The sequence below is a fragment of the Heloderma suspectum genome, chromosome 1 (genome assembly GCF_057233095.1).
Source record: "Heloderma suspectum isolate Gila_16-S chromosome 1, 16-S_ref, whole genome shotgun sequence".
In the NCBI taxonomy this organism is placed as follows: domain Eukaryota; kingdom Metazoa; phylum Chordata; class Lepidosauria; order Squamata; family Helodermatidae; genus Heloderma; species Heloderma suspectum.
The window spans coordinates 155840438-156092438 of NC_139458.1; the positions used below are offsets into that span (position 1 = coordinate 155840438).

Genomic DNA, 252001 nt, shown 5'->3' on the forward strand with positions numbered 1-252001 from the left:
AGAAAGTAAAATCTGTCACTGCTTCCATTTCTTCCCCTTCTATATGCCAGGAAGTGATGGGGCCAGATGCCATGATCTTACTTTTTTTAATGTTGAGTTTCAAACCAGCTTTTGCACTCTCCTCTTTCACCCTCAACAAGAGGCTCTTGAGATCTTCACTTTCTGCCATTAGGGTGGTATCGTCTGCGTATCTGAGGTTGTTGATAATTCTCCCGGCAATCTTAATTCCGACCTGTGATTCATCCAACCCGGCATTTCTCATGATGTACTCTGCATATAAGTTAAATAAGCAGGGCGACAATATGCAGCCTTGTCGTACTTCTTTCCCAATTTGGAACCACTCGGTTGTTCCATGTCTGGTTCTCACTGTTGCTTCTTGACCCTCGTACAGGTTTCTCAGGAGACAGGTAAGGTGGTCTGGTACTCCCATCTCTTTCAGAATTTGCCACAGTTTGTTGTGATCCACTCAATCAAAGGCTTTAGCGTAGTCAATGAAGCAGAAATAGACACTTTTCTGGAATTCTCTTGCTTTCTCCATGATCCAGCAAACGTTGGCGATTGATCTCTAGTTCCTCTGCCTCTTCGAAACCCCGCTTTTACTTCTGGTAGTTCTCGGTTCACATGCTGCTGAAGCCTGAAAGCTTTGCTATGCTGCAATAGACTAACAAGGTAGCCTTCTGTGTTCTTTTTCATGATGCAATCAAAATTAAAAAAGAAGAACTTAACAGGTCAGTGCTGCAGTAGGAAGGGCTCTCACATTATCGTAGGATGGATCTATGAGGATGGAGTGACTCAGTATAGCAAGGGCCAGCAGCTAGTTTAAGAAGGCAGCTGACTCCATTCTCCAGAGATCCTGTGGGTGCTTCAAGATGAAGGGATCCTAGCGCTAACAGACAGAAGATATTGTACAGCAATTCAGTCTTTTTTTTTCTTTAACAGGTTTTCTGCAGTAAGGAAAAAGACAGAATAAAAAGTTTGAAAACATGGGAGGGTTACAACTGGATGACGGCTGCATCTGCATTCAGTGAATGAGGCAAGCCGATGGCACAAGAAAAGCCTCATCTAGAAATACCCTTAGACTGAGCTTTGCTTGCTCCCATGCTGAACTCCACAAAATAACATATGGGTACCTCTGATCCAACATTCCATCTTTTCATGGTAGCAAATACAATTTTGTAGAAGTGGATATGTTCTCTGAAGACAACTATGTCAGGATGAGGGTTTGCCTCCACTCAGTTCCACACATACCTCCCTCCTTGAGCTTGACTCACTTTGATAACATTTCCAGCATTCAGCATGTGGTACTCATGTCTGTACATAAAATGGTAACATACAGTATGTCCTCAATTTATTTAGATACCAGAGTTTTATTCTTTATCATTCAAACAATCCTGTGAGGTAAGTCAGTTAGACTGGCCACATGACTGCATGTTCTCCTTACAATGGGCTGTGTTGTGATCTCACTGACTTCTCTCAAGATGCACTGACAGAATCAACAGGTACCTGTGTTGCAGCAATAACAATAAAGTCCTGTGGCACCTTAACTAACAAATTAACAGTGGCATAAGCTTTGGTGGCCCACAGCCCAGTTCATGCATCTATAGAATTGGATTCTAGACCACATGTGTTAGTCCTTAAAGTGCCCCAGCATTTTTTGTCATTTTGAAGAGACAAGAAATAAGTATAGAGGGAGCTGAGGCTATCGCACTCTTGTAAAACCATTGTTGCAATATAAACAATGAAGAGTCTTGTGGAACCTTATGGACTAACACATTTATTCTGGTGCAAGCTTTCATGAACTACAGTCCACTTCATCAGATGCATTGAGTATTATGGAGAGTTTTATGGTGGTGATGGGGAAGAACTGTAAACACTGAGTCTGAAGGAAATTAAATGCAGAAAGTACTGACAGAGACAATCATATTATTAATATTGGTCATCCACTGTGCAGTTGTTGCTGATAATACAAACATATGATTGTGTGTCCCTCACCCGTCCCGCACCCCACATGTGCTGTACATAAACCTGAAACTCTCCATAGTACTCCATGTATCTGATGAAGTGAGCTATAGCTCATAAAAACATGTATATTTATTAGTCTTTAAGGTGCCACAAGACCCTTTGTTGATTTTGCTGCAATAGATGAAGATGTCTTCCCTTTGGAAACTGCCACAATATACTCCAAATTCACCACTGCTACTGCCTCCATAGCTAACACACAATAGGAGAATGCACACAGATTTACCCTGCTTAAGTTTTCCTGTAGTGATTGGTCATGACACTAAAAAAAGGCATGGAACAAAAGAGTACATTCACTTAAAAGGTGCTTTAGATATAGCATTTAACTTTGCCCTGTTGACAACTAATACAATGCAAATTCACAATATGTTAATGGCTGCCTGATTAGTGACAGCACAAAAATGGATATCTATGGAAACACCTACAGAACGAGACTGCAGTGTTAAAAAATGGAAATGATGAATTATAGAAAAATTAATGCAGCAAATGAGGAATAAAAAAAAGAGAGAAACTGAAATCTGAGAAGACCCATGGCAATAATAACACACTTGTGAATGGGGACACACCAAAGAAGAACAAAATGATATGCTTATACTAGTTGTCTCAGAAGATACTGCTTTCTGTTGTTTTATGCTACGTGACCCAAAATAAAAGTAATCAGTCTAGAAGAGTGAGGATAATTGTAACGATAATTATTTTTTGTTATTTATAAGGAGGGAGGGTGTTCTGCTTATTGTTTTCTCATTAACTGTTACTATAAATCAATAAAACAATGTTACCAAAGCATCACCACCACAGCACAAGGCAGATATCTTCACAGTGATGCTTCCATTTCAGAACTACTTTACCTTATAGTGCTCATAATAATAAAACAATTTTTGCATTAAAAACATCAGAAAAGCCCTGCTGGATCAGACCAAAGGCCTATCCAGTCCAGCATTCTGTTCTCACATTGGCCAACCAACAAGCAGGATATGGGCACAATAACATCCTCCTGCTCGTGCTCCCCAGCAACTGGTTTGTTGTTGTTCAGTCGTTCAGTCGTGTCCGACTCTTCGTGACCCCATGGACCACAGCACGCCAGGCCTTCCTGTCCTCCGCTCTCTCCCGGAGCGTGCTCAAGTCCATATTCATTGCATCCGTGATGCTATCTAGCCATCTCATCCTCTGCCGTCCCCTTCTCCTTTTGCCTTCAATCTTTCCAAGCATCAGGGTCTTTTCCAGGGAGTTTTCTCTTCACATTAGGTGGCCAAAATACCTGAGCTTCAGCTTCAGTATCTGTCCTTCCAATGAGCAGTCAGGGTTGGTTTCCTTGAGGATGGACTGATTTGACCTCCTTGCAGTCCAGGGCACTCGTAAGAGTCTTCTCCAGCACTACAGTTCGAAAGCATCAATTCTTCGGCGCTCAGCCTTCCTTATAGTCCAGCTCTCACAGCCATACGTTACTACTGGGAAAACCATAGCTTTGATTAGACGGACCTTTGTCGGCAAGGTGATGTCTCCGCTTCTTACTATGCTGTCTAGGTTTGCCATAGCTTTCCTCCCAAGGAGCAAGCGTCTTTTTAATTTCATGGCTACAGCCACCGTCTGCGGTGATCTTGGAGCCCAAGAAAGTAAAATCTGTCACTGCTTCCATTTCTTCCCCTTCTATATGCCAGGAAGTGATGGGGCCAGATGCCATGATCTTACTTTTTTTAATGTTGAGTTTCAAACCAGCTTTTGCACTCTCCTCTTTCACCCTCAACAAGAGGCTCTTGAGATCTTCTTCACTTTCTGCCATTAGGGTGGTATCGTCTGCGTATCTGAGGTTGTTGATAATTCTCCCGGCAATCTTAATTCCGACCTGTGATTCATCCAACCCGGCATTTCTCATGATGTACTCTGCATATAAGTTAAATAAGCAGGGCGACAATATGCAGCCTTGTCGTACTTCTTTCCCAATTTGGAACCACTCAGTTGTTCCATGTCTGGTTCTCACTGTTGCTTCTTGACCCTCGTACAGGTTTCTCAGGAGACAGGTAAGGTGGTCTGGTACTCCCATCTCTTTCAGAATTTGCCAGAGTTTGTTGTGATCCACACAATCAAAGGCTTTAGTGTAGTCAATGAAGCAGAAATAGACGTTTTTCTGGAATTCTCTTGCTTTCTCCATGATCCAGCAAATGTTTGCGATTTGATCTCTAGTTCCTCTGCTTCTTCGAAACCCAGCTTGTACTTCTGGTAGTTCTCAGTTCGCATACTGCTGAAGCCTAGCTTGTAGGATTTTGAGCATAACCTTGCTGGCATGTTAAATGAGCGCAATTGTACGGTAGTTTGAACACTCTTTGGCGTTGCCCTTCTTTGGAATTGGAATGTAAACTGACCTTTTCCAGTTTTGTGGCCACTGTTGAGTGTTCCAAATTTGTTGGCATATTGAGTGCAACACTTTAACAGCATAATCTTTTGGGATCTTAAATAGCTCAGCTGGAATACCGTCATCTCCGCTAGCTTTGTTGTTAGTAATGCTTCCTAAGGCCCGCTTGACTTCACTCTCTAGGATGTCCGGCTCAAGTTCAGTGACCGCACTATCATGGCTATCAGGGACATTCAGATCTTTCCTGTATAGTTCTTCTGTGTATTCTTTCCACCTCTTCTTAATCTCATCTGTTTCTGTTGGGTCCCACACAGAGGCATACTGCCTCTGATCCTGGAGACAGTCATCATGACTACTAGCCATTCATAGTCTTATCCTCTATGAAAAGAAGGTTGAGGTCATAGGAAGTTGTCTTATACCAAGTCAGATAATTGGTCCATCTAGGATCTTCTGCCTTCCTCAATGAGATGCCTTCCAGATGTTTTGAATTACAACTACCATCAGCTGTAGCTAGCTTGGCCAACAGTCAGGGATGCTGCAAGGTAGTCCAAAACATCTGGAAGGACTAGGCTGGGGAAGGCTGGTCTCTGCTGACTGGCATTGACTCCGCCCAGTTTCAGACAGGAACCTTTCCCAGCTCTTTCTGGAAATGTCAGGGATTGAACCTGGGATCATTCTCATGCAGTGCATGTGTGCTCTACCACTGACCTACAGCCCTTCCCCATATGCATAGTATTTCCCCCACTGTGCTTGCAGTGCTTCATAGGCATCATTTCAGTGACCCTTACAACACTGTAAGATGGGCTGGTATTATAATGCCCGTATTGCAAATAAGAATGGGAGGCTGAGAGAAACAGCAAGTTACCTAAGGCCTTCTAATGAATTTGTGGCAGAGGTGGAATTGAATCAGGAGCTGTTGCAATTCATACCTCATATTCTTAACCTCTGTGCTACTATAGCTACAAAATAATATTACAACCACTGGAAAACAGGATTTCCCCATCTTTTCTTCTGGGTGGTCATCACTGCCAGAGGCATATCGTTCTACCAGTGGTGTAGTGGTAAATTTTAAGATGCAGGCACTCATCATACCTGTAGCCATGGCCCCAAGGAAAGTCCAAAAAAGGCAGCCATGTTGATCCCTCTATCTCTCTCACTCTGTATTATGTCTGTCTTTTGTAGATCTTCTGTAAAACCCATGGGTCTTAGGGAGCAATCCTATGGCCACTAGACACTGTCTAGAGGGCCATATGATATGCTGTTTTCTGGAAACCAACCTCAGAGCCTGCGCTCCAAGGTCAGTTCCCAGAAAACTGACCTCCCCCGACGTCCACACTGCCCCAGAGGCAGTGCGGAGAAGCCCCATCCTCCGTACTCGGAAGAGGAGCATGGAGAGACTGAAAAGGGGCTGGGCTGGAGGTGTTCCGGGGCGGGGAGAGCGGAGCTGCGTGTCTGACACATCCAATATGTCGTACAGCAGCCTCCTCTCCCGGTCCACCCTCCCCCATGGCTAGACAGCTGAAAACAGCTGTTTAGCGGAAAATAGCAGGGCAGGAGAAGTGCGGAGGAAATGACCCCCCCCATGCCTCTCCTGCCTTGCTTTGGTTAGGTGGTCGCCTCCGAGTTTGGAGGCGGCTGCCTATCTTGATAGATTGCACCCTAAGTTGTCCATTCAAGACCAAGCCACGCCAAAATACTTTGGCTTACAAGAGGAATAGCTCACAACAGTATATTGTTGCTAGGAAAATTCATTTCCCCCAGCTACTGTGAGGATTGCAACTAAGGTGAGAAGGAACAGGGAAGCCTGAGCGGGGTGGCGAATGACATCATTGTCCCTGCTAATAAAAACATCTCCATGCTTTGACCCTGTGAGCCCTGGCCCCACTACACACAGCTATTCCTCACAATTCTGCCAGCTGTGATTTGAATTCTAATGATTTTCAGCCATCATCTTTGAAACCAAGAGAAAATCTGCACAGTAGCATGGTTCAAATATAAAAAGGAATCTTTGTCAAGAGGCTTATATCTATCTGAGACATTGGATCCACAGCAGAGTTTCTTGACATTTTTATTTTCAATTTTACTAGCACTATGAGTTTTCTTTCATTTAAGGTAAAGGTGGTCCACGTAAACACATGTACTCTCAAAAATAAAATCATATTCCAAAACTCACCCCAACTTTTCCTTTTTCTTCCTGCCTGCCACATCCTAGTTTTAGCCCTGCAATTTGGATTCCCACCCAGAAGCAGTCATGTTGCACGAGGAACTGTACACAACAGTATGGATAATCACTTGCAAGGTAGAAATAGACAGATGATGTGGCAGACAGCCCAACTGAATTGCATGTACAGGTTTCAGGAGACAGGTAAATAGGTGGTGTTTGGGGTTATTGGAACCACAGCTTTCAAGACTTTAGTGTGCCAAGCATATGGCCAGTGAACACAATGATTTCAGGAGAAATCGGAGTATCTATTCTAAAAAGTGCATTTAACATCCACTCAGAATGAGAGGAGGGGAAAGAAAGAAGTAGATTTAAACAGCAGGAACACAAATGGATATCAACCACTATATTAGCAAACATTTGCCACCATATTCCATTGTAGTATTTATGACTGCAAATCTTCTTAGTTCATTTCTCCATTGTATGTGGCTGGAACTTGCCTGCCTTTGCATATTTCCTTATCTGTTTCCCACCATCTCTCCCACAGTTCCCACTGCTGCAAAATTAATTAATACACATACCTGGATTAATCTGTTTTTCAGAACAGTTGGGTGAATGCAAATTTGCTGTACTGGTTTGTCACAATTGCACAATGTCAGTATAACAATAGTACACAATTGTGCTATTTATTTATACTGATTTATATCTTACCTTTAGGCCTGAACCACACACCCAGACTGCTTATAGTATTTCCTTCCCCTTCCCCTCAGCCCACAATTAGAAAAGATTTTTTTAAAAAGATTAGCAAGAATGGTGGCAGGCAACCTAACTCCACCCACACATCCCCAGAGAAAGCTTGCTTGCGTGTATATATATATATATATATATATATCTGCTTTCCTCCAAGGAGCTCCAATTTTATCTGCACAACAATCCTGTGTGCTAAATTAGGCTGAGAGGTCACCCAGTGAACTCTATAGCTGAGTGGGGATTTGAACCCAGACCTCCTAGGACCTAATCCAATACTTTATCACACTGGCTTTGGCACTGTGGAAGCCAAACCATGCAGCAATCATGCAAAAGACCTCAGCTCTGAGCAGGGGCGTTGCCAAGTTCTTGAAGTCCAAGGCACAGGCCCATAACACAAATTTGCATATATACGTGTGTGTGTGTCTGAGTCAAAGGGGAGGCAGTGCACACCTCTAATATAAATAAATATATATGTGTGTGTGTGTGCATGCGCGCGTGCGCACACATGTGCGTATGCACGTGCATATGTGGATTGATACATTAGAAGTGTGCACTGACTCCCCCCCCCCAACTCAGACCCTGATTGAGCAGTTTGGAAGACATTCTGCTTATGCTTGGGCCAATTTGGAGTCAGTCCACTTCAGCTCACTACCAGACCTGAGTCAAGGTTGGAAAACAATCTTTATGCTTCCTGTTGACTATCGTGGGAAATAAAAAAACACTGTAACTTTTTTTCCTTGGTCAGAACTGGGTGATAGTTGTAGGCATAGTTGCCCCTTAGCAGGGATTACACCTGTCCAATGTCAGAAAAATAGGTGCAGAGTTTTTTTGTGCTATGTGCCTCTATATATTGATTTTCATTTAAAGGGAACTGTCAATAACTTTTTATTCCTTGGAAGAATGGATGAAAATTTCAGGAATCGTTGCCCCATCAGGGGAGATCATGTTTGTTAAACTGCAGAATTGATAGCCCCAGGGGTTTTTGTGCAAGGGTAGCCTTGACATTTTGAGGATCTCCAAAAGAGGACATTTATCTCCCTATGTTCCTTGTGGACCATGCAGCAGTTCATGTGGGAGTTTTCCAGTTTGGAGGACGGAGTGATTTAGTTTCCCTTCACCCCCCACAGTTTTGGGGTAAATTTGTATGAAAATGCACAGGTCATTAGAGGTGTCCCCCAGACAAGAAACCTGCAAAGTTTCAGAAGGACAGGAGCAGGGGCTAGAGAATCATGAATCTAGTTTAAGACTGTTTCATAGTTAAGTGTGTTGGCATCTCATGTTCCCATCCTTGCCCTTCCCCAAAACACAACCATGGTAAAAAAAAAAAAAAAAAAAGTGTCCTAGGATTAGAAGATGTACCTGTAACTCGTTGAACCACACTCCATCTCTCCTCCTGCAGCTCTTAGCAAAACTAAGCAAAATGTTATTTTGAGACATAAGGACTGCTTAATTCTGCCTGGGTTTCAGACTTGTTTCAAACTCAATGCACATTTATATATATATGTGTGTGTGTGTGTGTGCGCGCACGCGCGCGCAGATATATATATGGCTGTTCATTGAGAATATATATATATATAAATATCACAGCATATAATATATATAATGTATAGATAATTATATATGTATATAAATAATTATTGTCTGCATGCAAATTTAGAATTACTAGAATTTATTTACATTTCACCAATGTTAGCAACAGGGGAACATGGGTGGGAGGGTGCTTTTGCACTCATATCCTTCTTGAGGATTTCCCATGGGCAGCTGGTTGGTCACTATGTGAACAGAATGCTAGACTAGATGGACTTTGGTCTGATGCAGCACAGCTCTTCTTATGTTCTTAAATATAGAGTGCCTCTGAGCATATGCAGAAAGCATTTCTTTCGCTACTGAGCACTTACATTCTCCCCCTACCAATTCCATTCCGCTCCAAACAACTATCCCTCCTCATTCTACCAACCTCCAGCAACTAACTCCTCATAAAAACAAATGTGTTTGTAAAAATACGCGTCTCCTCTACCTCCTCCTTGTCATTGTATTTCCAAGTGTCTCCTTTCAGAGAGGTAGCGCTTCAGAGGAATTTAGGAAGCTGTGGAGGGTTTGGAAGGACTGCACAAATTAACTATATTAGGCAAAGTGGCTGAGGGCTCTTTCTTGCTTTTTAAAAACTGTAAAGCCTACTTAAAAGCCCCAGCTCTTCCTTGATCATGATGTCACATAGCGCTAACTTTCCTTTTGGAATAATCTTGAGGCCTGCAGCTATTTAGAAGAACTTAAAAGTGAAGGGGGAGGAAGCCATTTGTGGAGGCTGACTGAATCTTTTGCTGTGCTGAAGCTACTAAATTTCTGAAGAGGCTGAAGTTTCCAGTTCGGGACAGTAAACTCAGACGAGGTGTGAATTATCAGTATTTCACATGGAGCTCTTCCTGCCCTTCCTTCTTCCTCTTCAAAAAGTCATTGCAAGCAAGCTCCCAGCAGTGGGCGTGTAAGAGCAGAAAACTAGAGGGAGAGAGAAAAAACAATGACCGGAAGGAAAGGTGGCAGTCTTCCCTCTAGTTTAAAAGGCCGGTGCATTCAAGCTACCCTCCCTACTGGTCTGCTAAGGGAGCGAGCCCTAAGGCCGCAGTAGTAACTGCAAGGCTACTGCGCTCAGAGAGAAGCAGCAGACTTGTATTAAGGCAGATGATGGAAATTGGGGCTGCTCAGAAGATCCGGGGCCTGTGCCCAGGTGCCCTCCCCAACTACATCTATGGCTCTGGAAGTAAGGTAATCTGCTCTTGAATGTATGCTTACATCACAAATGCAATGTGATACAAGCAATCCAAGCCAAATCTTCATTGAAGGGAACTGAGGTAGCCTGCAGCACAGATATGCACTGAATGGTTCACATTAATTTAAAAAAAATAAAAATCATGCTCTAATTTCTTACAATCTTGCATGCAAGTAGAATAACCTAAATCTCCTAAGCATAATATCTATCACACATAGTCATCTCAGTTGAATTAGCAACATAATTCCCAAATGAGATATGGTTGTAGACGCACCATTCCTCCCGCCCTCTACCTACATTATTGCTTCTCTGTATGACACATTCTGAAAAAGAAACAATGAATTGCTCCAAGAACTAATGTAACAATTACATTATTAATGTAATTAACAAGCATTAAATATTTTTGCTAATGATACCCTCCACAGAAGATTCCAAATATGGAATAACATTCCTTGGATAAACCTGGTGACTAAATTAATTGGACAATATCTAATTTCAGCAAGTAAAAGCTAGTAAAGCAGAAGCTGAATTCCTGAGGGGAAACTATGGAAGTTTCAGCAGCATATTTTTTATTTAACTTGCAAAGCTGAGTTTCTTTCATCACAAGGGAAGTGGAAATGCAAACAAAGTGAGCTGATTCTGTTGAAAAAGGGTGACAGAACATCCAGTATTTTGGAGGGCTAAATGCATAGAAAATAATGGATGATCCTATATTATAATACTGCAGTTCAACAGAATCATGGCTGAAATCCTGCACTGTGATATGCACTCAAAATACCTCTGATTTGAGAAGAATGTAAAACATCTGAGGACGCAATCCTATGCAGGTTGACAAAAAAAATTCTACAACTCCCAGCATGGCTTGCTGGGGAATGCTGGGAGTTATAGAACCTTTTTCTGTCTAAACATGCAGAGGATTTTGCCCCAGGTGTATGGAGTTTAGATTACAACCAAAGTATAGGGGTCACTTTGCTAAAAAAAAAAGAAAAAAAGTTATCAGTAGTTTCCTGCAGATAAGCCATACGAGTGGTGGTAGCTTAGTCGTTTACGCCATAGGCTATTTAAACTACCTCAGCCAACAAAGGTAGAAGCTGAGCTCTGACGGAAAAAGGAAGGCGCGTGTGCGCATGCACACACACTCAAAAAGAACAAGATGGAAGAGAAGAAGGTTATATGAAAGTATTTTTTGAATCATCAGATATTTCACTTAAAAACTCAATAGGACCTCTTAGCATTAAGAATCTTATCCTCTGCTCCTGTCAAACTCTGTGTAAAAGGAGGTGAAAGATAAAAACATACAGGTGTTTAGTTGGCCGCTTGCCCCTTTTAATCTCCATAAAGAATACAAAATTGACTAACTTTCAGGACTCCCAACACAGAACAAAACACAAACCTTAATGGTATTTCTCTTACATTTGGAAGTCTGATCTGGTAGTATTCTCTCTCTAGCACCACCTTTCCAAGTACCTTTGTCAGCATGGTTGCTGCTCCCACTGAGGTTGCTTGCATACCAGTTTGAGCCCATGTAAAAAGTCTTCTGCCCATGTGGTTCAGCTTGACAGCTTTGTTTACACACCACACAAGATATCATTGGCATGGTATATGCACACAGTGGGGAGCAACTGTGGGCTGAACAGCACTCATTCAGGTAAAGAAATTTGTAAAGGGGATCTGATAGCGCAATCCTATACTTGTCTACTCGGAAGTAAGCCCCATTGTATTCAGTGAGCCTTACTCCCATGGAAGTAAGCGTGGGAGTGTAGCCTTACGTGTACGTGTATATTTGCGTACATGCTTGGACATACCCTTTAAGCCGTTTGAACTGTTGTCATCTGTTGAACTCTTATTTACTGAATCCAGGCTCCTCTAAAGGATTGGTAACATAAGGGTTTATTCATAGCTTTCTATACAGAAACTTGGCCAGGCTCCTAACACAGGCCTGCAGCAGGATTTCTTTTAGAAAAGGGAAGAGAGGAAACGGGGTGCCTGGAGGCTGTGTTGAAGGGGACAGGACACAATTCACTGTGTCTGAATACCACACATGATCATTCTGAACCTTGGGACTTTAAACAAAACCCAAATATTGCATGAAATGTGTCTGGTATGGGCCATTTATTTCACACTACATGAATAAGTATTCCATATTTTATGTGTGTGTGCAGGGAATATTTGTTCTGAACAGCTACAGAGCTCAACAAAGCTGTGAAAAAAACTCAGCTCTCTAATAACTCATCTGCTCCGTTTGTACTGAAGTCTGACATTGCTTTTTTTTATCCCCTTCCCTCCCATTTGTCCTATTTTCTACATCTATGGATATCTGAATTACATACAGAAAGAATAGAATTAAGGACATCCTATGAACAATCTCCAACATAAACAAACTCTTTATAAAATTCTTTATTTTAAAGAAAAGGGTTAACCTTCAGTTTTTGCACAAAAATACTGATGTTCTTGGAAGTTCATAAAAGTTTGTTTTGAATAGGATATAGTTTGGAAGCCATGGCTGTAAGCTTGCCTCCCCTCCCCCTTTAACTGGAAGTTTCCGTATTCATCTAATTTGGTTGCAAAAGGGCAAGCCTTTTAATCAGGCAGTGTGTCTGTGGTCAGTGTTTTTAATTGGCTGGCGGAGTGAATGGCATGTTGCTTTCTCATTGGAACCGATTAACAAACTCTTCTCGGGTGATAACAGAGGAATGGTGGTAGCGGTCCCGGGAGGCAAAATCTGTATTCTCTTCAGTGAGCTGAGTGGTCTCCATGCCAACTGTTGCAAAGGACGGTGTCACAACAAATCGCTCCTCTGTGGATGGCTTTCCCCTGAAAAACAAAGGAACGCAGAACCTTCAGATGCCCCATTGTTTCCCAATATATCTGCAGCTGCACTCTGAACTGTGTAAACAAAACAAAAGAGGAAAGGAATCCACTCTGCTATGCAGAAAGACACGGCACTTCAAGAACGAATGCAAACTTTTCCTTATGGCTGCAGGGTTTGGCCAAAATTCATCACAGTCTCTTTCCTTATGTAAGATTTATTTTTCTTAATGCCAATAAAGGTTTTCCCCTTAACACATGTACTTGCTTCTCCTTCATTATTTCACAAAGGCTTCAAATGCTCTAGCCATATACAACTACACTATTTCTTCCAGTTAAATCTGCACCTTGTTGCTAAAGTCCATTCATTTAAAAGGATGCCTGCCATCTCTTTCTAGACATTTTCCAGTTAGCAGGCAACAATCCTAACAAAGAGTTAAAGAGCCCGGAAAGTTTATTGTGCACTGTCACAGGCTGTCAACAGAATGGTGAAGGCCACTGTGCACATTCTGTATTCTGAATGTGAGTCAAAACATATTTAGGACCATCCTCAGCAGCATCTGTCTTACCATATATGTATTGCTGAAGTGCAGCAGAGTTGTACACTTGTAATCAGCCATTAAACCCCACATGCATTGCTAAAAACTGCAGGCAGTTTGTTTTAAACAGGGCCTGAGCAAACACAGCTCCTAGAAAGCACTTTTCATCTGTAATATATTTTCCAAGAGGTCCAAACAGCAAGAGCCACATTTCAGAGGTGTTCTCATACCACCACTTGTGACCACAGAGCAGTTCCATCTTCAGCTCACAAATGGGCCAGTGCTGCTCCAGCTAAAGTTCAAAATGAGGCCTGAAAACTAGCTACTAGGATCAAAATTGACAAGGGCCTTCTGTACACTTCGTCTTAAATCTCATTAACTTCTGCTCCCATAAAAGAGCCCCCCATGGGGCTCTGTGGAATTTCAGAACAAAAATGGGAGGGGGGAAAGCGTAAATTCCCTCCTCTTGGAGCACCACAGCCCCAATCCTAATCTGCTATGCATGACTGGACATTTAGTCTGGCCCTCAGACAAGAAGGTGGTTCCAGCCATACTGAGAAGCATGACAAGCAGGGTGATTAGATGCAAAAAGGAGGACTGTGGAGATGTGGCAGGTGGCGGTTGTCGCTTGTTAGGAAGGGTGTAAAGTGTTGTGCCTGCTGAGATGCCTGCTTTCAAAATTGTTACAGATACAACAGTCAGGCCCTCCTTTGTACCTAGTAGAAGTGGCTGGTAGCATGTGCAAAAACAGTGGAGAGAATGAAAAGGTAAGCAGAGATCCTAAAAAGGATATAAGGGATGAAGAAAACAGCATGCACACAAAAAGAAGAAGAAAAGGAACTGGGTGCCTGCTTGTCTACGTTTTCAACAGATAGGTTATGTGTTAAACTTCTATTGTGTTCTGGCAGATATCCCAGGAGACACTGTTCCTGAGAGATGGTAGCGCAAAGGGTTTTTTTTGCTGGCAGTCTTTCCTTACATACTTTTGTCTCCTCTCTATGGTCACTGCACATCTGGAAATCAGGCAAGAAGTACAGCATCTGTACCAGCTTGGCTCTAATATCAGTAGATCAAGTGTGGCAGCCCCTGTTTAAACTGCAGAACGTAGCACAAATTGCCCAGCCAATCTTAGAAGATTTACATGCGCAGCTTAAAAGAAAGTCATTCATTCATTCATTGATGTAAAAAAATTATAAACTGCCTTTTAGGGTAAACCCTCCCAAGGCAGCATACAACAAAATTTAAATCACAAAACACCATACAACAATGATAAAAACAGAATAAAATAACAAAGTTAACAGTTATAAATGGATAGCACCATATACACAATGGTTGGTACCCAATAGAGTCCCAAGTCCAAGGGCCAAGGGCGTGCTTAAACATCTGTAATGATGAGGCCTGGCAAACACCAATTGGAGCAGAGTTTCACAAGCCGGGAGCCACTACTGAGAAGGTCCTATCCCTCATGCCTGCCAGCTTGATTGCTCTTACAAGCAGGCACACAAGCAGAATCAAGGCAGATTGGTATGGGTGAAGGAGGTACTTCAAGTAACCTGGGTCAAAACCATGTAGGGCTTTAAAGGTTAATACTAGCACTTCAAATTGGGCCCGGAAACACATTTGCAAAACTCAGCTGGTATAATATAGGTGTCACACAATCCGACTATCTAGCACCTACCAGTACCTGAGTGGCTGCATTTTGTACCAGTTGAAGTGTTCAAACTGCCTTTAAAGGCAGCCCCGTGTTGCGCACATTACTGTAATCCAGCCTGGATGTCACTAGAGCATGGATAACTGAAGCAAAGTCTGTCCTCTCCAAATAAGGTCACAGTTGGCATACACACTCCTGGCCCCCGCCAGCACCTGATGTTCCCCAGTTAGCACTGAGTCCAGAAGAACTCCCAAATTTGATCTGACTACTACTTTGCATATATGCATGGGGTTTGGTCACTCATCAGTATCAGAAGATCATCACTGATGTACCTTTTCAGTACTGCAAATTGTAAATACAATTTACAAAGAAACAAGACAAAGATACAATCTTTGTATTGTCTTTGTAAATATAATATTACAAAGTTTGATTCAGTTTAGTTCTACATTATGTTTTGAATTTAGAACAGTTGTAAGAATGCTCATCAAAGGTGAAGGAAGCTGAAACTAAGGCTGCAATCCTATACACACTTATCTTGGAGAAAACCCCACTGAACTACATGGGACTTATGTCTGAGTACAGGATTGCACTGTTATCCTGTCTCAGGGTTAGAAGATGTCTAAACTACTAGGATTTTTGTTTGTTTATCAACCAATTGAAGTTAATTTGCTTTTTTACTAATTTATTGATTTATAAACTCATTTAAAATTAATATTACAGTTACCAATGGGTGAAATATTTTGCTTTTTTGTTCTATATATGATCTAGTACACAGTTGGCACTAACAGCATGTTAAGCTACAGTAACAACTGTAACACAATAGGGCACCTATGAAGAGTCTGGGAAAGCATAGGGTAGCTAATTCCTATAGAGAAGGACCTACAGAAAGTCAGGAAGTGGCTATTTCACCCTTCCTGCATGGAAGCAGCTTGGGAGGGATGATTTTTGGTGAGATATGGTCTGGGGAAAGGGTTATGAAGCCCCTCACCCCACCAAAATTGTTGTCTCACGGGCTGTACTTTGTAAGACAAAAAAAACCCTGTAGAAAGAATAATAGAAATATATGTAATTTATAACTATTCTTAGTGGCATTATTAGTACTGCAAAGTTAATGGTAGTGAGCATACTTCTGAAAAAAGATAATATTTAGCTAGTAGCACTGGAAAAATGGCTATATATACAAGGATTAAAAGCACATATGTGCATTTTTTTAAAAGTGTACCTGTTGAGTAATATGGATTGTTGTGAAGACCCAGACAACTGGCCAGAACACCCTCCCACATTTCTTTACTATTTTAGGCCTTCCTCCTTCCCACTCCTTGCTCTTCATTTAACCAGAACATCAGAATTAATAAAGCAATGGTGCTCCTGCTGATGTTTCAAGAATGTCTTATTGGCTCTTGATATAAATGAACAACAAGGGCATTAATGGCTTTGCACTGACAGTATTGTTTGGTAGGTGGGTGAGGAATTAAGTCAAAATACGGTGCTGTTAACCAGAACAAAATTTTTGATATGTATCTCTGTAATGAAAAAGTGAGAGGTGGCACATTTATCCTACCCTAGGAAGTCCTGCAAAATTATTGCTCCCTTAGAATCCATATTGGAGCCATATTATGGTTGATAGGGTTCCATTTCATTTTAGCAGGTGTGCCAAGATTCATTTTACAAGTGAGGCAGGGAAAGAGAGAATCGGCCTTTACATCTGGGGAAAACTGTGCTCCCCCAGATATTGTTGGACTACAGCTTCCATTATCCCAGACCACTGGTGATGCTGACATGGGCTGATCGGAGTTGGGAGTCCAACAACATCTGGCAGACCATTGGCTCCCGACTCCTGTTTTATATTGTTAGCTAGGCTGGATTTTTTTAATGAGAAATACTTCTTGTGGTATTTTGTAACGTACCTTAATAACTAATCCTATACACACCTACCTGGGAGCAAGTGCCATTGAACTCAATGGAACTTATTTCACACATGCCTAGGATTGAGCCGTTAATCTTAAATTAATTAAGCATGTGTCTTTTCCTAGTTACAAATACCAACCTGCAGGAATTAAAAAAAAGTAGTTTCATCCATTTGAAAAAGCTGAAGTTGGCTGCTGCACCTGTAGAAAGAACAGACAAAATGAGTTACACAGTTGACAAGTCATTCTTAATAGCTTGACACATAATCTAGCACTCAGTTTAAAACTAAACAAACAAACAAACAAAAACCCCTGATAGCCCTGCGCTGAACTTTAATAATCTAAGGTGACCCAAGTTTAAAGGTTTCAGAATGGTGTTTTTCAGATTTCTCCTTAAACTGAGGATTTAGAATGGCCATCGAAGTAATTAATGCAAACATTAAAGGGTTAGCAGCAACCCCACCCCCAACGTCCTTGTGTAGCAATTTGTTTTTATTAAGCCTGCACTGGCATACATGGAGGCTATTAAAAAGCCCAACTGCTGCACTTAGGGAGGTACAATGGGAGGCCACAGGCCAGATGTGGAGGCCCCATGGGCCAGAGGTTCCCTACTCCTGCTCCGGTGCAAGGTGTAAAACAGCCCATGTGTGAATGGAAGCCGCCTTCCCCATGCAGAAAAGCACCTTTCGTTCCAACCCCATCCAATAGGGTTATGCCAGCACAGTGATGGGAAAGAATTGGGATAAGGCAGGCTATACATTTAAGTGAAAAAATACAACGGTGTTAAAGTAAACTAGAAGGTGTGGCATTTCCATTCAAGAAAAACCTAACACGTCAGAATGAGAATACTTACCTGGGGGTAGCCCTGGACTCACTTGGCCAATGTAGAAATACAGAATAATTGCTAGTCCCAAGTTAACAAGGGTGTATATCCACTGAATGACAAACATAATGGCAAGTGATCCTATAGCCTGTTGAAAAATGTAGTGTTTAGGATTATACTATGTTAAGAGCACATAAGGACACAAGAAAAGCTTATCTTGTTCCGTATTCTGTTCCAACAGTAGCCAACCAGATGCCGTACTGGGAAGCCCAAAGTATGACATGAACGCAAGAACACCCTCCTGCTTGTGTTACCCAGCAATGGGTATTGAGAGGCATACTGGTGGTAATAGACAGCCATCATGACTAGTACCCGATGATAGCCTTATCCTCCATGAGTTTGTCTACGCCCCTTTTAAACCTTTCCAGGTTAGTAGCTGTCACTACATGTGGTAGCATATTCCATAGTTTAACTATGTGCTGTGTGAAGAGGTACTTCCTATTATCTGTCTTGAATCACGTAGCACTCAGATTCACTGGATGACCCTGTCTTCCCAACAACAGCTGAGCTGCGGCATTCTGCACTTGCTCCAGCTTCCGGACCAGCCTTAAGGGCAGCCCCACATAGAGCGTATAGCAGTAATCAAGTCTTGAGGTTACTAATGCCTGCACCACCATGGTCAAGCTATCCCTGTACAGGAGAGGGCGAACTAGCTGAAGCTGTTAAAAGGCACTCCGAACCGCTGTGACCACTTGGGCCTCCAACGATGGATCTAGGAGTACCCCCAGACTACGGACCTGATCTTTCAGAAGGAGCGCAACCCCATCCAGAACAGGCAATGAGCCTCTCTCCCGGACCCGGGAACCACTCACCTACAGGGGCTTCCATCTTGCCAGGATTCGGCTTCAGTTTATTGGCCCTCGTCCAGCCCATTACTGAGTCTAGGCACTGATTCAGGACTTGCACAGCCTCTCCTGATTCAGATGTCACAGGGGATAGAGCTGCGTGTCATCAGCATACTGATGGCATTTAGCTCCAAATCAGCATACTGATGGCATTTAGCTCCAAATCCAAGTCGATGGCGATCCGCATCTCACTGTTCCACAGTGAAGCCAGGGCCTCAGCTGAATCACCAGCTCTCTCCACTGGAAAATTCCCAAGAGCATTCAGAAATCCATTGGATTCTATCAGTCTCCTGGGGCGGACCATCTGAATAGGTCCCCCACCCCCGTGGGAGGAGAGTAACGAGAGAGAGTAACTTCCGTCTGTCCCATCAGCCAGGACAGCTAGACTTGGGGGGACGAGGGAGAGGGCCTTTTCTGTGGTGACCCCCGCTCTACGGAACTCCCTCCCTAGGGAACTCCACCATGCCCCCTGTTTAATGAGCTTCCGCCATGCATTAAAAACATGGTTGTTCAGGCAGGCATTTGAGGTGGGTTAGGGTATTTTAGAAAATGTTTTTATTGTAGAATTTTATTGTTTTAAATTGTTTTATTATATGCTTTGTACATCACCCAGAGTGGCTGGGTGACCAGCCAGATGGACGATTAATAAATTTAATAAATAAATAAATAACGCCATAAGTTCAAATCTCACCAGGAAATGGTCTGACCATGACAATGGGGTTACTTGGAGCTCCCCAATCTTCAGACTACCCATCTTACAAGTTGGAGCAAAAACCAAATCAAGGTTGTGCCCTGCTTCATGTGTTGGGCCGATGACATACTGAGACAGCCCCATGGTTGTCATGGAGGCCATACAGTCCTGAGCTGGAACTCTGGAGACAGCCTCAGCATGGAAGTTGAAGTCACCCAGAAACACTGTCCTGGGTTCCTCCAACACCACTCTTGCGACTGCCTCCGCCAGCTCAGTCAGGGAGGATGCTGGGCAGCAGGGTGGGCGGTACACCAGCAGAGTCCCCAATCTGTCTCTATGGCCCAACATCAGGTGCAACCCCTCAAGACCTGCTCCAAGGTGAAGTGGTCTCCTGGTGATAGAGATGGAAGTTCTATGAACCAAAGCAACCCTCCGCCCCAGCCCTACAACCTATGTTGGTGCTGCACTGAGTACCCAGGTGGGCAGAGCTGAGTCAAGTTGACTCCACCCCTCACCCACCCAAGTCTCAGTAATACACGCCAGGTCGTCCCTCTCATCCATGATTAAATAGCAGCACCGCAAGACAGGAGGGCACAGTGGAAGAGCTACCAGCTACATGAGAGCTAGAGGAGGGGGGTAGAAGGGGAAGAGTGTATAAACACCTGTGGCCCATTCTACTTTGATGTCTCAACCCCCTCCTCCTGCCGTATCTCCTTCTGCCCCAAGTCACTGGAATAGTGGTGCCCCCTCCATGGGTCCCTGCATTAGAGTCTCCTAGGATAATATCCTTTTTGAGATATGGTGATTAGAACAGCACACAGTATTCTAGGATGTGGTCACACTATAGATTTGCAGAAAAGCATTATGATATTGGAAGTTGTATTTTTTTTTTCCTACGTATCAACTGGTGCTAACATTTTTTTGTACAATATTTTCATTATTTCTGTTGAAAAACCAAACATTATGTGACATTCAAAGGAAGATTGCTTAGAATATTCCACTTATCACCGCACCTTTGGAAACTTTTCGGGACCTAATCACATGCCCATTTTGGTGCATGCTAGAGATGGGGAAAAAGCCTCTCTCAGTGAGGTCATTGAAAGAATGAGCCTTCAGTGGCTTGGAATTCCTGTGTCAGAGGCAGTGAGTCTCTCAAGATCAGTTGCTGAGGAACATGAGCAGGAGAGTGTCATTGTATTCATGTCCCATCAGTGGCCATCTGGTTGGCCACTGTGGGAACAGAATGCTGGACTAAGCCTCTGGTCTGATTCAGCGCGGCTCTCCATATGTTCTTAATACATGACCTGGAGATGCAAATTAAGCAAGTGGTGTGAAGTAAATCACATAACTCACATTTTCAGATTTCTTTGGATGCAGAAAAGCCCTTTGACAAATTTCATTGGAAATTCATTTTGAAAACCTTGACGAATTTTGGTTTTCTATAGAATTTCTGAAATGGGTTAAAATTCTGCACTTGGCCCTAAGAGCTAGAGTTATGACTAATGGTTTATTTTTGGCTTTTTTTTTTTTTTTTTACTTGGGTGGGGCACCAGACAAAGATGTCCACTTCCCCCAATGATCTTTGATTTATGTTTGGAACCCCTGGTGTGTGCTATTAGACAAAACAGTAGTATTCATGGTTTTGTGCACGCTGGCTTAGAATTTAAAATTATTTTTTATGCTGATGATCTTTTACTGTTTATCTTGAAATTCCAGTTGTCAGTTCCATCTTTGATGAAACTGATTAATACTTTTGGTGATTTGTCTGGCTATTCAATTACTTGGTCAAAGTCGGAAATAATGTCGATTAGAGATAGGGTATACTCTACAGTATTAGCTAACTGGTAATTCCAATGATGCCCAGATTTCATTACTTATTTGGGAATAATTATCCCTAGAGATATAACTTAAATGATTACATTAAATTTAAACAAGTTGGTTAATGATATTTCATGAGATATAGACAGATGGGCATCTTTAAAGTTCAGTTAATGGGGTAAGGTTAATATACTGAAGATGAATAATATACCTCAAATTGTTTATTTTTTATGTGGGATCTCCTTACTTATACCTGGCAAATATTTCCAAAAGCTTAATGCTTTTTTCACAATTTGGGTGGGTGGGGGGAGGGTCGGGTCCTTTCCACCAAGGACATCTTTGAGAAGGATGCATTTTCCAGTTAAAGAAGGTGGGTTTGGCTTTCTGGATCTTGCTACATATCATTGGGTTTATCTGCTGAATGCCACTAAATTTTGGTCTTCAATGCAGAGTTGGCTTTCCACCTCGGTCAGTTTTGCTATTGGAAACACTTATTGAAGCTGGCCAGGTATATCAACCCATTCATGTTTATAAATACTTATTATCAGTGAATAAATATGATACACGGGGTCTTCAGCAGGAACAGGGAGTGGAACAGGGAATTGGAATGTCCTATTTTGCCTTATCAATGGACTTCTGCTTTGGCATCTGTACCTGATATGTCTATGGATCTCCGGTTACATCTTATTCAGGAAAAACTCTTGTTTTGGGTCTATTGGATGCCACAACGTCTCTTTAATAAAAGTTTGTCTAACTCGGCTAATTGTTGGAGGTGTAATACAGTTAATGCTTCTTTTATTCATACGTTTTGGAAATTCCCAATAGTTGTCTTCTTTGGGGAGGAAATTATTATATGGATAAACTTTGTATCGGAAAGCTCTTTAATATTTATTGATGTACATGTTCTCTTAAATTATTTACCTGCTTCATGGAATGTAACACTTGGTCAGAGTAAATTGATTTTTCACACCCTCTTTACTGCTAAACGACTGATACTACAATACTGGAAGGATAAAAGCTCATTGCCTATAATGCAATGGATTGAAGACCTAACAACAACAGCAACATCTGAAAGAGTGGTGCCGCTTCCGAATGGACTTATATTCCAGGACCTCTCACAATACTTCGGCTGATCTCTTGCAGGCGCCCCACAGCTGCTGCACAAGGTGGAAGCAGCTGATGGGCAGGAGTGGTGGCAAGCTGGGCATGCATATGTGTGCCAAAAAAAGGGAGCAGGTGTGGCCAGCTGGGTTGGCTGGCTGGCCAGCTGGCTGGCTGGCCAAGCAGGCCGGGTGGGCAGGAGGCGAGCAGGTGGTTGACGCGCAAGTGAGTGGCTGCTTCTTGGTCCTGTCGGCTGCCTGCATGGCCAGCCAGCTGGTGGAAGCAAGTGTATAATTTCTCTGGCTCCTCTGTAGCCATCGCGGGCATTATTATTGTCCCTATCGTCCACACCTGAGGCTCTACTGATTCTTCCAGAACAAAATGTATTTTTGAACCAAGGTATCAGGGTACTGTCAACGAAAATACAAAGTACAACTACACATGTACAAACAGCCAGAATGTATGAACTCCTCTGTAACACTCTGAACTTGGGAGGTTCCAGTTAGCTATCAAGGCTAATAGTTGCTGATAGATCTCTCCTCCATTAACTTATAGTGGCTATGACCATTGCTAACATGGTTAACTGCCATCCCTTCTCACTCATATAAACATTCGAGTGGTTTTAATTACAACTTTTAGCTGTATTTGGAAGCAACAACCTTGAAATCTTAACTCCATCTGGTTCCATCTTACCCTATCAATGAACAGGCTGCTAGTGATGCTGTACCCTGATTGGGTAGGCAATTAGGAGGTATTTAACTTTCTAGGTCACAGTAGTGCTCTGATTTGAAGTGTCACATAATGTCCTGACGGAGGGCTTCTCCACATGGGCTATTATCCTGCTACTGGGATTGGTTACTCATGGAAGTTTGCGGTCCTTTACATGACATCATCAAACTCCAGGGCATCACCTGCACGAAATGGCCTTTATCCCATTTTTAAAAAAATCAGAGATAATGAGCTATCAAATTACAGTGCCTTGAGTTCCCTCCTGAAAAGACGAAATCTAGGAGTGTACGAAAGTCACTTACCTGGTCTCGCAGCTTGCTTCACGGTGGGGGGGAGGCGCTTCGCTGCTCCCCCCGAAGTTCAGGCCGGGGGGGGAGGCTTCCCGCGTCGCCCGGCCGAAATTCAGGCTGGGGAGGAGGCGCCTCGCCTCGCCCGACCGCGAAATAAAAAGTAAAAAAAAAACCGCCCCCGTGATAGGCTACGTGACGATTTACGTAGCCTATCACGGCTAGATCTGCAAAGTCAGATATTTGCGTTGCCCTTATTTTCTTAACTGCTATTTGCGTTGCCCTTATTTTCGCCGTAGTCTACGTAATCTTTACGTAGACTACAGCGACCAAATATGGAACGCGAATGGCGGCTCCCTATGGGGGCCGCCATTAGCCATACACGTTTTTTTTTTTTAAGTCACCCGTGATAGGCTACGTGACGATTTACGTAGCCTATCATGGCTGACTTTGCAAATCTAGCCGTGATAGGCTACGTTAATCGTCACGTAGCCTATCACGGGGGTGTTTTTTTTTTTAACTTTTCTTGGAATGGCGGCGGCGGCAGCCGGTCGAAAGATCGGCTGCCGCCCCCGCCCCTGTTGAAGCCCTGCCGAACTGCCGCTGCGACCCGCCACCGGGAGCGACATTCGGGAAAGGTAAGTCCCATCCCGGGGTGGGTGCGGGGGGTGGGGGGGTGCGGAGAATTTCTCCCCGAAACTACTTTGGGGGGCCGAATACGTTGGCACTCAGCCCCCCGAAGTTTCAGCGAGAAATTCTCTGACACCCCTAACGAAATCTCGCAATAAGAGCTAGATCACAGTGCCATCTAGTGGCTGTATAATGAAACATATAGAACAACACAGATAAGGGAGAAAAGGGAAGCGTGTGTAAAGGGCACCCATCGTGGTCCTGTATTTAAAATGGAAGCAGAAAGTCCTAGTAAAGTTGCAGGATTTTAGTCGGATGTAGAAATGCTCATGTTCTCATTCCAGACAGTCTCGTCTTTTGCTATTTCTAGGTTTCCAACCTACCAACCCTCCCCTTTCTCCACAGGTTACACACGTCATCTTCAGAAACCCTGCTGTACAGTACAATGTAGCCTCTGCCATGAGGTTTCAAATGTTTATGGATCTGTTAATAACATTTATTACCACTTGCCTACCATCCTAAAGAAATGTATGAAATATTGAAGAGTGACTCACCCCAACGAGGGAAACCCAATGATCACAGAGTCTGGAGTAGAAGGATGCTGGCATTTTCTGAATTTCTAATTCTTGGCTTTGTCGCTTTACGCTTAAATCTGCAGAAGAAGAGAAGCAGTATAGCCACCGTGGATATATTCTGAAGGGATAATCCTAGGCATCTGAGTATTTGTGAAGGAGACCAGCTCTGACTGTGGACACACCCTGCCTAAACCAAGAAAAGTAGGCCATCCCATTCATGCTTGGCCATGGTTCTGCCTTATTCCCTCCTCCTCTCAGAAGTTAGATCCCAACTGTGGTGTTTTCTTCTCCCACCCACCTACTCCGCCCCCAAACCTGATTGCTTTCAGAGAATCCAGATATTATGTTCTGATATTTTCTAGCAACTTCAAGGGCTTTTCCCCAGTGTGAAAGGCCTCAGATCCTCAACTGCTTTAACAGCCATAGTTAAGAAGCAAAACTCTGCAGGGAGAGGTTGCTGATTAAGACTGGGGTTGAAACTGAAGGCTTCTTCAGTGGCAGTTCTGCCAGAGGAAAGGTTTGGATAGGCTCAGGTAGCCTATCCAAACTTGATGGTCCCCCTATATCAAGCAGAGTTCAGAGTTTTTATTCCTGTCTAGAGTCCAGCCTTCCCTGGCCAGTCAAGGCAAGGAGTGGTATTCTCATATATTGTAGCATGGGGCTGCCAAGCTCTAAGGCTTCAGAAGAACATAAATATGGTACTGATAGAACCTTAGTAACATAAATATGGTACTGATAGAACCTTAGTAACATGGCTGGCCAGCTCAGGACTCCACCCCATCTCCTTTCTGAAATCACTACCATCATCATCACCCAAAGTCTTTGAAAACATGATTGTGCAAGAAGCAGGTATTATGCTACAATAATATTTTAAAATGTACACAATGTATTCTGATTGTAGAATTTGGAATTTATCTATGTTCAGAATACCAGTAGCCTAAGATATTAATTACACTGCTAGGAGTGTTTTGGTAAGGAAAACTTTTACTTCGTATAGCTACTGAATGTTGTATGCCTCAGATCCCTTTCACATCACATTATAGTTTCATAGAAGGCAAACTTTTAGAAGAGGGGGGGATAGCCAGGCATGCAACAGAATAGATCCCATTTCTAAACTGTAGTTATAGTGATCTGATGAACACCACAGCCATTTGTGCTTGTACAGAATGGGGATGACTTCAATTTGATGTTCAGGGTGTTAACACCTGGAAACTATTCCATCCCATGTCTTGATAAAAATACACAAACCAACACATCTCACACTCCTTCCTGTATGTATGGAGGATGCATATGTAGACCACTGGATGGAATGCTGTAGTAAATGTTCCTGCACTTAATTAAATCTGGGCTGCTTTTTTATAAGCAAATTAGATTACAATCTCCTGTAAGTAATTAAAACAGACTCTATGTTTGCTTGTAAAAAAGGAAAAGGGGGAAAAAAAGATTGTTGCTAGGGGTGACAGACTGACCACATAAAACTGATCTCTCATTTTGCCTACGGAATGGAATACCAGCAAGATTCTTCATTTTAAAATGCATAGATTTCATTGTGCCTATAATATTTTTACCTTCCATTTTCTGACTGGGAGTTTTCTGCATCTCATCAAAATGGTGGCCTTCACTTTGGTCATGCTTTCGCTCGGTTTCTGTAGCTGCAGATGGAGATACACCCTCTTCCTCTTGGTAATTTGCCTCTGAAAAACTCTGCATATTTTTATCACTGGATTCCAGGGCATTACTGAAAAGATCCTGAGCAGGGGCAATGTTACTATCAAGATCCAAGAGAAAGCTGTCTTGTAATGTTTCTTTGGCTGCCTTCTTTTGCTTTCTCTGCTTGACCATTTGGCCAATGTCCTTCTCCTTTTCTTTTGGTTCAGGGTCAGTCCTTGGATCTTTACCGAGAGGCCTAAAAAGATGGTCCATATCCTTTGTGAATTCAAGCAAGGTGCCATCTGATCTGCCTTGAACTATTCCATCTGATCCATAACAGGACTGTCTGTCAAGTATTAAAGGCCGGGAACAGCCTATCCCAAGCCTAGAATCCTCTCTTTGCATTCTTTTGGACTTCTGCTGAAGGTTGTAGCTCATGGAGACAGAGAAATAGGAGTAATCCACCGCAATATATGTAAGCATGAAGTTTATGGTGACTATTGGAGCAAGAACATTCACTTGGCCAATGAAAACGAAAGCCATGGTGATAAGGCTTGTTAAGCAGATTGCAGCCACTGGGGTTTTGCTTGGTCCTTTCTATATTAACAGCAAAGGAAATATTCATATGTGTTACATATGGGCAATAATGTGACATATAATGTTTCCTGATAACGCCCTACATATGGAAATCTGCATGTCTTGCCCACCTCCTACTTTGTACTAAACTATTAGAGGGCCTTGTTGGAAGAGGTACTGTTAGGGAAGATCAGAGGAAAGGGGAATAAATAGTCTCTGTCATTCCTCATAAGCCCACAAAGAGATGGTTCCATTTTCCATAAACTGGGTAGGGTCATTTCAATGGCAAATACCCCCCTGTGAAATATATTTCCCAAACTATAGTTTTCTTTCCAAATGCTTTGTACTAAACCTTTTCAGATGTAGGGGGAGGGGGGAGCTCTCTTTTTGTTTCTTCTCCTCCATAGTTATCTGTTAATCAAAAAGGGTATTTTCCTACACATGTTTTTGTAAGTATAAAAATAGTGGTGTTCTTAGAAAGAATGAGACTTATTAAGATGTGTGACAAATGGTACAGTTTAAAAGGAACTAGATAGCGACATAAGGCAACACACTACTCTCTTTATTAAAATAGGAATATGGAGATCTTAAATATAAAGATTGACAGAGAACAAACTGGTGTAGGGCATTATTTGGGTAATGAATCATAGTGAGACATTCTCAAGGTAGCGCATATAAAAATGGAAGAATGTTTTCCTTTGCTTCTTAATTTATTTTAAAGCATTGGTCTCCATCTTATGGGTAGGGATCTAAAACTGGTTATAGTCGACCTGAGGGTCACACCAGCAGCACTACTATCACACACAAATATGGTACAAAAAAAGTAAGAGGGTCAGATATTGCATCTTTGGACTAAAGGTGAGTCCCAGGCCTGAGAAAGCCTACTGTATTAGAGCATTTTTTCCTCTGGCCATTTCTCTACTCCCCCTTATGCTTGGAACTCCCAGAGCACCTGTATGATGCCACCTCTCTTCCTTCCGTCAAATCCTGCCTCGAAACCCACTTTTTGCATGAAGCCTTTGGCACAACCCCCTAGTTCTCATGCCCTACTGTACCATAGCCTGTATCCAGGCCACAGTTCCTCCATATATCTGAACTCAGGAAGCTGTTGTTTATTTAAACTAAGATCTGAGAACAAGCTGGGATCTGAAATCACAGTTTGATCCTGGTGTTTGCTTGCTGATCATAGTTTAAACAAACTACAGTTCCCCAGATTCAGACATCATGGGGAACAATGATTAAAATACAATCAAACCTAAAGCTTTTGCTTGATGCAGGTGCAAAAGATGAGAAGTGGAGGGAGGCACACAGGGGAAACTATAGTTGTAGGAAACCATAGTTTCCTGTTAACGTCTGAACTAAGCCACTGTCTCCCTCCATGTATATATAAAAAAATTATCTGACAGTCTTATCAGATTGCATATCTTTCAGTTAGCCTAAAATCAAAAGTGGAAGCTTTCAATCTCCTCCCTCTGAACATGAAAGAGGATAGGGATAAAGCATGTGAGCATGAGGTTCACCACAGCTTGTTCTCTTAGTGGGAAAACATGGTTCCCTTTTATGCCTGAACAGAGCCATTGTGTTTGAATTAAACAGAACATATACTTAGGGATGAACAACACGTGTGTTTGTCTGTCTGCTCAAAGAGAAACATTGCTCTGGACTGTATCAGATTTAGAAGTTTAATAGTGTCTTTGATCTAGAGAATGTTTGAGGTCCGGCTTTTTGGAGGAAAGAAGAGTATCTCTGTAGGCCTTTTCTCTTTTAAAAAAGGCACAGTGGCACTCAATAAAAGACCTTGATTATTCGGCAAATAGGACTACATAGGATTCAACATGCATGGTAAAAAAAATGATGGTAGCTGAACAGGTATATGCTGAGATGTACTAGATGAGGTACCAACAATGTGGGATGGAAGTCCATTCCAAATAAAGTTCATGTTTTGGGAGCTTGTTTGGTTTTTTTCTCACACAGAATTTGGAATTACAGTGTTTCCCATTCAGAGTGACGACTGGAGATTCAAATATCTCTTTGCTTCTAGAATCTCAGTTATCAGGTGGCTACTAGCCTGGCAAAATATATCAGATAAAGTAAAGGTATACGTCTGCACTTTTGTGTACTGAAGAGGAAAGGCGGATGAATCTACATGCCTTGATTACTAACCCCTTGTCCAAGAAACGCAAGAATCGGTATCACTTTCTCTTGGGCAATGCACTGAAGTATTCGAGGAGCTCCGTAGAGACCTCCCATACAAGATGCTAAAGATGAAATGTACAAACCAAGTAAGAATAAGAAGCCCACCAAGGACACCTAAAAAAAAAAGGCAAAACAAAAATTGATCTGTTTTTTGGTTAGTGCTGCAATCCTAAACACACATACTTGGAAAATACATTTGATTAAAAAAACACAGAAGTGGTATAGTGGTAAATTTTGAAGTGCAGGCGCTCATCATGACAATCCTCATAGCCACACCCCCAAGCAGAGTCCAAAAATGCTGGCAGCTGTATTGATTCATCTCTCTGTATTATTTACGTCTTTTGTAGGTCTTTTGTAAAGCTAATGGGTCTTAATTATCCATTACGATCCAAGCCATCGTAAAAGACTGCATCACAATGCAGATAGTTCACTATAATATATTGTTGCTGGGAAAAACCATTTCCACCCCAGCTACTAAAAGGATGGCAGCAAAGCTCAGAGGAACAGGCAGCCATGAAGGGGTGGGCGGGCGTGGCAGATGACATTATCATCCCTGCTAATCAAAATGTCCCAGTGGTTTGACCCTGTGAGCCCTGGCTCCACTATACCACTGGAAATCAGTCAGAGCTGGTGTAGTATAGTGGCTAAGATTGTGAATTGGGTAGTCTAGTGTCCAAATCACAACTCAGCCATGAATTCACCAGGTAGCCTAGGGTGACCAGCTACTTTCCCAGCCTCAGCCCCCATCAGCCATATAAAGATAACAGCGTGCCATACAAGGCTGGCATAAGGATTAAAGAATGTGCAAAGCTTTGAACAGTTGGATTGTGGTACATATGTGCTGGGTATAATTACATCTAAGTAAAACTGCTTGGGATCAGGCAGAACTGTAAACTCCAAAATAACTGTCTAAATCCACCGAGAAACTCTCCTGCACAAGATCACTGAAATGTATAGCAGCTCAGGAACATTTTTTGTTAATGTGGCATTTCAATGGAGCTTGCCCAGGAAAACATCCTGGTGGATATGGCACCTCTAATTAACATGGAAGTATACACTTTAATTTGCTTTGCACAGCAAGTATGAACTATGAACAGAGTGAAGCAATCCCATGGAAAAAGTTCCACTTAGCAGCACTTTCAGAAGAAACCTGTACTGCTTACAGGAAATGCAGTGGAGCTTAAGATATTTGATTCCACTTACATACTGGAAGTAAGCCTGAACAGAGTTCAGGAAAATGCACTTATGTAGACATTTCATCAAACAGGAAAAGACACACAAGCCTAAAAGCATCCCGATAACTGGAAGACAATCCCATTTGTCTAGTAAAGAAAATCAATATTATATTTTTATTTTAAATTTTTTACACAGAGTAAAACCAGAGCAAATTTTCCATTTAAATCAAACGTGCTTCTAAGACATGTTCCAAATGACATAATGCAGTGAAGGATCTTGGATGGAAGCTTTGAAAAGCAGCTCCTGTGTAACTTCAGTGGGCCTTATGCAAGATGAGCACTGAGTGAATTGTGTCCTTAAGTATTTAAGTCATTTCCTTTTCAAACAGCATCAAAACACAACAGCTTTACAGTCCAATCCTATGCAGTCCAATCCTTACTTGGAAGTAAGTCCCACTGAGTTCAGTTGGTCTTCTTCCAAGTAAGCGCAGGATTGCAGTGTTATTCTTTTAAGCAGTTTGCTGTCAGATCACTTCCAGTTTACCCTTTTTGATCTGGCAGTCCACCTAAACATTTTTATGCATACTAACAAAGCAAAACAAAGCTAGCAATGTCTCTATAGGCTGGGGGGTGGGGGTTGCTTCTTTTAAGAATAATGACAGCCCTCAGCTTAGAGTTCCATTCTACTTGATTTACTACTGGACATATGAAGGCCCCAAAATGTATTAAGAAGGTAGACAGAGCAGGCTTATCCAGAAGACAAATGAGAGTTGATCAGGTACCAGCTTAACGGTGGGTGCGTTATAGGAAGCAAACTTACCTCAACTGTCCCTGTAACAACTGCTATGCCTGGGCACTATTACCCTTGTTGCTGCTTGTCATGAGTGTTTAATCTACTGTTTTACTGGGTCCCATAAAGGGAGGGAGGAATGTTGAAGTCACTAAATATCTACAGGAAAAATAATCTTTGGGCCAATTTTGGCTCACATGACCAGAATAAAGCGGTGATGGTTGCTGTTAGGGATAGGGGAAGGGGAAAAGGGAGGATGCCAGGTAGGCATAGCTATTCATCAACCCTTGGTAGCATTGGGCTTGGATTAGGAACACTAACCTGTCATGTTTGCCTGTTGTTTGAGCAGCCTCTTAGGACAGTTCATTAAGCAGTGCTCTTACACGGGAATAGCAAATGGTGCTTTATTGGCTCCATTATCTGGGGATCACATACTTGTCTTCATGCTTCCCTGCTGCATCTTCAGTTTCTAAATACAAACTGGTATGTATATTATGATGATGATCATAATTTATAAATTATATTTCTCAAGAAAACATGAGGTATTCTAAACACACAATCATATGCGTGTTTCCTCAGAAGTAATTCTCACTGTGTTCAACAGGCTTTCTCCCTAGTAAGTATTCTTGAAGCCTAAGTTTTATTTTTTTTATGAAAGCAGTCTGCAGCAAAAGGAAGATGATATAAAAGCCATGCAGCATTTCAAAGGCCATAGCCCTACCCCCACACACAACCAAACCATACTTCTTTCGTCCTGTATAACAACGCTCTGTTGCTAACAGATAAAAAGAACAGAGAAGGGTGGGTGAGTTAGGGGATATGTTTTAATTGGGGAAATAGTCAACCATATAAATAACTAATTTGAAAACAGCATTGCCACCAATTATACACTTGAAAACAAACAGATGATTGTCTCAAGCTTTGCATATAATGTCAGCTACCCCAAACGCCAGTATTTGAAAGCGCCACTTGACATTCAGTTCACGACTTGGGTGGAAGGAGTCTTTTCATTGAGATGGTCAAAAGTACACAAAAAGTATAATGAAGACAAATTCTTCACAAGGAATTCTTAATTCTAGTTCAATCTCTCACATTCCATTACTTCATTTTCTTATCCCCACCACCCCACATAAAATAAAACTGAAAATGAGGATAAATATTTCTTTAAGAATAAGTGACAAATATGCTATCATCAATTTTTTAAATTGAATGTCTCACACAAGTCCAGTGAAGTGTAATTCTGCCAGCACAAACCATATTTTAATCCTTTTATTACATCATCAGCACTTTGCATTGCACAAAATAGAAAGACAAGTCTTGCTTCTTGTTTCCTGTGTTTCATGATGCATAAAGATGGATTCAAAGTTTCCTTCCAAAAGAATTTGCTGAGTATTTGTTTTCCCCAAAAGCAAAATTTAAACTGGAGTTTTCCATATGGCTCGTGTTTTCCCTTTTCGTTAAAAGTAACAGCTATGATTGCTCCTTCTCTACTGAATCCATTAAATACACATTGTAACAACAAGCTGGCTTGCTAGCCAATAATCCAGTAAGAACTGCATTCTCAAAAGGGGCAGAAAAAACGACCCTGCCTGACAAAGCAAAAGATATCCATCAAGAACAGTCTGCTATCTGCAGATTTAATACGAGCCTACACAGCAGACAGACAATATGGTGTAATGGATGTGGGTTCAGAACCCTGCTCAGCCATGAAGCTTATGGGCTCACATTGATACAGTTACAATTTTTCAACCTAACATGGTTGTTGTGAAGATAAAATGGAAGAATGCTGTCCTGAATTTCTTGGAGGAAGAGCACGATTAAAATTAACAATGACGATCAATAACTTGTGACTCAAAAGCCAAGGCAACCCACCAGCCATGCAAAGCACCTTTCCAAGTAACTGACAATCACCCTATTTTTCCAGTCCTGTGTCAGCAGCAGAACCAGGGTGTTTACTGAGGCCTGGTGGACTGAAATACCTGGCGATTGGGGCTTTTTAGCTTGGTGGGTCACACATTATTCAGGCTTCATAAACTGATGAACTAACACTTCTTTACTTAAAACAAACAAACAAAAAACAAATGGAAGTGATCAGGGCACAAAGCTGTCTAGGTATGCTGGGTAGAGTGAGTCTTCTAACCCTGGGAGCCTATATGTGAAGTAAAAAGTAGACTGGCCCTGAAAATATTATTAGACTGAGGGCTGAAATATATTTAAAACATATGAAGGCAACTGGTTTCCACAATCAAAACAATGTATAAAATGCCACTGTTCTTTGCCAATGATGACCAAATAGGTTTATGAATCTAGGCTGAAATTCCCTCCCCATAAATCCAGTTCATGTTCCTTGTACCTTTTTTTCTCCCCCTTTTGTATTTGGGGCTTTTTCCTCTGCACCAAGAGCATTTTCAGCATAATAATTATTATATTTGGAAGGTGGTTCCAAAATGGAGACTTACAATAAAGACGCCATTGTTGCACATGTATGGGTAACTTGCTGAATTATACCTCTGATATAACAGAGTGTGTATCCCTAACCTGGTGCCCTCCAGATGTTTTGGACTACACTGGCCATGTTGGCTGCTGGAGGCTGTAGTCCAAACCATCTGGAGGGCACCAGGTTAGGGAAGGCTACCCTAGGCTTTTAGATCAATTAAGTATTAGTATCATTCCAATTACAATAACTAGCGTGGAAAACAAAAGGAAACCTTTCATACATGAGCCTCCAAAGCTACAAATTGGCTTTATCTATATTCAAGACCATGGAATGTCTGGCATTTAATAGTTCTCTTACTTTTATTCCAGTCATGGTGAGATAAAAATGAAAGTGCAAGATTTGCTTTCTGAAAGAGAGTCAATGTGATTCTTTAGTTATTTTAATTTGGTTTGCAGTTCTAACAAAGGAATGGCACACACTGAACAATATAGAACATTTACTGTTTGGGAATATTGGCCTACTTTAGTTCCTAAAGCTCTTAAGGGAGGGATTATACTAAGATGTGGTAATACTGAGTTCTGTAGGAGAATGTAAGCCACTCAAATCAATCTCCATGGGAAATTTAGAGAGGGGTTTTCAGAAAGGAAGTCCAGGACCTCTATCTTGGCTAGCACTAAAAGTATTAGGCTAGCACTAAAAGGCAGCAATTTCCACACTCTGTGTTGTGCAAATGGCTATTTTGATCTTCAAGATAATGGAAGTTCTGCAGCTGTACAGCATATACTGTAATCTCTATAAGGCATGGAGCATAAAGATATCTATTGCAGTTGATAATATACTACATATTTCTGGCAAACTTCCCCAGTGTCCTCTTCTTCTCCCCACCACCTCCACTACTTTCCTGGAGCCACTTACGGTGGTGTAATGGTCAATTTTGAAGTGCTGGAGCTCATCATGACAGCCCCCAAGGAGAATCATAGTCATACCCATATTCACATCCCCAAGATAGATATCCTGCTTTTCTATTAGCTGTTGCAGGACAACAGGAGCTACCCACCTGCCTTCAAAACCATAATTTCATAAACGCCTTTCCTAAACTACCAAAGCCTCATGTTTTATGCAACTTCTGATTCAGTTAAGCTTCCTGTACTCCATTCACGCAAGCCCACCATGCTACTTTGTCCTCTCCCTTTATATCCATCTCACTGAATTAACTTGATTAGACATTACAGAGGATTGTTCCCGCCTCCCCGCCCCCACAACGTTAACACCAAAAGATCTGGTTTGCATAGCACAATAAGCCCTGGTGGGTTGTGAGCCTGTTTGTGTCAGCATGGCTTGTTGTGACATCTGAACTTGGCACAGAGGCTTCAGCATAACCACATACAAGCCGCCCTGAGAACCCATGGCTTGTTGGGCTGTTGAGGGTGGCTTGTTTTCAGAGTGGCTTGTCATGACATGCAAACCTGGCAGCGTGGCTTCTGAATGGCTTGTCAGCACAGTCTACAGAGCTGCTTGGCAGAGCGGCTGCTCCTCGCTATCTCGCTAGTGCCGCCTCCCTCCTCCCTTGTCAGTGCTGTCCACCTTCCACCGATACAGAAATGACAATTGGGACTGTCCTTAATGCGTTTGCAACACTTTTGGGGGTCTTTTTTCAATGCTTTGCAAGTATGCAAATGCGTTTGCAATTTTTTCCCCAGTCCTTTGTGTGTGCAAATTCGCACGACTGCTTCAGTGCATATTGTCATATTTTATTTACACGCTTCCTTAGAGCAGTTATTTTGTAAATTGGCACAAGTACTCCTGAAGCAATCACGCCTGCCTCTAAAGCTCTGTCTCATTCAGCCGCTGCTTTTGAACTTCGCTGTCAAGGGAAGCACTGAAGTGGTGGTGGAGACTGACAAGTGGCATTTCAAGACATAGACTGGGGATATAGATCTGCTGGATTACTGTACTAACAACTGTACTACAAAAGAATGCAAACAGCAGACAGACAAATCTGCACATTTATGCACTTGCGAAGGACCAGAAAAAAATACGAACCCACTTGGTCCTTGTGCGAAGGGCTGAAAAAGAAAAAAAAGTTTTTGATAATAATTTCTCAGTAAAGGGGTAGTGATTGAGGGTGGGGGGAGCTGGAAAAGTAGAGAATATGAGAACGTGAGAAGAACTGTGCTGCAAAGGCCCCTGAGATACGTGCAGGAAGTGGGTGGGAGGACTAAGGGGGAAACAAACCATGGCAAGCCCAAGAGTGCCCAACTGTCTGTCAGGAATAATGTGGGATAGCAAGTGAACAACCAAGCCACCATAGGTTATTCCCAGCATGGCTTATCGTGACATGCAACAGGCCCAGTGAGTGACATGACATCATTGTCCTCTGTGTTTTTCTGCCCTACAAGCAGCAGACAAATGGAGAAGGGCCGCATAAACGTCCAGTGCAATAACATCACACCAGACGTTTTGTATTACTGTTCGATATTACAGGAGAGAGAAAGAGTGAGAGACATAGGGCTGCCATTTACAGTGGTAGCCACACATTCTCTATCACTCTAATTCTGGTTTTAGAATGCAAGATGTGTCACTTCATGTTCTCTATATAGCACTTAAAACATGGATGGTGATAAATACTTCAGAAATAACACTGACCGACTTCTTCCAGTTATCATATCCCTCCCTCCATATGCCCTTTAAAACTCAAGTGCTGGCTTATTTATTTATTTATTTCATTTCTATATTTCCCAGTGGCCAAAGCTCTCTGGGTGGTTCACAGCAATTAATTTGCTTGTCCCCAAATTTCAGATTCCTGAATCTTGAAAAGAAAATAAATTAAGCAAAGTAACCATATGTGAATTAATTAGTACTGTTTTTTCCATGCAGATAATGTGAATTCATTTGGTGCAAAGGCTGGAATTTCTTTGACACAGAGACATATAACCATCTTTAGCAGGTTATTTCAGACATAATTAACATCCTTTCTCCATCATGATTTCCTCTTTCACTTAAATCATAATTTGCTGTTACACTTGAACCCATCAAACTATGGCTTGTGTAAACCATACTTGGCCTGGTTTGGATGTAATAGCAAACTATGATTTGTCCCGAAACCAGAAATATGATAGGAAATCAGATCACATGAGTGGAGATGGAGAGGTCGCATGAGCCCAGGGTTCATTCACAGAGTACAAACCATGGTTATGTCTGAAGAGACCCATTGCTCCTAGGCACAAACATATTTTAAAGAAAGGTATGGGATTTAAGTTTTGAATAACACACTTTTCAGTGCTGAATGATACCGGGAGAGGGGGGATCTGCACAACAGTGGAATGAGAAGCACGTTGGAGTATTACCCAGTTTTTCATGGAATCGGCTTTGGTCCATCAGGCACACATGAAGCAAGACAAGCTGAGTGTAGCATACCTTTAAAATCCGGTTTTCAGGGATCACACAGTGCATGAAAGGAAAATACTTCTGGGTGGGGTGGGGAGTAGAACTGAACATCAACAACCTGGCACGGGCTGCTCAACCAGTGAGAGAGGCTCAACCAGTGAGAGAGGCTTGTTTCTCACCCTTGTCCAGGCTCCCCCTGCTACTACATCATTATGAAAGGAGAGAAACTAATTTTCTCCGTGTGTGCAGATTTCCCTGAATAAGCCAAAATCCCTGGTTCTCAGGTGCAGCATCTGAAGGGTCCCCCTGAGAGCTTTCCCCCTCCCCAATTTCACCCAATTCCAGAAATCTGCAGCAGAGTTATTGCTCCCACCCCATTTTTCCCCATGTGTGCACTTTTGCCTTGAGAAGCCAAAATCCTTGATGGTCAAGTGCAGCATCTGAAGGCCCCCCGGAGAGCAGCTCAGCCCCTCAATTTTGTCCCATTCCAACACTCTGCCCCAGAGTTATTGCTTCCAACCCCCCTTCTTCCTTTCTCCTTCTCCCTGCTCACAATGAGAAGCTCCTGTAAACCTGAAAGATAACTACTGCAATAAATTGATAGAGCGGAGAAGGGACTTGACATAACAGAGAAAAGACTTGAAACTACAGAACATCAAAGAAGCACAGCATCGCAGTAGTGATTTCAGAAAGCAACAGAGACGCAAAAGAGTGCTTTAGGGTGAGTTACTAAAGTTAGTCTTCAACCCTTTCACTGCAGGGCAGCGAGATTAATTTCTTACTTCTGAGTAAACATGCACAGAAGGGGGGGTATGTTAACAATTAAAAGCAGGCTAGCTAAGGTGAATGAGTGTTCCCACTACTGCGGTAATTGGGGGGAGGGGTCGCTGCTGCACTGCTGGGGATTTTCTCAATGGGAAAAACTACTTCCATTGCGGAAACAAAAGGAAATGAGGTGTCCCATCCCCTTGACTGTCACTGCCAGGTCACAGAGTCACATCCAGGATTTAATGGGGGGGGGGCATGGCACACTGTGGTAAAACCACCATGGAGCCACTTTCAGAAAAAAAAACTTGGAGTAAAAGGAGTTTCAGAAAATGCAGCTTTTCAAGAGGAAAGCGGCTGGTTGGCAGTGGATTGGCAACGACGTCACCTGTTGCAAAGGAATTCAGAGTGCTCTAACTGCACTAAATCACTTGTGAAGACAGTCCCCCAGTTTTATGTATTTAGATAACTGTAGTTACTTACCTTTTCTGCTATCATAAAATCATAGCGGAGTGATTCCCGGGTACAAATGGCTCCCAACAAAAATACGAAGACTATGTATAGAAACCACCTGAAAACAATAAAAAAGTAGTCTTAAACAGATGAGGAGCATCAACCATTATATATATATATATATATATATATATATATATATATATGGGTACCTATTCCTTCACAGATGAAATATCTTCACTTTAGTAAATAATCAATTATAGTAACGTGTTTTTCCTTGCTTCACACTCTGAGGATACAGTAGCTGCTTCAGGTGCAGTCTCATGCTGTGGGATCAGCACTGAAGGTATCAGCTTGGATCTTAAGGTAAGTTAATTTAGGGAAGTTTACAAAAGGAAAGATTCCCATCCCCTCCTCTCCCCCGCAACCCTGTAAAGCCTGTCTAGAGGATCAGGGGCCCTCCTGAACAATATGGAACAGGGTGCAGGGTGCTGCTAGAGTGAGTAGGGACAGCAAACTTTTCTTCCATGAACCACTTTACAGTTGCAATCCTCTGGTCACTGGGAGGGTCAGAGGGGGAGATCTGCCCTCAGAAGCTCTCTCCAGCCCCCATGGAAACCTACTGAGCTCTGACATCAGTAAAAGCAAAAAAGGGAGGTGTGTCATGGGCAGACGGGGAGAGGGCCTGGAGCTGGTGCAAATAATTTCCCTTCCATTGTTTACAAAGAAAAAACAAAGAACAGAACAGGAAGGAGGAGTTGAAGAGAAAGAGAGGTGGTTTACCTGTTCTAGATGGGGTTACACTTCATCTGAAGAAGCAGGTCTGTAGTTTGGGGGTGCTCCTAGATCCACCATTGTCCCTAGAGATCCAGGTGATTTCAGTGGCTTGGAGCACCCATTACCAACTTTGGTTGGTGCATCAACTACTCCCCTTCCTGGATAGGGATAGCCTAGCCACTGTGGTTCGTGAATTGGTAACATCATGACTAAATGCACTATGTGGGGCTGCCCTTTGCCCGGTTCAGATGCTACAGCTAGTGCAGAATGCGGCAGCTAGGGTTGCTCATTGGGACACCCAGCTATGTTCACATAACACCTGTTTTAAAAGAACTGCACTGGATGCCTATTAGTTACAGAGCCATGTTCGAGGTTATGTCATTAATATACAAAGGCCCAAACAACTTGGGACCGGAAACCTAGAGACTGCCTTCCCCTATATAAACCCAGCCAACCTTTAAGATCTTCAGAGAAGGCCTTTCTGGTCATTTTGCAACCAACACAATGTTACCACAAAATATCTCAAAGGGGGACATTCTCAGTGGTGGCACTCACCCCCTGGAACAGCCCCCACCCCCCAAGCACTTCAGGAGGCAAAAATGTGGTATGTTTTAAATCCCTCCTGAAAATGCATTTGCTCACCCAGGTGTTCTTTGACTTGGAATAAATCATATGCTGCTTTATCTCATTGTTCCTTGTATTATTATTATAGCTAAAGTTATTTTTAATACTGTATATTCAATGTTATTTTTAATATTTATATGTAAACTGCTTAGAGATTTTATTATATTAAGTAGTATATAAGTATAATAAATAAATAAATAAATGGAGAAGATTCCTTTCTTTTTCTTTTTTTCCCTTTTAATCCAACCTGGACTAAAGTCGAAGTTCACCTGAAGCCATTTTCTGGATCATCAGTCTAATCAGCTGATTAAGGAACCCCACCTTCTTTGCACGCTTATGCACTGTAAGCCATAAAATGATTGCCTCTGTCTTCTCTAAGCCAACAAAATATCAGGTATTTAACTACTGAACTGGGAGGTAGCTGTCCATTGAGAGACTACTTCTAGGAATGTAGCCAACTACTTTAAACTACTGTGTCACAATGACTGGCTACAAATCAAATCACTTATCTGTAAACAAAAGTGAAAAACATCTTACAAATATCAATGGGTCCCATTTATTAGAAATTCACATCCAATGGGCTTCTTTTATTTAAGAATTCTACAAAAAAAAATGCTATGGAATTTATCTAGGGATTTGCAGTGGACGTAAGGGAAAAACCCAGCCTATTCGTTTTATATTGCTGGGTATTTTTCCAGCTAGAGCAGGATTTTTCATTGTTTTTTATTATTTATATCATTCCCCAGAACAGCCTGATCATTCTGGAAACATATACCCTCTAAATCAGAGAGGGAGGGAGGGAAGGAGAGAATGGAAGAAGGGGAGGAGAGGATCAATTAATTAATCTCTTTGCTGGGCTATCCAGGCAGAAAGTGATAATAAATGATCACATGAACAGCTGTCAGGGTTTGATTTGTCAGATGATGATTGGAATATGATATGGATTTATCACAACCAGGAAATACACACACGACAGATAGTAAGTTAATAGGAGGGGTGCTTTCTCCCACCCTTGTTTTCAAGGGACTTACGAAATGCCTATGGCGGATAGGGATCCTAGAGGTATATTCGTTGCAGGCTTCCTGAGATCACCACTCATATTGAATCCAGCCATCACACCTGCAGTTTGAGCACACACAAAAGCAAACAGGTCACTGTGTGAAATTAATGTAAGACGATGGCCTTTAAAAAAAAAATCCTGTGCATGTACTGATATCAGTACCGTGTATACAAGCTTAGTGATTAAGCAATCAGGTATCCAGTGGCAACAAGCTGCTCATTACATGCCCACAAAGAGATTCTTTGTTCTAAATGGGACAATGCTCCTAAAAGAAAAGCACAGAACTGGACAAAAACAGCTTATCTCAAAACTATCACTTGAAAGCAGCCCCTCTCCAAACGTCCACTGACATTCAACTTGGCAAATCATTCAAACAGGCCACGTATATTACGTGAGTAGTTAACTCCAAATATATAATAGATTCTGACATGTTCACAAGAAATCTCTTGTTACAATTTTTTTAGAACATGAGCCTTTAGGACAAAAGAGTCCATCTTTTGTTTTTTGAGTCTGTGATTATTATAACCCTATCTCTGCCTTTTGATTAGGGTGAGCTCCCTATCTAAATAAACAAAGGAATTAATTATAAAGTGTTAGATTGTGACTATGTGAGAAGACAATAGTCAACCATGTACATTCAATAGGAAGTGGAAAGAATTACTCAGCAGCAGCCCCAACACACATCTTCCCAAGTGAAAACCACACACACTGGAACTGAACCAAACAGTATTTTCCAATGCTACATATTACAGCAGCCCAGTCAGTTCACAGATCCACCACCTACTTTGCCCTAATGTGGGCCTTTTCTGTGTACCTCAGTTTTGTACTTGTACGTATCAATCAGCCAGTTTTGCATCTGCCCATATGCTGACTTTGAATCTTTCTCTGGCTGTGATCAAGCTTTCCTTTGTTGGCTCTGCCCTTGTTTTGATCAGTCTGGTTCCAACCCAAGAAAGGACACCTTGATCCAATAGCGTTTGACATACTGGATACTACTTGGTCCTTTTTATGTTGTTGTCACATTCTGTAAACATGTTCCAGGGTCCCATTCTGATCACAGCAACTAGTAGCAATTATACATTTAGTTCCATGGGCCTTGTTTAAGGCTAAAATCCTAAACACACTTACATGTACCATTGAATTCAGTGAGCCTTACTTCTGAGTAAACATGCTTATGATTGCTAATTTGGGCTCAAATCCTATACTCGCAGAGCAAACTGTAGAATATATTTCTGTACACACACAAAAAACTGTATTGTAAAAAACTATCTACATCTGGAATGGTTTTCCCAATAAGTATTTTTAAACCATTTCAGGTTGTTATTGAAATCTTTCTGATCTAATTCAGTAAAATCAACAACTCCCACACCCACAAGTTTGCATGCAACTCATGCAACAGTTTAATTGCTTGAATAGCAGAGCCACTTCTTCACCATTACATTACAAAATGTTTGGGAAGAAGGCCAGTAGCTTCATCTGAAATGCTTTAAATATCTATTTCAAAGAAAGGGGCATAAGTTGTAGATGCTCTCAGTTGTGTAGCTATAAAATAAAGTAACTCCACCGTTACTTACATCACTGGAGGATGATAAACAAAAAATCCAGAGATAGTGAGAACAAAATTTAACACACAACCTCCAATTCATTATTGTTATTATTTTCCTTCCAGGCATTGTTTAGAAATTACATGTTTGTCTGATTTAACAATTCTGGAGCCATACAGTGACTTAGTCTTAATGAGACCCAAACATAGCCTTGAGTTCTGGCATGTTGCAGTGAGGGCAAGATTGCTCAACCTGTGTAGCTAGAGATGAGATTTAGTCAGAATCTCACCCATTTTGATACAGAGCAGTTTCCAAAACTATTACTCAAGCCGCATTCTCCCATTCCAGAATGTCAGTGCAAACCCAAACATTTCTTGTCAGCTTAACAGGTGAAAGCAGACATGGAACCAGGCCCTGGCAACAAACTCTAGCTCTCCAAAAACCTTTGATAAATGAGGACCACAACTCTTTAACCTCCACATTGTATTCAGTACTCCCCATATGAAACCACCAGCATGGTGATCCACCACAAATGGCTTTTTAACCAAACGTTTCATAATGAGAATGAATTCTTAATCAAGGCCTTTTTCTCCAAATGATTAAAAAAAATTATTTTGTAGGAATCACAAATAAGGGTAGTTTCACATGTCAGAAAGCCAAACTGATAGGGATATTTTAGGCCAGCTTTGTGCATAGCCCAATGAGCGAGTGGGCCTGAAGCTGATAACTGCATCAGATCAATGTTATCCTTTACAACAGTTCTAGAGAGACAACATTATATTGTCTGGTGCCAAAATCATGGGGAGGCAATCCATGTCACGCAAAAGAATGCACAGGAGCCTGGAAATAAATGCAGGGAGTTTTGGATGAGGAACCTCTGACTTGCTGGTAGGGTGGCTACTTATGCATTGCAAAAAAGAGGAAATGCATTACTAGGCTGACCATATTTCCTTGAGACAAAAACGGGATATTGGGATGACAAAAACGGGACAGGGTTATGTAATATTCCGTATTCATGAAAAAGCAAGACGATAACAAAAGTTTTATTAGAGAAAGAATCTCTGTGGGCGGAATGATGGTGGAAATAACAGTAAGACTCACCCTCCTGGCTCCCACACGCTGAATGGGGCTTAGTGACCGCCTCTTGAATTCCCCGCCACTGCAGACAAGCAAGGGGGCGGCGTCCAATAGTCGCTAGCTCAAGGAGCCTGGCCCTGGCTTGATAACGTAAATGGAACTTCCTCTTTCGTCACACTAGTCGTTTTACTGCACGCATTGATTAGCATAGAGCCTTATGATAAACGCGTTCAGTTTTTTTACAAAAAATAAAAAACGGGACAAAATTGACATTTATATTAAAACGACGGGACGGTCGGGAAATATGGAAAAAAAAAACGGTACTGTCCCATTTAAAACGATACGTATGGTCAGCCTATGCATTACCAAATAAGAGGACACAGATTTACATAAAATTTGCATATGCTAACTTATATGCATAGATGCAAATTTAGAAATGCTTACTATAATTTAAATAGAAGTGTGGTATTTCTCACCACAGTGGGGAAGATTGTGACTAGGTGACCTGTAGTACCTGCCTGCTCAGTCTGCTGTACAAGTGCTAATGCCGACAGGTAACTTCAAGGCCCCTATTCTTCCTTCTTTTGGTTCTTTACCTTTAAACTGGACTTGGACTGACAGTCTTTCAAACAGGGGACTGTTCTCTGACAGCCCCTCAAAACAAGGACTGTCCTCTGTAAAATAAAACACATGGCCACTACGCTAGTGATGGTTTGCAGACGGTATGCCAGATCTCGAATGGTTTAGACAAGGCTTTGAGAGAAGCAAAACGCTGGACTAGGAGCCAATCAGGGTCAATGAGAAACCTGAAGGGAGACTGGCGGGATGGCCTTGCTGGTTTTGCTAGTACCTTCCCCTAGGTTTTCTATCCTGGCTCAATATCCCTCGACATTAAGGATCTCACAATGTATAAACTTACAATAATATCCCGCTACCACCACCAGTTGAGTGTAGCCTACTAGTCTCTGGCAGCCCACTTGTTAATCTTGTTTGCCTCAGATTGCAAAACAGGAGAAACATTGCTGGGATTAAGTTTCTGTTTCTTTGCCTTCATCCATCACAAAACAGCCTCTAGACTTGAGGGTGGGCAACTTCGTGCTCTCCAGATGTTTTGGACTACAATTCCCATAAAGCCTAGCCTACTTGGCCAGTAGTCAGGGATTATGGGAATCCAAAACTTCTGGAGGGCACTAGGTGTCAGGGTGGACACTGAGCCCATGCAATCCCAGAGTAGTTCTGATTCTGAGGAAGAGCAGTCGCTCCTGGGAGAGGAGCGTGCTCCTCTTTCCCAGGGCCAACAGCTGACGGAGATTCCTCCCACCAGCATTCCTAGCTTAGAAAGCAGTCCAGGGAGTGACCGAGCACAGATAGCAGACTTGGTGGATGCGCGACGCCGACGCAGAGAGCGGCGCCAGATGGAGGGCGCGGAAAGGAGGTGTAGTGCCCGGTTGGCGCGCAAACAACGGCTGCGCCCAGAGGCTCCAAGGGAAAAGGGGAGGGACTCTCCCTAGTCCTTAAGTTCAGGGGTCTGCCAGTAATTCCCTTTCAAACGGGGACCAACTGTTCCAACTTAGGGCATAAGTACTGTGCTGCTCAGATCTAGTTGCAAAAGGTATAGTTGTTAAGTTGTAAAAGAAGAATAAAGCTTTGAAAGGAATCCCTTTGTCTGTGTCTGGACTTGGCTACTGGATTAGACTGAGAGAGGCCTCCAAGGAGCCCTTGACAGCAGGTTGCCTACCCCTAGTCTAGACACCTGTTCAGGAATTCCACAGCCTCCTTGGGGTCAGGAGGTGGAAATGAGAGTTAGCATCATATGCCATCATCATACTGATGACACCTTAGTCTGAACCTCCACATTACTTTCCCCAGTGGCTTTATGAAGATATTAAAAAGCATAAAAAACAGAATAGATCCTTGTGGTAACCCACAGACCAGGAGTGCAGAACCTCAGACGCGGGGGCCAAATCTGGACCACCTGAGGTCCCAGTCCGGCCCTCCAGGGATCCCCAGAAGGCCATGCACCCTTCCCCTGACCCCACCCCCTTTCCCCCAACCAGCTATCATTTGGTGGTGTCCTGCCTTTTGTGTAGTGTCTCCCCCATTCTCTCCTCAGGCTTAGTTACTGGCAGTAGGAGCTTTACGTTAAAATATATTGGCATTTTAGGTGTTTTGGCTCTGCCTCCTTTGTCTTTTGCCCCACCCCTCGGGCCTTCAGCCCCAGCCACCACCACTGAGAGCTTCTCTGAAGCCCCTCAGCACCACCGACTGACTACATCCAGGCAAGAAAGACTGCAGCCAGCGTAATACCAAGCCACGCTGGCCAGCCCTGACCAGGCAACCCAGAAGGATACTGTGGTTGACGGTATTAAAGCACCAAGAGTTCCAGGTGAACTCACCAGGGAAGCACCCTGATGACATGGATTCTGGTCCACAAAAGCTTGTGCCGTACTCAATTTGTTAGTCACAAGGTCCCACACGACTCTTGTTTTTACTGGAACAGACTAATATGGATACCCCTCTGAAATATGTTAGAGAAGGTTAGAAGATGGGGGAGCCTGATTTAGAGCAAAAACGTGGACTGGATCATGTTTTGAGATTGCCTGAAAAAGGTGTCAGTTCTTACTCCATACTGCTGTCTTTCATGGACATGAGGACGTAGCCATCGTTACTCCAATACATGCACCAGGAGTTCTTGCAAAGCCAGTAAATCTCTCCTTGGAAAACACCATAACCTACAGCCAAGACCGCATGCATTATTTGAACACAAATAATAAGAGGAAAGGTAAATTAATTTCCCCGTGCTACTGTTACATGGCCATAGGGAGAAGTTAGGTCTGAATGTTATAAACACTTAAAGGATAAAGGGAAAGCTGTGCTGTAGTCACAGAATTAATGGCAGACCTAACATACCGGACTGTATTCTGAGAGAGCATTTAGCAAAGTCACTGGTTTTACTAATACGAATCACCAGCACTTTTGAAATAAATTGTATCTGTTAGCTTTGGCTTCTTTCCTAGTTGTCAAGAATTAGCAGGAGTGATGAACCGTTTTACAACGTTAAGGGTGATTCTTATTGCAGCCCTCATAAATATTCTTCCTTCTACACCTGCATATCTTGGGTAGAGAGCAGCTGTGCTCTGGCCCTAGATACAGGCTCTCTCCCTTGGTCACTTCACATGCTATTTTTACTTTATTTCTCTCTATTTTGTCTTTTTTCATCAGATAACTCAAGGTGGCATACATAGGGTTCCCATGTAGTCTCCCACCCAGGCACCAACCAGACACAGACCCATTTAGCTTCAATAAGACTGCTGTCATCACGTGCCTTCAGAGCATGCCCTATTATGGCATTTAAGTGTTCACCTACAATGATTTAAGTGTATAGCGAAAAATGTAACATATGAATGTGTCACACACACACACACACACACACACACTTCTTACAATGACTAAAATAAAAAAAATTACCAGGGTGGGAAGCTTGGCTGCACTTGGGGGCAAACTTGGGTTTGCTGCTGTTTCATATGCAAAATGACATGATCCCTAAAATCAGTGGCTAACACAGGTGAAATTCTTTTCGGATTTATTTTTACAAGACTTCTTGCTTATCCATATAACAAACCAAGCCTTTATCACCCCAGAAAGTTCACTGATTTCACTACATTTATAAAACCATATGCTGGTTTTATAAAATTTATGTGAAATCATTTATAAAACTATATTTATAAAACCATATGGTGCGCAAGTTGTTTACCCCATGAACTGGCGGGGCTGAGAGCAAGAAAGCGAGCACACGGCCTCCTGCATGCACGTCTCTTCCGCCTTCAACTAGCTTTAACCAACAACCCAGGAACGCCCTAGTCCTGGGTTGTTTGATGTGATATCTCAACCCGGAACTCTCGGTTGTTGTAGGGTTAAACAACCCAGAGTTTAACCCAAGAACAAACCATGGGGTGTTGTTGCTGAAAGTTGATTCAAAATGGAAGTGGCAAGTGCATGGGGGTCAGTATTCTCATTCCCTTGCTCGCAGGCCCAACAACCCAAAGTTTAAACAACCCATGGGTTGTTGTTATGCGTGAACTGGGCATGTGCGCGTGCATGTCTGTCTACCTGTCTCTCTCTTGTTCAGCAACTTCACTAATCACTTTTGGCTAGTTGCTCAGAACAAATCCTGTGCAAGTTCATTCTATAATCCAAGCATTCATCACTATGGAAACCCTCTAAAATCAGTACCTCTTTATAACTTTGATAAACAGCATCAACAAAAGGTTATTCACTTGATTAGATGGTTATTTCATTTTCCCTAGGCATTGCCATATTTAGGGTTTTGGGGGAATAAACCAAATTGCATTTTAATAATATTTTGTTAAACTCTAGTCCTGCTACCAGTCTTTACAGTATATGGACCATCACACCAGCCCAACAGTGTCTATTTCAAAGAGGATCTCAGTGACTAAGCCACATAGCCCTAGAATGCAGATGTTCAAATTGTATACAGTGAATGCATGTGGGTAAACAACTGTATTTTCAGCTGAAAGCCTGCATAGAGCCTATATATATATACACACACACACAAAACTCTATGCATGTGAGGCTCTCTCAGTGTGATCAGGAATTTTGCTCTTCCAGACTTCCTTATTACACAGAGAGTGCCATTTGTGCATTGGCTTCATGCAGACATTCAACAGAATGCTTGTGGGATGGGACCTGCTGATACAATCCCCCTCTTCTTCAAGGCATGTTTATTGTACACAGTTTGAACATCTAAACAGAGGGATTGAGAGGACAGTAAAAAGAATATCCTCTAGAAATAGGAACAGGAAAAGGGTGTGTCCATAGCTGGAGCAGTGGGAGAAGGCACTGTTCCTAGCTCTGATCTCATTTTCAATGTGATGCTTGGATAGGCCTAAGCAGTGTTTTTATGTGTGTGTTTTTTATCATTGTTGTTCAGCTTCCAGCGAGCACATATCAGTTTTGGACCCCTATTTTCCAACTTGTTTAGACAGGTAGTATTTGCTTTTGCATTGCTTCTTAAACAATGGTGCAAATTTGCTGCATGAAATGTTTGTGTCTGTGTATTTCCCCATCAACAAGCGTAAAAGTAATTAAATAAGATTTCTGAAGGATAATTTATGAGGATGGAAGACAAATTACAAATGTAGCACGCTGGCAAAGCCTGATGATGTGATTTTGGTACTGCTGTGCTAATGTGATGTTTGCTTCTAATTCAGCAGAAATTAATGGAGTGCAAAGTCAGACACCATTAAAATGTCAGGAAAAATCTGTAAGTCAACACCATGAATCTTAGAGCTACAGTGATGCATAAGTCCTAAAGGTTGAGACTGTGAACTAATAAAAACTGCAACCACTATTAATATCTCCTGATATTAATCCTAATGCTTCATGAGAACACATTTTTATTTAGTGGCTACAGTGTTGGACTTCGGACTGGGGGGACCCAGGTTCAAATCCCTGCTTGGCAATGAACTTCACTGGGTGACACTGGCCAGTCACTATCTCTCAGCCTCACTTATATCATAGGGTTGTTGTGAGGATAAAATGGGGGCGTAGGGGAAGAATCATGTATGCTGCTTTGAGGTCCTTGGAGGAAAAGTAGAATATAAATGTGATAAATAAATGTCTCCTGGTATCCCCGTACTTCATGACAGCATATTATTGCTGTCATGTAACATCTGTAACAGTGGCACCAGGCTGACAAGAGCTGGGGGTCAGAGGCAAAGCACTTCTTTTAACATTATTCTGCTGACCCAAATTTTGATGATGTAGCATTGATGATGTAGGTGACGTAGCGCTGAAATTAAGAATGTGATCTGAATATTCCTGATAAAAATCTCAGCTCCATCATGAATTCGTGGTTGGACTCAGAGAAGCCCGTCTCTCATCTTTAGCCTGCTATCTATAGTAAAGGGATTTTAAGACAAGCCCACCTAACAGGGCTGTCATAAAGAGTTAATTAGATTAATTCTGCAAAGGACTTTGAGTACTTAGGGAAAGTGCTGTGTATAAATACAGGGCCCTCATACTTCTGTTTTTCTGATGCAACCCTGGCGCAGCTCAAAAAATCATTCCTGAAAGTCAGGGAACTTCCCAATATGCACTGTGCTGGCAGAGCACAAAGGGGGAGAAATTGGCAGAAGTCTGAGAAATACGCCCCTTGCATGCCATATGCAGCTCCTGTTGCTCCCACCTCCAAGTTCAGTAAAAAAAAAAATAGTGGGGTAAAGAGACATCTATAACAGCTACAGAGCACAAAAAGGGTCAAAATTATCTTGATTCCAACCTAATTTTGATTCTTTTGCAACTCTGTAGCTGCTATGGATGCCATTTTTGATTTTATTATTTTCTTCAGTGCTGGAGGTGGTGGTGGTGGTGGGGAGTCTAGGGGTGAAAATGGCCCATGAATCTCTCACAGTTGCTTACCCCTGAACTAGATACAAGCCATCATGTATAATGATAGGGTTCCAGTCTGTCTTTAGTGTGTGGCTGGGCTATTTCTGCTACTAAGGAGTTTAGTCTGGTGGTTTGATTGATCCCCTTTGGCAGGGTTCAAATGTCATGCTAAACCATGGTTTAATTTGACAAGAACGAGCCTTGGCTCATGCACTACCCTGCTCCCCTCTCCTCTGGAACAGCTGTGGGAAGGAGATTTTGCTTCCAATTTCTTTTGGCGGAGCTTATTGTGCCATCCAAACCTTAAACTGTGGTTACAGTTAACAGTTTAAGGAAGCCAGCTTCATAAGCTATTGTTTGAAGTTGGGGTTTGTTTGTTTTTTAACAAATCATAGTTAAGATTAACCACAGGTTGTTAGGCTCAGCAACAAGCTGCAGTTAATCTAAATCAGAAACAAAAGCTTCTGAACTCTTACTCAATGCCACATAAGGATGAGCAAATGAGCCTGAGGCTCACTGTGGCTTGCTCTCTTAATGTTCATCTATATTTTAGCGTGATACCCAAATCAGGCCGAGGTCAAGCAGGTTATAAACCATAAGACAGACAGAGACGTGTTCCTTATTATTCAGGAACCAGAGGAAAACAAGATTGGGATTGCAATTCTATGTGTGCTTATCTGGAAATAAGCACACTGAACACAGTGAGACTTACTTCTAAGTAAACGTGCATAGGATTGTACTGCAGGTTATGGAATGGAAATATAGCTCTACAGAATAGGAAAAAATTAACCCACTGTAACAAGTTTTGCCTGCTCCAAGTACCTGGGAGATGGATTTTTGGGTTGTTGTTGATGTTTTGCTTAAGGTGAATTCTAGCCAGCATTCCATCACATTCCATCAACTCTGTAGTGCATTAAGGAAGCCTGGAATTCTTCACTAACAATTCCAAATTCTTTAGTTAAAGCACTATCCACAAAACCTAGCCAATATTTGCATGATATACGTATTTGAAAGTCTTGGATTTTGGCAGCAGTTGGGGCAATAGGATAGGCAGTAGGGTGCAGAAAAGAGCCAATGAATAAACGGTCCTCAAACACACCAGAGCCTCTTGAGGGGAAATGGTAAGGCATGGATTAGATATTTGGGGTGGGTGGGAATCAGTGGTGCAGTGGTACATTTTACCATGCAGAAACTTGACATGTCAGCCCCCATAGTCACATCTCTTAGGGATTACATTATATTGTATTTATTATTGTATTATATTTAGTGGCATATAAATATCACAAATAAATAAATTTCCAAGAAAAGTCCAAAGCTTCAAGCTCCTGTGACGATCCATAGGGGGGAGAGAGAGAGAGAGAGAGAGAGAGAGAGAGAGTGATAATGGCTAGCGAGACCTGATCAGTCATGAAGTTTATTGGGTGACCTTGGGCCAGTCACTATCTGAGCCTAGCCTCCCGAACAAAGGGTTCATGTGCTAGGCCGAGCTTGTTCTCCAACTCCCCAAGTGTACAACACTGTTAAATATTGTTCTAGTTATGACATCATTGCTCCTGCTATGAAGCAAGTACCAGAGCTGCACTCCTCTGCATTCTTCCTCCACTATACCACTGATGAGAATCAAAGATGCTTAAGAGCCAACAGAAGTGACAGGGGGCTATTTAGAGTACAGAAGCCATTCCTTCTCATGGCTGGAACATCCACCTTTCAGGGGGAAGGGAGCTGAGCCTTTTAAGCAGATATAACTCAGATGTTTTCTCCACTAAAATGAGGAATATATATAGGAATGGATGAACACACACACACGAATGAAAGCTGAGATTTTTTAGGATCCTGTATCTGTGCGGCACAGTTATATCCATGAGAGTTTACATACCCATTAAGTATGAATTGATTTTATTGCTTATGTAACTATTAATTTATCAAAATTTTCTTGATGATTTTACTTATAGACATGAAAACTTTACTCTGTAAATACAGGGCAATATGAAGAAAGGAGGGGGAAACCTACAGGAGAAGGAATGAGGGAAGGGGGTAGGAAAGGGTTTACTGTTTGTATTGTACTGGAAAATTTACAAAAAATCTAATAAGCAACAGCAACAACAGTATATCCTATAAAATTCTACAGTACCTGTAGCAGCTGGGAAGAACACTCCAAATACAGTGAAGAAGGACTCGCCTGAGCTGTAATCCGGCAGTGTGTTGTTCAACATAAGTTCCTCGGAATAGCCAACAAAACCATGTTCTGCATGTTTCAAAGCAGAAAAACAACCACCACATGTTTAATGTCATAGCCCTTTGCATTCTTTACTTATGCTCTCTTTATTTACATTCTCTCTATCGCATGCTGTCGTTTTCCATTTCTGCCGATCTCTGGAGATGGTCTGTTTTCCACAAATGCCACATAAAGGGAACTGCATTATTACTGAATCACGGGGATATGAGAGCAATTGTTCCAAGGACACTTGGCACTGTGATGTCTGAAATGAGGGACATTTCATTCTGAAATGTGAGAATAAGGATGGGGAATGTGTGGCCCTCCAGATGTTGTTGGACTGCAACTCCCATCGTCCCTCCCCACTGCCTGTGCTGGCTGGGGATGATGGAAGTTGCAGTCCAACAACATCTGGAGGGCCACATGTTCCTACCATTGCTTTAGAATAAGTAAATCAGTTTAAAAGAAACACCATGCATTAAAATCAGTGACATTTCTATGTTATCAAAATAGTTTAGTCAGTAAACCTATGTTTAAAATATTAAAATTCTGATAGCTGCTCAGACTAGGGACATCTCTACACCTGCAATTTATCGTACATCCATGATTGGCCATTCACAGAGGTTTGCAGATTCATTACACGATGTCATAATCCTTCAGTGATTTTCCTGCCATTTCCTCCTGCCTATCTTGCGTTATCCCCAAATGGAAAAAAATAAATATTTTTTTCAGCCTGCGTAACAGGAGTGCCACCACCTGCCAATGTTCTTTTCCCATAGTGTGAAAAAACCACTTTGTTTGGGGTTGTTGGGGGCATGGTCGTGATGACGACGACAGCGATGCTGGAGGGTTGAGCATGTCAGTATACGGACCTGCTGGCTTGCTGCCATGCAGGCTTGCCACCATGCCGTGACTAAATGCAATACTATGACTTTTGCTCCCAACTTCAGCTGCTTACTTCACAACACAGAATGGCTGGCATACCAGCATTCCAGCAGTTCCCAAGGAAACCAGTCCCTGTGGGGGCAGGGTTCAGGCAGTTCAGGGGAGGTTGTCCAATTGCACAGCGTGTCAATCTCAACCAAACCACCAGAAATCTGAGAGGGGAGGGCAAGGGGCAGGAACCAGGGAGGAAAGTTCGCAATGCCCCCAGTGCATGTAATGGCTTTTTGCAGAAAAGTAGCTACCCCATGAAAAGGTAAGGAATGGAATATAATGATATAGGAACAACTGTGTAAAGGAGGCCAATCTAATCTCACGCTGAAACCAGATGGAGAAAGCCCCAGTATTGATGTGGATTTCTGCCCCCGTGTGATGAACCCCTAAGAACCCACCCTACAGAAAGCAGCTTATTAGACCAGTGGAACCCTATTGGCTCCTTGTGTCACTTGATCCTGCTGAGCCAGTAGCTGCAGTACTACCCTTCGGCCATCCGTAGTAGTGGTGCTACAGAGAACAGACCAGCACCTCCCTCATACATCAAGTTGCTGCAATGGCATAGAGAGAAAAGCCCTTTGGTCAAGCTGCTTGAATTGCACATTTGAGACCACCTGACACTTTACTGTAATTAGCTGATGATAAATTAGCAAAGCTATGATTGTACATGTCCTGTGTTACAACAGCAAAATGATTCTACGAATTCTGCAGCATATAAAGGTGTTTACAAATTAATCATATTTTCATCTAATTTTTTACGCAGCATTCAAGGGGAAAGGGACTGAAATTGCACCCACCCCTGGCTTTTAGAAGTTACTAATATAACACAATATAATCTACACCAATAGGTAGCTGTATTGAGCAACCACATGCAAGTTTACCTGGAAGTGAGTCCCAGTGTGTTCAATAGGGCTTACTCCCAGGGAATTGTGTACAGCAGCTTTCGCCAACCTGGTGCCCTCCAGTTGTACCGGACTTCAACCCCCATCACCCCCATGCTGGCTGGGAAGGATGCAAGTTGTAGTCCAACACATGTGGAGTGTGCCAGCTTGGTGTAGGCTGGTGTATAGGATTAAGCATCCTTAAATCACTTCTCTCTGGCCCTGGGGAAATCTCATCTAACAGGCAAAGATACTTGCCTTAACCCCACAGTCAACTGAGATAAACTTGAGGTTGGGCCCATTGACATCTGGCAAGTCTTCAAGCAAAGTCACAGAGGTCTTCTCCATCACCATGATTAGTCATCACAAAAAAGAAAATTGTATCTTTCTTGATGCCTTAACCCAATGACCACTGATCCATGGAACCTGGAACCTAGTGTCTATTATTCATGGAGTCTGGAAGCAAAATTTGCTATAAAACTTTACTTAAGGCTTCCAGGGAGGAGTTGGTTAGACAAGGTCATGCACAACAGAAAAAGGATCCCAGAGGAGGAGTGCTGAACAACAAGATTTAGCACGGTGGCTGTGCACACATTCCACACCCAGCATGTAGCATGCCATTGCAAAAAAGAAAAACAAACTACCAAACCAAACACACATCCATAGCCCTCACTGACTTCCCTTAGCAAATGGAGGGGGAGCCTCCTGGTTGCAGCCTAAATCCTAACCAGAGCACAGTGAAGTGAGAAACACTTGTTTCTACACAGTTCTAAACTTCTGTGTAAGTGGGGAGGTGTAAAAGAACCTTTTTAGATTTTTAGAGATGTTTACTGCTTTGGAGCGTCGGACACACCTTAGAGGTTTGGAAAAGTCTGAGGTTTCTGCCTAGTGCTTTGAGAACTTGGAAAATGACTCGGGAGGTGAAGCAGTGCTGCCAACAAGCAGTGGTTATGTGGGGGGAGCCCATTATGCAACTACCGAAAGGATATCGACTGTGCCAAGTGCCGTGAAACCTGGACTTCATTACAGATTAGTCAAGTTTTGGGTCAGCTTCAAGATGAAGCCAGTTCACAAAGTTAAAGCTAAGGAAACTCTGTCATAGAAGCAGGATTGTAGTGTGAAACTCAACCATGCAATGCAATAAATGTTGCATATCAACAACAGGCATTTTAAAAACACGCATTTCTAGAATAATTGTAATGCTCAATATAAAATCATGTCTAACTTTTGTTTTCATCAAAAGGAAAAGAAGAGCCTATTTACTGTGATTTAAAATAGTTGCGTGGTTGATTGGATATACTATATGCACAGTATTTAATTTCTAATATTAACTGGAGCGAGAATTTAAGGAAGCCTGGAGGTGATGGCCTTTCTCCCCTGAATCCCTGATGTGTACAACTGGATTTAACTGCCCAGTGATGAGGGAAGGGCAGCGTACATGAATTAAGAGATGCCCGTTTCTTAATTCTTACTTTCACATTGATCCTGAGGATGGCCAAATATATTTCAACACCAGAGACATAAAATCCAACCAGCACTTGCACTTCACAGTAAAAAAAAAAAAAAAGTTGAGAAATTGTGAGTGATTTAGCATTCTTTAATGGTGATTGAAGTCTCAGTTTCAACCCTGCTTATCTTTAAACTAATGTTTCAAAACTATACTCCGCTGAGACTGGACTCAGACAAAACCATGACAAAGAGGGCTATCTTATGCATATCTATTGTCAGAAGTACGCGCCATTGAATTTTATGTGGCTAATTATGCCATTGTAAGTGGCTATAGAATTCTAGCCTAGAAATAATTCTAAATTAATAAATAAGGGAGAGAGAGAGATCACCCCATTAGTATATTGGGATGTACTAAGAGTTCTGCTGGAGCTACATGATCCTGTTGTAGCATTAATTATACACTCAAGCAAATGTTAAGGGATCTTTAGGGCTCCAACCCTAAGCATATTTATTTTGAAATAAGCTTCATGATTATCGACTGATTTAAATAAAGCTCACTTCCAGTTAAATGAATTTTTAGAATTGCATGCAAAAACCTGGCTGTATACTCTGCAATCCCTTCGTTCATTGGGTGATCTATTTCTTAGAAAAAGTGGCGCTGCATCCTGGAAATACTTGGTCCCTACATCTTTACTTACACATGAACAAAATAATTAATTCTCATATATCAGACAGCAGATAAGATGAGAAGCAATGGAATTTATAATGGCTTGGCAAGTGTTGCTGAATGCAGCTTCCCAGACTGCTATTTCTCTAATGTAGATATGTCATTGTGTTAAGAACATAACAAGTGCCTTGTTGGATTAAACTAAGGTCCATGTAGTCCACCATTCTGACCCCAGCTACATGCCTCTGGGTGATATCCCGTTACAGTCATTGTGGGACGTGGGACTGTACTCTGAGATGTCCGAGATACAAGAAGGTACTACTCCTTTATAATCAGTCAAAAGGAGTGGGAAGAATCTTGAATTAAGAGTTATAGCAAACCACAGTAATTCAATTCCTTCCTGACTTAGGGGGGGGGATCACCACGTGTGGGTGGCTAGTTGAACACATCTGAACTTCACAGTATACCTACCGGTCTTGTAAATAAACCCATAAAAATGGCTAGTCTGAAAAAAAAATTAAAAAAAAGATTAGCCTGCTGGAGCTAGTAGAAGAGGAACAGAAACACATTGAATTTCCATGCTGGCTGGAAGAAGTGAGCTTCTCTCCTCCGGCAACTCACTTGGTTTCTACACTAGGCACAGAGATGGGATGAGCTTCTGACCTCCACCAGTCTGCACACTCACCTGTATGGAATTCCTTGTCACCAATGGCTACGAGGCAAGTGCTTAAATACAAGGCTGAAGTACATGTATTTTAAGGAGTTGGCACTATGCTAACCCCACTCTAGGTCTTTGGCAAATTACACTGGAGAAGTGTAAGCAGCCTAGTATTAGCACCAGTAATGCAGTCTACCCAACCAGTGTAAAGACAGTTCTTCTTCAAGAGACTCTTCAATTTCTAAAAGGGTAAACTGCTACTGTAGATAGCCCATGTACATGTCTGCAGGGAGAATCATAGAATCATAGAATAGTAGGGTTGGAAGGGGCCTACAAGACCATCGAGTCCAACCCCCTGCTCAATGCAGGAATCCAAGTCACAGCATCCCTGACAGATGGCTGTCCAGCCTCGTCTTGAATGCCTCCAGTGTGGGAGAGCCCCCCCCCCAGGTAATTGGTTCCATTGTCATATTGCTCTAACAGTCAGGAAGTTTCTCCTGATGTTCAGCTGGAGATCAGCACAAGAGTCCACAACATAGGCCAGTAACTAGTTCCTAGATTAGGGGTGGGCAATTTCTAGCCCTCCAGATGTTTTGGTTTACAACTCCCATAATCCTGCACCATTGGCTATGCTGGCTAGGGCTGATGGGGAGTTGTAGGTCAAAACATCTGGAGGGCACAAATTGCCCACCCCTGTACTAGACGATCACCACAGGTGATGGATTATCATCACAGAGCTCAAATCTAGTTCACTCCCTTAAACTCAAGAAAATAATGCATATAATCCAGATTGTGTGTCACATGAAACACAGAATAGTTGTCAGCAGGACAACTATTGTCCTGTTTGGAACAAATCCAGTATTAAGTATAATTTATTTATTATAAGGATATAAACATTCAGAATTGACCATGTTTGAATGGTTGACAAGGTTACCTCAGATGTTTATTTATTTATTTATTACATTTCTATACCACCAATAGCCAAAGCTCTCTGGGTGGTTTACAAAGATTACAAACATTTAAAAATACAATATACAGATTTTAAAAGCCGATTTAAAGCCAAGATGTTAAAAGAAATATAAAAAGGAAGATTCCTTGCAAGGAGTCATTTGGGGGGAATAAATCCTGAGCCAGGAATCTTATTTTTTAATTTCGTTTTTACATCTAAAGTAATATTGTCAACCATTCAATCAATGTTGATTCTGAATTCCACATGACAAGCAAAGTGAACCCTCCAAAAAAGAGAGATTGCATACATCAGAAGTTGAAGAAGTAAAAACAATCTAACAAGGCCCAGCCCTGAGAAATGCAGTTTGGCCTCCTTATCTTTTGATGGAAAAGAATGTGCTCCCTCAGATTAATGACGTGTTTACCCAAAAGGAAATCACCACCCTTCTGATGCACTGACTGTTTGTTCCTTCCAAGTCACTGTTTGCAGATTCTGAGTTGATCTCCCAAACCTTCCCATTTAAAGCCAGCATACAAAATGATTTCCTATTGGTGGCTGGCTGCTCTGTGTCCCACAGTTAACCCTGTCCTGAAAGCTTTGCTGCAGGGGTGTTAGAAGAATATATTCTACCTGTTATCCCAGCTGCTTCCAATGTCAGTGAGAAAGTTTGCTATTTAGGTCATGCTACATTATTCACATGCAGAGAGAGAAAAGGGACTTCTTAAAAAAAAAAAACAGACAACTAAAATATTGCAGGATACCACTTCCACCCCCAGGAGTAACTATTCTCCAGCCACAGCACAGAAATATTTTTATGCTGACAATACCAAAGAAGTAGATTCAAAAACACAATGATACTGCATCTATACAATTCAGTACAGACAAGCACATGTATATACTGCAATTGTTCCAATTGTACCGCACAAGTACAGAAAGTGGCACTGAGCCCAGAGCTGAGTATCCTGAGAATTTCAGGCTGCAGTCCTATACCCATCAAACTGGGAATGATTCCCATTGAACTCAGTGGGACTTACACTTGAGTAGACATGTATAGCTTTCATTAAAAACAAAAACAAAACATACTAGCCCATCACTCAACAACAGAGCACATGTTTTGAATGCAAAAGGTCCCAGGTTCAGTCCCCAGCATCTCCAGGTAGGGCTGGGAAATATCCCTGTCTGAAACCCTGAAGGGCTGCTGTCAGTCAGTCCATGTAGACAATGTTGAGCTAGATGGACCAATGGCCCAACTAGGTAGAAGGCAGCTTCCTATATTCCTCTGTTCCACATGGCTGCAAAGTGTGTTTAAAATTCCTGAGTATATAGAAGCTGGGGGGGAGTATATGAGTAGTATCAGTAGCTGCCATTAAAGGGCTGGATGTGCCTGATCTCGTCTGATCTCAGAAGCTAAGCATGGTCAGCCCTGGTTAGTACTTGGATGGGAGACCACATGGGAATCAGGCTTCCTGCATTGAGCAGGGGGTTGGACTCGATGGTCTTGTAGGCCCCTTCCAGCCCTATGATTCTATGATCTCCAGAGGCCAGGTAGCAGGACTGCAGTGGCCTGTGAACTCTGTGTTCCAGTAAGCAGTGAAATGAATGCCCCTGCTCCACCGCTGCTCTGTACAGAGCGTGTGCTACTTGTGCGATGGACTCAGTGGCAACTGTTAACTAAGCCCTGCAGAATCGAGTGGAGGGGCTCAACTGCAGTGGCTGTTGCTCACCCACTGGTTCATTTTGTTTGCTAGTTAGCCTGCCATTACGACTGCAGCAGGCAGTATCACCATCCTAAAGAAGGAACTGAAGCACCCACACCAGGTCCTAGAATAGCGCCTCACGCTTTTACATTTTTCTTCCTATTCTCTTGTCCAAGGGAGGATATACGGGTTCCACCTACGTCTGGAGTAAAACTTGACTTTAAGCAAGGGCTGCTCCTCACCTATGCAGCTACTCAGTAGATTTTGTGTGTGTGCGTCTGGGAGGGAGCACCTGCACGAGACAAAAAGAATATGAAAAAGGGGCCTAGTTGTCATCTTGTTTGAAAAATGTGGGTTCTGCCATATTGAATTTAGAGAAAGACGAGAAAGCAAGTCAGATGGGAAAATGTAAAATAAAAAAGCACAAAAGGCAAAACATTGTAGACAGGGACAAAACGTTTGCGAAGCTAATTGCGGGGTTGTCCAGATTGGAAAATTTCGGAAATACAGAAAGAGATAAAAGATTAATTAAAACAAAAGAAAGTGAGGCTTAAATGACAGTACAGGAGAATGGCATTTGATAATCATGATGGAAAAGGTCATGGCTCGAGAACAGTGAATGGAACTTTAAGATACTGTCTGCCCAGCCCAGTTTATTGACCAACTCCCATCCTACGGCCAAAGTCAAAGAGAAAGACTGGCAACCCTATCAAAGTAGATTCCTGTTGTTTTCCTCAATTTTAAAATATATTTTTTTCCTAATAGCCATTGCTATCTCATTCCACATCCTTAGCACCTCCCAAGTTATTCAAAGAGGTCTTTCAGGCCCCACCTTCACGTCAAGTCTATCAAAAAGAGATGGGTGTCTTGTGTGATTATCATCCAACACATGCCACTAAGCATATTTGTGAAGTATGATCTAGGAGATGAAGACAGGTTGGAATTAAAAATGAGGTGGGAAAAGCTGGAGCAGCAACTGATGGATGCAATAGTTGAAAACATATTCTAAACTGTTAGCATAATCAAAATTCTCTCACACCCCACATTCCTAACAGACAAGATCTACTCACACCCATGAAATTTCAGTGAAGTTGTAAATAGTCTTTGTGCTTTAGAATACAAATCACAAGATCAAAAAGCAAACTATATAACAATGGACAAGGTTCGACAGTAGTAGTGACATTTTGGCTGTATTCTGACAGCTAAAGAGATGTCATGGAGCTGATAAACTTTAGAGTGTAATCCCATGCATGTTTATACAGAAAAAAGGCCTACAACTCCCAGCATGCCCCAGCTGGGGCATGCTGGGAGTTGTCTTTTTTTGTCGAAATGTGCATAGGATTGAGCCTTTAAACAGTTGATTTGTCCCTCCATTCCTTCTGCCTCAAAAGTAATGGGTAAGTCTTTTATTTTAGCCATGATCTGTCTTCGAAATATATACTTCAGAGATTCTGCAGGCCTCTGTAGGCCTATCAATGTAAGGCCCCCTAACAATGTTATAATATAAAAAGAAGAAAAGAAATATGTCTGCATTGCAATCCGGACTCCAGACAATTGGCAGATAACCAGTTAATAAATTTCTTCTCCAGACTGTTGAATAGACTGGCCTATGGTCAAGAGTGATGTCACATCAATTCAATGCACTATAATTGGAAAAATGTGGGTGGAAACAAGCAGGGTGGCTTTTTATAAATAAAAGATTGCATTAGCAGTCTCCTGCTTTGTTCACCCATGGTGTCTACCTTGTTCAGTAGCTGAGTGGGATTTCTGCTGCTGGTTTTGGTCAGTAGTTTTGCAGCTAGGAATTCAATGCCAATTTCCAGATGTGTTTCAAGCCAGAAGTCAGGACTCAGGAGAGCAAAGCCTGGAGGACGGAGGGATTAGCTGCACATCACCACCTATCTCCCCACAACACGCACATGCACACAATCTTCCTATGCCTTCTCTCTCTTTCAAAACTGTGGCACACCCTTTATACCCCCAAATATACACAAATATTTTAAAGTGTTTGGCGGGGGGGGGGGGTCATCTAGTCTGCTAGGTTCCACCCAAATTCTTTCCAGTTAAAGATCTCCGCAAAGAAAGAAATACTAGCAAAAAGATAACCTCAGTTATAAGTTCTTAACAAAGATTTTATTCCTTCTACTTTGGACACAAAGGCTGCAGTCCTACACACACATACCTAAGGGTAAATCCCATTGAATTCAATGGGGCTTACTTCTGAATAGACATGAATAGAATTGCATTGTAAATGGACTAAGTGACACACCTGTCCTTCAGGGTCAGATATAGTGTTGTACTTATTGAACACAATGCATTACCCCTGTTGAATTTAAACAGAGAACTCAAGGAATAGTTTTTTTGAAGAATACACCCTATTAAACGTGTATACCCCTTCTCCTAATAAACAAAAATGAGTAATGTCAGCAACAAGATTCATACACAAAACAACTCCAATATAATGGGGTAAAATAATCTATTGTAAGAGTGCAGCAAAATAATATATTCAAGAAATAATGCAGCTAAGAGTCACAGAACTGGGAGGGGACCATACTGCTATTTAAAGTATGCATGAAGAGGTCCAGCTTTTTCCCCATGGAATATGATAGTTATATTTGCATACAGAGGGAGTATTGTCCATGTTGTATCATAAGATTTGTTGATTTGTGTTCTGTCTACTTGTACTTCATTAAAAGCTTGTAATTCACATGAAGTTGCCTTAAAGTAGGACTCTATAGTATCGGAAATGTGCATATGGTGGGGCGGGGGGGGACAACACAGCAGAATCATGCCCACTGCCTCCCCCACCTGAACCCCTTTAGCATAACTGGTGAAAGAGCCTTCACCCAATCAGGGACCCTGGCTTTTTGCAGGGTTCTCAATGGGGTTTGGTCTAAAATGCCAAATGTGTAGCTGATCGTAAAATCGTTTTACTGTTGCGCAAGTGTGCAGGCTCCTGATCCAGACTGGGACCACGGTGCTTGGGTAGGGGGTTAAACCTTCCCACTCAGCTGTTGCCCATTCATGATGGCGATTTAGGGGGAAAGTGGCTGGGTGGGAAGGTTTAATCACCCTCACACACACACACACACACACACACATTGTGGTCCCAATCCAGATCAGGAGCCTGCGCGATTACATTAAAGTAAAAAGAATTTAGGATCAGCTACATGCTATGCATTTAATCTCGCATGTAGTTTAACCCTTAGAGTCTTTGCACAGACACTTGTAGGCTCTTTCATAAACTATGCTGAATGTACACAGGGGGAATGGAGGGACGAGCAGGCATAATCCTGCCTCTGCTCTCTGTATGTATTCCCATTTCCCCTACCCAAAATACATTTTTAAACTGGAGATGGAACCTGGACCCTTCTGAATGCAAAGCATGTGTTTTGCCATTGAGCTATGAAGCCACATGAAAGCTTCTTCATGACTGGTCTGGACTGAAGTCTCTGTTGTCCCTCTTCCTGGCAGTCTTCTTGCACATTCTCTATTGTTAATGGAGTCTCTTCCTTACTGCTAATTGCTTCTGTGCATCCACTTGTCTGGATGTCACTGGCCAACATAATCATATTATTGCAGTACTTTTCCATCTGCAATGGCTGCCAGTCCGTGTCTGAGACCAATTCAAAGTGCTGGTATGGGCCAGGTTACCTGAAGGATTGTCTCCTCCCATATGTACCTGCCTGGACCCTAAGATCATCCTCAGTGGTCATTCTCCAGGAGCCCCTGCCAAAGGAAGGGAGGTGGCGGGGGGGGGGCACTACCAAGAATAGGACTTTTATGGCTGTGGCACACTGGTTGTGGAATGAGATTCCCAGAGGTGCCTACTTTGTGTTCTTTCCAGCGCCAGGTGAAGACCTTTTTATTTCCAAAGCATTTTAGTATTTTAGCTGTTGTTTTAAATCTGTTATTGTATTCTAAGTCTCTGCATTGCTGCCAGGTTTTATTCTGTTTTTTACTTCATTTTATACTGTAGTTTTATACTTTAGATTTTTATAATGTATGTTATACTGAATTTTATGGTTTTAGTTGTTGTGAACTACCCAGAGAGCTTCGGCTATTGGGCGGTACAGAAATGTAATAAACAAACAAATAAATAAACAAATAAGTGTCTTGTTAATGCTGTCCGGTTTCTCTTAACAGAACCTAAACCCATCTGTTTCCTGACCCCACCTCAAATTGTCCCTCCCCCCCCCCCCAATTTACCAGAGTTCCATAGGTATATAATGCAATAGCATAAAATCAGTTTCAATTACATGGAGCTGAGGGACAGAAATTGGAAACCTAAGATTACAGTTCTTGAAGTAAACAGTTTTATAGGAAACGTGTGTGAAGACTGATATTGGGATGGTGTGGGGTGAAACTGAACTGATATATATTGAGAGTCTGGACAGAATATGAATCCAACAGTCTGCTGCACGGCGGGATGATCCACTCTCCAAAATCACAATTACTACTGACATTATGTAATCTGAATGATATGTAAAATGTGGGATGCAGTCATCAATTCTTTGCAAAACTCTTGTAACTTTTTGTACCATGCAACATTATAAAGAGTAGCTTTCAGGCCAGCTGCCTTGATCGCAGGCACCTGTTTTTTCTTAATGTTACGGGTAACATTAAATGTGAACTAGGTGATGCGTTATGACTTTTTTTGCTTGTGCAAGGAGTATAAACTTACAAAAATCACATTCACCTTAGATGCATTTTGGCACTGTGTTTTATTCAGTTAAAAAAAAAGGCGGATGATAAAATATACTATCCTCAGCATTACCATCTATAGAAAATGGTAACCAGTTTGGTATGATCATGAGACATAAAACAAGCCAGATGTTCCTGCCTAACTTAGTAGATATGTAAATATCCAATTAAAGGTCCTAGCAAGAAAGACAAAGAAAAACGTTTTACTTGAAAACAAACATTTGCAACAGCCGTTTCTCTGTAAATATTTCTTGTAAAACAAAACCCAACAACAACAAAAATATGAGAAATTAGTAACAGATCATATCCAGGGAGAACGAAAAATGTCAACTAAATTTTACTTACATCCTTCATAGCTCTGTTTTAACAGAACTCCTGAAACTAATTGCCAAAACAGGAGAATGGGTGCCTAAGTGCAGGATATATTTGGAAGGAATCATAGACAAATTGCCAGAGAGATGCTAGGAAAATAAAAGCTTGGCAATATTAATAAGACTCTTATCTTCTTTTCCCCTTCCTGTAGAATACTAAGCAAAAAGAGAAAAAGAGGCTTTGACAACTCAATGCAGGGCTACCAACAGAGTTTTCTGGGCCTGGTATACTACCTCATTTGAACAACATTCTTACTTTGGGTTTCTACATATGGCCTAATTAGAAATACCAAGTTGATAGAAATCTAGCAGGTACTATGTACTTGCTAATACTATGAACCAATGGGAATTGGGCTCTTCATCAACAGCTTGCCTAAGTATGAATATGAAAGAATACTACATTTGCCACCTGGCTTTTATTTCTGATGCTCCACACTCGATAACATCAGTCAGAGGAAGAAACCTACCTTTCTATCTGTCCTTCTCTTCTGGCTCCAGCACCCGAATCTGAGCTTCCCAAAATGGGTTCACCTGTATTCCCCGTTGGTGGCCTTGTTGAAAAGTTTTGGTTTTTTTTAAAGATTATAGCATTTTTAGTGTTTTATTATTTTAGTCCCTTTGTTGTGGTTTTACCTCTGGTACCAGAAGTTATATTTAATGTGGTGTTCACATGTGTATTAGTTTTATAATTTTGATACTGTTGGGATGTAATAATAATAACAATAATAATAATGTTTTATATTGTAAAATGCCTAGAGAATTTTTTTTGTATGGAGCATGTAATACATAAAATAAATGAATAAATAATGGATATAAGCAAATATATTGAGTGTAACGGGGCTGCTGGTCTCAGACAGGTTGCAATAGGAAGGGATGAGTGAGTGGAAACTGTTGTCACTACAGGTAAGCAAGCATATGGCAAGTTGCATGGCTAGTATAGGCAGGGCATGTGCGAACTACAATTTCAAATGTTAAAACTCCCCCCCAATATAAAGAATGTGCTGCATAAAGAAGGGTTTACATACAAAGACAGCATTTTATTGAAAAGTACATCAAGGAATTAAAGAGAACTTGTGTTTTGAAAGGCATTTAGACCCTTCAGAATTTAGAGGGCATGAAATTGTCCACAGTTATGGGTACCTTGCAGCACATTCTCTAATGAATCAAAACATACAGCGAGGCAGACCTGAGTCCATCCTCATGGATGGAAATAACAGGGTCTGGTTTGTCTTGGTCCAACTGTATAGTGCCTCAGTAAATATTAAACTGAAACAAAAGCATACCCATTCCGTAATATCGGCAGCATTCAAAGATATTTAGGGCGCGATCCTGTTCAGATAGGTGGCCGCCTCTGACCTCGGAGGTGACCGCCTATCCAATGCAAGGCAGGAGAAGCACGGAGGGGGTCGTTCCCTCCGTGCTTCTCCTGCCCTGCATTTTCAGCTGGACAGCCGATTACGGCTGTCTAGCTGTGGGAGGGCAGAGCAGGGGAGGAGGCTGCTGTACGGCATATTGGATGTGATGTATGGGCATTTCCACCCTCCCAACCCTGGAACACCCGCCAGGAACACCCCATTTAGGCCGCTCCACGCTCCTCTTGTGAGTGTGGAGGACAGGGCTGTCCCGCGCTGCCTTTGAGGCAGCGCAGAAGTGGGGGGAGGTCGATTCTCCGGGAGCCGATCTCAGAGTGCAGGCTCTGAGGTTGGTTCCCAGAAAAACAGATATCCTATGGCTGTGTAGCCACTGAGTAGCAGTCATACGATTGCTCTCCATGGGTCTAGGAAGTATTTAAGCAAACAGTTTGTTCACATGTTAAAATTAGACCCAAGGTATGGACACAGAAACATCATACTGTAAGGGCCTGAAGCTGGCTTGGACAGTTATTTCAAATCTACGTACAAACTCAGTCCTTGTCCACTTCTACAGGACCTGTTGATTAGCGCCTCTCCATTATGCCCATTTATCTCTCCAATTTCCTCTCTTCGTCTTTTCTTCCCTTTTTCATTGGTCTGGATCACTCACTCTTCCAGTCCTACAAGCTTCCCTTAGTCTGCTGCCTTCTCAGAGCCAGAGCTGCTTCTTTCCAGAGCCGTACTTCTCCTGCCTGTTGCTGCCTATGACATTCTGCCTTCCTTCTCTAGGACCTGAGCAGCTTATCCAATGGCTTCCAAAGAACCTTCTGCTTACATAAAAACACTCAGCCAATGACTGTGACAAGTTTAATCACACATCTTCCCTTGGTCAGTGTATTACAGTATAGAGGTGCAAAAACTGCAGCTGGGGGTTGTATGTGGCCCACCAAACTATTTCTAACGGGCCAACAGACACCCCCCACATCTGCTGCCACCAAAAAAACGGTGCCTGAGGTTTCCTTGCTAGCAATAGTGCAGGAATCCCTTCCCTTATCTCTGATCTCTGTTGAGATATCAGAGATAAGTAAGGGGTTTCCATGTGTGTGTATATGCTCACGTGTGCCCATTTGTGCCCCCTGGTGCTGCCTGTTGTAGCTCTCTAGGCCAGAAACATTGTATACCCCCATGTTAGATGAAGCTCCAGCTTTTAGATGATGAGAAATCACAAGTGTTTTCTAAGCTTTGGGTTAGGGTGATAGATGAAGCAAACAGTGTAGAAGAAAGAATTTTGGCTGGTGCAGCTTGCATCCAGGTGTGAAGCAAGTTGCTCCTTTCACAGTTCCTACTTCTAGGCACAGGATTCCTGTCTTCCTTTGTGTCTGGTCCCTGTTTGTCAAATTGCACTTTGTCCCTAAGACCTGTTAACCTCACAAAAATGTGCTTCTTCACATGTGCCTGGGATTGTAAGAAGCCCTGGCTCAAATTAAGCCATAATTGTTCTCTTCTGAAACTTTCCCACATTTTATCTGTCTTCCTTTTCAAGCATAACCTCCGAACAGTGGGATCTGAGCACCGTTAAGGTGAGTGTCCCATGTACTTTTGCACTGATATATCCAAAAGGGCATTTAATTTGTGCTTGTGGGTGGGTTTGTTTTTGTGCTGGTGGTTGCTGCTGTCATAGGTCATATTTTCCACTGGGGCACACCGAATTGGCTTTGCCTGCTCTGTTGCTGTGTATGGCATACAAGTACAAGGCATACAAGTACCTAATGCCTCCCCAGGAATCATCCATTATCCCACTCCCTGTTGCCAGTTCTGCAAAACCAGAATATCCTTAGAGGTAAAATCACATACAAAGCTGCTAAGAGATATGACATTCAGTAATGGAACCCTGGGTGGTCTCCTGACACCAACACAAATGCTATGAAAATTATAATGATTTCCAGAAGGCTGGTTGTGTTAGTATATATTGCAGGAAAAAGAACGAAGAGTCTTGTGACACCTTATAGGCTAACTGTAACAAGTTTATTGTGCGATAAACTTTGGTGGACTGCAGTCCACTTTATCAGATGAAATGTCATCCAAGAAAGTGTAAGATGTCTCCAGATTCTTTGTTATTTATGAAAATCGTAGATTATTTTGCCTTCAACCAGTCAATGGCTATCATCTAGCTGTCTTACAAAACCGATTTGACTATTCTGTACAGAAGATATTTTCCCACTCAGCATTATAACCTGGAATAGACCTCATGCTCCTGTGCTCTTTCCCCATACCGAACCCCATTGGAAGGAGAAGTAACACTGAAAGCCTGATAGACAAAGGCCACTGTCTAGAAAGTTTAGTCTGGGAGATCTCCCAGTTCAATTGTTCACTTCTCCTCATGTTCAGATGAGCAGCGCAGGAAGTGCATGCATGTTCCTGATCTCCTCTCAGGTACAAGCCTGGGGGATCGGGTAGGGGGAGACATACGGTCTGAAAAGGCTCAAGATACCACAAGTTGACACTCTGTGGAGAGATGCAGTTATTCTAACTTTCCCTAGCTACAGAAACAGCTTGGGTCCTTTAGTTCACAATTCAGCACACAAATCTGAAAAAGATTATTTTCTGGAAAAACTTATATAGGGAGATAGGAAGCTGATCTGAGAAAATCGTTTTAATGTAAAATGTATGTCTACCTTAATATTCTAAAAATAAAGGCAAGAAGGGGAAGGAAGTGACTGAACATTGGGATAATATTGGTGTGTGTGTGTGTGTGTGTGTTTCGGGAAATGGGAGTGATACAGCTAGGAAACTCCACCCAAGCATAATCACGTAGTGGTTTTCATTTGAGATCTACAAGGAGGATGCACACACAAGTTTGAATGTGGTCTTTTTCTCTGTAAAGATTAAAAGGAAAAGAGCTAGTAATGTAAGATGACTATCATAAGATAAATAAAATTCTGACATACATAAAAATATTTACTAAAGAAGTTTTGGTTTCAGTGACATCCTAATTAGTAATTCTAATTACAAATGGCTTTATATTTCCAAAGAGCAGTACAGTTACACTCCTTAGCAGTATTTCCACTGGAGACAGACACTTGTACATATCATGCTCTTGTTACAAGTAGAGAAACCCAAATGCCATAAGATAGCTCATTTTGTAGATATGATACATAAAGTAACTGGAAGTTGCAGGGAATGATAGCAGCAAACTACTAATAAAGGGTTAAAGCCAAAGATAATTAAGGGAAAAAGGCTACACAAAAATTGGTATTGAAGCTGGATAGCAATCATTCAAATTGTATGCCAGGTCGAAAATCTTCTCTTGCACAGCTGCAATAGCTTCTATTTTTAGCATTTATTGATCATCTGTCTTAGTAGAAAAGATCAAATCGCTTAAAAAAAAAAACACCTTTACGTACAATTATTATTTAGTGCCTTTGAAATTCATGGGGCTTGGAGGGGAAGGAATGCCACCCTACATACATTCACACAAATCCAACTTCTTAAGAATACTGCTACTGCTTTTCAAACACACATGCAAAGCACCTCTTCTGAACACCCTATCATCAATGCTCAGATACCACTCATAGGACATCTGTGGTAATGCAGGACTTCCCAAGTAAACAGATTATGAGTAATAAAGAAAAAATATCTCACGAACAAACCTCACTGTAAACTACACAGAGACCTACTTTTCTAAAAAGAAAAACAAGTCAGATATTCAGTGACTCTACGTAGCATGCATAATGTTAACTCTTCCATCTTTCACCCTCAGAGCACAGAGCTCCATTCTGACTGAGAAATCTATCTCCTTTATATTTAAAGGACTTGAGTTAACAGCTGGTTTCCTTGCTGAAATAGTGAAGAGGAAAATGCATGGTGCTCTTTTGCAGAATGCTATAGGACCAGAGTATTAAAACTGGGAACTGTGAATCAGGAAGGCACTGGCTTAAATCTGTCCTTAGCCATGAACTCACTAGGTGACCTTAAGCATGCCACTATTTCTCAGTCTCGGCACCCTTGCATCTGCAATATAGAGCTAATGATAGTGGCATACCCGACAAGGTTTTTGCAAGGATTACTGAAATAATGCATGTGATATACTATGAACACTTCAAACATGCTTTATTTCTATGATCATTACTATTATTATCATAGAATTTTTATGATGCTTTTCAAAACAAGTCTTCCCAAAGCAGCTTACAATCAGAAATTATAAAGGAACAATGCATTAACATAAACAGCTGATTTTTTGTTTAACAAACTAACAACTAAAAGAGCAGCATAAAATACATCATAATACCAGCCTAACCCTCCAGCAAAGGAGATCGTTACCTTGTTGTGGTGCTGGAGCTTGAGAACCTCAATGACGCCATGAGCTAAACCATGAAGGGACACCCAAGGCGGGAAGGTCATGGCAGAGAGGTCAGACTAAATACGATCCCTGGGGAAGGAAACGGCAACCCACCCCAGTATTCTTGCCATGAAAATTAAATGGATCAGTACAACCAGAGATATGTTGGTATACCATCGGAAGATGGGACTCCCAGGTCGGAAGATGGACAAAATGCTACTGGGGAGCGACAGAGGATAAGTTCAACCAACCCCAGATGTGATGATGCAGCTAGCTCAAAGCCGAAAGGCTGGCTAGCAGCCGATGGTGCTGGTGGTGAACGACGAATCCGATGTTCTAAAGATCAACACACCATAGGAACCTGGAATGTAAGATCTATGAGCCACGGCAAATTGGATGTGGTTATTGGGGAGATGTCAAGATTAAATATAGACATTTTGGGTGTCAGTGAACTGAAATGGACTGGAATGGGCCACTTCACATCAAATGACCACCAGATCTACTACTGTGGACAAGAGGACCACAGAAGAAATGGAGTAGCCTTCATAATTAATAATAAAGTGGCTAAAGCAGTGCTTGGATACAATCCAAAAAATGACAGAATGATCTCAATTCGAATTCAGGGTAAGCCATTTAACATCACAGTGATCCAAATATATGCCCCAACCACAGATACTGAAGAAGCAGAAGTAGATCAGTTCTATGACGATATGCAGTACCTACTGGATAGTACGCCAAAAAAATATGTTATTTTCATTACAGGAGACTGGAATGCTAAGGTGGGTAGTCAAACGACACCTGAAATTACAGGCAAGCATGGTCTGGGAGAACAAAATGAAGCAGGACATAGGCTGACAGAATTTTGCCAAGACAACTCAATGTGCATAACAAACACTCTCTTCCAACAACCTAAGAGACGACGTTATACATGGACTTCACCAGACGGTCAACACCGAAATCAGATTGACTACATCCTTTGTAGCCAAAGGTAGCGGACATCTATGCAGTTGGTAAAAACAAGACCTGGAGCTGATTGTAGTTCAGATCATGAACTTCTTATTGCACAATTTAGAATCAGACTAAAGAGAATAGGGAAGACCCACAGATCACTTAGATATGAGCTCACTAATATTCCTAATGAATATGCAGTGGAGGTGAAGAATAGATTTAAGGGACTAGATTTAGTAGATAGGGTCCCAGAAGAACTATGGTCAGACGTTTGCAGCATTGTTCAGGAGGCGGCAACAAAAAACGTCCCAAAGAAAAAGAAAACCAAGAAGGAAAGATGGCTGTCTGCTGAGACACTGGAAGCAGCCCAAGAAAGAAGGAAAGCAAAAGGCAACAGTGATAGGGGAAGATATGCCCAATTAAATGCAAAATTCCAGAGGTTAGCCAGAAGAGATAAGGAATTATTTTTAAACAAGCAATGCGTAGAAGCGGAAAAAGATAATAGAATAGGAAGGACAAGAGACCTCTTCCAGAAAATTAGCAACATCGGAGGTAAATTCCAGGCAAAAATGGGTATGATCAAAAACAAAGATGGCAAGGACCTAATAGAAGCAGAAGAGATCAAGAAAAGGTGGCAAGAATATATGGAAGATCTGTATAGGAAGGATAATAATATCAGGGATAGATTTGATGGTGTGGTCAGTGAGTTAGAGCCAGACATCCTGAAGAGTGAGGTTGAATGGGCCTTAAGAAGCATTGCTAATAACAAGGCAGCAGGAGATGACGGTATCCCAGCTGAACTGTTTAAAATCTTGCAGGATGATGCTATCAAGGTGATGCATGCCATATGCCAGCAAATCTGGAAAACACAAGAATGGCCAACAGATTGGAAAAAATCAACTTATACCCCCATACCAAAAAGGGAAGCACCAAAGAATGTTCCAACTATCGAACAGCGGCACTTATTTCACATGCCAGTAAGGTAATGCTCAAGATCTTGCAAGGTAGACTCCAGCAATTCAGGGAACGAGAATTGCCAGATGTACAAGCTGGGTTTAGAAAAGGCAAAGGAACTAGAGACCAAATTGCCAGTATCCGCTGGATAATGGAGAAAGCCAGGGAGTGTCAGAAAACATCTATTTCTGTTTTACTGACTATTCTAAAGCCTTTACTGTGTGGATCATAACAAATTGCGGCAAGTTCTTGGTGGTATGGGGATACCAAGACATCTTATCTGCCTCCTGAGGAATCTGTATAATGACCAAGTAGCAATGGTAAGAACAGATCATGGAACAACAGACTGGTTTAAGATTGGGAAAGGAGTACGGCAGGGTTGTATACTCTCACCCTACCTATTCAACCTGTATGCAGAACACATCATGCGACGTGCTGGGCTTGATGAAGCTGAGGCTGGAGTGAAAATCGCTGGAAGAAACATTAACAATCTCAGATATGCAGATGATACCACTTTGATGGCTGAAAGCGAGGAGGAGCTGAGGAACCTTATGACAAAGGTGAAAGAAGAAAGTACAGAAGCTGGGTTGCAGTTAAACCTCAAAAAAACCAAGATTATGGCAACCAGCTTGATTGATCACTGGCAAATAAGAGGGAGAAAACGTGGAGGCAGTGACAGACTTTGTCTTTCTAGGCGTAAAGATTACTGCAGATGCTGACTGCAGCCAGGAAATCAGAAGACGTTTACTTCTTGGGAGGAGAGCAATGACAAATCTTGACAAAATAGTTAAGAGCAGAGACATCACACTGACAACAAAGATCTGCAAAGTTAAAGCAATGGTATTCCCCTAGTAACCTATGGCTGCGAGAGCTGGACCATAAGGAAGGCTGAGCAAAGGAAGATAGATACTTTTGAACTGTGGTGCGTGCCTTGGACTGCAAGAAGATCAAACCAGTCCATACTCCAGGAAATAAAGCCAGACTGCTCACTTGAGGGAATGATATTGAAGGCAAAACTGAAGTACTTTGGCCACATAATGAGAAGACAGGATAGCCTGGAGAAGATGCTGATACTAGGGAACGTGGAAGGCAAAAGGAAGAGGGGCCGACCAAGGGCAAGATGGATGGATGATATTCTGGAAGTGATGGACTCGACCTTGGGGGAGCAGGGGGTGGCGACGGCCAACAGGAAGCTCTGGCGTGGGCTGGTCCATGAAGTCACGAAGAGTTGGAAGCGACTGACCGAATAAACAACAAAAACCAGCCTAACCTCAATCAAAATACATTCTAAAAATTGAGCAAGAGCAAAACCAACCCCACATCCTAATTAAAGTTGAATTGAAGTAAAAATGTCGTTAGAGCCCGCCTGAAAAAAAAATAATAAGGAGCGAGCCAAACATCTCTCTCTAGGGTGGGAGTTCCACAGATGGAGAGCCACCACCACCAACGCCCTGTTTCTTGTTCCCACCAACCTGGTCTCTCTTTAGTTTGTAAATGCTATTTACAAATGTTTTATCCACAGGAGAACTTTCCCTTCCCCAAGGAAGTTTGGTCATGTGGAGGATAGCAGGTATCACAAACACTGCTGTGTTTTCAAACACTTAACCTTGCTGGCTTGCAATGACTGAACTCTATATACATGCAGTTGAAGTAGATGCCACAAATATGGTCATCCTCTTATTTATTTGTTTGTTACGTTTATATCACCCCTTTCCTCCAAGGAGTCCAGTGTAGTGTACATGATCCTCCTCCTCTCCATTTTATCCTCACAACAACCCTATGAGGTAGGTTAGGCCGAGCATCAGTGACTCGCCCAAAGTCACCCGGTGGGCTTCATGGTCAAGTGGGGACTAGAACCCAGGTCTCCCGAGTCCCAGTCCAACATTGTGCAGTGATGGACCAAGACTTCATTTCCTCTTCTAGCCATTGGAACCCCCTGTCTTACCTCTGAGACCACCAGACATCCATGTGTGGGCATAATGTTTTAACAGGGCATACATAACATTGGACTTTACATGCATGTATGCCCTATTAACATATTACATGCACACCTGGGCATGCCCTTCATTTCTCACAGACCAACAGATTCCCACAGGGGGAAAACATGACCGCATTCCCATGTTGCACACAAGCAGTCAGGAGACGATTGTCTGCTTCAGGCCACAAGGATCTCAAATTAAGCAACAGTTATTTGTGTACTTACTGCAGATTGGTTTCTACATGCAGATGTAGTGGGGCCATAGAATGCTGATAGAGGCGGAAGCACATTCAACAACCTGGCTGTGTACTCACTTGAGGCATTGAAGAGTTTCTAAGCACAGATCAGCTATTGAGCAAAGTGGGGGCTAGAGGAAGAAAGGCTCTACTATCATCCTACTCTCCGAGAGATGATAACGCTTATAAGAAGCGTCTGCTCTTCTGCCCTGATTGCCCTTTCAGCACCATGGTGTTCAACCATTTGCTGTAAACAGTTTTCTAGATTTGGTCTGCTGGATAAAGGCACAGGGGGAGAGGGAAGAGAGACCTATGCCAGGAGTACCCCATGACCAAAACTTCAACAGCAGATATAAGTTCTTGTAAAGAGGAAAACACATTCTCATTGCCTCCTCGCTTTAAATTCATGTTTAAGGAGCACAGCACATGAGTACAGGCCTGTTAAAAATGTGTTCCTTAGGTCCATAGTTAAGAAATATTTTATAAATTAAAATGGAGTTCCTTCGAGCCCACTCTCTGGCGCAGTCTCCCCCTGCAGGACTCTCCACTGTTATCTCTGATCTCAGATAGGAGATAAGAGTGGAGATGCGGGCAGTGGGGACTCGGACAGTGCTGGGAGAAGCAGCCAGTCCTGGCACTGTCTGAGTCCTTTCACATAGGGCCCCAAGAAAGGACTCAGCTAGCAGTGGGCTGGCCAACTCCCTTGGTCTGTGCTGAGGGAGGCACAGAACCCTGTGACTCTTTCAGCATAAAGAAAAATGGGCAGGGCCATAGCATCAGTGGGTGTGGCCATGCCCCCCACCCCATAATTGTTCTGCACCCATGAATTAAAAGAGTGGGATCCAAAAGCTAACTGGAAATACATTTGTACTGAGGAGCAGGATCTCCATTGACTCAGAATGCTCAAGAATAGGGACGCGGGTGGCGCAGCGGCTTAATGACGCTGGAGTTTGCCAGCCAGAAATGGTCGACACTCCAACGGTTCGAGCCCCGCTCTGCATGACGGAAGTGGGCTCCCGTCATTTCATCCCTAGCTCCTGCCCACTTAGCAGTTCGAAAGCGTACCATCTGCGAGTAGATAAATAGGTACCCCCATTTCGGTGGGGGGAAACGTTGGCAGCACTCTATGCGGGGAGCAGGGACCGGCACTGGATCTGCCTGGACATGATCGGTGGAGGAGCGGTGGAGAAAAAGCCCGGATGAGCCGACTTCCCTAAGAACGCTGCTGGCCAACTGATGCAAAGCTAGCTCGCCCCCTTGTGGTACATCAGCGCAACAGACTAGCAACTACTGGCGCCAGAACATCTACCGTGTAAAAACATTGTAGACTCCCTGGCAATGTGTGCCATATGCTAAATAAATGAATAAATGCTCAAGAATTAGCCAAGGAAAGTGTGTTACAGCAGTAGGGATTTGGCTTGGAACAATAATGGTGTCCCTTTTCCAGGCCACCTTTCTGCAAAAAGTGTGCTTGAGGATGCTCACAAGGGCACTAAAAGCAATGGCATAGCAAAATAGGATAAAGTGCAAGTAGCAGCAGTTATGTTCTTTGTATCTTTTTATCTCCCATTCTTTGGATTGAAGGTCATTCTATCAAAATATTTAGAGGAGGAAGCTGACAAACTCTCATTTCATTTCCCCGTTATAATAAAGGTTTATTACCACCCAGTAATGTGAATTCCAGAGATAGGTTTGCTCATTCAAGTAAACACTCCACTTATATCCTCAGTAACTCAGGTCACTTTTAGCACTGCAAATTATTACAGTTTTTAGGACTTTGCAAGTCCACAGTTCTAGTATAAATGGCTAAAGTTTTGTAATGCTTATGTTGACAGTTGTAAAAATCACACCCTACCTTACTTGTCCTCTTATATCCCTCCCCCATTTTAGCCTTTAGTTCCAGGTTATGTTGCCCTTGATATCTTTTCTTACTAGCTAAAGGCCACTTTAAACAAAAGAGAAAACAACCCTAATTCCATTATCTCTCACTGTGAAGTCATTCTGAAAACACTTCAGATTTCTTCAAAAGAGAAGTCAAACTCAACTCAAGAGCTTGATTTCTAAAACAAGAGGTGTCAGGGCTCAAGCTATTCTGGACGTTACACCTTGGACTTTCCCTCTAAATTCCAGATTCAGAATCATGGTGCCTGTTTGTAATTGCTCAACAGTGACTCAAAAGAACTCTGCACGTGCTTAGAGGCACACTTCCTGTTACCTTCTGCATTTCAGGTCTAAATCTTTGTAGTGAAAATAAAGATAATTAAGGTCTGCTCAATTATTTAGTGATGAGGGAACAGGTGTCACGGTCATGCTCAGAGACTATTTTAGCTTCATCGCTGCTAAGTTCTGGGCTGAGCCCTGGCACTGAATACAGGTTTCATGGCTGAGCCCTGGCTCAGATTAAGTTTTGTAAAGTGGGTGCTAAATGGTCCTAAGTCTTAGAATTTAATACTGAGTAGATACCCTTTAAGTAACTTTATAAATGCCCAGAGACTACTGTTGGAATTATGTAGCTATTCAAAGAGTTTTATTTATCATTCAGGTGCTCTCCCAAAACAACAGCGCTCTCCTATGCAGGTTTACTCAGAATTAAGCCCTAGTGTGTTCAATAGGCCTTACTCCCTTTAAGTGTGCTTAGGATTGCAGCCTCAGCAAGCAGTAACCCCAACATTCTTTCACAAATAGTGAATGTATGTCAGGTAATTGTAAAACTCATGGCTATGATGCCATCCTAAATGTTCTTGTCATTTGAACCACGTTATAATAGTGAATGTTATAATAGTGAATGTATTATAATTATAACTATAACTATAATAGTGAATGTTAATAGTGAATGTATTATTATAATACTGAATGTTATAATAGTGAATGTATTATTATTATAACTATTATAGTTCACATTATAATAGTGAATGTATGTCAGGTAATTGTAAAACTCATGCCTATGATGCCATCCTAAATGTTCTTGTCATTTGAACCACATTAAACGTGTTTGCAAAAATTTTCCCCGCAGACAAAATAAGTAGGAAAGTTTGCAAGGTGACTCATCTTTCTGTGCTGGCCATTACATTTTTACTTCACGGTAGACTTTACAAACAAAGGCAACACCAACAAAAAGGAAAAAGAAAATAGAAGACTGTGTAATAACGAAAACTGAAGATAAAGTGACACCTTCTGTTTAGTTGCATAACTACATTTTTTGTAGAAATTTGTTCCTATCACAATTCCCGCTTCTAGGCACCAGATTCCTGTCTTCCTTTGCATCTGGTCCCTCTTTGTCAGCTTGTACTTTGTCCCTAAGAACTGTTAACATCACAAAAATGTACTTCACATGTGCCTTGAATTGTAAGGACTCCTGACTGAAATTAAGCCATAATTGTTCTCCTCTGCAACTTTCCCACCTTTTAGCTGTCTTCCTTTTCAAGCATATGCTCCAAACAGCTGGATCTGAGTACTGTTAAGGTGAGTGTCCTATGTACATTTGCACTGATATATCCCAGAAGGGCATTTAGTTTGTGCTTGTGGGTGGGTTTGTTTTTTTTGCTGGTGGTTTCTGCTGTTGTAGGTCATATTTTCCACTGGGAACACAAAATTGGCTTTGCCTGCTCTATTCCTGTGTATGGCATACAAGTACACAGCACTTGTACTCTTTTGTACTTAAATTTAAATGTCACCAAGCACTAATCAGCGCTTCAGAATGGGATACGGAGTTAAGACTGTCATGGTCGCCTTGGTGGATGATCTTCACCTGGGAATTGATAGTGGGAGGGCATCCCTGTCGATTCTTTTGGATCTCTCAGCGGCATTCGATACCATGACCAGATGGTGTCACTTGGGGAAAGTTGTTCCTCGAAAAAGGAACTATTATGTAAAGTTTTAGTATCTACATGAAACCACTGGGAGAGTTCATCAGGAGGCTTGGGGCTGAGTGTTATCAGTATGCTGACAGCCCTATCTCCTTAACATCTTTATCCAAGGAATGTATGGCTCCTCTGAATGACTGCCTGAAGTGGGTAATGGGCTGGATGTGGGAGGACAAGCTAAAGTTGAATCCAGGCAAGACAAAGGGGCTCATCGTGAAGGGACCTAACTCAGGTATTGAGATATGTCGACCAGTTCTGGATGGGCTTGCACTCCCCCTGAAGGAGCACATTCATAGCTTGGGGGTGCTTCTTGACCCAACCCTGCTCCTGGCACCCCAGGTGGCAGCAACAGTGAGAAGTGCCTGTTATCAGCTTCAGCTGATACAGCAGCTACGCCTGTTCCTGGAACGTGTGGAGCTGGTAATGGTGGTGCATGCGCTGGTAACCTCTAGGCTTGATTTCTGCAATGCGCTGTAGTTGGGGCTGCCTGTATATTTAGTTCAGAAACTTCAACTGGTACAAAATATGGCAGCCAGGTTGGTCTCTGGGACATCCCGTGGAGACCATATTACACCGGTTTTAAAATCTTTACACTGGTGCCAATTTGCTTCCGAGCAAAATATAAAGTGCTTGTTCTTACTGTTAAAGCCTTACATGGCCTAGGTCCAAGATACCTTAGGGAGCACCTTCTCCCCTACGACCCAGTCTGCCACCTAAAGTCCTCTGAGGGCTCTCTGCTGCGGGTGCCTAATGTGAGACTGGCAGCCGCACGCAAGAGGACCTTTTCCTTTGCTGCCCCTCGATTGTGGAATGACCTGCCAGTTGAAATGCACCTGCTGACCTCTCTGAAGGCTTTTAAGCAGGCATTAAAGATGCCATTATCCTGGCAGGCCTTTCCTTTTTAGAACTCTTGTTCATTTTGCTGACTTCTGTATACTGTTTTAAGCAGTGTTGTTTTAAGCTGTGTTTTATTGTTGGATTCTTTAAAAATTGTTTTTAGTTCACTTTGAACTAAACATTTAGTTATATGTTGTTTGTATATATTGTCCACATGTTTTATGTAAATGGTTTTTAAACTTTGTATGTTGTATTTTAATGTTTTAACTTTTGTAAATCGCCCAGACAGCTTCAGCTATGGGCTGGTATAGAAATCATCACCATCATACACACAAAACTGTGTTTATCTGCACCATGTTTCACAGCACACACTACTTCAAATAAGGTAATGGCGGTAAGCACTATCCCACACCAGTTGTAGTCTGTCTAGAGGGCACCTGGTTGGGGAATGCTGATCCACCCCATTTTGCTTTACATAGCCAATTTCAAGATAAAATAAAAAATTCCAGTTGCACAAATGGGACTGATGTCCAGTTCTTAACAGAATACCATAATAAACATTTTGAGCAATTTTAAGTATATTGTTAAGTGTTGAATACAGTTCTGAAGAGAGTTGCTGAACATACCACTTTAAGGCTGTAATCCTATACCCACTTGCCTAGAGTAAATCCCATTGAACTCAATGGGCTCACTTTTGAGTAGACACATATAGGATTGTCTTGTAAAAGACCAGAAGAAGAAGAAGAAGAAGAAGAAATGCCAAAATCCCTTCCCTTAGGGGAAGGCTTGGGATTCATACATAAGCAGCAAAAACAGAGCTAGGGACAAATAGCCCAGAAGTGAGGCTAAAGTGAGCCTGGAAATGCAGAATAAATTTTGCACTGAATACCCTTTTTTTGAAGTGTCTTTGTTTTATAATTGGATAGTTTTCATTGCATGCCTTTATTGATGTTAGCTACCCTGAGCAATCCTATGGAATTGGCAATTATATATAACTATTTATTATTTTAATAATTTCTAACCTACTCTTCATCCTAACAGTTTCCAGGATATTGGGGTATATAAACCCCATTAATAAATAATAAATACATAAAAACTAGGACAGCGGGCATCTTCCTTTACTGTAAGTCAAAATATATCAGAAGCAGCAGAAAAATGAAGCCTTAAATATAGGGGTCGTACAGTGCCATCGTAATCCCGATGTTAATATGCGAAGAGGGTCAGGGCAGCACGTTGGTGGCTCATGGCATGCCACTGGGGGAGGGGCTGTGCCTGAGTCTGTGGAAAGCTCCCACCAGTGGTTCTCGTGCCAGCAGCAGCCAGCAGAAAGAGGCAAAGCACAGCATTCCAGGGGTGGGAAGGAGTTGACTATAGACCCGTTGCATCAAAGCTGCTCCATTCCCCCAGACAGGCCTGTTTCAGAGTTGCTGTACTGCACGCCACAGACTCACACTGACTCTGCCTTCCAAACTAACCTAAGTCTTATTTAAACAAAGCCTTTCCACTGAGCTCTCTCATGCAGTGGTCTCTCTCCCCTCAGGCCAGAAGCAGGGGGGTGTTGCCCTCAACCATTTCCTGGTTCCTCCCAGGAAGCACAACCCACTTAGACCAAATCCAGTACTTCTTTCATATTGTTACAGGCTCAGTCTGGGCCCCAGCAACAATACCAGCCCTGGAGATGGTATAGCTAATAACCCCGCACCCCACCTCATTGGTGGGGGTGGGAACTGGAACTGCAAAGATCCAACAAGACAAAAAGTAGTAACACCCCCCCCCCCCCAACACACACACACTTTCTTTCTGCAGGGCTTGGAATGAAGCAGGACATTCGCCGCTCTGTTCCTCCCTGGCCCCACTTAGAATGATTCTGCCCGAGATGATTTTTTAAATGATAGACTAAAATGCAGTTAGTAGGAAGGAATTAAGGCCCAAACAACACACGAGGGCAACAGAAAATCCTCTGGCCTGCTTTTTTCCCTTCCCAGCTTCTGCCAATTTCCAAGCATGTTTCTCGCTGTTGGGCTCACATACACAGAGCCTAGCAGAAGACAAAATTGCTTTTAGGAGATAGACTGTATATGTTCAGGTAGGGAGGAGAAGTGGTACTTTGCATCCCCCATTTCCTCTTTAGGTATATTTGAAAACATGGGTCTGCTATCAACATGTGTATTTTGGGCCCATAAAATTAAGGGTGCAACTCTCAACATTCCCCAGCCAGCCATGTAGGACCTTTTTCTGTCTAAACATGCATAGGATTATACCTTGGAATATCTAGAAATAGTTATGCATGATCTAGCTGATTCAGTGTTTAGATCAGTAACTGATGCTCTTTAACCTGGAAGCGGCTGACACATGAACTGTTTCTCCTGATTACTATAACACAGGATCTCAAAAAAAATAAAAAATAAAAAGATGCTGCATCAATGCATCTGAGTATGACCTCAAAAAAAGACCTTGTCAGCATCAACTTGTGTCTCCCTTCAAAAGCAGCAGAACATGTTTGGGAACCCCTCACAAGTTATTTGTGAGTTTTCATTAAATTAATGTGATCAGATAGAAACAGCATCTCTAAACAAAATGCTACATTTGAACCACAAGCAAGGGAAATGCAAAATGAATCTTACAGTCGGGTGTGAAAATTAACTCAGTTCTTTTTAGCACCATCTGAGGCAGTGAAAAGCTGCATGAGGGAATGGTTGTCTTGATCAAAGTCACCCTTTCAGTCTCTAATCAGTTTTAATTCATTAATCCAAACAGATACTCTATTAAACGCTTTCAATCCCTGCTCAAAAGCAGGAACAGAGACATGTTTATATAGTTAGTGTTTAAGAGGCTCAGCCTTTCTTTTCTTCCATGAAAAGAGGTCCAAGTCAAAGCCAAGTGTATTAAAAAGAAACATTAAAAGCCATCACAAAGCACTGCATCTAGTAGCCAGGCTGCAAGTGGAAATACCCAGGCCAAACTGTTCAGCTGTTACAGACCTAGGTCTCTAATAAATGCTCCTGATTTGCATGAGGCCGGTGCAGTTGCAGCTGGATATATATGCACCGTGTTAAGTAACCGAGTCATTCTGTTCCATACTTTTTGCTTAGCTTTGAAATTCCTCAAGTAGCCACTGAAACAGTTTAGTCATAATAAGCTCATCAGCAATTACTAGGGTGGAAGCATTTAAATCACTTATTCAGATTAATCCATTAAGGCTGCAGTCCTATATACACTTCCCTGGAATTCAATGGGACTTACTTCTGAATAGACATGCACAGGATCCCACTGTAAAATACGTTTAGAGCGTAATCCTGTAAATAGGCATATCTACTCAGAGGTAAGTCCCACCAAGCTCAATGAGTCTTAGAGCATTTCTACATGAGGCTTTTATTGCACGCTCGCGATTGGTCACTCATGGAAGTTTGTGAGTCCTTTACACAATGTTGTCAACCTCCAGGGCATCTCCCACAGTTTTTGACGTTATCCCACTTTTAAAAAGATCAGAGATGATGCAATATTTTAATGTAAATCTGCTTTAACGGTCAGGTGAAATTGCGCAGTTCTGCTATAACACAGCACCATGAGGAAAATATAGCGTGGCTCCATATGATGAGCTACTCCATCATGGAAGAAGGGAAAATACTCTGGGCTAGTCTCCCCGCACTCCTCTCTCTCCTCTGCCTAAGCTACTCAGGGTTCTAAGCTAAGCTTGCAGGGTTGTTCTATGATGGAAGGAGAGATGTATGCTGCTCTGGGCTCTTTCAAAGAACAGCAGAATAAACAGTAAACATGTAATATGGAATATGATTACATATTCTGGGTGGGCCTCTCTGACTGGGTAAATTGGGGTGCCCTCTCACCCACTTCGAGAGTCAGCAGGATGAGGAGAGAAAGAAAAAGCACAGCAAATTCTGACAAAGCATCCTCTCTCTCAGGATTTTCTCTCCCGCCCCGCCCCGCCGAATTCATAGACCAAGCAGAGAGAGGCAGCAAATTCTGAGGAGGTGGCAAAGAGGCTGTGGAGAACTTGCTGAAAAAGACAGCCCCAAAATAACAGGCCCTGTCAGCTCATGTAAGGAGCCAATCTTAATCCTGCGAAGAATCCAGAAGTAGAAGCTCCAGTAAATTGCCAGATAAAAAGCCTGGTGTGGTGAAGCCCTTCTTCCCAGGAAAGTGTGTATAGGAATGCAGCCTTAATTGACTAAAACGGTGCTGCTGATTAAGCGTCCAGCAGATTTTTAAAAATTACTTTAATGTGAGTGCTTTTAAAAAACTGTAAATGGTAAGCATCACATCTGACACACAGGAGGAATGCCTCTACTAAAATGAGGCCTGTTATGATACATGTGTACATAATCTAAAACTGACTTCCCCAGCCTCATGCCCCCCAGACATATTGGACTAATGGAAGTTGTGGGCATCTCCAGGAATGCTGGGGGTTGTACTCCATCATGTCTGGATGGCCCCAAATTTGAGAAGGCTAATCTAAACAAAGAAAGCAGGACTCTTGCTTCAGAAATAATGGTGATTTTTTACCCATAAGCAAATTTGATTGACAGATAATTGATTAAAACTAATATGATTATTCAATTAAGATTTCTTTAGTCAGGCTGCAGCCATAATGATTCCTGAACTAGATCGTTTGGGAAAACTTTACCTGGATCCAGGTGTGTGAAAGATCCAATGACAAAATCCAGTGTAGAAACAGCCAGTAGAAAGAGAAGCAGCAGCTGGAGACGGATTATCCATTTCACACCGGCAAGGTTAATTCCGAGCAAGCCCAGCAGGACAGCAAGTGAGATACCTCTTACTGCCCAAATGTTACTGAAGCTTAGGAGATCAGAGATAGATTCAGCAAATCCAGTAATGTACATTGCACCTGCAACACACTGAAGAATAGTTTTACTTGTGAAATTGCTAAGTAGTAAGTTACATGATGCCTGTACTCCAGGATGTTGAAGATTTATTTTTCTATTTATTTTGGTATCACATGGCCTATAAAAAGGCCCTTGGGGTGGCTTTTGAAAGTTCCATTAATAAGATAAAAAATTAATAACATGTGAATAAAACAAAGTCCATGATTAAATAATAATTAAAGACATCATTTTAAATTATTTAAAACAGCATAGTGACATAATCAACTGGTTCACACATCACGCCAAGCCACGGTGGGTGTTTGCAGGGTGGCTTAGCGTGACCATGGCACGGCTTTTCTGTCATGGGTTGTTTTTCACTAACAAGCCAACCTGAGAACCCATGGCTTGTAGTAGGGTAGTTTAGGGTGGCTTGTTCTCAGGGTGGCTTGTTGTGACATCTGAATCCAGCATTTCATCGCAACATTTGGTGTGAGTTGTTTAAAATGGCGAGAGAGATGCCTGAGAAGATCCTCTGCTGTTAGTGTCCAGCTCTTCACCGATACTGCATTTGACACTTGGCAACGTCCTTATTGTGTTCGTACCTCTCTTTTTTTTTTTGGTCTGTAAAAATTGTGCAAACGGGTTTCCAGGTTTTTTATTTATTTATTTTTCAGTCCTGCACAAGTGCGCACATGTGCAAGACCACAGCAAGGTTATTTCCCTATTTTATTCACACGCTTCATTGATTGTTAAATTGGCAAAGCGAAAATAAGCTCCACATACGCCCTCAGTAATTACATCCACAGCAAAAGCTCCCATCTCGTTCAGCTGTCCCTTTTGGAGTTCACTGCCAAGGGAAGTGCCAAAGTGAAGAAGGAATTTGACAGCTGTCATTTCAACATGTTGTGAGAGGGGGAATTTGGCAGGTGGCATTTCTAGATGCACAGAGGGCATAACAATGTGCTTGGGTGCTGTACTAGCTGCTGTCATAGTGAAATAACTTAAGAAGGTAAACTGTGGTTCTGTGAATGTGTGCACTTGTGAAGGACCGAAGAAAAAGAACCAAAAATAAAAAAACAAACCCATTTACACAAATCTGAAATACCAAAAAATAATTTAAAAAATACCGATCCCATTTGCGCAAATTTGAAGGACTGAAAAAAAGGGTTGCCAGCATTACAATTGCTCAGAAAAGGGGAAGCAATGGGGGGGGGGAGTTCTTCTGTGGGGAATACGAGGCTCTGAGATTTTGTGGTTTGCGACTTGTAGATTTGACAGGTATGTAGCCATCACAGGGATGGGGGAAGCTCTTGGCTATCAAGAATACAAGGATCCAAGACAGGTTGTGCTGCAAAGGCAGCTGGGATACGTACCAGGAGCAGGCAGGAGCACTGAGGGGGAAAGAAGCCATGGCAAGGTGCCGCAGGTCTGATCATCTGTCAGGACTAATGTGGGTTGTTCAGCAAACAAACAACCCACCATGGCTTATTCTTAGGGTAGCTTAACATGACGTGTGAACTCACCCATTGTAACAGCAGATATAATATGCCCCAGCCCACTTAAAACATCCAACTACCTTACCATCCAAATAGCTGTTGGAATAAAAACATTTTCATAATATTCCAGAACGTGAGAAAAGAACTAGCCTTCTGAACCTCTTTGGGGAAAGAGTTCCAAAGAAAGGGTACCAAAAGTGAAAAAAAATTCATCATCCTAAATATGCTAATTTTGGAAGCAGGGGCACCATTTCAGACTTAGTAGAAGAACAAAGAGATAATGGGGGAAGGGGAAAGATTTTCACTAAGACTCTGAAGGCCTGCTCTTGGATATATTAATGATTAAATAACAAAACACAGCATAGTATAGCAATATTACCAACAAGGGTCAAATAGTCACTCTGTGTGTGTGTGTGTGTGTGTGTGTGTGTGTGTGTGTGTTTTTAAGGAAAGGGACTTGTCCCTTTGGCATGAATGCCTATTACACAAGTTTATTTCATTGTTTATAACACCAGTCACTCAATACGTAAGATTGCTGAACTGGTTAAAAAAAATATAGGTGCTCTTGAGGAATAACTGTACATGGTCTGAAGTACAGTGGGATGTGGTGACACCTCAAACCTATCATGCCTAAATGAGGCCACTGTTTGAATATAAGTTTTATTGAATGCAATTAAGGGCTTACTTGCAACTATATGGTTGCTATCAAGATGATTGCTATCAAGAGGTTCCCCATTTTCTTGTGTACATGAGCAAATGACAATGTGTACAGAGCATTATGGTATTATAGAAGAGAAAAGGAAACCTTGAAAATGTGGAGCTCTGTATTTAAACTTTTATGTCAAGGAATAAGGTACAAAAAGAACTTATGTAGACTAACAATAAGATAATCAAATTAATGTCATACAACACACAGGTATTTGGGCCCTTAAGACCAAAAGTGGTACTAAGATAGTAATCAGAAATCTACCAAATATTTACATATATATTAAAATAGGTTTATACTGTTCTTCAGAGTGTTCAAATGTATTGACGTAAAAATATGCAACCTTTATGTTCAGAGATAGCATAGCTCTTACTACCAGATGCTGAGGATTAGCAACATATCATGGGTCATCTATCACATACCCTGCGGATTCATACTCGTCTAGTATGGCAGTTCAACACTGCATGGATCAGGGATGTCATGTAGAAACTGAGTGGATGTTTATTTTGTACAAGGAAAGGACACTAGTTCTCCAACCTGAATGTCTTCTCCTGCTTATCGGTTATGCTGGCTGGGGCTGATGGGAGTTGTAGTCCAATACATCTGGAGGGAACCAGGTTGGGGAAAACTGAGCTAATTCAGTGGGCATTTTGTGCGCCTGTTTCTCACATCTGGTTAGACTTTAAACAGCCATAACTGGATGTAATTTACATGACATGTACTGGGGATCCCATATAGTAGCGGTCCCCAACCCCTGGGCTGCAGACCGGTATCGGTCTGTGCCCTGTCAGCAACTGGGCCACAGGGGTGTGCGGAACCCCCTCACCTTGGGTCCACAGGGGTCCGCAGGGAAGAGAGGCGATCCGTCCCTCCCCCCCCCCCCGGAATCCTCGCCAGCCCTGGCCGGCTCCGCTCCACAGCGAGTCCGTAGAGCTGCTGGCCGGCTCCGGCCGCTGGCAGACATCCGGCCGCTGGGACGCAAACGGCGTCCGCTATGCGGACGCCATTTGCGTCCCTGTTCTATAAGTAATAGGCTACGTAAATCTTCACGTAGCCGATTACTGCAAAGAATATGGATGCAAATGGCGTCCGCTATGCGGACGCCATTTGCGTCCCTGTTCTACAAGTAATAGGCTACGTAAATCTTCACGTAGCCGATTACTGCAAAGAATATGGATGCAAATGGCGTCCGCTATGCGGACTCCATTTGCATCCCAGTGGCTGGAAGTCCGCCAGCAGAACCCCCCCCCCCCAGTCTGTGGAAAAATTGGACCGGTCCCTGGCACCAAAAAGGTTGGGGACCACTGCCATATAGCATATGTTGTCATGTAGCAAATGAGCTTGGTGAATGAGGCCAGAAAGGATCTTTTCTGTCAATAGAATCAAACTATGGACAATCCACCACCCATTCAGGAATCGCTACTTCATCATGCTGTCTGCATTGATGGAATATGGATCATGAGCTACAGCTGGCTCCATGTCCAGAGGTCTTTGGCTGGACCAAAATTAACAGACTATGGGTGCCAATTTGGATACTCCCAGAGATCTTTAATGCTTGCAGAAAGCTGATCAAGTCTTCCTTTGAAGGAAACTATACGAGTGGAAAGACAACATAGATCACACACCACTTTGCAAATGTACAATAAGAAATCTGTAAAGTAGTCATGTAAATATTAAAGGTTATGACTGTTAAATCTTTTACCTGGATTAAAGATTTACTTTCTATGACTGGCCAGGGCATACTACGCTGATTCAAAAACAGATTTTTTTTTCATGCTGATTTTCAGCTATCCTGGGTGTCCGTGTCATACTTGAATACTATCAAAAATTCAGATCCAAAGGGCTCCTAACCTTAGTTCTAAGGACTAAAAATACCTAACCAAAACAATTTGGTTCATTTATCTACTGTGTAACTGTAATAAGATATAAAGATGCTAAGCCTCCAAAGTCTTTTTCCCCAAGGTTTGGGAGCCAAATTTCCCCTTAAGCTTAAAAGTATCCCCTGCACAGACCTGTATGTAGAGCCTTATTTTAGTTTCCAAATCGTCAAAGAATTTTTAAAGAGAACTAGCACTTGGGTTTGTATTGCATCCAAGCACTGCTAGGCAAACTTGTATTCCCAGCAAGGCAATTACAAGTTTAGGCAGGAACCCTATTCATAACACACCAGAGTTTTCATAATTGTGTAACTATATCACTTACTTTAAAAAATCATCCTGAAAAGCAGAACAGAAGCCACAAGTCTTGTATATTATTGACTTGAGCAAAAATAGGAAAAGCAACTGAAACATTTTGTAAATAAATCAAAGCATTTTCTCCAGAAACAAGTATTCTTACCTGACCAAATATATAAAGGAGGCCAATGGTCCCTCCAACTTGACCTCCAAGGACAGTAGAAATCATTGAGTAGACTCCTCCACTTCCGATGCTGCATCGCTCACAAACCCCAATGCCGGACAAGACAGTTACTAAGGCCACCAAGATAACAAAGGACACCAAAAACATGCCCATTAGAATACCAGTGTTTCCCTGAAATGGGAGGAAAAAGAAAATGCTGAAGCCTAAAAGAGGAAAGTGATATGTGGATTTAGTAACCATGTTATAGGCAGACCACCAGATGGACCATGTGTGGACAGTTTGTTGGTAGAGGGAAGATATGAGGGAGCACTGCAGATGGTCCATCACCAACAAACTCCGCTGTGATTGAATACTGAAAGCATGGAATCACTCATGCATGGTGCTGAGCACAGGCCCATTTCAGCTGTATGACTTCTGGCAATATGTATTGAATTTGGAGATTCAGAAAACGTTCGTATTTGGCAGTGGGATTACGAATAACTAATTGAGAGGTGCATCATCTACTGCTATGATATATAAAAATGAACTCTCTTGAGCAAACCCCCACCTCATTTGGAATCTATATTTCAAAAACATTTCAAGCACACACACCACTTGGACTCAGTGGCTCCTTTGTTTACTTGCTTGCTACAAAAGAATGCAATGCTTTTGTAGCTGATGCAAACCAGCATGCCTTACTTGCCACTGTCAAAATGTTGGAAAGTTCCTATGAAACCAGTTGTAAGAAGGAAGCTTTGGGATGCGGTTTCTTAATATTTATTTGAACTCTCCTGCCAATCACTTCCACATCTGAAAAAGCAATATGGGAGTGTTGTGTATACCTACTTTTCTCAGCAACAAAAAGGTACCACAAGACTGAGAGGGGTTCGACCATATCCACATCTTTCACAAACATGCACATATAAAACAGTAATGTACAGAGACCATTGCATGATGCGGATTATTAGTATGATCTCTTTAGAAAGCAAGATATGAAAGGCAAAAGGTAGCAGCAGCATTCCTTTGTTTCCACTGCTTTTATCATACACACGCCCCATCTTCAAGTGTTATCAGCCTGCAGATGCTAAATATAAAGTGACCTTGTAAGCCTTTCCTCTGAGCTTTAGAGATCCTCATTGTGAACAAATGCATTTTGCATCTTTCAACCCATCTTCAAAGTGTTGCTCTTACCCTACAGGCGTGGTGTTCCTTCCTGTGATGACTCTCAAGGAGGGGCAGTAGCTTTTAGTTCCTTTTGCTTACTAATTGTTTCTTTGTACAAAACATGTTACGTGCCACCAATATCTCCAAACGGCACCCACTATCCATGGCCATTTTAAAAAATTCAAGATATTTAGTATAAATAACATTGATAATGCTCTTGTTTTTGTTTTTAAAAAAACAGTTGTTGCAAACTTAGAACAATGCTTTCCCTTTTTTGATTAAAAAAAGTAGCTGTTTGGGAAGGCAGTGTAAAAGGGTTGTATGCTAGCAGATGTGTGCATACTGAGTGCTCGCTCCAGTCCCTCTTGATCTGATGCAACCGTCATCTAAACCAGCAGGAGACTAAACTGAAACAGTATTTCATGAAGGCAACAGTATTTGCATTCATATCATTTAGGACAGTGAGAAAGAGGAAGAGATAGGACATGAGATGAGATTCAGCAAGAGGAGAAGCAACAGTTTTCTAGTTTTGATGACAAATAAATGAATGGAGGCTCATCAGATAATCACTAAACATAATTTTGTGACAGTGCGAAAGAGAGAGAGAGAGGGAGAGAGAGAGATCAATTTAGGGCAGGTGGCCCAGGAGGTAACAGCAGTATTTATCTTATTGTATGTATTTACTTCTTAAACTTATTAGTCACCCTATAGCTACAAGCTCTGAGGGCAACATACAGTCAAAACAAGGACAGAAATCAAAATCATATTAAAATCATAGGGTCATAGGGTGGGGAAAGTGGCAATTAGAGAATGGTATGAAAGGTGTGTGACAATGCACTGGACCTCTACAGGAGAAGCTATAGACAGATGAAGTTTCATAGGAAACTGTTTTAAGCAAGAGACAGTGTAGTATAGCAGTTAGGAAGCTGGTTTTGCACTCAGGTTCAAATTCAGCTATGAAGCTAACCGAGTGGCTGTGGACAAGCACCTATCTCTCAGCCTAATGCAGCCTTCCCTAACCTTGTACCCTCCAGATGTTTTGGATTACAACTCCCAGCATTCCTGACCATTGGCCATACTGGATGGGGCTGAAGGGAGTTGAAGTCCAAAAAGTTGGGGGTGGGGACTTCATAAATAGGTTTGTGAAGTCTGGCCTAACCTAACTTGCCAGCACAGTTGTAAGGGTAAAACACTGCCTGATCTCCTTTGAGGTATGGCAAGATACAAATGTAACAAGAGAGGATGCTATGGCAATGGTATGATACCTTCATGCCTAGCATAATTAACTCAGAGATAAAAGTAAAGGATCAGAGCCACCAAGTATAGAGATTATGCAGTGGCTGATTTGCTGCATCCTTTGCTAAGATTCAGAGGATCTCCACAGGCACTGATTGAGAGCACAACCCAAACAGTACAAGAGCTGGCAAATATCCAGCACTTATTGGAAGGACTAAGCTGGCTCATGGTGGCACCAAATACATCTTTCTTCTCTGTGACCATGGTACTTGCTTAATACCACCCACATGGGATGTTTCAGATGGAGAGTGCCCTATTACACACTGGTTCCTCCCACCCAAAGGCAGAAGCCAAGGAAACTCATAGTGACTAGCTTGCAATGGTTTCTTGCTGCCTAGTGCACAAGCCAGACATCTGTGGAAATAAATGACTGGGGGTTATATGAACACAGCTGTTAAAGGTGCAGTTTTATACAGTTCCTAGATATTTGTAGAGCTTTGTAACTATCATCACCACCACCACCACCATCTTGCCTTGGTGCTCTACCAACACAAGTCCTAATATTTCACTTGGCATACTAATGCTGCATCAATAGGGCAAGAACTGCCTAGACTTGGTGCTCTTCAGGTGTACAACCCCCCCATCATCCACAGCCAACATGGCCAATGGGCATGTAGTCCAACACTTCTGCAGGGTGACAGATTGGGGAAGGCTGACCTAGACATTTATACCGCAAAAATATGCATTTGATTTTCTTTCTGTGCACAATTCTTATGCTTTTTAATTCTTTCTCTCTTTCTTGTACATGAATTCACCACTTTATCAACATCATTTTTAATTCTAATTCAATCCACTTTCCATAGCCAACCTGCACAGTGTGCATGGATTCTGTGTCACTGAGTCACAACATAGTAAATTTTGTCAAGGGAGGCAGTTTCCTACTGGAGGAGTTGAACTATTTGGGGAGAGGGCTGTCACTCTTCAGAGTTTTGAGTTTGGGCCATGCCCAAATCTAACTTTGATCAACATATTTAACAAACCCAGGGAATTTGATGTGAGGGACAATGAAAGAAGATGATATTATTATTATTATTATTATTATTATTATTATTATTATTATTATTATGGCAGATGCTTACAACCATCACTTGAGACTATACCACATTCTTTAAGTAGTGCTTGGTTTGTTCACCTCTCCTATAAATAGCCCAAGCTATTATTTTGTTATATTTTGGCATTTGCAAAGCAGAGTAAAAGAAAAGGGTAACAAAGCTATAGGAACTGAAGGATATTTTAAGCAAGTCATTTCTGGGCTTTTAGTTGCTCAGTAAAAGGAAATTTGCAGCACAATGACTCATAGATCAGAATGTAAATGTAAACACGTACCTGGAAGTAATTTCACATGATTTCACCAGGACTTACCTCCAAGTAAACAGGGTTAGGAGCAGGATCTAAGAGGAGTGCAATGGCTTCTGCACTAGTAAAATATCTGACCCTGTAATGTGGTGTGTGCACAGTGAGTCAAATCAATACACTGCACAGGCAATGTCTGCCACCTTGGCAACACCTGTCACCATCACTGTCCAGCACTTGACAGAGGTGTGATCGGGAGTGCTTCCAGACCAAGCCTTTTATTGTCCCAAAACCCTCCCATGCTTTCCCACCACTTCTTCAGTCTTTTTTCTTACCACACACGCTCACACACCAATAATAATGAGAGAAAGGTAGAATAGTTGCACAAAACCTTTTAATTGGTAGCACTAGGAGCTGTCTGTCAGGAAACATCTTTGGAATGGCTTCCCTGTGCATTTTGGCCACCAAAGCTATCAGCTAAGTTAGTGTAAAACGACATGCTCAGAACTGGTAGTAACAGAATAGATTTATACCACTGGCAAGATATGAAACGCCGCTGCTGCACTACATCCATGCAAGCCACTTTCATCCTCATTACAACTACCCACATTTCATCATGAAGTAGAAGGACCAAAAGGTCATCTAGTCAAATCAGCTTGTTGACATGCAGGGCTGCCCCGCTTGTCACTCCAGAAGATCAGTCCATGCAGTCCATACTATAATGTGGCCCAAGTACAGACTAAGAGCACAACGGGCTTCATATAACGCAAATAGCTCCAGGTGATTCATATCAGAGAACACAATCACATTTGTCTGCACAGCAAAATGTTGATACCACAGTATATTGGCTTAAAATTATTTAGTCCTGCAGGCAAAATGCAGGGCAAAATGTTAACACCAAAGCATATTGGTTTAAATTTATTTATTTCCATTGCAGTCTTAATTAGGTTGTCAACTAGGCTGTTTGCCAACGTTCTAGTGATAACTCCCACTTATTCGTGGTGTTATTGTCAGCAAGCTGTTTAAAAAACAAACCACAACTGAGAATGGAATATATGGTAAAAGCGATGCAGAGATATATCTAATTAAGCACTTATTATAAAATAAATTGTGGAAAGCCCTGCAACTATTTACTTGAGTGAATGCCACACAAGATAAAAGAATGGTGGCAATCCTTATAGATTGCAAAACAAAACTGCCCAGAAAACAACAGCAGAGTAATTTGTTATTGAGTTCCCCATACTCACTACAAGCCACCCTGTTCTCAGAAAGAGAACTACTCCAAAGATGTTGATCATGCAAGAGGTAAAGACTCCATCCCATGTTCCAAAGAGGACTGGCTCCCAAACAAAAAGGTGTATCTTCCACCATGGTCTATTGTGCATCTGAGAACTCTAAAAGAAAGCAGAATGCTCAGGTTACTTTGGTTTTCATCTTGCTAGGCATGACAGCATAGAGGAACAAAGGTCAAAGCTTGCAAAATACCTTATACTAAAGATGACAGGACCTTCCCTGTTCCTGCCCCCAAAGCACTTTATTTCAGGGGAACAAGAATCCTGAAGTGTTTGACGTACTCATATTTCCTGAATGCCACCCTTGTTGTTACAGACAAAAGCCAGATCTCTTGTTGATTTTAGTCTTCCAAGCCCTGTTCAGCAACTAGATTTCTTGTGCCACTTTAAGAATGGACTCTACAAGAGACGTCAAAGGTTCAGTTTCTTACCCCACCCAGCCACCCCAAAAACTTAAAAATAAATACATAAATACATAAAAATGAATAGGAATACCAGTAAGTCATTTTTCTGCAAATGCCATTTCCTGCTTTTGCTCCTGGTGATAACTTACACAAAAATCACAAATGTGTGATTATTTATTTTCAGAACACAGAAAATGAATTTGGACCAGTTTCAGAGGACTTGTGAAATCTATAAGGGCCACAATAATAAATACAAGCCCTCTGTATTGCGTGGCTCATATCACCTTGCAAAGGTTCAAAAGTCAGAACTCAATGGTAGAGAAAGAGGACCTTGTCAGCATACCTGTTGTGCTTCTTCATGAAAAAGTTCTTGCACATGCCCATCACCCCTCATGCTGGTGCCGCCCCTGGGCAAAAATGGTCTACCTTTCACGTTAAAGCTATAGCCAGACAGTGCTGCCATAATGACAAAGACAAGCCACCGGGGACAGAGCTCAAGGTCAGCTATTATGCTCAGTTGAGTTCTTGCGGGGTTGCTGATGTATGCACAGCGGAAGCTTCATTGCTTTCCTTCACCTGGTCTAGTGAGAAAACAGAAGAACTTGCTGTCACATCCACAGATGTAGAGACAACAGTTTTATCAAAGTGGGGGAAAACTGGAACAACAACAACATCACAATGGGGCTGTTTGCACGACATGACAGCCCACCATGGGTTATCCACAGTGAGGCTGTACCATGTGCAGGATATGTGTGGCCACAATTTTGAATATGCAACCCCCGCTCAGGGGTTGTCGTGTCATGCAAACCCTGGCAAGCGAGGGTAATGCGAGGATTAAACAAGCCTTGCATAACCCATGGACTGGGTTCAGACGACACGCCACATCTTGTCATTGGTTAACCCACAATGAACCGCAGCACCAGGTTGCAGATCCAACCCCCATTCACAGTTGTCATGTCATGTGAACCTGCCCACTGTGAGTTATGCGAGGGTTAAACAAACCATGAGTGATGTGAGGATCGTTTAACCCTCAAGTAACTCACGCTTGCCAAGTTCGCACAATATGACAACCTCTGAGGAGGGTTTGCATATTCAACTTGGCACTCATGTCGCATATGGTAACAAAAAGAAGATGTTAATATGGAGGCCTGTGCACCGATTAAGGTGGGCATTTGTACATTGCCAGAAAAGCGAAACAGCAATACATTGCCAAAAAAGAGGACAAAAGAGGACACTGTTTTGCATAAAATGTACACAGGCTAATTTATAGGTACAAATAAATCGAGAAATAATACTGTAACTTGAGAAGATACATCATACATCTCACTGCAGTGGCAAAGACTGCTCAGCCTGCTGCCCAGATGCTAACTGTGGATGGGCAACTTCAAGGTCTCTGCTCCCCCTTCTTATTATGAGTTCATTCACTTGAAATTGGACTTGGACTCGGCAGCTCTTCCAATTGAGAAGCGTCCCCTATAAAGCAGGACACATGGCTTCCCTAGTTAACAGGGACTGGCCTGCGAGCTCATATTACGCCAGTACTTTTCCAGCTGCACTGGCTGCCAGTCCATTTCCGGGCCCGATTCAAAGTGCTGGTGTTAACATTCAAAGCCCTTAACGGCTTGGGGCCAGGTTACCTGAAGGATCGCCTCCTCCCATATGTGCCTGCCCGGACCTTAAGATCATCGTCAGCGGCCCTTCTCCGTGAGCCCCTGCCAAAGGAAGTGAGGCGGGTGGCTAATAGGAGGAGGGCTTTTTCTGCTGTGGCACCCCGGCTCTGGAATGAGCTCCCTAGTGAGGTTCGCCTGGCATCTACATTGTATTCCTTTCGGCACCAGGTGAAGACTTTTTTATTTTCCCAGGCATTTTAGCATTTTAGCTTTCTAAATTTTTATCTTTGCTGTTTTAAATCTGTATTTTAAACTCCTGCACTGCTGCTAGGTTTTATTGTGGTTGTATTGTTATATTGTGGTTTTAATGTTCTATATATTTTAAATTGTTTTATTGTGTGTTGTTTGGTTTTAATTTTTGTGAACCACCCAGAGAGCTTCGGCTATTGGGCGGTATAGAAATAAATAAATAAATAAATAAATAGCACCTATCTGAATGCTAGACCTGGCTTTGCTTCTCCCAGGCATGCAGCCCGACTTTCCTAACCCTTTGCAAAGTAACCAAAATGATGCAAGGAACAGCTGAGAAAGAAAGGTCCTGTTAGATAGGAAACTCTGGTTCCTCTCCCTGCTGGTTGGTAGGAGGAAAGGCAATGGGAGAAACACAAAGCCCGCAGATGTCTTGGAGGTGGGTGGGGAGGCTCATGGGGTCCCAGGGTGTCCACGTCGTGGCATACGGCAGCAGGACGATAATCCTCTCTACCCTCTCACTACAGACGGATTCATCCAAACCTGGGGGCTAAGCAGCAGTGACGCAGTTAAGGTTCACTGGTTCTCTGGTGTTCTTTCCCCTCCAGTAGAAGGAAGGAATCCTTGCCAGCGCCACCACTGGTTGCCGTCTTTCAGTGCAACTGAGGCTTCACACAGGGATAAAAGCAGCAGGGGCTAAGGAACTCTCAGCAGCGAAGACAGAGCTTTTATGCAAATAGCTGTTGTCATAAAAGCCAGTGGGGAAAATAACAGGGCAGGCAGATAAGAATAGTTTCTTAATAGGCTATTGTCAGGAGGCACCCTAGCGGCCTGTTTCAGTAGACCCCAATAGCCAACTCAAGACACAGACGAAAGGATTCTTTTCAAGGCTTTAATCCTTTTACAACTTAATGACTCTTTCAGATGCTAATCACCAGCGATTAAGCAAGGAACAGCAGCGTGGCCTATGCACCGAGTAGGCAGTTGATCCCCATTTGAAGGAGAGTCACGTGAAGACCCTGAACTTATGGGCTACGGAGAGATCCTCCCTCTTTCCCTTGGGTCCACGGGAGGCAGCCCATTGCTTGTGCGCCAAATGGGCGCTACGCCTCCTTTCCACGCCCTCCATCGCTCGTCATTCCCTGCATCTGCGTCGAGCATCTAGCAAGCCTAGTTCCCACACTTTCTCACTGCTAGGATCACTATCTATCTCAGGAATGCCGGCAGGAGGAATCTCTGCCAGCTGTTGTGCCTGTGAGGGATGAGCTGGCTCCTCTCCCATGGATTGCTGATCCTCCTCAGAATCAGAACTGCTCTGGGGTTCTATCGGCTCAGTTTCCACCCTGACAGCTATTCCCTCTCCCCCTACCCCCTACACTCAAGATTTCCTGAAGACATCAAGCTGAAATTGTATTTTGTAAGAGTGTCAGCACTATCCCCAAAATTCATTTGGCAGTGAGTGTTTCAGGGAAGGAAAAATAACCCAGTATTGCTCCTCATGTCAATTTTAATATCTTATTTTTCTAAGGGGTGATTTATATGGAATCAGTTGGTGTTCAAGAGGAGGGTATTAACATGAAAAAGAAAAATGTACCTGTGCTGGGGGAACGGAGTTCAGGGAATAAAGACTTCACACAGGATACATATAGCAAGTGTTCGAGTTCCTTGAATAATGTGAAAACTGATTACAAAGAAGATCCTTAATCCAAACACCAAAGAATAACTTTTCAGAGATGTACCAGTAGATTAGAATCTACATTCTGTCTATGCCCGCACTAAACTATGAATTAGCATGACGTACAAATGCAGCCAGTATGTAATTAGCTAATGTGTAATTAGGATTGTTTCATAGAGATTGGCAAACTGATCCTATATATGTTTACTTGCATGCAAGCTCTACCAAATTCAATAAAACATAATCCCAAGTAAGCCTTGAGCATATTTCTTATTATCAATTAGTGGCCCAAACATTTAGGACTCTCATTTGGCTCCAGATACCTGTATAGCTTGGCAAGTCTTCATTTTCTACAAAAAGTCTCTTTCCTTAAGACTTTATCAATAGATACTTTTAGGCATCTGCTTCACATCTTGGCTGCCTGGTTAAAGTAGCAGCTACTCTAATTTCTCTTCTGCATTTTGTTTGTGTTAGCTATCACATAGATTCATACTTCTATGCTTCATTCATGCATTCGTTTAGGTATATCATTGATATTGTTCTTTATAGTTTCTTTTATTTTTTCCTGTATTTTAATGTATCTCTGATATTTATCATTGATATTTACTGCCCCATCAATGTATACAGATATACGCAAGAGCATATGACATCCTTATCGTAAATGCTCCAGTAAAGAACCAGAGTAAACCTCCAGTTATTTCATAAGTGGGGTTCTCCAAGATACAACTTACATATGGCAGACATGCTTGGAACCACCCATCCCATTCTAGCTGGCTTTTTCCCAAGGAAATTATAAAAGGCTAGAAGGACTCCTTTAAGAAGTAGACGTTTTACTCAGGAAAGACAAAAGGAAGCATTAGGAAAGATTTTTTGTGGTATTTTGACTGGTCCTAATAAAGGTATTGCCCAACTGTGGATTTTTTCTTATGGACCAATGCAACTATCTTTGTTTTGTGTGTGTCCAGATTAGGTTCATCACAGATTCTGGCCTTTTAGCATGTAGATATAAACTGAATCTAAATTATGTCTACCCAAGAATTGTTGAGCCTTTTATGTTCATTCAGCAATATCAAAACCTCTGCTTTTGCACCTTAGGATATTTTATTAATAAACACATACTAAGGAAGTTCTCTGAGCCAAAACCACCGCTTTCAATAGATGGCTGGTTTCTAAAAACAAAAAGGGTAATATATTTCTAACCATATACACGTGTGGTCTCACTAGCTTCCAATGGTGCTCCCTTTCCTAGTAGATGGGTAACTTATTAGCTATATTATGTAATGTGATCTGACATTTCACATGGCTTAATTTAAATAAAAGCCTTAGGCCACATCACAGCTGATTTCTTTAAAGCACCTTTGTTACAGCACCCAAGGGAAAATAAATTAAAGATAAATGAAGCTGCATTAATCAAATAAAGCCTAAGGAAGAGGCAGTTAGATTTTGTACAAACACATTCATTTTACTGAGGCACACTGTAACTTTCCAGGTAGCTACTATTCTCAAGTAAAGCCAGGGAGGTGGGTGTATAAGAATGGAGATTATCACATTAAGGAAAGTATTCTATAGAATTATCTAGCAGCTTTTGTTCAGTAGCAAGTACTACAGCAGAACATTATGAGCTCAACTGCTGCATTGAAAGCCACCTTAAACATTTCATAAAAACTAGGGCATAAATGTTGAATCATCATCATTGATCAGTTAATAGGATTAGATCCAAAGCAACCCCAGTGTGAGTGAATAGTGCTTCTGCTCACACAACGGAAAGCCCATGATTTCTAGTGAGTCGTCCCTCCATCTGCAGCTCTCTGCACCACATTCTACGTAGTTCCTAAAGGTCCCCTGACCAGAACTGGCTTTGTGAGGGGCAAAACATACTTCAGCAGGGAGGAAAGGGGCACAAAAGCCCAGTTCTGCAAGCGGAAGTCCACACTCAATGTGTTATATCTAAGCCAATCTTGAGACAAATTTAGTTTGACATCATTTTTAGAACATTTAATGACTCCAGCGAATCTCATGCAACAGTTGATAAGTATGTTGTACACATACGGTATTCTGAAGTTGCCTAATAGCATCTATGTCATACCAGTGGGGCTCCACAACAAAATGTTGCAGTATATCCCTGAAGTGTATGTGTTACCTCCATTTGTATCTGACAGGGCTGAAAAAACAGAAATTAGCATCAAGGAAGGAACCCCTACTCTAACTAGGGTTTTGCTTCATGTGCTTTTCCTTTTTGTGGCAGCTTTTGAACATTTAAAAGTGCAAACACTCTGCATACAAGTCAATGGAGAATAAGGCTTCTGCGTGCAATTAAATGCTTGATGTGGCCTAGGAGAAGCTTTGCTACAACCTGACAGGTATGGGAGATTTTTGACTGGGAATATGAAGCTGCTTCAGCCCTACCCCTGGCCTTTAATATCAAAAGTGGGCTATTTGCAGGGCTCCTGTACAGTACTCTCTCTCAGTACAGCCTTCGAACCTGCAATAGGAATATAATACTGACCATTTCAGGGTTGTTGTATTCTATTCCCAGGCCACCTTACAATGTTGGAATAAAAGCACTGGATAACATTGCAGGGTCCTTGTAAGCAGATTTATTTTTAAATGTTTCACATGAAATAAGAACTGAGTTAGGAAGAACAGCAGCTCTTCTATTTTCTGCTTTTGGGATTGGTGGGGGTGGGACTGGATGTACTGGGGCCCAATACTATGTTAAACAGCACTGATTTCTATGGGCAACTAACTTCTATGCCTGGGAACATTTAAAATTAGCTTCTCAGTGTGAACCAGGAAATAACCTATTCAGATAATAAAATTATTCTCTCCACCTGTTCTATATTTATACATCTTTTCCTCCATCCTCCTTTTTCAGTTATTCCTCTCCCATTCCCCCTCCCATTCAGTTTGCTTTTTAATCCTCCATAGTCAAGCATTCTGTGCTCACTGTGCATGCTCAGTGCCCCTCATTGGGGGTTTTCTCATATTTTATACTTCTACAAAGTTTGGGATTACCCTGAGTCTGCTGGTACCTCCCTCTGGTGTGTGGATGGTGCAGTTTTGGCAAAATACTTGAATCGCTCTTAAAATATAGATTACTTACGTTCTGCATTTACAATAATTCACAGCAAAGTTTGTGATTCTCAGCTTTGTAGGCTCAGCGTCAAAGGGTTAGCAACTTCTGCAGCAAGCAGTAAATAATGTTTCGCTCCACGCCCTGAAAATCTTCATGGCTGGGCTGATTTCTGCTTATTAAGCTTCTCTTAAAGGGAAAGGGATAGGCCAGGGCACACTTTCTACTAACTAACTGGCAAATCTACCCGAGGATCATAACCATTCAGTGGAACAGCCATCCATTTTTTTTTACCATATTTAGGGTTGCCAATATTTAAACCAGCCCTGCACCTATGTTTTTACAAAAGCAGCAACGCAGAAATTTAGCCAATAAAGCTTTCTCCACTATTCACCTCCATGTTAGTGAGAGCTCCACCTGTTAAAATGTTTGTGTGCCATGCTGTTGCTAAAGTCATAGGAGCAGGATGAGTGAAAGAGGAGGCAATCTTGAAAGAATTATATGTAACTACTATGTTAATAAGGGAAGTGTGAACTCACCTCTACGTAAAGATAGCATTTTTTATTTTAACTCTTCACTTCAAAAATTGGCTAGAAACCTTCTTTAAAAACATGTAAGATTCAAACGAGCAAAGAGCCCTGCTAGATCAGCGTAAAGGCCCATCCAGTCTTGCATCCATTTTCATGCAGTGGCCAACCAGATGTATCTGTGAAGGCCACAAGCAGGACATGAAGGCAATAGCCAGTGTTGGACAGTGGTTAGAGTGTTGGACTGGGACTCAGGAGATCTGGGTTCTAGTTCCCACAGCTCACTGGGTGACTTCAGGCCAGTCACTGACTCTCAGCCTAACCTACCTCACAGGGTTGTTGTGAGGATAAAATGGAGCAGAGGAGGACGACGTTAGCCACCTTCAGTTCCTTGCCAGTGGAAATAGGGCAGGATATAAATGTAGTAATAATAAAATAGCCCTCTTTTGCTGTTGCTCCCCAGCATCTGGAATTCAGTGGCATGTTGTCTCTGAACCTGGAGGTCCCATATAGCCATCATGGCTACTAGCCAGTGATGGAATGATCAACCATTCAATGTAATTTTACCAGTGGTTGTTCAAAGCATCACAGGAAATGCAGCCTTGAAGTCTTATGCTACAATACATTTGAGTCTTTTAAGATGCCAGAGGACTCTTCGTTGGTTCACCCCTGAAGTGTTTTCCTCTCTCCAGGTACAGTGTGTGTGTATGTGTGTGTGTAAGAAGGGGAAGACAAAAAAAATGTGTAGTGTCTCGTTAAGGGATTATATGAGCCATAAAATGTATATAAAGAACTTGTATATAGAATGCCTCAATTATAGGTAAAAGAGCTTTTCTGGTGTTATTATTCTGCCAGGACCAGCATCAACACTCAGCACCTTCAGGCATCTGCTGGGCTTCTAGTGCTCTGATTGGTACCAATCCCTGCCCTAGGTGGATGGATGTGGGAAGCGTGCTGGGTGGATGGGCCCGGAAAGTTTCCGTTTTAAATTTCCTACAATGCCCCAGAGCAATCCTGCATTGGGCACTCTGGAAATATAGGAAATCTTAAATGCTAGCTTCTCACCCGCCCCCCTACCTTTGCAGTCAAGTAAGCCAGTGGCCATGGGGCCCCACCAACACAGACAGTACTTTGCCTAATGCCCCCTCACGTGGCCCTACACAGTGACCTCAGGAACATACATAGGAACTGCCTTATAATGAATGAGTCAGACGACTGGTCTATTTAGTCCAGTATTATCGACACTGACTGGAGTGGCAACAGCTCTCTAGGCATAGTTGGGCATCTGCTGAGGGCCCACACCCTGGCAGGGGCCCACTGACAAGAGCCCTCCTGGAGTTTTCCCTCCTTTTCAGCATTGCAAACTGCTTGTCCCCTGCCTCTTGATCTGGCCCAGAAAACGGTGGTGGTGGTGAGGAGCCGTAGTTACCACTGCCTACTTGCTCGCTCGCTCATTAGCAGTCCGCCTATCAAGCAGGAAAATGGTAGCAATAGTGAGAAAGAGATTGAGGAGCAACAACAGCTGGTAGCAATGGCGGTGAGAAGGTAGACTGGGGGGGGGGCATTGAGGGTGCCTTGCTCAAAGGTCCTCAAAAACCTGGCGCTGTCACTGCTCCAGGGGTTTAGGTAGGAGTTTTTCCAGCCCTACTTGGAGATGCTGAAAATTGAACCTGGAAGAGGGTATATTGTAGGGGACAAGGGGTGGCATGTGTGTGTGTACACATATGGGTCTGGAAATGCAGGTGTTTAAGGGAAGATTGTGGGGTGAGATGTTACAAGGGGCCCTCTTGAAGGAATGTGCCTTTGCTACTTTACATATAAGAGAGGAAGGCCTGGAACACTTACACTTGACACTATTTCTTAATATTTCTACCCTTTCACACACCTCTGTAATCCAAGGCAAACGGGGCTGTAGCTCAGTGGCAGGGCCCCTGCTTCGCATGCAGAAGGTTCGGCCCCTGCCATTTCCAGGTAAGGCAAGGAAAGAATCCTGTCTGAAACTGTGGAAAGCCGCTGCCAGTCAGTTTCAACCATACTAGCCTAGGCAGACTAATGGTCTAAAGAAGCTTCCTATATCTATTTGCTGCCTCATTCCATGCTTCGTTCACCCACATTGCACACCTATGTGCAGTTAGAGTAACCACCTTTTTTCCTTTCTGTTTCCGCACATCCCCTGTATGGCAGTAAATGGCAGAAATTCAGCAAGAGAGGGTGTCCCCCGCCCCCCATTCCTACATCTATGGGTCACGGATGCAGATTTGTCTACATTTAAATTCTCTTCCACACTGCTGTTCACGACACGGGAAGGGAGTTCGTCGCCTCAGCCTAGCGTACACCATCACGTCTCACGGAGTTCAGCGCGATTGCCTTCGGTCTAAAGCACTCCAGAACAGCGCCTCCGGGCTGCAGCGCAGGCTGGCGGCTCCGATGCCGGTGGGGCTGTGGATCCATTCTGGGTTTCAGTTAGAACCAGCCAGATCTCTAGCCCCAAAATAGGCTCAGCTCCTTGGATCGCTCCTTTCGCCTTCTGGCCGGTTCCGACTGAAACCCGGAATGGAGTCACGGCCCCGCCGAAACCGGAGCCGCCAGGTCGCCTCCCCCGGGAAGAGAGCGGGAGAGAGCCCGTCGCCCGGGCCGCGCGCGCCGCGTGGGCTCGCTCGCTCGCTCCGGGCGGGCTGCCCTCCGGGCTGACGAGGCGGCCGCCTGGCGCAGGGCCAGCCGTCGCTTCCACGCCCGCCGCGGGAGTTTCCCGGGCCCGGGGGCCGCCACCCGCTGCCGTTGCCCCCGGGAGCCGGCCTCCAGCCCCGCCCCAGCCGGAGAAGCCCCACGCCGGAGGGGCCGCGCGCCCCTCCTCCGCGGCAATGCGCACGAGCGGCTCGCGGCGCCTCCTCCGCTCCGGCGGCGGGCGCTCAGCCGGACTCCCCGCCCACGCGTGCGGCCCCGGGCTGTCGCGGGGGCTCTCCCGGCCGCCGGCTGGCTTCCCGGGGGCCCCCGCCGCCCCGCCCCTGTCAGCGCAGGGCTGCATGCAGCGCCCCCGCCCGCCCGCCCGCCCCGCTGCCGCGGCTGCGCCGGGATTCCCAGGGCTCGCCTTGCTTCTTCTCAGCCCCGCCGAGGACGGGGGGCAGCTCTCCCCGCGCCGCCGCGCCGCTCCCCGATCCCAGCGCCGCGGCACCTGCGGCCTCCTTGGGCGAGCCTGGCGCCCAGGTGCCACGTGGGCTGCACTGGGGGAGGCTCTTCGCAGGGCGGGGAGGGATATTCCCAGGATGTTTGCTCTCATTTCGGCCCTCCCTCCTTCGCTGTTGTCCTGCGAGGGAGAAAGTGCGGAGTCGTCGTTCTTGAGCCCCTGAGAGGGCAAGAGCATCCCCTTTACCTGCGCAGTTATGGGTGCGGACTGAATGAGTGGCTGAATGTACGCATCATACTGATGTGCATCACAGCTCGCAAGTGAAGCTAACAGGCGACCATCTCCCTTTGGAATGGCGCTTCAGTTGTATGCATTCTCTCTCTCTCTCTCTCTCTCTCTCTCTCTCTCTCTCTCTCTCGACTAGAAACTTACTTTTAAAGGGGGGGATGCTTGAATCCAGCAACAAAGGTTTTGGGAGGTGGCAGGGATTCTTGGAGTCTCTCAGATCGCGAAAACTGATGATACTAAATACGTGATGCTCATTGGTTTGTTCCTGTTTATTTTTCTATAAACAGGGAAACAACCTGGAAGCACAATTAGTTACTACAGCAGCACATTATGCTGCAAAGAGGAGAAAGTGACCCAAATGACTCTGAACTGACTTTCACCTCTGAATGTTCTACTTCTCAAGAGTCAGATGCCAGTAGAGTTATTTATTTTTGGTAGTCTTCTGCTCCCTTCTTACCATAATAAGGTAATTTGCTTAAAGTACAAAGAATGGAAAGAGCAGTAAATAACTGCACTTTTATGGAATATTCACAATACAGCCGTAATATGTTGAATAGATAGCAGAGAGCACCACAGACTAAGCTTCAAGGGTTTATCAAGGCTAAATCAAAGCTGAGATACAAAATCAGTAGGATTCCAGAAAGTGGTGTTTTGCTAGCCATAGTAACATTGTGCACAACATAATACCAGATGTATCAGATGGGCTACTCCATGTAGTCAACCGCTTCCTAATAGAATATTTTTCCCAAGTGCTATTAATAAACACCTTGTTTTGCTAATAATGGAAACAGCGTAACATTTTGCCTATTACAGTAAAAGGCCTTGGAAGATAATAAATGTAATAGGTTCTTCAGTGGTGTATTCCTGGCTGTTGACATAACTGTTTAATATCCTATCAAAGCAAGTTTGTGTTCTTGCTCTTCAAGCTGATTTAATTTGTTTGGGTTTATTTTATTTTATTTTAAATGCTCTGAGCAATTGTCAATTTTCTTCCAGATGCATAGAGGAGAGCAAATTATGCACTTGCTAAAGTCATGCAAATTATCTCCAGCTGCATTGAAAACTTGCAAGGAGAATTATTTCCATGATCCTCAAGCAGTAAACAAGAGTCTATCAGGAAGGGGAGAAATGCTAAAGTATCTTTGCTTATATCTATCTATATCAAAGTTAAGGTCCAGGCACAGACAAAATCTGGCCCACCTACTGTGTATGACCTTTTTAGGACCATGAGAATCTCTGTTTTGGGAGAGGGATATTTCCTGTGATTTGACAGTTAAGGGCAGGATACTTGAAAAGCTTGATGACCAGATGGCATATAACTGTGTCATGTTTATTTGTTTCTTATATTCCCCCTTTCCAACCCAGATTTTCTGAAGGAATCACAAAATGTTTTCAACAACAATACAGATAAAATCAAATAAATCACAAAATTTGCAGTACAACAAAACTCAGCTTAAAAACAGCATATAAGACTAGAGAACTGAAAATCTAAAACTCCTAGGCAAATAGAAAGATCTTCCTCTGGTGCAGAAAAGCCATCAGGCTTGGTGACAGATGAGGTTTCCTGCATAGAGCATTCCCTACCTGGAGTGCTATAGGGGAAATATCCCTGCTGCTGTTCCTACCTGGCTCACTTCCAAAGGCAGTGGGCTTCTGAGGAAAATCTGAATACTCAGGCAGGTTCATACAGGAGAAGTTGGTCCTTCAAGTTCCAAGTTGTGTAGACCTTTAAAGGTAAGTTCTTTGCACCTTGAACTTGGAAATGGATCAGGAACCAGCACACAAGCCTTTAGGAGTAAAGTTATGATGCCATAATCACTATTCCAAAAAGTAACATGCTGAAGCACTGCAAGTGAAGAATTGCCCGTGAAGAATTGCCGGGACTGGTGAAGAAGCTTAAAGAAACTTCATCCCATGAAGACAAACCATAGTGGCTAGCATTCAACGCTGCTTAGGGTCACATGAGGGACTTGTGGAAGCAAGCCAAACTGAAATCTTAATTTCTTTCCCCGCCACTCCAAACAGCTGACCCTACTATGATAGACTAAAAGGCTGCTTTTCAAATTCCTATTGTGTTTTTTTTTAAAGTTTGCTTTATGGCATTTGGTGTGTTGAGGATGGGGGTGAAGGCGGGAGCTGCTGTTTCAGAAGCATCAGCTTTTTCAAGAAAAAGAAGTCTAAAACCTCTTTGAGTATATGACTAGTTTCATGTTTCTGTGCATCATGGCCAGTCTGAACACTGCTGAAGGTGCTACAGCTAGCTGAGTGCTCTGAATTATATTATGTGTGTACTGCCCACTTCCAAGTAATGAGAAGTTTCAGAGGTTCCAGAGCTTACCCAGGATTTGGTTTTCTTAGAAGGTTACTGAAGACTTAGTCTGTTTCTGTTATATAAAGGTAAGTGACACACATATATAGGGTGAACATAAAAGACAAGTTCACAGCATTAACACATCAACAGATTCCTGCTCCTTGTCAGGTGTCCAGGGGAGCCCAAAGTGCCACAGGATTTCCAACAGAGAGCGAAGTCAGCTCTCTGCCTCCTTTTCAGATCTAGTTCCAGCAAAGACTCATGTCCTGCCACACTTGGGGTAAGCAACATGGTGCCCATGAGCAGCAGTCCACCCCCAGATAACTTCCTTGGCATCCATCAAGGTGCCCTACCCCTCCTACTTATTTTTCAAACAAATTCTTACTAGCAGCTGGGATTGCTGAGGGCCTCCAGCCACTGCCTCTGGGTGATACATGGGGCTCAGAGACAGGCTTTGGAAATGAAGATGATGGGTGGCTGCTGGTTGATGCTACCCTCTGCAGCATGCCCAACCACTAAGAAAAGGGGAACAAAAGAAAAATGGGCTTCTGTCACCACTCTGCTAAAGACAGGAGTGTGTGTCTGGGGAGAGCAGCAGTAAGCCAGCTGGGCAGCCAGGGAAGCCAGTGGGAAGGGGTTAAGGGGAGCCAGCTGGGAGCATCGGGTAATGGAGAGTTATGTGTTTGTATGTCTGAACGGATGGGAGTTGTATGTGTGTGAGTGAGAGAGAAAGGGTTTAGGAGAGATTTTGAAGAGCGAGTTTTTGTGTGTTTACAGTGAGGAAGAAAAGGGAAGGACATACGTTTATGTATGCATGATGGATACATGGGTGTGTGTGTGTGTGAGAGGTTATTAGCCAGATGTGGGGGGAGAGTGTATGGGTAGTGATCCAGAATGAGAGAATAAGATGGGGAAAATGAGTTGGCTGGCACAGGGAGGGGAGAACTTGCCTTCTGTGAAATAGGTTTCTGTTGGCACTGAAACATGTGGGTTCACCGTAGTTTAGTGTTTTGCGGCTCAGACCCCACCCCTGCCTTGTCTTTTGGGCAGGTTACTTGTCCTTTGTGACTAACAACTCCTCCCATGGCAGCCATGCTGGTGCCCTGGACAGTTCCTCAAATTGCCAAATGTGCTCATGGGCCCAAGAAGGTTACCTACCCTTGTGCTACACCCACACAGACCTCTAAAGTAACACATGGCAGGGGGAGAGAAAGGTAGGTTCCCTTCCAGGACCTCCAAGTATGGTCATCTCTGAGAACAGGTACCACCCAGCTAATCTCCCTAACAGTAGGGAATCTATCAGGCTGAACTATTTAACATCTCTTTTCAAAGCTACAGATTCACAGAGTAGGTGGGGGATCCTTGAGAGGCAGTTTAGACCAACCTCCCCCAAAATTTGTGTGTGCGTGCATGGTGACTTGGGAATGATGCCCAGTGACTAGTCCTGAATGACAACTCTTCCCTTTAGAGTATAATACAAAGAAGTGAGTAGTCAATCTGAATTGACATAAGCCACACATATCTGATGAGATCTCTCCTAGGCTGCATATGAAGAAAAGTTCTAATATTGATGGTATTTTACTGCCCAAACAGGGCATTATACATTCGTTGCAATCTAGACTGAGTCTTTCTAACAAATTCAATACAAATCTTCTATTTTAATGTAATCATCATCACCATCGTTATCATCCCATATGTCATTCAAAATACTTCACATACATTATGTCAATCATCCTTTCACAACACTATAAGGTAGATCAGTATTATCCATATATTACAGAATGGGGTCTGAGAGATGCCTAGTCAATTTCTGGCTTCAGCAAGGTTTGAACTGGGGACTTCTTGGTCGCAGCTCAGTCTCATAGGCCAATCTGAATTCAATGGGACTTACTTTTGAGTAGACATGGATAAGGTTGCACCATTAGCCACTGGCATTGTCAACTCAGCAATTTAAAAGTTGCTGAAAAGATGTTGAGAAAAGAAACTGCAGGAAGTGAAGCAAGAAGCTCCAAGAAATGTTATCTGTTCTAAAAGCCAGGAGTTGCCTGAGCAATAATTCTGAACTGAATTGTGCCAGGCACACAACAAATGTAATTTGTGGCCAGGGAATGCTGCAGCTAGGCTACACAATGGCACACAATATTCTTAGGCCTGCAACAGTCAAGCTGTCTTGTCAAATCAAGGGGAACTTTCACAGTAAGATAGCTGTTCCACAGGACATCATAGTATTTGGCTTTTGTAAATGTGAGATGGGCGGGGGGGGGGGTCAGTTCTATTATTGTACTTGCAAAACATCAAAATCCCTTGTCAAATGGGGGGGGAGCCTGCTCCTGCCTCCCAAAAAATGATCCTCAGCTGAGAGCACAATTCTAGTAATTAAAAGAGCTATAGTTCAAAGTAAAAATGTAGACCCAACCAGAGGCCAAAACATTATTTTATACCTATGAAATACACATTTCTGGACAGTTTAAAATGGCTTAGTCTGTATAACACTTTGCATTTAAATGACATCCATGAGGGTCAGGTGTAGAATAACTGCTGGCTTTTTCAGGAGGAGGTTGACCACTGCTTCTTTGCCCTAGTATAGTTGTAGGCCTATCATGATGGTTTTCTCTAAAGTGACAACCGAGGGCAGTGAAAGACTTGACAAAAGAACTTTAATGTTCCTACTAAATGGTTCTATCATTTGCGACACTCAACAGAATTTAGGGGAGACGACAGAGACAGCTATGAACCGGCTGTAGTGAGTTTTGCCATTCTGATTTTGAGAGCCGCCAACTTTGGCTGGAGATCCTTGGAGTGCAGTTGGTCTCTTGGAAACCCAATGCAGAATTAGAGGCTGCGCTATCCGCTCATAGAAGTGTATTTGCCTCCATTCTGCATTGCTTGTGAATAAAGCAAACATTACAAAGACACTGTATGCCTCCTAATGCCCCTAGAACTTCTTGCTGCTTGGACGTGGGTAGTATGTAACATTTGTGTTAGCTGTGAGCTGGTGAATGAGCCAAGATGGAACAAGCAATTAATAGCACTCTTGAAAGAAATCAGCGTGTCCCAACAGCATTCCTAGCAGAAAATAAAAGCTTCATGGTGGCAATTTACTGACAGGCTTCATAGTGCTGATTTAATGAGGAAGCGGAGGCTTCACAGCACCACTTTTGCAAGGATCCCAAAGGAGAGCAAACTGTGCATGAAGAGATAAATCCTTTTCATAATAGTTACAAGGGGCCAAACTGACCCAGAAGCCAGATGCAAATTATTCAGTCTGGAATGGCTGAGGTCCCAATATTGCCTCCAGTTGGGAGGGGGGATCAGTAAGATGCCCACTGCCCCACCCCTTCAAATGAACCCCATCTCCTTGCTGTTGTCACTACTACCAATTTGTTTACCATCCCCTTCTCTCTGGGACCAATCCACACCCCTGCAAGGCAACCAGAGGCTGCTACTTCTGTTCACACAGTTGGAGGAGGCAGGTGAGGGTACAGCAACAGCACAGAGCAGCAGCAGAGTGCCTGATGTGGGTCTCCCTAGGTGCCTGATGCCAACCCATGAGAGATCTGCAAGGTTGATGATCACCAGATGGGCTTTGGCTATGAAGGTTTGGAATCAGTAGCTTAGAATTCTTTTGTCTTGCCAGAAGCCTGCTAGCTGTGAGGAAGGTGCAAATCTAGAGGAACAGTCCCCAAAACTGAAAAGATGTTGGGAAAAGAAACTGCAGGAAGTGGAGCAAGAGAAATTACAGCTTGCACTCTGAGATGGCTGAAAGGGGATCATGGGTAAAGAACCAATGGTGCAGCTAGGTCATTTTAGATCCTGTACTTATTGGTCTTATGCAGCCCCCTGCTCAACTTTTAGATGACCATGTATGCTTCAGTTGTGAAGCATACATTTCTCTTCTCCACCCTGCTCCCCCACTACCATTCTATGCTTTATGACTGCTTCTACATTCCTGGTATCTTAAGAGAGAAAAAACTGATAAAAAAGGAATACTCTGAGCATGTGCAATTTCACATTTTAAAGTCCCTTAAATCAAAGCACCATCACAACTATAGGAATAAAATGAAATTTGCTTCTGCTGCCCTGAAGCAAAAACAGTTACTTGAAAATAAGCACTACTTTGTTACAGAAAAGGATAATATATATTTTAAAGTGAAAGAAAATGAGCACCTGTAACAATGTATATGCATATCCATCCACCCCAGTCTTTAATACGTCAGCTGTCTGCTGCTGCTTTGATCACCTGCCATCTCTGGTCATTTGGGGGATGGGATGGGTTGCGGGGCACTGGACTTTCATCCAGAGGTCCAGCCCTACCTGCACTACTGCAAAAAAAAATCCCCGTTAGGGCGCAATCCTATGGCCACTAGTCAGCGGCCAGATGGCCATAGGATAGGTTGATCCCCAGAGAACCGAAACCCCACCCCCTCCCACACCGCCTCACAGGCAGCGCAGATCAGCCCAGCACTTTGCGCTCGTAAGAGCTGCACAGAGCAGCGAAAACAGTGTTCCCAGGGGCGAGGCAGTCGGAAATGCCAGTACGACACATCCTATGTGTCGTCCATCTGCTGCTTTCTGTGTCCTGAGGTCCCACAGCTAGACAGCTGAAATCAGTCTAGCCGCAAAAGCAGGGCAGGGGGTGCGAGGAGATCCGCTCCTCACCACTCTTCCTGCCCCGCACTGGACAGGCGGTCACCCCCAGGGTCGGAGGCAAACATCAATCCACATAGGATTGCTCCCCTAGTTTTCCAACCCATGAGCACACTGTGAAAGCCTTAACACGGCAGCAAGACTGATTCAGACTGATTCAATTTTAGCACTGAAGGAGGGAAAATCTTGAGCAGAGAATAAGGACGGGATAAAGGTAAGCCTTAGCAAGGCATTAAAGGTAGAGAAAAAGGCATCTGAGATTCCTAACACTGGTGTAGAACAGAGAAGTAAAAAGTATTGTTTAGTCAGGTTCATAGCAGAGGAGAAGGAGCAGAGGATATATTTATAAGTGAACAAATTCACCCAACTTTCTTGTTTTCCTCCAGAGGTGTTCAGCTGCCCAATGAAGTCTTGAAAATCTAATTTTGGGGGTGTGGTTTCCTCTCACACTAGTCTATTCCCATTCATAGCATCATTTTTTCTACTGTCCTCAAATCAAATTGTAACTTTATACTTATGCTCTTTAAAATGTCAAGCTCCAGAGGTAACCATTTGTTAACATAACCCAGAGACTGATTGTCATTTTATATCAAGAACGAAGCTGAATCTTCTGCTACATGAGGAAGGCATGCATTCTTTAAAAGGTTTAAAATAAATTGTCATGAGAAATCTCTCTAGCAGCCTTAATTCATAAAGCAGGATTTTCTATGTTTATTTTCCAGCAACCAGAGAGCACACTAAAATTTCAGCTATTGCAAATATACATTTAGTAATCATTTAAAATTTAAGAAAACCTGATTCCTGAGAATACATTTTTAAATGGCATTATATACTCAAAATAAATTTGCCAAAAGGAAAGAATGAGAAAAAGCAGTGAAACGTAGTGTACCACTTAAATAGATGATTCCCATCTCAGAAAATACTGTTCAGCAGGATCAAACATCTTTCACTTTATCGTACTTGAAGACAGAAACTCATTCATATTTTAGTTTATTGACAATCAAGTTGTTCAGCATAGAGGAACCAGTCAGTATAATGACTGGATGGACTCCAGCTACATACAACTTAATAATTGTGGCATTTTAGTAGATGGCTACAGTTGGTGAAGATTTTTCAGCTGAAAGATCTGGAATAGTTACTTATGACTGAAAATGTAAGGCAGCCCTTGAAAAATGAAATTAGGTGACGTTTTAACTTGCTCCTGTCTCGTTTAGATCATACAAGCAACCAGAATGCAGAGCATTTATATACAGCTGGTGTCGTTGGCTGGATAGGTAAGAACTGCTGCTGTCTGTTTTGGCAAATCAGGGAAGCAACCTGGATATCTTCAATGCTGGTAGAGAGAGAGAGTTAGGACTCGTCCCTTTTTCTCCCCTCCCAATCACTATTATACTCCTGTTTCAAAGAGGATATTTATTTAAACTACAGTTATCTCCTTATCTATTTAAAATGTATCGTTCATTTTGAGAGAGAAATACGAGAAATTATCAAAATGGTGCCAACAGCAAAACATCAATATCCCATCTGGGAATGCTTCCTAACTTAAAAAAAAAGTATTCTGACTATTTTAGGATAAATTCCATTCCCACACTGACATTTAGTTTGATTCTGTAAGCAGGTCTTCCCATTTGCAAAGCAGTGGTTTTTGGGGTTCCCCCTGCAGAATTTTGTGTCACTATAGCTGAAGCAATCTATAGGATGGAGCTGCCTGAAAATACACAGCTTGGCTGAGAAGTACATACTTAATGTATGTGAGCCCAGAAGCACACAGATCCATGAAAAGGGGCACAAAAGAATGCTGGTCTGCAACGCCCTTTTTGTTCCTGAAGGACATAAGCCCTAGTCCTATGACTTTCGGTTATTACAAGTGGGTAGTCGCATAGCTGGCCATATTACATGAATTGGAATATCCGGGCTTGAAACTGGCACTTCCTGGTCCAAAGTTCATACAAGTATTGGCTGTGAGTGGAGAAACAGGTGTTCGCCTCCCCTAAGAACTACACAACTCATACTCTGAAAACCCTAGACCTGGGGTGCAAGTATGCTCACGGAAAACTCCACATCTCTCACAAAATCCATGCAATATTCAAATGTATGTCCATACACAACCACTACACAAACACACTTTATCATCATGAAATTCCTGATTTCTCAGGAATCCTGCATCACCTAATTTATTTCAAATACAAAATAATTACACAAATTCATACTTTTGAGGTTTATACAAAAGGATCTGTATTACTTATACACGTCTTAAATTTTAAACTGGGAATTCCATTGTTGTTTTTTTAAATCAACACTCACAGTAAAACTTCCAGATCTGCTGTTGTATGCTAAAGTAATACTGTATTACCATTGAAATAGATTTCCCTTGCTAGTATTATGGGAGATTTTATGAACTGAAAGACAAAGAAGGCATATGGACTCCAGGACAAAGAATACTATTTCAGAAAACACATTCCAGCAGCATTCTTCTATTTTTCCCCTGTCCCAAGCATTATTTTTTTTTAAAGTTGACTGTACAATAAATCCTGTACTTTCTTCCTGAAGTTATCAGATTTTTTAACTCATTTGCAGATCACATAATATAGTATACTGAGTATACCCTTAAAATGTAGAATTGGGTTTATTTGAATATCAAGGTCCTTTTTCTGACACCATTAAAATAAAGACAAAACTACAGAGACAGAATCCAGTATAATTAGTTTCCAACAATAAAATTTCCCCAAACACTGTTGCAAAATTCCTTCTACTGAAATGCTTTGCTACAATAATAAAAAGCATACATTACATATAAAAAGATACCAGTGTACTAAAAGTGACAGAAGTGAACTAGCAAATCCTTCAAAGCACATATTATATAAATGACTAGCATTTAAAAACATTTCCTCCTATAAAATGTAGGTCATATACATTTATAAATCGGTGATCTTTCCCCACTAAAGCAATGATGACAGTTTTCAAAGAATTCTCTTCCTCTGTACAGCCTGAAAGCATAGTTCAAACTTAAGTTTGACTTTTGTTTTGTTTTGCTTGAACCAAATAAAGCTCATTTCAGCAGCTGGTAATTCCTATGGCAAAAAATGATTATGTAAAAATAAACCATGACTCAATACTCAACTGCAATGCAATTTATGAAGAGAACCATTTTTTTGTATCACACGAACCCAATTTATACTGAATCCATATTAAGACTTGGATTTCAAATTAAATTATATTCAATCGGCACAAAAGTAGTATGGAAATAAAGCCCCATCCATCCTTCCAGGACATGGGCACTGATTTTTGCAGTCTTCCTCATCCAGCAGAAGTGCAGCTGAGCCATTAGTTTCATAATGAATGTGTATGCAGGTGCAGTATAGATCTAAGGGCTGCTCTCCCTGCAACTCAGATTGTGCTGTGTAAACAACGTTATACTACAAACCGAACAAAGTTGCATTTATTGATTAAAAACATTAACTTAAACAAAGCTATTAACTCCCCCAAACAGTTTTTGGAACTATCCTTATGCTACTTGTAAAGTTAGCACTGTTAGGCATTATTGCTTACATACAGTACATCATATGCCTCCTGATATAAAGCAGTACTGTGATCTGTTTATATACAAGGTTCTTTTTTCCTTTTTTGTTTAAAAACAAGCTGTAAAAACATTACATACTTTACAGACAATACAAATTCCCACATTGGTACTCAAGTCTAACAAATGGAATGCATAACATTAATAAAACATCATAAAGGAAGACTGACAGTAAGTCCTTGATTGTCAAGACACATTTATATTTTTATATATAAACTCTGTGCAGAATCGAGGATTCAATCATAGGTACATCCTTATCTGATAACTCATATTTACAGAACAATATTGCATAAAAAAATAAAATAAACATTTACACTTTTTTTAACCTTTCCATCCACTGGGATAAAGAAAGCAAGAAACAACTCTGAGAAACATTTCCTTGCTTCAGTTCGCTACCAAAAGATCTCTCTCTTTTTTAAATTATTGAAAAGAGGAAACAATGATTTTATATATGTATAGCAAAAGCAACTAGAAAATTTCCCTGAAACAAAGTAGTTTAAAAATAATGAAAGTTAAATCTTTAACATAATGATTTTTTCATTAATTGTAATACTTTCTCAGGACATGTTCTTTGCAAAAAGAGTAGTTAAATGTGCTACATACCTAACAAGCATGCACTAACATAAAATGAAAGCATTTCCAAAAGTTGCAAGGCTTCTGTTGAGTAGAATTTAAGAAAACATAAACATAATTTGTTTTATTAATAATCATAGCAATTGGAAAAATTACATACGAGTTTTTACCAACCGAAATACTCAGACCACAAGCACATTTCTGCCTTCTAAAGTTCTGAACTATATGCTAATAGCTATTCCCCTGCAACTTGCAAAAGAGTTTAGTTTCTACCCAACAAGGTTTTAGATTGCAAGTTTACAAATACAAAGCAAGTTAATACTGAAATATTCAAGCAGGCTGATCCTAGATCCACTCTGGATCCTCTTCAAATATTTACGAAACATGATACACATCTCATAAAAATAATCTAAAGAAACATGGAATATGTTGTATGTATCCAAGTGGAAATTTTTCAGAAGACAAGCCAGAAACTATGGAAATGAAATCCAAAGCTACACTAAAACTCATTAATTCACACTAGTGATTTGAAAATCCATTTTTAAAATCACAAAATAAATAAGCAAACAAAAGCAGGCATATGACATTACAATGTATTTCATTCATTTTGACAACTGTGGTGTAGTTTGCAGTATTTGTACAAATGTTCTGCAAAATGCTTGGTTAAAATTACAGTCAGACTTTCGTAAGACCTCAACTACAAGACTTTACACCACTGAAGAAAAACAAGGAAAAACCATCTTGTGTTGGGATTATCAAGCATTCTCATTAGAAATCGCCAAACCATCAGGCTTTCACTGAACTGTTCCCGCTCTCAAAAACCTTGGCAACCTCCCTACCTGGGAGTCTGTAATAATAGGAAATTTCAGTAAAGGCAGGAAGAGGCGATGCAACATAAATGAAAAACAAATCCTTCTAAACTATTCTTCAAAACTGTAGTGCACTGCAGTATATGATGCTACATTTCTCTCCAGATAAATCATCCTTGATAAATCATTTACTCTGAATCATTAAGACCAAAAGAAGATAAAGTGGCTACTTCAGCTTTATAGCCCAAAAGCCAATTCCTTCATTAACATGCTTATATTCATAGTAAATGGGACAGCAATTAGTGTTGAGAGAGATACTTAGCCCAACATACACCCAAAATATGAGCTGTTAAAGAGTGAGACAGTGAGATTAAAAAACACTTAAGCAGCATGTTTGCATTTAAACCTGATTTCAAAGAGATTAAGTTAACTGAATTGCAAATCTACCATTGGGTTTACCCAGGCTGTAGAAGATATCCTAAATATGCTTTGATACAGCATTATACCACCAAATATATATAAAAAATCTCCATTAGCTGTTTCCTAACCGGTGTATATAATAAAACTGTAAGATAATGATTTAACAATTTCAGCTAAGAAGAAATTTAGGAGCAGGTTCTTGCATGATTTTAGTGGGCAGGATCAGAAGAGCTAGAGGTGCAGCTTCTGCTCATGCTTGATATATTCCAGGCACACTCCAGGGCTTCTGTACCCCACCCCCTTTGTCACCACAGACCCTCATGCAGCCTCCCTCAATGCAAACGCAAGGAGAAGCTATCAGAAGGGTAAGCCTGGAGAGCTCTGGTGTATGTATGAAAATGCTTGGCCACAAACATAAGAAGCACGTTGGATCCTAGTCAGAGTTCCTTCCACTTCTCTCTATTCAATTTTTCATAATGGATTCTTTCAGAGAAGCATCCCCTTGTTTTCTTTCTATAGTTTTTATACCTTAGCCCTACACACACTGACTTTGTCTTGCCATATCCACATTTGCATTCTAACTTTCCTAGCCATCCCCTCCAAATACTAAATGTGTACATCTCTCACCTGCCAGCCTTGCTTACTTTTCTGGACTACAATCTACTGTTAACTAAAGAAATAGGGGAGTACTCAAACACTGTGCTAGAGATGCTTAGTTAAAAGTAACATAGCTGTCCTAGTATGGAGGCAGAGACAAAATAAAAATAAAAAGCTGAAAAATACAAAAGTTTCATTATTTTAGAAGTTCTCATGTGTGAGTGTATTACTATAGAGGTATTTTGACTTGACATCTTAGTTGTGTTTATTTACATTGCTATGAACCAAATCCTTAGGCAATTTATAGTGAGCAATAGGATGTAACAACACCTTACTGCAACAGCAGCCTGTTTGTGACCCACAGGAATGAACTATGCATTTTGTGACCTATGCAGATTCATGCATCTATCCAACAGTCTTGCTGTGCATAGGTTTCACCTATATGTATATTCTAAGATGGGCCTGAAATTGCACTGATGGAACAAAAAGGTGGAGGAGGAGCACCAGAATTAGGGGCGGTTTAATTAGAAGTGAGAAATTCCCTGTGAATTGCAGTTGTGTTTTTCTATACCAAGTTCTTTGAGTGAGTGAGGTATCATTTGGGCTATGTATCTTCAGTGAAAGATGCTGAGCAAGCATAATGCTCTAAAGCAATATATGCATCCCTCTTCCCTGCCTATATGATTAACATCTTCGGGGTGGGGTGGGGGGAGAATTATGTTCCTGTCATTCAGCCTTTGGGTAAAACACTTCTAAAGTTTAGCTTAAAACAGCCTGTTAATGAATATACAATAGAATAAAAAAAAGTTTCAATTTCAAAATGGTTAAATTATCCCAACATTTATGTTAAGTCAAACCACACCATTTTAAAACTGAATATAGAATTCATTGTTGCACCACACTGTATAATTCAAGACAATCTGTTATTAAAACATCTACATGGGAGAGGGATAAGTTTACAGTTTATTAATATGTGAAACACAATAAAATTTTGACCATTTATCTTTTGGTCGCTTGTCCTTAGTGACCAGCTGTTTGGCAAAACCACCGTGAAACTGTTCATTAAGGTAAGACGTGTAGCAAGAATGTCTACTTCCTCCACTTTCTAGGGTAACATACTGTAGCTAACAAATTGAATTGCCAAAAGTTCCAGGGTGAGAAAATCCAGTTTGTGTGGATGTTAAGGCATCCCATTCATTTTCATTTTTTAAAAACCCTTCTGTTGTTATGTAAGGTGATAATGATGCAGCCACATTGAGCCTAAAGATCTAAAATAGTTTTATTTCTGAGAGAGAAAAATATTGAAAAGAATCTAAGTGCTCCAATGTTAATTATTGCGGATTTGTATGATGAAATACAATTAAACGTTTATATCCTGACGTTTACCATTCATATAAACATTATGAAACTGGGAATGTAGTCTACAAAGCATTTTAGCTAAAACCTAACCATCTTCATACCCATCATTTGGGGAAAAATAATAAAAAGTTATGTTCAGCTTTAAAGGTACAAAGAAATATGCAATACTTCAGGAAGGAAGTAAACGCATTAACAGTAGGTACTTTGCTTTTAAAGTACTTTTAATTAATTGGACATTTAAATAGGGGAGTGTGTCTAGCAAACATCATTGCCTTTCTCAGAGTATAGTAAAATGAAATGGAAAGAAACCAATAAAAGGATTATGTATATTACTTTTTAAGAGAGTTGATAAAATTGTATTTTCCCCCGAAAGTACTATAGTTGTCTAGCCATAATCTCCTGACATTTAAATGTTTGAGTTTATTTTGTCTGTACAGTCTATTCATATTCCCTGCTGAAGTGCAATGGCTAGACTAACTAATTAGGAAATTCCAATATGAATAATCTCATAATTATCATTCCCCCAAAATAATCAATGTTACCAAACAAGGAAATTATTATAGGAGAGATATCTTATCTGGGATTTTTGGTTTGTTTCGTCTTGTATTAAATCTCAATGTAGCAAGTTCCTGATCTCAAATGAGCAAATAACCATCTGCCTTTTCAGTGGACAACCACATAAGGCAATTCAAAAAGAATGGCAATTAACCCCAAAAAAGTAGTTACCAATATGCTGTACCAGCTTACTTTTTCATTATAACACAAGGCCTTAAATCTGTATAGGACTCCATGTTATACAGAATACTCTATCAACAGACCTGTGCTAAAGTGCCAATGTTATTTCTACAGATTTTGTTAGCCAAATGTCTGGCCTGTTGTGGCATCAGGTGAAGAGTTCATCCCAGCTCGAGCATCATTTACATTCACCAACGGGAATTCTGGGAATTCAGCACTTGTCCCCGGTCCCCGTAGGTTCACTTGTCCATTAGCAGTGTTAAACTGAGATGATATTCCAGCTCTTGTTCCATGGTACTGAGCCCTGAATGGTTGCTCAAAAGAACCAATTTGATATGCTTGATGAACAGGCTGTGCCTCTGCTTTCTTCTGAGAAGTCACTTGATCCAAAAAGTCCTGGGTAGAGGATGAGGAAGAATGATTTGGCTCATCACCTGAAAAGGGAAAAGAGTGCTGGGAATCACCAACGATAAGTCCGAAATGAGACTTGTCTGGAGTTGATCTTAATGGCGAGTTCATTCCTGATCGAAAACTGTTGACAGGTATAGATGCATAGACCTGTTTGTCTATAGCAGAGAATGCTGGTTGCCCTGTAAGAGTCTGGTTGTCACTCACAAAATTAAGGCTTGGGTTGTTCAAATAGGCATCATTTTGGCTAGTTCTGTCCAAAGCTTGCTGAAGAAACTTGGAATATTCCTGTAACATACTGGCTTTATCAGATGAGGAACCTTGAGAGCTTGATGCAACGTTCTCAGTTTGTGTGACCTCTGACACGTCAGAAGAATTGATTGATATACTAGAAGTCACTTCAGTATCAGCCACATTGAATGCTATTTCATGCTGGCCATTAGCTTTATGGGAATAATGGTCTAAAAGAGTTTGAAGTACCTCATCTGGAATGACATTTTTGTCATGGTTACCTTTAATCTCCACATTCAGTCCAGATGTATCCAATATAGATGCTGTGCTACCTTCATCTATCACACTTGCAACAGCAGCCTGCGTGACTGAAGGCTGAGAGGCAATGGTGCCTACGTTCAAGGCATACTCTCTGCTATTACTATTAGCTGCTTGGAGATACCTCCTTTTCTTTAAAAATTGCATTGCATCATCATAGTTTGTGCTGCTGTGTACAGGTTTACTGGGACCTTCCTGTAATGTATCGACTTGGTCAATGTCAGCATTGCCTTCAGAGTCCAACAGGCCTTGTTTATCAACAAGATCAAAGGCATACTTTGAAACCTTGCTGTCTTCATAAGAAGCTAAGGATGAAATGGTCTGACTTTGATCTAGCGGCTGTTTTAGGCTTCTCTTACTGTTAACTTTTTTGAGCACCAGTTTAGGTGGGTGTATTTCTCCAGAATTTGCTTCTTGTAAGTGACCTCCACTGACTGAAGAATGTGGTAGCTCAACTGCATACTCAGCCACCATATATTCATCTTTTATTTTAGTACTGCCAGCATACAAAGGCAAAAAATCATTCTTATCTTTCTTATGTTCAGATTTATCTGTCCCACTTTCTTTGTCCAGGCCAACAGACTTCAATTTCTCCGTTTTTTGCCTTTTCTTCTTTGGCAAAGAGCTGTCTTTCAAAGGCATAGGGAAGCCTTGATCTTCATCAGGAGTCAAAAGGCCAACTTTGGTGGCACTTCTGTTGGGTTTCTTGTCACGGTTCTCATGGCACATGCGTTTGTGTTTCAGTACACGATCAGTCCTTGAGAAGAACTACGGGGGACATTATGAATTAGAGAAAAACCAGCAGCCTTCTGTCCAATTCACATGTTTTTGACGTGGTAAAATCCTCATAAATGTTTTCACTGACATGATCACTTTAAAGTTTCCCACATGGGACTACAGGTAACGAAGTCACACTGTGAAAACCTTACCATGTCAGAAGATGTGGAGTCAGCATTCATATTCAAACAATTCCAGTTATTGAAAAACCCAATACTTTATTCCTGATCAATCAAACTTTTCTGCAGCGCATAAGGGTCCTAAAGGCCCTTTTTGCCAGCAAACCATGCCCACAGCTGTGGGAAAGAATCCCAAAAGACACTACCTTAAAAGTCCCACCCAACTAGCATTAATTTGTGTCAAGAGTCTAGGTCCTCACTAACTCTGCATATTTTTAAGTAACTAATAACCTGACTTCTGAATAGGTATATATTTTTTCTATTGAAGATTGTACTTTTTTCAGGTATAAGAAAAATATTTTTTCAAAAATGCTTTTAATTTTTTGGTGTACATGATATTCAGAACACAAAATAAAGTGCTCCTTTACTGCAAGGTGTACATTTTAAAATCAACCCATATAATACTGGCAAAATCTCTTTATCACTTTGTCTATCATAATTTGCCTAAGATAGCAACCTGTATTACTTGGAATCACATTTGCCAAATATGTTAAACAATTTCCTTTCCCTTCTTTCCTCTCCTTCTCAAATTACCTGCAAGCAGTATTCACACTGGTAAGGCTTCTCTCCACTATGAGTTCTCTTGTGCCTTTCCATGTGATACTTCTGTATGAATCTCATGCCACATTCATCACATCGAAATGGTTTCTCACCTAAGAATACAAATGACAAGAGAAAGTACTGTTTAAACAAATGGAGGGAAAGCTGTGGCATGTAGATCTCTCATCTATAACGTTGATAGATAGTAACTTTTACTGTTAATTAAAAGCAGAATAGAATACCACAACAAAACAAGAACAGAAGAATGCTACAATATTCATAACAAACGGAAATGGAAGAAAAATAATATTGAATAAATTTCCATTTTCATTCCAGGTGCCAATATGTACTTCAGAAGTGGCAAAGTGAGAAAGATGGCAAACGAAAGCTCCTCACCTACATAGTTTTTCCATACTTTAATCTTCAAGTTAATAAAAAGGCTACATTTGTAGAGGGAATTAATTTTGTATCACCATCTGTTTAACTTGTCTCCATTTTCCAGAATAGCCACATGCATTTTCATGGGTTTCATGTTCAGAAAGTACTGCTTTTTTGATTTCATATCACTCGTTTTTAGCATCTTTGTAAAACAACTAATTTGAAAGCTGGTATAGTTAGCTGCTGACTTGTAGCAATAAATATGCTGATCACATAGTCATTTATTTAGCTAGTAGGTAAGTGAATCCTGGGCCCATCGGCAGACTTCCCAGGCCCTCCCCAGGGAGAAAGTTATCTAGCACAGTACCATTTATCTGTAACAAAGACCTCTCTGAACCAGAGTTCTATTCCTAGATTGAAAGAAGAAAGCAAAGATCGGGTTCAGGGAGATCGTCTGTAAAGATAAATCTGATAACACCCCAAATTGGAATGATCTCCCCGATGAGGTCCACCTGGCGCCAACATTGTTATCTTTTTGGCGCCAGGTTAAGACCTTTCTCTTCTCCCAGGCATTTGGCAGCATATGATAAGTTTTAATTGATCCTGGGTTGTTTTATGGTTACGGTTGTTTGCTTGAGATTGCTTGTTTGAAGTTGTTTTAGATATATGTTCTCTTGTGTATATTGTCTTGATCATGTGTTTTTTTATGTAAATGGCTTTCAATCTCTGTATACTGTATTTTTAATGTTTGTATTCTTTGTAAACTGCCTAGAGAGCTTTGGCTATTGGGCGGTATAGAAATGTAATAAATAACAACAAAAAACAACAACAATATGGGCTTTACTGGGTAAAGAAATTTATTTTTTATTTTATTTTATTTTATTTTATTTATTTCTTACATTTCTAATCTGCTCAATAACAAATGTTCTCTAGACATACTACAAACAGTTAAAAAACTAAAATGCCATAGAACAGTTCAAAATATAAAATACAGTACAAATATTTAAAATAATAAAATACAATAAAATGCAAAATAATAAACAGTGGAGGGATTGATAAAAACAGCCATAAAAGCTAGAACCAAGTCTCTAAAAATACCCAGTGTTGGCGCCAGGTTTTTGAGGGCACTTGTGAAGACACCCTCAGTGGGCCCCTTACCTCAGTCAGTCTACCTTCTTACCACCATTATCACCAGCTGCACTTGCTTCTCATTCTCTTTCCCATCATTGCTACCACTTGCTTATTTGACAGGCAGAGAGCCAGTGAGCAAGCTGGCAGAGGTATCTACTTCTCCTTCTTGTCACCACCACTGTTGTCTGGGGCAGAGCAAGAGGAACGTGAACAAGAAGGTTGCATGGTGACAAGGAAGAGCAAGTCCTGGGGGCTCTTGTCAGTGGACCCCTGCTGGGGTGTGGGCCCTTGGCAGGTGCCAACTACACCCACCCTTGATGTAGGCCCTGAGTCTGCCTATAATCAAAGAATAGAAGAAACAAGAGGTAAAGCAACTGCACAAAGCTCTATGCAAAAAGAAAGACCTCTTCGGTGATCATCACCATTAGTTACTTTGTATTCAACTTTAGCATTACTGAGGAGTTCTGCAGTAATGGGCTAGAGAAGGCTCATTGAGCATCTCCCTTTCAAAAAACCTACTAAATATAATTAAAATTCATCCTGGGAAGCGGAATCTTCCAGATAAAAATATTTATTATGCCAGCAATTTTAACTGTAACGCTTAATACAATCTTAATTAGTTATAATTGTAATTTCCTTTTTTTTTACCTATTGTTTCCTTTTATATAAAACGGTTATATTGTCTAGTTAAATCCATTACACAGTTAAAAAAAATTCCTTCGAACTGAGGCAATGTCATCCCATTGACTTAAGAGGGACTGAACTGACTTAAATCTAAGGATTTCAGTTTTCTTGGGGCTGCAGTTTTTTTCTCAGAACGTTTTTTTTTAAGTGCTGAAATATCTGTTTTACCCTAGCCTCTCACTCAGTCTGAAGCACAACACCAAATCCCACCCATCTCCGCAACATCTTAGCCACTCCTTTATATCTTTGGGACCATGGCATTATGCATTACAGGTACTCAAACCCAACTGGCAAGCAGAACCACCCATATGATTATAAAAAGATCAAGCCTATATCAACTTACCTGGTTTTCCCGACACGGTGGGCCCATAATGGGTTGTTTAACTTTCCACTCCAATCTTAACAGTGGAAAATTTTCTTCCCCACATCATTTATTCATTAAAAATGGCTACATAGTTATGAATGGGCCAGTTTGCATGACACAGTGTGAACCGGCCCCACAATGAGCAGCAACACATATTGGGCACATACAGCCACCATTTTGAATTTGCAACCCCTAACTGGGGTGATCAGGATTGCAGCGTGTCATGCAAACCCAGCCATTGTGGTTATTTGAGGGTTAAACAACCCTGGCAAACCTTCAATTAGTAGTAGGGTCATGTGAGGGTTATTTAACCCTCAAATAACCCATGACTGCCTGGTTTGCATGACATGCCTCAACCCCCACCCTGCTGGGGGCTGCATATTCAAAATAGTAGCCACACACGCTACAGTTCATCATGGGTTAAATAACGCATTGTATCATGTGATCCAGCCCATTCTAGAAATATGCAGCCAATTTTTAATGAATAAATGATGTGTGGCAGAAAGTTTTGTATTGCTAAAATTGCATTACTTCATAAAATTAATTAGTAACACAATGAATGGATACAATATCAGTCAAATTGGGAAGTTTTTATTAATAGAATCACAGAGTTGGAAAGGGCCATTTAGGCCACTGAGTCCTACCCCCTGTTCAGCGCAGGAATCCAGTTTAAAGCATCCCTGACAGATGGCTGTCAAGTTGCCACTTGAATACCTCTAGCAACAGCTCCCTAGGAAGTAGATTCCACTATCTGATTGCTCTGGCTGTTAGGACGTTTTTCTTCATGTTCAACTGAAATCTGCCTTCCTGTAACTTAAGTTATTTCGTGCCCTACAGTCTTGAACAGGTTGTGGCTCTCTTCTGGATGACAACCTTTTAAGTACTTGAAAAGTGCTGTCATATCTCCCCTAAGTCTTCTCTTCTCAAGGCTAAACATAGGAAGTTCCTTCAATCTTTCCTCATACAACTTAGTCTCTAGTCCTCTGATCATCTTTGTTGCCCATCTCTGAATTCATTCTAGTTTATCTGAATCCTTCTTAAAGTGTGGTGTTTAGAACTAGTCATAGTATTCAAGATGAGGACTGTCAAGAGCAGAACAGAGTGGAACTACTTCTTCCCATGATTTAGAAGCTACACTTCTCTTGATGCAACCTAAAATTGCATTTGCCTTCTTTGCAGCAACATCACACTGCTGACTCATATTCAGCTTGCGACTGACTACAACTCAAAGATCCTTTTCACATATACTATTGTTAGGCCAGGTATCCCCCATCTTATACACGTGAATTTGATTTCTCTTTCCTAAATGAAGAACTTTGCAACTGTCTCTGCTGAATTTCATTCTGCTATTTTTGCCCCGTTTTCTAACCTATCAAGAACATTTTGAATTTTGTTTTTGTCTTCTACGGTATTAGCTATCCACTCAATTTTGTATCATCTGCAAATCTGATAAGCATTTCCCACACCTCTTCCTCCTAAATAAAAATGTTGAAGAGTACAGGGCCCAGGACCAAACCCTGCGGTCAATACTTCCCTCCAGTCTGATGAGGAACCACTGACAAGCACTCTTTGAGTACAGTTCTCCAGCCAGCTGTGTATCTACCTAGGAATGGTGCCATCCTGCCCACACTTAACTAGCTTGCTAATCAGAATATCACGAGGCACTTTGTTAAATGCCTTCCTGAAGTCAAGATATATTACATCTGCAGGATTTCCACAATCTACTAAGGAAGTTACCTGCTCAAAAAATGAAATCAGATTAATCTGGCAGGACCTTTTCTTGACAAATCCATGCTGGCTTCCAATGATCAATGCATTAGTGTCAAGGTGCCTACATATCTAGCACTTTATAATCTGCTCTAGAATCTTCCCAGGTATTGATGTCAGACTGACTTCTATAATTCCCCAGATCTTCCTTTTTGCCCTTTCTGAAGATTGGGACAATATTTACCCTCCTCCAATCCTCCAGTACTTCACCCATTCTCTGGGATTTTTCAAAGATAATAAATAGAAGTTCCAAGAGTCCATATGCTAGCTCCTTAAATACCATAGGATGCAATTCATCTGGACCTGGTGACTTGAACTCATTCAAGGCGCTTAGATATTCCCTGAACATCTCTCTACCTTAAGCTGCACTGCTACCCCTTCAGCCTGTTTGTCACACATGCCAGATGGGGCACAGATCTTCTTTTAGGAGAAAACTGAACCAAAATAGGAGCAGTTCTGCCTTTTCTTTGTCACCAGTTGTTGTTGTTGTTCAGTCATTATGTCATGTCCGACTCTTCGTGACCCCATGGACCATAGCACGCCAGGCCTTCCTGTCCTCTGCGCTCTCCCGGAGTGTGCTCAAGTTCATTTGTCACCAGTAAGCATTTTTAAACTTTTGCTGAGCAGCTGGTCTAACATTACTTTTGTCCTCCTTTTACTTTGAACATATCTGAAGAAGCCCTCTTTGTTATTCTTACCATCCCTCATCAACCTCAGCTCATTCTGAGCTTTAACCTTCCAGACACCATCTCTGCAATTCTGGGCTATCTGCCTGTACACTTCCTTAGCGACCTGTCCCTACTTCCACCTCCTATATGTGTCATTTTTGATTTTCAGATCTTTGCTAAGCTTTTTGTGTAGCCACATTGGCTTCTTCTGTTGTCTTCCATTTTCCTCCTCACTGAGATTAGTATCTCCTTTTTCAGGAACCCCCATCTCTCCCATTCTGTTAGGATTTCCTGTCATGGAATCCTACTAATCATTGCTCCGTGTTTATTAAAATCAGCTTTTCTGAAGCCCAAGGTACACTTCTGACTCAGCTTTCATTGTCCATAAAACTAAGAACTTGAGCATTACATGGTCACTTTCCCTCAAAGTTCCTGCTATTTTCATCTCATCAACTAACTCTTCTCTGCTGCTGGTCAAAATCAAGTCAAGGATGGCTGATCCCCTGGTTCCTTCCTTTACCCTCTAAAGGAGACAACTGTCAGCAAGGCAAGTCAGGAATTTCCTGGACAGGCTATGCTTGGCAGAGTTAATATTATAGTATAGTATGCTATTCTATACTATATTAATATAGGAGCGGTATTAAATAAACACATTAAAATATTTAACTATAGAGAATCCCCACATGCCAGCCAGTATATCCACAGCAGAGCATTCTTAAACTCAAACACAATGCCACAACCAGAGAGCAGGAACTAAACACATGCAGAACTCAAAAATTGTGAAGTCCTACACAAGCAGCATTCAATAACATAGTTAAACACATATATAGAAGACATTCTAAAAAAAAAAACCACTGTGAATTTTACAGAAGTATACTCTCCCCCTCCCAACAAACACTCATACACACAATAGACAACAAACAGGCACACACAAGCACCCTGTCAAGCACACATCAACAAGAAACAAACACACAGATGCGTACATGCACACACAAAGACAGCCACTGAGCAAAAAAACAGGCTGACATACAGTCAGGGCCAGAAATATTGGAACAAGGATAACTGTTTTGGCAGTTGGCCTCTGTACACCACCACATTGAAGTTGAAAGGAAACACACCCAGATGGGAGTGAAGTCAGGACTTTCAGCTGTAATTCAAGGGGTTTGACAAAAGTGGGGCACTAACCATTCAGGAAGGACAGCCAGTGGCATACACACACTCCCATCGCTGGTGGCTCAGAAGTAATAGAACAAACCAACATCATTTCAAACTTAAGGATCACCTTTAATACCTGGATGAAAATCCTTTGCAGTCAATGACTGCCTGAAGTCTGGAACCCATGGACATGACCCAGTGCTGAGTTTCCTTCCTCAAGGTGCTTTGCCAGGCCTTTACTGCAGCTGCCTTCAGCTGCTGCTTGTTTGTGAGTCTTTCTGCCTTCAGTCTTGTCTTCAGGAAGTGAAAAGCATGCTCTATTGGGTTGAGATCAGGTGACTGACTTGGCCAGTGAAGAACATCCCACTTCTTTGCCTGGAGAAACTCTTGGGTAGCTTTTGCTGTATGTTTTGGGTCATTATCCATCTGCAATATGAAGCGACATCCTATCAGTTTGGCAACATTTGGCTGAATCTGAGCAGAAAGTATAGCCCTACACACTTCAGAATTCATCCTGCTGCTTTTATCAGCAGTCAGGTCATCAAGAAACACCAGTGACCCGGTTCCATTGGCAGTCATACATGCCCATGCCATAACACTGCCTCCATCATGTTTGACAGATGATGTGGTATGCTTTGGATCATGAGCTGTTGCTTTCCTTCTCCATACTTTTGTCTTTCCATCATTCTGGTACAAGTTAAACTTGGTTTCATCAGTCCAAAGAATCTTCTTCTAGAACTGGGCAGGCTTTTTGGGGGGGTTGCAGGCAAAGGCTAATCTGGACTGTCTGTTCTTGAGCGTTACCAGTGGTTTCCACCTTGTTGTGAAGCCTCTTTAACATTCTTAAAGCCGTCTCTTGACTGTAGATGTTGACAATGACATGCCTACCTCCTCAAGAGCATTCTGGACCTGGCTAGATGTTGTGAAAGGGATCCTCTTCACCATGAGCAGAATTCTGCGGTCATCCACTTGAGTTGTCTTCCATGGTCTGCCAGGCCTTTTGCTGTTGCTGAGCTTGCCAGTTAATTCCTTCTTTTTCAGGATGTTCCAAACTGTTGTGTTGGCCACTCCCACTGTTTTTGCTATCTCTCTGATGGTTTTATTTTGTTTCCTCAGCCTAATGATGGCCTCCTTCACTCGCATGGACACCTCTTTGGACCTCATGTTGGGAGTTCCAGTGAACAGATACCAAATGCAAATGTAACACTCAGAACCACCTCCAGGCCTTTTATCTGCTTGATTGGTCATGGGGCACCCAGGAAACAGGCCACACCTGGCCATGCAGCTGCTTGTCAGCCATTCGTTCCATTACTTATGAGCCATCAACAATGGGTGTGTGTGTATGCCACTGGCATACTTCCTGAATGGTTATTACCCCACTTTTGTCAAACTCCTTGAATTACAGCTGAAAGTCCTGACTTTGCTCCCATCTGGGTATGTTTCCTTTCGACTTCAATGTGGTAGTGTACAGAGGCCAACTGCCAAAACAGTTATCCTTGTTCCAATATTTCTGGCCCTGACTGTACATGGGCTCAAGCTGACAGCAGACACTTAACATATGGACAGATTTAAGCAGGCACATTGGGCTTGGAACTATGTTGAAAGGGGGCCAGAGGGAGCCTGAAATCTGCACAGCAATCATATAGTAGGACTCTCCAAACAAGCAGTTCCAATACTGGCTGCCAGTCTCACTTGCAATGAGCTAGGAGGAGGAGCAGCCTACATTACCCTACTTCATGGAAGGGCCAGCTTTGCTCTGATCTGCATCTTTTTAGAACACATGTGTGTTGTCCTCTCCAGAGTCCACAAAACTAAAGTCATTATTGCTATCAAGGAAGAGCCTAAGGACATCTGAGAGGCAAAGGCAAAATAAAACTAGTTGCAAAATGTTCAGATTGTAATTGAGCCCCATAGAAGAGGGCATTGCCCCCAATGAAGTTAACACCATTCTAGAACATGGGTGAGATGACTTCACTTTTGCATGTTTGTCATTGTTGTTGGTGTTGTAACTAGCATTCTGTGGTTTGTTGATGCAGCTTACATATGCAAAGTAAGATGGCATAACCAGGATCTCTTCTCAGTTGAGGCATAAATAATTTGTGATCCCTGCGTGTACAATTCTTGCTTAAGAACGTATGTGCCCTTCTGGATCAGATCAAAGCTCATGTAGTCCAGCATTCTTTGCAAGAACTCCAGCAACCAGAAGTTGCTAGGTGATCCACCAGAAACTCACCAGGGGCTCCTTCACACTGAGCTTTTATCCTGTGATTGAGACTGCTCCTTCACGGAAGTTTGCAGGCTCTTTACATGAGGCAGTGATCATTCAAGGCGTCTCTTGCACTAAATGCCCTTTGTTCCGTTTTTAAATAGATTGCAGATAATGAGTTATCAAATTATCCCATTGGGTTCTGCTTCAGTTTCCTCCGTGAAAAGAGGAAAAGTGGCAAGAAGAGGAGCGAGATCAATAAAAGATAATGGAAGACTCAGATACAGGGAGAAGGAGGGGGAAGGGGTTGGGGAAAAGGAAGCATGTGAAAAATGGAGTCATGTTCCTGCATTTAAAACGGAAGCAGAAAGCCCCATTTTAAATGCAGGATTTTAGGCTGGTGTAGAGATCAACAGGTGGACAAGAGTCTATTATAATGATAGTGACTAACAATGGATTCTTCCCACTAGTAAATAACATCACCTCCTACTGCACCCCTAGAAATAAAATCTAGAGATGCAAGGGTTGAACCTGGACTTCCTGCATACAAAGTATGAGCACTACCACTGAGCTATCATCCACCTTTTAAAAAGCACCTGTATGTTAGTGATGTGGCTTGGGACAATGTAAATTGGCAAACAAACAAACAAACCCAGAATAATTCTTCATTAGTTCTACTAATTCTTAACACAGAAGCACTTATGGATGTTCACATTCAATTACACCTGAATGTGGTCCCTTAAGGTTCCATTTTCCTCTCTTTTTCTAAACATATATAGACATAGTCATGGGATGAACTTATGAATATCTTTTAGGGTGCAATCCTATTGGGATTCCTAACACGGAGGCTGATGGGCATCCTATGCAGAGCAGGAGGAGCACGGAGCACGGAGGTTATCTTAGTTAGCCCTAAAGTGCAAAATGTTTTGGGGCCTATGTGTCTCTTAAGCATTATCAAGGGAGGAAAGGGAAAATGTACACGACTAAGACTTGCTGCACCTAATTCCTGATCACCTAAACTGTTGGAAGATAAGGAATAGCAGAAAATATTTATTTAAAAAGGTTAGAAACAGGTATGGTTAGTTTAATATTCTCTCGTTGTCCTCTTCCTTTTCAGCAATTCCCCCACCCCTACATATAAAAATTGACCAATAATCTTTAGAGAGCAGTTTTCACAGATGATGTATAAATGTTCTAACAATACATTGCATTTTTAAAGTAATACTAAAGATAATTATCCCACACTTACCCATGTTTTAAATTAAATGCAAGTATGATATTGAGGTAGACTATTTCCTTCCCCATTTTTAGTGACAAGAAACCAATTTGGGGAAGCACCATGGCTCAATGATAGAACACATGCTTTGTATGCAGGTTGAAAAAGAACAGACTGACCTTGTATAAGGCAGCTTCCTATACTCCTAATGTGTCCATGGCAGCTGTATGAACCTGTGTGCATTGCACAATTCAGAATTTTGGCATCAGATAAAGAACTAAATTACACATTATACAAAATTCAATTAAACTTCCTCTGACTTAAAAAAAAAGAAAGAAAAGCAGCTGCTGGAGATTACAAGAAGCAGTACAGAAAGGGCAAGTAGGCAGGGAATGCGTATCCCTTTCCCTGCCAGCTGTTTTTCCTTTCAAAACCTTCTCTCCTGAGCTGTTTTCCCTTACAGAAAAGATATAGATCACCAATTCTTTTTCCCTATAGGGAGAAACATTTTGCGGGAACAAAGATTCAGCAAGGAAAAGATTAATTACCCTTCTCTTCCTCTTCTCTGCTTCTGAAAACAGCTTCCAGTGGCTGTTTTTAAAAAAATATTATTTAAAAAGAGAACCACTGAGGGAAGTTACACAGAACCCCATGTAGCATGTATTTTGTATAGCAGGCTCTGGAATTAGTTTTCTTTCTTTATTCAAGCAAGTGTGAAATTCTCAGTAGTTCCAAATTCCCAATGATGCCTGCCCTGTCACAAATAGATGATCAGTCTCATTATCTTTTGTGTTCTGCCTCTTTCATTGCCATCTGCTTTTCCATACAGAAGTCTTCCTTTCTTCTCCAATCTTATACTTTATCATCAAAAAGCATATATTCTAATAAATTATGCAAATTAAACTAAATCATGCATCTTAAAAAATAATCTGTATAGTTTATCTGAGTGAGTCTTAAGTGTTTTTAGAAGTGACACTAAGGGTACATTTTAGCCAATCCTGCACTGCTTCTGAATGTTGCAAACTCATCGGAAGAGAAGTATTTCTATGTCAAAATATGCTGCCGAGTGCCATTATTTGGTAGAAAGGCAGGGTATAAATCAAACAAATAAATAAATAATACACTCTGGTCATATCATTCAATGTAGAGGTGCAGCATGTGGAAAATACATGGGACATCATTTGTGAAAATGGACATGTTGCTATTTTGTTGGAATGCAATGCATCTCTTTCTTTATGTGAAACATACTCAATACTGAATGCTTAAACTGGAAGCAGCAATACTGAAGAACGACAGCAGAAAGCAGTCCACTAAAAGAGAAGAAAGCATGGCTTGGAGAAAACACAGGAATCAAATGTAAGCCAAAGTGCAAACCCAAAGACTAAGATGCAAATATTCTAAGAGTACTAGGGCATTTGTGCATGCAAGTCCCCTGTAAAAACAATAGCCTGTTATGTTTTGGTTTCTCAAGGTTTACATACATACACACAAAGTACTAAACATTAGTAATTTAACAAATATGAAAACTCTCACCAAGCAACACTCCACTTATTTGCAAGCTCTACTTTTCTGAAAAGAAGCTGAAAATTGGCATCTAGAAGCCCAAAAGGACCATATTTCTAAATATATACGGAGGTAATGAAAGGCCATGCACCAAAATGCCAAAAAACCATTAAAGCCAAGCCTGTTTATGCAATGTAGTTTTCCAGAAGTAGAGTTTTAAAAGAAACAAAAATAAAGTAACTATTTTGCTTTAACTTTGGGACTCTTTTCTTCTGTCTTTTGCTAAAGCTCCCTCTCTCACCAATCATCTGTATATAATTTTTTAAAAACAAGGTGCAAATGCCTAAGGGTTAGGCATTTTGGCCATCATAGTTCTGGGAGTATTTCTATTTATCACTTACACAACAGTAAATATATTTTCTATAAAGCTTTGCTCACATCAGTTATCAGTAATTTGGAAGAGGGTGGGGTAAAAGAAATAAGCAAAGCTAAATCATGCACCTACATTCTTTTATATATTAAAATAAAGGCTACATAATTACCCAGTATTTGGCCATGTTTGGGGAATAGCTTTTTAAGCACACCAGTAAAGATAGTCAAGGCACTATACTCACCGGTATGAATCTTCTCATGTCTCTGTAGCAGGTACTTCTGTATGAAACGCATCTCGCACTGACTGCACTGAAATGGTTTTTCACCTTAAACAATATAATTCCACATCTGTAAGTTAAAAGCTACAAACATTTGTTTCTAACAAATTCTGTTGAGAAATAAAATAGTTGACTACTGGAATCCAGCATTTGAGTGAATTCCAAAATATTTTAGTATTAAAAACCTGCCTAAACTATCTGGGCAAAAAACCTGACTATTACTCCTGTGAGCCTATAACGCTAACAGAGAAGTATAACTCATGAAGACAATCAGGTTGCACACTAGAATCTGATGTATTATAAAAGCTGAACTTAAACTTCTCTTTCAGTTATCCAAACAAGAGATCCTTCATTGGCCAAACGAATCCAGAGTCTATCTCCAAACAAGACAAAACTAGAAATTGGACCACTTCTCAACACATTATATCTTTGTACATAAAGCAACTCAGTAAATCTCAAATTAATAGGAAGAACATGAATTCTTTTCTGGTATTTTTTGACACGTTGGTGCATAGAATGCCTAAGCTTAGATGCCATGTTTCCTGCACTTTGGAATCTAAATTACACATTATTTTCCATTATTCAGTGCATTATAAGATTCAGCAATTCTTTAGGTGATAGAAAACACAATTTAAATTCAAGCAGTACCTGTATGAATGAAGACATGCCTTTGTAAATGGTAGTTGGTTCTAAAGGCAGCATTGCAATGTTCACAAATGTGAGATTTGGTAGTTTTCAGACCAAGTGATCCATCCTCATTTATTGTAAGGATCTATTTTTAAAAGGGCAAAATTTAGTCCCATGTTATTTTCTGAAGAACTGTTTTAGATGCAAATGGATACATAATACAGAAAATCAAGCACTTTTATATAAAGCCACAGCGCAAGAGAGATTATAAACATTCATAAATCTCAACTATTTCTTTAGCTGACATAATTGAACCTTTTCTTTTCAAGATTTGTGATATAGATGAACATATAATACATCCAGTCAAGCACTAAAATACTTATCCTCTAAGAAATGTAAGCGCTGAGAGATTTTATTATATTCACCAGTATATAAATGCCACAAATAAAAAAATAAAAACAAAATAAATCAGAACACTGCTGATGTTGCTATAACATACTATCTGCTAAAATGATAGCACTATAAGGGAACAATTCTATGGCCGCTAGTCAGCAGCTAGACGGCCATAGGATATCTGGCTTTCTGGGAACTGACCTCAGAGCCCTGTGCTCTGTGCTCGCAAGAGGAGCGTGGAGCAGCCAAAATGGGGCATTCCCAGGGGGTGTTCCAGGGCAGGGAGGGCGGAAATGCCTGTATGACACATCCAATGTTTTGTACAGCAGCATCCTCGCCCACACAGCCCTCCCGTGGCTAATCAGCCACAATTGGCTGTCAAGCTGAAAATGCAGGGCAGGAGAAGCACAGAGGGAATAATCCCCTCCGTGCTTCTCCTGCCCTGCATTGGATAGGCGATCGCCTCTGAGTTCAGAGGTGGCCGCTTATCTGCATAGTATTCTGCCCTAAAGGAACTATAAATTACTTTCCCACTATGTGGTTATATCCTGAGCAGAATCTAATTCTACTCATCTGGGCTTAGGAAAGGGCAGACAGAAACACAAACTATACAGATGTTCATGCTTTTTCTATTTCATTATTCAATACCTGAAATACATCTAGCAACTGTGGTTTTTCTTTTGGCGTTTGTTTGCTTTTTTGGTACAAGCATATTGGTGACAAGAGTGTATTTTGGCAATTTGACTTGGATGGGTTGATAAAATGATAAATGTGTACTTTATCTCTTCTGTCTCAGTAGACCGAGTTAAAAATTGTAAGCTGTTTCTGTCTTAATGACATGTTACAATGTATGACACTGTTTTAATAGATGTTTTACATGTTAAGGCTGTTTTAATGTTCTGAATTTTGATAACATTGTTTTGTACAATCATGCATCTAAACTGAGACCAGTAAATAAATAGCTACTTTAGGTGCACCCACAGGCTTTCAGACATTTTTTTAATTGCAGACCCATCAGAAACTGTCTTTGTTCCCTCAGTTTTAAAAACAGTTTGCCATGTGGCACAGAGAACTGTTTTTAAAAAAAAAACCCCACAAGCCTAAAGCCCCCTTGGGTACACAAAACTTAAGCAGTTCTTTCGAGTATGTCCTAAGTGCATGGAAACCCTTTTGAGGTTGTCCCTGCAAATTTTATCTAGCTGTTCATGGAACAAAACATATTTGCCTTCAAATCAAGGAGAGTCAGACATAGCAACACAGAACGTGTTCTGACAGATCCTGATCGTTCTGGGATGCTTGGCGATTGACAGAAGCGACATTCACCATCACATACTTTCAGCAGCAGAAAAAATGCAAGTACATAATTAATTATGCTTCCTTGTGAAAAAAAAACCCTAGTCTTTCTTGAAATTCAGCTATGAACTTGACTTCTACCTTACTTCCAAAATAGCTAATAGAGGCACATTCAAAAGCTTTACAAAATGGATCCTCCTACATACTTCCTTTCCAAAGTGGAATGGCTTGGATCCAACAGTGTCTTTCCACCAAAAAAACAAAACCTGCTGGTGGAAGAGATTTCCCCTCCCACCTTCAGCCCTCCAAATCTGTTCCAGGGAGTAGGGAGACCCTCCCGAGCAAATCTGGGGAGCTACGGGGATGAGGAGAGGATGGGGAAGTCTGCTCACTCAACGCTGAATTTAAGCCTATATAATTTACATGCTCCAGTTAGGTGAAATTATAATCTTCAAAAGTAATACTAGAAAATGCCTGTTCAGTACCCACCCTGCTCTCAAACTCTCTTGTCAAGTTTAACAGCTCTTTCTATACAGTACTAGGAAGGTTTGAAAGACAACCTTTAAAACAAAACAAAGAGGAAAGAAGGTTCTCTTGTTATTCTCAAGCCATGAATGAGACAACTATTCAAAAATAACTTCTAATTAGTGATGCATACCATTAGTGAAGACTTCAGGAATTATAAATTAAACAGGAGCAATACTAATAACATAGGCAAAATTTGCAACAATGATTGTTTTGAACTCAGTACACAAGCACAAAACTGACATTCCTAAGCTAAAACCTCATTAAAACTTGCTCCTTAGGTGACATTTCACAGCAGAAACCAATGCAGACAAACAAAATTGAGTCTGGATGTCCAAACTGTGTAACAGGAAAGCTGAATTTAAAAATGGAAGTGTTTTATGCTGCAAAATTCATGCACTGGGAACTTTTGCTGCATGTCATGAGAGGAAACTCATGCCCAACAGTCTCCCTGCCTGAGCTGACTGAGGTGGTCTCGAGCGTGATGTCGAGGGCCCCAAAGCTTATGATCTTGCAGGACTTTAATATTCATGCTGAGGCTACTTTGTCAGGAGTAGCTCAAGATTTCATGACCACCATGTAAACCATAGGCCTGTCTCAAATAATAGCTTGCCCAACACATGTGGGAGGACACACTTTGGACCTGGTTTTCTGGGCTGGATTGGGAGAAAATGATCTGTGGGTGGGGGAGCCAGTGGTGACTCCTTTGGCAAGGACAGATCATTATCTGATCAGTTTTGACCTTCAGGCCACCTGTAACCTCCGCAGAGGTGGGGGATCAAATTTGATGGTCTGCCCCTGGAGACTGATGAATCCGGATGGATTTTTGAGGTCTCTTGGGAATTTTCCTGCAGGCTTAGCCAGTGGTCCTGCCGAGGTCCTGGTCACCACGGAGAATGAGGAAATGACCTGGGCTATTGATATGATTGCTCCCAAATGTCCTCAACCTAGTTGCAGAACTGTGTCAGCTCCTTGGTATTCTGAGGAGCTGAGGGCGATGAAACGACTGTGTTGACAATCAGAGCGCAAATGGCAGAAGACTCGGAATGAATACGATCAAACACAGGTAAGAATCCATTTGCAATCTTATTCTGTGACGGTGATGGCAGTGAAGAAGTACTACTTCTCTGCCACCATTGCATCTGCTCAGTGTTGTCCAGCGGAGCTCCTTCATGTGGTTAAGGAGCTCCTTCATGTGGAACACAAGAACTCAAACCCTCAAAGGCCCGCTGTAAACAATTTGCCAGACACTTTGCAGATAAAATCACTCATATCCGTACTGACTTGGATGACATTGTTTTGACAGAGTCTGATATGGACGGGGCTGGTGCACCATCTAGTCATGTTATGGATACCTTTTGGCTTGTGCAACCTGAGGATGTGGACAAACTGCTTGGAGGACTGAGGCCTACTACTTGCCCTTTAGATCCTGGCTTGTGAAATCTGCCAGAGCTGGGCTGGATATCTGGACCTCGGAGTGGTAAATGCTTCCTTGAGGGACAGCAAGGTCCTCACAGCTTTGAAAGAAGCTGTGGTGAGGCCCTTGTTGAGGAAACCAAATTTAGATCCCATGGTTCCAGATAATTACCGCCCTGTGTCAAATTTGCCATTCTTGGGCAAGGTGCTGGAGCGTGTGGTAGCCTCACAACTCCAAGTTTTGGATGAAACTGATTAATATTTAGATCCATTCCAATCAGGTTTCAGGCCTGGTTATGGGACGGAAACAGTCTTGGTCGCCCTGGTTGATGACTTACACCAGGGAATGGATGGGGGGGAGTGCTAACCTATTGGTTTTCCTGGACTTCTCAGCGGCTTTCAATACCATCAACCATGGTATCCTTCTTGATCGTTTATCTGGATTGGGCTTGGGAGGCACAGTTTTAAAGTGGTTCCGGTCCTTTCTGGAGGAGCAGTCTCAGAAGGGGACTTCTGTTCCACCCCATGGCCATTAGCCTGTAGGGTGCCGCAAGGTTCTATCTTATCCCCCATGCTTTTTAACATCTACATGAAACCACTGGGGGAAGTCATCAAGAGGTTTGGGCTGAAATGTCATCAGTATGTGGCAGATACTCAGCTTTACATCTCATTTCCATCTGCACATCCCAGGAAGGCTGTGGAACTCTGGAACCAGTGTCTGGAGGCTGTTTTGGGATGGATGAGGGTGAACAAGCTGAAACTTAATCCAGACAAGACGGAGGTACTGTGGGTTGGGAAACCAACTACTTCTGATGGAGGTTTACAACTGATCTTAGATGGGGTTGCACTCCCCCTGAAAGATCAAGTGCGCAGTTTGGGACTCCTCCTGGACTCTGAGCTAACTGGGGAAGCCCAGGTGGCTGCGGTGTCCAGGAGTGCTTTTTACCAGCTTAGGCTAGTGCGCCAACTGCGGCCCTATCTGGAGAGGAGGGACCTTGCCTCAGTTATCCATGCACTAGTCACGTCCAGGCTGGACTACAGTAATGCGCTATATGTGGGGCTGCCTTTGAAGACGGTTCAGAAACTCCAGCTTGTGCAGAATGCGGCCGCCCAAGTATTGGTGGGGGTGAGGTGATTCGATCATATAATGCCTATACTGCGCCAGCTGCGCTGGTTACCGGTGCATTTGTGAGCCCAATTCAAAGTGCTGGTTTTGACCTTTAAAGCCTTAAATGGTTTGGGGCCAAGTTACTTGAAGGACCATTTACACCCATATCAGCCTGCCTGCACTTTAAGATCAGAAAGAGAGGCCCTTTTCATTTTCCCACCCATGAGAGCAGTCAGCATGTGAGAGGGCCTTCTCTGCAGTGGCCCCACATCTTTGGAACGACCTGCTATTTGAGGTCCACCATGCTCCGTCATAAGAAGGCCTTGAAAACATATTATTTTACCTTGGCCTTCAATTGATATGACTGCTACTGTTGCTGCTGTTAACATCATTGTTGGTTTTCATCATCGGCTTTTATCGTTTTTATGTTTTATCACTTTTAATATTTTAACTGTTTTTATGTATTTTATTGTTGTAAGCCAGCTTGGGAGGGCTTCTGCCCTGAAAGGCGGCCAAGAAATATTTTAAATAAATTAATTAAATAAATAATGTGCAACCTTGGAAACTGAGTTACATTGTGAAACAATCACTTGATTTCAGGTGTATGCAATAAGTAATTTTAGCATTAATGCATTGGCTGATTAAAAATAAATTTGTTGTAAAAATCACTATGTTATTTAAATAATCCCAATATTGGAGCTCCTACAAAAGCTATGTTATTATTAATCTAAACAGTCTTAGTCATTTTTAAGTGGTCCTTAAAAACTACACACTAGTCAAAAAATAATATTTGGAGAAGGAGCTGCCTGGGGAGGCAGATGTTAAAATATGCAAATATTCATGCTGTGAAAATAAGTTCAAAGAAATGTATTTGCTTTGGAATTACAGTTAGGTGACTGAATTTACAAAAACCATTATTTCCAGTTGGTAAATCACAAGGATGTCTTCAAGGTTCAAATTAACTGTCTTACCTTTGCTGGTGAACGCTGTTTCCTTTTCTTCTTTTTTTGCATATCTAAACCCTCTCGTATTAGCTTTTTGTCCCTTTTCTGCTGTTCTGCTACATCAGTAAAGGTAATTTCTTGTTTCACGCTGATCTAAGAAACCAAGTACAACATATTAATTCCATGGAAGAGACATTGACCTGGTTCGCAAGTAATGACAACTCAGAGAGCCAGTGTGGTGTAGTGGCAAGAGTGTTGGACTACGAGCTGGGAGATCCGGGTTCTAGTCCCCACTCGGCCATGGAAGCTCACTGGGTGACTTTGGGCCAGTCACACACTCTCAGCCCAACCCACCTCACAGGGTTGTTGTTGTGAGGATAAAATGGAGAGAAGGAGGATAATGTAAGCCGCCTTGGGTTCCTTGCAAGAGGAAAAAAGGCGGGGTATAAATGCAATAAATAAATAAATTGTTGAATGCTGGGTTGTCGTTATGTGTGAACTTGGAACTATGGATTAACTATGGGTTGTTAACCACGAACAACCCAGGAAGAGAACCCATGCTTTGTTGTTGGGTTGTGAACTCTGAGTTGTTTTAACTAGGGGTTGTCATTATGTGCAAACCCCGAACCACGGTTATTCATCAGATGTTTTTCTCAGGATACAGAGGCAGCAGGCAAGGTTGGTAAAAACAACAACCCCAAAACAGCACTCTGCATGCCACTACTAAAGCGCTGCAAAGACATCTGAAATACAGAGAGCAAGTGGGCAAAGGAGGAGGGAATCAAAGAACCCATGAACTGGAAAAAAACCTGCTCTGGATAAAGCAACAACCCATAACCTGGGTTGTTAAGTATGAACCAGGTCAATCTGACAAGCTTTTAAAACAATGGCAATACATTTGGAGTTACTTTATACCCTTTTTGTTCTATTGTTAGGGGGTAATACCTTCAAATACAGATTCTCTTATTACTAGACTATATGCGACATATAATTAAACATTTAAAGTATAATTTTCAGACAAAACATACATAATTTCTCATTAACAGCCCCTATAATAATTTCAAACCCATCTTAAGTTCCAAAGTTTCCCTGCTCCAAATCAGAACAGAAGTTATTGCCAATAAAGCAAACTGTTACCATAATAATTTAAACCCTATTTGAAGTGCCAGCTGATGTGACTTTTCATGCTGAAAGAAGAGACTGGGTTGGGGTCTGATTTTGACTGCCAAAGGGATATGAGGATAAGGAGTACCCAGCCTTTCCCTACCCCAGGTTTTTTTTTTCCTGGAGCTCCTCTACTTAAGCACCTTTGTCCCAGAAAAGTTCACTGGGACTCTGCTGAGAACAAAAGTTTTTGGATAGAGAAGCTGTGAGGAAGTGAGCCACGAGCGTGCCCTCTTTCTGATAAAAATCAGACATCTACCTAACCTCCTTGTTTTGTGCGATTGGGGCTGTTCCATGTTTAAATACACACAGCTGCTACTGTGTCTAGTTTCTCCCCTAGGTTTATCAGCTTGAACTTCAATGATGCCCCTGCTGTAAGATGCCTTGAGTCCTTTTTTCCAAAAAGTGTCTGATAAATTTATTAAATGAATGCAGATTCTGATACAGAATCTGACCCAAGAAAATGATGTAAACAGAATTGCCAATTCTCAAGTCTTAAAACTCATCCATTACAGTGAGAATTTAGTATCTTATTCTACTGTTACTACTCTAAAAATACTTCATTCTGTCAGGGTCTGGGATATTTTCCAGAATGTGAAGGTATTTAAGTGAAATTTGTTTGCTTGACTGTTGTTTTTTTAAAACGTTTCTCAACCTGCTGAAATCAAAAGTGTCTGTACTTAAGCAGCATGCTTTAGCTTTGGCCCTAAAACCAAGGGAGCATTTGTTTACTGTAAAATGGTTATGAAATCCTATTATTTTGCCTTACTATTATATCTTCAATAGAAATATTTAATATGATATAAAAGCAATATAAAAATTGGAAACTCTAAAAATTGTTCTAACCTAAGGCAATATTAATTCGAACTGTGGTGCTGGAGAAGACTCTTACAAGTCCCCTGGACTGCAAGGAGGTCAAATCAGTCAATCCTAAAGGAAATCAACCCTGAGTGCTCATTGGAAGGACAGATCCTGAAGCTGAAGCTCAAATATTTTGGCCACCTAATGCGAAGAGAAAACTCTGGAAAAGACCCTGATGCTGGGAAAGACTGAAGGCAAAAGGAGAAGGGGACGGCAGAGGATGAGATGGCTAAATAGCATCACCGATGCAATGAATATGAACTTGAGCACACTCCGGGAGATAGCGCAGGACAGGAAGGCCTGGCGTGCTATGGTCCATGGGGTCACGAAGAGTCAGACACGACTGAACGACTGAACAACAACAACAAAGGCAATATTAAACACTATTTTTGTAGTTGTAAACCTTTCATTGTTGTTCTGATTACAAAATGATGCATATATTTCAGTTTTAATTGAAATGTAGGGTTTTTTGGCAGCCATTTTGGATAATTACATTTCCATTTTCTAAGCATCAAAGTCACAGAAGGCTGGTTTATACACCAAACCATATGTCATTTACAGCACAAGCCTATTCATGTCTACTCAGAAGTATGTCCCACCAAGTTAAATTGAACTTACTCCCAAATAATGTACATAGGATTGCAGTCTTAATGCTCTACAACACATTTGGTTTCATAATATGTTTTGTTAAGATTTTGTGTTGTTGCCCAAAATAAATTTCAATTGCCTGCTATTTTGTAATTTTTCAGCTTAGGCTTCTAAAAACCTTTGGGATAAATGTTATGCCTAATATTAGTGTGCCCTCAAAATTGGTTAAGCAGTGTGTGGCTCCAAGAAAAAGTTTATGGTAAGGAGTTGGTATCAGCCATCTTGGCTACCACCCTTGTTTTTAGGGTCAAGGCTAAAGTGTATCAGATGCAGACAGATCTGGATTTAGCAGGTCGAGAAACAAAACAAAAACACTCAAACTAATGAATTCCCAACAAGACTTGGGAAATATCCCTGCCTAATTTTCTGAATTCATGTCACTGTCTTACAACAAAATATTGTCAATGTAAACAGCTGCAATCTAAGAAGCCATTCCTCACACCTACAGAGTTAACTGTGAACACTACTTTTAAATTTATATATTAATACCAATAATAAATTATATTAGAAGTGCAGCAACCTCAACAACACGCTATTTCTTTTAATATAGCAGCAGCAACATTTTAAAGCATTTATCATACAGTCAACGTGCAAAATGAATGCAGCCATTTAAAATCAAATGAGAAATGTCTATATAAGACATGCCTTTCAAAGTGTATAAATACATGCTAAGACATGAGATGTCTCTAAGTGACCAATAGTTAATTCACAGCATCAAGGATGACCAAGATTATTTGAAAGGTTGATTATGACTGTTATTCTAAAAGCAGTCCTTGTTTTCATGTAACTTCCCTCCTTCCCTTGTTGATTGCAAACTATCCCTATCACTAATCATATCATTTAGAGAAGATGAAATAAGGTTGTCATAAACAGCTACTTTTTCAATGGACTCTGTTCTTAGCTTACAGTTTGAATCAATCCCTGATTAACTCCTTAACCATGCAAACAATATCAGAGGGAAAACAAACTATGGGAGTTATAGCTTTTTTATATATATAGAAAAGCTCCAACTGTGTTTCCCAAAGGAACTAAGTGCATTTATTTTTATATATACGTACACATATACATATATATAAAATAATACATTCGGACAGGATTTCCTCAGTTCTACTCTGAGTACAAAACTTGTTAAAGAAAATGCTTACAGGAACATTGACTGCATACTGAAGCCCTTGAGGAAGTCTGTCTTGTCCCTCCATCTCATCATCATTTTTCACCGTCTCTTCATGGACCATAAGTTCATCATGTGGGATCATTTCTTGTTGTCGAAGTTCACTTTCTTGTAACACTTCATCTGCAGAAAGAATTTCTTGGTGTGCCATAGTCCGGTCTTGAAGCACTGCTTCTTGCCGTTCCACAGAAACTGCTGACTGGTCAGATGCAGCACCCATTCCAACCATATCCCTGGATGACTGCATTTGCTCTATGCTACTACATTTAAGAAACAATCCTCCCAGCTTATCTTCAATGTTCATTCTTAAGTGAAATAACCTGCAGCAACAAAACAAAATTAGCAAACTAAGCAGAGTATTTAAAAACTATACATGAAATATAGACAGAGACATGCTCAAGTTGCAGTGACTGACAGAACTCCTGAAAATATTAGGAAACTTCCTAATCAAATATAATTTACATGTGTAACACAAGACTGTATTTATTAGAAAAATCTGTAAACAGGTATTCTGAATACAAGATACAGGACCAGGAATGCTTCTCTCAACAACTACGGTACTTCAGGCCACCCATAAAGCTAAAATCTGATATACACATAGGCCAAGAAATGAGAAGAGTCTCAAAATGCGACACAGTTGGACCTGAGCGTAAAAAAAAAGGGGGGGGTGAAAATTATGTTAGACTATTACAGGCCAACATTTCAACATAAAGTAAACCAAGCCACATTGGGGGCAGAATATTGGAGCGTGGAAGTTCCATTGCCTCTTCAGGCTTGGATTTGGAACACTTCCAGTAGGAAAAATATAGATTTAAGTTTACAAAATTTACACTTAATGTACGAGCATATAATATATATGTAAACGTTTCATAATTACACATTTCTAGGGGTGACGTAGTGTGGAATTTTCCAGTGGCTTATTTTTCTGCAGAAAATTTTCCATTTCATAAGGGCGCAATCCTATGGCTGCAAGTCAGTGGCTAGACGGCCATAGGATAGGTCAGTTCCTCTGAGGTTGGTTCCCTGAGAACTGACCTCCACCCCCTCCCACATTGCATCATAGGCAATGTGGAATGGCCCCACGCTCTGTGCTCGGAAGAGGAGTGCGAAACAGCGAAAACGGAGCGTTCCTGGGGGCGTGCCAGGGCAGGGAGGGCAGAAGTGCTGTTCTGACACTTCCTATGCATTGTCCAGCGTCCACTCCACCCCCCACTCCAACTTCCCACGGCTCCACAGCAGAAATCGGCTCTCTAGCCGCAAATGCAGGGCGACTGAAGCACGGAGGTGACGATCCCTCCGTGCTGCTCCTGCCCTGCATTGGATAGGCAGTCACCTCCGAGTTCGGAGGCAGCCGCCTATCCTGATAGGATTGCGCCTAAATTCATTAGTAAAAATGAACGCATACCAATTGCAAATACAATATTAGGCAAGCTTGGAAGTTTCAAAGTTGTCATTAATGTTTTTCAGGTGATTTTCCTTAGCAAGTATGTCAGAAAATACATATATGTCATTGAAGTACATATGTCTCAGAGTGAAATGGAACTAATAAACGGTGGCAGCAAAACTGACGGTGCTCTCTCAGTGGAAGAGAGTTGAATTTTGTTGAAATAAATGATTTATTGTCAGCATATCATACACATTTCTTTGGGCTGCTAAAATTAATTAGTGTGTCAACAGTTTTCAGCACCGGGCCACTCACTTCAATTAACTACAGGAAACTCTGGCTTCAGGGCTTTAGTTATAAATAAAGGGGTAATTCCCATTTCCACCCATGTTCTCTCTTCTGTCACTACTGACTGATAATATAGCTTCATCACCAAAGGGCAGGGGATGGGGGATTCCCTTACATTTTCTCTTTTCTGCAAATGCATTTAAAACTAAAATGAGACAGTTGAATTGACTGAGAGAGTTTCTTGAATCAATCAAAGGCTGGAGAATGCATCCATGTCAACTGGTTCACCACAGAGAGCAGTGAGGAGGCCAGCAGCAGTGGAGAAATTGTTTCTGGAAGTAGCTGTAACAACTTGCTCCTCTAGGAGCCATAGAGTGCTGTAGGAGGCCTACAGCCACCAGAAAGACCAAGGAGTTACAGAGAGGAGATGGCTAGTAGGATTAGGACTCCCATGAGGCGGGGTGAATAACTCGCTTCAGGTAGCAAATCTGGAAGGAGAGAGATCATGCCTCTCCCAGTTGCCACCACCACCAGGCCCAGGCTAATGCCATGCTCTGAGGACTTCTCAGAGCATGGGGGCAGGCACTCTGGAAAGCCCTGCTCTCCTGAGACCCTTTTAATTCTCCTAGATGTGTCAGTGCCTTTTGATACCAATGACTATGGTATCTTGCTGAACCAACTCTGCAGATTGGGGGTAGGGGGCACGGTGATTTCACTCCTATCTGCAGGGTTGGTTTAAAAACTGAGGAGAGGTTTGCTCAGCTCTGTGACATTTATACTGTGGGGCCCTGCAAGGCTCCATCTTATCCCCCGAAGTTTTACATATCTGTATGAAACCACTGGGTAAGGTCATCAGGGGATTTGGAGTGAGGTGTCATCAATATGCTAATAACACCCAGCACTACTTCTCCTTGTCATCCAAGTCAGAAAAGGCTGTAAAAGTTTTAAACCAATGTCTGGGACTCAGTCATGAACTAGATAACAGCCAATAAACTGAAACTGAATGGAGGACCTATGGGTAGGTGGTTCTCATGTTTGGGAATTGGATGTAAAGCCTATTCTAGATAGGGCCACCCCTTGAAAAAGCAGGTACATAGCTTGGGGCACTCTTGCATCCAGCTTTCTCATTGGAGGCCCAAGTAGTCTCAGTGGCTTGGAGTGTCTTTTACCAGCTTCGGCTGGTTTGTCAGCTACAACTGTTTCTGGATAGGAATTGTCCTGTCTCTTGATTGGACTACTATAACGTGTTGTGCATGGGTTTCCCTTGAAGATGACTCAGAAACTTCAACTAGTGCAGAAGGCGGCTGTTAAAACATTCACGGCTGCAGTCAGATATCATATTACACCCGTCCTAAAGGAGTTGCACTGGTTGCCTATTTGCTTTCAGGCCAAATTCAAGGTGCTGGTGCTTACCTATAAGCCCTAACTGGCTTGGCACTCAAATACCTGAATGAATGATTCTCCCTGTACCAACCTGCCTGTGTCTTAGGTTCTGCAGAAGAGGCTCTTCTCGATGTGCCTCCTACTCATTTTATACCAACTAGGGAAAGATATTCTTGCAAATCTTAGGTTTAGATGACAAAAAGTGAAGGTAAGACCACAACAATCAAATTAAAGTTCTTTAAAAAAAATAATTTGCTTGTAAGGTCCCCAATTTTATATAGAAGCTGAACATTAAATATGAGAAAATCCTGCTTTAATAAGGAGAACAGCTTTGTTTAAAGAAATATTTGTCTGAAACTTCAAAAATAACTGGATTCTACATAATTCTACTGGATACTACGTAACAAATACATAATTACTGTATCTTATTTATGAATATAGTAATTTATTATAAACTGAGCATCACTCATTGGGTTGTATCCAAAGTCATGCCAGTGGAAGGGAGTTCACAGGGACATGGTTCGCACAACACACTGGGGCTCACTGTGGGCTATTTAAGCCATGGTGAGTCGCAATTTGAATATGCCACCCCCAACTGCTGGGGGTCGCTGTGTTATGACCGTCAGGGGTTATATAAGGGTTAAACAAGCCGATGACTGCGTTCAGCAACCCCCTATTAGGGATTGCATATTCAAAATGGCAACCAGCATGCACCGTGGCTCATCGGGAGTTGACCCACAATAAGCTGTCGTGCAAACTGGCCCAATGAGTGACTTCCCCATTCCCCATTCTCCCTTCCTCCAAAGCCCCCATCCCCTGCCTGAAAGCATCTCCAGAATGAGGTAGGCTATGGCATGGGGGGAAATGAGATGGAATGGAAAGATCCCTGAAAACTGGGCAAAGGAATCAGCCATGCTGGCTGGGGCCGATGGGACTTGAAGTCCAACAACATCTGGAAGGTCACAGATTCTCCAACCCTGCTTTAACTGACATGAGTTGCATGGTTGGCTGTTAATTCCCCTTTGAGGAAAGGTTACAACATCTGGGACTGTTTAGTTTAGAAAAAAGGCAAGTAAAGGGAAATATAATAGAGGTATACAAAATTATTCATGGTGTGGAGAAAATGGATAGAGAGATAAGATTTTTCTCCCTCTCTCATAATAGTAGAACCAGGGTCATCCCAAGAAAATGACTGGTGCGAGATTCAGGACAGATAGAAGGAAGTACTTCTTCACACAGCACACAGTTGTAGTGCCACATCTTGAACTACAAGGTATAGCGATGGCCACTAATTTGGATGGCTTTAAAAGGGGATTAGACAAATTCATGGAGGACAAAGCTATCAATAGATACTAGTACTGATGGCTATATGCTACCTCCAGTATCAGAGGCACTACGCCTGTGTACACCAGTTGCTGGGGAACACGACCGGAAGGATGCTCTTGCCCTTGTAAAAGTCCTGCTTGTGGGTTTCCCATAGGCAGCTGCTTGGCCACTGTGCGAACAGAATGCTGGACCAGATGGATCCTCAGTCTGATCCAGCATGACTCTTCTTATATTGTTATCCCCACTTACTAAAACTATTAAGAAAAAATAAACACTAAACATAAAAAGCCACTATATAAAATATTGCCCCATACTTTTTTTTTACATAGGCCATTAAGTCAGCCCAAGCAAGGTCTTATGGTAATTGAGGAAAATGTTCTCGCTTGAAATCTTGCAAGCCTCTAAGGAAGGAAGTATCACAGTTTTGGGGCAGATGCTGAGATAACCCTTCCATGTGCCCTTTGGTTTCAACTTGGCAGATGGGCATAGTTAAGAGGGCACTCTCTTAAAGATTGCAATGGCACTTGAGAAAGTGAGAGGGAATCTCTAAAGTACAGTGATAGCTGTTTCAGAGGTAATATGCTATGTTTAGTTCCAACGAAAGAAAACAAAGGCTTAAAAGTGAAACTGCCAAACAGAGAATGGGAACACTGATACTTCTAAGAGCTTGATCCACTGCTGTGTGCAGGAAGCACAGCACAGGACCCAGCATTGATTCCAGTGCTGACAGGGAGTTAGAGTCGCACTGTGCCAAAGCACTAGTAGCCATTGGCATTACTACTCAAGGACAGGAGAAAATCTGCCTCATATCACAGAAGCCCTGTGCACTGGGGGTTTGAGGATGGGAAGAGGGGAGAGAGGGTCTCTAGAAAGCATCCATGTGTTTCTTACATTGGGGCAACCTTGCCAGCAAAGAGCTGTAGCAAAGGGCTGTTCCTTTGTAATTGGAGGCTAGTAGAACCAATCCTTCTACCACTTGCTTTGCACCACATGCCATTATGGCTTCTGAGACATAAGGTTTTGCTATCACTACAAGAGGAGGGAATAGGATTGAGCTGCCAATTTAAGAATTACTCCTGAGGCATGAGAGCAAATGTGAAGACTGAAGCAATTTCATTTTACTCCATAACACTAATGAAGGAGTACTTCCACTCTCCAGAAAATTCAACCTTTTAAAAATTTGGATTCAGCCATTCAGAGTTGAGCAACAGCCTCACAATATCATAGTTGATTTTCTACTACAGAAAGACTGAGGTTCTGCAAATGTGTATGTTCCAAACCTGTAATATTTCTAGTGTTATTGCTCTCATTCTATTTTTTTCTCATTTTCATGTTTTCCTATTGATATAAAATTGGCTGTCATAATAATGAATGCAAGGCAGGAGGTTCCCACTCCTAAATGAGAGGGAGGGGGCCAATCCCTGCAGAATGTTGCTATCACAGTGCAATAAAAATTTAGGCTACATCCTACACAAGGACATTTTTGGCTTCATGGAATATTTGACCACGGTCAAACTGATGGATAAGTAACCAGAATTATAACTAGGAACAAAACACTCAACTGACAGTCCTCTTAATCTCACACAAGAGCCACTGCACTCTTCCCTATACCAGAATCATAGCAAACTCCTAGTGCAGGAGAAACTGGTATGACAGCACCAGTCGCAAAACAGTAATGGATCTAAGAGATCAAATGGGCACTTGCAGAGGAACCATCCTGCAAGCTACTGTGCTCATAGGTTTTGGTAATCCTACTGAAGTCTCCAGCTTGCATGTTGGTTTTTACTTTCGTAAATTCCTTCAGATTAATTGTGCAGAGTTGCAGGATGGCAATGTCTTAGGGTGGGGGTGTTGCTTTTCTATTTCAGGAAACAATCAAGGCAAATAACAGTTAGCGCCAATGATGCTGACAGGGAAAAAACTTTTTTAAAGTTTATACATTGTATTAGACTTTCTCTCGTGGATAAGAGCCAAAAGGCTACAGATGGAGTAGATGTTTGAGAATAGTGTTTATCTATGGCTGTTCTAGAGTATAATAATTTCTCTGAAGGCTCATTTGCTATTTTAAGGCTAACTAGGTTTCTCCCACACAGTTACTATTTGTGTATTTGGTCTTTTATATAAAAGGTTTGTGCAACACTTTTAAAGCAGGTAAGCAAATCACTATGAAGTCTGGTTGCCTTGAGCAATGAAAGAAAGGATGGCCAAAATATTGGAATCCAAAGGATCTCATCTTTAAGTTGGTTTGGGTTTCTTGCTTAAGTCACCTGGAACTACCAGTTGAACAAGCATTTGGCCTCTATTTTTTTTATTTATTACATTTCTATACCGCCCAATAGCCAAAGCTCTCTGGGCGGTTTACAATGATTAAAACATTTAAAAATACAATATACAAATTTTAAAATCCAATTCCATAAAAAACACACGAACAGACAATATACACAAGAACATATATCTAAAACAACTTCAACAAACAATCTCAAAGCAAACAAACCATAACCATAAGCCATCCAGGATCAATTAAAACTTCTCATAGACTGCCAAAGGCCTGGGAGAAAAGAAAGGTCTTAACTTGTCACTGAAAAGATAACAATGTTGGCACCAGGCGGGCCTCATCAGGGAGATCATTCCAAAATTTGGGGGCCACCACTGAGAAGGCCCTCTCCCTTGCTGCCGTCTTCCAAGCTTCCCTCAGAGTAGGCAGCCAGAGGAAGGCCTTAGATGTTGTGCATAGTGTACGGCTAGGTTTGTGTCGGAAGCGGCACTCTGTCAGATATTGTGGTCCCAAGCCGAGTAAGGCTTTATAGGTTAAAACCAGCACCTTGAACCAGGCTCGGAAACATACAGGCAGCCAGCGCAAGCGGGCCAGAGATGGTCTTATATGTTCAGGCCTCCTGGTCCCCGTTATCAATCTGGCCACTGCATTTTGCACGAACTGCAGGTTCTGAACCATGTGGGCTGGACTGGTTGATCTTCAGGATACTGATGAATGGATGGTCTTACCTTTGGCCAGATGTTTATCTTCCAGCAAAACTATATTTTTAAGCAGGATTGTTTATCACTACCATGTAAGATCTAAATAAAATCTTCCAAATACAGCCACATACTATAGTACAAAAGGATGCTTATGATGACATAGAAAGACTTTGAGTTAGGAGACTCCGAGCCTTGATTTATTTGTAAAATTTGTGTTCCTTGAAACACAAGTACTTTGAAAGTGTTTTAAAGGCCTTTTTTCTATATAATTGTCTCCTTATTTTTTTCTGGGATACCAGAAAAAGGGGGAAATTGTAAACTTCTATACATGAGGTGGCTGACAGGCTAGAGAAGCAGCCAGGACAAAGGTACATAAGTCAGCAGAAAGGATGGTCGGTTACTAAGGTATACAATTATGGCATTTTGTAAATATTAACTATTTAATGTTTCGGTAACTTAACAAATAGTTCATCCTATTTGCATGGCTGTTTCTAAAAGAATGACTGACAACTGAAATTTTTACCTAAAACTAAGTAAGAGGGGCAAATTCTGTAGCAATTTAGAAATAATATTGTGATTCCATCTGAAATACATGGGAAATTTGGACAAAATTGCCATGGATTTTTGGCCAATATCCCTGAATACGTAGAATTGTTGTTGGCAATTTATTCAGTTGGCTTAGTAATCATCTGATACCCTTTACTAAGTAATCATCATATACACTTTATTAAGTTTTATTCGGAAGTACCTAGTTCATTTTCTGTAATAACTGAGTCTATCTCGATTTTAATTGAATCAGTCTAGAAGGAGGCCCCCGACCTTAAGAACATAGGAAACGGCAGTATACTGAGTCAGATCGTTGGTCCATCTTGCACAGTATGGTCAACACTAACTGGCAGCAGCTCTCCAGGGTTTCAGACAGGATTCCCAGCCCTACCTGGAGATGGCGAGGATTGAGCCTAGGACCTTCTTACATGCAAACATGTGCTCTCCCACTGAGGTATGGCCCCTCACCCGAATACAGTGAGCACGTCTGGAATGCTGAGAATGTGTTGTGGGCACATGCTCATTCACCAAATGGCTGGCATGGGACAGCAGGGATGGCCAGTTACAAAACATCAGTCTCCCAGAAAACCAACTGGTGAGGCTAAGAGAAAAGTAATCAAGCATCTAAGTACAAGGCAGAGGTGGTGTATGAGCTCTAAAACATACTCTTTTGAACCCACAGTTTCTGGCTGAACAGCACAGAATGCAAAATGATGAGGGTCAGAGACAAACAACTTGGCTAAGAAACGAAGTAAAGGCAAAATTGGGTCTGAGCCCCAAATGCCAAATCACATATTTGCACCAACAAAGTACAACAAAATATCCATTTCACAGAAGGCAAACTGGTGATGCTAAGAGAAAGAGAAACACCCAGGCAAAACACCCAAACACACACCAAACAACCCAGGCAAAACACACACCAAAACAATCAAACAAACCAGCTAACACACAAAGAAAAGCAAAACGAAAAACAGGCAACACACACACACACACACACACACCACAGCCAAACCACCCCCCAACAGTCCCTCCCATCCCCTCTAGCTCCTCCAGGATCCTCTCCCACTCACACCCAGCTTTCCTTTTCTTTTTCCTGGGCAGCTTGGCACACTTCAAAATGAAGTGCTGGGCTGCATCCTCCAGTGCCATTTTCTGGGGTCCATGTGGGGCCCATAGGCATTCTTGGAAATAAAGATGGCACTAGAGGCTGGTGTGTTGCTTTGCAGCACACCAGCCTCCTAATTTTTTTTAATCTTTAAACATTTAAAAATTATCATGATTATAGAAATATCTCATGCAACCCATAAAGAAACAATAGGTTGGATCCAGAGTTGGGCTCAGTGAGGTTTCACAGGCACTGGAGGAAGGGGGTAGAGCAGGGATTTTCACCAGTTCCTCCTTCCCCCTGCAGCCTCCTGTACCCCCTAAAAGCTTGCTCCAGAGGAATGGGGGAGGTGGCGCTGGGAACTTTAGAAAGAATAAGGAATCTGCAAAAATCACCTCACACCTCCTTCCTCCTGTGGGTAGCCTCTCCTAGATACTGCTTCCCTCCATGAACATTCATGCAGGGCAAATCTGGATTCATTTTATTTATCTATTTGTAACATTTTCAAACCACCCAATAACTTGGTGTACAAATTTAAAAAACACACATATAAGGTGGTAATTAAAAACAATGATTAATAAGTGAGATAAAAACAAAATAAAACTAGCAGCACCACATAATAAAACCAGAAGTAAAACCAGCAGCTGGGATATAACAGCGTGAACATCTAATAGCATTAAACACAGTTCCTAAAACGCCTGAGAAAATAAAAAGGGTTTCATCTGGCACCAAAGAGGAGCACAATGTAGGTGCCTGTTGAGCCTCTCTTGGGAGGGCATTCCACAGGCAGGTCACTACCACTGAAAAGGACCTCTAAAACCAGCAATTTGAATTGGGTCTGGAAATGGACTAGCATGCTAGTGCAGATGACAAAGTACTAGGATAATGCAAACATACTAACAAATCTTCATTAACCATCTAACTACCCTGTTTTGGACTAGCTGAAATTTTTGGACCAGACCCACATATAACACATTGCAATAATCCAAAAGGGAGATTACCAGAGGATGAATAACTGTCACAAGGCTATTTCTGTCCAGGTAGGGTCATTATTGGTATATCAGCCTCAGCTAATAAAAGGTATTCCAAACCACCAAGGCTACCTGTGCCTCTAGTGACAGTGACAGATCCAAAACCAGCCCCAAACTACATACCTGGAGGATTCTCCAGAACAGGGTAAACATCACTCAGCCAGACAGATGAACCATCCACAACCAGTATCTCCATCTTATCTGAACAGAGTGTCAATTTATTGATTCTAATCCAGTCCATTATGTTGCCCAAGCACTGCTTCAGAACATCAACTGTTTCACCTGTATTAGAGCAGTAGATGTTGAAAAGCAAGAGCGATAAAATAGAGCCCTGTAGCATCATTGCTACTGGGCAGAGCAATAATCCCGCAGCACCATCTTCTGGAATCGACCATCCAATTAGAAGCAGAACCCACATCCCAACTCAGATAGCCTGCCCAGAACGATACCGTAGTTGATGGTACTGAAAAGGCCTAGAGAACCAGCAGGGTCACAACCCCACTGTCTTGGCATAGGTCATCCTGCAGGCCAACCAAAGCAGTTTCTGTTCCAAAACTAGGCCTAAAGATGGACTGAAATGTAACCAGCCCAATGGCTCTTAGAAGTGTATGAGGTTCTTATCATGGAAAAAAATGACATTTCAAATGAAGTTTTGAAAGAAAATCTATGGTTTTATCAACATATTATCTTGAAGTAGCTGGTAATTCATGGAGAAGAGAGAGAAATAAATTTAGGCACTCTTTGTCACTATTAATCTCTTCAGGCTGAATTGACTGAGCAATTTCCATTTACATATCTTTACTTGGTATACTGGAGGCCCACTGGGAGCTAGAATTCTAATGGAAGTATTGGCAACATTACAATTTCAAACATATATAATTTTCTCTTGTGTCATCAAAATAACTGTGTCATTCTATTGTGAACTGTACATTTTTCTTTATACCTGTTGAAGGATATTGTTTTTACATCCTATAGCATGGTTATGATTATATGTGTGGCTTTTCAGTGGAGGGCCCATGTCTTTTCTTTACCAGAAGTACAGGGGTACACGGAAGAAGCCTCCTCGAAGATTGTACAATTGGGCATACCCTGGTAACGGTGCATTGCGCCGGCTAATCCTTCTACCACCTGATCGAACCACAGCTCGGCGGTGTGGCGGTGGCTACATTTTGGTGGAGTGGAGTTTGGTCTGGACATGACACGACAACGACCACGACCAGAAGTACACAGAGTGCTCTTTAAATAATAGTCTGAATATTATTTAACGTTTAGCCCTTGCTGATTTTGTTGAATTTTTAATATTATATGAAATTTATTATAGCTGGTTTAAGAAAAAAAAATGAAATGTATCTGTCTTCTGAATGGTGTCTATCTGATCTCAAACAATGACAGTTAGAGACAACTCTACACGTTTGTGGATTGGGTTTTCTTTTCTTTCAGATCTTCTCCCGAAGCATCCAATATTTGTCTTAACTGGTGAAAGGAATGAAAGCAGACAACAAAAGAAGCTCAGTATTTATACTGAATTCCCCATTACATTGTATCCACACTGTTAAATTATGAGAGCTCATTTATTACTACTAGGATGCCCTTTTATCATCATGTAATCTACTGCCGTTCAGACCAATGCAGTCAAAATGATAAGTGGACTATTTACAACTCTCAGCACAACTCCAATTTGTGAAACTCTAGTAATAATTAAACAACTACTTGATATTTCCTCCGATCAATTACAAATGAATTCAACAAGTCTCTTTTTAAATATATAGGATTAGATCCAGAATTACCTCTCCATGAGCAGAACAGCTTCTGTTGGTGGAGGAAACCAGGATCCAGCAGAGGCTCCATGCTGGAGAAAGGGGACGGGGCAACTTTTTTCACTGACTCCTCCTTCCACCCAGCCCACCAGCTTATTAACAGGTTGCTGGGGCACATAGGGGATCGTGGGAGAATGGGGGATTGGGCAAAAATTGTCCTACCCCGACACCCCAGTGATGTGGGTTTTCTGGAAAACTTTGAATTGGAAAATTTTCCAATACAAATTAGGTGAATTTGTATAGGGTCATTTGCATTGCAAATTTTCCAGTTTGCATTGGAAAATTTTCTGGTGCCCTAGAGCAGCCTTCCCCAACCTGGTACCCTCGAGATGTTTTGGACTGCAACTTCCATCAGCCCCAGCCAGCATGGCCAGTGGTTAGGATTATGGGCACTGTAGTCAAAAACATCTGGAGGGTGTTAGATTGGGTAGGCTTCCCTAGAAAGACCTAATTTAGTATGTTTATTTTATTTGTATTTAGTAAACAACAAAGCTTAAAAAAAAGTACTCCATGTTAATTTTCGGCCCAATACACCACAAGTATATGACCTGAAATGTCATATTTCATTGTCATATTGGGGGAGGGGTGGAATTAAAGCACACTATGTGATTTAAATGTTATATTATGTAGAAATGTTTACTGGAATACTTGTAAACATTTAAAGACAATAGCATGTACTTGCCTTACATTGCTTAAATATAACAACAACAACAACAACAACAACAACAACAACGATGGAACTGAAAACTGACACACTAATTCAGCCTTCCCAACCTGGTGCCCTCTGGATGTGCTGAACTGCAACTCCCAACATCCCAGCCATGCTGACTGGGGATGCAGGGAGTTGTAGTCCAACACATCTGGAGGACATCAGGTTGGGAAAGGCTGCAATAATAAATTTTAGCAACCTGAAGAACTGTGCATAGTATGCTGACCACCACATATCTATTTCAAGAGAGTTCAACTCTCTTCCACTGAGGTTGTTGGGACGACCTCAGTTTTGCTATCACAACTTATTAGTTCCATTTCACTCTGAGACATATATGTATTCTCTCACATACTTGCTAAGGATAAACACCTGAAAAGCATTCATTACGACTTTGAAATTGTCAGGCTTTGCGTAACATTGTATTTGCAATTAGCATACATTCATTTTTACTAATGAACTTATGGAACTGAAAATGTTCCATGGAAAAATAAAACACTGGAAAATGTTCCACTCCACATCACTGCTCCCCCATTCTGCCTTGGGATCATCTGGTTTGCAGAGTTCTCCTCTGTGCAACTCTGGAATCAACCCATTCAATATATACAAAAATGTAAGTTGCTTTATCTTTTAGAAGTATGCCACCATATATAGACACAGGCTAAAAAGCCTCCCTTGTGCAAGAACACACAATGCCCTCAATATACATCAGCTTGGATCTTAAGTTCCCGTGAGCAAATCTTGGTTCACTGGATGCTCCTACTGGTAGAAGCAATTTTCACTGACTTCTCATGAAAGTCTGCTCCTGAGGGTTGGAGGACACTCCAGAAGAGCATGGGAGGAGACTCTGGGGGCTGCAGAGTAAGGGGATATCAGTGAAAATCCCCCCTCCCCTCCCTTCGATCTGTCAGTGGAAGCCTCTGTGGAATCAGAGTCCCTCCCACAAATGGAAGGAACCTTCTATTCCATTCATGGAAGGGCACTTCAGGATCCAATCCATCACATATATATCTACTGACTCGCTTTTTTTTCATTCAGGACAGGGTATATTATAAGAAATAGCCAGTATAAGTGTTCATTTGATACCGGCAAACTAGTTTTGCATTCAGATTTTACAGATTTTCATAGAAGCTTCAACCTGAATGAACCCTTCTGAAAAGCTAAGACTACAACCTTGCACAAAGTTACGCATCTGCCAGTCCCACTGAAATCTAAGGAACCTGTTTGTGGATAACTGTGTGCAGAATCACAACCAAAATTTCCTACCTACAAGAAATAACATTCTCAACACTGTTATCTTGAAAAGAAAGCAAGACTTTTCCAAAGTCATTACTATTTGGCATGCAAAAGCAACTGGTAATTCAGATTCAAATCCAAAAGAGACTATGCAAGTATAGAAGGGAAGCCTCCTTCAAACTATAATGCCCCTAGGAAGTACAATTATATAACAAAGATAATCAATATAAAAGATTTTGTAACCTGAAAAATCTATAGGGTTGGGGAGGAGGGGACTCTTGTAAAAAAAAAAAGAAAAAAGTTAGAATGATATCCAACACAAATATCAACTTTTCTTGCACTCTTGAAATGGATCCCAAAGTTCTAGATAGGACACAGCAAAAGAAGATCTCACAAAACTTATCTCAACATGAATTATCATTTGCATTCACTTATTTCAGCCCCAGTGTGTTACCAAACCTAAATACAGGTCTCCCATTTTAGGGAATTCTTAAATATAAAGCTGAAATTTCATTTGAATGTTTCAGCTTGCAAATGGAGAGCACTGATATCTCACATGCCTTACAATCTGCACACAACAAACGTACTCCAATATACTGTGTATGTGGGATATAATCGGATTAAAGAGCGGGAATGGGAAATGAATTTAATAGCAAGATGTAGCCCAGTCACAGATCTGACAATAACACATTCAAACATTTAGAGGATGGTAGTGCCACCATTTCAGTTTGGGTCTGCATCTTTCTATCCAGTCTACAAATATTTTTTAAGGAAGGTAGAAATTGTTGGGCTGAGATTTACCATCACCTATGACAGCCATTTTGGGAACACTTTTCAAATTATTCCCATGCAGGCATACACATGGACAACTCTATGCTGGAATTGTTCATCTACATACATTTTTAGACACAATCTGCAAACAAACAGATGGCCACAAACTACAGCTGACAATCATTTTCTCAGAAATTTCTATGGATGACCAATTCCAATGTAATATTGTACACTCGTATTCCTCCACTGAAGTAGTTCCAAATGCACTCCCAGGGAGGGAAACGCTATGCCAGAAGAGGCCCTAAGAGTTAGATGTGCCCTGGTTCAACAATTTTTTAGCTGGGAGGTAGTGTATATGTGGGTTCACTAAGCTACCTTTACCTAGCATCGCCCCTGGTTCTATTTTCCTTTTCATGATGCTTGCCACTAAAGTAGTACCACCCTGTTATGGTCTGCTTAGGCATGCTCTCCTTGTGGCCAGGTAGTCACTTTAATAGACAGCTATAAATAAATACATGCAAATTATCAAAGACAAACCGTGCAGTCCTTTGCATGTCTACCCACTGAGTTCTATGGGGCGTACTCCCAGGCAAGTCCATATAGAATTGCTGCCTATATGGTGTTCAGGGCCAACTACGAGTGTTTCAACAGAAAAAAGTCCAACTCTCAGCTTTCCCCAGTCAGCCATGCTGGCTGGGGAATGCTGGAAGTTGTAGGACTTTTTTTTTTCTGTCCAAACATGCCTAGGATTGTGCCCTTAATCTAGGTTTCTGACAGTCTGTCTCTAGACTGGAGTCCCCTGGTGTAGTGGCTAGAGTGCTGGACTGGGAGCCAGGAGATCTGGGTTCTAGTTCCCACTCGGCCATGGAAGCTCACTGGGTGACTTTGGGCCTGTCACAGACTCTCAGCCCAACCTACCTCACAGGGTTGTTGTTGTGAGGCTAAAATGGAGAGGAGGATTATGTATGCCACCTTGGGTTCCTCAAAGAGGAAAAAAGGCGGGATATAAATGTAATAAATAATAAATAAAATAATAATAATAAAGAAGGCAGATACCTTTGATTCTTCATATCTATTTTAAGGGTCTTCAGATTCAGGGCCTCTGGGTTTCTATATGACTTATTCTTAAGGCAACAGGTTTGAAAACTGAAGGGGGAGAGTGCTGCAAAACCCTTTATCAAAACACAAGGTTCAGGACATGTGGATGGATCCAATATGTTAAGTGGCTGCAGATGCCTGTTTGTATGGATCTGTCAATCCCTTTGTCTCTTACGTTTATCAGCCTGTCTTCAGGTATCCTAGGAGGTCCTTTTCTAAAACAGGAAGCAACTAGAGTTGGGACTGGCCACTTCTGGATCCAGCTGTCAATTCCAGGGTCAGGTAGTTCAAGGGGCTTATGGTAGTAGGGGTCACTCTTTGTACTCATGATTGTCCCAGTGTCAAATATTTGAAGGGTAGTCTGTGTGCCTCTTTTAATACCCAAGGTTATAAAATTGCCAAGGAAGAGAGAGAGAAAGAGAGGAAGAAATCACTCCGGACCAAAGGTTTAGGAATGTGCATTTCTGTAAGTCGGTCAACCCTACAAGTCCCTTTGTCTGCCAGGCTCCCCCCCCCTTTTTTTTTTTTTAAGGAGGCCACCTTTACTGAAGAAAAAGGTGGGGTTGGAAGCTCTGCCCGCCCGCCCCCATAGCCCCTTCCTTTGTTTGCCTATCTCGTCTTGCCTTGAGCTCGCCGACCCACGAAGGCTCGGAGGAAGAGGCTGGAAAGGGCTGAGAGTCCCAGCGAGGCCTGCTTGCTTGGCTGCGCTGCTGCCCACTGCCGGGTTCCCAACTCGCCTTCGCTCGAGCAGCTGAAGGCCCCGTGGAAGCCTTCACGGAGGAGCGGGAGGAAGAACCCGGATTCGTTTCCCCCACCCCAGTCCCGTTTACCTCACATTCTTCACACCCACAGGCCCAACGCGTCTCCCCCCGCGCCGCCCCCAAATGCCACAGAGCTCAGGCGACGAGGCCCCACCAGCGGCAGAGGGGCGAGCGAACGAGCCCGGGCCCGCCTCCCTCTCTATCCCTCCGCTGCTGGATTCTTACCGGCGGCCCAAAGCTGCGGAGAGAAGGGCGGCGGCAGCGCTGTGACGACGACGGGACAGGAAGGAGGGGGAAAGGTGATGGGGGGCTCAGAGCCCCCAGGCCGCGGCTCCGGCTCCGGGCACCATGATGGCGGCGGCAGCGGCGGCTTCTTCCTGCAAGCGGCGGCGGCGGCGGCTGGCTGGCTGGCGGGCGGGCGGGCGGCAGGCCGGTCGGAAAAGCGCAGCCGCCTCAGCCTCCTCCTGGCGGTGACAGCGACGGGCCGAGCCAGAGAGCGCCGCCGCCGCGGTGCAGCTTGGGAAACCGCCCGCAGGATCCGAACCCGCCACCAGAATGAGCCTGCTCCTCTCCCTTCCGAGAAGGAAACGCGAGGGAAAACGGCAAGAGGAATAACAGCGAGGAGAAAGAGCAGGAAAGGAAGAGGGGGGTGTCTGAGGGTCGCAGGCGGAGAAGCAGGGCCCCTCTGGGAGAGGCCTGTTTGTGAGTGCCGGGGTAATGTTGAGGAGTGCCTCTGAGCATGTAAAGATCGTGTTTTCCCTTGTCTGTCACGGAGTGACTACAGCCACCAGCATCACGGACTGCCTAGGTCAAAGGATGTGGTTTCCTGACCGATTTGGACTTCTGAGTTGAAATTTAGCACTGGAGATGAAGCACTGAGAAGCGGATTGAGGAAGTGCGGCGGGAGGGGCGGCGTGGACAGAAGAAGAGAATGGCAAGGGGCAGCCACCTAATGAGTGGGGTGCGCGGGCTAGGCTCAGTGGCTGCATTCACCCAAAGATAAACTGTGCTAGGTATGCCTATTTTGGACTGTTTAAGAAGATGTGGGTTCTGTACACTTCATACACTTTATGTGCAAGAGAGAATACATAGCAGTCACTATTTATGGTGGACCAGAGATATCCTGGGAATGGGTGAAGCAGGCCATAGATACGTATTAGTCATTTGTACCCTACCTTTAAATTCCCCCCAAAATAGCTTACATAATAAAAACCACAAGACAATAAAACTGCAGTTGAAATACAATAAGGCAAATAAAAAGCAGCATAATGATGTATACAAGAGCCAGCAGAAAATAATTTATAAAAAGCTTTGGGAAATAAAAGGACCTTCAATGATTGCTTAAAAGCAGAAAGGCAGGGAACTTCACAGAGTTCTTTGGAAATTCAACAGTTGCAGAGCCACCACTGAAAAGGCCCTGAGCCTGGTACCCACAAATCTGAACTTTACTCATATCTGCCCAGAGTGCAGGGCCTCAGATGCTGACCTTAGGGCTCTGGCAGGTTCATAGAATCATAGAATAGTAGGGTTGAAAGGGGCCTACAAGACCATCAAGTCCAACCCCCTGCCCAATGCAGGAATCCAAGTAAGAGCATCCCTGAGCATGTCCAGCCTCGTCTTGAACGCCTCCAGTGTGGGGGAGCCCACCACCTCCCTAGGTAATTGGTTCCATTGTCGTATTGCTCTAACAGTCAGGAAGTTTTTCCTGATGTTCAGTCTTATTCCGTGTCCTGCACTCTCAAGAAGAGATCCTGGCCTTCCTCTCTGTGACAACCTTTCAAGTCCTTGAAGAGCGCTATCATATCTCCCCTCAGTCTTCTCTTCTCAAGGCTAAACATGCCCAGTTCTTTCAGTCTCTCTTCATAGGGCTTTGTTTCCAGTCCCCTGATCATCTTTGTTGCCCTCCTCTGAACCTTCTCCAGTTTGTCTGCATCCTCAAAAGTGTGGTGCCCAGAACTGGACACAGTACTCCAGATGAGGCCTAACCAGTGCTGAGTAGAGGGGAACTAGTACTTCCTGGGATTTGAAAGCTATGCTTCTATTAATGCAGCCAAAAAAAGCATTTCCCTTTTTTGCAGCCACATCACATTGTTGGCTCATATTCAGCTTGTGATCTACAACAATTCCAAGATCCTTCTAGCTTGTAGTATTGTTGAGCCACGTATCCTCCATCTTGTAACTGTGCATTTGGTTTCTTTTTCCTAGGTGCAGAACTTGGCATTTATCCCTATTAAATGTCATTCTATTGTTTTCTGCCCAGCACTCCAGTCTAGCCAGATCACTTTGAATTTTGTTTCTGTCTTCCAACGTATTAGCTATCCCGCCCAATTTTGTGTCATCTGCAAATTTGATCAGCATTCCCTGCACCTCCTCCTCCAACTCATTAATAAAAATGTTGAAGAGCACTGGGCCCAGGACTGAGCCCTGCGGTGTACCCCACTCGTTACCTCTCCCCAGTTTGAGAAGGTCCCATTGATAAGCACACTTTGAGTCCAATTCTGTAACCAACTGTGGATCCACTGGATCGTTGTTTCATCTAGCCCACTTTGAGCTAGTTTGCTCATCAGGAGATCATGGGGCACTTTGTCGAAAGCTTTGCTGAAGTCGAGGTATATGATGTCTACAGCATTCCCACAGTCCACGAGGGAGGTTACTTGATCAAAAAATGAGATCAGATTAATCTGGCAGGACTTGTTTCTGACAAATCCATATTGGCTTCGAGTAATCACGGCATTGTTGTCAAGGTGCTTCCAGATGGATTGCTTTATCATCTCCTCCAGAATTTTCCCAGGGATTGATGTCAGACTGACTGGTCTGTAGTTCCCAGGTTCCTCCTTTTTACCCTTTTTGAAGGGTTCCCAGTCATCTGGCACTTCCCCTGTCCTCCATGATTTCTCCAAGAGAATAGACAGCGGTTCTGAGAGTTCTTCTGCCAGTTCCTTTATTACTCTAAGATGCAGTTCATCTGGCCCCGGAGATTTGAACTCATTCAAAGTAATTAGGTGTTCCTTCACCATATGCCTATCGATCTCAAGCTGCAATCCTGCCCCTTCAGCCTGTACTTCGCCTTTGCCAGGGGGGTCATAGACCCTCTTTTGGGAGAAGACTTAGCCAAAGTAGGAATTGAGCACCTCTGCCTTTTCTTTGTCATCTGTTATCATTTTGCCATCCTTATTAATAGCTGAACAACCATTTCTTTCCTCTGCCTTTTACTATGCACATAGCTGAAGAAAACCTTTTTGTTGTTTTTAGCATCCCTCACAAACCTCAGCTCGTTCTCAGCTTTAGCCTTCCTGACACCATCCCTGCAATTCTGTGCTACCTACCTGTACTCTTCCTTTGTTGCTTGGCCTTCTCTCCGCTTCCTATATGTGTCCTTTTTTGTTTTCAGGTCATCCCTAAGCTTTTTGTGAAGCAACGCTGGCTTCTTCTGTTGTCTTCCACCTTTTCTTCTTGTTGGAATTGTTTGTAATTGTGCCTTGAGAATTTCTTTTTTTAAAAGCTCCCACCCATCTTGGACTCCTTTTCTCATTAGCGTCGCTTGCCATGGGAGCTTACTGATAATTGTTCTGAGTTTATTAAAATCAGCTTTCCTAAAATCCAGGGTACGCGTTTGACTACACTCGGCTTTTGCTTCCCTTAGAACCAAGAACTCAAGTGCAACATGGTCGCTTTCCCCCAGAGTTCCTGTAATTGCTACTTTATCCACTAAGTCATCTCTGTTGGTTAGGATCACGTCAAGGATAGCTGATCCTCTAGTTCCTTCCTCTACTTTCTGTAGGAGGAAGTTATCTGCCATACAAGTCAGGAATTTCCTGGAGGGGCCATGTTTGGCAAAATTTGTCTCCCAACAAATATTGGGGAAATTGAAGTCCCCCATTACCACTACATCATGCTTCCTTAAAACATTGGCTATTTGCTTTTCAAAAGTTTCATCCTCGTCTTCTCCTTGATTGGGTGGCCGGTAGTAGACTCCGACCACCACGTTCCTTTTATTCTTTGCTCCATTTATTTTGATCCAGATGCTCTCGATGGGGCTACCAAGCCCATCCTCCTGTATTTCTGTGCAGAGATATGTATTTTTCACATACAGTGCAACCCCACCTCCCTTTCTGTTCCTTCTGTTCTTTTTGAACAAGCTATATCCTTCAATTGCTGTATTCCAGTCATGAGAGTCATCCCACCAAGTCTCAGTTATACCTATCAAGTCATAATTTCCCTCCTGTATTAAGAGTTCAAGTTCGTTCTGTTTGTTTCCCATACTCTGGGCATTAGTATATAGACATGGAAGACCATGTGCTTCATAGTCTGGCTTTCTTCCTACATGTGTCTGAAGACTATTATTGGGCGCTATCAGAGCTGTTCTCTGCATTGCAGTGCATACGCATACATCCATTGTTACCCCCAACATTACATCTCCCTTCCCCGTAGGATTCAGTTTAAAGCTCTCCTGATGAAGTTCTTCATGCTGTGGCCAAACACATTCTTCCCATCCTTTGTGAGGTGCAACCCGTCCCTTGCCAACAGCCCATCTTCCAGGAAGTATAGCCCGTGGTCCCAGAATCCAAATCTCTCTCGTCGGCACCACCTTCGTAGCCAGTCATTCACCCGGAGTATTTTTCGTTCCCTTTCTATCTCTCTTCTATCTACTGGAAGGATGGATGAGAAAACTATCTGGGCCCCAAAGTTCTTGAGTTTCCTTCCCAAAGCTTCAAAGTCTGACGTGATTTCTTCGTAGCTCCGCTTGGCGGTATCATTTGTTCCCACATGGATGAGAAGAAAGGGATACCTGTCAGTGGGCTTTATGAGTGCAGGCAACCTTTCAGTCATGTCTCTAATCCGTCCTCTCAGGAGACAACATACCTGGCGAGTCCACGGGTCTTCGCGACATACTTGGGTCTCGATCCCAAGCAGCAAGGAGTTTCCCACTACTACTACTCTTCTTGTTGTTGTAGGCCTGGGTTTCATCGCCTCTGTTTGACTGACCTTCAGCCTCTTGCTCACTCTCATGTAGGTTCCCCTGTGATTCTTCCTCTGCAGGCTGTCCTCCGGTCTCATCCGCAAGTACCTGGAATCGGTTCCACAGCTCCACTGCTTCCACTGGTGCAGAGTGGCATCTAGTTCTTCTTCTAACTGTCTCCCTTTTTCAAGGAGTATCCTCTACTCCATTTTTCTTCACCTCAGCATTTCCCACTGCCTCATCTTGCTGTTGCTCTTCAAGCTTCTGGTCTTCCCTTTGCTGCTGTAGTCCCCCCATTCTGTCCGAAAACTCTTCATGTTCTCTTATTCCCCGGAGGGTTGACAGTCACCGCTCTAGTCCACTTACTTTTTCTTCCAGCAGCGTGATCAACTTGCACTTGTTGCAGGTGTAGGCCATGTTGTTCTCAGGCAAGAAAACAAACATTGCACACACCTTGCAGGTCACCACCACTGGAGAGTCTTGTCCTTCCATTGCCTCTTTTCCCTTTTTGTGTCTAGCTTTCTGATTGTTCTAGACTAGCCTGTGCCTGGCCCTCTGTTCACTGGAGGTTAAAAGCAGAGTCCCACTAGTATGGAAGAGTGTGTTACAAGACAAATAAATGAAAAAAAGTTAGTTAAAAATAATAATAAAAATAATTAATAAATAAATAAATAATGTTAGGGGCCTCCCCCTTGACCTCCCCTGCCAAACTCCCCTGGCCAACTCCTGTTTGCTCCCCCTGTTTGCTCGCTCTGGTCACTCGTTCTCTGGGAGCTTGCCTGCTTCTGTAGTCCCTGGACCAGCTGGGTGCAGAGACTACAGAATATAGTAGTCCCTGCACCCAGCTATAGGTGCAGAGACCTATATACCCTTCATATAGGTGCAGACGGTCCTTCAGATAACCTGGTCCTAGACCATTAAAGGCTTGAAATATTAAAACCAGCACTTTAAATTACACTTGGAAATGAAGTGGAGTCAATGTAATTGATATCAGCAGCTGCATTTTGAACTGATTGCCATTTCCAAACCATTTTTAAAGGTATGTGTAATGAAAGTCAGGAGTATGGGTACGTATTCTTGCTGCAATTATACTTTCACTACTCTTGCAGCACTAACTGCCCAGGAATTAAAATGTGTAACACTGAAATTAGTTTTTTTCATACAAACATGGCCAGAGTTGGAAGTTGCCTGCTAGGTTCATTTCTTCCAACTTACTGGGGACACTAAATTTGCATTGTTATATCAGAATATACACAGTTGTTATATCCAGGCTTTAACAAGTGAACAGCTCAAACCCCAGTTTTAAATGGCAGCCCTGTAACACCAAGGAATCATTTTAAAAGTGTTTCTGAGCTTTGTAAAATGTCTTGAGTATTCAGCAGAAATAGAAGACAGGGGAAGACTTGAAACTTCTACATTATTTAATCTGAAACAATTAGCAACTCTGGTTCTATATTCACACTAGCAGACCGAGATTAGAATCCCCACGGCAGTCTTAGGCATCATGGGAAAATCCACCCTATCACCTCCCTTTAACCCTGCTCACATACACTTGTGTGACAAGGCAGTTAAAGTATGTTAAGAATAACTACACACCCTTGAGTTTGTGCCACCACCAGAAATATATACCTTCTCAACCATCCTCTTCTTTCAACAATTTTCCCCCAAGCACTTTTATGATATTTATCCTGAACAAACCCATGAAATAGGTCAATATTCTCATTTTACCACTGAAAGGCCCAAATCCAACAAGGCCATCACAGAATCACTCTAGCTTTGGAAGGATGACTAAAGGAAACCTTGTGGCAGGAGAATAAGTGCATAAAAACAGAGCTAGAGGCTTCAAGGAAAGGATGTACTGAGAGAAGTATGAAGGGGATTGTGAACAGTAGAGGATGGAGGCACAGTGTCTCTTTAAGGCAAGGTGACAAGAAAAACTCTAAGGAGCTACAGAATAGAATAGTGGCCTCTGTGTGGTAGGAGAACAGTTTTTATTGCTCGGAACAGATAAAAGGGGTGTGAAGACACCAGAAGACCCAGTACAGAAAGTGAACCATAGTGAGATAAGGAAAGCTATGTCAATCAGCATACATTCAAGGTACAGGAATCCAGTGAAAAAGATATTGTTCAGCAAAACTATGCCAGTGCATTTAGGGTAGGCCAGTCTTGACCCTGACCTCCCCCCGCCACACACACACGCACACACACACTCAAACTGATGCTCATACTAATGAGAAATAGTACACTGACCGCAGGAACTGTATTGTAGTTCACTGATACTTTATTAGCAGGATATACCATTTTATAGATCAGCAGTACTTAATATTTCCTTTCTAATCTCCCTATAATCTACAATATCCAGGACAGGCAACCCATCGGACCCCTCCCCTGAATCCAAAAAAATGGAGACTATTCCTTACGAAAATATGTCATGTACTGCAGGGGTGGGCAGAAAGTAGATCCCCAAAGGTTTTGTATTTCAACCCCTAGCATTCCTGACAATTGGCCATGCTGGAAGGAGCTTCTGGGAGTTGAAGTCCAAAACATCTGGAGATCTATCTTCTGACCACCCTTAATCTAGGGGACATCATGGGTGATTTATGCTCCTCCAAAGTAAATTTTAGATTCCTCCTGTCCAACTTAGGTTAGTTAGGCTGCAATTCTTAGACCAAGGCTGGATAAACTGTGGCCCTGCAGATGTTGGATTGCAACTCCCATCAACTCAAGCCAGAATAGCCAAAGGGGAGGGATGATAGAAGTTGTAGTCTAAGAACATTTGGAGGGCCTCAGGTTCTCCATTCCTGCTGTACACACTTACCGGAACTCAATGGGGCTTACATCTGAGTAGACACATATAGGATTATACTGCTAGAGAGTAAATGGTTTTGTTTCCTTTTTTTATCCTGCCTACCTACCTGTACCCGACCCCCATCACTTATATCTCCATCTATCAACTCAATAAAGCTTCTTAATTTGTAACCTGAAGTTTGACTGTATACTTTTGAGAACTCCAGGATCTTTCCTCACGGATCTTTCCACAAGGATCTTTCCACACTTCCAAACTACACACTTTCACAAAAGGGAGGTAAAGGGAAAACAGGATGAACTCACACAACAGTGACCTGGGAATTAGCTAGTAGTTGCCAGGTTCAAAATTAAACTGCAATTCTTGGAGTTCATCTTATTCAGGAATTAGGGTGAACTGAAAGGGGGTAGCAAACATAAACTGGGGTGTCACAGGCTGGCCATGGCATCACAATAGCTGAGCAATCTCCATAGCGTGCTTAGATCATGCTGTTAGAAAGAGGTACTTTTAATTAAGCTAAATTAAAACAAAAATAGAAACACCACATATAATAATAGCAAGGTTAACAAGAGACAAAACTTGTGAGATTCCCTTACCTGTTTAATCATAACATTAAAACCTCCGCAAATAGACCACATTTCAAAAGGATTTGAAAGTTTGCAATCTGTACTCTCAGTGGTTTTAGTGTATAAATACACCAGCCCACCAGTGCTCATGTACCTGTGAATCCCCAGGCAGACTGAGAAGTGATTTTCCCAGACAATTTGCCCAGAAGGAGCTGTTACTCATCCTAGGGAAGTAGCTAACAAGAAGACACTTGGGCTACAATCCCATACAGCATTCTTACAAGGGAGCAAGTCCCATTGAGCTTACTAGGACTTACTTCTGAGCAGATACATATAGGGTGCTTCCAGATCAATGGCTCCTAAATAAAGAGTGCTACCTACTAGTTCTTCCACTATGTACATCACTGAAATGGACTGTCCACATTTCAGGATGTATAATGCTTTTGTGTGTGTGCATCCCACTGTGTTCCATTCACATTTGTGGGTGTGACATAGCTTTGCTGATGTGGAAGGGACAAGTCACCTGAGTATGCCATCTTTCTTCTCCTTTTAAAAAATCATTTAAAACATTCATGCCAAACTGCCTTCCTTTATATATGCCTAGTTGACCCCTGTGATCTTCTGAAGAGGCCTTGCTGGTCATTCTGCAGCCAACTGAATGTCACCAAGTAGCAGTGCGTACTCCAGCAAAGGAGATCATTACCTTGTTGTGGTGCTGGAGCTTAAGCACCTCAATGATGCCATGAGCTAAACCGTGAAGGGACACCCAAGGCGGGAAGGTCATGGCAGAGAGGTCAGACTAAATACGATCCCTGGGGAAGGTAATGGCAACCCACCCCAGTACTCTTGCTGTGAAAACGAAATGGATCAGTACAACCAGAGATATGTCGGTATACCATCAGAAGATGGGACTCCCAGGTCAGAAGACGGTCAAAATGCTACTGGGGAGGAACAGAGGATAAGTTCAACTAGCCCCAGATGTGATGACGCAGCTAGCTCAAAGCCGAAAGGACGGCTAGTGGCCGACGGTGCTGGTGGTGAATGACGAATCCGATGTTCTAAAGATCAACACACCACAGGAACCTGGAATGTAAGATCTATGAGCCAGGGCAAATTGGATGTGGTTATTGGGGAGATGTCAAGATTAAATATAGACATTTTGGGTGTCAGTGAACTGAAATAGACTGGAATGGGCCACTTCACATCAAATGACCACCAGATCTACTACTGTGGACAAGAGGACCAATACAGTGGCTAAAGCAGTGCGTGGACACAATCCAAAAAACATTAGAATGATCTCAATTCAAATTCAGGGTAAGCCATTTAACATCACAGTGATCCAAATATACACCCCAACCACAGATGCTGAAGAAGCAGAAGTAGATAATTTCTATGAGAATCTGCAGCACCTACTGGATAATACACCAAAAAGATATTTTTTTTCATTACAGGAGACTGGAATGCTAATTACAGGCAAGCATGGTCTGGGAGAACAAAATGAAGCGGGACATAGGCTGATAGAATTTTGCCAAGACAACTCACTATGCATAACAAACACTCTCTTCCAGCAACCTAAAAGACGGCTTTATACATGGACTTCACCAGATGGTCAACACCGAAATCAGATTGACTACATCCTTTGTAGCCAAACCCATACTACATCTATGCAGTCAGTAAAAACAAGACCTGAAGCTGACTGTAGTTCAGATCATGAACTTCTTATTGCACAATTTAGAATCAGACTAAAGAGAATAGGGAAGACCCACAGATCACTTAGATATGAGCTCACTAATATTCCTAATGAATATGCAGTGGAGGTGAAGAATAGATTGTAAGGGACTAGAATTAGTAGATAGGGTCCCAGAAGAACTATGGACAGAAGTTCACAACATTGTTCAGGAGCCGGCAACAAAAAACGTCCCAAAGAAAAAGAAAACCAAGAAGGCAAGATGGCTGTCTGCTGAGACACTGGAAGTAGCCCAAGAAAGAAGGAAAGCAAAAGGCAACAGTGAAAGGGGGAGATATGCCCCATTAAATGCAAAATTCCAGAGGCTAGCCAGAAGAGATAAGGAATTATTTTTAAACAAGCAATGTGCAGAAGCGGAAAAAGATAATAGAATAGGAAGGACAAGAGACCTCTTCCAGAAAATTAGCAACATCGGAGGTAAATTCCAGGCAAAAATGGGTATGATCAAAAACAAAGATGGCGAGGACCTAACAGAAGCAGAAGAGATCAAGAAAAGGTGGCAAGAGTATACGGAAGATCTGCATAGGAAGGATAATAATATCAGGGATAGATTTGACAGTGTAGTCAGTGAGTTAGAGCCAGACATCCTGAAGAGTGAGGTTGAATGGGCCTTAAGAAGCATTGCTAATAACAAGGCAGCAGGAGACAACAGTATCCCAGCTGAACTGTTTAAAATCTTGCAAGATGATGCTGTCAAGGTGATGCATGCCATATCCCAGCAAATTTGGAAAATGCAAGAATGGCCAACAGATTGGAAAAAATCAACTTATATTCCCATACCAAAGAAGGGAAACACTAAAGAATGTTCAAACTATCGAACAGTGGCACTTATTTCACATGCCAGTAAGGTAATGCTCAAGATCTTGCAAGGTAGACTCCAGCAATTAATGGAACGAGAATTGCCAGATGTACAAGCTGTGTTTAGAAAAGGCAGAGGAACTAGAGACCAAATTGCCAATATCCGCTGGATAATGGAGAAAGCCAGGGAGTTTCAGAAAAACATCTATTTCTGTTTTATTGACTATTGTAAAGCCTTTGACTGTGTGGATCATAACAAATTGTGGCAAGTTCTTGGTGGTATGGGGATACCAAGTCATCTTGTCTGCCTCCTGAGGAATCTGTATAATGACCAAGTAGCAACGGTAAGAACAGACCACGGAACGGACTGGTTTAAGATTGGGAAAGGAACACAGCAAGGTTGTATGCTCTCACCCTACCTATTCAACCTGTACACAAAACACATCATGCGACGTGCTGGGCTTGATGAAGCCAAGGCTGGAGAGAAAATCGCTGGAAGAAACATTAACAATCTCAGATATGCAGATGATACCACTTTGATGGCTGAAAGCGAGGAGGAGCTGAAGAACCTTCTGACGAAGGTGAAAGAAGAAAGTGCAAAAGCTAGGTTGCAGTTAAACCTCAAAAAAACCAAGATTATGGCAACCAGCTTGATTGATCACTGGCAAATAGAGGGAGAAAACGTGGAGGCAGTGACAGACTTTGTCTTTCTAGGCGTAAAGATTACTGCAGACGCTGACTGCAGCCAGGAAATCAAAAGACGTTTACTTCTTGGGAGGAGAGCAATGACAAATCTTGATCCAATAGTGAAGAGCAGAGACATCACACTGACAATAAAAGTCTGCATAGTTAAAGCAGTGGTATTCCCTGTAGTAACCTCTGGCTGCGAGAGCTGGACCATAAGGAAGGCTGAGTGAAGGAAGGTAGATGCATTTGAACTGTGGTGATGGAGGAAAATTCTGAGAGTGCCTTGGACTGCAAGAAGATCAAACCAGTCCATACTCCAGGAAATAAAGCCAGACTGCTCACTTGAGGGAATGATATTAAAGGCAAAACTGAAGTACTTTGGCCACATAATGAGAAGACAGGATAGCCTGGAGAAGATGCTTTTTTGAACATTCTCCAATGTGTGGTTCAAGAGACAGAAACAGTAGTAAGTTTTAAATGCCTCTTGAAAACACACTAATACAAACAGGCTTTCCCTGACCTATGAGAGACTCTGTTACTACCATTTTGTTAATGTTATAGTATCATAAGTTTTTTTTAATTAATGTTTACATTATTATTTTATCTGGGCTGTTATGTTGTGTTTTAATGCGAACTACTTAGGGATTTTAATATATTAAGCAGTATAGAAGTATTTTAATAAATAAAATAAATTTAATAAAAAATACTCAGCACTGTTGCACAATTACTTTAATTATTACTTTAAAAAATAGAAGGGAAGGAGGAGGAGGAGGAGGAGGAGAAGAAGAAGAAAAAGAAGAAGAAGAAGAAGAAGAAATAAACAGGGACAAAATGGTACTGACTGTGTGTGTGGTGTGTTTAAATTGACCTAAAATACTTTTTAATTTAAGTGCTTTTGTAAGAATATTAATATGCAGGTAAAATGCTGCCAACCAGAAAGGTAATAGGAATGGTGTGGCAAGTTATACATGCCAGTGATAGGTTTACCTGCCTAACATATCAAACCCCTACTTGCCTTTTAAGAATATGGAAGGGAAGCACTAAAAAGATTGTATTTCTGGGAAGGACTGGGAAGCTAGCAGGGGGGCTATAGAGGAAGCTAATTAGGTGATTGGGGAAACCAGCAGGGAGCTGGGGGAGCCAGTGGGGTGGGGTGGGAAGCAATCTTTGGGGAGCTGGGTGGGAGTGTTTGTGCAGTTGGTGAATAGGATGTATGACTGTGTCTGTGACTGGATGTGTGTATAGGAGAGTGAATTTAGGGGTGATCCAGAGGGGAGTGGGTTTGGGGGGGCAGGGGTGATCTTGAAAGAGAATGTAGTTTTTGTGTTTGGTGGTGTGGGTTTTTTTATGGGGGGGCATGATTTGTAGGTGATCTTCCTATTTGGGGGAAATAAATTAATTTTATAAGAAGGTATTTAGAAGTAACTTGGGGAAACTGTCATGTCTTTCTGTGAAATTCATGTTTTCTTGGAGCAGAAATCTGTGGGTTCAAAAGACAATGAGATCGCAAGGACTGGCAGGGTTGTTGCTGGGGGGGGGGGTTTGCTGCTCTTGCTGGCCAGCAATCTAGCCATTCCAACAACCCACGAAAGAATTGCCCTGCCAGGTTAGGACATCACACAAAGCCACCCTGAGAACAAGCCACTAAACCACCATACTACAAGCCATGATTCAGGATGGCTTGTTTGTGCAAAACTACCCATGCCGGGAAAACTATCTGGGTTCAGATGTCACGCTAAGCCACTCTGGGACCACCCATGATGACAACCCACTGTGGCTTAGCATGCCGTGGGAACCCAGTCACTGTGTTTGTGTTTCTCCTTTAGCCTCACCTCTTTGCCTTTCTGTGAAATGGGTGTTTTGTTGCAACCATAAATGTTGTGACTCCCTTCCCCGACCCCCTCCAACAACATCCACTTTTTGATGGTGCCTACAATCCTTTCTCAAAACTCCAAATGTGCCCACAAGCCCCAAAAGGTTAGAGACACCGCTTTTGCAGTATGAATAAACATAGAAGAAACATGGAAAAACACAGGAAAGTAGATGGATTATGATATCATGTAGATGCCTGTAAAAGAGAAGTGAACACAGCATGGCTATTCCGTAGTGCATGCAGTATGTTTTATAGTCTCTATCCCTGTGAAGTAAGAAGTTCATGGGGTAGCCTTTTATAGGGTTGTGTTCCTTGTGTGGAGAGGGTACTGGAGACAAAGGGAACAGAGAAAGGAATATGCAAATAATAGGTACTCAAGTTAAGATACTCTTTTCAGAATGTCCCACATGTTAAGGTGCCTAACTTATCCCTTAATTGTAAATTGACATTTATTGTATGACTGCGGTACACACTGTTGGATTGTTATTTGTTTAAACTGAAATGGATGTGTATTTTACCCACTTTGGTATGGAAAATTTAATAAAAATATATCTTAAAAAAAAGTATGTTCCACTTCTACAGATGCTGCCTCTTTTCCACCAAGTAATACAATTATGTTTCCAGCTTCTTTTGGATGCATATTTTTAAAAAGTAACTTAGATGCCTCAGGGCCAAAATGGACATGAAAGAAGAGCCATTTGTTTAAAACTGCGTCTGCCCTATTCTAGCATCTCCCTACAGTGTTAAAATTAGACCCCCAACTCACATCTTCTACATGATTGGGGCAGATCTGGGTGTAAATGCATGGGTCTAAGCCATCATGTCTAGTCGGGTCCCCAACCAGAAAGAGAATTAAAGGCCTCTAGCATAACAAAGGCCACACCTTCGTCTGGTATCCTTTCTCAAATTTGTTTGGCAGCCTATAGTTAGTTAAATTGCAGGGAAATTATGGTTAAAGCACTGGCACAAATATCAGCAGGGCTGTGAAGTTTTTGTTCTGACTCTTCCACTGCTTTCTCTCCCAAACCTTCTGCAACAAACTGCTATGCTAGGGCCATTGCACTCTCCGGGCTTAGGTATAGCTGAATAAGGGTGCAATCCTATGTGTGTTTAGACAGAGAAAACTCCTACAGCAACACTGGCTGGGGGATGCTGGGAGGTGTAAGACTTTTTTTCTGTCTAAACATGCCTAGGATTGCACCTTAACTTTGCTTAATGAGCAATGATGGCAAGTTGGTATTCTTGGAGGCAAAAAAGACAGGTTATACCTATCTGCCAATGTGGGGGCTAAAACTGCATCCTTCCCAACTAGTGGACCACAAAACTGAAATACTGGCAATTAGTAAGTACCACCTTATTTTGTTTCCTTAACCATTGGACTTTGAGGCTTAGAGTCCTAGGGCACAATCCTATGCAGTTTGAGACAGAAAAAAGTCTTGCAACTCCCTGAATTCCCCAGCAAGCATGGCTGGCTGGGGAATGCTGGGAATTGTAGGACTTTTTTCTGTCTTAACATGCATAGGATTGTGCCCTTAAGTATTCCCTCACAGGGGAACGAATATGTAACATTTAGAAGCAATGCATTTTGCACTATACATATCCACAAACGAGGTAAGATAGTTGGATGAAAGGTGATCTAAAGATTATTTATTTAGGGAACAATCCTATGGCCCCTAGACAGTGTCTGAGGAGTCATAGGATACTTCAGATTCCCAGATCCGAGGGCAGAAACAGCACTCTGATCTCGGAGCTGGGAATCCGCACCTCCCCCTCGCAGCTGGCAAGGAGAGAACTGTGCTGGCTGCCTCTCCGAGGTTGTTTTTGCAGCCTTGGAGAAGGGGTAGAAGGGGTATTCTGGTGGGTGGGGAGGGAACATGAGAGGCCAGGATACAAGCTATCCTGAGGCCCCTCCAGCCTCCTTACCTCCCCCTCTGATGTGCCCTAACTAGATGGGTGAAGAAAACCCATCTAGCGAAAACGCAGAACAGAAGGAGCAATGGAGGTGCCAATCATCTATGCCACTCTGCACTGGATGCCCTTAGCCTCAGAGTTCAGAGGCTTATGAGCATCAGGCATGGAAGTAATAGGGTTGTGCCCTTAGTTAATTTATACTCTTGTCTTTTGGCCTGAACCAGACTCCCAAGGTGGCTTACTAGCAATCCTATGATAAATGCAATTAACATTCAAAGCAGTATAAGGGACACTGAACAACAAACCAATATACACTCATGAGTGAATTTAGTAACTATAGTCTAATGTTTCTGAGATTGTCTGCCAGTAGTTGAGCTTTTTTCTGGTGATAAAGTTGACTAGGCCCAGCCCAGCCTGAACTACAACCCTAACCCATGTAGCAAGATACCACTTCTAAAGCCATATGTAAACTGATAGTCAAAAGTGTGTAGGGCTTTTATTTATATTCATTTCATATCAGAATAAATTCCTCTGAAATTGGGACAAGAGCTTTGGGGCAATTCTAGAAGAAAACTTACTATGGATACCAGAAGGATTCCAGTACTTTTAACAGGCATTTGTGGGAGAAAAGCCCTGAAAATTCAAGGGGACATTGTTGAAAACAGATGCCAGTAATGTCAAAAATTCTGGAAAGGTCTTGAAATGTTGGACGAATTTAAAGGAAAAAAGAAGTATGGCCTGAGAAAATCTGATGCGCTAGTTACAGTACATTCTTTATATGTCTGCTCAGATGTAAATCTAATTCAGTTCAATGAGACTCCTAAGCAATTGTATATAGGACTTCAGCCCTAATTTAATTAATAAGTTAATTAATTACATTTCTATACCACCCAATAGCCAAAGCTCTCTTAGCAGTCCACAACAATTAAAACCATAAAATGCAGCATGAGAAAAGGTAATATAAAACCTTCAAAAGCTTAAAACTGTAGTATAAGACCAAGGTAAAAAAACAGCAGCAGTGTAAATATCTAAAAACAGAATAACAGATTTAAAAACAACAAAAACACGGGCTCAAATTATACAGTCAGGGCCAGAAATATTGGAACAAGGATAACTGTTTTGGCAGTTGGCCTCTGTACACCACCACATTGAAGCTGAAAGGAAACGCACCCAGATGGGAGCAAAGTCAGGACTTTCAGCTGTAATTCAAGGGGTTTGACAAAAGTGGGGCACGAACCACTTAGGAAGTACAGCCAGTGGCATACACACACACCCATTGTTGGTGGCTTTCAAACTTAAGGATCGCCTTTAATACCTGGATGAAAATCCTTTGCAGTCAATGACTGCCTGAAGCCTGGAACCCATGGTGAGTTTCCTCCCTCAAGATGCTTTGCCAGGCCTTTACTGCAGCTGCCTTCAGCTGCTGCTTGCTTGTGGGTCTTTCTGCCTTCAGTCTTGTCTTCAGGAAGTGAAAAGCATGCTCTATTGGGTTGAGATCAGGTGACTGACTTGGCCAGTGAAGAACATCCCACTTCTTTGCCTGGAGAAACTCTTGGGTAGCTTTTGCTGTATGTTTTGGGTCATTATCCATCTGCAATATGAAGTGACATCCTATCAGTTTGGCAGCATTTAGCTGAATCTGAGCAGAAAGTATAGCCCTATACACTTCAGAATTCATTCTGCTGCTTTTATCAGCAGTCAGGTCATCAAGAAACACCAGTGACCCGGTTCCATTGGCAGCCATACATGCCCATGCAATAACACTGCCTCCACCATGTTTGACAGATGATGTGGTATGCTTTGGATCATGAGCTGTTCCTTTCCTTCTCCATACTCGTCTCTTCCCATCATTCTGGTACAAGTTAATCTTGGTTTCATCAGTCCAAAGAATCTTCTTCCAGAACTGGGCAGGCTTTTTTCGGGGGTTGCTGCCAAAGGCTAATCTGGCCTTTCTGTTCTTTAGCATTACCAGTGGTTTCCACCTTGTTGTGAAGTCTCTGTATTTACATTCTTAAAGCCGTCTCTTGACTGTAGATGTTGACAATGACATGCCTACCTCCTCAAGAGCATTCTGGACCTGGCTAGATGTTGTGAAAGGGTTCCTCTTCACCATGAGCAGAATTCTGCGGTCATCCACTTGAGTTGTCTTCCGTGGTCTGCCAGGCCTTTTGCTGTTGCTGAGCTTGCCAGTTAATTCCTTCTTTTTCAAGATGTTCCAAACTGTTGTGTTGGCCACTCCCACTGTTTTCGCTATCTCTCTGATTGGTTTATTTTGTTTCCTCAGCCTAATTATGGCCTCCTTCACTTGCATGGACACCTCTTTGGACCTCATGTTGGGAGTTCCAGTGAACAGCTACCAAATGCAAATGTAACAACTCAGAACCACCTCCAGGCCTTTTATCTGCTTGATTGGTCATGGGGCACCCAGGAAACAGGCCACACCTGGCCATACAGCTGCTTGTCAGCCATTCGTTCCATTACTTATGAGCCACCAACGATGGGGGTGTGTGTGTATGCCACTGGCTGTCCTTCCTGAATGGTTAGTGCCCCACTTTTGTCAAACCCCTTGAATTACAGCTGAAAGTCCTGACCTCGCTCCCATCTGGGTGTGTTTCCTTTCGACTTCAATGTGGTGGTGTACAGAGGCCAACTGCCAAATCAGTTATCCTTGTTCCAATATTTCTGGCCCTGACTGTATGGAATTAGATGGAAAGACAGAGTTGCGTGTCATCAGCATATTGGTGACACCAAACCCCCAAATCCCAAATAACCAGTGGTGTCATGTAGATGGTAAATAGCGAGGGGGACAAGATGGAACCCTGATGGAACACCCTGGCCATAGGCCCAAAGCCGAGGGGTCAAACAGGACTTGCCCCAGTACCAGTGCTATCAAAAGCCACCGAGACAGGCAGCAGCATCAACAGAGACCCACGCCACCTGTCCAGTTTCTGTCTCTGTCCCATAACCTTTTGACTTCAGGGTTAACTGAGCTACTACCTAGCAGCTTATGAAAGATCACTAATGCCATAGTGTACAAACCCAACTCTTGATTATGTATGTTACGATAACCTGATTTTACATAATGTTTTGAATGTTAAAATTCTGAATTACAAACACACACACAGAGAGACTTGATTCTACAGTGACAATCACCAGTGTGGAGTAGAAGTCCCATCCTCCCGACTGTATTTCATAATCTGGAATTTGCACCCTAACACTACAGTCTTCTGTGTTTAGGAGTAACTTTAGAGTGAATCCAATCAAATTTAGTGAGACCTACTTCCATGTCAACTAGGATCAGGCTGCAAGATATCAAATACTTTGGGTGACTGATCACATTTGACCTCAGACTGAGAACAAACATATCAAAAGAAAAGGGAGGGAACAGGGAGAACGTAATGAACAGCTCACAATCCCAAAACGAAGACACTGAAGGAACTGTGTAAATCACAGCACCAGATATGACGAGATAATCCCAAAGAGGGCTTACACACTTACAGCAGTCCTCATGAGAGCACCTCTGGGGTATGTAGGAGTTCCTGCTAGGCTCACACGGGTGCAGCACTGACCCAGGAGTGCCACTCGTTAAGCACTAGCACCTCAATGGAGCTACATGATAGCCATGATTTGTGCAACTGCAGCAGCCCTTTTATCAGATGTGCCCACTAGCACAAACTGCAGCAGCCATGTGAATGCTGCCAAGCTGGGTGCCTGGCAGCCCGTGCATACGCCTATGGGGGTCACTCTATGAACTGACTCACAGAGAGAAATGTAACAAAGAGTCCCTTTATGGAAACCAGCCAATATTCAGAACAATGTGTTTATGTCAGCTTCCTGCTTCCTACAATATCTTATTTGCTTTCACATCACTGGATTCCAATTGGGTTCTGTACTTTCTAGGGCAGGGATGCGCAGAAAGTAGATTTCCAGATGTTTTGGACTTCAACTCATAGTACTCCTGACCATTGGCCATGATGGCAGGGGCTTCTGGGAGTTGTCCAAAACATTAGGAGATCTACCTTCTATCCACCCCTGTTCTAGGACAATGTGTCATATCTAACAGTCATTACATATGAAATTCAGCTTGCCTTATTGCTGTTGAAACCAATTATATTTTGGGAGGGTTAGCTATGTTCATCTGTTGAAGCAAAAGTACAATAGTCTTGTGGTACTTTAAAGACAAATACATTTATTCTGGCATAGGCTTTTGTGCATTATATTCCATTTCATCAGATGGGATTATATTTTGCTTTTCTTTCAGTAAAAAGGGAGGACAAATGTGTTGGTTTTTTAATATCTCAAGGTTATTCTACTTACTCTTAATCTTTTTTCCAGTCTCACAACACAAAATAATGGCACTGCAGGTGCAGTTATTTACTTACTTACTTACTTACAACATTTGTATACCGCTCCCAATCTAAAACAGTTTCCAGAGCAGTAAACATAAGAGGTACAATAGTAAAAAAAGATAAAAGATGAAAACATATTAAAATTATTAAAAACAGAACGCCAATAAAACCATGGCTGGTCATTTAAGGAATGCTTCCCAGAACAGAACTGTTTCAGGAGGCACTGGAAGCAACAGTGCTGGCACCTACCTAACCTCCAGGACAGGGAGTTTGAAAGGGGGCCACCACACTGAAGGCTCTTCTCTGGGTGGACTCCAATCAGGCCATAGGTCCAGTTGAAACAACCAGTGATCACCTCATCCACCCCCACCCCTTGCACTAAAAATAGTTTACTGTATTGTGAAACACTTTAAACATATTATCATCCAGTTTTTAATACACCGCAACTGAGGTCCATCATGCCAGCAATACCTACAGAAGTTCTGTAAAACATAGCAAGATAGTTCAAGAAAGCTGTATGTCAGTGGCCAAAACAATCTGGGCAACAAATTCTTCATTGCCCTGACCAAGGTGTTACAGCCCCAGTGCAGTTTGATCAACTTATCTTGTTTCACATGGAATGTAGTCATTTTGGTAGCAACTGGCAACCAATTCCAGCTGGGGAAGAGTCAGTGTGAAGTAGAACAGGGGTGGCCAAAATTACAGCTCCAGATGTTTTGGACTTCCAACTCCCAGAAGCCCCTGCCAGTATGGCCAATGGTCAGGAATGCTGGGAGCTGAAGTCCAAAACATGTGAAGATCTACCTTCTGCCTGCCCCTGATATAGTGTGTTTGATTAGGGCCAGGGAGATAAAATCCCCATCAGCCATGAAGCTGACTGGGTGATTTGGGGACAGTCGCCGTCCCATGGCCTAACCTACCTCACCGAGTTGTTACAAGGATGAACTGGGGAGGAGAACCACATGCACTAGTCCTGAGCAACTTGGAGGAAGGGCAGGATAAACATATAATTGGAAAACAACAAAATTGAGCAACTGCCCTTATTTGTGTCACAGTCCAGCTTTCCACATGGCTTATGGCAGTATGTTGCTCTAGACTTTCCTTAAGTGAGTAATGCAGTGGGCAATTTCAGGGCATACAGATGTAAACACTGGTAGGTTTGGGGCATTTTGAGTAGTGACAAGTTTATCTCAAGTCCTGCTTTGTCTTGCTTGTGCTACCAAATATTGGGTCAGATCAGAATCTCAGTGCAGACTGTTTAATTTAGTTGAATTAGACTTAACGGCATATATGTAACTCAGAAACTAAAAATGTAATCAGCTATAGCACAAAACAGATGGCAGATTGTGCTTTTTTGTGTTGCTTTTCATTATTTGATTCATGCATATGGAATTGTCACTACTTGATTCTAAAAGAGATGATAAGTACACTTCTATGTGCATGAGTATGTTAAAAATATTTTTAGAAAATGAGAAATATGTAATGAGAATTAAAAAACTAACTTGTGATATATGCAGACAGAACATATTTGAGGCATTAGATGCTTTAAACATGGCCCTCCAATATGTCTTTTCAAGAGACAACTGCTTAATTGTTTCAAAAGTGTCAAGAGCTGATTATCTTGTTCATATACACATTGAACCAAGTTACCAATTTCCTTTGTTGTTGTTGTTGCTATGAGAAATTAACACCATTTCAACAATGGCAATCTAAGACTTACCTGAGGTGAAACTGTGGGCTTGCATGCAGGGTTTTTTTTTTCCTTTGAAAAATAGTTCTGCAGATTTTCAGCATGGGAAAAGTTGACTGTGGTGGGCTCTATTTGCTAGTGCCTGTAATATCATCACACACAGCTGCTTCAGTCCCCAGGTCAGTATTGCAACCATTTAAAATTGTTTGTAAGTTGCTTGGGAATAAGATGAAGGATGAATGTGTATTTATATAAATATGTGCAACTCTAAAAAAAACTGAAAAGGTAGATAAATGTACCTAGTACACAATGGGTGGGAACAAGTACGCAGGCTTGGACTTTCTTGGTATAGGAAACAACAAATGCATTCAACATTCAACGGTCATGTGTCTATCAGTAAATTGCAAAACTGGGTTTACAATCCAGGTGACCTGCTAGGACTGTCTGTACACTACATGTCTCTTTACCTTAGTGGGTAACTGTGTGTCTGTGTGACCAGTGTTGTTGTAAAACCATTGCTATTAGCTATATAACATGGACAGTTGTGTTTAAACTGTCCTGCCAGGTTAGTGTTTAAATCTTAACCACTAATTGCTATGTTAAAGAAACCAAAGCATTACTTTAGAAGCACAACATTAAAATGCATTGTTCTCAAAGGCTCCTTTATTCTTCATATTTATAGTCCAGGGATTGGCACAGAAGCCATATGCGTTCATTCATTTTCTCTCCCCCCCGCCCCCCATATATTTAATTCTGACTCATGTTTTATGGTTCCATGTGAAGAATTATTTAAGTTTTGTAATGTTAATATTCAATGAGTAGCCCCTAGGAGATGTTACAATGGAACTGAGTAGGCCAGAAGCCTGCCTTTGCTACTCTGTATTGGGCTAAAAACAGTTGGTTACAGTTGCTATGGAGGCTTGAAGCTGAGTCTGAAAATATCTACAGGGAAAAGCTACCTTTGTTTGGATCGGTCAGGTGAGTAAGTAAAAGTGATTGGCAGCTAGAAGTTCCATAAAGAATAGAGTGGCCAGGAGAGTTGAAAAAAGGTCAGTTAGAGGTCTGCTAGGCATAGTTCATAGAGTCCATTGGTGAGAGGAGCGGGGGGGGGGGGTTTGGTGAAGAGAGAGAGCTCAGAGCTGGAGAAGGACATCTTCCAGTCTGAGGGGACCCCACTGGAAGATCTGAATATCAGAGCTGTTGGCCAGGGCCAGCCCTCCCATGAAGCAGGGAGAGGCACATGCATCAGGCAGTGGAGTGAGAGGAGAGGAAAATTGTGCTGCTCCTCACCCCCGTCCCCACCAGGAGGGCTCGATGCCACTGCCACCACCCGCTTCCTCCAGTGGGTGCACTTGTGGCATTTGCCACAGCGAGAGAGCATCCAGTGGAGCTCTCTGGAGCAGTTGTCCGCCCTCCGTTTCCCTTGTCACCCCCCCCCCCCATACACACACACTTTTGCTGTTTTCATATCAATACAGAGAGCCACACGGCCAGACACCAGGCAAGCTCTTGCAAGGGCCCTGCAACCACTTCTTCCAGCCGCATGGCTCTTCATAGAGCCAATGCAGTGGTGGCAGGAGGGGGGACACACAAAGGAGGAATGGGCAGGGGATGCAATGCAGCAAGAGAGCTTGCACCAGGGCTGCTGTTGGCTGATGGGAGCTGTGCTATGTGATGGTGAAATATCAAGCAGGCAGCAGAGACCAACACCACAAGGTTTCAGGCAGAGGTCTGACCAGAGGGAACTTCAGCGTGCAGTCCCTGAAATAGTATCATCCTATAATACGGAAGCAGAAGAGCTGGAGGCAGATGAAGACTGTTGTTCAACATCCCCTCCTGGCTGTGAGGGTTTGGATAAGATGGAGTTTAGAGAAAGCTGGTCTGAAGGGAAAGCTACCGAGAACGTATTATCTGGAGAATTTCCGGATAGGTAGCCATGTTGGACTATTGCAGCAAAACCCACAAAGAAACTTCTGGCACCTTAAAGCAGAGGTCCCCAACACAGTGCCCATGAGGACCTCTAATGGCATCCATGAAGCTCTCCATCCCCTGCCCCCTTCAGAAACCTTATGTTAGGGCAGTCTTCTTTCCCTCCCTTTCTAGCCTTGCTCTTTCTGTCTCCTTACCCCATTTGCCTTACTATTTCCCCCTTGCTCCCAACCTCTAGTCTTGCTATTTCTCCCCTACCCTTTAGCTTGCCTCTGACTAGCCAGGCCCCCATGGCAACCATTATGTGACCAGCCACATCCTCTGTGGGAGCCATTTTGTGGTGGTACCCACAGCAGTTGCTCAAATTTGCAAATGTGCCCACAGATCCAAAAAGGTTGGGGACCCATGCCTTAAAGACTAACAAATGTATTCTGGCATAAGCTTTTGTGGACACTGTCTTCTTCATCAGATATAACTGATGAAGTGGACAGTGTCCATGAAAGCTTACAGCAGAATAAAGTTGTTAGTCTTTAAGGTGCCATAAGACCTTTGGTTGTTTTATTTGGACAAGACTCTTGCGTCTTAGGAACAGTAACCAATGAGGTTTGATTTAAGTACATTTAAGCAATCCCATCCTATTTGAAACGCATAAATTTCCTTGTGCATATAATTCCCTTAATATCTTACTTTGTTCATTTTGTGGTAGTGTCAATCCCATGCCTACACCATAGGAACCAGGCTACTGGGTTTCCAAAACATCTAGAACCTACATTGTTGGTGGCAGCGGTCAAGGTTTTCTTTATAGTTGAGATGGCCTTGTGGCAGGAAGTTCCATTGACCCAAATCTCAATATTTTAAAAAGGGAACAGCAGCGGGAAAACCTATGTAGTTTTTGGTGACATAGGTGGGATAACCCACACATTGTTTTACCACATCTGGTGGCAGGTGCGGGATTACTTGAGGTGATTCCTCCACAGTCCCATAGACTTGAGAAAGTGATGTAGATTAACATGTAGTCTGACTTTAAGATGATGGCCCCAATTTAAAATTGTGGCTAAAGCATTCTTCTCCCTACTTCCAAGGTAATTATCTCAGCAAATGATAATTTCTTTCCTTTAAGTTAGAGACAAAGTTCAGTTGGATGGCTATTAAGTGATTTAAGCAACTATATGTTATGGTCCACTACCTGCCTTTGTCTGCTGTGTTTCAGATGTGAAGCAAAACAATATGACTTCCTTTGCTGTAACAATTTTGTCCAATTGCAGAAAAAACTGGATGAGAACTTAGTACAGAAAACAAATGAGAAAACAATTTGCCAAATTTACACAGGCTGCTGAAGAACAAGCTCCATATATTATGAAGATATTTTCTTGGATCTTAATTAACATTTTGTCAGCAGAAGTGAAATTCTGCTCAGGGTACACTCCCGCAAGGAGAAGAGTGGGGAGGGCAATTCTGACCAATTCTTCTTCTGCTCTGCAGCCCTCTGCACCACCGCTACCCACACTGATCCAGAGGGTCCCCAACCCTCTGGAGCAGATTATCTTAGGTGCTGGATCAGAGTTCTTTCTGTAGAAGGAAGAACATTAGTAAAGATCCAAGCCATCGTACATGACAAAGTATTACAAAAATTTCTATTCATCATACATCAATGAGAACATTTAAAATAGAGGGAACAAAGAGCTTCAGCTAAAGAGGATGAACATCTATAATAAAGCAAAAGAGACAGAAAATATACATACTTCAAACATATCAAAAGTTTAGTCATGCCATACCAGTGGCATATTTTGCCAAAAAGGATATCAAAAAAGGAAAAGGAGTGAAACAGTCTACAGAATATAAAAAGTCAATGGCTGAAAGATTGCTTAGAAGCTGTGAAGAACAAGATGTTTTCATGCTTATTTCCATCTGTCATACAACGTAAGATATGTTTCGTTGATGTCATAGATGGTGGTACATCTGTTACCACCCTTCATTGATCTACAACCATTATTGTGATGTTTGATTTATTCTGGCCACCAAGAGTTCTTCAATTAAGTCATCATTGGGACAAGTTGAATAAATACACCAGGAACAATATTTGATGGGAATGGCACACTTCCACCTTGGAAAGACTAGATGTAACATGGTCCATGTATATTGCTGACACAAAAGAACAGATGGCATAGCCAACGCAATAACCATGATGCAGTTTCTTGAGGTTTCCTTGAATGGGTAAAAAAAAAAGTTAGAAGGGGAGTATTTTTAGCCACCAACTGAAACAAACACCACATGATAAATTTACATCACTTTCCCAATTCTATGGGAATCTGTGGAGGAACCCCCCTTCATGAGGGTATTACACCACTTATAGCTGCAGATGTGTGTGTGTGGGGAACCTTCACATTATCATACCCCAAGAATACTAGCTTAAAGAGAATTAATAGCTACAACTATGTGGAGGTTCACTCTACCTGTAAGGTATCCCTCATCCAGTTCCTCCAGCACCATAAAATAGGAACTCTTATTTACTTGTTACCCTTGTTCCCTATAGTAGCTGGGGACAGACATAGAACAAACCAGACCAGAGGTTCACAAAAGTAAAACAAAGATATAGTAAGTTAAAAAAAAAACACACCACCACAATATAATGATAGAATATATTGTTCCTTTTAATGGTTGCCTTATGAGCTGGCTATATGTCAACTCTAGTTTCACTCCCTATGTATCCAACTTTAAACCAATTTCCCTGCTAAACTCCACACCAGTTAATTCACAGACTGTATTGAGGACTTAGTTTGCAGTCTTTCTTCTGGTAGAGGTTTTCTGTATTCCAGTACAGAGTTCTCAAGACTTCTCCTGCAGTGTTCAGTTTGGACCAGCAACTGCCATTATCTCAAGTATACTGCATCCCACTGTCATTTTGGCTTTAGCTCCTTCCTGAAGGCTGCCCCAGGAGTCTCCCACTCCTCACCTGTAGACCTTCTCCAGCTCTTGTCTCAAGTGATTTCAGTCTCAGGGTTCCTTCAGCTCTTCTTCCAGCTTTTGTGACTGTTGGTACTTGCTGACTCCTGCCTTCTTCCTCTTGGCTCTGACTGCAGTACCTCTCCTCATATACACTTGGCCAGGACCCTCCAGCCAATCAGATCATTTGGGGGTAGAATTCCCCCCACCACTGGACTCTAATAATGGACCAGTAGATTTGGATACAATATCCACAAGTTAACCAACCGTATCTGATCACATTTTGATTCCACACGCCAGTATAAAAAGACAGGAACCTCACACACACACACATAACATTGCCACATAAGCAACGAAAAGACAAAATTTTCAAACTTTTCAGTTAATCCTTCACACATCAGTCACTGTTCCAAAACAAAACACATGAAGATATGCAACTCTTACCTCAGGCAAATACAGCTTCTTTGGACAGACAGACCCTGTAAAACCTAAGGTTTTGATCTTTGCAAATCACCCAGAGAGCTTTGGCTGCAGGGTGGTATACAAATGTAATAAATGAAATAAATGAGCTAGTAAACAGCAGTTCCAGTATATATATTTTGCCTATGGCTTCTATGCCAGCCTTGGGCCATTACATATTCTTCCATGGATAGATCATTGTGACTTACATGGGGCTCCCAATAGTCACCCAGAAAAGCACAGATAACACATTGTCAAAACTAAGCAGGTTTAATGTACACTGAAGCTACAATCCAGAGAGCTACATTAGGCATGTCCAAGTGCTTTCACAAGGCCATTGAGATTCTGTACCATTATACTTTGGAGAGCAAACTCTGTGCTGCATCACAACTCTTCTGAATTGTTCTGAATTGAGAGCAGGGGCAGGGCTGGGGCCACTCTGAGCAACACAAATCTTAAGTCATGTGGAGCAAGCTGTGGCCCATGAGTCTTTGTCAGAAGTATCTGTGACGCTTGCAGCTTTGTTTCTCCTTCCAATTCACCAGCTCATGCAGCTAATACTTAGATTTTTTTCTTTGTCAATAATGACATTCTATAACAGTTTGTTGGTCCAGAGCCCATATAAAATACATCCCAACTGCTCAACAAGCCAGATCCCACTTAGCTGCTGCAGGAGAGAACCTGCACATATATTGTTATGCAGTACCTATTTTTTATAGATGATTCTAACCAGCTTTTTGGACAGAAACGTCCTTCATAGCTCCAGAGCAGCCTTCCCCCAAACTACACCGCTTCACCAATATGGCCAATAGACAAGGATGATGGGAGCTATGGTCCAAAACATCTGGAGTACACCAGGTTGGGCAAGGGTGCTTTAGAGGATGACATTAACTTCAGATTGTATGGTGGGACTGCAACCCTCTTGGTCCTGCTGGGTATCTCAGTGGCATCTGACACCACTGGTCATAGTACCCTTCTGTCTTGATTATCTGTCTTGAGGTCAGGAGGCACTGTGTTACAGTGGTTCCAGTCCTACCTGAATGGCTAATCACAGAAGATTGTGCTAGTGAATTCTGTTCCACTCCATGGCCTTTGACTTGTGCTGTGCCACTTAATTCTCTCAATTCTGATAATGCTGTTTTTGTAGATTTATATGTGCTTGTGTCCAATGCCTATAGTGTTTAAACCACTTTGTGACAGTCCTTCCCTGAAAAGCAGGATATAAATGTACTGAATAACTAAAATTGATTTTGTTTTGGTCCATCCTGCAATACTTAAGACACTAGGGGACAGTATATATCAAACGTTTATTTTACCTAATCACATAAAATTCTTGCAAACTAATATTACTAGAGGTTAGGAGTGTTTACTCACATTGGTATACACACACTATTTTGTAAACTCAAACCAATTACTTTAATACATTCATAAATCAAATGATGCTAAAAGCATGCTTTGCTTTAAGCAAATATTTGCAGACTACAAGTTCATTCAATGAATAAATGCAGCTAAGAAGCATTAAGAGCCTTTTAAAATCATATATCTTAAGCAAAAAGGTTGTCTATTCCTCAGAAGTCTTCCTAAAAGGTACTGGATGGTGCTGTGCAGTCTCCAGCAACTATCCAGATGATCAGAGATGCTGCCTCATTTTTCTACTCTTTCAACACTCTAAATGTTTCATTTATTTCATCTAATGAACCCATAGCTGTATTTAGGAAAACAGAGACATGATTGTACACCCTTAAAATGACTGTAAAACAGGTCTGAAGAATTATTTTCACAACCAGATTTAATTTTTTTTTGCTTTCGATATAGTTATGTATCTGTATAGTGGTCAGAAGGTTATTATTTATTATTATTTATTTAGTGCATTTATGTCCCACCTTTTTTCCTCTTGCAAGGAACCCAAGGCGGCTTACATTCTCCTCCTCCTCCTCTCCATTTTATCCTCACAACAACCCTGTGAGGTGGGTTCGGCTGAGAGGCTGTGACTGGCCCAAAGTCACCCAGTGAGCTTCCATGGCTGAGTGGGGTCTAGAACCTGGATCTCCTAGCTCCCAGTCCAACACTCTTACCACTACACCACACTGGCTCTCAAGGTTACTTACTTGAGATGTCAAAACCCGACTATTTCAACACTTGAATCACTAGTGTTGATACTGTATATATACTGGATGTGAGGGAGATCTGGGTGAGACATCTGTCACCCCATTGATCACCAGGGTTGATTTGGCTGATCTGTATATATAAGGTGAAATACGAAGTATCTGAGCGCTATATCCAACACTGAGTAAGCAGAACTCCACTCACACAATAGGACTTCCTCTCCTCTCTGCATTCCCTATGTGCGCCCCAAATCTGCTTCAGAGAGTCCCACAACTTTCTGGATCAGATTTAGCAGGTGTGGGAAGCTGCAGTGGAAGGGGGAATCCATTCTGCAAGCAGTGTTTTAAACTGGTGGATACCACTGGATACAATCCTGAATATCTATGTAAAACATACACAAATTATTTTAGCAAAAAAATAGTTTACAGGTCTAAGTTTTAAATGACAGAACTTTGTTACGTGATGTGCTCTAGTTAGACCCGTGTACAAACTTGCACACATTCTAACAACACTTACACACTCACTTATGAGGAATCTTTAGACATTGGCAATAGAGCGTCTATGGCTAAGAAGGAGATTCCCACCCAAAGAGATTCACACTCAAGACACTGTTGGAGAGGATAACGCCACAATGGCACATTTACTGGAGTTTACAAAGACTCAGATGCACAAGCTAGTTTTGGGGAATTAGCTGAGCAAATGGATTTAACACTTCAGACCAGTTGTGGGTGCTGCAGCTTTCACCAAGTTATGCTTTGGTGGGGAAATTAGCTGCATTCTTGGTGAAGCTGAGCTCCAGGCCAGAAGCAGTTTTCAAGACTGTGGGAAGGAGTCTTGGAGTACATGCATGTGCGCACGCACGCACGCACACACACAGAGGAGAGAGAGAAGGGAAAAAGGGGGTGGAGGCTACAATTTCTACAAAGAACCTCTAAAAGCAATATACCTTTCCTTGGGCTGAAGCCCTTTCCAGCAGACAGGAACTAGTGCACTTTCTGGCAGACGGGAACTAGTGCATGTTGCAATTCCTGGTCTCAGGTGAAGAGGAAGGAAAGCAGAGAGCCTTGACTGGGGAGGCAAAGCACCTACTGCTGGCACCTTGGTCTAGCAAGCAAGCTTAGTGATTTCAGCATGGAGCCTTTCCTCTGGGAGGAGAGAGACTGAGTGATTTCAGCAGCAGTGTGGCACCTTACCCCTCCAGGGGTGAGGCACCTAGTGATTTCAGCAGTATGCCCCCCCCACCTCTGGGAAGAGGGGGACTGCCCCAACCTGAGGCTTCTTATACAGTTCAGAGAAAGGCAGTGACATCACAACTCTGATGATCCATGCACTGGAAATGGTGCTGCTTGCTATGGGAGAAAGACTAAGTTGGTTTGCCATCCCATATAACAAAAGAGGGTGCTTGAGGATGATGGCTGTACTTGCCAAAAACAAAAGTCCTACTTACTATCTCTTATTCACTTAACAAAAGATGACCTTGCATCTTAATGACTGTCTTAAAGGCAGGTGTCAAGGCTGGAGAACAAAAGGAGCATATTGCAGGTGGTTGACTAGGTAACTTACCAGATACCACTCTTGCTATCCAGCACATCCATGTTTTGCTGAATTTTGACACCCCCCCCCCATGTTTGCCTTTGGAGAATACATGTTAAGAAGTCCATTAGAAATTGAATTGCTTGATTTAGTCTTGCATGTTGCTCTCAGCCCCATTCCTGTGCCTTTCTCGCACCTTTGCTGAAGCTGGGGATGAAGATGCCTGGCTTACTGACTGTCTCAAAATGGAGTCAGAACTGTTCACTCAAAAGAGAGCTACTTCGTAACACCTTCACGCATAGTTGATAGTAAAGGTATAGTGGGCTCCCTTGCTAAACGTTGATACAGGCACACACTCTATCCTACAAGTGTCTCACTCCTAATATTTAAATTGTATAGATGCCAGATGTTGAAGTACTGGAGAACAGAACAAGCCATCGTGTTTGGCATATTCCTGACAGCCTTTTCTGGATGTTGCAAGGAAACAAAATGTGCTGAAAGCTTGTCTTTTTGGAATTGTAGTAATGTGAATAAATTATCATAAGCGGAGTTCAATATGGGCAAACGTTTATCAAATATGACAGCCTTGAGAGAGATTCCATCCACTACTATGGGTATTTAGGGGATGAAGCAGGAAGATGTTCCTACCCATACAGTTGCGGAAACGTTATGGATAGGCTCTGCATAAGACTTTCTATTTCAGAGTGGCCAGTATTTCAACCATGCAATATAGTGTCACAGCATTGCAGTGCTGTCTGAGGAGCCTATATGGGAGGACACTTGCTCTGAGACACTTTGGGAAGCCCATTTGCTTCAACTAGCTTGCCAAAACTGCCCAGGGCACTGAAAGAAATGAAAGGGAGACAAACTGGATTTTATTATCTTCTGAAGCTTATCAAAACAGTCCAGAAAGTCTGTTATGCCCAATATATTTAAAGTATAACTTGCTAAAAGCAATGGTTATTGTGTGTGTTTGACAGTATACATTTTCTCCTTTCAGAGGAAAATTCTCATACATAAGAAATAAAGTAACCGTTTAGTTTGATGACTTCCAGTAAGTAGAATTTTACCACCCTTTAAATCTTGCCTGCATTTGGTGGTTTTTAGAAATTGGTGCTACCCTTCTTTGTGTGTCAACCAGCATCCTCCTCAGACTCTTTGTAGAAATACTGATGTACTAATTTACCTTGAGGAAAATGATCTTATGGAAATGTACTTAAGTAGAACTTTGGTGGTTGTTTTTTGAAACATATTTGCATCTCACAAATGCAAGCAGAGTTTGAAGCCCAGATCTTTTGAAAATGCATTTTTAAAAAATAATAAGTACTAACAATAAAACACAATACATGATGCAATAACTTAATAAGACAATCTAAAATAAATGTGAAAAGCAAAAATAATAAAGTGTAGTTTTATTTCACATATTTGGCACAAAGCTTACAAGAACCTTTTGATCCCTTCTCAAATTTAATACAGATAGCAAGAAAAAGGCATACTAATACATTTAAGTTATACAGCTTATGAAAGAAGGGGGGGAAGGCACTAAGAAGATCAAGTGCATGGAAAATATTGACTCCCAAGTGCCCAGTGGTATTAAATTAAGGCACGACTACTCTAGGAAGTTTACTATAAAAATCTAACTTTGTAGCTGCTTATTGTTTTTGGAATGTACAAGTTTTTATTCTTCAGTTTTAGGATCTAGATTCTACAGTTCTCTGAAATGGAATGATCTGGCATCTATCTAGGCTAGATTTTCTCTTGAATGAAAGAAGATGTAACTACTCTTAAAATCAGTCATTAACCTTTAAAAAAAATAAAAAATTACATCAGTTTAGCTGAAAACGTTTTACTCTGCAAACCTGGTTTTATAATTGCAGGAAGAAAAAAGATCTGATTTGGGGAAATAAAAAGATTAAGAGGTTCTTTCTGGTATATGTAAACTAATACAGTGTTATTATCTGAAATAATTAAATGCATGCTTGACAAACGAGTACTATTAATCTGAAAGAAGAATTAATGCTACAATTATGTCTGGCTTGATTCCACATTAACTTGAGTGACATTTTAAATACCACTATGCAGAAGAGGACAATGAACATTAGATCTTTCTTACAGCTGGGAATCAGTGTCTTGCATTTTAAGATTAAACAGAGCTAGCAAGAGAGACCTTGCTTTTTGAACACACTATACCAGAGGACAAACAATCCATCCTTTTCATTTCCCTTTTTAAAAAATCTAGAAAAAAGTGCAGTAAACAAAATGAATGCAAAGACATGTAAATGCAATTCACATTTATGTTGCTGCATGTGCAAAGCAAAACCACTTCAGATTAATAATGTTCTTCAGGAAATTACTACTGTTAGTATTCAAAAGGGGAACACCTTTATGTTCAGCATAATCATCTTTAAAATAACTAATAATGCAGAACCAAATACTTTTAACCTAATGGATGCTGCCAATTAAATTTAAAACTGGTGTTAAGCATTTCTACTGAGGTCAGTAACAGTAAATGTATTATCTGCTTGCTAATTATGCAGTTACCTGCTGGCAAATAGAAAAATTCTATTATGGAATCCTATCCATTTAAATTTCTAGCATGGAAACATAATGTTGTACTGTACAGAACACCCCTTTTGTATAATGTATTAAACATTCAAAAATGTGTTACAAAGAGAAAGCAAATTTTTGGAAAAACAACTTTTCACCAGAGATATACCACGAATGTGATATTTGTGGATATTGATGAAACTTTGAAAACACAATTTTGTGCCACTACATAAAGGAAAAAAAATCCACATCATTATATGTTACAGCATTACAAATGTGAAACAGAAGGGGCACCAGGAAATGATTTACATAGTGCAAAGATTGGTGGTTCAAGAGCCTAGTATGGTGAACAGTTTCGCTTATGTCATCATCGGAGCCGACTTGGATCCTCCCTATAGCCTTACTTTGAGAGAGAACTACAATGTTCAATTTGCTACTGCATGCAAAACAAGCCACAAGGTGGCCATCAAGGAACAGAGACCAATTCTTTGTGCCCTACTTTTACAACTACACCATTTCCCTGATTTAGTAATGTAGCAACTTAGGATCCATGTTCATGCATTTGTGCTTCTGTTCTCCACCATTTTGTCAAGAAGGACGAAGTTCCATACATCACATCTTGCTGAAACATTCTTTTGCATTTGTCCAAACTTGAATTCCCTTCATTAACAAAGAAACAGAAAGAAAGAAAATGCTGTATTTGAAGTGAGCCTTTAAGAAGGTAGTTGGATAACATCAGCTGATAACATCCATGCATTAATTTTGACTTAAATCACTGGGAGTTTTACACCTCATGATGGAGGAGTGCAAATTTTGCATACTCCAAATAATGTATGCGGTAAGTTTAAACATGAACAGAATATTCCTTATCTTCACATACAGGGGTGGTAGCAGCCTTCTGAAGAATGCAAAAAGGAATATCTAGGCTGACCATATTTCCATGAGACAAAAACGGGATATTGGGATGACAAAAACGGGACGGGGTTATGTAATATTCCATATCCATGAAAAAGACGATAAAAGTTTTATTACATGAACATATTGAGCTAACAATTATTCTTCAGTGACATGACTCATACAGAAGTTTAGGTAGATGTAGAGGGGGTCTGTATTTCACCACGATCGTACCATGAGTATTTCTCCAACGAAGTAACCTTACGCAGCAAATTTCGGTCTTTCAACACCTTATCATAAAACTTCTCACACTCCATGACACAATTTTGTTTTACAACTAACATAGCCCTCATTGTCTCAACACTTAATCTAGATTCCGCCTTTGACCACATATCGTTCATAACAGAAAATAACGGAATGATGGTAGAAATAACAGTAAGACTCACCCTCCTGGCTCCCACACGCTGAATGGGACTTAGCGGCCACCTCTTGAATTCCCCGCCACTGCAGACAAGCAAGGGGGCGGCGTCACTAGCTCAAGAAGCCTGGCCCTGGCTGGACAACGTAAATGGAACTTCCTTTTCGTCACACTAGTAGTTTTACTGCATGCCTTGATTAGCATAGAGCCTTATGACAAACGCGTTCCGTTTTTTACAAAAAATTAAAAATGGGACAAAATTTACATTTATATTAAAACGACGGGACGATCGGGAAATATGAAAAAAACGGTACTGTCCCATTTAAAACGGTACATATGGTCAGCCTAGGAATATCCTTTCTGGAGACTGAAGCGCTCGTATATTAAATTCACATAGCCTGGTTCCCTGTTAAAAATGCTCGTCCAATAGACTTACCTTTTTGCACATACTGATCTGCATTACAGCATAACTGATCAGAGCCTCTTTCAAGTCATGGTTCTTTTGTTCTTTGAATCGTTCAATATCAGCCCAGGCGCTTTTCACAAAGTCTCTGAAATAAATTGTAAATAAAAACTTGGAAGCATTGCATATATCAGCATGTAAGCACAAGTTCACCTTGTAATTTATTGGATGAACAACTGATCACAAATTAGTAAACGAAGAGTATGAGAAAGGGCCATATTATTATTGTTGTTGTTGTTATTGTATTTATATCCTGCCTTTTTCCCAATACTGGGACACAAGGCAGCTTTATGTTAAAACTTGTACAATTAAAACCTATAAATAGAAGTATACAAAAGTTAAAATATAATTAAATTATCAATAATATTAAAATTGTATAAAATATCAAAACGTTAAAAAACAACAAGAAATATAGTATCCATCTGTCCTATTCTCACAGGTCCAGACTAGCTATTCCCAAAAGCCTGCCAGAACAAGAAAGTTTTTACATGCCTGTGAAAACATATTCAAGCAAGACGGTGTTTGTCAGGATGTCTGCTACCCTCTTTGCTTACTAACTGCAATTCTGTATCTATCAATTTAATGCATCTTAACTATCAACCCAAGTTCTCCAATTTTATTTACATTCTTTAACCAATACAACATACTGAACTGAAACTTTGGGCCCATTTAATTACATTTAAATAACAAAGCAAAATTAATGCATTTGTTCTCCTTATGTTGTTGGGTTTATTCACTACTCAGAGTTCAGATGAGGACTTGGACAACTTGCTGCTTGGTATCTTAATCGTTCAGAGAAGTATTTTATCCCTGTAGATCTTGGAATGTGCAAACATAAGATTTTCTTCTTTAAGCAATTTAAGGGATTAAAATACAGCCAATTATCTAAACATACAAATATGGAGGAGGGGGCCAGAAAAAAAGAGAAATAAGCAAGGTTTATTATGAGGTGTCAAAGAGTTCCCTCTTGTGTATTTTGCATTATCTGGTCTTTGTTAAGACTGGGATAGTTTTACTGGCCCAGTTGATGAATTCAATATTATAAGTATTATTGGACATGCTGTGGTGTCCAACAGACATGAAGCAAACGTTTTTGCTGAATAAAATGCAGCCTATGATCGACAGAAGTGACAGGTAGACACCAAAGTGGCAATTAGGCATTTTGTGGTGTGCCCATGGCAGTATCTCAAATTCCCAAATGTGCCCACAGGTCCCCTGACCTACATAATAAAATAGCAATCATCATCTATCTACAGCCAGTGACTATTCATCAAAAGGGTCCAAAACTGCCCAACCCTCTGGAATAGATTTTCAGGGGGCACAAAAGGTTGCAGGAAGTAAATGGCAAAAATTGCCTCCCTCTTCCATGAATGGGAGTATTCTGTTAGTGGAATTCTGTTCACGGTTCTCTTGATCCAACCCAATCACTATACATTCTTCATAGATATGAACTGCATTCTTCGACTCTTATGGCTGTAGGAAAAACACCAACAAGCCCTTCACTAAATTGTATTATTCAGAGTCATGGGTATGATGTAATTCTACAGGAGTACAGACTTTAGTTTCCTGAGAATCTCAACTTCCTTTAAAGAAACACCATCACCACATTTTTCATGAGATTGAAAATATGTGCTTGGATATTTTGGGGCAATGTCTGCTGAAGTCTCCAAAGCCAGAGGGATTGCTGAACAGACCAGGAGTTGAGGGGTAGGGCTTCAGTGACCTATATAGCTTCTTGCCTTTCCTCAGGGCCAACAAAACTAGAATTATACACATTAATAAAGATGTTAGAATTTTGCTAAGAACTTGATAAATATGCAGATACACTTAATTTACATAACTTATACAGGTAAGTTATACAGGGAACAGAGAATTCCACTTCCATTGGAACATTTGGTTTCCCTGGCTGAAGAAGCTGTGTGTGTTTTTTTTTAAGCATGAAGTATAGATAGCCTTGAACATATTGATCTTCTTGGCTATAATTCTTACAGAGGAAACAGTAAAAACTGTTCTCTCACACAGGTACACTGGCTTTGGAAATGTCAGCAGTTATTTTTAAGATTTTTGTTTTGAAGAAAAAGGCTCATTCATTAAAAAACAGCCTGCCAAGAAATCTAACCTTAATTAGAAGCTACTTATATAAAAATTTAAAGGTGATTTTTAGTTAAGTGGGTTTTCCGCTCAAGGAAGAAGCATATGTTTGCATTTAGCTCTGCTAAGGAGAAGTCACCTACAGCCAGACTGCTAAACTTATTACTTTAACACAACAAACACAATAAGCCATTACATTTGTGTTTGTAGCTGTTAAAGTGATCCACTTTCTCTCAGAGCTGTAGCTAACTATGTACTGCTTTTGCTAGTAACAGAAAGATTCACAAATAGGAATATATATTAAAAAGGCTTGCATTATACAAATAGCTTATACAGCTTTTATGATTTCAATAATATAATTTTTCTTTAAACATAATCAACAATTACCGGCTCTCTAAGTTCTTTGCCTTGAGCTGCTCTTCTCCTTCATGTATCTGATCTTCTAAAATCTTTATCTTTGCTTCTCTCTGCTCAGGTGTCTCCTGGCCAAACAGCTTGCTGGTCATTCCCTTCAAGGAGAACGTTCGAACAGTCTGAAAAAAATAGAATAAATACATATCCTAGGAAATTGGTTTCTTCTCCTCCAGGAACACAAAGCGCCCAAATACATGGATGGAGAAAGCTTATATGGTTCCTCTGCTCAAAACATTTGCTGAGTATAAAGCTTGTTACATTTTATCTCATCTTTTCTCTCAGGAATGGAGTTGAGAAGCAGGGAGAGAAGGAAAAAAGAAGAGCACAAGCCAAAAGTAAGTTCCCACTCCTCCAGACAATGGTTAATTATGCCACCCATTATGGATGGGTGAACAGAGAGGAGTTATTCTCTCCCAGTTGTGCCAACCAGGATACTTGGTTCAGCATCAGGGTAGACCTGAGGGCCAGGGAAGGGAGGCTGCTGTGGTCTATAAGAATTCTCTCTCTCTCACTCCAGGCTCCCGGTCCATCTGACTACTAGTCTGGAGTGTCCGCATAGTGTGTTGGGCCAGAAGGACAGAATGGGGATTCTGCTGGTGTACCACCCACCCCGCTACTCAGCAGTCCTCCTTCCTGAGCTGACAGAGGTGGTTTCAGATGTGATGCTGAGGTCCCTTGGCTGCTGGTTTGGGGGGATGTCAACATTCATGCTGAGGGCACCTTGTCTGGGGTGGCTCAGAATTTCATGGCCTCCATGACAACCATGAGACTGTCCCAACATGTCATCAGCCCAACACATTTAGCAGGGCACACTTTAGACTTGTTTTTTTCAGCCAGTCATGGGGATGGTGATCTGAAGGTGGGAGACTTTGAATCGGTTCCTTTGTCATGGTCATATCACATCCTCTTGAGGTTTAGACTGATGGTGGCTTTTCCGCTTTGCAAGGGTGGTGAACCTATTAAGATGGTCTGCCCCTGAAGGCTAATTAATCCAGATGGCTTCCAGAGGACTCTACGGGGTTTTCTGTCTGGCACTCCTGTTGAAACCCTGGTCTATCTGTGGAATGCAGAAGTGACCTGGACAGTTGACACTCTTTGCAGTAGAGCTCGTATGGCTCCATGGCAGACCCCAGAGCTGAGAGCGATGAAACAAAATAAGAGATGGCTTGAGTGCAGATGGAGAAAAACACCTAGTAGATGCAATTGAACACTGGTGTGTCCTATAGATGGGTAATCCAAGGTCAGTGAGGGCAGTAAAGAAACAACATCTCACTGCCTCTATTGAATCCTCTATGTGCTGCCCAGCAAAGCTTTTCAGGGTTGTCTGAGGCCTATTACATGGTGGATCTATGGACACTGTCAATACATTTGAGGCCCAATGTAGCACATTTGCTAGGCACTTCCAAGATAAAATCTCTTGCATCCACCAGGACCTAGACTCCAGTGATATAGCAGGTGAATCAGATGGAGTATCCACAGCACAGCCTGGTCCAGTTTTCTTGGATGAGTTTCAGTTGGTACAGCTCGAGGACAGCGACAAGGTGTTTGGACAGGTTCGTGCAACCACTTCTTTGCCCTTCTTGGCTTACAAAAACCAGCAGGGAGGAAACAGCCAGCTGGGCCAGGGAGGTGATTAATGCCTCCTTGTGAGAGGGAGTAGTCCCGTGCCATCTGAATGAGGCAGCAGTGAGACCAACCCTGAAGAAATCCTCTCCAGGCCCAGAAAATTTTAACAACTTCATGTCGGTGTCAAATGTCCCTTTCCTGGGAAAGGTCCTTGAGTGGGTCGTGGCCAACCAGCTCCAGAAACTCTTGGATGAGATCGATTATCTGGATCTATTTCAGTCAGGGTTAAGGCCAGGTTTTTGCATGGAAACAGTCTTGGCCACCCTGTATGATTACCTATGTCAGGACAGTGACAGGGGGAGTGTGCCCTTGATGATACTCCTGGATCTCTCAATGGCTTTGAATGCCACTGATCATGGCATCCTTCACAGATGATTGAATTGGGAGTGGGGGGTACTGAATTACAGTGGTTCTGCTCCTATTTGGAAGGCTGGCTCCAGCAGGTGGTGCTTGGGGAATATTGCTTGGCCCAATGGATTCTTCAGCATGGGTTTCCTCAAGGGTTGGTTTTGTCCCCTGTGCTATTTAACATCTACATGAAACCACTGAATGGGGTCATCCGGAGTTTTAGAGTGTGCTGTCATGAGTATGCCGATGATACACAGCTGTATTTCTCCTTTTCATCATCATCAGGTGAGGCTGTGGATGTGTTAGATCAGTGCCTCCTGGCTGTGACAATGGACTGGATGAGGGCTAATAAGCTGAAGCTCAATCCAGATAAGACCAAGATGCGGGTAGCGGGTGGTTCTTCTGACCAGAGGGAGGGTGTGCAACTTGTTCTGTATGGGGTTGCACTCCCTTTGAAGGAGCATGTTCGTAGCTTCGGGGTTCTCCTGGAGCCATCTCTGTCACTTAAGGCTCAGGTGGCCTCAGTGGCACAGAGTGCCTTCTACCAGGTTTGGCTGGTGGCTCAACTATGCCCCTATCTGTCAGGGATAACCTGTCTTCAGTAATCAATACTCTGGTAACCTCCAAGTTAGATTATTGCAATGCACTTTACATGGGGCTGCCGTTGATCCAGAAGCTGCAGCTTGTGCAAAATGTGGCAGCCAAATTAATAAGTGGAACCAGAACGTATGAACATATAAGACCAGTTCTGCCCCCACTCCCCTACATTGGCTGCCTGTATGTTCCTGAGCCCGATTCGAGTTGCTGGTTTTAACCTATGAAGCCTTGGACAGCTTGGGACCTCAATAACTTACAGAATGCCTGAACTGACATGAACCTACCCAGACATTACAATCAAAATCTGGGGTCTTCCTTCGAGTGCCTCATCCGAGGGAGGCTTGGATGGTGGCAACAAGGGAGAGGGTCTTTTCAGTGGTGGCCCCTCACTGATGCTGCCTGGCATCAACACTGTCATGTTTTCAGCACCAGATTAAGACCGTCCTCTATTCCCAGGCGTTTAATGGCATATGCTGGGGCATTTATGTCAGCTGTCTTGAATTACTGAAACTTTTTATTGAAATTGTTTTTAGCTGTTTAAATCATTTTAAATTTTGTATGTTAAAATGTTTAAGATTATGTTTTATTATAAAGTTGTATCATTTAACATTTGTATAATGTTGTATAACATTGTGATTCGCAATTTTTTTGAATTGCTGTGAACCACCCAGAAAGCCTCGGCTATTGGGCAGTATGGAAATGAAATAAATTATCATCACCACCATCATCATCCCCCCTTTCTGTTCTCTCCAACGCTCATCCTTTCCTTGACAGATTCTTAAAAATGCTAATTTCCAAACATCTTCCATTCCTTTTGTCCTACTCAAATAAGCAATTTCATTTTCACTACCTTACTCACCCACTCACATATATGCAATTTTAACAAACAGGGCCATGCGTAAGATGGTTGCATGCAGTGTGCTATTATACAATGCATAGTACAGCTATCCCAATCCACTTCATATCCCCATGTCATTACCATCAGAAGTTTAGAGCACTCTAGTTTATCCAAATTGACTGGGTATCTCCCAAGCCACTAAACAAGTAAGGCCGTACTATAATCTTTTTAAGGGTGCAATCCTATGCATGTTTAGATAAAGAAGTCCCACAACTTTCAGTAGCTTTAATACCCTGGTTGGGGCATGCTGGGAATAGTAGGAGTTTTTTGGATGTTAATTTTAATGTTTAATGTTTAAAAAGAAAAAAAGCTTTCTCCCTTCCTCTCTACTGCCTCCCTCCAAGTTCAAAAACTGTACTTTATCCAGTAGCGTGCTACACACTCTTGTGGTCAAGACATAAACTTCTATTGCATGGACAGCATAAATCACTGTGAAATAAATCACATTAAGATGTACAACTTGCGTAAGACTTTTCACGAGCCTCCTGTCAGCAAGCCATACATTAATGTCATTTAGGTTAAGAACCTGGCTCTCTCTAATGCTAGATTTTGGATAAGAAAGCGGAAAAAATAAAACCAGGCTTACTCCTGTTGCCAATTCCTCACACTGCTGCTTCTTCGATGTCAGATCTTGAGCAGCCATTTCCAACTCATACTGCAGAAGTTCGTGTTTCCTGCAAACTGCCCTGAAAATAATCAAAGCTTTCAAATGAAACTCTCTCCTCTTTATGTTTTTAAAATCAGGTTTATTTTAAACATACGTCATCTCAAACAAACTTTTCTAGCATGTATTTAACAATCCCATTGGAATTAATGAAATTCTGATACAGTTAACATGATACGAAGAGCTGTTCTCTCAATGTTGCATTAAGCCACAGTTGTTGCATCTCCAAATTCATCAGAGTTTTCAGCAGAGATACAGCCTGGGCCTTCATTCATACAATGTACAGTTCAGGCGAGGCCATTTCAATATTGAAATGTTTTACAAATCCCCAGGCAGGGCAGAAACCTCGGATGTCTTAGGATCAGAATCTTACCAGCTGCACCGGAATGAAGCAACTAGGATGTTAGCTGGCATGCACCTGTGGGATCATGTTACATCTATCCTGAGGCCCTGCACTGTTTGCCAATTTACGTCCAAACACAGTTCAAAGTACAGATTACCTTTAAAACCCTAAATGGCTTGAGTCCACAATACCTGAAAGACTGCCTCCTCCCATACCAACCTGCCTGCTCCCTAAGAACAGAAGGAGATGCCCTTCAATGACATGGTTCGCACAACATGGCTCATTGTGGGTTATTTAACCCATGATGAGCCGTGGCACTCATGAGCACCGCTTTGCATATCTAATCCCCAGGGGTTGTGAGAACACAGCAAGGGTGGATTATGCAAGGGTTAAATAACTCTTACATAATCCATGGTCTGTTCTAGGGTTAACCCTCACAGGTTCACATGACATGACATCGTCCAAGTTGGGCTTAGGTATGCAAAACGGTGGCCACATGCACCCTGCACCCACCACAGCCTCACCATGGGTTAAACAACCATAGGTTAAATAAGCCATGGTGGGCTGTTTGTCATGTGAACTGGCCAAATGTGTCCCACATAGAATGGAGGCACAGCTGAACATGTCCAGGTTTCTCAGTGGCTGCACCAATATTGTGGTACACCATGCCTCATGGGTGCCCTCCTCTCTGGATATCTTTCACTAGTTGAAGACATTTATATTCTGGCAGGCTTTTGCCTGCTAGGTGTTTGTTTTCTTTAAAGGTCATTTTATCTATGGTCTCTGCTTCTATATTTTTATTGCTTTTGTATTTTTGTTTAACTTACTTTTTAATGTTGTATTGTTTTAAATTATTGTGTGCAGGTCTGAATGCCGCATGGGGACTAGAAGGATGTCATATACATGTCTCTATAAAATAAATACAACTAGTAATATTGCCATTTCTTGCCTGATGTCAAAGAATATTTGAGAAGCAGTTCTCAAAATCTGGTCAGTGAGCCTTATTTAGACATGAAAACACTGAAATACCCTTTCCATCGACTTTTTCCACATTCAAGATGTTAGCAATTTTCAAGGTGGGAATATACCAAACTGGAATCTGTGTGAGTTGATAGGTCCTCTTTTGGCTCCTCAGAAGGCACCAAGTTGCTTGTGCAGTTTCTAATGTGTGCACAGCTGTATATGGTTTATTCAGAGGCTAGTGCAAGAGAATACCAGCAGGTAATGCTATTATTCATATTGCGACAAAACCTACTGTATTAACATTCTGTATGCCATTTGAATGGCTAATTTTAGAATTTTTTATTTATTTTATTTAAAATACTTCCGAGCTTCCACTGGGTTGGATCCAATAGGACCCTTGTGCTGGTGTCTCAGGCCGTATGTGACCCCTGCTTGCTGGTGGCTGCAATGTAATGCTTCTGTGGCGAAGTGCTGAAATGAGTGCAAACACTAGTTTCTAGAAGGGGCAGGCCATGCCCCACTCCAAAAAGCAGCATTTCCGCTTGTTTCGGCGTTTGGCCATAGAAGCACTACATTGCAACTGCCAGTGGCAGAGGCCGTGTATGTGCCGCTGCCAGCAAGCCTGGAGGGCCAGTGCAAGGGTATTATTGGATCAAACCCATTAAGTTTTTCAATGTCTGGGACTCACATAAACAATAAAGCAACGCCAAATACAATAATGTTACTTAGCTGTGCATTTTCCTAACCCAACATCTTAATCCAAAATGGTAGTGAATCGTTCATTCTACAAGCAGAGAGAGAACTACCAGAAGTGCTCCCCTCTCTCAAGCCGAGAACTAATTGAAGTATGAGAGGAGGCAAAGCAATTCTAACAGCCCAACACTCCATCCCACATGTGGTTTGGCTTGCTTCATACTGGAATGCTAGCCTCTATTAAGAGAAGCATGTCATGTCCCAGGTTTCACTGTCAGGTGGGAAAACATTCCCACTTCCTGGGTTGCCTTGAAATACTTTCTCCATTTGTGGGGTACAAGTCTTGCTTCTAGGGAGATGTTCAGAAAACTCTGAAGTCATCTGTAGTCAACTTGTCTTGAGCTATGCATATGCTAGCGTTTAGCTTCCTGCACAGCCAGGAAGTATCTTAACCACTTGGGCATGCACTTGGAGACTTCCACGACAGGTATACAAATATTCAGATTTTTTCTAGAAATTGGGCCACATATTCCAGGTCTGTAAACAAAAGTACTCTAACCAGTCCTGTGAATTACAGGGGGTGTTTGGACAATCGCAGGTGGAAAACAAGCCATCATGGCTTCTCTCCCCACCCCCATTGTTTACATAGTTACCTGTGCTGCATCACAAGTTGGCGTGTTGTGCAAACCCAGCATGTGGTGCAGCATCGTACCAGCCCTACAACTCCTACTGCACACTGTGGATTGTAGGGTGGGTATGAAGCCACCCCTGCCACGCGGCACACCGGGTTCAAACAATGGGCACGTGCACGGCCTGCGGAGTGAGAAGCCATGATGGCATCTTTCCCCCAGTGATCATCTGAACCCAGATACTGAGTTCCAATAGTCTTTAAATAGTAAACCCTATGACAAAGAGAATAGGGGTCAAAGTCTCTCCAAAATACAGAAGAGGATAATTTGACTTGATGTCAGGGTGGACACTGAGCCCATAGAATCCCAGAGTAGTTCTGATTCTGAGGAAGAGGAGTCGCTCCTGGAAGAGGAGCGTGCTCCTCTTTACCAGGGCCAACAGCTGACGGAGATTCCTCCCACCAGCATTCCTAGCTTAGATAGCAGTCCAGGGAATGACAGAGCGCGGGAAGCAGACTTGATGGACGCGCGACGCCAACGCAGAGAGCGGCACCAAATGGAGTGCAGAAAGGAGGCGTAGTGCCCGGTTGGCGCGCAAACAACGACTGCGCCCAGAGGATCCAAGGGAAAAGGGGAGGGATTCTCCCTAGCCCTTAAGTTCAGGGATCTGCCAGTGATTCCCTTTCAAACGGGGACCAACTGTTCCAACTTAGGGCATAGGTACTCTGCTGCTCATATCTAGTTGCTAACAGTAGAGTTGTTAAGTTGTAAAAGCGGAATAAAGCTTTGAAAAGAATCCCTTTGTCTGTGTCTGGACTTGGCTACTGGATTAGACTGAGAGAGGCCTCCAAGGAGCCCTTGACACCTTGTCACTGTTGCCTCTATCATATACTCTCAGGCTCTATCACAGTTCATGACTCCAGTATTATGTGAGCCATCAGTATTTCCATATTATACACATATCAGGAGGGAGGCTGTTAGATAGTAACTTGTCCAAGTATTCCATGGATGAGCAAGCTCTTGAAGTCTCCTGTGCACTGCATTGACCATTATTTTTGTAAACTGTCTAAAAGTGAGTTCAACTGCAAAGGTTTAAACACAATCAGAATAACCACAAGAGATGTGCCAATGCACTTACCGAAGAGCTTCTGCATAGAAGAGATATTCTTTCAGCTGGTCTGCATAATGTTCTTCTTCTTCTAGTATGTCATCAATAGAAGCTGCATACCTAGCAAAAAGAAGAAGAGGACATCAGATAACAAACCAAGTTCCCAAAACTTGATCAATGTAAGACCCTCCTATGTCCTAGTAAAGGGCTAAGTTTCCTTTAAACCCACAATTAAAAATGAACAAATAAATAAATAAAACACATTATGCACCAACTGTACCTCCTCAAGGCTTCGAAGTCATTGCTACAATAAAATGATACATTTTTTATTAGTCAAACTTCTTCTCTGAAAAAGAAGACATTTTTATTGTAACGGGAAAAACCCCCAAGAAAATTGGTTAGTGCAGTTTATGGTCACTCATCAACAATTGTCAAATAGGCAGCTCAAAATTGAAGGGGGGGGGGACTTTTCTTCTTTTAAAGGTAACTTACCAAGTCATTTTATGTCAAACAGCCAAGAAGGCAAGGGGAAAAATTGGTTGCTTGCCTACCGATCACATATTATATCAAATAACTTTTCAAAATGTTGCAGTGTGGCCAGGAAGGGAATGGCCAATTAGAAATAGCTTCCCAGCCAGTCTCAAGCATGCAGGATGTTGAGTATACTAAAAAGGATGTTCAGCATGCAACTTTTAAAATTACAATCCTTGAGATGGATCAGCTGGAACACTGGCTGCGTTCACACAATACACTAAGCCACACTGCAAATAAGCTATGCAGACAGTGCTCTGACCTTGGAGCCTGGAATCCAAGTTCCCCTCCCTGCTCCCTTACCCTCCTCTCCATGCTGGCTGTAAGAGGAAGAGCACGGGGAGCTCGGATTCCTGGCCCCAAGGTTAGAGTGCTGTCTGAAACTTCAGATCCAGGAATCTGAACTATCCTACGGCCCCCAAGACGCTGTCTAGAGGCTATAAAATTATTCCCTAATATAATCAGGACTAGGTTACTGGAGCACATTGTGTAAGTACAGATGCCTATAGCCTTCAAAGAAAATGAAAAGATGCTAGTTGCAACTCAGGAAGTCTTCAATAACTTGGACCCAACACATTCCAACAGATGTCCTCCTCTACAATGCAGAGGGAAACCATGATCCTTGAACATAGACTACTTCCCTCTTCAAGTAGTAAGATAGGCATTTAAGTTTCTCTTTCATGTCATAACATGGACGGATAACACAGGACCTGGAAACAGATGGCCAAGTAAAATCTTCCTCTGCCCACCACCTTCTGCAAGACTGGTATCGTTCAATTTCTCTCCTGTTTTACCAGGCTTGCATAATAGGACACCCTACTTTTTTTCTAAATTACCAAAATACTATTAGGGTGAATTCAAATCCTCAGACGTTAGATCCCCGATAGAATTCAGTGCCTGAATTCAGAGTCTAAGAACAAAATCTATACATTTACCATGTATAGTGAAAAGGATAGCTACTGGTTTATACTGCAAAGATATTGCTATCAAACAAATGGAGAACATCAGGTCTGCAGTACATTAGGTTTTATTCTACCAGTTTCTGGCACAGTAGCTTAAAGGAAACACTGGAAGGGTGCCAACCTCTTCTACAGTTTCAAAATAATAATAAAAAATAAATTCTTTTAAGTCACCAGGGAGTCTTTGGACTACTTAATGCAATAGATTCTAAAACAGCCCAAACTAAAAGCTAGTGAAATATTGCACAGCCTACAGTGCTATTCTTCAATGCACAGCATTTTCTGAAAACTACATTTTCCTACCCCCTCCCCTTCTTAATGTGTCCATCTGGCTTCCATCAGTTCTCAGTCAATACTTACACATCCATGTGATGACCGGCACTCTGCAGCCCATCCCCCATTTCCTTTTCTATTGCACTCCATTCACTAGAGAAGAAACGCAAGTTAAATAATAAACAACATTGCATGTAAAGGGTGAAGAAATTAATAAGCTGCATCCTGTAAGTAGTTTCTCCCCAGGTGATAGCTCTATGGAGAAACGTCCAAGTTATGCTTGGCTAAACTGCTGCGCTACCTCCAAGCGGCACTTCTGAATTCAAAGCTAATCAATCAATCAATCAATCAATCAAATAAATAAAGTTGTGAGTCTACTTTAAAACATGCGGTCCCAACTCAAACATTTGTATGAACTGTGTGTGTGTTGTTGTTTTTTTTACAAACTTCAACAGTTTAGGGAACTGCTCCCCCATCCCTAAAAGGAAGCTTTGTGTGAACACTTAAAACTGGAAAGCAACATCACATCATATTACAGTACTTAAATATGAATGACTTCCTTAGAGTTTGTGGAGGAGCACTATATCTCACTTTGAGATAATCGAAACCGTCAAGATTTACATTCGCCAAGGTTTCAAATACATTTCCCTCTCAATGTAAATGTTGTTAAAATCCACTGAATAACATATAGTATTCTGGGAGATGCCCCACTCAAAATCAACCCCTTTGGGATTTCAGATTTTCTCATTACTAATTGAAAACAAAACTATAACAGTGCCAAGTCTGGTCTTCCTGTCTGAGAGATGTTTAGTGGTTAGGTATATCATTCTATTTGCCCTCAGTAAGAAATAAGAAGCTATTTATATCTGAAGGGAAAATATTATAAAAACACATTAGAGAAATAGCCTTGCAGTTATCCACATTTATTTATTTATGTTTGTGCACCAGAAGCATTTATTTCCAGACGACAACTATCAAAGCCACCCAACACAAAATATGTACGTATCAAAGAGGAGGGCTGGTAAATGTTTTGTCCCAAGTCAGGAAGGATAGAATTCTTTTTAATGATATGCAAAATACCCCAGTTTCAATTTGGACTTGCATGTGATATTGCGTAGTTAGGGTTAGACTAGGACCAGGGAGACTTTGGTTCACATCTCTACTCAGCCACGAATCTCACTGGGTGCTTCCCTCTCAGCATAATTTACCTCACAGCACTGTTGTGAGGATTAAATGGAGCAAGGAAGAAACATGGGTGTCACCCTGAGCTTCTTGGAGGAAGGGTGGGATAAAAGAGTAATAAATAAATAACAAGTGAAAGTAGAGACTGTTCAGGAAAAGGCTTTTGCAAGAGTTTTAAACTAACTTGCAGTTGCTGGGCCAAAATCCTGAAGACCCCAGTGCCTCCCATCAGCCCCTGCAAATCCCTTACCAGGTGGCTGCTGCTCTAGCAGTGGAAGGCCTTTCTCTGCCCCCTCTCCATCCCATCACTGGTGGTTTCCCCACCCCTGCTGACACCTGTGGCAGTGCTACACCCCATGTAATCTTCCCAGGGCTCCTGGTGTTTGCAACATGCTATGCCAGGCATGGGGTTGCAGAGGGAAGAGACCTCCCTTCTTCACCGTTGGGAGTCACAGCCACTGAGGAGAGGAAGGATTAGAAGGAAATACAACACAAGCCGCCACTGAGAAGGGACAGAAACAGAGAGAGAAGATCCATTGCCAAAGCAGTACCAGTCAGGTGAGTGGGTAGAAGTGGGAGGGAGGAGTTCTTCTCCAGCTCAGATTTAAACCTGAGCCCGAGAAAATTCAAGGGCCATAATGCTCACAGTGGGCTGTATTCTGAGCCAATGAATTACGATCTTTGGGGATATTGCCAGATCTTTTATTTGATAGTGAAGAAAAGTTTATTAGAAAGTAGAGTCCTCCAATGCAAAATACTTTCCAAACCCAGAGCCTGAAATTTAATTTTGTGGAGTTTTGTTTTTACTTATACATTATCACCAGATCCAGAACACCAGGATTTTAAAGCAGAGAAGGCAACTGCCTTACAACTTCACATTAAGAATGTCCCCTAAATGCATACCTTTCAAAATACAGACAGTCTTTTTCATGTCCTTTGGTAACTTTGTGTTCTAATGATCTTGCATGAACATTTTACATTGTTCTGTTGTGTACTTTTACATTAAAAACTCCATAATGCTTTTTAAAAGTGCAATTACTCTAAGAGTGCCATTGCTACAGTTTAACATTCTAAAATCAGGGGGACGCATCTGCCATCAGTTAGCCTAGTGGATTAAATTTATCATTTGCAGAATGCAGAAACGAGGAGATTCCCCAGTACCAGAGTCAGATACTTTAATTTGCCAATGACATGGAAAAGTTCAGCACACAATCAGGCATATAAATCAAAAACAGAAAAAAATTGTTTGTCAGCTCTTGAAACAGATAAAAAACAGAGCATCTGTGCAATTGTCAAGATGGTAGTAGCTTTCAGGGATCCTATAAGAAATTATCACCACCTGAAAATGTTTTTCAGGACTGACTGCTGCTTGGATTTATTCTCTCTAACCTTCTCTTGGCTGTTTTGGATCGGCTGCTTTTCAGTGTTTTAAATTAGTTCTATGGTTCAGTTGTTTTTTATTACTGATTTTGCCCACTTTGAGCATTCATACAATTTGGAAAGGTGGGAATAAAATATCAAAATAGTAATACTAAATCAATGAGTGATTTTATAAAAACTGGTCTCATTGCTTACCTGAAAACTCTCCCATAATTGCCATGCACTTTGTATACACCATACAGTCGATCTGCCACTCTCTAAAAGAAGTATAAGTTGCAGTTAGTTTTCTAGATATATTCTTTAAGTGCAGATTTCTAGGAAGGGTATATCAAATAAGATTTTCATATTTACAAAGCTATCTTCTACATAGGGTTAAAGCAGCCTTCCCCATCCTGGTATCCTCCAGATACTCTGGCCTACAATTCCCAGCTGGCCAACTTATTTGGAGGGTACCAGGTGGGGTAGTCTGGGTTAAAGAGTAGCATTACAGAAAGCAAAAGTAGTTAGGCTTACATGACAAAATTCCTGTGTGTGTGTGTGTGTGTGTGTGTGTGTGGTGGTCCATACTGTCTTGTCTCCTGTTGGTCTCCACACAAACAAGAAAATACATATTTGAAACCTCCACCTTGACTTCATTACTCCAATTACTTGATATGCCAAAATATATCCTCTTATACTATATATCCTCCAACCCCCTGCTTAATGCAGGAATCCAAGTCATGGCATCCCTGAACATGTCCAGCCTCGTCTTGAATGCCTCCAGTGTGGGAGAGCCCACCACCTCCCTAGGGAATTGGTTCCATTGTCGTATTGCTCTAACAGTCAGGAAGTTTCTCCTGATGTTCAGCCGGAATCTGGCTTCCTGTAACTTGAGCCCATTATTCCGTGTCCTGCACTCTGGGATGATCAAGAAGAGATCCTGGCCTTCCTCTCTGTGACAACCTTTCAAGTCCTTGAAGAACACTATCATATATCCCCTCATTATTCTCTTCTCAAGGCTAAACATGCCCATTTCTTTCAGTCTCTCCTCACTGGGCTTTGTTACCAGTCCCCTGATCACTTGGTTGCCCTCCTCTGAACCTTTTCCAGTTTGTCTGAATCCTTCTTAAAGTATGATGTCCAGAACTGGACACAGTACTCTGGATAAAGATTGCAATTATATTAGCTACTTTCTAGTCTCCTGATATACAGCCTAAAGACAGACTGACAACATGCCTAATAAGTAGGTCAGAAATTTCATATTTGAATTTTTAGATCTATGTTATTAGGATCCACTATTAAAGACAGAGGTAACCTTAAGGGACAGGAACAATACTTTACAACTCCGAGAACATACAGAAGTTTATCCTGACAATGCACATTCTTGTCCCCAGTCCCACGGCAAATAAACTAAAAAAGTAAACAAAGCACATAAGCTCAGAGCACAGCCTGAGGTTCTGCTGGGAAGGATCCAAAGAAAACACATATGGTTAGACCATCGATAAGTGCATTTCAGTGCAATACATGGGAGAGGAAGTCCCCATAATACGACTTATTGGAAGAGACTGGGATTGGATTAACAGGCTCAAGGAGAGGTTCAAGACTTTCACACCTCCTGCAGCCACCTTCCAGAACTCCCCAGGAAATGCATCTCACACTTAGAGTGTCACTAATTTAGTTTGTGAAACTGATCCTATTTTTTTACCCCTCACATCCGAGTACCACACTTAAACAGGCGACTGCCTCAGATTTGTCACTATCATTTCATCATATATTCTGTTATGCAAAGCAAGAACACATTTTTAGGAAATCAAATCACCAGTTCTAAAACACAACAGTATAGTCAAAGTTCAGGGTCAACAAAGGATAGATGGTCTTTTATTTTATACTTTAACAAATGCAAAAAGAAAACACTTACTGCTCTGACTCTCAGAAGGTGCGATATGACAGACTGAAGCTCATCACTGTAGTGTTTAAGCTCTGTAAATCTTCTGGGAATGCAAGAACAGACAGTACATCATTAGCAATCAGGGAAGCAAGCTCCCACAACTTGCATGACAGGGTCAGAATAAAGCATCTTAAAGACACTAAGCCTGACTTGTTTAAATGCAATTATTTCTAGCTTTCTGAAGTAGCAGCCATCAGTTAATGTAACCAGTTAACAGAAGCAAACCAGTTACTTATACAACGACAAGACAGTTGAGTGAAGTGAGGCCTTTGGTTTAACTATTAGCACGTTAGGCTTTCCATCTGTAATTTGTAATGTAAATTGAACATTGAGTTATTGAAATGAAATTTGGTACACTCATTCAGGGCACAAACCCCAACTCAATTCCTGCACCTGTTTTCAAGAAACACAGGAAAGATGGAAAACAAAATACAATGCAATATCCAGCTTAAACTATCATGTTGAAACAGGGGCTGTACATTTATGACCTAGTTCTCCCTTTGAAGTTTGAACACCACACCCGTTTTCAAAGGGGAGAGGGAAAGCAGAATATAGCGTGCTGCAAAATGCACCTTGGAGATTAAAGTATCAGAATGAAAGCTCATACGCATGTCCAAGACACAGTTGTACATTTCATATTTAAATGTACAGTGATGTGGGGTAGAAAATTTCTAGTGCTTTCTTTTTCCACAAAATATTTTCCAGTTCTTAAGTTGATCGGTAACAATGAATGGATGCCAACTGCAAATATAATATTAGGCAAGCTTGGCAGTGTCAAAGGTGTAGATGAGTAGTTGTCAGAATATCATGCAGAGTTCTCTGGGTTGCTTAAATGTATTACGGTGCGATCCAATGCATGTTTAGACAGAATATCCTTTCAGCATGGCTGGCTGGAGGGATGCTGGGAGTTGTAGGACTTTTTTCTGCCGAAATGTGCCTAGGAATGCACCCTTCGTGTGTTAACAGTTTTCAGTATCTTTGCTTTTTGCTTAAATGTAAAGAACACAAGGGAAGGGAAGTACATGCTATCATCTTTACATCTGTGCAAGTAAATAAAAATTAAAAATTCTATATAATATAATGTTTAAGTCACATGAAGTGCACTTGAATATTTCAGGCCAAATACTTGTGGTGTATTGGGACAAAACGTTAACATGGGGTGCTTTTTTAAGCTGTTTATTAAAGGGCAACCCTTGGCCTGCATGCGGCCTCCCCTGGCCATTTTTGTGGCCCCCACCCTCACTGAATTTGCTGCTGAAATTTGATAATATGGGGGCAAAACCCAGCAATTTCTCTTTAAAACAGGTGCATGGAGAGTGCGTACCTTGGTCTAAAGCAAAATCACAATCCAGAAGCCTCCCAGGAACTATTTTGCTTTAAAACAAGGGGTGCACCCCCCACAACCCTCATTTTAAAGAGAAATCACCACATTTTAGCAACTGCTGCATTTTGGCAGGAAATTCAGCAGTGTGGTAGCAGGCATTATTGTACACAGATTAGCCTAATTTGTGTAGTACAATTTTCTGGAAAACCTACCTCCATACCTGAGCTTGACTCATACACTATTTTTCAATAGCGCCATGAGCAAAGAAGGCTTTTCAAGCACTGTTCTTCACTAGTATAATTTTAGACAATGTGTCAGAAATACAGCTTAGCTGAACTGCATAAAGCACACACCAAAGCAAAACTAGTCGGAACAAAATAAAGACACATATCCACACGTTGAGAGAGACGCATGCTCATTTGGGTGGCTTTGTTATCATCAAAGCTCTCAGAAAATCCCCTCTAAGGGAGAAGGGGAAGAGTCCACACCAATCTCTTCCTCCTGGAATATGTCCCGGGAACAGTGGATACAGTTCATACCCATTCTAGGTGGTGCCCCAATTAGGGCTCCAGATTGTTGTTGCTGTTTTAATGAAGGAAGTAACACAGATGGTTCCTGCATCAGCTGACTTTCTTTGGGGATATTTTTCTATTTGCCTTGTTAAGTTCTGTGCTGTTCTTTGCACATATACAATCCATGTGGACTACAGAGGAAGAACAGTAAATACTTGCACGTAAGCAGGGTGCTTATTTGCTGGTAGAGTGTTAGCTCAGAAAGGCTCAAGTCTGCTGTATGACATAGTATACCAGAGGTCTTTCTCACAAGTAATCTACTGGCAAGTGCATCCACTTGATAGAAAGAAAATCATAGACAGAACATTGGATGTGGGTGAACAAGCTGAGGTTAAATCCAAACAAGTCAGAGGTATAGTTAGTCAGTAAAATGCCTGACTTGTGGACTGGGATTATATCTGCTCTGGAAGGGGTTGCGCAACCTCTGAAGGATCAGGTCTGTAGCTTGGGAGTGTACCTCGATCCGACGCTGTCCCTGGATCTTCAGGTGGCAAGGAGTGCATCTGTAAACTATATTTGGTGTGTCAGCTGCGGCCCTTCCTGTATCGGTCTGACTTAGCAACAATTATCCATGGCTTGGTGACATCACGTTTAGACTATAGCAATGGGCTGTACATGGAGCTACCCCTGAAGAATGTCCAGAAGCTTCAACTGCTGCAAAATGCGGCAGTTTAGCTGCTAATTAGTGCATGGTATTGAGACCATATTACACTAGTCTTGAAAGACATGCATTTGTTGCCAATTGCTTTCCGGGAGCAAATCAAGGTGTCGGTTTTATCACTTAAAGCCCTAAATGTCTTAGGACCTAGTTAACTAAGGGACTACCTGCCCTGCTATGACCCTGCCCAGGTACTAAGATCTGTAAGAGAGGCCCTTTTGAGGGTGCCATTACTTACAGAGACCCATTCTTCGGGTACACTTGAAAGGGCTTTCTCCTGTGTCGCCTCCAAACCATGGAATGTGCCCATCAAGAACTGCAATTGGCCCCCACTCTCTTGGGCTTTTAAAAAGGGCGTGAAAATGCATCTTTTTCAATTTAGCCTTTTAAAATGTATAGTTAACATTTTAATGTTTTTGTTTTCATTGTTTTAAACTGCTGTACACCACCTTGATGGCTTTGAAGCAAATAATGCATAAAATAATGGCTTTGAAGCAAATAATGCATAAACATTTCACCTCATGAATAGATTTGCTGGTAGGAAGAGACTCTAGCCTGCTACATTATAAAGAAGGCCACAGCATTCCTACACATGCAAACCTGTTTGCAAGGAGGAAGGCCTACAGTGTGCCATGTCAAGCAACATCTACAGCCCAAGGCCCCACTATTGTGGTGAAAGTTGGGAAAGAAGGAAGAGATGAAGAGGTTCAGAAGTACAGAGGCCTCTAGAGACCATTACCAGAACAGTAATGGGATATAAAATTCAAAAAAAGGCATGGACACATTCTTTGAAAAAGGTTTTGTTTGAGAGCATTCCAAAACAGGATGGGGGGTGGGACAGTTTTACTCCATCATTAGTCACAGCAGATCCTTCAACCCAGTTTTACATCTTGCATTATAGATGTATATTCCAGCAAAATGAATGCTGAATTAACTGTCAGGTTTGCCCTTCTCATGCAAATAAACGTCTGCCTTTTAAACAATTTGTAGAAGAGGCACTTGTATATTTATTCACTCACTTCATTTTGCACAATTTCCCACCCCGACCCCCAAAATTTGTAAAACTGCTCTAGTGGTTTGGGGCAGGCCAAGGGGCAGGGGGAGGGCACAGGGAGAGAGAAAAGAAGTGTGCAGACAACATCACAGGTGCTATCCAAGACAGATTCTGACCCCCACCCCCCAGCTCTGGAAACTTATAGAACCAGGTTTTCATCCACATGCCCCAGGGGAAAAACAAACAAACTATATTTGTACTGAACTTGGTGAAAATGCTTTCAAGCTAGTCCCCAGCTCTAAAAATGTCTATCTGTCTTCACACTAAACAAATGAGTCTTACTGGCTGAAAATAATTACCATTACTGTTAATCATGAATGGGAATTCTCCCCTTAGTTTTTGTTTGTTGATTCTGGGCTTCTGCCAGCACTTGAAATAAGGGAAAAAACGAACTACAGTCCAATTTCCCCTTCTTATAGCAACAGGGGACAAAGAGGTCTGAAAAAGTATAAGAAAGCATGGCTGAAATAAAAGTAAAAGTGGCCTAGGGAATGGGAGGATATTAGAGAGAGTTGCCTTTATCAGCATATGGTTCAGCCAACACAAGCAGAGGCACTAATCTCATCATGAGAACTGCTGCCATGTTCTACATTTGCCTTTTGGAAAGTAGCTGGTGGGATTGTAAGGGCTTTGTGCTTGTTGAACTTTGTTTTAAAATGTGAGTATGAGGGAAGACCAGGGAGAGTGATTATGAAATATGGCAAGAGAGAGTTTAGTTAATGCATCACTCAATGGTTATTTTTCATCAGCAGACAACATTTTTATTATTCCTCTTAAGTAAAACTATTGTCTAGGACAGAAAAAGCTTAGGATTAAGTTCAAAATCAACTGAAAAAGTTAATATTTTTAAATGCTTGTGTTAGCAATGAGATTCCAACTATTAAATAAAAAAAGTTATGTGTGCTGGGTTTAAGAACAACAAAAAAGGCTCAAATCATTTAGTCACTAGTATGCCAGTCTTCTGACAAGTGAAAAGGATGATGATACCAACATTCCTAAGCCTTTATCCCCAAAATCTACTTCCTGTGCACCTGAAGCATAAAGAAAAAAAAATATCCATAAAATGCCCATAAATCCTTGCAGCAGAAGGAAAAGTTATTTGGTCATATTCAGTTGTATTTGTGAAAGAACACATTAACTAGCCATGAAGTTAGCTAAATAGCAAGTTCTAGTAGAGATCAGAAGCCATAAAGCAGCCATTTTAAATATAAAGGTTTGGGAATTTCACAGGTCTACTCAGAAGTAAGTCTCACTGAAATCAATTGCACTTACTCCTAAGTAGGTATAGAATTTCAGCCTTAGGCACACCACTTAAAGTTTATTTTAATTATTAATTAAATTTCTTAATCACCCATCTGGCAGATTAAGAAGCCACTCTATCAATTTCCACACCCCATTCACAAGAAGGCAGCTCAGCAGCCAAGATAATTTGAATGGTGTCCGGGCTTTTGTGGGCATCACCATCACTTCACTCCTTCACCCCTTGCTTTGGTGAAGACAACTGGTGTTCACCGTCACAGTAGAAGAGTATAAGCATTAGCAGATAAGAAGAGTCCTGCTGGATCAGACCAAAAGCCTACCTAACCCAGCATCCTGTTTCCCACAGTAGCTAACCAGATGCATACAGGAAACCAATATACATGACATGATGACAAAAGCCTCTCTTCCTGTTGTTCCCTGGCAACCGATTTCATGGACATGCTGCCTCTGCTCCTGGAGGTGGTATATAGCCATCATGACTAGTACTAGCCACTGACATATGATGACATTTAGAAAGTCTATCTGCTTGCATATATTATTGGGTGGAAGTATGTTGTGAGCGGGAGGGAGGAAGGGTAATGAAAGAAGGAAAAATTGAGGGTTGCATATGCAGAAACATTTTTAGGATGTAAAAAGCAAACAAAAATCCAACTGAGGGAGGAATGGTCTTAATACTGGGGTGGGGGGAGAGAATAGGTCCAAGGGGTTGGGTACCATTGTGTTTACATCTGACATAAGATCAATTTCTTCTGATGTAACATCAATTTCACTGGACCATACTTGGGTTTGTATCCAATATTAGTCTAGCTTAAGTCCCATTCATTTTGATGGGTCTACTTTAAGTGGGACTAACACTGCATACAACCCTTTATATTTAAAAAAGAAAAAAGTTTAGCATGTGCATACTTTCTCCAAAGAATCGAGAATTCTTTCATTCCCATTTTTAAGATCACTTTTTTTTAACTTGGATTAATAGGAACCTATTATAGGCACTGAGACGTAACATTTAAGCAAATGAGAAATTTTTACACTAACTATAACTGAAATTGCTACAAAAACACCACACTTACTTGTCTGGGTTTTTCACTCGGAATGTTGCATTAAGAGCTTTTAATCTAGAATCAGCCTGGTGGAGGAAGAACATATATACACAATTTTTATTAATTTAAAACCATAAGCAGCACTAAATAATTTTGTCAACCTTTACGTCAAGGCATCTGTAGCCATCTTACACAATAAGCCCTGTACTGAAGAAAAAACTGCACCAGTTTCTGAAATTTCAGCAAAAGTCCAATACCTTTCTAGGAGATATGTCATATGGCCCAAAATGCCTACACTGAAGGAATAAAACTGTTATATTCCAGTAGACCATCATGATGATCTCATTTGCACGAAGCACAAACAAAAATATTTATACACATGCGTTCTTGTGACATATGTTACAGTACATTAATTCTGTCACAAAAGTCCTTTCTGTATCAGAGTTTAAACCTATATGAAGAAATTCCAAGGTCAGCTTCTTAACGCTCCCAAATCAGTGGGGTTGCTTGCAGACCCCCAATAAATGTTTAACATATTTTTTTAAATAAAATGTTTGCGCAAACCTTAACCACTTCATACTCCATGTATGATTCTGATCATTTATTCTTGTTGTGTGTTTTTTTTTAGTAATGCTTATTGAGAGTTTATTAATCATTGTTGCTGTTACTTCTAAGGCTCCTTGGAAGGATTTGCACCCTAAAAGGTGGGATATAGATAACTGTAATAAATAATTATTAATGGTAGCCCTCTTGCCCTGGCTGATCTTAAATCTTTGCTTAGCCAGTCTTCTAGGACAAGGTGGACCTTCTAGAATCAAGAGCTATAAGGCATATCCCAAAACGTACTGCAGATGAAGCCCTTGTAACATTGTGCTTTAAAAAAAAAAAAAACAACTTCCCAAAGCATTGACAGAACTGGGAGGGGCATTTGTTTCAGCTTTGTTGTAGTGAGGTCATTGCTTACCTTGAAAGAAACCAAAACACAGATCCTCTCTAAATCTTAGAACCTCTACACGTTGGGAGATTGGGAGCAGGTCATGGGCTTGTATATCTCCTCCTCTGCCCCTCTCACTCAGAGTAGAATGTCATGTTTGAACTGGGAATTATAGCATTTATTTGGAGACTGAACCACCCTAATTCCTCAGTCCAGACCCTCTCCAAAAGCAGGATTTGGATTGCAAGGCTCTCTGTTTGGGCATGACTTCCTAGACATGGTTAGAGGTATGAGTAGGTAAGCATACTGAATGAGTAGGTAAGCACACTGAAAGGTACGCATCTGTCTCAGAGCGACACATAGGCCATACTGCGCCAAGCAATCGTTTTATGAATGGGATGGGGGTGAAGGAGGTGTGAAAGCTCAAGATCCACTCCTGATATCGCCATGAAGCAATGATTCCAGAGGCAAGAATAATCTGAACAGGCCCGCTGGTTTGAGCCTCCCTCAAGGGGAACAAAATGTAAAGCCAAAGTAAGGACAAGCAGATTAATGGAAAAGGAAAGAGCAGAACTGCACGGGGCTTTTCATTAAGAATAACAAAAATGCCAAACATGAGGCTGTTCAACTGGCCTTTAGCACTCTCAACAAGAAGAAAGGGCACCTGGGCAATGACGTCCCCCTAGCCAAAAGACACATAAGAAGCACTGGCGCACACATATTTTGAGGATGCTTAATTAACATCAGGATTAATCAGTCAAGATGGGAGAACAGGATCATGAGATTCCTCCCTATAGCTTGTCTCTTTAGAACATAAATTCCTCCCTGCCCTTCACCAAGCGACATTAGACCTGATATGAACCACAGTTAAGATTTTCACTTACCAAAAGTAATTTTGCATACAGCCCCTCTTATGGTAACTTACAGTTATGACTTCACATTAGGCTTATCCTTAGTCAGAATGAGCCCAGTACATTTAAAAAGTGTATAATTACCTTCAGCTGAAATCCTGTTTCATTCACCATATCCTTCCATCCACCTTCCTAGAAAAGGAAATTTTATTTCAATTGTTATTTTCAATGTTTTATGAATGTGAACACTGTCTCTGTAACAGCACTGGTTCAAAATTCACTGAGTGAGCTCAGGCTAGACAAGACGCATATAACTTTGGGCTAATAAATGTATTCTATGAAACAGGCTTGCAGATAAATCCACTTAAGTTACTGGCCAACAATATGTTTTACTAGCTCATCTGCTGACATGTACCAATGTAAAGTCTTCTGTTCTATATGTCATCAACCTGAAAAGAACACTCCCACCTGCAACTCTATTCTGGTTTACAAGAACTATTCAGTCTAGTCAGGTGGAAGCAATTTCTACGCACTGCAGGTGAGTAGGCAAGTGGTTAGTTACCTGCCTAGTATATAGCCAGGATATGTATTACACATCTCATTATTCTCATGAAGTGCAGTCCATCTCTCCCTTTCAGAATGCTGAAGATTCCCTGATGGCTCTCTCCCTATGGGCAAGGAAAAATGGAGGAGCCTGAAGTCAGAGAGGGAGTACGAGAGAAACCACTGGCCAGCTCTGTTGTTATTTCCAGTTATCTCTGTGGTAGCTATCTTCCTTGCTCCTCCTCTTCCCCAATTGCTAGGAAAGATTAGGTACTAAAGAGGTAAGAATGCTGGCCACTGGCTCTGCTTCCCCTAATATTTCATGTCCTTCAGTTTTCTTTGCCTACAGGGAGAACAAAATCTTCAGATCCCTCAACTGGCAGAGTTGGACTGCTTTTTACAATACTCTTACATACACTACAGAGTAAGATAGAAATTAGGAGGAGGGCTTCCAGTACCCTACTCCCAACTTCCAAAAATCTACAGCAGACTTTTGTCACTACATACTCCTGTCAAGTCTTCGCTTCCATTATATCATTTTTACAAAGCTCAGGAGACTTTCAGAAACAGCCTTCCTAGCTGCTGAGCCTTAGAATTAGAGCAAGCAGCAACTTATACAGCCGTCTTATGTCAAGTTAGACCATTGGTCCATTTACCTCGGTAATGTTAAAACTGACTTGGCAGTTGCTCTCCAGGATTTCCTACCTAGAGATGCTGGAGATTCAACCTGGGATCTTTTGCATGCAGAGCATGTTCGCTTCCACTGAGATACAGTCCCACAATTATTATATACTTAGGTGTATATAATATGAATTAAGATTAAGGTGGAGAGATGATGTTTTTAAAACCAGTCTGCATTAAGATACCTGGGTTAAAAATGCATTAAAAATCTTCTCCTGACAAAGAATGGGATGTGAAGCCACACGCAAGAGGAAGTTTTCCAAGCCAATCCTTCGTCTTTCCACAAAATCTGGATCCATGTTATCTGCTGATAACTTATGCCAAACAAACTCTGCCTGTGGAACAAAAGGGCATGCTTAACATAAAATAAATTAAATTTTTCACCAAGTGATTTAACTTCTCCATCTCTACTGTTACGTAAGTATATTAGTAGCTATATTTGTTTTATGTAATTTATTCAAAGGCAAAAACACAGAAGTTTTGTGTTCCAGTCACTGAAAATGTTGCCCAAGCTCAGTTCCTGCTTCTGTCCTCCACTACTAGGTATCACCAGGCCTTGCCAATACATGTGCAAGCCTCTATTCACAGCCTTAAGGGCTAGAGGGTTGCTTTTAAAACAAAAGTAAAGCCAGGGTTCTTACCCAAAGTTCAAATTCTGTACTGATGTGTTACGATAATGGCACAGCCTTAAACAAACGCAAGAGTGGGTAATGCGTTGAGAGAAATGGAAAAAACAGAAGGAGCTGAAGTTGCAAAATTTCCCTTACCCTTTTTTCTGGCAAAGGTGGTACAATAACATGTGGATAGTTAACTAGCAAGTAATTCCTCAACAACTCAAATTCACTGTATCGCCTCCAAAGAGAATCTGGGGGGGGACATTGCCCTTCAGCCTGTGACTCCACAGCCCTGAAAGACATCAAAACATAACCTTGAAGAAATAATCAGCTAGGATCAGTATAACATTATTCAGACTTCAAGCTATACACAACTTGCTAAGGTCTTATGCCATGGGGGTTTTTTTGCAATGGTCTTTGACGTAACATTATGGAACACAGGAAGATGCCTTACACTGAGTCAGACTATTGGTCCATCTAGCCCAGTATGGTTGACACTGACAGTGGCTTTCCAGGGTTTGAGGAAGGACTTTTTCCAGCCCTGCTAGGAGATTGAACTTGGGGCCTCCTGCATGCAAAGCATGCGCTCCACCACTGAGCCACGGCCATCCCCCTTTTGAATACTGGAAAAACAAATAATGCTACAATACTTACCAAGAGTTCACACTTTGATTGCTTTATGAAAAGTTTGTGAAAACTCTGAAAATGCTTAACAGGTTTAAAGATTGTTTTTTTTTAAATCTTACTGAGTGCTTTTGACAATCCTTTTCATGTGGTTATATCAAATGTATTTTAGTCCTCTTAAAATGGCTACATTTTAGTGCTAGATTAAGTGGAAAAACATATCTGTAAAGCAAAAAGTACCATAAGCTGCAAACAGAAACTATAAAGTTAGACATCACATTAAATATCCACCAAAAACATTACTGAGGTTCTGTCCCTATGAGATGACATAGCAGATATGCACACATTGAGAGACAGAAAAAAAATGCTTCAAAAACAGTTACAGAAGACTTCCAAAAACTATTGTCGTTCCTAAATACTAGGCTTTGAAGAAATCTTTCAACAAGTGGGTTCTTGATTACAAATGTAAGTGGATTTAGCACACTGAATTAAATAGCTAAGTGTCCTAATTACTTCTTGAAGGTTTTAAACCGCCAAATCTCGAACTGTGGCTTTATTTTTATCTGTGGAGACAGATCATGAAAGCCATCCAACAAAATAAGGGAGACAGGGAGCTGCCTTACACAAAGTAAGACCACTGGTCCATCTAGCTCACAGAATGGCAGCGGTTCTGCAGTTTTTCCAGACAAGAGCCTTCCCCAGACCTGCAGGGAACCGAAGACATTTTCCCAGCCCTACCTGGAGATGAACCTAAGACATTTTAAAGCAATGAACAGGACATTAAAAATGTCCCCTGTCTAAGTGTAGACAGGGGACAAGTGGTTCATTTGCATTCCAGCAGTTAGCAGTACTAAAGCTTTTAAACAAAAAGACACTAACTAATGGAATATAGGCCCGCTGTGACATGTGTATTTCAGGAATGCCCACTGCTGTTCAGCAAGTTAGCTGCGCTACAGTGCCTCCTTGCTGATTCATACATGACCTCTTTCCTACATAGCTATAAAATAGATTGTTACTATGCCAATAACCTTAAAAAAACACTTTTAACACACAGCCTCCATGCACATTGTCATGCACTAATTGTGAGACAAATGTTCAGTTTACACTGGACAATTAATAGATAGTACTTATCATGCAGGGAAAGTGCTACATATGAAGAGCCCCCTTACTGCATCATTACAACAGCCCTTCTAAGTTAACAAATCTGAGCAGAATTCAAACTTCAGTGTATTCTGTATATTGTATATGTGGGCTTCGACATTTATGCTCACCCCAGGAAGTTGGGACCTGCTCTCTGGAGGGCATGATGAGCAACCAGCCTTCCTTCCAATGTTGAAGCAGCAAGATGGGAGGGGGTCATCCTGGCACTACATGGCAGCTCCACCCACCTTTAAGGTTGGGTGGAAGGCTAGGGCTCCAGAGCAGGAAAGGATGGCAGGGGCTTCTTCAGCTGCTGCCCAGCATCATCTCAAGGTGGCACTCTCCTGTGGGAGAAGAGGCAGGGTGGGGGATCTCTTCACCTCAGAACCCCTCTGCCAAGCATGCTCCCCAGCTGCCTTTTCCTAAAAGAAAAGGAGTGGCTTCCTTGGCTGCTATTAGGCAGCCTCCATCAGAGGATAGGGAGGAATCTTGTGACAACCATTTGTGGCTTAGCTAGCAAGACCAGCCAAAAATTGGAGAAGCTTGGTCTATATATAAAATGGATGGTATCTAATGCTGTGCAGGCAGCTTACACAAGCGAAGTTCCCACACTTAAGGGCTAGAGGGTTGCTTTTAAAACAAAATTAAAGCCAAAATTCTTATCCAACGCCCAAATTCTGTGCTTATGTGTTGCGATAATAGCATAGCCTTAGACAAATGCAAGAGTGGGTAATGTGCTGGGAGAAATGGAAGAAACAGTCAGGCACTTTAGAAGCGTATTCTGTGGCTTTTTAATCATTTACTGTGGGGTTTTAACTGATTTTAGATATTATCTTCAGGTGTTACTTTGAAAGCCACCTAGAAAACATTTGCCAAAAGGTAGTCTATGAATACAGCAAATAAATATCTACATCCCCTAAATTTTGCCTGGATTGGCCTGGTGCACTGTCATTGCAATAAATACATTGAAGAGACAGTAAGAAATTAAATCTGTGGCCAAATTCAATGCTTGGTACCTTTTCCAAAAGTGTTTAGTTTAAAAAGAGATTAAAATGGAAACTTGAGATTCTTCACTGCTATGGAATGAGACAAGGTAGGCAAAACAGGAGGTATTTTTATTCTTGCAAAGTATTTTTTTCATCTTGCTGCATTTTGTGGCCATAAAATATCACTGATGGGAGAACACCTCTCCCCAGGAACTTTGCTCCACAAAGGAAATGAAACCCACAAAAAGTACTCATTATGTTGAATACCATCATCATTTAATTTTTGCAGCCACATTATAAACTTCATCTCTAAATATAAGCACAGCAGCCTCTGTCTCAATTAGGATGGTAATCAGTTGTTGACATCTGGTGTAACTTTTCAATTTGTCATTTGTTTTAGAAACACTATGATACTTGTTAAGTGTTCCGACAAGAAAACCACGTTTCCACTCTTAATATAAATTATAAAATATTCATGGACTGAACACAGATGCTTGGGGGGGAAAATTGAAGAAAAATGTTAAAACCCTGCACTTTCACATTTTAACTGAAGTTATTACAGGTGATTAATATACTGCATTACTCTAAAAGCCGCATTTATTTTCCTTAATGAGGAATGCCAAACTGGATCAGTGGGTGAAAATATCTGCTAATTCTTATTGCTATTCAAAGTAATCATCTGAAATTAGCCATTAAACTGCAAGAACCTTAAAATCAGAAAAGGAAGGAAGTACATCAAGTTTATTTCCCAATAAAAATAAACACTGTTTGAATGGAACATAAGAAGAGCCATGCTGGATCAGAACAAGGGTCCATCCAGTCCAGTCCAATGTTCACACAGTGGCCAACCAGCTGTTGCCCAGCAACCTACAATCAGGGTATGAGCACAACAGCACCCTCTCACCCATGTTCCCCAGCAACTGGTGTACATAGGCTCACTGCCTCTGGTACAGGAGGTAGCACATAGCTATCAAGACTGGATGAATTATATGGTTATGTGGTTTTAGTATTCTAGATGATGGATAAGTGGCACTTTCACCCCATTCCAACACAGCTCTCTAATTTTTTTACTAAAAAAACCCAGCTGCAATCCTACCATTCTTACTTGGGAGCAAGTCCCAATAACTCAGACTTTCTTCTGAGTCAGCATGCACAGGAACAGGCTTAGCTCTCAAAAACTCGCTGGAAAAACTACCACCCAACAGCATATACTCAACATCACTTCGCACATATTAGTCACTCTCACACTCTTAACCACCGTATCATACTGACAATTAAGACGGTAAGGTGGATTCTGATTAACTTTTAATCCATATTTATTAGTGACATAGGAAGTCTAATCCACGTTAGGTTACTCTGTAGTAATAAATGTTGCATTTAGTCAAGTGGCTTTTTGAATTGTTTATTTTCGCAGTTTAATTCAGACAAGGATCATATATAACTTTAAATGCATGAAGTATTCCAATAACTATATAAAGCCTTTCTTGAGGTTTACAGAAAGACCCTCCCTTTCTTAAGAGATTCAGAACAATATTAGCAAGAAGGGTTTTTCCTGGTGTTACTATAAACACAAACTATAGGAGCCACAGATCTGAAATTTGAAAAAGGATGCTTCGTTGCTAAGAAGACAAACAATGAACAGGGAATACTGCAGCAGGTACCACCTTGCAACACAGCTTTGGCCTACTTGTAGCATCTTTTCTGTTCCTTGCTTCACTGGAGGTGCAAGGAGGCTGGCATATCAAAGAAAATGATAAATGGGTTCCAATTCTCTACTTTGATCAGGAAGAAATGAAATACTTAGGGTAGTATCCAATGGTGTCCCAACACTAGTGCTAATGAGATTATGCTAGCGCAAATCAATGCTTGCACAGTGTAATTAGTGCAATGGGAAAAAGCAGCGATTTGCCAAAGAAATTCAGTGTCACTGCCAAATTAAGGCAGCAAATCACCACTTTCCCCCATTGTGGTAGTTATGCTGCCGAAGCGTTTGTTTGCACTAGTACAACATCATTAGTACTAGCGCTGGAATATCACTGGATACTTTACTTAATGAGATATTTGAAAGGCAGTCTGATGGGAGAACATCTATATTTTTAACATAAAGAGGCGAACTTTTCCATTGACAAATAGGCTGAACACATCAATATTCTAGAGAAGCTGAGCAAAAGGTGCAAGGGGGCGCGGAGACTGGGGTCCTTCCTTATAGCTTCTTGCAAAATCTTTCCATAAACTTTGTACCCTTCTCATACTCCCCAACCCTAGCCCACACAAATAATTCAAGGTAGTCCAACCATATTTTCTACTGTACTGTTTATGTATACCGCCCGGCTCTATACAATGGCATGTACACAAAAAGTGATGCATAAATAATGAACAGCAGCAGTACTGGCAAACAAGATGTATATTACACCCTGTAGAACAATGACACTTTGACATACAGTTCAACTGTCAAGAGACTATCCTAGTTCCCTTTGGCATAAGGAAGGTCTACTGCAGAGTGGGGGGCAATTTTGGGACCACTGGATCCAAGCTCGCCATTTTTACTGCCAACTAATAATCATTATTAATCAAGCCTTCAAACCTCCTCTCCCCCTAGGATGGAATAGAGCATTATTTTCTCATTTTACAGATCTAAAGAAGATTTAATAAGGTTACTCCCAGCTGTAGCAAAAAGGATGTAGGTTTCTTACACTCAGCAAGTTCCCTTTTATTACAAACAGAGCAAAGCGATCTGCCATTATTGCTGCATAAATACTGATCTATGCATTTTCACAATAACTAGATTAAAATGGAAGACCTGAGATCCAAAACACACAATACGAAGTAGAAACAAACTGTGTTTGCAAGCTGCAATCCTGCACACACTTGGCTGGAATAAGCCTCTCTGAATATAATACGACTTACTTCTAAGTAATACACATAGGACTGCATCGGCAGTCACCTTTGACCTTTCGGGCCATGGAGAATATACAAGACTTTTGATTTATAGAGGGGCAGCCATGCTATTTTTTTGCAGCCAAAAAAAGAGAGTCATGTAGCACCTTAAAGACTTAACAAATTTATTATGGCATCGGCATGAGCTTTTGTGGACTAGACTCCACTTCATTAAATGCATTACATGTTGCCCAGTTGGCTGGTTCGTTCGTTCGTTCGTTCCTTCCTTCCTTCCTCCCCCCCCGCCCCATGAGTATAGAGCAGGGATAGGCAATCTGGTGCTATCCAGATATTTTGGACTAAAATGGACAAGGGTGGGCAATATGTTCAAAGACGCAATTTTCTTTTCTTTTTTGGGTTTGTGAACATTTAAAAGTGCAACCAGTCTGCATGCAAGCCAATGGAGCATGAAGCTTCTGCATGCTTCTGAGGGCTGGATTTGTCCTGGGAGGAGGTCTGAGGGTGTAATTTAAGTAGACTGACCTTTGTTGCAACCCGAGAGTATAAAGGATTTTTGTCTGGGAATCCAAACTAGCCACAGACTTACCTCTGACCTGCAGGATAACCATGTACTACATTGGAAGCTGCTGTAAGTTACTGTCTCAGAACTGCCATTCAACCTACAATAGGGGTATAACAATGAACTACACGGCAGGATTGTTACATACTATGCTCTTAGCCCAACCTCAGATGTAGGGATAAAAGCAATGAATAGCATAGCAGGGTTGATACAATCTCTCAGTTTTATCCCAACCCCACAACCAATCCCAGCATCACTGGTCAACAGTGCAAGGTTGCTGTAAACAACCGAGAGACTGACCTGCAGTATTCAGTGTGAACAGTAATGTCATAAGCCAATCTCCCCCAGCTTCCCTTCCAGCCTGCAAAATGGGCAACAAACTGCATTTACTTTGGAATTTGCATTAGCAGGATTACTTTTTAAAAGTTTCACACCAAATAAGAACTAAGTTAGAAAGAGCAGGAGCAATTCCCTTTGCTGCTACTTTTTGAATTTAGGTGGTGGTGGTGGCGGTGGTGGAGTCTTGGATTTTTCCACTGATTTCTATGCGCAGTTCTCACTTCTATCCCTGGGGACATTTAAAAATAGTTTTCTGTTTGAACCAAGAAATGACATATCCAGAAAATGTGATGGTTCTCTTGAACTTTTTTATATTTATGCATCTCTTCCTCTCTTCTCCTTTTTTCCAGCCACTATTCCATTCCATTCCCCTTCCCATCCAGTTTTCTGCTCCCCTTTAAAAGGCGGTCAGCATTCTGTGCCCATTCAGACCTTATTGGCTGTTGGAGGGGTTGAGGTTCCCCTTCAAGAGTTTTTTTAAAACTATGTTTTGTTTTGCTTCTTCAAACCTGGAGTTCTCCTGTCTGTTAATATCTCCCTCTTGTGCATGGGTGTTGCTGTTTTGGCTACATAAGGGTGGGCACACTATCTTGAAGATCAGAAATAGAATATGACACTCCCTGCCTCTATAACTGCACAGGCCCTGACTAGTAAAGGATTAATATGTTTAAATTTGAAGAACATGGAAAATAAGTGACTACTCATGAAACACAGGGAACTTAAGAACTGTAAATGGGAAGCAACTTCAGCATCTTTATCCACAGAGGAACAAGAAATCTTGTTTTCAAATAGGAAGACCACAACTTACTGATTTAATCCACTCTCATTTGAAGGAGTGCATATCTATTCTAAGCTTCTTCTAATTGTACATTTAGGGCACAATCCTATGCATGTTTAGGCAGAAAAAACTCCTACAAGAATGCTGGGACTTGTAGGATGTTTTTCTGTCTAATCATGCACAGGATTGCAAATTTAACTTAGGATCTGGGGACTAATTCCTTAGCGGTGCAGATACAATCAGCTGATCATCAGATATGGGTTTTAAAGGAGCATAACATAGTACTGACATTTATTTTAATAAGGAGTCTCTAGTTTCCAAGTCAGAACTATCCACTGCTCTCCATCTCCATGACATAATAAAACCAGTTTAGGTAGATTTTCTAAATTTATCTATTCCTTCATAAGGGCGTAGCAATTCACCAATATTAACAGAGCATACAATATAAAAAATAATGTTTTAAGGGATATAGAAAGGGAAAAATATTGGTCATCTGTTTCACTGTTGGTATAACTGAAAAGCTAAAAGGAAGGCAATTTTTTCAGCCATGATTAAAATAGATGGATAGGACTTTATTGTTTTTAGGACTGAACACAAATGTCTGGAAGGGTAATTTTTTTTGGAGAACAGGTCAGATAGTAACTGTACTATTTGCAAATGTGAAAGCTGTATTACAGGCTGGCTTACAGTAAGCTTAAATTCTTAGGTAATCATGTACCAAGAACAACCACAGTTAACCAACATTTATTCTACTGTTATGGCTGTGTGTGCCGCCAGAATGAGATGGTCAGCTGGCTATTTGCAGCCTGTGAAGCTTCCAATGTAGCTACTGATGGTTTCATTTTGAATTCTAGTTAGTGGAATAACCAAAAAGAAAAAAGAGAGCAACAAAGATTAAACCCATACAAACTATATCAAAACACCATAAGAGAATGACTGCTATTCACAGCCAATATACAATCTGATAATTAACCTTAGTTGAAGTTTCTTTTACCCACCTTGTTTCTACGAGGTAAGCAGTGTAAGTTTCCTGCATGTTCATCACATTCCGTCCAGTCCGCTTCTCTGCTTCTGCAACACTGATTTCTATTTTCTTCAATAAACAATCTTCCATCATCTTTTTTAAAAAAGAGAAGTATTATTTGTATGTATTGCTTCAGTTGCTCTGCACAAGGAACTACTAAGTCCTTTGACATCTGTGAAGCGGCAAAGCCTAGCTCTTAACAAAGCAGAGCCAAGTTTAATTTCAGGTTGTGAAGTGGTCCCAGTGATGCAAGCATGTTCACCTTATAGTACATACATTATGATATTCCAGTATTTTCAATGTTGGTTTATTCATTCATTCATTCATTTGCATTCAAAGCATCTGTATTCCACTCTTCAGTCAAAAGGTTCCCAGAATGGCTTACAAGAACCAATAATTAGGTAGTCTCTTCAATCAGGCTTACAATCTAAAAAGATTCAAGTTTTTCCCCAGGTGGGCAGGTCTTTCCTCACTTGGGCTGCAGATGGAAGCTGCTTCCAGTACTTTATACTCCTAGTTGCAGAAAAAGGAGGTGCATGTGTGGTCCTTAATTGTGGAGGTAAAGGTCCTTACTCAGACCCCTTTGCTGTTCCTGCTGCTGCTCTTTCTACAAATGCTTTTTGTGAGGAGTAGACTAGATCAGAGATGCTAAATTTATCTAATATAGAAGACTGCCATATTCTACATTTGCCTTCATGTTCTTTACCCCCTTAATCGCACCCTGCTTTTTGGCTTACTCTTACATATACTGTATATTCATTTTGAGGGTCAATGAAACAATACCTAGGGTGTTAAGAATATGTACATAAAGTGACTCTATATGAGTTAATTACACATTTAACCAGTATGTAGTACTCACTGTCAAGCTGGCTCACAAGGAACCCAGATTTATTTTTCCATCCTTTCCACAATTGATTTGGGCATTCAGTTTTTCCCAGTTAACCTAGTACAAAAGGTTTGATCATGTACCTGGCAGAACAAAGATTTACAAGACCAACAGACACAACCTTTGATGAAGTCCCACATCAAAGACTCTTGAACAAACTTGACAGTCATGGGTTAAGAGGTTAACCCAGGAAGGCTAAAGCTGAGAACGAACTGAGGTTAGCGAGGGATGCTAAAAGCAACAAAAAGGCTTTCTTCAGTTACGTGCATAGTAAAAGGCAGAGGAAAGAAATGGTTGTTCAGCTATTAAATAAGGATGGCAAAATGATAACAGATGACAAAGAAAAGGCAGAGGTGCTCAATTCCTACTTTGGCTAAGTCTTCTCCCAAAAGAGGGGCTATGACTCCCCTGGCAAAGGCGAAGTGCAGGCTGAAGGGGCAGGATTGCAGCTTGAGATCGATAGGCATATGGTCAAGGAACACCGAATTACTTTGAATAAGTTCAAAATTTCCAGGGCCAGATGAACTGCATCCTAGAGTAATAAAGGAACTGGCAGAAGAACTCTCAGAACCGCTGTCGATTCTCTTGGAGAAATCATGGAGGACGGGGGAAGTGCCAGATGACTGGAGGAGGGGTAATATTGTCCCTATCTTGAAAAAGGATAAAAAGGAGGAACCTGGGAACTACAGACCAGTCAGTCTGACATAAATCCCTCGGAAAATTCTGGAGCAGATGATAAAGCAATCCATCTGGAAGCACCTTGAAAACAATGCAGAGATTACTCGAAGCCAACATGGATCTGTCAAAAACAAGTCCTGCCAGACAAATCTGATCTCATTTTTTGATCAAGTAACCTCCCTTGTGGACCGTGGAAATGCTGTGGACATAATATACCTCGACTTCAGCAAAGCTTTCGACAAAGTGCCCCATGATCTCCTGATGAGCAAACTAACTCAAAGTGGGCTAGATGAAACAACGATCCGGTGGATCCACAGTTGGCTACAGAATCGGACTCAAAGAGTGCTTATCAATGGGACCTTCTCAAACTGGGGAGAGGTAACGAGTGGGGTACCGCAGGGCTCAGTCTTGGGCCCAGTGCTCTTCAACATTTTTATTAATGACTTGGAGGAGGTGGTGCAGGGAATGCTGATCAAATTTACAGATGACACAAAATTGGGTGGGATAGCTAATACTTTGGAAGACAGAAACAAAATTCAAAGTGATCTGGATAGACTGGAGCGCTGGGCAGAAAACAACAGAATGACATTTAATAGAGATAAATGCCAAGTTCTGCACCTAGGAAAAAGAAATCAAATGCACAGTTACAAGATGGGGGATACGTGGCTCAACAACACTAGAAGCGAGAAAGATCTTGGAATTGTTGTAGATCACAAGCTGAATATGAGCCAACAATGTGATGTGGCTGCAAAAAAGGGAAATGCTATTTTGGGCTGCATTAATAGAAGCATGTCTTCCAAATCCCATGAAGTACTAGTTCCCTCTACTCAGCACTGGTTAGGCCTCATCTGGAGTACTGTGTCTAGTTCTGGGCACCACACTTTATGAAGGATGCAGACAAGCTGGACAGGGTTCAGAGGAGGGCAACAAAGATGATCAGGGGACTGGAAACAAAGCCCTATGAAGAGAGACTGAAAGAACTGGGCATGTTTAGCCTTGAGAAGAGAAGACCGAGGGGAGATATGATAGCACTCTTCAAGTACTTGAAAGGTTGTCACAGAGAGGAAGGCCAGGATCTCTTCTCAATCATCCCGGAGTGCAGGACACAGAATAATGGGCTCAAGTTACAGGAAGCCAGATTCCGGCTGAACATCAGGAAAAACTTCCTGAGTGTTAGAGCAATATGATAATGGAACCAATTCCCTAGGGAGGTGGTGGGCTCTCCCACACTGGAGGCGTTCAAGATGAGGCTGGACAGCCATCTGTCAGGGATGCTCTGACTTGGATTCCTGCATTGAACAGGGGGTTGGACTCGATGGCCTTGTAGGCCCCTTCCAACCCTACTATTCTATAATTCTAGGTCCTATTATAGATCAGTTAAACTGGTAACTGGTTAAAGAACAGAAAGCGGAGAGTAAGAATAAATGGGTAGTTCTCACAATGGAGGTATATAAACAGTGGAGTCCTCCTAGGGCAGGGGTGGGGAACCTCAGGCCTGTGGGCCAGATCTGGACCTCCTGGGGTTCAAATCCAGCCCTCTGGGGTTCAAATCCAGCCCTCTGGGGTTCCCCAGATGGCCACGCCTCCTCCTTGTGGCCCAATCTCCGTTCCCCAGCTACTGATTGTTGGGTCATTTCCCAGCTTTTGTGCCATTTCCCCCCATTCTATTTAATATTTAAAATAGATTTATATACCACTGAACATATTTTAAAATAACTCTAAACGATTCAAAAAACCTGAAATGCCTCTCCTAAGGTTTAGTTTCTACTAATAAGAGCTCTAAGCTAAAATATGCTGGGGGGTATATTTTGGCACTGCCCTCATTATGTTTGGCCCCACCCACCACTGGAATGAGGCCCCAGGAGTTTCTCCGAAACTAAATTCAGCCATCAGGTGGAAAGAGATTCCACACCACCACATAGGGTCTGTATTGGGACTGGTTCTTTTTAAGTGGTTTATAAATTATCTGGAGAGAGGGGTGAGCAGTGAGGTGGCTAAGTTTGCTGACAACATGAATTCAGGAAAGATGAAAGGAAGTACTTCTTCTCATAGTGCATAGTTAAACTATGGAATTCACTACCAGAAGATGTAGTGACAGCCACCAATTTCAACAACTTTAAGAAGATCTTAAACAAAATCATGGAGGATAAGGCTGTCAATGGCTATTCATCATGAAGACTGTATATTACCTCCAGTATTAGAGGAAGTATGCCTCTCAATACCAGTTGTTGGGGAACATGACTGGGAAGGTGCTATTGTGCTTGTAGGCTTCCCATAGGCAGCTGGATGGCCATTGTGGGAAGAGAACGTTGGATTAACGTTAAATAGGCCTTTAGCTTTTTGTAATATCTACCACTATCCTACTCAGCTGGGGAAGAAGCAATTGCCCCAAGATGAGCACCCCTGGCAAAATACACAGTACTATATAAGGTGACTCCAGCAAAGGAGATCGTTACATTGTCGTGGTGCTGGAGCCTGAGCACCTCAATGATGCCATGAGCTAAACCATGATGGGACACCCAAGACGGGAAGGTCATGGCAGAGAGATCAGACTAAATACGATCCCTGGGGAAGGAAACGGCAACCCACCCCAGTATTCTTGCCATGAAAACTAAATGGATCAGTACAACCAGAGATATGTTGGTATACCATCGGAAGATGGAACTCCCAGGTCGGAAGATGGTCAAAATGCTACTGGGGAGGAACAGAGGATCAGTTCAACTAGCCCCAGATGTGATGACGCAGCTAGCTCAAAGCCGAAAGGACGGCTAGCGGCCGACGGTGCTGGTGGTGAATGACGAATCCGATGTTCTAAAGATCAACAAACCACAAGAACCTGGAATGTAAGATCTATGAGCCAGGGCAAATTGGATGTGGTTATTGGGGAGATGTCAAGATTAAATATAGACATTTTGGGTGTCAGTGAACTGAAATGGACTGGAACAGGCCACTTCACATCAGATGACCACCAGATCTACTACAGTGGACAAGAGGACCACAGAAGAAATGGAGTAGCCTTCATAATTAATAATAAAGTGGCTAAAGCAATGCTTGGATACAATCCAAAAAACGATAGAATGGTCTCAATTCGAATTCAGGGTAAGCCATTTAACATCACAGTGATCCAAATATACACCCCAACCACAGATGCTGAAGAAGCAGAAGTAGATCAGTTCTATGAGGATTTGCAGCACCTACTGGATAGTACGCCAAAAAGTAATGTTATTTTCATTACAGGAGACTGGAATGCTAAGGTGGGTAGTCAAATGATACCTGGAATTACAGGCAAGCATGGTCTGGGAGAACAAAATGAAGCAGGACATAGGCTGATAGAATTTTGCCAAGACAACTCACTGTGCATAACAAACACTCTCTTCCCACAACCTAAAAGACGGCTTTATACATGGACTTCACCAGATGGTCGACACCGAAATCAGATTGACTACATCCTTTGTAGCCAAAGGTGGCGGACATCTATGCAGTCGGTAAAAACAAGACCTGGAGCTGACTGTAGTTCAGATCACGTACTTCTTATTGCACAATTTAAAATCAGACTAAAGAGAATAGGGAAGACCCACAGACCAGTTAAAGATGAGCTCACTAATATTCCTAATGAATATGCAGTGGAGGTGAAGAACAGATTGTAAGGGACTAGATTTAGTAGATAGGGTCCCAGAAGAACTACGGACAGAAGTTCACAACATTGTTCAGGAGCCGGCAACAAAAAACGTCCCAAAGAAAAAGAAAACCAAGAAGGAAAGATGGCTGTCTGCTGAGACACTGGAAGTAGCCCAAGAAAGAAGGAAAGCAAAAGGCAACAGTGAAAGGGGGAGATATGCCCAATTAAATGGAATATTCCAGAGGTTAGCCAGAAGAGATAAGGAATTATTTTTAAACAAGCAATGTGCAGAAGCAGAAGATGATAATAGAATAGGAAGGACAAGAGACCTCTTCCAGAAAATTAGCAACATCAGAGGTAAATTCCAGGCAAAAATGGGTATGCCACAAAGATGGCAAGGACCTAACAGAAGCAGAAGAAATCAAGAAAAGGTGGCAAGAGTATACAGAATATGTGCATAGGAAGGATAATAATATCGGGGATAGATTTGATGGTGTGGTCAGTGAGCCAGAGCCAGACATCCTGAAGAGAGAGGATGAATGAGGCTTAAGAAGCATTGCTAATAACAAAGCAGCAGGAGACGACGGTATCCCAGCTGAACTGTTTAAAAACTTGCAAGATGATGCTGTCAAGGTGATCCATGCCATATGCCAGCAAATTTGGAAAACACAAGAATGGCCAACAGATTGGAAAAGATCAACTTATATCCCCATACCAAAAAAGGGAAGCACTAAAGAATGTTCCAACTATCGAACAGTGGCACTTATTTCACATGCCAGTAAGGTAATGCTCAAGATCTTACAAGGTAGACTCCAGCAACTCATGGAACGAGAATTGCCAGATGTACAAGCTGGGTTTAGAAAAGGCAGAGGAACTAGAGACCAAATTGCCAATATCTGCTGGATAATGGAGAAAGCCAGGGAGTTTCAGAAAAACATCTATTTCTGTTTTACTGACTATTGTAAAGCCTTTGACTGTGTGGATCATAACAAATGGTGGCAAGTTCTTGGTGGTATGGGGATACCAAGTCATCTTGTCTGCCTCCTGAGGAATCTGTATAATGACCAAGTAGCAACGGTAAGAACAGACCACGGAACGGACTGGTTTAAGATTGGGAAAGGAGTACAGCAGGGTTGTACACTCTCACCCTACCTATTCAACCTGTACGCAGAACACGTCATACGACGTGCTGGGCTTGATGAAGCCAAGGCTACAGTGAAAATCACTGGAAGAAACATTAACAATCTCAGATATGCAGATGATACCACTTTGATGGCTGAAAGCGAGGAGGAGCTGAGGAACCTTCTGACGAAGGTGCAAGAAAAAAGTGCAAAAGCTGGGTAGCAGTTAAACCTCAAAAAACCCAAGATTATGGCAACCAGCTTGATTGATCACTGGCAAATAGAGGGAGAAAACGTGGAGGCAGTGACAGACTTTGTCTTTCTAGGCGTAAAGACTACTGCAGACGCTGACTGCAGCCAGGAATACAGAAGACGTTTACTTCTTGGGAGGAGAGCAATGACAAGTCTTGACAAAATAGTTAAGAGCAGAGACATCACACTGACAACAAAGGTCTGCAAAGTTAAAGCAATGGTATTCCCCGTAGTAACCTCTGGCTGCGAGAGCTGGACCATAAGGAAGGCTGAGCGAAGGAAGATAGATGCTTTTGAACTGTGGTGATGGAGGAAAATTCTGAGAGTGCCTTGGACTGCAAGAAGATCAAACCAGTCCATACTCCAGGAAATAAAGCCAGACTGCTCACTTGAGGGAATGATATTAAAGGCAAAACTGAAGTACGTTGGCCACATAATGAGAAGACAGGATAGCCTGGAGAAGATGCTGATGCTAGCGAAAGTGGAAGGCAAAAGGAAGAGGGGCCGACCAAGGGCAAGATGGATGGATGATATTCTGGAGGTGATGGACGATATTCTGAAGGTTATGGACTCGACCTTGGGGGAGCTGGGGGTGGCGACGGCTGACAGGAAGCTCTGGCGTGGGCTGGTCCATGAAGTCCCGAAGAATCATAGAATAGTAGGGTTGGAAGGGGCCTACAAGGCCATCGAGTCCAACCCCCTGCTCAATGCAGGAATCCAAGTCAGAGCATCCCTGACAGATGGCTGTCCAGCCTCATCTTGAACGCCTCCAGTGTGGGAGAGCCCACCACCTCCCTAGGGAATTGGTTCCATTATCATATTGCTCTAACACTCAGGAAGTTTTTCCTGATGTTCAGCCGGAATCTGGCTTCCTGTAACTTGAGCCCATTATTCCGTGTCCTGCACTCTGGGATGATCGAGAAGAGATCCTGGCCTTCCTCTCTGTGACAACCTTTCAAGTACTTGAAGAGTGCTATCATATCTCCCCTCAGTCTTCTCTTCTCAAGGCTAAACATGCCCAGTTCTTTCAGTCTCTCTTCATAGGGCTTTGTTTCCAGTCCCCTGATCATCTTTGTTGCCCTCCTCTGAACCCTGTCCAGCTTGTCTGCATCCTTCATAAAGTGTGGCGCCCAGAACTGGACACAGTACTCCAGATGAGGCCTAACCAGTGCTGAGTAGAGGGGAACTACTACTTCCCAGGATTTGGAAGCCATGCTTCTATTAATGCAGCTCAAAGTAGCATTTCCCTTTTTTGCAGCCACATCACATTGTTGGCTCATATTCAGCTTGTGATCTACAACAATTCCAAGATCTTTCTCGCTTCTAGTGTTGTTGAGCCATGTATCTCCCATCTTGTAACTGTGCATTTAGTTCCTTTTTCCTAGGTGCAGAACTTGGCATTTATCTCTATTAAATGTCATTCTGTTGTTTTCTGCCCAGCGCTCCAGTCTATCCAGATCACTTTGAATTTTGTTTCTGTCTTCCAACGTATTAGCTATCCCACCCAATTTTGTGTCATCTGCAAATTTGATCAGCATTCCCTACACCTCCTCCTCCAAGTCATTAATAAAAATGTTGAAGAGCACTGGGCCCAGGACTAAGCCCTGTGGTACCCCACTCGTTACCTCTCCCCAGTTTGAGAAGGTCCCATTGATAAGCACTCTTTGAGTCCGATTCTGTAGCCAACTGTGGATCCACCGGATCGTTGTTTCATCTAGCCCACTTTGAGCTAGTTTGCTCATCAGGAGATCATGGGGCACTTTGTCGAAAGCTTTGCTAAAGTCGAGGTATATGATGTCAACAGCATTCCCACAGTTTACAAGGGAGGTTACTTGATCAAAAAATGAGATCAGATTTGTCTGGCAGGATTTGTTTTTGACAAATCCATATTGGCTTCGAGTAACCACTGCATTGTTTTCAAGGTGCTTCCAGATGGATTGCTTTATCATCTGCTCCAGAATTTTCCGAGGGATTGATGTCTGACTGACTGGTCTGTAGTTCCCAGGTTCCTCCTTTTTACCCTTTTTGAAGATAGGGACAACATTAGCCCTCCTCCAGTCATCTGGCACTTCCCCCGTCCTCCATGATTGCTCCAAGAGAATAGACAGCGGTTCTGAGAGTTCTTCTGCCAGTTCCTTTATTACTCTAGGATGCAGTTCATCTGGCCCTGGAGATTTGAACTCATTCAAAGTAATTCGGTGTTCCTTCACCATATGCCTATCGATCTCAAGCTGCAATCCTGCCCCTTCAGCCTGCACTTCGCCTTTGCCAGGGGAGTCATAGACCCTCTTTTGGGAGAAGACTTAGCCAAAGTAGGAAGTGAGCACCTCTGCCTTTTCTTTGTCATCTGTTATCATTTTGCCATCCTTATTTAATAGCTGAACAACCATTTCTTTCCTCTGCCTTTTACTATGCACGTAACTGAAGAAAGCCTTTTTGTTGTTTTTAGCATCCCTCGCTAACCTCAGTTCGTTCTCAGCTTTAGCCTTCCTGACACCATCCCTGCAATTCTGTGCTACCTGCCTGTACTCTTCCTTTGTTACTTGGCCTTCTTTCCACTTCCTATATGTGTCCTTTTTTGTTTTCAGGTCATCCCTAAGCTTTTTGTGAAGCCACATTGGCTTCTTCTGTTGTCTTCCACCTTTTCTTCTTGTTGGAATTGTTTGTGATTGTGCCTTGAGAATTTCTTTTTTTAAAAGCTCCCACCCATCTTGGACTCCTTTTCTCGTTAGAGTCGCTTGCCATGGGACCTTACTGATCATTGTTCTGAGTTTATTAAAATCAGCTTTTCTAAAATCCAGGGTACGCGTTTGACTGCACTCGGCTTTTGCTTCCCTTAGAACCAAGAACTCAAGTGCAACATGGTCGCTTTCCCCCAGAGTTCCTGTAACTGCTACTTTATCCACTAAGACATCTCTGTTGGTTAGGATCAAGTCAAGGATAGCCGATCCTCTAGTTCCTTCCTCTGCTTTCTGTAGGAGGAAGTTATCCGCCATACAAGTCAGGAATTTCCTGGAGGGGCCATGTTTGGCAGAATTTGTCTCCCAACAAATATTGGGGAAATTGAAGTCCCCCATTACTACTACATCATGCTTCCTTAAAATATTGGCTATTTGCTTTTCAAATAGCCGGAAGCGACTGAGCTGTATCTGAAGCTGGACAAGCTTTTCCTCCAACTGCATTATTTGCTTATTAAGGTAAATAGCTATTAACTTTCATAAAGAGTTATTAACTGCTTGTCAAGAGAAAGAGGTGGAACTAGCAGCTATTGTGTCAATTACAGTCTCTCCCCCTTTTGGCTTAGGGGTGACAGACTACATCTTCAACCTGACATGGGGGCAGCAAATTCACCGTTACCACCATTTCCTTTGGCCTCCTAGGCCTGAAGGGGAACGCTGACAATGATGTTGCAGTTGGGAGAAAGAACAAAGGGACAGAACACATATTCTGCTCCTACTCCCTACACTTCAGGGCTGCTTCCAGATGAAGCTTTTATTGTGAAATCACCCTGCCCAATTCACTGAATTATACAGGAGGTCCAGATGATGTTGTCTTCAGTTTGTAGCCCTCCTGTGTTTTCCCACTGCTTCTTCCATCTTTTTTCTTACTAGGAAAAAAACTACATGGAAAAGCTGCACTGGAAGCACCCCTCCATCTGGAAGCACCCCAGCTGAGGTAGCAGAAGAAACAAGCAATGGAACAGAAGGTAGAACATTCCCTCAGGAATTATTTGAAGAGCTACACTAAGGCATTACCAACAGGAGCAGGTCTTTCTCCTACACTTCATCATCTCATTTCCCCTCTTTTGACCTCATCCGGCTGCCTGCAGGCCTCACCATCTCCGTAGTTTTAACTATACCCATCCTTTTATTCTGTTACTACCTCAATCTACTGCAGTGAGTGGTTAACAACTAACTCCTATCTACCCAGGTCTACTGAGAAGTAATTCTGAATTGTGCCCAGTGGAACTTATTCCCAAGCAAACATGCATAGGATTGCAGCCTAAGAGGCTATAGCTACAATCCTATACATACTTCCCTGAGAGTAATTTCCACTTGAACTCAGTGGGGCTTAGTTCTGAGTAGGCTTGCACTGTAAGTAAGTAAGCCCCACTTCAAATTTTGCCTCTGCCATGAACTCACTAGAGTGCTTTAGACAAGCCACTAACAAGCAACCTCAGACACCCATCTGCACTACGGAGGCGATAATACCGACCTACCTTACCAGGTAGTGCATGCAAAGTGCTCTGAACACTCTAGTGCCAAGCGTTAACACAGCTATCACCGTTGTCATCCCTTGACTGCTTAGGAGGGTAACCCCATGCAAAAAGGAGAGCAGGGCTCCTGTAGCTCTACTGGCTTTATAGAAAAGGGAGTTCCATAACAAATTACAAAGAGGGGGAAAAGAGAAAAGGCAAGAAGAGGGAATTTCGGCGGCGGCAGCTTTCCTCACCCTTGTACGCCCAGCTGCACCTGCCGAACTCCCAGGTGTGTACAACTCTTAAGAGGCGCAAGAAGCCTGCTAGCTGCCCCTCGCCCACCCAGCTTATAGACCCTTAGCTCCGCCGACCTTTCGCCCATCCTCATGACCGCCCAGCCCAGCCCAGCCCAGCCCAGCATTTCACCCAGGCTCTTTCCTCCTTTCCCCGCCCCACTCCCACCACCCAGGTCCTGCTGCCTCCTGCCCCGCACACTGCCCCTCTTCTCTCCGTGCCCACCCGTTATTGCCACCGCGGCTCCTCCTCCTCCTCCGCCTCCCACTGCTACTGCCGCCTCTCCCTCTCCCGTCCCCCCACCCCGCCCTCCTGGTTCCCGGGCGCCCCGTCGGGGAAGGGAGTCGAGCCGGGCCCGCTGCCGAGCCGCGGCCTAACTGCGCTCCTGGTCCCCGGGAGCGGCGCAGCTTCCCTCACCGCGAAAGCTGCCAGTCCAGCCGCCGCCGGCGCCCTCCCCTCGTCGCCGGCGCCGTCGTCCTCCGCCGGCGCCCTCTCCTCGTCGTCCTCTTCAGGTACGGGGCCGCCGGGAGACTCGGGCTCGTCGCCTTCCTGGCTACTGCCTCCGCCGCCGCTGCTCCCGCCGCCGGGGCTCTCAGCACCGGGACGCTCCATGGAGGCAGGGGAGAGGGGCTTGGAGGAGGCCCTCTGCGCAGGCGCCCGGCGCTTCAAGGCGGGGGCGGAGCGACCAGCCCGGAAGAGCGCGCGCGCGGGCGTGTGTGTTGGCGTGAGGAAGAAGCGAGCGGGACGCGAAGCGGGCGGCGGCGGCGGCGGCTCTGGCTCTGGCTCCTCCTCCTCTCATGTGCCCCTCCCGACGTCGTGCCGTACTGTTAAAATACGAAGCCCGATCCTCTCTGCCCGCTTGTGTGGAAGCCCCACTCAGTTCCGTGAGACGCACAGCCCGATCCTCGTTTGCATGTTTCAGGGACACTTAAGACGCAACCCTAGGCATGTTTAGACAGAAAAAAAAGTCCTACAATTCCCAGCTGGCTGGGGAATGCTGGGAGTTGTAGGGCTTTTTCTGTCTAAACATGCCTAGGGTTGCGCCCTTACTCCCATTTCAGGGATGACTGCTTTCGGTAGGACTTTCTCCCAGGTATGTTATTATTAATTACATTTCTCTACCACCCCATAGCCAAAGCTCTGGGTGGTTTACAAAGATTAAAAACCATTAAAATACATTATGCAAAGTGTAAAATGCTTTACATAAAATCACATAAACAGACAGCACGCACAGGGACAACATATATCTAAAAACAGTTGACAACAATCAACCATAAGAGAAACCCAGGACCTGACTGAAGTGTGTAGACAGGATCATATGAATGAAGCCCAAGCCTATGCATGTTTGCTTATGCATATTTACTCAGAAGTCATTGACCGCGCTGCGATTTACTCCCCGGGCAAGTGTCCATCTGCCTTTTACGGCACAATCCTATGTTTACTCAGAAGGAAGGAAGTCCCGCTGAGTTTTGTGGGGCTTACTCTCTACTAAATGTATTTAGGATTGTGGCTTTAATGTTTTCTTATGGCACAATATGTTACAAAGCTAAGCACCGGGGCTTGTTTACAATGCTAGAAAGTAATAATTACAGAAGTGATAACAAAGAAGAGAGGGAGTGCTCCTGAGCATGTGCAGTTTTTGTCCTGCCTTCACAGCTTGCCTCCCATCCATACCTTCATAGCATCTATCTCTCTGCCACCCCTCAGTCTACTTATTTCTCATACTTAACATGATCAGGGACAAATTTCTGTAGCTGATAAAAAATACAATCAAACAAGGCCTATATTATATTTGGAGGACAGGCAAGCAACAGTTGAGGTATCCAGTGAGCAGGATTTCTGTCCACATAGATTTTTGAAGCACACTAAGATTTTGCTTCATTGTTTAACACATGGTAATTTGAGTCGCATTTAAGTTGAACAATCAATGGTGCAAGCCTTTCCAAGTTAAGACAGGACAGGTCAAGGCTCAATGTGCTTATTATTCAACACGGAGATAACCAAGTAAAGGAGAAGAGAGTGAGCAGAACATGGGCCATAGCATGCTTGTTTGTGTGTGGGGTAGCCAAAAGGTCTAATTGAGACCCATTCAGACTACTTTATGTTATCATATGATAAGACCCCCAGTTTCCCATCATATCATCTATAGGGCCCAGCCATAACAATAATGCTTGATGAGGCATATATGGGATTCATACAAGTATTTCAATTATGTCACTGGTGTGGATTCAAAAAATTCCAATACACACATCCTTTAAAATGCATGTGTAATTGATACAAGAGATGTATCTTAATGTATATCTAGAGTAAATAGCCCAAAGACCACACAATAATGGGAAACAGATTTTGGGCGACAGTGTGCAATCATGCAGAAAATGGACTTTAGGTTTATAAAACCAATCTCAGAGCAGTCATATTCAAAGGGCACTTCAGCAGTTCACATAGTCAAAAGCAGCTTTCGTTCCAAGAAAATCTTAATTGTAAAAGCTTGGGAAACTCTATCTTACTAGGAATATATGGTGAAGGTAACAATTAAAACAACCTTGGAAGAAATTTGTACAAACACTGAAGACAACAGAATAGAAACCAGATACATTGAAAGCTCTCAAAGGCTCTTTAAAATAATATTGGTGTTTATTTTAACTGGAGTTGTGAAAGGAAGATAGGTTAGAGAGGGCAAATATATGCAAGTTTAGTGTAGTTTGAATGTTTTGCCTTCTAAGAAACACAACTAAAATGTTCAGATGGAGAAACATATTCAGAGACAATTATTGTTAATTAGGTTTAAGGGTACAATGGCCCATGCAAAGAAACCAATTTGTATTGATTGCAGAGACATCAGAGGAAGATTTTGGTCCTTTTACACACTTGTAGTATGATTAAATGAACAAGAAAAAGGTTCCATCGGAAACATAATTATAGGCACAATAGTACTGTCACATCAACATTAACATTTTCAGTGCAGATGGAGCAGTCTGATGCACATTGAAGAGTGGTAAACATATGGTATAGCTTGTGCAGACAAGGGTTTAAGTCTAGACATATCTGTCATAAGTGAACATTTCCTTTTGGTATACTGTCTGTTCACCACATTGGGCTCAATGTTAAGACAGGGATCTGACCACCCACCCCATTCCTTACTTGGCAATACAATTCTAATCTCATCCATTCTTTGGCATGTAGGTAGATTCTTATGGGCCAACATGGGTATTGTAATGGTACCTGGTTGTGTTCATGTTTCTATGCCCACCTCCAGCCCCTTCACAACAAATTTCTGGAAGAACAATACTTGCGCATTAATCCTGCTCCTCAGGAGACCATGGTGGTGAAATGCCTGAGCTGTGCAAATCTCACACAGCAAGAAGTATCAATACAGTCTGGCACTCTAATCCTAAACATTTGTACAAGCATATATATGCCTGATACCCAGTGTAGCATTGCTGCAATGCTAGTGTGTGTTGGTATTTTACTAGTGTAGATTTAAAGACAGCCTAGGCTAGAAGCTAAACAACTTGTGACCAGTGATGTGGGGCTGATTTTTTTCCAGCGCTTTATTTTTCTGCAGAAAATGTTCCATTTCATAAGTTCGTTAGTAACAATGAATGGATGCCAGCTGCAGATACAATATAGGCAAACTTGGCAGTGTCAAAGTGGCAGATGAGTAGTTGTTAGCATATCATACACAGTTCTTTGGGCTGCTAAAATGTGTTAGGGTGCAATCCTATGGGGATAGGTGGCTGCCTCCAAACTCTGAGGCGACCGCCTATCCAATGCAGGGCAGGAGAAGCACGGAGGGGATTGTTCCCTCCGCGCTTCCCCTGCCCTGCATTTGCGGCTAGACAGCCGATTGAGGCTGTCTAGCCGCGGGGAGGCGGAATGGGGGAGGAGGCTGCTGGACAACACATAGGATGTGTCGTACTGGCATTTTCGCCTTCCCTGCCCCGGAACACACCACAGAATGCCCCATTATGGCCGCTCTGTGCTCCTCTTCCGAGCGCAGAGCTTGGAGCGTGGGCTGTTCTGTGCTGCCTGCAAGGCAGCGCGGAAGGAGGGGAAGGTCATTTCTCTGGGAACCGACCTCAGAGCATAGGCTCTGAGGTTGGTTCCCAGAAAACCACATATCCTATGGCTATCTAGCCGCTGACTAGCAGCCATAGGATTGCTCCCTCCACGTGTTAATTGTTTTCAGTACCTTTGTTTTTTCTTAAATTTAAACAGTGTAAGAGAAGTACATGTGGTCTTTACATTTTTACAAGTATTCCAAGAAAATGTTTACATAATTTATAATTTAAATCCCATGGAAGTATTGTTTTAATTTTCCCACTCAAATATTTCAGGTCAAATACTTGTGGTGTATTGGGACAAAACACTAATATGGGGTACTTTTATTTAAGCTTTGCTAAATATAAGTAAAATGAGGATTCTAAATTAGATCACTCTCTAGGGCATTACTCAACCTTGGCCGAGCTGGGGGTGGCGACGGCTGACAGGAAGCTCTGGCGTGGGCTGGTCCGTGAAGTCACGAAGAGTCGGAAGTGACTGACCGAATAAACAACAACTAGGGCATTAGAAAATTTTCTGATGCAAACTGAAACAAATGCATTGCAGATTACACTATACAACTGCCTTCCCTAACCTGGTGCCCTCCAGGTGTTTTGCTTTAATTCCCACCCTCTCTAGTTAGCAAGCCCAACAGTCAAGAATGCTAGGAGTTGTAGTACAAAATATCTAGAGAGCATTAAGTTGGCGAAGGCTGGTATGCAAAATACCCTAATTTGCATAGGAAAAAAGTTCAATTCAAAATTTTCTGGACCCCCCCCCCCATTGGTACTTCTGACCCACCCAGGTGAACGCAACTCAGCAGCTGTCTAAGGTGTCCTGCCAGTGCTTAGTAACACCCCTCTTTTTGCAGTCCTACTCAGGCTGCAAAAATGGGGGTGGGATGGGGTTTGCAAAGTCTAACATGGGCCATACCTGGCTGTGCTGCATTCAGCTTATTAGGCTGTGTTCAGGTCAGTGACTCGCATGTTGTGCAGGCCTGCCATAATCACTACACTGCTGCTAAAGCAAGGCAATAAGAGGGAAAATGGAATGGATGATAGCGGAAGGGGAGAAGGTAAAGGTGAACATTAACATTCAAAGAAATCTAACAGCACAGTCCTGTAAATATCTAGTCAGAAGTAATTTGCACTGAGTTCAATGGGACTTACTCCCAGGTAAGTGTTTATAAGGTTGCAACCCAAGTAATGTCTATTTGTCAGTTTGGTTCCATTGAAGCTAATGGGATTACCTTTTGTTAAGTGCACGTATGTCCTTTTAAATGATTTGAGCTTACAGCTTCACTCTCAAATTGGAAAGTGCACAGATGGCATGGGAGAAATGTGACACTTCCAATAATAAGCCTAATTTAGATGTCAGTTTAATTTCCTATGGAATTATATTAACCATGCATGATAAAAAAATGTGTTGATTGACAGCAACCTAGCATTAGCCGCAGGTTTCTTGGAGGTAAGTAATTGCTGAATCAGGTCGACATGCAGTTGTGCATCATCTCTTTCATCACAGCAATTAATCCTAGTTAAGTTAAATATGGATATTATTTTTCAGAATCATCAACTCTATAAAAACAAAAGAAAGAAGAAAAATAGTTTTATTAAAAGACTTGTATCCTGTAGTTTTGAAAAATAAAACTAGCCTTTCCACTTTGCTAATAATTAAAATAATAGTAATTACAACGCTTCCTACAATGCTGCCTAGCCTGATCCAGCATGTTTCAGGGACATAAAAAAACAATTCCAGAAATTCTGAAAACTTTTGTTAGGTAGCAAATTACCATTCTGGTCTGCTTTTTCCTTGTGGAGCACCACATTTCCTTATGTTGCAGCCACCACATGAGACTTGCTTAAATTAATTGTTGCATTCTTTAACCCTCTGATGCAGCTGTACTGAACATGCAGGATGAAAGAAAAGAAGTATTGCAGCATAGCTGATAAGCACTGCTGGCTTTCGCATATGCTTTCACATCACTGAGACTTGTAGTTCATCAGAGTGCAGAAGTTGTATTTTGCTTCAGTGTTCCCCATTTTTAGTTTTTGCTCTATCTCCCTTCCGGCGAATCACATGTTTGTTCCTCAGATCCTCCAGTGATTTCTGTGTAATTCATCTTGTCTCCCTCCACTGGCCTTTCAGTGTTATGTCTCCTGCTTGCAAATAAGGATGCATCCACAAGTACATAATTTTATCAGAAAAACATAGGAAGCTGTCTTAAAGTGAGTCAAACCATTGGTCCATTGAGCTTAGTCCTGTCTACACTGACTGATAGTGGTTATCTAGGGCCTCAGACAAGAGTTCTTTCCCAGCTCTACCTTGAAATGCTGGGGACTGCAGATGGAGCCTTTTGCATGCAAAGCATGTGCTCTACAGTTGTACAATAGCCCTTCTCTAGGTAAGCCCACTGTGAACTGCACTCAGTGCATTTTGGTCATACTCCTCTCTCTCAGATTGAGTTCAGGTGACACCTGCTTTCCTATTTTAAGCGGAGCAATGATTGGCTAGAAAATGGTGAGGTCACTAGCACACACTCACCTTCCTCTCCAAAGCAGCTTTATAGCATTTAAACAATTGATTCTGCATCTTCCTTTTTATATTAAAAGGAGGGGTGAATGCACATTTAGACTTCAATCCTATATACTTACCAGGAAGTAAGTCCTGTTGAACTTGCTGGAGCGTACCTCTGAGTAGACATGTACAGGATTGCATTGTTAATTGAATAAATAAAGGTTGTTGTTGTTGTTGTTGTTCAGTCGTTCAGTCGTGTCCGACTCTTCGTGACGCAATGGACCATAGCACGCCAGGCCTTCCTGTCCTGCGCTCTCTCCCGGAGCGTGCTCAAGTTCATATTCATTGCATCCGTGATGCTATCTAGCCATCTCATCCTCTGCCGTCCCCTTCTCCTTTGGCCTTCAGTCTTTCCCAGCATCAGGGTCTTTTCCAGGGAGTTTTCTCTTCGCATTAGGTGGCCAAAATATTGGAGCTTCAGCTTCATTATCTGTCCTTCCAATGAGCACTCAGGGTTGATTTCCTTTAGGATGGACTGATTTGACCTCCTTGCAGTCCAGGGGACTCGTAAGAGTCTTCTCCAGCACCACAGTTTGAAAGCATCAATTCTTCGGCGCTCAGCCTTCCTTATAGTCCAGCTCTCACAGCCATACATTACTACTGGGAAAACCATAGCTTTGATTAGACGGACCTTTGTTGGCAAGGTGATGTCTCTGCTTCTTACTATGCTGTCTAGGTTGGCCATAGCTTTCCTCCCAAGGAGCAAGCGTCTTTTAATTTCATGGCTACAGTCACCGTCTGCGGTGATCTTGGAGCCCAAGAAAGTAAAATCTGTCACTGCTTCCATTTCTTCCCCTTCTATATGCCAGGAAGTGATGGGGCCAGATGCCATGATCTTAGTTTTTTTAATGTTGAGTTTCAAACCAGCTTTTGCACTCTCCTCTTTCACCCTCAACAAGAGGCTCTTGAGATCCTCTTCGCTTTCTGCCATTAGGGTGGTATCGTCTGCATATCGGAGGTTGTTGATAATTCTCCCAGCAATCTTAATTCCGGCCTCTGATTCATCCAACCCGGCATTTCTCATGATGTACTCTGCATATAAGTTAAATAAGCAGGGTGACAATATGCAGCCTTGTCGTACTCCTTTCCCAATTTTGAACCAATCGGTTGTTCCATGTCTGGTTCTTACTGTTGCTTCTTGACCCTCGTACAGGTTTCTCAGGAGACAGGTAAGGTGGTCTGGTACTCCCATCACTTTAAGAATTTGCCACAGTTTGTTGTGATCCACACAATCAAAGGTACGGTGCTTAAAAATAAAAAGACAATTTGCCTGAAGCATGCAGATAGGATAATTCAGCATTTGATTTGCAGACCAGTGTGTCTGTTGAGTGGGTCATGAAGGCTGATTTGTATGTATATACACACACTACCGTGTTCTTTGAAGAAGGTTAACTGTTGAGCAAAAGGTCTTAAATTCCAGTATGCTATGGACCAGGGTACATTTTTTTTAACATGTATGTCATAATGTTAAATAAGACAAATTGGCTTGTGATGCAGAAGATATATGGGATGAAAAACCCTAGTGGTCAGTGATTAAAAGTAAATAATCTTTGGTGGCCCCTTCTAGCCACAAAAGCATTTACAAGGGGAGCCAGAGCCTTATGGAAACAAGAGGATTGAAAGGAAAACAGAAAACCTTGAATGTCATTCTAGCCTCCTCAAAGATGCTTCTACATATGACCAGAAAAACACTGTACAGAGGCCACAAAGACTGCAGGAGGGGAACCAAATATTAAGCCAAGCACCCAGACAGCGAAACAGAAACTCATAAAAAAATAATTAGAAAGAATCTGGATGGTTTTCAAAGAAAAGAAGGGACCCCAATCCCATCTATACTGAAGCCAGGGGAAAATGTGCTACTTTTTTAATGGGATGGGAACTTGGCGTGTAAATACCAATGTGGAAAACTGACAGATCTTTGAAAAAAGCCAGATATCCACATGGATTGCGTGAATAAAGTTTTTCATAAACATGCGAAGACGCAAAGGAAGCGACAACACAAATCCAAAGCTTTATGGGAAGATTCGCTTGGTTTGGCAGGATATCTGAACTGACAAACCATAGTTGCAAGGATTACTCCACCCCTGGAGACAACTGCACCTACAGATGAGAATGCTGAGCAGACAGAAATTGAGAGCTGGAAAGCAGCTCTAAGTGAAGGTTGGCCCAATTGCTTGGAAGCTCAAACCATGGCTTGGGTTCTAAACTATGATTAGTACAAACCATGGTTGGAAAGAAGTCTGCATTGATGCATTGGTGAGCAGGCCAACTATTGCATTTCATCATAATTCATGCATTTCCTGGTGCATCGATTGCATTCTTCCCCAGCCTTGTTCCTTTTAGACTCCCAGCATGCCCTGCCCAGCCTTCTAAGTTTGGTCTATCAGCATCTTTGGTGAGATGAGGCAAGAGCTCATGAAGCCTGAGTCCATGGCCTGTCAGGTTTCTGAGGGGTTCAGGTTCAAGGAGTTGAGATAGACAGCATGCCAGGCCTTGGTTTCTGATCCTGGTTCAGGACCCATACCTGCCTCTTCTATGGACAGAGTTGCAGGACTATAGGCCTTGCTTGAGCATTCTGCCAGGGCCCCCCAGCATTCCCCTCCCTTCTTTAAAAAAGGGGGGAACCTAGAACCCTCCAGATGTTTTGGATTACAAATTCCATCAGTCCCAGCCAGCATGGCCAAAGGACAGGAATGATGAAAGTTGTAGTCTAAAACAACTGGAAGGCATTAGGTTGCTGGTTACTAAGTGGTGGCTCTGATCAAGTAGAGAAAAATCATCTAAAGGTTCCAGGCAGTAAGTATTTTGAGCTTGATCATGTCATCCTGCTTTGGTTCTGAGATTGTGGGGATCTCTACACCTCAAGTTTATTGCGCATTCATGGTTGCTCACGCACTGAATTGTGCAGGTCCATTACATGACATCGTCATTGTCCAGTCATTATTCCACTATTTCCTCCCACCTATCCCATGTTTTCCTCAAACAGAAAAAATAGGGTATTTTTCCAGATATGCGCAAATGGAGCGCCATGTCCTCCCTGTGTATTTTGCCCCTAGCATGAATGAAGCGCGGGGTGTGGTTGTTGGGGGCATGGTCATGATGTCAAAGGTGGTGATGAAGGTCTGATGGGTGTTCAGCCTTCCTGCTCCTGCGTCATTTTGGCTCCTCACCATTTTCCGCCTGCCTGTTCAAAACAGCGCGGTAGAACGGCAGAGTGGCAGCACATTAGAGTGGCAGCGAGGGGGATGGCAGAGCGGAGCAGCAGCAGCGGGGCTGAGCAGCAGGGACTGGCCAAAAGCATGGAAGAGGGAGGAGGAGGGGCCCTGGGGAGATCGTGGGGGGGCTGTCTGCGTGTCAGTCCTCATCCACCAGTAATGTGCAAGGGGAGGGAAAGGGGCAGGAGCCCATGAGCAAGTATTGCTGAACCTGGAGCGTGTATAATGCCTCTTCACGGAAACATAACGCTATGGGAATGGCCATCTACAGAGAAGGAAGCACGTGTAAAGGCAATCAGTGGTGATCTGGCATTTAAAATGGAAGTGGAAAGCCCAATTTTAAATGCAGGATTTTAGGCTGGTGTAGAATTCCCCTGTGGTAACTTCTCCATGGCTGTGACCAACTTCCAATATAGCCACCACGTGGAATATTTTCACATCACTATCAGATATAAGAAGTTATATGTTTTCATCCCTGTCACAGATATGTATTTTTATTAGTATTTGTTCTAATAATAGATTAATAATAAATTTTTATATAATAGATATAAAATATTATATATATATATATATATATATATATATATATATATATAAAATATATAATAATAAATTTGTATTTATTTACACATAGGAAAAGCAAACATGAGCACTTCCTAGAAAGAACAGGATAGCGTAAGACAACTAAAGGATTTTCACTGTTATTTTAAAAGTCATAATGCTGGTCTCTAGCAGCCATTAGCCATGGGTACAAGCAGACTGAGCAGAATAGGAACACATAGTAAAAATCAGGTTCATAACAAATGCAATGAGACTCAGAAGGCAGCATAATATAAAGTTTTGATGGCATATGATGGGGTATTTATGCCCATCGTTTTATCAGGTCCCAGTATCTTCTTGTAACTGTTTTTTTTAGCAGTTTTAAATAGGGTTTTTTTTAAATTATCTTGTATTTGTGGATTGTAATTTTTGTGAACCACCCAGAGTGTTTTGGCTATTGGGAGGTATAGAAATGAAAGAAGTGAAATGAAAATGAAATGGCAGAAATATTTGAGAGCTTTGGTTAAGGCTTTACATCAATCAAGCGGAGAAAATTAAAAGTGAACCTGATTAAGAACTGTCCAGTATTTTCTCTGATACATTGTTAGGACTTCAGAGCAGCAAGCCATTCATACTTAACCCCTCCATATAGTCTTACTTTCTTTGAGGAAATCAAGCATCTAGCTGGGGGTGCTTCAGTACACGTTCTGTACTTCAACTTCCAAAAAGCTTTTGACAAAGTTCCTCACCAAAGACTCTTGCATAAAATTAGCAATCCTGGGACAGGTCTTTTTATGGAACAAAAAATTATCAAGGGCATAATCCTATACATCTTTATACAGAACAAAAGTTGTACAACTCCCAGCCAGAATGCTGGGCATTTTATTGATTGATTGATTTCATTTCATCTCATTTGTACCTTGGCTTTCTACCAAAAAATGGCACTCAGGGCAGATGTTTTTCTCTCTAAACATGCATAGGCTTGTATCCTAAAGAAAGGAAGCAGAGAGTAGGAATAAATGGACACTACTTGCAATGGAGGCATGTAAGAAGTGGGGTCCCCCCACGGATTTCTATTGGTACTGGTGCTTTTTAATTTGTTCATAAATCATTTGGAGTTCGGGATGAGCAGTGAGGTGACCAAGTTTGTGGATGACACCAAATTATTCAAGGTGGTAAAAACAAAAAGGGATTGTGAAGAGTCCCCAAAGGATCTCTTGAAATATGGCTGAATGGGCAACAGGACTGAAAGTGTAGCTCAAAGTAGGTAAGTTCAAACTGGTGCAAATTTGGGCAAAAATACTTCGCATATACACTGATGGAGTCTGAGCTGGTGGTGACTGACCAGGAAAGGGATCTTGGGGTCATGGCTCAATGAAAATGTGGACCCAGTGTGTAGCAGCTGTGAAAAAGGCAACTACTGCAGACTGTACATAGCGGACAGGCAAATCTGGCACACTTGTGAAGGGCCGGGAAGAAAATAATTTAAAAAAAATTCTAACACATTTGCCTACTTCTGAAGCACTGAAAAATAATTTTTAGAAAGGTGACATTCCCAAGTGTCATTCTAGTGTCAGTGGAGGGGCAGATGTCACTGATGAGATGGGGGGGAGGCTGGAGGCAGCACATGAGGAGCATGGGCTTTTTGCTGCTCTTGCCAGGTGGCTTTATAGACCATGCCGAGAAGCCGCTGACAAGCTACGCTGCCAGGTGCAGAGGTCACAACAAGCCATCCTGAGAACAAGCCACTCTCAGCAACCCAACAACAAGCCA

The 252001-nt window shown here is 42.0% G+C and overlaps 3 protein-coding genes across 5 annotated transcripts; all 3 read right to left on the reverse strand.

The window, feature by feature from the left end:
• Positions 1-12426: 12426 nt before the first annotated feature.
• SLC12A8 (solute carrier family 12 member 8) lies at positions 12427-103658 on the reverse strand. Its single transcript, XM_084807644.1, has 14 exons — positions 103519-103658; positions 93640-93872; positions 92848-92994; positions 87848-88039; positions 83110-83341; positions 51565-51678; positions 40373-40460; positions 37971-38058; positions 28901-29047; positions 26080-26758; positions 24491-24588; positions 17806-17923; positions 17093-17153; positions 12427-12861 (listed from the first exon to the last, which is right to left on the reverse strand). The coding sequence occupies exons 2-14, from the start codon at positions 93757-93759 to the stop codon at positions 12696-12698; spliced, it is 2250 nt and encodes a 749-aa protein (XP_084663770.1). The 5' UTR covers positions 93760-93872; positions 103519-103658; the 3' UTR covers positions 12427-12695.
• Positions 103659-112938: 9280 nt separating this feature from the next.
• ZNF148 (zinc finger protein 148) lies at positions 112939-160114 on the reverse strand. 2 transcript variants are annotated; one of them, XM_084807626.1, is made up of 7 exons: positions 159849-160114; positions 143170-143515; positions 139379-139504; positions 133694-133817; positions 133010-133093; positions 121318-121436; positions 112939-120595 (listed from the first exon to the last, which is right to left on the reverse strand). In XM_084807626.1, exons 2-7 carry the CDS (start codon positions 143497-143499, stop codon positions 118991-118993), a joined length of 2388 nt encoding a protein of 795 aa, XP_084663752.1. In that variant the 5' UTR covers positions 143500-143515; positions 159849-160114; the 3' UTR covers positions 112939-118990. The 2 variants fall into 2 exon arrangements, with proteins under 2 accessions (XP_084663752.1, XP_084663760.1); XM_084807634.1 differs by lacking the exon at positions 133010-133093.
• Positions 160115-190835: 30721 nt separating this feature from the next.
• Positions 190836-240522, reverse strand: SNX4 (sorting nexin 4). 2 transcript variants are annotated; one of them, XM_084807655.1, is made up of 14 exons: positions 240273-240522; positions 228782-228900; positions 220613-220751; positions 220031-220180; positions 218766-218813; positions 216867-216922; positions 210899-210971; positions 209197-209258; positions 206527-206592; positions 204707-204796; positions 200863-200962; positions 196781-196926; positions 194276-194390; positions 190836-193187 (listed from the first exon to the last, which is right to left on the reverse strand). In XM_084807655.1, exons 1-14 carry the CDS (start codon positions 240465-240467, stop codon positions 193140-193142), a joined length of 1407 nt encoding a protein of 468 aa, XP_084663781.1. In that variant the 5' UTR covers positions 240468-240522; the 3' UTR covers positions 190836-193139. The 2 variants fall into 2 exon arrangements, with proteins under 2 accessions (XP_084663781.1, XP_084663788.1); XM_084807662.1 differs by lacking the exon at positions 240273-240522 and adding an exon at positions 229667-229750 and having other exon boundaries at positions 191278-193187.
• Between the last annotated feature and the right edge of the window lie 11479 nt (positions 240523-252001).

What these genes read in the sequence shown, in the direction of transcription:
- SLC12A8 (XM_084807644.1), bottom strand. Translation starts at nt 93,759, where the DNA reads ATGGCAGCACTGTCTGGCTATAGCTTTAACGTGAAAGGTAGACCATTT. An exon ending in TCCTTTATATATTTGGTCAG is followed by an intron (nt 83,342 to 87,847) that starts GTAAGAATACTT and finishes ACTATTCTTCAG; the next exon opens with TGTGTTGCAGGTGCAATGTA. An exon ending in CTATCCGCCATAGGCATTTC is followed by an intron (nt 38,059 to 40,372) that starts GTAAGTCCCTTG and finishes TATTGTTTTCAG; the next exon opens with GTGGTTTCTATACATAGTCT.
- ZNF148 (XM_084807626.1), bottom strand. Translation starts at nt 143,499, where the DNA reads ATGAACATTGAAGATAAGCTGGGAGGATTGTTTCTTAAATGTAGTAGC. An exon ending in AGTATGCAGTCAATGTTCCT is followed by an intron (nt 139,505 to 143,169) that starts GTAAGCATTTTC and finishes TTGGTTTCTTAG; the next exon opens with ATCAGCGTGAAACAAGAAAT. An exon ending in AACAGCGTTCACCAGCAAAG is followed by an intron (nt 133,818 to 139,378) that starts GTAAGACAGTTA and finishes TTTTAAAAATAG; the next exon opens with ATCCTTACAATAAATGAGGA.
- SNX4 (XM_084807655.1), bottom strand. Translation starts at nt 240,467, where the DNA reads ATGGAGCGTCCCGGTGCTGAGAGCCCCGGCGGCGGGAGCAGCGGCGGC. An exon ending in CTGGACTGGCAGCTTTCGCG is followed by an intron (nt 228,901 to 240,272) that starts GTGAGGGAAGCT and finishes TTTTTAAAAAAG; the next exon opens with ATGATGGAAGATTGTTTATT. An exon ending in AAACAGGATTTCAGCTGAAG is followed by an intron (nt 216,923 to 218,765) that starts GTAATTATACAC and finishes TTCCTCCACCAG; the next exon opens with GCTGATTCTAGATTAAAAGC.